The sequence below is a fragment of the Dermochelys coriacea genome, chromosome 2 (assembly GCF_009764565.3).
Source record: "Dermochelys coriacea isolate rDerCor1 chromosome 2, rDerCor1.pri.v4, whole genome shotgun sequence".
Lineage (NCBI taxonomy): Eukaryota > Metazoa > Chordata > Testudines > Dermochelyidae > Dermochelys > Dermochelys coriacea.
In genome coordinates this window covers 239,158,071-239,427,079 of record NC_050069.1, presented here as the reverse complement: position 1 = coordinate 239,427,079, position 269,009 = coordinate 239,158,071, and the positions used below count along the sequence as shown (strand labels likewise).

At 42.2% G+C, this 269,009-nt stretch overlaps 3 protein-coding genes and 3 long non-coding RNA genes across 10 annotated transcripts; 1 reads left to right on the top strand and 5 right to left on the bottom strand.

The window, feature by feature from the left end:
• Positions 1-50,762: 50,762 nt before the first annotated feature.
• BAMBI (BMP and activin membrane bound inhibitor) lies at positions 50,763-56,038 on the bottom strand. 2 transcript variants are annotated; one of them, XM_038393324.2, is made up of 3 exons: positions 55,626-56,038; positions 52,039-52,314; positions 50,763-51,559 (listed from the first exon to the last, which is right to left on the bottom strand). In XM_038393324.2, exons 1-3 carry the CDS (start codon positions 55,699-55,701, stop codon positions 51,141-51,143), a joined length of 771 nt encoding a protein of 256 aa, XP_038249252.1. In that variant the 5' UTR covers positions 55,702-56,038; the 3' UTR covers positions 50,763-51,140. The 2 variants fall into 2 exon arrangements, with proteins under 2 accessions (XP_038249252.1, XP_038249251.1); XM_038393323.2 differs by having other exon boundaries at positions 52,027-52,314; positions 55,626-56,035.
• A 64,381-nt stretch (positions 56,039-120,419) lies between these two features.
• On the bottom strand, positions 120,420-122,876 carry LOC122458541. The gene is made up of 2 exons (XR_006278584.1): positions 122,797-122,876; positions 120,420-121,957 (listed from the first exon to the last, which is right to left on the bottom strand). It is a non-coding gene; the product is annotated as an uncharacterized LOC122458541 (long non-coding RNA).
• A 6,315-nt stretch (positions 122,877-129,191) lies between these two features.
• On the bottom strand, positions 129,192-252,190 carry WAC (WW domain containing adaptor with coiled-coil). Of its 4 annotated transcripts, none has more exons than XM_038392845.2 (14): positions 251,534-252,190; positions 251,367-251,403; positions 249,704-249,899; positions 182,415-182,521; positions 181,314-181,429; positions 181,109-181,221; positions 177,826-178,134; positions 157,639-157,875; positions 153,999-154,121; positions 152,559-152,707; positions 148,104-148,222; positions 142,868-143,054; positions 139,915-140,042; positions 129,192-130,186 (listed from the first exon to the last, which is right to left on the bottom strand). In XM_038392845.2, the coding sequence occupies exons 1-14, from the start codon at positions 251,572-251,574 to the stop codon at positions 130,117-130,119; spliced, it is 1,932 nt and encodes a 643-aa protein (XP_038248773.1). In that variant the 5' UTR covers positions 251,575-252,190; the 3' UTR covers positions 129,192-130,116. The 4 variants fall into 4 exon arrangements, with proteins under 4 accessions (XP_038248773.1, XP_038248774.1, XP_038248771.1 ...); XM_038392846.2 differs by having other exon boundaries at positions 142,868-143,051; positions 251,534-251,971; XM_038392843.2 differs by having other exon boundaries at positions 181,314-181,444; positions 251,534-251,905.
• Positions 143,732-148,002, bottom strand: LOC122459029. Its single transcript, XR_006279448.1, has 2 exons — positions 146,678-148,002; positions 143,732-146,604 (listed from the first exon to the last, which is right to left on the bottom strand). It is a non-coding gene; the product is annotated as an uncharacterized LOC122459029 (long non-coding RNA).
• On the bottom strand, positions 168,476-174,838 carry LOC122459030. Its single transcript, XR_006279449.1, has 2 exons — positions 170,345-174,838; positions 168,476-170,128 (listed from the first exon to the last, which is right to left on the bottom strand). It is a non-coding gene; the product is annotated as an uncharacterized LOC122459030 (long non-coding RNA).
• Positions 252,191-253,779: 1,589 nt separating the features above from the next.
• LOC119852030 (Sjoegren syndrome nuclear autoantigen 1 homolog) lies at positions 253,780-254,344 on the top strand. Its single transcript, XM_043509507.1, has one exon. The coding sequence runs from the start codon at positions 253,849-253,851 to the stop codon at positions 254,194-254,196; it is 348 nt and encodes a 115-aa protein (XP_043365442.1). The 5' UTR covers positions 253,780-253,848; the 3' UTR covers positions 254,197-254,344.
• Positions 254,345-269,009: the final 14,665 nt, after the last annotated feature.

The following is a 269,009-nucleotide window of genomic DNA, read 5'->3' as shown; positions in this document are numbered from 1 at the left end:
TCTTCCTTGATCCCACACTCATGTTTAGAAGCATCCACTACATTAATCATAATTCTTAGAATTACCATTTACTATTCCCAAATTACTATTTCATAATGACTATTTTACCTGAAGCAATTGTATACACATAAAAAATGAAACTGTTCTTTAGCTGATTGCATGTTACAGTGGTTGTAAACATCAGTTACAAACACTTAACTGAAATATATGCTTTTGCTCACACGAAGAAGTCCCAATCCTCCAAAAAGACCCACTCAGGCAGACACTCGCACTTACACGGAGCCATCCTGAAGCCAATTGGACTCCATGTGGGTGAAAGGGTCTGCCCACATGGGTCTCTTTGCAGGATCAGGGACAAGGTCCAAGTAAGCATCTTGCTTTTCGTGGCAGGGGATAGTTGGGTGGGAAAATGTGGCCAAAATTGGCAACATAAGACAATTATCAAGCATGAGAAGGCTGGAAAGAAAACATCTGTCTCAAGGCTTCTGCTTACTTTTAAAGTAGAGGGTTTCCTTTTATCTCCAGGCGGGTGTTGTCCATAGTTCCTAGTAATTAATTAATAGATCTTTCCTGCTTATATCCCCATCAGTGGATTATCCCACTGATGTAGCTAAGGTATGTTTATCAAACTCTGCTGCCATTCCTACTCCGTGCAGATCCTTCCTTTCTTGGAATAACAATTATTAAACTACTTCAGTGCCTTTTGTAGTTAATGATTGCCCTTATTTACCCTGATCCACCTTCTTGCTGAAGTCTGAACCTTAAACAGGGAATTCAGCATTTACACTTTCATTCTCTAGTACAAATAGGGCTGTGAATGCCTTGTTACTGAATTTCTATAAATAGCAATTTAAGTTGCTTTCACATTTCTTGATCATTTATCAAGGTTTTTTTTAAAAAATCTGATATCTAATAGAAAGTTATTTTGACCTTTTTGGATTTCATATAATTGATTTGGGCATCTTTCCTCCTTTATTTATTTTATTTTATTTTATTTATTTTTACCAGTTTAGCAGTTTGCAGGGTGGAGGATTCCAATGGAAATTTTATATCAGCACTAACATCTATCTTATTATTGCTGAAGCAGGGGAATAATATTCATATTGCTATAAATTGTGCAATATTTTTGAATAAGTTATTGAGCTACTATTTATTGCATTATTTTCACAGCTTAAAGTGTTTCACAAGTAGCTTATGAATTTTGTTCCCAAATTATTTCATGATTTTTTCTAATAAAATATTTCATTTTTTTCACTGCAGCTCCAACTCACATAGAAAGAGTCTTATCCTGCCATAAGTGTCACTTGTATAACATTACTGACTCCACTGGGACTGCACAGGTATAACAGAGGGCACTGTATTATCCAATATATCACAATAATATTGTTAAGTATTAAGGAAAAATAGCTATTTTTCAAAACTGTGCCTGAGGCCTTGTCCACACACAGGGCTATTTTATTTATACTGGTATAGTTAAAGTTGTATGACGCCAAGTCACTTCCCCAAGTGATGTGGACTAAGCTAAACCAGTATAAGCCACCTTTATACGAATATAGCTATGTCTACACTAGGGGTTGTGTGTTATTTCATTAAAATGAAAAAACCATAGTTATATTAGTGCAAATTTACAGTTCAAAGTACAGTTAACAATTTGAACAGAACAGAAGATGGTACATTTGCTATTCTTCAATCTTTGAAGAAAATCCTATGTAATCAGATATTTTAAAAGCTGCTAATGGGGAAGATACACTTGGATACATTTTTGAAGATCTGGAGATGACTGGGAGTCTTGCTGTCAGCGGTATTTAAGGACAACATGAATATACTTTTCTCTTCATTTGTTCATTTTGTTAATTGCACCCTTGTCCAGTGCTAACATGGTACTTCACTCTGTAGAAATTTTATGGCAAGAGAAAGAGATGCTCATGCACACCATACCCTGTTTAGAAGAATTTCAGCCAGGTGGCTGCATGATGTTATTATTACTAAAGGAGGGCACAATTCCAGTAACCTTTTCTAGAACATAACTCTCCCCTCCCACTAGCTATAGAAAACTTGTAGCAGTGACTTCCCTGGGACTCTAGGTGGGCAAAAGGGTCTGGTCACCTGGATCAGATTGTTGGCACATCAAACAAATAGGTTACTACTTCACTTTTTCATTTATGCTAAAATAACTCATTTCTGCTAACGTAGAATCATAGAAATGTAGGATTGAAAGGGACTTCAATAGCACCACGGCAGGACTAAGTTTTATATAGACCATCCCTGGCAGGTGTTTGTCTAAACTCTTCTTAAAAACCTCCAATTATGGAGATTCCACAACCCTCTTAAGCAATTTGTTTCATTCTTTAACTACCCTTACAGTTAGGAAGTTTTTTCTAATGTCTAACCTAAACCTCCCTTCCTGCAATTTAAATGCATTACTTCTTGTTCTGTCCTCAGTTGTTAAAGAGAATAATTTTTCTCCCTCCTCCTTGTAACAACCGTTTATGTACTTGAAAACTGTTATGTCCCCTCTCAGTCTTCTCTTCTCCAGACTAAACAAACCCAATTTTTTCAGTCTTCCCTCACAGGTCATGTTTTCTAGTCCTTTAATCATTTTTGTTGCTCTTCTCTAGACTTTCTCCAACTTATCCACATCTTTCCTGAAGTGTGGTTGCCCAGAACTGGACATAGTACTCCTGTTGAGGCCTTATCAATGCTGAAGAGAATGGAAGAATTACTTCTGGTGTCTTGCCTACAACACTCCTGCTAATACGTCCCAGAATGATGTTTGTTTTTTCTGCAACAGTATTACATTGATGACTCATTTTTAGTTTGTGATATACTGTAACCCCCAGATCCTTTTCTGCAATACTCCTTCCTAGGGAGTCATTTCCCATTTTTTATTTGTACAATTGATTTTTCCTTTCTAACTGTAGTACTTCGCATTTGTCCTTATTGAATTTTATCCTATTTACATTTTCTCCAGTTTATCATGATCATTTTGAATTCTAATCCTGTCATCCAAAGTTCTTGCAACCTCTCCAAGCATGGTATGGTCCAAAAATCTTATGGTGTATTCTTTATGTTATTTTCCAAATAATAATAATAGAACTGGACCCAGGACAGATCTCTGCAGGACCCCTGTGGTATGCCCTTCCTTGGTTGTTGACTGTTAACTTGACTGTTAACCACTGATAACTATTCTTTGTGTATGGTTTTCCAAACACTTGTGCACTCATGATATACAGTAGATCCTCAGAGTTATGGACACCAGAGTTACAAACTGACAAGTCAACTACACACTTCATTTGGAACCGGAAGTATGCAATCATGCAGCAGCAGAGACCAAAAAAAAATAAAAGTAATACTGTGTTAAATGTAAACTACTAAAAAAAATAAAGGGAAAGCAGCATTTTTCTTCTTCACAGTAAAGTTTCAAAGCTGTATTAAGTCAATGTTCGGTTGTAAACTTTTGAAAGAACAATCATAACATTTTGTTTAGAATTACAAACATTTCAGAGTTATAAACAACCTCCATTCCCGAGGTGTTCATAATTCTAAGGTTCTACTGTAGTAAGTTTATCTAGGCTATATTCCCCTAGTTTGCTTTTGAGAAGGTCATGTGAGATAGTATCAAAAGCCTTACTGAAATCAAGATATATCACATCTACTGCTATCCCCTATCCACAAGACTTTCATTACCTTGTCACATAAGGCTATTAGGTTGGTTTGACATGATTTGTTCCTGACAAATCAATGTTAACTGTTACTTGTCACCTAATTATTTTGTAGGTCCTTAAAATTCATTATTTGATTATTTAATCCATTATTTCTCTGGGTACCTGTAGTGAGGCGGTGTGGCTCCCCGCCGCCCTGGAGAGGGACAAGGCCATCTGGGTGCCAGAATAGGCAGAGCTAGGGAGCTCTGAGCCCGCCCCTCAGAGGGGCAGGCGGCAACCCGGAAGTATAAAAGCTCTCCCTCAGAGTTCACTGGGCCCAGCTGCCGGAGAGGCCAGACGCCTCCAGCCTGGCCTGCAACTGGGAAGCCCCTGCGGCCCAAGGTGCATGCCAGGACTTGCCCCACTTGCCCTGAGGCCACTACCTGGAGGAGTTGCCGGTCCTGCCCTGTGGCCGCTGTCTGGAGGACATGTTGGGCCTGCCGCTTGCCCACTACCCTGAGGAACCCATGGTGCTGGATGCTCCGGAGGACACAGCCTGGAACCCGGTACCCCAAGATGGGGAATCAGGAAATAGTCTGGGGGCAGCCGACTGTAGTCTGGCTGAGGCACTGCCAGAGCCTATGACAGTGTGTTGCAGCCAGGAGCCCCACTGACACAGCAGCGGGCCTTCTGCCGCTGCTAGGGCTCCGGGCTGGGACGCAGTGGACTGGGAGGGCCTGCATACCCCCTGCCACCCAACTCATGGGTGGCAGTCTTCCCCTCTTCCAGGTCCGTTAGAGCAGTAGTTTCCAAACTGGGGTGCACGCACCCCAGGGGGTGCGCGAGATGATCCCTGGGGGTGTGTAGCAACAGGATCACCGCTGGATGGCACTCCACCATTTTTGTTCTTCGGTGGCAGCTCTGCACATCCCTGGCTGTGTTCCCCTCCGGCGGCCTGCCTGCGGCAGGTCTTCTGGTCTTCTTCCGTCGGCGGTACGTCTGCAGCAGGTGTTCCGGTCTTCACCTTGTGGGTGCGCGAGCCAAAAAGTTTGAAGACCACTGCTTTAGAGGCCTGGGCCTGCTAACATTGAACTGTTTGCTCAACCCCTGGCTGAGGGCCTGAGCTAGCTACTGACTTGGTTGCCCCACCCTGATCCAGGGCTTGGGCCTGCTAACATTGGAGTGTTTCCTCAGCCCTGCCTGAGGGCTGGAGCTACCGACTTGGTTGCCCCACCCTGAACCAGGGCCTGGGCCCACTCAGCCCCTGCCGGAGGCCCTGAGCACCTGACTTATTGTTGCCCCGCCCTGACCTAGGTCCCATGCTTACGGTGCTTGTTTCAGTTGCCACAAAGGACGCCGAGGGAGACTCCCGCGTCCAGACTAATTTCCCCAAACATTATCTGTGTGTTGTGAGCCAGTGTGGTTCCCCGACGCCCCAGAGAGGGTCGAGCCCCAGCTAGCCGTTTTACAGTACCAAAGTTAAGATGATTGGTCTATAATTCCCTGGGAGGTCTTTATTCCCCTTTTTGTGAATAGCTTCTATATTTGCCCTTTTCCAGTCCTCTGGGATCTCTCCCATCCTCCACATACATACATACTTCCTCCATACATGTACAGATGTACCAGCGATATCTGGAAACACTGGACTGAATTCTAGTGTCCTTCCCCAAAATAAATTGAGCAAACGATATCTGGTATAGTCATCAAGCTGAGAAGACATTTAATGACACCTTGATGTGACTAAATTGACCCCATGCCCCATCCTGCTTCCCGCTTGGCGCAGCTCCAGTCCCCCTGTGTGGTGGATCCCAGCACTCCGGGGCTGGCAGCACTACTCTGGGGCTGGAGGCCGCGGCCGCAGTGGGGGTGGGGGGGCCTCTGGACTGTGGCAGGGGGGTGGGGCCTTGGGCAGAAGGGGCAGGGCTGGGTCTAGCCTCCCCCAGCCGGCAGTTCACACACCGCCCCTGCCCGCCCTGCAGACTTAAATTATATCTGGAAGCCCATGACCCCTATGAACCTTTCACACTCAGGGAAGAGCTGGAACACAGGGATGCCCTGGCCATGTCTCCCCAACCTGACACAGCCAATGGGGATCCTGCAGGGAGGCACCTGTCAGGTATGCCTGCTGCACAGCAGGTATTCCCCCAGGGAGCTTTTCTGAGCCTTGACCAGCATGAGGTGGCCTGAGCCCAGAGGTGAATTCCTGCCCCCATTCTGTAGCCAGTGGTTGTTTTGTTGTTGTTAAACACGTGATCTGGGGAAGGGATTAGTGAGGGAAGGCTAGGTCCAAGCTTCATTCTGAAGACACAGTCTCCTGACCATTCCACTCACTGGTATCATTTTTAACATTGCGCTAGCAGAGAGACCCACGTGGTGGGTGTTTGAAGCTCAGTGGGACAGTATAGACCACAGCTTCTTTTCACATGCAAAACTCGCCCTTCTCTTCAGAGAACAGTCAGCTCAAGGAATAGCAACACAAAGCAAAGCTAACCAAAGCTGGCAACCACTCTTCGAATGCAAAGGGGTAGCAGCACAGAGGGAGGAATTAGCCCTTTGAGGAAAGCGTCTATCAACAAAACAAAAATCCTTCTACTGCTTGTAAGGCTCTCCTGCTATCAGTTCAAGTATCACCTACTGTAAGTGAGAAATGCAAACAAGTATTTCTCCTACTGGGCTGAATGCCATCAATTCATTCATTTTCCTAGGGGTTTAAGATTACATCATTTGAGAACTTTGACACTAGGTTATTACAAAGAAATGGAAGTTTGAAATGGGAATCCAGTTTGTGAGTGGGAGTGTTTATGTATTAAGAGGCTAGTTATGCCTATCTTCTTAGAAACTTGCACTTAGGGAAACTGTATTCTGTGGTACAATAGGTTAAAGTACCACTGGACCAAACCCTGAATTCCTTATTCAATTTCCTCTTGGTCCACCTCCGACAAAACTCTTGTTATCTTCAATGAGAGTTTGCATGAGTAACTACTGGGTAAAAACTGACTAAAGACTGACTAAAGGGTTTGGCTCAATAGTAATAATTTGTACCATTAATCTTTCACCTCTAGAGATTTGGCTTCTAATATAAAAGTCACAATGAATCGGATATCAACTGGATTCCTAAAATAACAGTACCATCATCCGTCCACAAGGCTCTGGGCTATTCTGGAGCAGAGCTCTCTCCTGTTGAAGCTGATCCACTTTGTATAAAAAATTAAATATTGATTGGAACAGGAACTTATGTTTCCCACATCCCAGGTGAGCATCTTAAACAGTAGGCCATATAGTCACTCTCACTCTTTCATTGGCCCAATAAATATGAAATGGTTAGTGCACCCTCTTGGGAGGTAGGAGACCTGGGTTCAAATCCCTGCTCCAAATCAGATACTGGGGAGATTTAAACCTGAGTATCCCACATCCTGGGTGAGTGTTCCAACCATGAGGCCAAAACATTAAAAGTGGGGTACTACCATCATCACACTTTTTTGCAAACACCAGAAGCGGGTTTGCAGCTGTGAATTCCAAGTGGAGCTAGGCCTCCCCTGACCCAAATTTAGATGCCTGAAACCCTGAACTCAGCATTTCCTGTTGGCTAATTTAGGCAGCTCCCTGTTCAGATTGTTGGCTTCTGTGGATTACATTTTTAGGCACCTAACTCTCCCCATGGATTGTATAGGGAGCCTGGGCGCCTAACTTGAAGCTATGGATTCCATTGTGTGGTAGGATGCCTAAAGTTAGGCACTGGAAAAAATGATCTCCTTATCCCCTCTGTCGACTTAGCCTTTAGTACTATTTGGGCAGTAAATAAATAAGTAATAAAAATACAGTATAAAACATCAGACTCTGGAGCATCAAGAATGACAAAAGTATACTTATGTAATTTACCATTATGATCCAGTTTAAGACTTAGTAAACACCATAATCCTCTGCAAAAACTAACTTTACGTAGCTGCTCTTTGAAACTTTTGGAAATGCTTTACTAGGGAGAGCAATTACAAACTGAAGGTCACATCACAAAATCCTGGCCCTTTAACTAAACTAATTGACTTAGTGTTTTGACAACACATTTATTTTTTCTCCCTTTTTATTACATTTTCTATTTTAGTACTGTAACGTTGACCTAACTTCTAAAAAACCAAATTCCCTTTTTTCCCCCCTCACCCAATATTTGTTAGTCTTTCTCCACCAGGTTAATTACTGGCTGGAACAGTGGCATGGCCAAGAATGCTTACTGCTTTGGGCACCTACTAATTGGGTTGTTATTAGAAAGAGAAATGGAGAAAATTATTGCTATTATAAGCCAAAGAGTGTAAAGGAAAATAAAAGGATATAAATATAGAACAGTTATGCTAGGGAAATTATGGATCTTAAAGCTCTATTTTTCTAAAAGATCCCTTGGGACTTCTTGCATGTACTGAAAATAAAATAGACCAGAAATGTAATAGATTTTATTTTATTTTTAATACCATTTGGGGAAAAAAATGTCCTAAGCCAAAAATCAAAAAGATTTATAATTTCTGCCCCGATCTTGCAACTGCCCCCACATGGCCGGACCCCATGCACAGCCATTTGCAGGAACAGGGCCTAAGTTTGTGTTGAAAATTAAACTTTATGTACAGACACACACACTTTACAGATGGTGTTTCAAATTTATTATTTCTATACACAGGCTCCTGTGGATGTTTGGATTTAGTTAAGGAACAGCTGTGGGAAAGCCTTCATGCAGTTTACATTATTATTGCTATACCAACATGATGCTGTAGTCTTAGGCCCCAGATCCAATCTTGAAACTTCTTGTATCTAGGCACGCTGCCGTATCTGCATCCGGGGCAGCGAGTTATAAGGGCAAGTGGTGCCTGTGCTCCACCAATATTAGAGCACAGGGGCCCGGCTCCACCAAAGTTCGGGACACAGTGTCTCCCCCAGCCCCGCATGCCTCCCCGGCCATGCCTGATGCCCCTGGTGATTTAAAAGGGCCCAGGGCCCTCACTGCCACCACGGGCAGTGCAGTGGGGCTAAGGCAGCTTCCTGCCCGCCTGTTCCGTTTCCAGAAGCAGCCGGCATGTCCCTGCGACCCCTGGGGGGAGGGGGTGTCTCCGAGGGCTGCCACTGCCCCGAGCGCCGACTCTGCAAACTGTGCCCAATGGGAGCTGCGGTGGCAGTGCCTGCGGGCAGCGGCGTGCAGAGACACCTCTGGCCCCTGGGATAGGAACTGCTACAAGAGGGGGGTCTGGGTCATTTTTGGGAACCACCCTAGGTAAGCGCTGCACCCCAATCCCCTGCCCAAGCCCAGAGCCCACATCCCGCCCCCAAACTCCCTCCCGGAGCCTGTCCCTCTCACCCAAACTCCCTCCCAGACCCCAATCCCATGACCCAGCCCAGAGCCTGCTCACAAACTCCCTCCCAGAGCCCACATCCCATACCCCACCTGCACCCCAATTCCATGACCCAGCCCAGAGCCCACACCTCGCACCCAAACTCTCTCCCAAAGCCTCAGGCAGGTGTGGGGGTGCAGGGCAGGACTTGGACTCACTTTGGGCACCACCAAAAATTATACAAATCTGCCGCCCCTGTCTGCATGGGCTCCCATTGACTACAACAGGCTCAGAGAGTGCAGTAGTCTACAACAATTTGTTGCAAGTGAGGATCAGGGCCTTTGATTGTAAGTTCTTTGGAGCAGGGTCTATCTTTTTGTTACATTTGTGTACAGCACCGAGCACAATAAGGGCCCCAGGCCGCACGCCAGTACAAACAATAACAACATGAAATACTTCATGGGAGGAATGTTCTAGTCTGCTACATGTTTATAGTAGCAATCTTCTTACCATGTGGTAGCTGTGCAAATATAGTGATGGTGAGACAGAAATTGGTGCATTGTGTAAAACTGCCATAAAATTGTGGATAGGTCAACTGGTTCATATAATGAGAACCAAACTAAAACTTTATCCAGCAATGGAAAGGCCCTGAACTCTCAAGTTCAGAAGAGTTCAGTTAGCTGCATCCATACCACTTTGCACACTGATTCCCAGCCACTCCCAAAAGCTAAGTAGAGTTGACTCAGGTGGTGTCTGGAGGGAGGACATGGTGTTGCAGAAAGTGGTGTTGGCAATTCAATAAGTGGCACTCTTCCCTTTGAGTCTGTATTGAACCAGTGTTGCAGTGTAGTGCTCTGAAGCACTCTGCTCCTGGAGACGCTGTCCTGTGACTGAGGCACAGGGTTGGGACTAAGAAGATCTGGGTTCAGTACCTTGGGCAAGCCACTTACAGCCAGATTTTCAGAAGTGGCTGCTGCCTGGAGTTTTGTGCATCCAGCCTCCTGAGTATCCACAGCTCCCATAGTAATAATGTAAAGTACATGGAATCTGTGAGAGCTGTAGGGTATTCAGCACCTCTGAATCTCAGGCCCAAAGGACCCCAGAAACAACTTACCTATTTTTGATTATGTCGGCTTTCATCTTTCTGGGATTCACTATCCCCTCCTGCAAAGCAGTATTATTCTCACAACACTCCAGTGGTAGAGGTTATATTAATTAATGCACACAAGGTGCTGAGCTCCTATGTCAATGGGTAGCATAGAACATGGAGAAATAATAAAAATAAATAAATTGATCAAAGCGGCTGTCTTCAGCCAGCTCAGGCTGGATGCTCTTGTGGAGTACTGTATTCACCAGAGATGAATTTCACATATACAAACACATTATACACCCCATATACAGGAGTTTGTGGCCACTGGATCTGTGTAATCATAGGCACACTGACAATGCCACTGGCTCTCCCCAGGCTTCCCAAACCCTCTCCTCCTCCCCCGGATGACCTATCTGGGAGCCCAACATGGCTGTCTGCAGGGGGTGCCTGCCCATCCATCTGCCCCGACCTGTGTGCAGCAGACCTGAGCAGTTTTGATGTCTTGAGGGCCGTCCAGGGCCCCTTCTATGAGGTGTGAATTTCAGTTCGAGTAAATTATTTCTAGAGGAATTACATAGAGTGAGTGTGAAAATACTGCACTCTGCATGATAGAAACTTCACAGGAACCCCTGGAGTCTTTAAATTAAAGCATTGCACTAAACTGCTTTTTGCTGCATCTCTCTCCCAGCTCTCCCATTCACCACTCTGGAAAAAGAAAATGCAGGACAGCTTTCCACAGGTTTACACAAGGAAGATTCTACTCTAATTAACAGTAATTTTGTACAGATTGCATTCTCTTTCAAGATTCAAAGCCTAGCAGGAGGCTGGGGCTGGGCAGAAAAGGAGATTATTGAAACTTTAATTGCATGAGTCTTTGACCCTTCCTAAATTCTTTACAATTTTCTCACCACTCTAACCCAACTATCTGTATTTTAAAACCATGCCAGGAACATGAACTTTTTATGTACACTTTAATATCTTTGAAAGAATAGCCTCTTCAAAAAATGATAGGAAACACCAGGAGGCTAAAATGAAGAATTCTTCCCAGGTAATTTTTCTTCCTTATACAAGTTAAACCTTTCCCAAAAGGCACGGACAATGCTAGAGACATCATCTTACAGAATAACAGAGTGATGGCCAGAATCTCCTCCCACTCACATTTATCACAGAGCTGGAAAAAAGAAAAGGCATCAAAATTGCTGTTAAGTTTGAGAAAAAAAAATCTTGGCCTATTGTGAAAGGCAAGTGATAATGGCAGCTACCCCAGCCAAATAATAATGCTCCTATATTTTACAGAACATAATAAGGAAAGCTCTTTCTTTGCCATAGAAAGAATTAACATTGGGGTCCCGTGCTATTCGGGCTGGCAGTCAAGCTCAAGTAGTCCCAATGTATCTACATTTTAAAATCAGGGATTGTTCAAACGTATAACTTACCATATATTTTCAATGCCCAAAGAAAGATTCAGGGGTCCAGATCCACAGCTGCTGTAAATCAAAGTAGCTCCATGCACTCCAGTTTACCCTCTCTGAGGATCTAGCTGCCAGTGTTTACAGGAACAATGCAGTTCAGGCAGATTTTAGATAAGAACATAGCAGACAGTAGAAGTCAAACATGGGAAAACACCTGTTTGATCTACTGAAGGAAAGTGTAACGGGGAAGCCTGAAATCCCCCAGCTTGCTATATGAAGTAAAGCGTTATTTTCTTCTGTTCCTTTTTCCTTCCCTCTGCCCCAGTTTCATTTTTCACCAAGAACATGCACTATATTCCAGCATTGTTCATCTTGCACTCCCCTCCCCCTTCCAATTGGCTCTTTTTCCCCTTGTTTGTTTGCTTGTTTGTTTCAAATTCAAACATACCTGCTTTCCTGCACCAGCAGCTGCTTGCACTATGGTGAAAGAAACCAACATGTAAGACAGTTTGTTTGTAATATAAGCCCCTCCCACAATATGCAAAATGAGACTGGAGGAGCAGAGATGAACATTCTATTTTCATACAGCTGTATTAGGGTGACCAGATAGCAAGTGTGAAAAATCAGGACAGGGGATGGGGGATAATTGGCGCCTATATAAGACAAAGCCCCAAATATTGGGACTGTCCCTATTAAATCAGGACATCTGGTCACCCTAAGCTGTATAGACACAGCCATCCGCTTAATAGCAGATAGTTTGGACTAGGGTTTGAAGAAGAGGATATCCGGGATCTAGGGCTGCTCACAACTATTTTCTTCTTGCTTATACTTTGCATTAAACTACAAAAGTGTAGATGTAATCTTGATGTTTCCTGTTTTCCACTTCTCATAACATGGCAGAGTGTGACAGTCAGGCCTTGTCTACACACAGAAGTTGTACTGGTTTAACTTAAATTGGTAAATTTACAGGTGCAAGCTAAACCAACACTAGCCAAGTTTAGATCAACTTAAGAGTGTCCACATAAAAAGTTGTACTATTTTAACTAAATCATTTTGGAATTACACTATTAGCTAAAATGATGCAGTTTTTATGTAGACCAGCCCTTACAGAGAGCAATATTTCTTATATGTTTAAACATTTATTCTTTAAATGTTCTCCTCTAACAGTGTGGGGCTGATGCGTAGATTCAGTCACACTCTCCCACTGAGCTACTGTACCTCTCAGCTCACATTCTTGTTGACCAGTTTGAAATTTTCTCTTACAGCAGAAATTTGTCAGAAGCTAAACCCAAAAATGCAGCAGAATATAAGACATCATCCCCTCTCACATTCAGGTAATGTCCTGGATCAGTAGAGATACAGATTCCTTTCTGATTGCCATGGCACCTGCATCAAGCATATCAATTACTACACCCTTTACTTTTTGTTTGTTGTTTTAGTTCATAAGGGCTGTAAACAACCCTAGCCTCATATCCATGGTAAGAAAAGATTTCTTTGCAGACCATTTACCCTGCAATGATACTATAACACTATCCAGATAAGCTGATATATGTGTAAACACTAACAGAGCTGGATTTGTTAAGACTAATCAATAAAAAGGATCCCAAGGAGTGAAAATGAACACAACTGGGTTTGCCATAGAACTATGTTAGGATCCTGTCTAAATGCTTTTAATGCCTCCAGATTAATTAGTGGTAATTTAATCTGATCCTCACCTCCCTAGTGATCAAGCTTCTGTTAATTATCTCTCTGCAATTCAAAAAAATAAAGAAATAAAATGGAATCCTTTCACATTGTTTTCCAGACATTGGCGGGTAAAATCTAAGTCTCAATTATCATGTGAAAAAAAAACACTTCTGCCATATGCAACTCCAGATCAATCTAGCGCACTCGGGCTAATAAATGCATTTGGTTAAGGACACTGGGGGGAGAAAGCCACATGTGTAAATTTACTATGTCATTCCTGGTATAGCTAGCCTTTTATTAATGAAGTCTATGTGGACCAGCAAATGTTAATTGCAGTAGATTGCTACGGGGTATGTCAAAAAAGTCAGAATTCTACATCAAGGTAATAATGGCATGGCTGGTAGAGCTCACAGTTCTTTTATGTTTTTTAGGTTTTAGATCTATGGCAGTGAAACTTTTAAAGCTCAGATCCCTAAAGGCCAGTGAGATCACTAGGGTGCTAGCTTTAATGGGCACTCTTTTACTGACTTTCTCAACTCCACTTCCAATTCTGCCCACTCTCCCTCCTCCACCTCCCTCCTACCAGCACTGCATTTCATTGGCCTCAGTGCCCAACCAACAGAGCCTTGTTTTGTAAATCTAAATGTAATTCTAAAATGAAACATCAGGTATCTCTTTCAGACCCTGCCATGCTGCAAGTGGAACTATGCTAGTTACATACATATTTAGATACCAGCTGACAACCAAAGCCACACCTGACAATTAAGAGTATTGCACAGTTTGAGAGGAAGCCTGGCCCTGTATTTAGGGCACTAGCCTAGGACTTAGAAGAGGTGGGTTAGGGCCAACCCTACCCATATGCAAAGTACGCAACTGCATAGGGCACCAAATTTCCTGGTGCCCTGCGCAGCTGCATGCTGCTCCAGCCCCTGCCCCGCTTCTTCCCCATGGTCCCCGCCCCTGCTCCGCCCCAGCTCTGCCCCCATAGGACTGCTGCAGGGCCTGGCCTGCACTCACCAGCAGCCAGAAATGCAGCAACCTGGCCCCAGTCGCGCTGCTGGTGAGTGCTGGGGGGTGGTTCCCCTCTGTCTCCCAAGCCAGCCCCACCCCCACAGAGGCCTGCCCCCCCCCCCACACACACACACACACCCACGGCGGGGGGCTGGGTAGGGCCCCAGAATAGCTAGGGACAGCCCTGGCTGGGTTCAATTCCAGCCTCTAACACAGGCTTCTGGTATGATCAACTAATTTACTGCCTCTGTTGTTCAGGTGTCAAATGGGGACAGCAGTGCTAACTCACAGGAGTGTTAGAGGATAACTACATTAAAGACTGTAAGGTGCTCTGTTGAGCCGTGTGAGTACTGAAGACGGATAGTTTCCCTATTTGGTGTGCAGGAAGAATTTTTTAACAGCCATATTGTAGACTACAAGAACTCCCCTGTTCAAGAGGAGGTAACTTGTGTGAGTATGTGTATGTGTGATGTGGCCTTAGCTATCCAGGTTTTTATGTCATTGCCCATCGTGGTAGTATTGGAGCAACTAGAGTGGTTGGTGCACAGAGAGTACAAGAGCTACAATGCTACCACCACTTGAGTGAGATCTCTTTAAGCTCAAGTGGTAGAAAAACCATGATTCCAGTCCTGGCTCCTTAAGGGTGCATATGTGTGACTGTGGATGTGTATACAGCACAGTTATATGACATAGTTTGTAGCCATGTTAGGTGTGAATTCCCAGTGGCCAGTGATGGGAAACTAGATAGGGAGGGCTCCGAGTTACTACAGAGAATTCTTTCCCAGGTGTCTGGCTGGTGAGTTCTGCTGAAATGCTCAGGATCTAACTGATTGCCATATTTGGGCTCAAAGGAATTTTCCCCCAGCTCAGATTGGCTGAGACCCTGGGCGAGGGGGAGGGAGGATTGTGTTCCTCTGCAGTATGGGGCACAGGTCATTTGCAAGCTTAAATGAACGCAAATGGTGGATTCTCTATAACTTGAAGTCTTTAAATCATGATTTGAGGACTTCAGGAACTCAGCCAGTTATGGATCCAGTTATGGATCTATTAGAGGAGCGGGTGTGCGAGATTCTGGGGCCTGCAACGTGCAGGAGGTCAGACTAGATGACCGTGATGGTCTCTTCTGGCCTTAAAACCTATGAGTCTATGGATACAATCTGCGTTCAGCTGTCTGAAATACAGTTACAAGTCCTAGCATTGCTAGGGTCTCAGAGTTCACTCCTGCTCACGCCTAAATAGTCAAAGTTTGCTTCTTTCTCATCTGTTAAAGCTGCTATGAGCCAAGAGAAGAGGCAAAATAGCCTGCTAGCTACAACAGGCATAACAAAACACCACTTCCTTGCTCTGCTGACAGCAAGCAAGCAGGAGAGCTGTGAGCATAGTAAAACCACAGGGGAAGCATTAGATCCTGAGAGAGACAGCAGAGAACAGGGCCAATCAGAGAGGGAGCCAGGAGGGCCATTTGGCCTGGGCCTCAAGTTCAAAGGGGGCCTCAAATTTAGACACTTGTTAATTTTTTGGCATTTGATAAGTTTCACAACTTGTTTTTATGCACATCCCTATCGGACTAAAATGTGACACACTCAGTTTAGAGCTGCAAATTTAAGCAAATAAGAGATATGATTTGGTAAAAGACAATTTTTTGTTAACTGATATAGATTTTGTCATATTAAAGAGTTTAAAATGTTCATAAATATTAATAAAAATATATTGGTTCTGATGGCACAAGATTAGACCATGATGAATGTGTCCTCTCAGATCAGCTGATTAGATAAACAAACCACTACTAGTGGCTGGTGCTGGATCAAGTGCATGTTGAAAGGTAGAAAATTGTTACATTTTAGTGTCTTTATTTTTTTACCTCTAGTTGACTAAGGAACTATTTATGTGTGAGAATTCCTCATTATTATCTTCATATGGTAGCTAAAAGAGGTGACTGGTTGGTTGGTTGAGACCTAGCTTGGTAGCTTGGCCATCATCACAGGCTTTCATAGTCTATAGGCCCAGATTCAAGGTGAAAATTTCTGAGGACAATCTTGTACAGTGAGTTTCGTGAGGACACATGTTTGAAATTTTTGGACATTATCCCTCTGTCTGTATCAGTGCCTGTGTTTACTATATATATATATATATATATATATATATATATATAATGTCATCCCTTTGTCTTCAGCTCAGCCTGTTATATTATACTTTGTGTCTTGAGTTTTGATTCAGTGATAAGAATAATAATCTGTGTGACTGTTTCATTTCATGTTCTTAATTAGTATTCCTTCGTTTTAAGTCTTTTCAGCATTCATGTACCATTCAGCATTTGTGTATGTGTTTACAGTAGAAGATTTCAAGTGTAGATAAGCTACTTATTTACAGCAGAATATTTCAAGTATGGATAGGCTACATATTGACCAGATAGATCATTATGAAGAGAAGACTTTAAAGTGATGCAAGCAGGAGACAGCAAAAACAACTGAGTGAAGTGGCAGCTAAGAGCTCAAAGCCAATAACTTCATTTCTCTAAACACTGGAAAACACACCTTACCCAACAAACAACGCTACAGATAATGAAAACTCCACAATTTCAACAGGTGATATTTCAGTGCCAATACCCAAACATGAGGACATTAGTCAAGAAGGAGATGTGCCAACAGTAACAGATGCAGCAGAAGATCCTGTGTATGATCAAAGAAACTCAACAGCAACAGGAAGATATAGATCTTATGCAGCAAGAGCAATTCATGAGTACTACAGGTTTGACTGTGACTGACATTGGAATTATTGACCAGAGCAACGCTGCCCAAATGCAATCTTTTCTTCAAATTAATTGTTTTGAAATTCCAAGTAACATTCCACGAGATGCTGATAATCCTGCTTTCCCTATTCGTCTGCTGACAAAAACTCTTCCAAATCATGAGTCCTGCACAAGAGATTAGTTATGTTGCAGTATGGAAAAACAATCTCTGTACTGTGCACCCTGCTTCATTTTGAATGAAAGTGCTGCAAATGCATGAGTCCTCTCTGATCAATCAGGATGAGCACCAACAGAGGTTGGAGGAAGTTGAAAGACCAAATACCATCACATGAGAGTTCAACGTCACACAAAGAAAGCTATGTTACATGGAAATCAGCCAGTTGGGCAGCATCAGCTGAAAGTTCAATTGAGAATTTACTCTTGACTGAACTCTTTACAGAAACTAATAACTGGAAAAAACTTCTTGAGCGCATCCTGAATGTCATCCTTTTTCTTTCTGAGTGGGGATTGGCTTTGTTTAGCTCCAGTCAATGTATTGGTGATTGTGCAAATGGAAACTTTCTAGGCATAGTTGAGCTCCTCAGCAAATATGACCCACTTTTATCAGAGCATGTTAAACATGTTCGAGAATCACAAGCGAGTCAAAAGTGCATGCTAATCCATCATCTCTCCACACGCATACAAAATGAGTTTATTGAGGTCATTCATACAAACAACAATTCTTGATGAGATTCGAAATGCCAAGTATTTTTCAATCATTGTTGATGCCACTCCAGATTGTTCTCACAAGGAACAGACTACTATGGTTATTTGATATGTTAAGATTGTAGACAGCTCAAAATTTTCTGTTGAACAAAGGTTTATTTTGTTTGATAATTTCACGAGAAAAACTGGAAAAGAAATTGCTGCTCAAGTACTAGTAATTCTAGAAGGTTTTAAGTTAGATTTTCAAGTCTGCATTGGACAAGCCTATGACAGTGAATCTAATATGGCTGGGAAGTACAAAGGTGTACAAGCAGTTCTGCTTGAGCATAATTCAAACTGTATTTTCTTCAGCTGTGGACACCACACACTAAACCTTGTAAGTGCTGACTGTGCTGAATCATGCAAGGAGGCAATTACTTTGGAACTGTTCAGCAAATGTACAATCTCTTCAGTAGCAGTCCACAAAGGTGGGAAATTCTGAAGCAATATCTTCCTGTTTCACGGCATGGGATGTCCCAAACTAGATGGTCTGCACAGATTGATGGTGTTCAACCAGTTGTGCAGCATTTGAATTCAGTGAGAGAGGCTTTAAATGAGCTTGAATCTCTCAGTCTCACTGCACAGGCTCGAACTGAACTTCAGTCAATTCAGAAACACATGTCCAAATTTGAATGCATTCTGATGTCCTCTTTTTGGATGAAGCTACTTACAATGATCCACCAAATTAATCTGGTAATTGAAGCATGCAATGCTACACTTGATGTTGAGAGGGATAACACTGAAAGTCTTATCAATGACATTCAACAGGTTCGTGAACAATGGGATGCGATCCTGACTGAGTCCAAATTAGTAGCACAGAATATTGGCATTTCATCTGAGTTCTCCACCCAATCGCAACTTACCTACTGAATTCGATGCTGAGCAGCATTATAGGGTCAATGTCTTCCTTGTCATCATTGACTCTATTCAATCCGGTCTTACATGTTGAATCACTGCGACTCATTTGTACCATTTTTGGGTTTCTTTGGCAGTTCAACACACTGAGTAATGAAGATGTACTTTCTGCAGCTGAACAATTTCAACAACAGTACAACAAAGAAATCTCAAAAGATCTCAGTGACGAGGTCATCTTCCTCAAACGAATATATTCCTAAACTTTAAATTGGATTGCAAGCCAACGGAATTGCTTCAAGAAATACTCAAACTTGGACTCTCTGGGGTGTTTCCTAATATCACAATTGCATTGCGTATTTTTGTCAGTTTGCCTGCACCAGTGGCTTCAGGTACCTTCAACGAGTTGAAGCAGGTGAAGAACCATCACCGTTCAACTATGGGACAAGAGTGTTTGAATGGGCTCGTCATGCTTAATATCAATTGTGACATTGCATGAAAGCTCGATTTTCCTCAATAATTAGTGCATTTGCACAGAAAAAGGCTAGAAAGGCATTTGTTAAATAAAAAAATATTCAAATTATGTCTCACTTTTTTTTTTTGGTGCCTTATTTTGTTTTCATGTGTCGTCATTTTTATTTTTATTATGGCTAGGGGCCTCAAAAGCTGGAAGTGGTGCAGGCCTCTCTGGACCTCTGAGAGGGCCTGGCAGAGAATGTAAACTGTATCTTGTAAATCAATGGGACAAGTACAACCAAAGCACCAAATCAAGTCAGATGGGTCTTCAAACATGTTCCATGCCCACTCTCGCCTTGTACCTGGAGGGTGAGAAGAAAGTTAATCAACAGCAGGTTTTTATAGCTGATTATCTGAAGTTAAAATATATTCCTACTCATCTATCCAGGCAGATATAGACACTGACAAATATTATGGTTTGAATTTATTTGTAATTTTAAAATTTGTTGAATGTACATAGAAATTATACTAGGCATGACTATCAGTTCCTGGCAAGCAGCCACTGTGGCTCTCAGGATATTAAAGTGAAGGTAACCCTGTTTAAACAGAGTCCCTGTTGCTGGAGTATCTTTTCTGCCACCAGCAATGGCCCTTCATGTCATAGAGTGCATCTACATGGCACCAATCTCCAGGCTGGGTAGAGGTACATGCACTAGCTTTAATCGAGGTAGCCCACTAGAACTAGCAGTGTAACCGCAGGGCATGGGTGGCAATCCAGACGAGCTGACTGAGTACAATCCTGTTCAGGACCTGAGGTGAATATTTGGGCAGCTAGCCCATGTGCCCATGGCTCTGCTGTCATTTTAACTGCACTAGCTCAATCAAAGCTAGTGCACAAACCTCTGCAGGAAATTACAGCTCCAGCTGCAGTGTAGACCCCTCCTCACTGATCCCACCTCACTGACTTTTAGCCAAGTGGCTATTCCAGGCATCCTCTCCATTAAAGTAGGCAGTTTTCTTGTTCCTCACATAAAATAAATTGACATAGTTCGTCCTGGCTTAACATCGCACACCATGCTAAAGGCCGTACAACTTATTCATCCTAAGGTAAGCCTTTAAATGAAGCTGTAGCTCACGAAAGCTTATGCTCAAATAAATGTGTTAGTCTCTAAGGTGCCACAAGTCCTCCTTGTCTTTTTGCGGATACAGACTAACACGGCTGCTACTCTGAAACCAATACAAATAATAGTCCATGATTTACTTTGCTCTAAGCAGTCCAGGATTGGAGACTCTCCTCATGGATTTTAGTCTGTGTTTGGTAGCTCACTGACTGCTGTTTTAATGCAGAATCTTTTCCAAACCAGCTGCAATAATTACCCCCACTGAGCATGAGGAATCCCAGTTATAAATTCTCTGGCAATCTTGCAAGAATATGTCTCCTAGAGGACTTCAGAGCATTTCTTTCAGAAGTTAACCTTATTAAATCATTCTTAAGCTGCCCCCAAATAAAGAATGAACCTTTTAGAATAAGCCTTGCTTTTAAATGCTCCACTTTCCTGTGAAAGTCAGCAGTTCTTTGCAGCCTGCAAGTCTCTCAAAACTGGTTTGGTTAAACAATTGCTAATGTTCTCTCCTATAGAATTTGAAATGATGCAAGCATTTGTCAGTAAAACTAGAACACAGGAGGAAAATGCTGAGCCATCTCAGGCCTGTAAGTGAATCAAAGAATAACATAGGTAACTACAAGTTTCAGAGTAGCAGCCGTGTTAGTCTGTATTCGCAAAAAGAAAAGGAGTACCTGTGGCACCTTAGAGACTAACGCATTTATTTGAGCATACGCTTTCATGGGCTACAGCTCACTTCATCGGATGTATTTTGTGACCTGGATGCTGGAAAAATTTGTACAGTGGTGGTACTGAGAGCCATTGAACCAAACTGTAAACCTGTATATGATGGAAAGCACTTCAAGCCAGAAACTGTGGCAGCACCCCTAATTCCAGCACCTCTGGTTGTGACTTGATTTATGCAAAGAACTGCATGTATTGCAACAACAGATGCTACAATGAAGACTTTGTCAGCATTGAAGCTGCTATTTTCAGCAGTTTAGAACCCTGCTGCAAACATTCACTTCGGCTAAAATTGGTGCACACCAGCTCTAAGCAGTGCTTAAACTTGTCTGAAAAGGGTGATGAGGGGTCTATCATCACCCCCACATCTGCCTGTTCCCCTCCCTAACATTAATTCTCCCCCGGCCCCCAAATCAATCCTGTTGCCCCAGTTCCCATATCAATTCTGGCCCCATCTGTTCTACTCTCTGCTCCTGGGCTGCATCTCTGATCTTCCTGCAGCTCTTGGGGTTCCTTATTCCCCTTTTCCAGGCCTGGAGGGGGGCTGCAGCAGGGTCCTCTCTTCCATTCCCCCAGACTGTGTATTGCAGCCCTGATTGTCTGCTCTTCCTCAGGAGGCTGGTAAGTGCGGAAAGCAGGCAGTCAGAGGGCGTTTTCCTCCAGGCAGTACTAACAATGTGCACTTCTCAGTGACAAGGCTCATTTTTTAGAAATCTGAATTCTCAGGGCTGAGAACTGGTACTGGTAATGATTCATGGAAACTTGCTACGTTACCAGATTAGATCCAGCCCAGCTCAGCAGTGACAAAAAACTATTGCTCATCCGATGATAGCAGTACAGTGGCCCATGTGAAATGAATTGGTGACCTCGGGGCAGTTCCAAGAGGACAGGTATCTGTGTGACAAAAACCACCATCACAATTCTTACCTTTTGTTGGCAATCTCATCAAAAGGGGGTAAAGGAGCAGCCAAGAGAATGAGCTACCCTCTCACTCCCAGAGACAAGTCGCTCCAGGTCAGCATTGAGACACGTTGGCAGGAGAGAGGAGAAAAACTTGTACTATTGAAGCCTTGTTGTTTCTGTTCTGTGAGTAATAGAGAGTTTCTGTCTCTGAAGCTGTTGATCTAGGAGCTTTCACTAGAGGCAACATTTTCAAAGGTATTTAGATGCCAAAAGATGGAGGTAGGCACCAAGTGGGATTTTCAAAAGCACCTAGGAACCAAACTCTGAAATCTAAAATTAATGGGACTTTGGCATTCAGGCACTTTTGAAAATCTCATTACGCACCCAGCTGCAAGCCTAAATTCCTTTGAAAATCTGGCCCTGCATGCTTAGGTAACACAGTGGTGGAAATGGTGTGAGAATAGAATTTTGCCGCCACAAAATGCTTTTAAAATAAACTAGAAAAGAAATGGACTCTCCCTGGGTGAATTTCTTTGAAACCATTTGGTTACATGCAACTGAGCTGCTTACATTTTCACAAATCAACAAAGAAAGTTAACCAATTTCTGATTACTTTTTCATGCTCCTATAAGTGAAAAATCTTTTGCTTTTACAAATGGAATGATGAACTATGAACCCATTATAAGGGCTGATTGATTGACTTGGGTGAGGAGGGAAAATTCTTTAATTAAGCTATTCTCTTAGGCCCAATCCTACCATGAACTCCACATGGGCAGTTCTCCCCCTCAACTTCAATGGGGCTCTGTACAGGCACTGGGATGCCTCCTTCCTCATATGACATTCTCAAAAAAAAAAAAATCACCGTTTCCCTTATACTTTCTACATCAAATCAAACCTTTCAGTCATGTTCTCCCGCTCAAAGCGATGACACCAATTAGACTAGTGCTTCTTGAAACAAAGTATTGTGGTTTGAGCACTCCCACAACAGCTTCTTTTCATAAGAGTTTTTACTATGGATCCATAATGCTCGAAGCCCACTGCCATTAACAGGCATTTACAGCATATGTGCTAACAGCTCCAAATGAATCATTAACAATAATGAGCAAAATCTGTAAGTCATAGTTTCTTTTCTTTTAATACCCCATTAAAAGCAGGAAATTAAATCACACACCCGCAAAAATGAATTACAATGATGATTAAGGCTTTGTCCTAAAACCCACAAAAGCCAGGGGAGGGGTCACATCTTGATACTCCATCTTTAACTTAGCATGCTTCCACCCAAAACAACTATTACAAGGGAGTTTATAAACATTTACAGGTTTGCAAGTTCTTTGTGCTGCATACTTGGGCATAAAGGTGGATCCAGTGCTGAGCTGGAGGGATGGATTAAATCCTGCTTTGCTGCAAGGAGATGTAAACTGTAACCTGCCTTTGCCAGCAAGCCAAGCTGGGGTTCACCCTTGGGCAAAGACAGCTTTAATCTCCTTCAGGAGCTCCAGAGAATCTAAGCCAGCAGAGGCTGAAGCAGGAATGTGCTGTATCACCACATCCCCAGCTGTCCTGCCTACCTCACATCCCTGGCCGTATTACCATCTTCAGGGGCTCTGCCAGCAACTTACAGGTCATTAAATGGAAGGGAGGATGTGAATCCCTGGCACTGCTGCAGTCCCCCTCCATGTAGAATTTCACCAGTGTCTGAATCAATGTCAGCCTCTAGAGAGTCTAGCATGAGATCTCTGCATGTCTTTGTCCTTTGCTATTTTAATTGCAACTTTAAGCATGTCTGTACCATTTAATTAAAACAGATCATTTCTAAAACAAGCCACCAAATCCTATTCCTATGAAAACAACTTGGGGTGAAATTACTTGCATGGAACAACTTCACTACAGGAAGATGCCCACTGTATCAGCCAGCTTGGCAGTTTTCACATTACTGTGTTTAGAAACAGCGTGGAACTTTCAATCTATTTAATTATTAACAGTTTCACACTATCAAGTTCATGGCAGGCTTGTGAACACCTTGCTGTTGTAGGTAAAACCTTTAGCTTGATTTTAGTTGGGTGAGTTTTAGGGCTTGTCTACACCGGCACTTTACAGCGGGGCAACTTTCTAGCTCAGGGGCATGAAAAAACACCCTCCCTGAACACAGCAAGTTGCAGCTCTATAAAGCACCAGTGTACACAGTGTCCCAGCGCTAGGAAGCTACACCCCTTGTGGAGGTGGATTTTTTTAGAGCGCTGGAGCTCTCCCAGCACTCTGCCACGACTACACAAGCCACGTTAAAGCACTGCCATGGCAGCGTTGCCCGTATAGACTAGCCCTTAGCCTAGCCAAGAGCTAAAGGTGTTAGCCTGCATCAACACTGAGCACAAGGTTGAGTGCAGCTAGCACATGACAGCTATGTCTAACTTTGCTACGAAAAGTGGTTGAGTTTAAGACAAACCCTGTATGGGACTGATCCTGCAGTTCTCACTCAGGATTAATGAGCAATGGGAATTTTTCTTGGGTAAAGACTCCAGATGCTGTATAGAGGGGATCCACCCGTGTAAGACAAATAAGCCCTGTCACTCTTTAAATAACTGCCTGACTGTCGGATTCAGAACATCAAGAGAAATGGCAGCTAAACATCAGTATCTGGAGTGATGCTGAGTTTTTCAGTCTAATCACCCAAGTCCCAGTCCTGCTGAGCCTTGCTCAAATGAGAAAAATCTGCTATGTAAATTCATTCACATGGTAAGAGTTCATAGGTCCTGATCCTGCAAATGACAGTGCACAAGCAGAATGATGCATCCATGGGGAGCACCCTATATCAACAGGATGCCGCAGCAGGTGCACAATAGTCCCTCAAGTATGGGGATCAGGGCCATAGTCTGCTAGCCAATAGCAGGGACATTTGAAAGGCTGGATGATTTAGTGACAACAAAGCGGGACTCATGCTATTCCACTAGCCAATGACATTTAACCCCAACCCTGATTATAACAACATTGTGATACCTTTCACTGAAATAAATAAAAGATTAATAATTAAGTAATCACAGTTTGAGGAAGAAAGGGTACGAGTCCAATGCTTAAAAATGTATTACTGCTTTGTCTGAAATAGAGAAAACAATAGACAAATCAAGCTAGGTAGTTATCTAGGACTTGAGATCTCTTCCATGATAGCTGGGAAAGGTTACTGCAACATGCCAGAAAGATCCCTTTGATGCCAAGGAGCCCAAAGGTCACCTAACCTGGACTGGAAAAAAAAAAAAGATTTTAAAATTAAAAAACACACACAAAGCAAAATGTCTTCTGTGTGACTTGAGCAGTTTCTAAGAGACGTCTTAGAGCCGTGAGGGAGCAGAGCAATCTTTAATAACTAGAATTCTTCAGAGAGCTGCTCTTTGCTCTGGTTGCCTGCTGCCTCCTGGGTAGAGAAAATACTGAGGAAATGAAGACTGTGACCTTGCACTGTTATGGAGGAATCTGCAAGGGCCCAATCCTGCCACCCTGACATATGTGAGTAACTCTTCCTCACACGAGCAGGCCTCTGGAATTAAAAATTACTCACAGAAGGACTGCAGCCCAATGTTTCAATGAGTATGCAGTAGAGAAGTAATACCACAGGATGAGACTCTGTACTGTACTTTATCACTTAAGATACACCAAGCTGGAAGATCTAACAAGGCGGAGTTTTCTTTCCTAAGTGCTAGAGGTATAATTAATGTGCAGCATCTGTTTAGTGCAGCAGGATTTCTTGAAAGCTTGCCTTTCTATCCATTACATTTAATCTAGGCCTGACCTAGCTGTCCTCCGGGTTATTCTGATACAGCAACTAACACCGCACCTTGACTAAGTTTCGTAGTGGAAGTTACTATGAAGAGCAAAGCTGGGGGAATAACAAAGGGTTTTACTGTGGCTGCTGTGAATAAAAGGGATGATTGTGCTGGAAGTTGTGAGGGATGCTTGGGGACAGAGGGGGGCTGTGGCATGCTCCTTTGAAGGGAAGGTCCTAGCTTGTGCCAATGAGACATTGCTATTTCTGGACTGTCTCCTCATAGACTGAGGTTGCCACATCAGTGACAGCTAAAGGAGATTTTCTAAAATATACTCCCAATAAGAATGAGGCTGAAAGCATTAATTCAAAACACAGTCTCCACTCTTTCTACCCACCACTCCTTTCCTGTCAAGCCGGTGCCTGCAAAGAACAAACTTTTGTATTTGGAAAACTGTGTCACACAAAGCAGCCTATGCTCACTTTACCTTGAAACCTCCACAGGGGCCCAGTCCTGCGAGGTGCTGAGCATCATCGACTCTCATTGACATGAATGGGAGCTGAGGGCCCAGGGCATCTCAAACGTTCAGGCCCTTAAAAATCTATCTAAATGACTCGCCCACACCAACCCAGCCCCCCGGTATTCTAAACACAGCCATTTCCATTCATCTGGCTTTTTTTAAACTCATCTTGACTAAGATAATTAAAGGGGCAAAACCATTCTCAAAATGAAAATATCAACAATAAGTGAGCCTTACTACTATTCTAATTTGTGCCCCTAGATCATTCCAGACCCTCTGATTAACACTAAACTGCTGGGTGATTTCATTACATGAATAGCTGATTGCCCAGTAATTACAACCTTCCTTGGCCTGTTGGCTTTTTTTTTTTTTTTAATGTCAGTTTCCCAAATGCCACAGATGTTGGGAGTTTTTTTCCCTCCCACTCAGATGTGGTCTGTACATTTCTAATCAAAAAGTTTACTGGGAAATAAAAAATAAAGTTTTGTGTAATTATATTCCTAATGATGTGTAATTTTGTTCAGAATTAGTGGATGTGCCTGTAATTTCTCCTTTATTCCAGCATAGCTGTCTACAGCTGTCTGGATGGCAGCAGTATGATGCCATTACCTGTATGGCTCTCAGAGGCATATGTGTTCAATTGGGAAACCTCTGATGATCACTGTTTATGTGAGAGGAGTTAATATCATAGCCTCATGATGCCAGCTGGTGGAACTGTAATTAGACAAAGCTATTAATTCATTCCCCAGGCTGCAATAATACATCCACTGGACACTTTCCAGACTGCTATGGGCTCAGGCTCAATACTGCAGGCCTTGCTCAGGTAAAATTCCATCAATGCGCATTGGTGCATGACTTCAATGGAGTGCTGGCAGCAGACATTTTTTCACTATAGTTGCATGCCCAATCTGCTCCTGAGAGCAGCCAAGCTGGACCCATGCTCATGTCATGCATAATCTCCCAGCCCCGATGATTCAGGAGGTGCCCTCAGAGGAGCAGAATCTCTGAAATCTGTACTGGGGAAGGAGCGGCTGGGCCAGAGCCAAACTACTGCAGCTGTTCCTGGCTTCAGCTCCTGGCCACTGCTGCTAGTGTGGTGGGGGTAGGGATGGAGCCTATGAGTTCCTCTTCAGTTTTTACTCAGGAAGAATTCCCATTGAGTCCAACTGAATACAAGTGAGGAACAAGTGAAACTGAGTAAGGAACTCAGGATTTGGCCTCTTGGCTTCAGTGATAGTTGTAGGAGCTCAGCAACCCTCAGGATTTGGCCCATTGCTGATCTCAGTGGATGTTTTCTCTCAACCAGGATGGAGGTGCCCAGCCCTTAGAGATGCTGAACCATCCTTCAAGGAGCTCCTCACTCCTGCCTACTGCAGGTCTCCCAGGGAACTGTGAGGGCAGAGCTTCTTGCAGCAAGCGCTAGCATCCCACAGGATCAGGGCCAGGGTAAGCTCTGAGAAAGAACTTGGTGGTTTTATTTTAATGAACCAAGTAGATGGCACTTTGTTCCCAGCTCTGCCCCCATTCCCTGTCTGAGGCAGAGACTGGTAGAGTAATTATTCCAGTGCAGATCAGAGCAGTAGCCGAGGAGCCAGGAGTCAGTCACTCTTTCTCTACTGAGACCCTCCCTATGGGAACAGAAACATTCAAGGCCTCTGCTTCCACTTATAAGGACCCAGCATTGATTTAGGCATTTATTTCAAAAACATGCACTGGCCTTCATCCCCCTGGCCGCCTCTCATGACACCTCTGTCAAACTGGGGCACCCTCCACCTCCTTGCAAGAGCTTGTCACCTCTCAGGACGTGACTCTCATAAAATGTAACAGAGGCTCCAGCTCGCTGACAAAATCCCCATTCCATGTTATTACTACAATAGAGGCCGATTGAAAACTTGACAAATCAATGGGTCTTATGCTGTGTCCCAAAGCTCACCAATATCTGCATGGAAAGGTTGTTCATAGTGTTATCCAGATGTTACAGTGATAAGCATGGTATAAGAACATAGATAGAACAGAATAGTTGCTAGTAGGAAGGGATTCCCAAAATCTGTGGGCAGTGTAGATCCTTGAATCACGAGGAGGAGGAGGAGTGGAACCCACAGTCAAGCCTCAAAGCCATCCAGGGAAGGAGCCTTTCACCCCTTTACTAACACTGGCTCCCTCCCCCTTTCTGCTCTCCACTGGTGGCAACAGTGTCCCCCAGCATACCCGGTAACATTGCCACTGGCCAGAGGCTGCTGTGGTCTCTCTCCCTCCACCCCTCTTGCTAGGAACTTGTACTGGTGAGGGGGTGGTAGGAGCGATCAGCTAAAAGGGGAAACGCGGATATGCACACCTGTCATGATGAATTGGAGATAAATTTTCATTTTGGGACAACATCTAAGGCACATTAATTTTAAACTTCCAAGATCTGTCAGATTGCGTCTCTTTTAAGCTATTAAATCATAATAGTAATTTATATTTCTCTGGCACTCTGGTGCAAAGAAGACAGCTCCTGTACATTCAGATAAAAACATAACAGTTTGAACAGAGGCTGAAGGCACATTCAGTGCAAGGTAGAACTTCAGATTGAGGCCTAAACTAACATTTCATTTCATTGCTACAGTTCACTTCTATTGTCATCACTTTCATTCTCCTAATTAACTTGCATCTGTTTCATGTTTGAAGTTTACAACACTTGCCAACTTTGGTGGAAGTAGTTTACATCCAACATATGTTGATATTTACTCCATAGTAGCTCTGAATTCTTTGACTTAACATTGTCTCATTAGATTATCCCACTAATGAAAAACTGCTGATACAGAGCTGAATCATTTAATAACACGAGAAACCAGACTCAGTCGGATACTGATAAGTAGATGTCCATAGTAAGGGCTATCATGGCCTGATTTTCAAAGGTGCTGAGCACCTGCAGCTCCCACTGACATCACTGGGTGCCATAGAGGCACAGCATGTCTGAAAAGCAAACCAGAAATGCTCCATCACATGCATCTCAGATAAGTGACTTCAATCAAATCTCTGGGTATCCTCAAGATCTTATCATACTGCAAAGGGTGCTTTGCACTCGGGGTTAATTACCTCTGCACTGAGACTAACCGAACTTCAAAGGGAGCATGAATTGGCACCCAAGGAGAGTCTTCTCAATAGAATATACCTTCATAGAACAGTCTTCTGTTTTGGCATTGGCTTAAATGAAAGTCAGACGCTTCACTGTCCTCAGTGTAAACCAAATTTACACTGGCATAATCCATTGGTTTCATTGGAGCAACTCCTGTTTTTTACCAGTGTAAGTGAGAGGAGAATCAGGCTACATGTCTAAGAAGTTATGTGGAATAACTATCACAGATTGACCTTCTCAGATCTGAAGTGTTTAGGGACAGGGTTGCCAACTTTCCCATTTTTCAAAACTGAAACACTACAGACCTGTGATGGGTTCGGTCACAGAGACCTCCTTGGGACTGTCACCTGATGTGCTGAAACTACCTCTCAGCCCATTTTCCCTGCCAGCTTGGGACTCCAGAACCCTGCCTTGTTGAGCCAGACACACTACTCCGCCGCAACACAGACCCAGGTCTGAACCATGCTTCCAAAGCTGCAGGCTTTAACTGAAAACCACTCAGCGGGTTACCTATCTCTGGCACCCAGACACCCAGCTCCCAGTGGGATCCAGACCCCAAATAAATCTGTTTTACTCTGTATAAAGCTTATACAGGGTAAATTCATAAATTGTCCACCCTCTATAACACTGATAGAAAGATATGCACAGCTGTTTGCTCCCCCGGGTATTAATCATTTACTTTGGGTTAATTAATAAACAAAAGTGATTTATTAAGTACAAAAAGTAGGATTTAAGCGGTTTCAAGTAATAACAGACAGAACAAAGTAAGTTACCAAGCAAAATAAAACAAAAACACGCAAGTCTAAGCCTAATACATTTAAGAAACTAAATACAGGTAAATCTCACCCTCAGAGATGTTCCAATAGCTTCTTTCACAGACTAGAGTCCTTCTTAGTCTGGGCTCAATCCTTTCCCCTGGTACAGTTCTTGTTAGTTCCAGCTCAGGTGGTAGCGAGGGGATTTCTCATGACTGGCAGACCCCTTTGTTCTGTTCCACCACCTTCTATAGCTTTGGCAAAAGGCAGGAATCTTTTGTCTCTCTGGGTCCCAATCCCTCCTTCTAAATGGAAAAGCACCAGGTTTAAGATGGATTCCAGTACCAGGTGACATGATCACATGTGACTATAGGGCATGATCACGTCACTCATTCTCCGTTCTTTCAGGGTTTGCTTGCATATATCCTGGAAGGTTTGTGAATAAACAGAGCCATTCACAACCAATTGTCCCAGTTAATGGGAGTCATCAAGATTCCAAGCCACCACTAATGGCCCACACTTTGCATAGTTACAATAGGACTTCAGCATAATACTTCATATTTCAAGCTTCAGATACAAGTATGATTCATTCATACAAACAGGATGAACACACTCAGCAGATTATAAGCTTTGTAATGATACCTTACAAGAGACCTTTTGCATAAAGCATATTCCAGTTACATTATATTTACTCTCATTAGCATATTTCCATAAAACATATGGAGTGCAACATCACAAGGCCCTCCGCCCCTTGTTGCTCACTACCCCTCCCCCAGTACTCACCTGCAGAGCCAGGCTGGGAGAAGCTGATGTGGAGCCTGCCTGCCTGCCCAGTCAGAGCATGGCGAGGCGAGTGGGACGGGGGTCGTTCCCCAGAGCCTGGGGCCAGAGAGAGCCAGGGCCCCGGGAGGCTGAAAAGGCGGGCCAGGCCATCATGGACAGTGAGCCTGGCCACCGCTCCTCAAATGCCGCACACTGTCAGGATCCCTCCCTTGGGCGGTGCCATACCTACCTCTCCACTGGATCCAGGAGCCAGTTCCTCAGATTAAGCTTCTCTCCATCAGTTGAGCTCCTCCAGCAGCAGCTGCTCCTCCCACCCTCCTGGCAGTTGAGGCCAATTGTGGTTACTGCGGTAACCAGACTTTTGGTCCAGCAATACTGTCTGGGCACTGAACAGGTCCCCTTTCAACCAGACTTACGAGTTGAAAACCAGACACCTGGCAATCCTATTTAGGGAGAGGGCTAGGTACATGTGTACTTTTCACACAAACCCTTAATGGGAAGTTCCCTAAGTTTAATGAACATTTACATTTTCCTATGCCACTATTATTCTCCTCACTGGGAGCTGTAATTAACATCAGTGGTAGTTTTTGTGGTTTGCTTTGTAATCTTTTGTGGTGCCATATTGAAATTGCTGTAAAATTTGTGTTTGAACTCTGTCCTTGCACTGTGTGCATTGTTCTACCTTGTAGCAAGGGTTAAGCTATAGACTGCTATAGACCTTTTTAATATATAAATAGTGGATTGTGCAGAATGGATTTACTAGAATTTATCCCGTATGTTACATATTACATATATTAGATATTTTTCAACCAAACAAAACCCAACCCAAGATTCACCTTAGGTCTCTACTGGTGATCACCAAACACTTTAGTTAGCAGTTCTCATTGCTCCCAGGATTTTTCACTACATGACTGACGTTATGTCTACACTACCGCAGCTACAGCAGCAGAGGTGTGCCGCTATAGCGCAATGGTGCTGTACATAGTTGCTTCCTACATTGATGGAAGGGGTTTTCCAGTTGAGGTAGTTAATCCACCTCTTTGAAAAATGGTTGTGAGGTCAATGGAAGAATTCTTCCATCAGCCTAGCTGCATCTACAGTGCGGGTTAGGCCAACCTAACAGTCACACAAAGGCACAAAATTTTTCATGGCCTTGAATGATCTCGCTAGGCCAACTTAAGATTTAGATGTCAACTTGGCGGGAGAGGCAAATCCTGAATTCCTTACTCAGGTAAACTCCCACTGCAAAACTGAGGGCCAGACTATGTCCAGAGCCTGCTCTGGGGTGCAAGGTAGGTGAGTGAAAGGAACTTCCCCTTTTCTCCCTGCAACATAGTAGCTGAGCTCAAGGGATGTTTTTGCAATTAGTATTTCTGTGTACAAAGATTCTCCTGCCGCCAATTTAAAGACATCACAAGGGTCAGTCCTCCCCTTACTGTGTGTGGAGAACTCTTATTATCATGTACAGTGAGGACTGAATCACCTCCAGAGTACAGAAACTAAGGAAACCTCAAACTCCCACATCCTTAGGGGTCTAAATGAATGTCATCCTATTGATACCAATGGAGTGATGTCAGTTTACACCAAATGAGGATCTAGCTCATCTTCTTTAGGGGCTTGCATGTCTACAAGGCAAAATCTCCTCCTTAACCTCTTCTAGCGAAAGTACCATTTTACATGCATGCTGTTCATCCATTCTTTCTGACAGCAAGATCTACTCAAAAATCATATGAAGTCTGTGCTGCAGTCTGCCCCAGCCAAGTAGACTACTAAATGCAATTATTTTTATACAAATCCACAGGTATCACTGTAGTCAACAGCTGTAAAGAGGCTTTAGCTCTGCCTTACAATTAGCCTTTAAAGGGTCAAATTCATCGCTGGTATAAATTCATTGATGCCAGCGTCCTTTCAGCAGGGATAAAGTTGGCCCAGAGTGACCGTGCTTTGGTAATGCACTGCTTATATTCTACATGTGGCTTATGTTTGGCCTGTCTTTCAATGAAAAGAACATTGGAAACAATCCACCTAGGCTTTTGCTGATCTCACTGGATTCGTGTTTATCCTGTTGGTTTGTTATCGTACTCACTCTTCTGCTTGAGGTTTTCTTCGGGGACCTCGAGAAGTCATCTGGTCCACCCCCCACACTGAGGCAGGATTAAGTACATCTAGAACACCCCTGACAGGTGATTGTCTAACCTGCTCTTAAAAGCTTCTGAGGATGAGAATTCCACAGCCTCCCTTGGTATTTAGTTCCAACACTTAACTCTCCGTTTAGTTGGAAAAAAATTTCTAATATCTATCCTGCTGCAAACTAAGCCAATTACTTCTTGTCCGATCCTTGGTGGACATAAAGGACAATTGATCACTGTTCTCTTTGTAACACCCCTTTACACATTTGAAGACTGTTGTTATGTTTCCAGTCACTACTGTAAACATGCCTAGTTCTTTCAACTTTTCCTGATAGGTCAGGTTTTCTAAATCTCTTAGCATTTTTGTTGCCGCCTCTGGATTCTCTCCAATTTGTCCACATCTTTCTTAAAGTATGGCGCCCAAAACTGGCCTCACCATGCTGAGGAGAGTGGAACAATTACCTTCTGTGTTTTACATATGGTGTTCATGTTAACACACACCCCAGAATGATATTTCCCTTTTTCGCCACAGCATCACACTGCTGATTTATATTCAATTTGTGATCCACTATAACTCCAGAACCTCATCTGCCTAGCCAGTCCCCCATTTTATGTGTAGAACTTTGATGACTGGACTCCTCACCAGTTTGGTAGTTCAATTAAATCTGGTACTTCTCAGGAGGGAAGAATTCACTAGGGTCAATTCTATTTGCTTTTGGCCGAGTGAATAATCAGAATATGAAGCACAGAGAGAGAATTTTGTATTATTTTCCCATTATCCAATTCTCATTTTCTGGTATTCTCAATTTTCCTAGTCTCCCTCCTTTACAGCTTGTCTACATGGGGGACTTGACTGGAATAGCTATTCTACCTGTCTATTTTAGGTACGTTTTTGGCCCCCATCATCACAGCATATGAGTGCCTCACAAACCCCTTGGACATAGGGAAGTGCTACAATCCTCATTTTACAGATGGAGAATTGAGGCACGAAAAGACTAAGGCCCAGACCCTCAAAGGTATTTCAGTGCTTAACTCTCCTTGACATCAGTGGGAGTTAATACCTTTGAGGATTTGGGCCTAAATGACTTGCCCAGTGTCACACAGGAAGCTGGGGCAGAGCAGGGAGAGGAATTCAGGTCTCGCAAGTCCTAGGCTAGCACCCAGGGCTGACAAGAGGCAGAGGAAGGGAGGGCAATTGTATGGGGCCCCAAGCTCAGGGGCGGGGCCCAAAACCTCTATAACATCCATGTAAATAAGGTGAAATGGGAGGGGAGTGGAGTCCCAGCAAACGTGATGTTCTGGGGCCCAACATTTCTCTCAACAGGCCTGCTAGCACCCTATCCCCTGGATCGTCCTGCCTTTCCTATTGTGATATAGCTCCCCATGAGGACATTCTATTGCAGAATAACTCCCATCATTCCAGAATAATTTTTGTGCACTTCCAAAGCAGAGCAATTATTCTGAAATAAAATCACCTTCTTTCTGAAATAGAGTGTCTGGAACTGAACTATCACAGAGCAGCCATCACAGAATAGCTTATTCCACAAAAGCTATTCCAGTCAATTTCTCCATATAGCCAAGCCCTTACTTCCCCTGTGTGCTGGCCCATAACAATTATCTAGAAGTTAAGGAAAGAGCATTAGGCTTTAAGATTTCAGGTTCCATTTCAACAAAAGCTTTGCTATCCAGAGACAGTTAGGGGAGAGGATTAAACTTCCATCTGTTTGCCTTGGGGGGCAGAACAGGGAAATCCGAGAGAGGTTTCAAGAGATACTTGCATGATAATATTTCACATTCATTAGGCAGTAAAGTCTCAGATAAGACAGTATCTACTTGGGAGTCATTCCAGTCACCAACTTAAATAGCTTTTAAAAAGAGCATTTTATACACAACAGACTGGAAAGACTCCTTCAAAGCCATTCCACTAGATTGCACGATTACTAATTAGGTCTTTAGGGCATATGCCATCTATAGCTAAAAAAATCCTTATAAAAACTGGTGGGAAAATGCCCTGCTCTTTCATTGAAAATGAAACGCAAACCACAATATCAGGGTTTCATAAAATGCCAAGAGCAGTTAAATTATATTAAGGAATAATGGCTTTATTTCCTGTGGGCCCAAGGGTTCCTTCTGCTTCTGTGAGCTGTGTGGAGTAAAAACCAGCTGATTTAGAGAGGAATGCTGAAGAGGGAGTGCTGCCTCCCTCTTCTTGCCCCATGGAAGCTGCTACACACGTGTGCCATAGCATTCAGGCTCTCCGGCGGGTGGAACCAGCTACTGTTCATGGTATTGTCCCCCTGTGATCCTACGAGGAATATCCCTATAAGCTAACACTGAACCTATTGGCATTCACTTACTCAGGTTCCCCCAGTATGATGGGAACTAGTTCTTTCCAAGGGGGATTTGAGGACTGGCAGCTGGTATGAATGCCATGCAATCACAGCCCTTCCAGGCTGGGAGAGATGGGCTGTCTGGTACCAGTGTGGAAGCATAAGTCTCAACAAGGATGTCTCACTATCCATTCAAGTTAGAAGCCAACCCCATTATAACCCACAAAGGGGGCAGTTTCGCCCTATTGTTTTATTCTTTGTTATTATTTTTGGTTATTCAATCACATCCATCAACACCACCAAGATGATTTGTTTGTGATGTGCTTGTGCTCCAAGTAACAGTCTAATGGATTCAGTTTTCAAATTATGTGTCATTCTAAGCCCATTCAAAGACATATCTTGAAGGCAAGTCAAACACCCAGCCTATGGGCCAGATACAGCCTTATTTACACAACCAATATGGCAAGTTCAAATTCTACTAGGAACTACTTTTCATAGTGAAAAAGATACATTGTTTAAGGCCCCAAACACCAATTTTTTAAAGATTTTTTTTTAAACAAAGTGAAATTTAAAACAAATGAGCTACACTAACAACAATAGGCAACACCAATGTGTGCAATTCATAGGCTGGAAGTGTGCTGTCTTGCAGATGAGATGTAGCATCCTGACCATGTGTGGCCATTAAAATATCCTATAGAACTTTTCATCCCAAATGAGACATTAACTTTAGAATCTTGGCCACCTTCCATCCCCAGGATTACATCCTGCCTACCTACATTCTCCCTGCAACTTCGGATGGAGAAGTTATTCTTAACTCTTTCTCTTTAAAATAGTCAAGTAGTGTTAGAGGAGCAGAACAGCTGCCACATTTCTCTGGTAGGTGACTGATACTTTCAGAGTAACTGGGAAGCAGTAGGAGTAGAAAGGTTATATTACCTCTGTATTTGTCACTGGTGCAACCATTGCTGGAACACTGTGTCCACTTCTGGTGACCACAACTGAAGAAGGTTGTTAAAAGATTGGAGAGGTTTCAGAGAAGTGTCATGAGAACAATTAAAGGATTGGAAACATATCTTACAGTGAAAGACTTAAGGAGATCAGTCTATTTAGCTTATCAAGAGAAGATTAAGGTGTGATTTATCACAGTGTATAAGTACCTACATAGGGAACAGATATTTGATAATAGAGGTCTTGTCATTCTAGCAAACAATGGTATAACAAAGATCCAGTGACTGAAAGTTGAAGCCAGACAAATTCAGACAAGAAATAAAGTGCAAATTATTAACAATGAGGGTAATTAACCATTGGAAAACTTACCAAGAACTGTAGTGGGGTCTTCCTCACTGGAAATTTTAAAATCAAGATTAGATTTTTTTCTTCTAAAATATATGCTCTTGTTCAAACACAGCTATTAGACTTGAAGCAAGAATTAATTCAGGGAAGTCCTATGGCCTGTGTTATATAGGAGGTCAAACTAGATGATCACAATGGTCCTTTACAACCTATGAATCTCTATACACAGTCAGTTTAGTGCTTTGGGATTAAAGGTGCTATAAAAATGCAACTGATCATTCATACACTCTTGTCAAGGTTCCTTCCCCATTCTGAACTTTAGGTTACAGATGTGGGGACCTGCATGAAAGACCCCCTAAGCTTATTCTTACTAGCTTATGTTAAAAACTTCCCCAAGGTACAAACTTTTCCTTGTCCTTGAACAGTATGCTGCCACCACCAAGCACTTTTTAACAAATAACAGGGAAAGAGCCCACTTGGAGATGTCTTCCCCCAAAAATATCCCCCCAAGCCCAACACCCCCTTTCCTGGGGAAAGCTTGATAATAATCCTCACCAACTGGTACAGGTGAACACAGAGCCAAACCGTTGGATTTTAAGAACAGTGAAAAATCAATCAGGTTCTTAAAAGAAGAATTTTAATTAAAGATAAGGTAAAAGAATCATCTCTGTAAAATTAGTATGGTAAATACCTTACAGGGTAATCAGATTCAAAACATAGAGAATCCCTCTAGGCCAAACCTTAAGTTACAAAAAGACTCAAAAATAAGAATATACATTCCCTCCAACACAGCTTATTTTACAAGCCGTTAAACAAAAGAAAATCTAACGCTTTTTCTAGATAGATTACTTATTAACTTTACAGGAGTTGTAAGGCTTCCATTCCTGATCTGCTCCTGGCAAAAGCATCACACAGACAGAGAAACCCTTTGCTCCCCCCACCCACTCCAGATTTGAAAGTATCTTGTCCCCTCATTGGTCATTTTGGGTCAGGTGCCAGCGAGGTTATCTTAGCTTCTTAACCCTTTACAGGTGAAAGGATTTTGCCTCTGGCCAGGAGGGATTTTATAGCACTGTATACAGAAAGGTGGTTACTCTTCCCTTTATATTTATGACAACTCTCTAGTGGGAACAATACTAAAGGTGTCCCCTTCAGTTTTCTGTTGCATCCAATCTCCATTTTTATGCAAGGTGTCAGGGATATGAGGGAAAACATTTTGCTTTTAGTACTGAGAAACAAATCCTGCCCCTTCCTCCTTGGTCACTGCAGATTTATCTACACAGCCCCTGGCAGCAAGCTTCCCAGCCAGAGCTGACAGACGTGGCCTTGAAGGGCTCATGCTAGCACTCTAAAAATAGCTGTGTGGACAGTGCTTTGAAGTTGGGCATTGGGCATCAGAGCTCAAGCCGCAACTTCAGAGCACTGTCTACACAACTATTTTTAGAGCACTAGTGCAAGCCCAAGTCTATAGTGCTGGGCTAGAAGGCTCGGTGCCACCGGCTGTGTAGACATACCCTGGGAGACCCAGGTGCACCAGAATCAGAGGGAACAGGATTTGGAAAGCCCACTTAGGAAGTCTGCAGGGTCCACAGTTACCCTATATACTATGAAGCCTCACTCTGCAAGGACTTCCATCGCTTTGGTTTGGAATGAAGTGGGGTGGCCTAGCGTAGGAAGTAGTGTGGGACCAGTGGATCCACGGACATACAAATCCAACAACCACTGCACTCTATGTAGTGGGGATACAGTTATTGCATGGGGCTACTGCAGTCTCTGGCCTTCTCTCATGGCCACAGGGTGGGGGAGAACATGCTGAACTCCTCTCCACAAAGCCCAGCCACTTGACTGATTCAGGGATGAAGTTGTGCATGGCCCTGAGTCATTTGGTTCCATTTCCTGCCACTAGCAGCTGATGACTCATTGTATTTATTCCCAGGGATTTTTTTAAATCTTTGTGTTTGGGGGAGAGTGGGCATAGACACACTCAGCAATAATTATTGCTATGTCTCTCCTGTTTCCTCCTTTTGCCAATTACTTACTTTTCCCACATTGCTGCAAGACAGCATTTTCATTTTCATAATTGTGCCTTTGCATTTTTTTATCTTATTGTCCCCTCCAAAATAGCCATTACCTTTTCTTTGCTTTAGCTGAGAAGAAACGAAAGCAGGACTGAGGGGCCCTTGCTGCTGTAGCATGGCCTCTGGGAAATGTTTATTCAACTTCTCTCAAGAGATGGGCTAGTCCAATTTGGGAAACTTTGGCTGCTTCCAAACAAGGACGTGCCCATCCCCCATGACAAGCACAGTATTGCCCTAACTCAGCCTGCTCCCCTCAAAGAGAAGAAACATCTCCTCCAGCCTCAGTCATGGAAGGAACAGTATTAGGGGTGGTGCTTCTGAGAATGAGGTTTGGGAAATTGACACCCTTAGAATCTGACCTACAAGCAAATACATGAAACATTCTGAAGACTACTATACATCTGGCTCCTCTCATCCTTCTTCCTATGGAAAATACACTCACAGCTGTGTTTCTTTTTATACACTCACAGCTGTGTGTGAATCTATTGCTCATGATTAGAGCTGGCCTCATAGTCCTAGAGATAGGAAGTCCTCTCTTTAACTAAAGAGCAGGTTCAGCCTCAGCAGAAGCAGTGCAAACTTCCCCACATTCCTCCACGACTGTGCCTTCACTAGAAATGAGGGTGCAGTTCAGCCTTCAGCCTCATTTGATACTTTGATCTGTCTGCTAAGACTGACAGCTAGGATGTCATTTGCGGTGGTGGTAATTTTTGTGATCTGAACACTTGCCTACTGGAAACTGATCCAAGATACACACCAGATACACACATACATAGCCTACTCTACAAGCTAAGGATAGCTTTGGACCTAGATGTGAAAGGTTCTCTCTTCAATTATCAAATCCACTGAGACTTGCAATCCCCTGGTGTTATTTTTTAAATATATTTTTGGAAAATCGCTACAGTGACAGGTGCCTTAGATATGCAATATAGACATGAGTCGCATGGAAACACACCATTCACTGAAAGGACATTATACATTCAGCATGTAAGCCAAACTCAGCAGAGTCTTCCTACCAAATTTTAGTCTATCCCTGGGTCTGACGAGTAACTGGAGGAATCTATCTATCTTAGGCACTTATATGGCACCCAGTACTGTAATATCTAAGTGCCTCAGTCTTTCCTGTGTTTAACCTCAGAAAACTCCGGTGAGAGAGGAAAGTGCTTTTATCCTCCTTTTACAAACAGGGAACTGAGGTACAGAGAGGCCCAAGATCACACAGGGAGTGTGTGTGTGTAACCTTGCTATCTGAATGGCAATGGAATGTATGTGGTTCTTATAGATAAGATAAACATTTCTGTACAGCTCTGGAATGGTCTCAGGCAATCAGAGCACAGAAATTCTCTACAACACCTGTCCCAGCTGCAGAGTGTTTTTTATGGAAGACATAGTAAGCAAATCCCTACATTGTAACTGAGTGCTGGTGTTAGTAAATGTTCAATATGGAGATCCTTGAACTCTGACTTGCTGTTCAAACCTCACCAATCATATGTTCTCAACAAACATGGCTGGGTTACACAAAAACATAAGAACGGCCATACTGGGTCAAACCAAAGGTCCATCTAGCCCAGTATCCTGTCTTCTGATAGGGACCAATGCCAGGTGCTTCACAGGGAATGAACAGAACAGGCAATCATCAGGTGATCCACCCCATCACCCATTCCCAGCTTCTGGCAAACAGATGTCAAGAACACCATTCCTGCCCACTCTGGCTAATAGCCATTGATTTACATGGACCTATCCTCCATGAATTTAGATAGTTCTTTTTTGAACCCTATTATAGTCTTGGCCTTCATAACATTCTCTAGCAAAGAGTTCCACAGGTTGACTGTGAGTTGTCTAATTCGGTTATGGGGTGACTGGCCTATGATCAGCTGTCACTTCACCTCTCTGTGGCTCTATTTCCCCTCCCACCCTTACCCTGCATTGTCCATTTAGACTGTAAACTCTTTGAAGTGGAGACTGTCTCTTCAAATGCATATGTACAGCTCCTAGCAAAATAGGGCCCAAATTTGAGTTGCGGTGTGTAGACACTATCGTAACAAAAGTAATAATAAATTAATAATAATAGAAGAGATATCAATTGGGTTGTGTTTTTGGACCAAGTGCTGTATTTTTCCTAATGCTCTCACAATAATCCTCCTCTAACTAACTCTTTCCCATCACACCTATATAGTCTGACATCAAAACGGTGTCTTAATCCATTGTGTGGCTACCATACATTTAGATGTGGAAGATGAGTTATTTGAGAATTATTTCACTTATGATGTTGTATGTATTGCTATACTTTATTTTGTACAGCACCCTGACACTTGGGATACTACTATGATCATTTTTATGCATAACTACTTTATAATCAGATGTAGATCAATCAATTATTTAGTTAGTTATTTAATTTCAGTTGCTTTCTTTAAAAAATAAGATTTAATGGGCACTGAGCTCCTTTTTGGGTCTGATCCTGCCATCTCTACTAAGGCAAAACTCCCATTGACTTCCTGTGGCAGAACAGCACTATTGTGTCGTGATGAATAATGCTCCAATTTATTGTCCAGTTACTGCTATTCAGTTGTGTCAGCTTTGAGGAAGTTAAAAAGAAAAAGGAAGAACTTCATTCAGTTATTGTTGAAAATTATATGCTGTCTCCAGGTCCAACCCTGCAACCCTTACTCCTGGGAGCACATCCCTTAAAATCGGTGATTCCTTCAGAAGAGAAACCAATGGAATAATATGTGTAAAGACTGGGACCTATGGCTGGACCCATTTACCTTTCCTGCCCAAATGGACAGGAATCATGCATCTTTGCTTCTGCTCACTGTGTTCCATTTCTCTATTTTGGGCGGAGGGGTTCTGTTAAATGAAACTGGGATAAAGCTTGCTGCAAACCCCAGAGTGTAATTATGAAGGGCTCAAGTTAAGGTATTTGAAGCCTAGATCCACAGTTGCCCAAATATCAGGTGGCTCAGCTATCTCATTTGCTGATGAATAGTTGTCTTGGTATTTCATTACCCATCCAATTCTATTTAAAATTCTCATATTAGTCATGCCAATCAAATATTAATTGGTAGATGAGGAGTCTTCTGTATCTGAACTGATCCATTATCTTGAAGATACATTACAATAGTTCAGTAAGCATGGGCTAATTTCAGTTATGTCATGTTCACTGAGTGTCATTTAAAAATAGAAAATGCTATTGAATATTTAAAACACACATTGAAAAATCACTGGATCATTAGAGTGTGCCTGTGAAGACACTGACTGGGGGACTCACTGATTTCTAATGCAGACCATGTGTGTGGAGGAGGTTTTCTGGGGATGTGCTAGTTCCTAAGAATTTTAGGTCTATACAGGGATTCAGACTGAAGGCTAAGCTGAATTTTTTTCTGGTAACTATTTACATAAAACTCCACCTAAACCTCCCTATGTAAATAGAAAATAGACACCTACATTATACCAGCAAAGACTGGATTACATTGGTTGCTGGAAGTGCATCATTATGTTCCAGTTGTAAACTACTGTATGGTGCCTGCTACAAAATGCCTCCCAAGTACAAGAGTCCCTGAAACTACCGAATATCACTAGCAGCATTTGTGTTTCACTCTTCATTGTCAGGTGCAGTGAGGAAGAGATTGGAAGAGTTCTCCTCCCAGCAACTGAGCCTCACCTGAAGCAGCTAAGAAGACCAGGCCTTCATTGCTCCAGCAGGAGGAAAGGTGCATCGCTTGGTATAAGATGTAGTGTGGTTTGATGGAAAGGAATAGATTATAAACTTAAATTCAGCTTTTGAATAAGTAAATGGCGGCAGGCTTTCCTCAAAGTAAGCTGGTTCCCTGGCAATGTTTCAAGAACGTAGCTATTAATAAAACATAAGCATTAGTATGGAGTTGATAAAGTAAGGGAGATAACAATTCCTAAAACCCTGCAATTCATACATCCTCCAACCAAAAGTTATTACTGCACTTAACTCAGCCTTCCCCAAGACATAGCAACCTAGAAACATGGCATGTCAGTTACAAGAAGAAAGTTTTTTTAAAATTTAAAACACCCTTTCCTCCTATTGCAATAAATACTAATTTAACAAAAATTAACATTGAAAAAAGTGAGAACCTAAGGCTATGTCTACACTACAGCTTATGTCGGCATAACTTATGTCACTTAGGAGGGTGTATAAATAACCCCCATGAGCAACAGAGATACAAGCACCGACACAAGAGCTTCTCCCGCCACCATGCCTTCTGCTGGTCGCAGGGGCTGTAGTAGTTAAGCAAACAGGAGAGCTCTCTCCCGTTGGCTTAGACCAGCGACATTAGAGAGCTTACAGCGATGCAGCTTCATCCGTGCGGTAACTCTCTAGTATAGCCATGCCTTAAATCGCCAAAAGGAAAAAGATGAAGAGAAACAAGACACAGAAAAAAGAATCACAAAATTGATTTCAATTTTCGCACGGGTAGCCTTAATTCTGACATTTCCTAACTTTTGAGCACTTAACTGTGCAATTTTACTAATTTTTAACATAGTTTTCTGTGTGTGATATAATAAAAGGCTGTAGGTAATTAAAGCTTTCTTCAAAGGGGAGCAGTGCAGAGGAGTCCTGCTCAGCCGAGAGATTGCTATAATATTTTCTTCCCTTCAATCATTTCCACTTTAACCTATTCATACTCATTCCTTCAGGACCCTCCTTCTGCAGAAAGCATGCTCATTTTGTCTGCGGGAAAGGCAGGTGGTAATGCACTATATCAGGAATAAAGAAAAGGAGTACTTGTGGCACCTTAGAGACTAACAAATTTATTTGAGCATAAGCTTTCGTGAGCTACAGCTCACTTCATCAGATGCATCCGATGAAGTGAGCTGTAGCTCACGAAAGCTTATGCTCAAATAAATTTGTTAGTCTCTAAGGTGCCACAAGTACTCCTTTTCTTTTTGCGAATACAGACTAACATGGCTGCTACTCTGAAATATATCAGGAAGGTGAATCAGTCACTTTTAAAGCCATAGCCTTGGATTTGGGCTCAGTGACAGGGGAGGCTATACAGAGAGGTCTAGGTGTACTTTTCCTGGACACATTGTTTTAATTTTTGGATGTTAAATAGATTTGGCCCGGGAAAACCTTAAAACTGGTCCTGTGAATATAGTCAACCTTCCTTTTACCTGTGGAAGTTTTCACTCCTAGCTAACATCAGTGGCTGTCGGTTTCACAAAATTAACACACAAACATTGTCTAATGCTCTTGCCCCAATACTGCAAACACTCTAGCATGCTTTTAACTTGATGCACACATAAATAGTCCCTCAGGCCCTGATCCAGTAAAGCCAGTAAGCTGGTGCTTAATATTAAGTGCAAGAATAGTTCCATTAACTTCAATTACAGAACTTTACTCTTGGGACTATGTGTGAGAGTAAAGTTACGCACATGCCTAAACATCTGTGGGGTCAGGGTCGGGGTGGGTTAAGCCACAGAAACAGCATATAACACTCTGCTTGTGAAATCGACTTCAGTTAATAAAAATCCTAGGGACCCTGCTGAAGCTAATTCATTGTTGATAGCCATGAAAAATGAGTTCATAAATCTTCTGCCACTGATGAAAGAGGAGGACTTCACAACCAGCACTAAACAAATTGAGCATTTCAAAGCAACCTTTTCAATACAAGTCCCCATTTGCATACAAACCACCCCACCACCCATTGTTAAACAAGATGGCTGAGCCTACTTCGCTTTATTGTTTATCCCTTGCTGCTGTCACAACCAAGTTCCATGAAGAGATTTACTGCACAAATATTTTCCTTCCAAGTGACAGGAAGAGCATTTACTTCTGCAATCTGCAGGCTGTTAAGATGAAACAATCTGCAAAACTAACACTAAGAAAAGAGACTGACAAACACTATGAACACATTAGTTATCCAAACTGTGATTACACCACTAATGGTGCCTGAGGGAATCCCTACTCTTTGTCAATGATACAAGCTGGATGTGCCTTAATGAAGCAGCTTTTAAAATTCTTTGATTGCTTTAGTTTTAAACATGGAAGCGTAGTTTTGAAAAAGACAGGCATCCATTCCCCATTCTGTTCATTTGAAAACCATAACAGAAAACTGTTTGATCTAATATGTGTGATTCAGGCTATTATTAAAGACCATATCATTTAAAATACTGTTTGGAGTCATTATTTTTGAAATGTAATTGACGGACAAGTGGAAAAAATTATTCAATCTCACTACCTTATATCAGATTCCATGGACTCCTGTTGTCTTTACAGCAGAAAATAGTAACCCAATGAAAGACAAAATTATTTTAACTTTGCTGGGTTTTGTGGTTTTATAAATCCCAACCTTAAATTCATACCTGATTTTATTCAAATAAAAGGCACTATCAAGATTGTTTACTCCTTTCTTACCTGTAGGCAGGAAAGAGTGAGCTATAAACTATTAATTGTTTCTCTTTCCCTTTGAACTTAGTGGAGAGGGCTGCCTAAAAATTGATGGCATGATATGACCCAGTGTAATCTGAGTTGGACATTGTAAACTATGGTGTAAGAATCATACAGGAAAAAGGGGTGAAGGGGTTTTTTGTTTTGTTTTTTAGATGGCAATTTGGAACCAGTGTTGATAAGGGCCTAAATTTGCAAAAGCAACTAGTGATTTTGAGTGCCCAATCTGAAATGCCATTAAGAGGTGTAGATCTTTGAGGATGGGCGTTCAGCATTTTCTGAAAATCATGCCCCTTTATGAATCACAAATTGGTCACCAAAAATAATAGCTTTTGAAAATTCAGCCAAAGTGTAGTTGAAGAACAAATCATCTTCTCAAGGTTGGCTGGACAATGCAACCATTGCAATGCTTCATTAATTTGTAGGCAGTGTGGCTCCCACCCTTGCTTCCTTTACTTGAGGTTTGTTTTACTTTAGGATTTGCCCACAGAGATTATAAAGGCTGCAGACAAAGGTCAGAGGTGAAACAAAGAAAAGTACAATGTTTGTTTATTTTGAGAGAGCCTGAATTCATATTACTGGAGTCATCAGACTGCCCAGAAAGATAACCTTACTATGGTCCCCCATTTTGTCAACTTTGTTTTTTTATGGAAATATAATAAAGCAATTGGTCCAAAATACCAGTTCACTAGCTAAATCCTAAACCCAAGGTGAGAATAGCATCACTTCTACACTGGGAGCAGACACGAACAAAAACCACACACATGGGAATTGGGAAATCATCTTTAAAAATGTAATAATGATAGGCCTGCTTACTTAGACACATTTTGTGCTTCTCTTTCCCAGTCCTTTATTACTAAGGTTTTGTTGTTGGGTTTTTGATTGTTTTTTAACAACAGATCTTTGTTACTCAGGAGATTATCTTTTTTTCCTTCCTTAGGCTAGAGGGTCAAATTTTGCCTTTATTTAAATGTTGTGGAACACTCTGAATCGGACTTTGATCTTCCAATCTTACACATACAACTTGGCAATACATTTAACTTACATGTTCCCTATTATCTTAACAGCTACAGCAATTTCAAAGGACGATGAAGATGCATCTGTTACCAAGTAATCGAAGTACTGCATGCGCCTTCCCCTTGCCTGTGTTTGTGCACATGCAGTATGGGACACCATCTATTTCTGAAAAATTTCTCTGGATTTGTACAGGAGCATATCATGCAATAATAAAAACTTGATTTCCAAAGACCTGGGTCATGACAAAGAAAGAGAGGCCCTCCTGGAATGGCACCGGGGCCCAGAGTCTGACCTCAGTTACACTAGCATTAATCTGGGGTAAATCTATTGACTTTGATGGCTTTACTCCAACGGCACACTGGAGTAAGTAGGAGCAGAATCAGACCCAAGAGACACACCCAGAGCTGGCTGCCCAGCCTCAGCACTTTGCTACTAGAAGTGGCTGGTTCCTTTCAAGCTCTCTGCTCAGCCTGTAATCACCCAATATTGAAACCAGATTTACAGGCTCTTTAGAAGAGAGGTCTGTGATTTCCAAACCAGACACATTTGGTATTTCTGAAAAAGGTCAAACCCCCTCTGGAGTGAAGGGTTTTTAATAGAATCAGTTCAGCAGGAGCAAAGAAGAGACATACAAACCCTACTGCTCTGGAGGCTGAGACTGGCAGAGGCGTGTGAAAAACTACAACCATTATTCTTTTGAGGAACAAATCAGGGAGAGAAGGAAGTACAGGAGAAGCTCATTTACATCTCGGACATTTGATTTCATTTATTCCACTTTGAGGGACGTTGCAGTTAGAATAAAGGGGGGGATGCAGTTAATACGCTCCAGAGCTTAAAGTGGTCTCAGAGAAAAAGGTGGGGTTTATCACTGCACTGCAATGAAAATTTAACCTTCGTAGCAAAATGTTAAAAGCCCAAGCTGCTTAAAAATATCTCCTTATCAGCAACCATCCTAAGTCAGAGGGCTCCATTTTTTGGCCCGGAAACTTTTCCCTACCTGCTTAGATGATAAACCCTTTGCGGACTCTTGTTCTGTGTTTGCATAGGACCTAGCATGACTGGACTCCTAGGTGTTTTGGTAATACAAATAAGGCTGTTGGAAAACTTATTTCATTCATATTTTGGAGGTGTGCAGGTACCTCAATAAGAAGCACAGCAGAAATGCCTATTAGTTATAAACAACACCTGCCTCAGTTAGCAAACACTTAATACAGGCCTATCGTGTTGTCAGGTGATGATGATGGAAGGCTCAATTCTCTTCACCCCATTTTAAGTCTCAGACTCTCTCAACCACCAGCACAGGTCCAGCAGGGTAGCAAAGGTGGGAGCACTAGCATGGACTAGCCCAGCGGCTCTCAACCTTTCCAGACTACTGTATCCCTTTCAAAAGTCTGATTTGCCTTGTGAACCCCTAAGTTTCCCCTCACTTAAAAACTTACAAAATCAGGCATAAAAATCCAAGTGTGAGAGCACACTTACTGAACAATTGCTGACTTTCTCATTACCACCATATCATTACAAAGCAATTGGAATATAAATATTGTACTTACGTTTCAATGTATAGTAGATAGAGCAGTATAAAAGTCATTGTCTATATGAAATTTTAATCTGTACTGACCTTGCTACTGCTTTTTATGTGGCCTGTTGTAAAAGTAGGCAAATATCTAGATGAGTTGATGTAGCCCCTGGAAGACCTCTAAGTATCCCCCAGGGGTACATATGCCCCTGGTTGAGAACCCCTGAACTAAGCCACCCAGAATTGGAAGCATGATGTGGGCACAATTCTGGAAGCCCTCTGTCCTAGGAGGCCTATCATTATTATCCCTGGTGCAGCTTCCCCTGCCTGAGAGAGGTGGCTTTATGATTTTGCTGCATGTTTCACTTGTGACACTTAAAAAAAAATCTCACTCAATGTTCTGAAATCTGTTATTCCAGATCTCACATGTTGGCAGCCTTGCACCTGTTTATCCCAAGCAGTTTACACACATGGAGTACAGGAGACAAGGAAAAAGAAGGAATCAAGTCCTATATATCATCCAACACATGAAGATAGGCACTGCTTGTTCCTGTTTTCTTCAGATCTTTGACTGCAAAGTTTTCAGTGAAAACACCTTGTGAAAATATCAGACCAGGCCCGTCCCTAGTGTAGCACTGCTAATTTGCATAAGAAAGCAGAGCTAATTTGACTTCACAGTATGGGTTTGTCTAACCAGAGCTAAGGTATGTAGCAGAAAAACAAAGGAAAGAGTAAAGAGGCCTGTGTTTCACTGTGAATGGATTTGGAGGTGAGGGAGAGGGGTGGGTGTATGGTGTAGCCTTGACACTTGTGAACTGTGAGTGACCAAACCCAAGTTCAATTACATGAACAGGACAGCATCTTAGAACAGCTTGGGAATGCAGGAGCAGTGCGCTGTCTCAGCTGCTAACCAACCAGAGAACTGCTTGCACACTGTAGTGGGCAGAAGTCAGAAGATAGATCTACAATGCAGCTAGGAGCATGCTTCCCAACTGGGCTAGACAGACAAGCACGAGTTCAGAAAGCAGTGTAGCTGCTCTACTTAGGCGTGAAGTCCAAGCTAACTACGTACTTGGTCCACTAGTCTAAGCTCCCACGTGTGCTACACCCTCCTGCGCTGCTATTTTCAGTGCAATCAGAGCTAGCCTGTGTCTGTCTGCCTGAGCCAGGAAGCATGCTCCTAGCTTGTAGACCTACCCACAGTGAGCCTGCGGTTGCAAACTGCTCCAAGTGACTGCAGGGCAAAGTAAGCACTCCTGTTCCCTCTCAGCTTCAAAAAGCAGCATCTCCACTGCAAGGGGGAACAGTAGAGCATCCCAGCCTCATTTGCCTACAGATGGCAGGTATAAGCTGGTCCTTAGGTATTCAAAGCAGCACCCAATGATTCAGATCACAAGATGCTTAAAATGACTATGAAACTTGCAGAGAAGAAGGGGGTTGGGAGGAAACCCCAGCAAGGTTTAAATACCAGTCCCTGAATGCATCCGATGAAGTGATCTGTAGCTCATGAAAGCTAAATTTGTTAGTCTCCAAGATGCCACAAGTACTTTTCTTTTTGCAAATACAGACTAACACGGCTGCTACGCTGAGTCCCTGAACCTGATTTAATCCCACATCTGTCACTGTGATTAGATTTATGCCAAGTCTGAACAGGCACCACTTCCATGCCTTATTTCAATTCAATAGTGGTTCCCCTATACATAAAAATATACTATTGCTGGGAATGACTGGTGTATTTGCTTGAACAGTGACCAACCCTAGACAACAAGCATTTAATACAAATTTAATTAAAGCACAGAACAGAGGTGCAAGCAATAGGAGATCCAAGATTTTTTTTTTTTTTTTTTTTTTTTTTAAAGTGAGTCAGCTGGAAGGGAAGACAGTCAGATCCTTACCTCAGCTACACCTATACAGTCTATAGTTACACCATTTTTGCCACTGGAGTCCAAAGGGCAAGACACAGGCTGGGTATGACTACACTACAGTTAAAAACCCATGGCTGGCCCATGTGAGCAGACTTCTAGAGGTGGGGCTCTAGAACTGTACCAGGTGAGAGGGGCCCAGCTTGCCTGCCATTAAATGGCCTGCTGTACTGCCATTAAAGAGATCTCTTAAGGACTCTGCTGTAAAGTTAGCATAGGCTGGAGGACTACACACAGGTAAGAACTCTGGGTGTTCTGATTCTACATTCAGCTATGCCACCGACTCACTGTTTTGACCTTGGGCAAGTCATTTCATGTCTACTTCAGTTTCCTAATCTGTACAAAGGGGATAATACTTACCTACTTCAAAGGGGGTTATAAGGATTAGTCAATCTTTAATAGTGATTTGATCACGTAAAGTACTAGGTAAGCAGTACACCGTAGCCAGCTTTTTCAGGTAGTTCAGTTCATAGTGCTCATTACTCAGAGATCCTGTTTATGAGAACACTACGCTGGGTTTTGTTTTCCCCCCAAGATCATGGTACCTGCTTTTCCAAAAAGTCCACTTTAATTACAGCAAACGGAACAATAAATACAACCTCTCAATTGCTCCAGGGTCTCTAACCCTGAATCTATTAAATAAGGCCAACTAATGTTTTTGAAGGAGGAACGATAACCTAGTGCACAAATATAGAATGGGAAGAAAGCAGTCTAGGCAGAAATGCCACAGAAGGAGCTGGGGCTTATAAACTGGAGAATGAAAAAAATGTGTTCAACACACAAGATGAGGCAGATGTTGTATTCAGGATGTTTTAATAGGAGCATCACATTTAAAAAGATTAATGTAGCTTTTCTACTCCACTCTTCTTGCCAATGAACTGAAGTCCTGTATGATATAGGGTAACACTAAATTAATTAAATGGAGCAAGTTGTGAGGAGAAAGTGTTTGTTTTTTAAGTGATTTTATGAAAGTTAAGAACTGTAAGGAAAGTTTGAGGACTGGCCATACTGAGCCAAGTCTCAAAACATTTACTTGCCCCCTGTGTAGTTAGATGAATATATTTATGTAAATTAAAGACAAATAAAGAAGAGGGACAGTGAGTCAAGAACAGAACAGAGTAATCAGCCTTAGCTGCAACAGGGAAAATTAAGGTTGAGGGGGAAAATCCCCCAAAGAAAAAAATTTTTCAAACAGTTAGGCAATGGAATAACCTGACAAGGGAAAATGGACTCACCACTATTTGACAGAGATGTTCCTGAAAGAGGATGTCAGCACTAACAGTCACTTCTGTCACTCTGCAGGAGGATGGACTTTACAGGAGAACACATTTCAAGACTTCCTGCAATTCTATTCTAAATGCTAATGTCATCTCATAATAGCTTTTTAAAAAAATTGTCTTCTACAAAAAAGTCACAAGAAAGTTTCAGACAAAATATATATATATTTAAAGATTCTTTACAATAAGTCAGGAAACATAGGAGCTTTTATACAGTTTATTATTTAGCTCAATTCTCAGCTCCCTACAGCTCAGATATCCCTGGTGACAGTGTGTACAACTTCTAATTTTTGCTTTCATAACTTTAAAGCAAACAATACATTGAGTGTATTTTACTCTGTGCAAATAAGACCACTTTTGGAATCCTTCAGAGGAAATATCCAAGATTGTTTGCAGAGATCCTTTGTGTCTCAAAAGATGATTAATGAAAGTTTGCTTAAGATAAAGTGCTCCTGTCCAGCAGAACCCAAAGGCCTTTGAGAGTTTTCCTAGTAAGTTTAGCTCAGATTTTAAAAAAAATTGGTCATACAAATTCCAGCTTTCCATGCCCGCTGTACATTCCCCAGTGGACTAATGAAAGAATTTTATCATTGCTGAGGTCTGTCTGTCTCATTTTATCACAGCTCATGCAGCAGTTCTCATGACCAGTTACTGGCACCATGCATTCCAAGTCTAACTTTGCCACCTGTCCTTTCTTCGCATGATGTCCATGAAAACTGTAGTGCAAACGGGAGAGCATTTGCTGTCGTTGATCTTGCAGTCTTTTGTTTTCACTCCTGAGCATCCGCAAAGCTAGCATGATAAGCAGCACTAAGATCAGCCCACCAGCTATGGGGACAGCAATTACAGCTGCTCTGAACCACAATTCTTTTGAAGAGGTCAGCTCCTGAACCTTAGTGATGAGATTTCTGCTGTTGTCATGCTGATATCTGCTCCCCTGTCCTGCAAAAAGGGAAACAAAGATGTCAAGTTTATTTCAATCTCAGCTAAATAGTTTCAAATTTAACAATTCCTTAAGCCACACATTAAAAGCTGCTACTGGTAATCATTTAACATCACACTGGAAAGCATCTACAAACAGTACCTCTACAAATTGATCTGAACCATTTCTAAAACAAGTTAAGATAATATATTTTTATTACATTGGCAGTTGATCTAATATGAATGAGTACCACTGTACAATTGCCTCTTAGAAATGTTGAGAAGCAGGCATGACAGGCAGACATCTAATGCTAATGCAGACATAAAAGCTACTCAGCTTTTAGAGACATCTCTGCACCCCGCCACATGCTTCTCCCTCTGGTATCTCTAATTACATTAACAACAAAATCAATAGCAGACATACAAGGTCTTGGCTGTCACAAGACTATAGATCAGAGAAGACATTTAGTTGAAACTGCTCTCTCTACCTGAGGTCTCACCCTTGGGAGGAGAGAGAACATCATGCAGTCCTCTATAATTGCACATATCTTCATGACAGCATTCCAATGTGGGCATGGTGGTGCCAGAGTGGTTTTGTGCCTGTTTAGCTTGGCAGATGTCAGCTGTGTTTGCAATAGAGTCCAAGCAGCCATGAGTAAGTGGGGAATTCATGTTCTGAGGGTCAAGCAGTCTGGAGAAGCAGGCATTAAGCTCAGATTTACACATATAGCCAGTTGCAACACAGTGCGCAGCATCACAGTAGCATCTAATTTCACCTAAAAAAAAAGTCAAGTATTTTATTCTTAGTACAGAAACTCGCTTGCTACCTCACAAATTAACAGTGGGCGATTACAAAATGAACTCAAGGGTACAAACTTTTGGTCACTGTAGATTGTAAACCCTTCAGAGCAGGGCTTGTCTGTTTTTGTTTTTTGTATGGTTCCTACCACCCTGGGACCCTAATCCCAATGGGTGCCTTTGGGCACTAGCACAATACCAATATTTACTACAATATACTTAATTAAAGCAGGAACAACTGAAATGTCACACTTCAAACTTCTCATTAAGACTAGGGTTTTTTGGGTCATACTGCTAGATAAGACATACATAGACACAGCTGCATAATAGCTAGGTATTTTTACTACTTACTAAACACAAGCATTCTACATGTGATCAAATCCATCCTTATTTAAGAGGCACAATGTTCTCTTCCCCCCCCCCCACCCCCAAGCTAGTTTGAAATAGCATTGCTACAGTGTTTTAGAATTTAAATCATTACTGTTGATGGTTGATCATTCTAAGGGTTTTTGATTTTGTCACATTTAATTGGAACTGCAGAACTGTTTGCTATCTCTCAGGGCTATGCCAAGGTTTAAGAGCTTTAGTTAACACCTTATAAAGCTATCAGCTTAGAACCATTAGAATCTAGAAATTGCAAGTCAGGAAGATTTTTACTATATGAAATTGGGCATCTATTCTGAAAAGAGCTTTTCATGCAACAGGGCTTTTTAAAGTCAGTTTTATAAAACAGGAACTGTGCAGTTTACAATTAGTGGTTTGTTTGCCAAAGTCAATTTTTCAACCCCAAATGGAAAATCATAAGAAGGGGTGCACTTCTGCAAAGCTGAAGTCTCCTCCCCCAAAACCTAGTTTTTGCAGGCAATCCAACATGTGGTCAAAAAAGGGGAAACATTTAGACTGAAAATCTTCTACCGGTTGTATAAAAACAATCTCTCAGGAAACCTCAAAAATTTCTGAAGGGAAGCGATAAAAGTTCTTAATGAAATGCTTCATTTTGTGCTCTCCAAACCACGGTCATGATTATATACATCTTGTACTGTCAGGAAAATGTATTCTTTCTAGGCAAGTCATAACTCAACCTATTGCAATATGCCATCAGTTCAGAGAATTGGAGAACAGCAGACTCTGGAGCCATCATTACAAGTGGGGATTTACTTAGACTTTCAATTCTGTTAGTTGGAGTACTTCCTACCACAGAGGCAGTGAGTGAGCCTTTAAAAGTCAGTTGAATTATCAGACTTCTTGCATTAGAAACATACTCTGAAAATAAACCCGTTGCAGAGCTGCCTTTTAAATATCTCCTCCCCACTTCTTATGGCCAGGAGAGGACTCAGTCAAATTAACTTCCAGGCTTCATTCAGCCCATCTAGGTTCAGCTCTCCTGGTAATGCTGCTGCAGAAGCTCTGGGCCCTGAAGTCCCTGCTGCCCTTTAATAACTCTGCTTAATAGAAGCCAAATGACAGAGCGCCTCTCTCCCCAGTCTGCATTAGCTCCCTTGGGCCTTCAGGCGAAGGAACCCAACTTTCCTTAGTTTCATAAAAGTCACCCTTCCAATAAATTGGTGAACAGCTTCTCTGCTTTCTTATTTACAATCACTGAGCTTTCTACTTTTTTCCCCTGCAAAAAGTGTCTATGACAGCTACTATTCAGTTAGGAGCACAATAAAAAATGCAAACAGAAAGAACAAAGTTGACTGTCCTTTCACTGCTCTAAGCTCAGCATGGGGAGGAAAATGAAACAATAAGCATACTTCTATTTTAACTGTTTATATGACCCTGTTTAAAATTTTATGTTTTACTGACCCAAGACAGTCTTATAAACAAAAATCTGACAAGCTAGTCATCAAGTTATTACAACTCCATTTTAATTAAAGCCACATTTTTGGTAGAACAGAATGGACTTTGTATTACTGTATTAAAACTGTATTTCTGTCAATTCATAAAGTTTCTTCCTGTGCTATGCAAAAAGGCCAGAAAGGGTATTTGGTATTTTGAAACAGAACAATGCCTTTCTGTTCTCTCCTCTTTCTTGTTACTGTATATAGCTATTAAAGAAAAATGTCTGCTTTTAGTCAAGATGGCTACAGGAGAGACTGCAGGCTTCTCTTAAAGCTTTTGAAGTCAGCAGCAGCCAGAAGTCTATGATCCCCTAATTATATCATTATCAGGCACATAGTTTCAGTATCTGTGACTTCACATCACTCACTCCCTCCCTGTTCTGCCTGCCTTTGATGGGGCCAGGCAGCTTCCCTCTGCATGCTGCAAGGGCTGTTATTTAGCGTTAATTACACCTTCACTTCCAAAATAAATAAATATGGTAGCACATCATCACTGTGCTAGTTTATCCTTTCACCTCCTCTGTGAAACTTGGCAATTATAGGGAGCCAAAAAGGTGACCTTTCCCCCTTAAAAAAAAAGGGGGCCAACTAAGCAGTCACTGAACTCTATGGAGACAGTGTTAATTTAATGCAAGGGTGTTTAAACTTCATACCTATTTACAGGAATGTAGCATTTGCAACAAGAAGTTAAACATCTCTAATCCACTACTCGTTTTAAAACGATTTAAAAAAAAAAGGAGGGTGGAGGGCCGGAATCAATTCCCTCTGATGTACTTTCCCTGGGGTGTTTTTTTTTTTTAAACAAACACTTGCGGGAGGCGAGACTAGCCGCCCTCCAGTAAAGCCACGCCAGGGCTCCCAAAGGGGCCGTGTCTCTCTAAGACGGCCCGGCTCCACGGCTGGAAGCGTTCAGAAGTTCATTGAAGGCAGACTAACAAAAACATTTTGACAACCGCTTGCCCTTAAGGTCCGACTTACATCAATGAACGGGGGAAAGCCTCTAGCAGCGGGCGGGGGGGGGCCGGACGGGCCGGCCCAAGAGGCGAGCTTGTCCCAGCCTGCGAGGCTCGGCAGGGGAGGAATATCACACGCCAACAAAGGCTTGGCGATGGGCTTCAAAGCCAGCTCGGAGCCCTCTGCACGGAGCTGCCAGCGCAGCCTGGGAGAGGAAAACTCACGTTCAAGGGAGCCGCCAAGGAGGGAGTGCGGGGCTGGGGGAGGCTGCGCCCCCTAGCACTGGGGGGGGGGTCAGAGCTACCCCCGCAGCACCACACGCTGCCCCCCCCCCGCAACTCAACCAGCCCCTTCTAGTCTCACTCCTCCCTGCAGCCCGGGGCTATTGCCACCCCACTAGCCACCCCCGTGACGCCGCGCACAGCTCCAACGACTCCCCGCACCCCCTGTCCCCCAGTCGCTCGCCCCCCCCCGGCTAACCCCGGCGCCCTCACCTCTGGTCAGCAGGATGGCCATGGCGCACAGCTCCAGTTGCAGCCAGATGAAGCCGTGGCTGGAATGGCGATCCATTTACCCGCCCCGCCCCGCCCGGCCCGGCCCGGCCGCTCCAGGTGCCCTCCAGGGCTCGCTTAAGCTCGCAGCGCCGCCCTCGAGTGCCCGGAGCGGCCAGCGTAGGGACTCCAGCTGCCCGCGCCCCGCCAGCGCCGCCCGGCCGATCACACGCCGCGGCCGCCGCTCTCCAGCCACAGCTGCCGCCGCATGTGGGAGCCGGGAGAGCCCGCAGCTCTGCCCGGCCAGGGCGCCCCCGCCGCCGGCGAGCGAGACACGCGCGGCGCCGCGGGCCGAGCTCGCTGGCGCTGGCTCCGGCTCTGGCTCCGGCTCCGACCCAGGCAAGCGCCGAGCGAGCCCCTCCGGCGCTGTAAATAGCGCGGCGCCGGCCCAGCCGGCCCCGCCCCCCGCCCCTCGCCCCTCCCACCCCCGCCCCCAGCGCCGCTCTCGTAGGCTCCGCTCCCCTGCCACTCACAGCAGCCGGGCCGGGCTGCGCCTGGGACTGGCTGGCAGCCTGCGGGCGCCCCGCCCCCCGCCGGCTTGCGAACGGCCCCCGGGGGTGGAACCGCGACTCCTGCCCAGGGCAGCGAGGGGCGGGGCGGAGGCGGAGCGCCCGGGTGTCCCCGCGGGGCCGACCCGCCTCCGCGGAACGCAGCGCGCCCCCCTCGCCCGCGTTCACAGCCGCCGGGCGGCGAGCCTGGGGCGCTCTCCACCCCCCCCCGCACCCCCGCGGGTTTCTAATCCAACACGTCCAAGTCACCCCCGCCCGCCCCGCCTTGGTGCTCAGGGCCCCGATCCGCCAACGCGTAAGACCCAAACTGTCGGGGGGACCCTTGCCCAACCCCAGCCCTGCCTCGCCCGAGGGGGGATGTGCCGTGAGTACCGAGCCGATCACGGGGGATCGTTACGGGAAGGCCAGTACGGGCGGGCCCGGGGAGCCGCAAGCCATCGGCAGAGCCAGGGCTGCGCGTAACAGGCACGGCAAACCAGCCCCCCGGGGCTGGACGGGAGCGTATCGTTTTCATCTGTGCTGTATTTATTTTTTCGTGATCAATACAGCCCCGGCAGACAGACGGTTGGCTGCAAGGAGCCGGGCTGCTTGTTGGGCTAGATGGAGTGGGAGTAGCCGGCAAAAGACACTTAGCGAAAATTAGCAAATCCAAAAGCACCAGGCGCCAGTGAGACGACACAGACAGAGACTGACACTCAATTATCCTCCAAACAATCCCAGGCAAACACACAGGCTCGGCCTGATCAATACCAGCCCCGAAGTGATCTCCTTACTGAGATGCTAATTCATTTATTAGTACATTGTCTGAACTCCGCAAAGCCGCACCCCCCAAAGCAGCTTTGCTATCCGGGATTCCCACCCACTCCTGGAAAACTTTGAAATGTTATAGAATCAAACTCTGTACAGTAGATACATCTACTGGGAGATTTCAGAGTAGCAGCCGTGTTAGTCTGTATTCGCAAAAAGAAAAGGAGTACTTGTGGCACCTTAGAGACTAACACATTTATTAGAGCATAAGCTTTCGTGAGAAGTGAGCTGTAGCTCACGAAAGCTTATGCTCTAATAAATGTGTTAGTCTCTACTGGGAGACTTTAACTGTATGTATGGATTTACACACTTCGTACTGTAACTACTTTATGCACTTACAATACTTCCGGCACAGTGATATAGGCGCCACATTTAATGTTTAGGTGCTATGTGCCAAGGTGGGACTATGGATCATTTGGACAGAACACAGTACACTCGGGAGAAGTCACCCAGCTCATCTGCATGTGTGATTAAGGGGTGTGCAGGAGCTAAGACAGAGGGGGATTGTTCAGGAGCACAGAAAAGAGAACCTTGAACAGAAAAATTGTGAAAATTGACAGGTTTCAGAGTAGCAGCCGTGTTAGTCTGTATTCGCAAAAAGAAAAAGAGGACTTGTGGCACCTTAGAGACTAACAAATGTATTTGAGCATAAGCTTTTGTGAGCTACAGGTTCCACTGAATGCATTGGATGAAGTGAGCTGTAGCTCACGAAAGCTTATGCTCAAATACATTTGTTAGTCTCTAAGGTGCCACAAGTACTCCTTTTCTTTTTGTGAAAATTGAAAAAGTGAATTAATAGACATTGCCCTACATTTCATTCCACTAGTTCCAAAAAGAGGGAGCTCCCAGGACTGTACCATAGGTAATGCAGATGATTATAAGTATTACAGTATATTTATGATTCACTACCGTTAGTTGCATCTCTCTAGGATGTTCCTTTTAGAACTCAAACATTTGTTCATTTTAAATTCCAGTGTTTCCAACAAGTTGGTCTAAAGATGAAGGAGGGGAGTTTTCAGGCGAAATCAAGGACAGATAAGGGGAGGGATGCTTAGCATGTTTCATGTAAAGAGGATACTGGTAGTCAGGTCTGGCAGGGTTGAGCAGGTACAGAGCTGGGACTCATGAAACCTTTCCATTCATGGCTTTGCCACTGACCTGCTGCTTCAGTTGGGCAAGTCACTTCACCTCCCTGTACCTCTGAAGTCAGGTGGGGCTCCTCTACAGTGGCAGAAGGAGAAGGAAAACTTCAGTTTCAAATCAAAACCGCCAAGTCTGGCCAGCAGTGTTTGTAAAAGATTGTGCCAGTCACACTTGCTGTTCAGACACTACCATGGACTACCCTCTTTGCTTTATAAACAGAAAGCCATATTAAATGAATAATTAACGAATCTGTTTGCTTAATGGCAAACAAAATTTAATGCAAAATTAAAACCAAATGGCTTAATCTCCCGTTTCTGTGTTGAATGCCCATGCTAACCAGGCTGCAGAGGAGAATTCAGCTCAGAAATAATTTTAACTCTCCTTTTAACAAATTCCTTTCCTCCTTTGGCACTTTCTCTAGAATGCATAAATTCTGTGACAACCAATGTGGATACCAGAAATGTCATTGCATCAAGCTTTTTAAAAGGCTAGTGAGAAACCTATGTTTGTCCTTCATGTCCCTCACAGCTAAGAAACAAATCTTATTTCTATTAAATCAGAATTTTGCTACTGACAGGTATTATGAAGAAACATTCCCCAGAGACTGGTTATTTCATAATTGTCCACTGAGATTTCTTGCACCTTTCTCTGAAGTGTCTAGTGCTGGCCATTGTCATACAGGATGCTGGTCTAGGTGGACTACTATTCTGATCTGATATGCAGCGTTGCAGTAGCCATACTGATCCCAGGATATTAGAGAGACAAGGAGATGAAGTAACACCTTTTCTTGGACCAGCTTCTGTTGGTGATAGAGACAAGTTCCGAGCTTACAGAGAGCTCAGATCCTGAAGAAGAGCTCTTTGAAAGCTCAAAAGCTTGTCTCTCTCACCAACAGAAGTTGGTCCAATAAAATATGACCTCACCCACCTTGTCTCTCTGATCTGGTATGACAGTTGCCACGTTTCATGTGATTTCAATGGGAGCAGCATCAGGCCCTGGCTAGTGCATTCAACAAATATAGCTGCAATTAACTCGGTTTTCCTTTTAATTTTGCCAGCTACATTTTTACACAGATGCTGGAAAAGGAGGTTATAATAAGAAATTACCTTCAACCATGAGGTCACACCTTTTCCGTAAAGAAATACTATAGCACACATTGAGTTTGGATAGTTTTCCTTCACATGTTGTTCTGAAGGCTGCCTTGCTATTGAAATATATTTACTAACTTTATTTTCTATTGTCATTACATTTTATAACCCCTGATTTCTACAGTATTTGCACACTGACTGATTTGTTCCCCATTTATTGGCTCTAAATATTTGGTTTTACAGCTCATGCAAGTATGCCGGATGATACATGTATAATAAGCTAATGGCAAAATTTATTTCTGACCTCTAAATTTGAAATGATCTGTAAGACCTTAAATATGTTTTAAATTCGGGATATAATACCATGTGCAACAGAGTCAGTTCTCCCCTGAAAGAGAAGAAGGAAATATGAAATATCAGACTGAGCTCACTCAAATTTACTTTAGCAATGGGGACAAACTGAATCTAAAACTAATTATAATGGTTTTATTGAAACTCTCTTGTGATTTACATATGTGTAATGTGTTATACCACAACCTTTACAGTTTTGCAGCACATATTTGAGATGTACCACAAAGTTATTTTCTAATGTTTGTTTCTGTTTAGAAATTAAAACACACCAAGGTCCACGATGCCACATCACCCACTAATGGATTTACAACTGAAACAATGTGCAGCTGGTGCCTTTTATTTGCACACATAGGGAAAATCTCAATTTGCCAAAGTAATTTATAATCTTCTAGCTCAGCATTTCCTCTATGTTCTCAGAGCTGATGACAAGTGTATTTAGCAGGCTTCACTGTCATGTGTGGCACGTATGCTCTGGAGTTGGTTTGTGTTCATTAAGTTGCATTGTTGCACTAAAGTAATATGAGAGACTATTTCTAAATATTACAAATGTTCTGTCATACTGAACATGCATAGACTGTAATATCTTGTCTAGAGGGCAATGTGTTTGAAATCAATGTTAAGAGGCAAAATTTCCTCAACAGCTGTCATGTTTGAGTTGTGATCTAACATTTATTATAAAACATGTCAACTTCTGTTTTCAAGCCATACAGATGTTTGAAGTGCCACAGCTGGGAGGGACTTGCAGGGTGCAAGTACTACTCCCCAATCTTGGCTCCCTGGAAACCTGTGGAGTTCATTCTCCAGGGGATCCCCTCTGGCTTGAGCCGTGGAGAGATGTGGGCAGGTGACAGGAGGCATGGCGTTTGATTTACTCATGACTACCAAGTTTCCTGCTCCACTCTGATTACTAGCACAAGCATTCTGCATAGGAAACTGTGCAGGGTTTGTGTGGGGTCCCATGACGGACCATACGCAAACAAAATAATTCAGCTTTTGCAACACTAGTTTGCTTCTGTTTTAGAGGCAAAAGCAAACAGGGACAGACTTGGCCCATAAAAGGGACAGGAGACAGGCCCAGTGCAAACCAACAATAATGATATGTTCTGCAACAAGAAGGAATGTGGGATAATAACTACAAGGAACCAGCAAGCAATGCACCCAAGGCCTGAGGCAGCATGAGGAGGTGTCTGTAACAATTATGAGAGAGCAGCCTGGAGCCTTAACTTGTAATGACTATGTAGCCCACATATCAAAAGGCTCTCCCACCAACACACACAACTACAAACACAATGAAGCCCTTTGAAATGAATACTGAATAAAAGAATAACATGGTTTCAAAATAAACCTCCAGTGCACCTCAAGGTAAAATATAATAGAAATCTGACCTGATAAGCGTCTCTGCCTGTCAGAGGAATACATTCCATCTGGACCAACTCAGGAGGATATGCAGAGACATTGCAATTGTAAATACAGGATACCAATCAAAGGAACAGGCCTGTTCAGAAAAGCGTCACAAATCTTATGAACTGTGTTTGGGTTTTTTATATTGTTTTATAGGCTAATAACTTCAGCCCCAATTTTCAGCCAGGGGTGTTTAAAAACAGCCATCATATAAAGCAATGATTAGTTCAAAATAAGCCCCTAGAAGTTTTGAATAACTTAAAATTTTGAAATTCTTGACAGACCCAAAGATCCTCCTCGTACACACAGTAGCCCAGCCCAGGCCCTGCTTTCCCTTACCTTTGTCCTCAGATTCAGAAGAAGGCCCAATATCTTCCATCAGGAGCATCTGGACAGCTCAGTCTAAGGTGGGATCTCACTTTCATCTTGGGGGGGCTCCCAAGTGACCATATCCCAAACTCTTGTGTTGTGCAAACAGCCTGCCCTAGCTCTTTAATTTTACCAATCTCATAGCTTTCAAATCTAGTGCCATCTGGTGTTTACATCCCAGAGAGCACTGCCCTGTTATGAAATTCTGTCCCACAATTTGTACATGTATTATTCCAATCCTTTTTGGTAGCTTTGCTTCCTGCGAGACCTGACTATTGGAAGATGACAGAGGTGATAAGGAAAGCTGGAACCACCTAACCAAAGAGAAAAGCAAAGCAAATGAATAAAGTCAAAGAACGGGCATTGTATTTTTTTTACTTGACCGTGTTTCCAGATTACATCTCTGATTCCAGGAGAAACTGCCCTTCCTTCCTTTTCTACATTTGGAACTGAAAGACCTCAAGAAAGTTCAACTTCTTCAATATCCTCCCTTCTGTCTTTCATTATAAAACAGCTGCAGTGCTATTACCTATCTCTGCCGCTCCTTAGCAAGTATTTGCCACTAGAACTATAAACAGCCTTGAAACCTGACTAAATAAAGCTACAATGAAATTTCAGTCTGCATGTGCCCCTTGTTTATTTTGGGTTTAAATTAGCATCTCCTGAAAAGTGCTTCCCAGTTGGAAATTACTCCCTCATCCAGAAGCATTTGACATTACAATACCCTCCTGGTCATTTTTTAAACTTACTGAGTATTGGCAATTTTCCACTGTTAGCCCAAATAATTGGGCTTAACCTTTCGGTCTAACTTTATGAAAGAGAGATTGTATCTATACAGTATTGTGTATTTGTTTGAGATGAAAAATAAAGCATATTCAAAGTGACGAAATAAATTGATAGTTGCAGTTTACTATAAACCTGCTAACATTCATCATCTGTCTTTTCACTATTATTGTAGCACTTCCTCAGAGTAAGTTGCATTCCTGCCTATGCAAATACATTTCCTTATTTATCTGCCTGTGCCACAGCTGCATTTGCCCGTATTGCAACATAAGACATTCCTTTCATCAACAGAGAATGATTACTATTGTATTTGGCTGATTAAAATTAGCAGCAGAAAGCAAACAGTAAACAAACTGTACCCTTTCCTTTCTCTGCCCTGAAATTATTTTTTGGGCTGGAAATCTCATCTGTGCTGGATACTGAAAGTAAAGAAAACCGCTTGAGAAATGCTTAAAGAATCATTGGTGCAGCATTTATTGGATTACTACCTCTGATAACTGCTTTGGGCAATTTTTTGCTGTTGTAACATACTGCACAGAACCAGGAGGCCACTACCTGCAACTTCTGTCACAACAGGAAAAGACAGCCTGGCCCAGCTGCCAAAGCAGAGATGCTCACTTATTCTCCAAAATCCTCCTTTCCCATTGAAGAACCTCTAGTCCATGCCCTTGCCATGTCTCACCTAAACTATTGCAACTTTCTACTTTCTGCCACCTCCAGTCAGTCCATACAACACTGCAACCAAAGTCACTTCCCTTCTTTTCTGTTCTGATCCTGTTACCACCACTCCCCTTCCCATCCCTGCTAACTCCTTACAGGTGCCCACTCCTATATCTCAGCCCTTGTTTCCTAGCACACCACCCTCCCACAAATGCCATCTGTTCTTAACTTCTCCCACCTCACCAAATCCTTTGTCTCCCCCTAATGGCAATTCTTTGCCATCACAATGCTTGGAACACTTCTGTGCACTCTACTCCATGTCTAGGCTAAAAATCTCACTTTCGTCCGCTTACAAATATAAATTAAATTACCATAGACAATTGTAACAATGCACTAAAATTATAGGTTTCAGAGTAGCAGCCGTGTTAGTCTGTATTCGCAAAAAGAAAAGGAGTACTTGTGGCACCTTAGAGACTAACAAATTTATTTGAGCATAAGCTTTCGTGAGCTACAGCTCACTTCATCGGATGCATTATGCTTCTGCTCAAATAAATTTGTTAGTCTCTAAGGTGCCACAAGTACTCCTTTTCTTTTTACTAAAATTATAGTTAAATAAAAGAATCAAAACACCTTCAAACCCTGGAACCAACAAGAAGGCTGCACAAAATAAACAATCCAACTCACATGGCTTGATGTCATGTTTTCCCTTTCTTTTCTCCTGCATATGGTCTAAGGTATGACGCTGCAAAGCCCTACTCATATGATGTCAGTGGGGCTAATGACATGAGCAAGGATACGGTCCTTACATTGTAAGTTCTTCAGATCAGTGTATGTTAATCCTTATGAATTACCCTCATCAGAGACTCTTATTGCTGTTATAGGCAGAATAGTAAGGGCCCCAGTTGTCAATACAGCCTAGCTATGCTCAGGAACTGGCGATAGGTGACTCTCCGCCACCTTTGTGGTTTCCCACTTCTGGGTCTCACCAAGGGTTAGTTAAGCCAAGTAGCCATTCCAGCCTCATCTCTTATGCCAACGAGGTGCAAGGAGTGGCAGTGTAGGGCAGTTCTGACTCCAGGCTAACCCTACGACTCAAGCAGTGCATAGTGGCCAATGATAATTGTGCCCTAGCTAGTTTTTTAAGGGTGACTGAGTTTCATGTGGTGCACACTAGAGAATTTGCGTCTGATCCTGCAAGGTGCTGAGGACACACTTTCCAGCGCTCCCTCTATCCTGCTCCATACTTCACAGGATCAGGCCCTTCATGTCTGCTATATTTGCCATCCAGATGGCATCAATCACCTCTCCTCATTTCCATTCCACTTAAACTGACGTCATGAGTTATCCTAATAGAGGTTGCGGAGACTCTTTAAAGCTTCCAGAAAATGAATAATTTGCCTGATGTGCTCATCGATGTACGTTTTCCATTTCAAACTAAAAACACAACTCGCACCACTCGTGCCTCCTTCCTGTCAACAGCTCTGCTTGTGTCCTCCTGGAGGAATCACTGCTGGGAGTTGGGCCAGGAAGCTGGCTAGAGGGAAGCCTGACTGAGGCTGGCAAAAGAGGCAGCAGCCTGAGAGATTCCCCCAGGGGGAAATGTAAAACACTGGAGAGAGGCAACAATTATTGCAATTGAAGGTAATGAGGCTGAGGCGCCAGCTCCTGGTCTACTTAGCATCACTCAATACTGAGCGAGAGACACACACACAGGAGACTCCTAGCCCAGCCCCAATTCTCCCTACTGCAACCCAGCCCTGCTCACCGTGTTCCCTGCCTTCAGCCTACATCCAACTCTTCCCATTACAGTGCCCGCAGCTGAGCCCCAGATCCTGATTACAGGCTTCCTGGCTGCAGCTCCCCATTCAGCTGCAGCATGGCCACGCACAGGGCAGGGTTCCTGGCCCTGTGTTAATTCATTGGCATTGATTTTGTTTTGGGTTGTGGTCACTAAAGAATTCAAAGTGAAAGGGAATGGGGAGCCAATTTAGACCCCATTCTTTATAGGGCTGCAGAATCCTTTCTAGCTCTTTTTAGGTAATAGTATGTCTCCCGTCACCATAGTATGGGAGCACCTCCCAGTCTGTACTGTATGTATCCTCCCAGGCCCCCCCATGAGGTAGATATTATGATCAGCCCCATTTTACAGATGGAGAACTGAGGCACAGAGTGTCTAGCCCAAGGTCACACAGCAAGCCTGTGGCAGAGCAGAGAATGGAACTCCAGTCTCCAGGCTAATCCCCTGACCAGTGCACCATGCTTCCTCTCTGCACCTTTGGGGTCACAGAACCTATCCCTTCTGCCTGCCTCCCACAACCTTGTTCCCCCACTATTTATCTGGGGCTTGGGGAAGGCTGTCAGTTGATATATGTCAGGAGCAGAGGCCTAGGAAAATGGATTTTGCTGGCCTGGGAATTTATTTTGTGACACCAAATGCATCAGTATCTGCATATTACCTTATCAGTGAAACTGCTGTTCAGGTAATAGCGCTGAGATCACAGCTGATCTTCCTCCAGTCTCAAGAGAAGAGGTATTTGTTTTTCCACTCTCAGTGATTCTTTATGATGCATAGAGAAGCCCTCAAAGTTTTAATTTAACAGGAATTTTTCTGCTTGTTTTTTTACATTAAATATCCGGGGGGAGGGGTGTGGTTCTGCCCTCCCACCAATTTTATGCCAGCTCACCTTCTTTGATATCAGTGCAGTTACTCCTCATTGATTCCAACAGGAGACGTTTCTAGGTCTCGACTTTCCTTTTGTGCAGGACTCTTAGTAGGAGTGTAGAACTAGGGGGAAATGGAATCACCTGAAAGGCTGCTGTCATTTAATTCTCATTTGAGAGGAGAAGGGTAATTAATCAGACTATAACTTTGTTTTGTTAAATCCCACTTAACTCAAACTCCTGACAAACAGCTGGGAAAACAGCTGTCTATGAAAGTTTATCACTGGCCTGGTCTACACATGAAAATTCATAGAATCATAGAATCATAGAATATCAGGGTTGGAAGGGACCTCAGGAGATCATCTAGTCCAACCCCCTGCTCAAAGCAGGACCAATCCCCAATTTTTGCCCCAAATGGCCCCCTCAGGGATTGAACTCACAACCCTGGGTTTAGCAAGCTAATGCTCAAACCACTGAGCTATCCCTCCCCCCAAAACACCCCTGAGAGACATAGTTAAGCCAACCTAAGCCCCAGTGTAGGCACCACTAGGCTGATAGAAGAATTCTAGCTACTGCCTTTTGAGGATGTGGATTTACTATAGCGACAGAAAAACCCTTACGTCACTGGAGCAAGTGTCTACACTACAGCACTATGGTAGCATAGCTGCAGCCCCATAGCAATACTTGTAGCCATAGGGCTGGTCTACACTGAAAACTCGTATTGTCATAGCTACATCTCTCAAGGTGTGAAAAATCTACACCCCGAGAGATGTAGTTACGCTCACCTAACCCCCCACATAGAGAGCACTAGATCAACAGAAGAATTCTTCCATCAACCCAGCTACTGCTTCTGGGATGGTGGATTAAATATAGCAATGGGAGAATATAATGTCTATGCTGAAGTGCTACAGTGATGCATCTGCAGCTGTGGCACTGTATCATTTTAAGTGTGGACATAGCCTTAGCCTTAATCTCTGCTTCAACAGAAAAAGCTACAGCTCAGATATCAGCCTGTTGTGATGACACATTCTTCTTCTAACTCTCCAAAGATTCCTCCAGCAAGTACAGGGAATTTAAGACTTGACATTACTGATATATCTAAAGTAAAGAATAAGAAGATTTTTTAACATTATGAGGTTCTCTTGTCAAAGGATCAATAAAAGACACAAAGAAAAACTCCTTCGTAGTTGACCTTTAAGAATCTGTTAGTGTTTCCATTAGAAGTTCCTAATTTATAGCCACAACAACTAATAAACTTTGCCGCATAAGCTCTTGTGTATTGAAAACAGTATTAAAATTACAAGCTATCATTTTTAATTCTCTGGTGTTTCGTGGTTCTGCTTGCAGGCTGAGGGGCTCTGTAGGGAAGTATGCAAGCTGGGTCTTCAGCAGTCAGTCTGCATAAAGCAAGCCTAGCACAAAGTAACTTGAGTTGAATCTCTCTGCCCTAAGTAGCGGCCTGCTTTGTCTTACTATTTTTTTTTTTTTTTGGTTATTGTATACTAAGGTTCTGGATTCAAAGAAATAAAGTAGTATTACATTGCAAACTTTCAGAAAGAGTATTTTATGTTTTTACCTGGCTTCTCTGTTTGTAGTCCATATGTAGAACATAACAGGTCTGAGTTCAGTTTTAGTTTATTGTTGTAACACTGAATCTGATTTAAATACTGTAGCTATGGCTGGGAGATGGGCCTGTGCTGTCAAATTTAGATCCCTAGATTTTCAGTCCACCAAAAGTTTGGGCATGGTTGGATCCAGGGTTGTGGCTAAGACAATATGTAATTATTTTTCTAGTTTAAAAATGCAAAACATATTAGCTCTTCTGGGGTCTCGTGCGGTTTTGTGCTCCTTTAATTGAGAATTAGTTTTGATTAAAAATATGATTTTTTTTGCCACTTTATTGTTGTCTAAGCGTATTGTGTTAGACAGTGTTAGCACTGAAAAGCAACTTAACAAAAGAGGTATTCATATTGAATTTCCTGGCTTTTTGTGGGTTTAAGTCAAATCTTTAATACTACCGGACTGTATTTGTAAGGGAGACAGATAATGGTCTTAAATGTATTGGCAGATTATTATTAATCTTACAGTAGCACTTTGAGGCCCCAACCAATCTCATTGTGCCAGGAGCTGTGCCAATTTATAGAGGCCCCAAAGCTCTTACAATCAAGAAAGACAAAGGGTCGGGAGAGGAAGGCAGAGATTACAGTGACCTCGTGACCAGATGTGGAATTTAGAAAGCTCAGGCAAAGTGACTGAGCTTCAGCGAAGATGCAGGGGTCAAAATTAACATTTTAAATTTAAAAAAAAAAACTATCTACAGCCTGGTTAGACTATACATGGACTGCATGGGCTGACTATAGATGAGGATTACGCATTGCGGGGAACTCATTGACACTTCCTATACAGAGACAAAGCAAGGTAGCAGTCTGTTAGACAGATCTGTTAAGTCCCTCATTTCGACTGTGACATTTCAGTTTGGGGCTTCTTTTTGTGTTGATCCTTCCTGGGAGCATCAGTCTCCTGCTCTAGATAGCTGCAGCCTATTGGCAGAGATACTGCCAGGGCACAGCTCAAGGAGGGTCTCTATGGTTTGAATCCTTTTGATTGAGAAGGACTTCTAGGCAGGAAAGGCTACTCTCTTGAATCAGCCAGAGGGGGCCACAGCCCAAGGAGGAGCTTCCCAACTCCCCCGCAATCCTAGTGTTGAGAATGTGCTGTCATTAGGAGAGAGAAACAAGGAGCTTGAATCAAAGCTAGGTCTCCTCATGTGTCTGAGGTACCCTGAGCTGCTCTCGGTGTTGCATCACATCATCTAGCAACGCAGCCAATTCTTTCCCCCTCACAATGCCAGCTTTTACATAAAGGAGCTTTCACTCGCTGCAGTTCCCTTTGCAAGGTGTTTGATAAAACTAGGTCTCTGATAAATGTCTGGTTCAAACAGTCGAGCCTGTTTTAAGAAACCAGAAAAATCAGTTTCCTATCAGCAGTGCAACCTTCTAGCTAAAAATTGAACAAAACAGTAGAGGAAGCCTGGGTAATAAGTGGACACTTAAGACAGGCTATAGGATGGAGATGGCATTAGTGCAGGTTTCACAGTAACCAATTCTTGAACTGTGGGAAAAAATGTTAGGGTATTTATTCTCTATGCAAACTGCAGAGCCATTCTCATTTGGTTTCCTTGGGAGTGGGGGGAGTGCTCCTAAAGAAACATTTCAGAGTAGCCATGTTTATTATCTGTGCAGTCTCATGGACAGCAAGATCTGCCTGTGTCATGCCATGTTTGCAGAGTTGTTGTAGCCGTGCTGGTCCCAGGATATTAGAGATACACGGTGTGTGAGGCAATATCTTTTCTTGGACCAACTTCTGTTGGTGAGAGAGACAAGCTTTCGCACTCACACTGAGCTAGTCCTCAGGTGTCACACCATGTGTGTTTCCTGCCCTCTTGTGGTGAGATGAGTGCTCTCATTCAGGCATGATTCTAGCAGAGGGTTGGAAGCTGCTGATTGTAGCAGGAGCTATGCCATGTTAGAGCAGGCTTAGGTATCCAGCAACCTTGTGGATGATATCAAAGCTATAGTGCCTATCTTCAAGTAAAAGTGGTACCACCGGTATGCTGGTATAAAGTGGTGTGGATGCAATTATAGCACCATAAAGGTGCTTTATACTGCTACAGCTATTCCTGTATGGGAGGAAGAATAACTTGTCCTGGTATAAGGCACTTTTATACCAGTATGACTGCATCCAGACTAGTGGTTGTACCAGTACAACTATTTTGGTAAAAATCACACCCCTAACCAAAATAGTTCAGTGGTGCAAATGCTATGTGTAGCCAGATTATCTTTTCCCCTGCAGAGAAATTACAAGAAATACTTCAGTTCCCATGTGCGGACAGAAATTAGCTTTGAAGAATCAGACATCAGCTCATGAGATATCCAAATAAGGTGTTATGTGTCAGAGTTCATAAAGTGCATATATAAAGTTATGCACCACATATCAGTGGTAAAACAAGTTATCAGGTGTTAAGAGACAGGCAATAACAGATAGTAGGAGACTCACATCAGATAGCGTGTTGCATGACCCAAGCATTACACTTTAGCTGTGAGAAATCATAAGCCATACTTCAGGCATGTGTCTAGTTGAGTATGGTATAAAATGTCAAGTAATGACCCTGTAAAATCTGTGGAAATTATATGGATAAAAACTATGCACTTTGGCCATCATTAAAAACAGGGTATAACTCTTGGAGCTCAAGTACCATTTTACTCAAGCAAACTTTTGGTTTTAAAACAGGGAATCGCTAGTGTAAATCAGTCATGCAGCAAGATCAGACAGATTACATTTGTATATGAAGAAATTTCTCAGAACCCTTATGCTCACATTGCCCTCAAATATCCGCATGATAGGGTGTCAACATTCTCATCAGACAGTACTGATCTCAAAAGAAAATTCCCTCTAAGGAATTGCACATTAGTCCAAACCTGGGACTTGCTCTGGAGCAATCAGATGGGGAAAATATGGGAGGATGAAGGGCTAAGTGTTGGCAAAAGTGATGTAAAATGAAATGAAAAACTCAGCAAATTCCTCTCAATTGGAGTTTGAGAAGGAGATAGGTGGAAGCAAGCTCAAGGTATTACAGGGGGAACAAGGTTTGCATACCAGTGAAATTATGCAATACACTGAAACAGGGCTGAATTCAGCCTCGGGTAAGTGGGTGCAGCTCCTTTACTCAGTTACCAAAAAGGAAAAGATTACAGTGAGACAAAGGCCATTAGACTAACAGATCAAGCTGAAAGAAGCTAGTAATGATTATTCTCAGTGCATTTTTTTTACTATCTTATTAAAATCACATATTTTACAGCATTTGCATAACAGTCGTCGTAACAGCAGAATTGGTCTAATGCACAGACCTTTCCCCAAAGGTTTGTAGAACAGATCTGACGGCACTTGCATCCAATTTGGGGACTGAAAATATCAGTTATCCAAGTTTTCCTATATAGAGTGCCAGCTAGTGGTAATGCAAGAAAAACTGCACAGAACTTGATCCATTAAAGGTGACCTCTCTCTGTGCTTTGAATGCCACACCTGTAAAATGGGGATAATATTTACTTTCATGGTAAAGCGCTTTAAGAAATACAGACAAAAATATTATTATTAGTTTACTGACCTGTAAAACTGAGATAACGTTACTTACCTTGGGTGCTGCAAGACTGTTTTCAAAGTGCTTTCACACCCTGGGAGGTCAGGTGCCTTGTCAGGGCAAAGTGTGATTTTATGTCCTAAACCATCCGCCCTAATATAAGTATGGGGTCAAATTTAGCTTAGATAAAGTCAGTGACCCTCTCGTGAAAGCCTATGGGACCAAATTCAGCAGTGATGGGTGCTGTAAGCTGTGGTGTGAGTTGCAATTGAATGTAAAATTATTATACAGGCCCCACACTGGAGATGAAGGGGTTAAGGCAGAACGCTTTATAGTGGCTGCCATGCCACCTCCCCCTGGCTGGGCATGCTTCAACTACTGCAGCAGTATAAAAGGGAGCAGCCCCACTCAGTCAGTGGCTAGCTCCTGAGGAGGAAGGATGCATCTTGCCAGCTCCAGATGGGGAGCAGTGGGAAGCCCAGACTGCAAGAGCCAGAGGTGTCGAGCCCCAGACTGACTCCCAAGGGTCGGCAGACACCCCAGCAAGATTGTAGTTGTCTGGAGCAGCGCAGCCTGCCTAGCCTGGAGACACCGACACTCAGACTACGGCAACAGAAATCACGGTAGGAAATAGCCCGGGGGGGGGGAGGGGGTAGCCATTGTCCCATCAGGAGTCAGCGTGTTTCAACTGGACACCCCTGACCCCCCTGCCGACTCAGTGGTGAATCCACTCACCACTTCAGGGACATGGTAGAGTCGGGCTGGCCTACATCCCCCTATACCCTGCCACCCCACCCTGGGGGTGGCAGTTCCCCCATCTGAGGCTGAGCTGCCTGTGTTGGTCTGCCATCCCCCAGAGATAGGACAGCAGACTGTCTGCTGTTTGCCCCACTGGTCTCCCTAGACTGATGATTGTTCTGCCCAGACCACAGGCCGGGGCACCCACCCTATGTTATACCAACAAAATAAAAACCAGCAGGATCTTATTGAAGGAGAAAAGGCAAAATACCACATTTATTGTGAATACAGAAAGAATCATAGTAAGCAGTTAGTTATAGCTATAACATTCCATTCAATTTCATATTTATTCACACATTCATTCATACACACACACACACACACACACAGGTTCTGCAAGGTTGTTATCATAGTTACCAGCCTTAGAGTTGCTCATGCCAAGCCACTGGCCAGGTGGCCTGGACATGAGGAGGGAGCAGGGCCTTGTCAGATGCTCATCTGATGCTCCTGGAAGTTGGTTTGCAGAATCAGACCCCAAAGTTCTCACTTTCTAGAGTCCATTTTTTATAGGAATTTATTCCTATGCCAGTCTATGGGAATTGCTTCATCATGCTGTTAGCATATTCCTGATGGCTCTGTGCTGCCAGATGTTATCTTGTTCTTTGATTCTCCCATCCTTGAAGCTGTTGGGTGGATTCCAGTCTGCCCTCCGGGGGTCCTCTGGTTATTTCCACTTGACTCCTTCTTCAGCCGATGGACACTGGATCCTCCCTGATCATTCAATTATTATCCACACCAGCCATCCATCCACATACATCCTCTATCTCTCTATTTTAATCACAATTGTTAACAAAGTGAGATGAATACAACAAAAGGGCGGGGAGTCTCTGGGTGCTGTTTCTGTTGTTACAGAGGATTGCTTTGAGTCTCTCTCTGTGTGAGTAGTTGTTGTTACAAAGAATTGTTTTGAGAACAGACTCTGTCTTAGAATGTACTAACACAATTAGCAGCTTGCAAGTTTCACACATAGAGGGAGATAAGCAGTACCAAAACCCAAGAGACCTCTTAATTAGTAATACCCTGGAATTTAAACTATGGGGAATCAAACTCATTTGTGATTTTAATACAGAACTTCTTTAATAAGATCCTGCAGGTTTTTATTTTATTGGTTTAACACCTAGACTTTTTGAGGTGGCAGCCCACCAAAGCCCTATTGACTCTGGTCACTAGGCCACGCAGTCCAGAGGCTAAAGGTAGTCCTAGTGATGCAATCACAGGGCCTGAACACCCTTCCCACTACCCCAAAAGGATGACAGGATATACAGGCCCCGCAACAGAGTGTCAATGATGAGGCACCTCTACTCTATTGTACAGCTGCTTTTCTTACAACAAACCCCCTTCTGCCTGCTCAGCATGTAAGTTACTCATTTTTCAAACCAACAAGTTACAACTTGCACTTCAATTTACTCCTGGATTTACACTACCATTAACCCAAGATGAGTTAACTTTGCTGTTGACCTATTTAACTCTTACCTTGCCTTACTTTCTGTAAGAGGCTGTGCACCCTTAGCATGTTACTTTTCTATTTATTGTATTATATGAATATCATGCATTCATTTAGGTTTTCCTTGCTTCTGCTTTTGGGGGAGGGAGAGGGCTGTTCATCAGAAATGTGTGCCTTGAGACAGCGTCTCCTCCACATCTTGTTTCTTCCTTCAGTTCATTCCTACAGTGAAATAATAATGCTAAATTTGTGACATCTCAATCACTGGGATGCTGCAAACACAGAATTGATTGCAGACTCAAGATGAAAAATTAGCTGGGCTGTAAGGAAGCTTTCATCCAGATACAGAAACTCCTCACTTAAAGTCATCCTGGTTAACGTTGTTTCGTTGTTACGTTGCTGATCAATTAGGGAACATGCTCATTTAAAGTTGTGCAATGCTCCCTTTTAATGTCTTTGGCAGCTGCCTGCTTTGTCCACTGCTTGCAGGAAGAGCAGCCCATTGCAACTAGCTGGTGTGTGGTTGGAATCAGGGTGGACTGGCAGCCCCCATAGCAGCTCTCTGCTTCCCTAAGTTCCCCGTGTAACTGCTGCTCAGCAGGCTATCAATTGCCAGCAGTTCAGCTGTCCCTCCCCCCACTGCCGTGTGCTGCTCCTGCCCTCTGCCTTGGAGCTGCTCCCCGGAGCCTCCTGCTTGCTGGGGTGGGGAGGGAAGAGGTGGGCTAATCTCAGGGTGTCCCCCTTCCCCCGCTTCTGCACCCCACTTACCCCATCTTCCATAGAGCAGGGGGGACACCCGACAGGGCTCAGTTCAGAGGGAGCTTCCTGGCAGCAGCTGCCATCTCAGCTTGCTGATTAACTTTAAAAGGCAGTGTACTTAGAGCGGGGTCAGCATTCTTAAAGGAGCACTGTGCATCTCTCTTTCTCTCACACACAAGGTGTGTGTCTCTGTCTCTGTCTGCCATGCTGTCTCCCCTCCCTCCATTCGTGCTGCCTTGCAGAGTGTGAGGCTACATTAACAACAATGTGTTAACCCTTGAGGGCTCAGCCAATTGCTAGTTCATCATTTAGCGGTAAGGCATTCCCTGGGAAATATCCCACCCTCTGACTTCACCACCTCAACCAAGCTTCACAATCATCATCACTGTGTACCAGTATTAAATTGTTTGTTTAAAACTTATACTCTGTGTGTGTGTGTGTATATATATATATATATATTTATAGATATATATATAGATAGATAGATAGATATATATACCATAGTCTTTTGTCTGGTGAAAAAAATTTCCCTAGAACCTAGCCCCTCCCCCCCATTTACATTAATTCTTATGGGGAAATTGGATTCACTTAACATCGTTTCACTTAAAGTTGCATTTTTCAGGAACATAACTACAACGTTAAGCGAGGAGTTACTGTACAACAATCTTAAAATGCAGAAATCGAGACAAGCAAGGAAAGGAGGGTGGTTTAGAAGTTCTAACAGACATGGCTGTCTTTGGCACAAATTTCCCACACAACGTTGGCCAAATAACCTCTGTGCTTCATTTTCCTGAATCTGGGGTGTAGCACCTAACTGACAAATGTATTGCCAGGCTACATTCATCAGTATTTGTGTAAAGCCTTTTGGGACCTTTGGATGGAAGACGCTATAAAAGTACAAAAAGAAAAGTTACTGAGAAAATAAAAATTTGCACAAATGCATTTTTTTCACCTTTACCCTGTATCTGTCTTTAAATTAGTTGTGATGAATATCAGCAAAACACTGTACTTGGATCTTGTATTCAAGTGCCTCACTGAAATGTACTGTGTTATATAGGCCTTGGTTCAGAAAAGCGTTCCTACTCGGGAGCAGCACATGAACATGCTTAACTTTATGCAGCAGAAACATGTTTAACTTCAAGTCCCTGGCAAAATCATGGAGGAGGTCCTCAAGGAATCCATTCTGAAGCACTTGGAGGAGAAGAAAGTGATCAGGAACAGTCAGCATGGATTCATCAAGGGCAAGTCATGCCTGACTAATCTAATTGCCTTCTATGATGAGATAACTGGTTCTGTGGATGAGGGGAAAGCAGTGGACGTGTTCCTTGACTTTAGCAAAACTTTTGATATGGTCTCCCACAGTATTCTTGCCAGAAAGTTAAAGAAGTATAGACTGGATGAATGGACTATAAGGTGGATAGAAAGCTGGCTAGATTGTCGGGCCCAACAGGTAGTGATCAATGGCTCAATGTCTAGTTGGCAGCCGGCATCAAGGAGAGTGCCCCAGGGATCTGTCCTCAGGCCAGTTTTGTTAAACATCTTTATTAATGATCTGGATAATGATGGGATGAATTGCACCCTCAGCAAGTGCACAGATGACACTAAGCTGCGGGGAGAGGTAGATATGCTGGAGGGTAAGGATAGGGTCCAGAGTGACCTAGAAAAATTGGAGGATTGGGCCAAAAGAAATCTGATGAGGTTCAACAAGGACAAGTGCAGAGTCCAGCACTTAGGAAGGAAGAATTCCATGCACCACTATGGGCTGTGGACTGACTGGCTAAGCAGCAGTTCTGCAGAAAAGGACCTGGGGATTACAGTGGATGAGAAACTGCATATAAGTCAGCAGTGTGCCCTTGTTGCCAAGAAGGCCAATGGCATATTGGGCTGTATTAGTAGGAACATTGCCAGCAGATTGAGAGAAGTGATTATTCCCCTCTATTCGGCACTGGTGAGGCCACACCTGGAGTACTGTGTCCAGTTTTGGTCCCCCCACTACAGAAAGGATGTGGACAAATTGGAAAGAGTCCAGCGGAGGACAACAAAAATGATTAAGGAGCTGGAGCACATGACTTACGAGAAGAGGCTGAGGGAACTGGTGTTAATTAGTCTGCAGAAGAGAAGAGTGAGGGGCGATTTGATAGCATCTTTCAACTACCTGAAGGGGGGTTCCAAAGAGGATGGAGATAGGCTGTTCTCAGTGATGGCAGATGACAGAACAAGAAGCAATGGTCTCAAGTTGTAGTGAAGGAGGTCTAGGTTGGATATTAGGAAACACTATTTCACTAGGAGGGTGGTGAAGCACTGGAATGGGTTACCTAGGGAGGTGGTGGAATCTCTATCCTTAGCGGTTTTTAAGGCCTGGCTTGACAAAGCCCTGACTGGGATGATTTAGTTGGTGTTGGTCCTGCTTTGAGCAGGGGGTTGGACTAGATGACCTCCTGAGGTCTCTTCCAACCCTAATATTCTATAGGGTATGTCTACACTATGAAATTAGGTCGAATTTATAGAAGTCGGTTTTTTAGAAATCGTTTTTATATAGTCAGTTGTGTGTGTCCCCACACAAAATGCTCTAAGTGCATTAGCTAGGCAGAGTTCTTCCACAATACCGAGGCTAGCGTCGACTTCCAGAGTGTTGCACTGTGGGTAGCTATCCCACAGTTCCCGCAGTCTCCGCTGCCCATTGGAATTCTGGGTTGAGATCCCAATGCCTAATGGGGCAAAAACATTGTTGCGAGTGGTTCTGGGTACATGTTGTCAGGCCCTCCCTCCCTCCGTGAAAGCAACAGCAGATAATCGTTTCACGCCTTTTTTCCTGAGTTACCTGTGCAGACGCCATATCACAGCAAGCATGGAGCCCACTCAGCTCACTGTCACCGTACGTCTCTTGGGTGCTGGCAGACGTGGTACTGCATTACTACACAATAGCAACACGTTGCCTTGATGCAGAAGATGGTGCAATAGGCCTGATAACTATTGTTGTCATGTCTGAGGTGCTCCTGGCCGCCTCAGTAAGGTTGGTCAGGAGCGCCTGGACAGACATGGGAGTAGGGACTAAAATAGGAGTGACTCGATCAGGTCATTCTCTTTAGTCCTGCCGGCAGTCCTTTTGTACCATCTTCTGGCAAGCAGGCAGGAGATGAGAATGGCTAGTAGTCCTATTGCACCATCTTCTGCAGAGCAGGCAGGAGATGAGGATGGCTAGCAATCCTATTGCATCATCTTCTGCCGAGCAGCCAGGAGATGAGGATGGTTACAGTCCTACTGCACCGTTTGCTGCCAGCCAAAGATGTAAAAGATAGATGGAGTGGATCAAAATAAGAAACACACCAGATTTGTTTTGTATTCATTTGCTCTCCACTCCCTCACTCTGTGAAATCAACGGCCGACAATCGTTTCGGTGAGGTCTGTCAGGGGTACCTTGAAAATTTTAATGGCGATTCACTCTTGCCTGAAATACTGGGGGAGGGATAGCTCAGTGGGTTGAGCATTGGGTTGAGCACTGGCCTGCTAAACCCAGGGTTTTGAGTTCAATCTTTGAGGGGGCTATTCTGTGTGACAGTTGTTTTTGTTTCTCCTTGATGTAAAGCCACCCCCTTTGTTGAAGTTAATTCCCTGTAAGCCATGTCGTCAGTCGCCCCTCCCTCTGTCAGAGCAACGGCAGAAAATCATTCCGTGCCTTTTTTCTGTGCAGACACCATACCACGGCAAGCATGGAGCCTGCTCAGATCACTTTGGCAATTAGGAGCACATTAAATGCCACGTGCATTATCCAGCAGTATATGCAGCACCGGAACCTGGCAAAGCGAAACCGGGTGAGTAGGCAACATCAGTGTGGTGACGAGAGTGATGAGGACATGGACACAGACTTCTCTCAAAGCACGGGCCCTGGCAATGTGGACATCATGGTGCTACTGGAGCAGGTTAATGCTGTGGAATGCCAATTCTGGACCCGGGAAACAAGCACAGACTGGTGGGACCACATAGTGTTGCAGGTCTGGGACGATTCCCAGTGGCTGCAAAACTTTCGCATGCATAAGGGCACTTTCATGGAACTTTGACTTGCTTTCCCCTGCCCTGAGGCGCAAAAATACCAAGATGAGAGCAGCCCTCACAGTTGAGAAACGAGTGGCAATAGCTCTGTGGAAGCTTGCAACGCCAGACAGCTACCGGTCAGTCGGGAATCAATTTGGAGTGGGTAAATCTACTGTGGGGGCTGCTGTGATGCAAGTAGCCAACACAATCAAAGATCTGCTGATATCAAGGGTAGTGACCCTGGGAAATGTGCAGGTCATAGTGGATGGCTTTGCTGCAATGGGATTCCCTAACTGTGGTGGGGCCATAGACGGAACCCATATCCCTATCTTGGCACTGGAGCACCAAGCCAGCGAGTACTTAAACTGCAAGGGGTACTTTTCAATAGTGCTGCAAGCCTTGGTGGATCACCAGGGACGTTTCACCAACATCAATGTGGGAAGGCTGGGAAAGGTACATGACATTCGCATCTTCAGGAACTCTGGTCTGTTTCAAAAGCTGCAGGAAGGGACTTTATTCCCAGATGAGAAAATAACGGTTGGGGATGTTGCAATGCCTATAGTTATCCTTGGGGACCCAGCCTACCCCTTAATGCCATGGCTCATGAAGCCATACACAGGAGCAGTTCAACTATAGGCTGAGCAAGTGCAGAATGGTGGTAGAATGTGCATTTGGATATTTAAAAGTGAGCTGGCGCAGTTTACTGACTCGGTTAGACCTCAGCGAAACCAATATTCCCACTGTTATTACTGCTTGCTGTGTGCTCCACAATATCTGTGAGAGTAAGGGGGAGACGTTTATGGTGGGGTGGGAGGTTGAGGCTAATCACCTGGCCACTGGTTAGGTGCAGCCAGACACCAGGATGGTTAGAAGAGCACAGGAGGGCGCGATGCACATCAGAGAAGCTTTGAAAACCAGTTTCATGACTGGCCAGGCTACAGTGTGAAAGTTCTGTTTGTCTCTCCTTGATGAAAACTGCCCCCCCGCCCCAGTTCACTCTACTTCCCTGTAAGCTAACCACCCTCCCGATCTTCCTTCGATCACACTTGCAGAGGCAATAAAGTCATAGTTGCTTCACATTCATGCATTCTTTATTAATTCATCACACAAATAGGGCGATAACTGCCCGGGAGGGGAGGTGGAGGAGGGAAGCACCGGGAGGGGTGGTGGAGGAGGGAAGGACAAGGCCACACAGCACTTGAAAAGTTTAAAACTTATTGAATGCCAGCCTTCTGTTGCTTGGGCAATCCTCTGGTGTGGAGCAGCTGGGTGGCCAGAGGCCCCTCCACCACGTTCTTGGGTGTCTGGGTGAAGAGGCTATGGAACTGGAGAGGAGGACGATTGGTTACACAGGGGCTGTAGCGGCGGTCTGTTCTCCTGCTGCCTTTCCAGCAGCTCAACCATACGCTGGAGCATATTAGTTTGATCCTCCAGCAGCCTCAGCATTGTATCCTGCCTCCTCTCATCACACTGCCGCCACCTTTCAGCTTCAGCCCTCTCTTCAGCCTGCCACCTCTCCTCCCGGTCATTTTGTGCTTTCCTGTTCTCTGACATTGTCTGGCTCCACACAGTCGTCTGTGCTCTGTCAGTGTGGGAGGACAGCGTGAGCTCAGAGAACATTTCATCGCGAGTGCGTTTTTTTCTCCTTCTAATCTTTGCTAGCCTCTGGGAAGGAGAAGATCCTGTGATCCTTGAAACACATGCAGCTGGTGGAGGAAAAAAAAGGGACAGTGGTATTTAAAAAGACACATTTTATAGAACAATGGGTACACTCTTTCACGGTAAACCTTGCTGTGAACATTACATACATAGCACATGTGCTTTTGTTACAAGGTTGCATTTTGCCTCCCTCACCACCGTGTAGCTAACCCCTCCCCACTCCTCATGGCTAACAGCAGGGAACATTTCTGTTCAGCCATAGGAAAACAGCCCAGCAGGAACAGCCACCTCTGAATGTCCCCTTAAGAAAAGCACCCTATTTCAACCAGGTGACCGTGAATGATATCACTCTCCTGAGGATAACACAGAGAGATAAAGAACGGATATTGTTTGAACGCCAGCAAACATACATTGCAATGCTTTGTTCTGCAATGATTCCCAACTACATGCTACTGGCCTGGCGTGGTAAAGTGTCCTACCGTGGTGGACGGAATAAGGCTGCCCTCCCCAGAAACCTTTTGCAAAGGTTTTGGGAGTACATCCAGGAGAGTTTTATGGAGATGTCCCTGGAGAATTTCCACTCCTGACACGTTAACAGACTTTTCCAGTAGCTGTATTGGCTGCGAATGCCAGCGCAAATTAATCATTAAACATACTTGCTTTTAAACCATGTATACTATTTAAAAAGGTACACTCACCAGAGGTCCCTTCTCTGCCTGGCGGGTCCGGGAGGCAACCTTGGGTGGGTTCAGGGGGTACTGGCTCCAGGTCCAGGGTGAGAAACAGTACCTGGCTGTTGGGAAACCGGTTTCTCCACTTGCTTGCTGTGAGCTAACTACAACCTCATCATAATCATCTTCCTTGTCCCCAAAACCTGCTTCTGTGTTGCCTCCATCTCCATTGAAGGAGTCAAACAACACGGTTGGGTTAGTGGTGGCTGAACCCCCTAAAATGGCATGCAGCTCATCATAGAAGCGGCATGTTTGGGGCTCTGACCCGGAGCGGCCGTTTGCCTCTCTGGTTTTCTGGTAGGCTTGCCTCAGCTCCTTAAGTTTCACGCGGCATTGCTTCAGGTCCCTGTTATGGCCTCTGTCATTCATGCCCTGGGAGATTTTGACAAATGTTTTGGCATTTCGAAAACTGGAACGTAGTTCTGATAGCTTGGATTCCTCTCCCCATACAGCGATCAGATCCCGTAACTCCCGTTCGGTCCATGCTGGAGCTCTTTTGCGATTCTGGGACTCCATCATGGTCACCTCTGCTGATGAGCTCTGCACTCACCTGCAGCTTGCCACACTGGCCAAACAGGAAATGAAATTCAAAAGTTTGCAGGCCTTTTCCTGTCTACCTGGCCAGTGCATCTGAGTTGAGAGTGCTGTCCAGAGCAGTCACAATGGAGCACTCTGGGATAGCTCCCGGAGGCCAATACAGTCTAATTGCATCCACAGTACCCCAAATTCGACCCGGCAAGGCTGATTTCAGCGCTAATCCCCTTGTCGGGGGGTGGAGTAAGGAAATCAATTTTAAGAGCCCTTTAAGTCAAAAAAAGGGCTTCGTTCTGTGGACGGGTGCAGGGTTAAATCGATTTAACACTGCTAAATTCAACCTCAACTCCTAGTGTAGACCAGGGCTATGATTCAAGCATAGTGGCTAAGCATAGTGGCTAAGTCCCATTGAAGTGAATTGCTCTTTTATTGAATCAGGGTCATCGTATATTCTGTTTCTGTCTCTGTTGCCTTCAGCACGGGAAGGCAATTCAAAGGTAGTTTAAACTACATGGTTGAAACTGTTACTAGCAACATTCAGCTTCATCTGTGTTTGAAAGCTGATCTGTACCTCTTTGATTGTGCTTTGAGGAGTTTGACAGCAAGTCTCAAAATATAGTAGAATGTCATTCTCTTAAATACAGATCTTTCCACTCATTTTGTTCTGCCAATGGAAAGTAACGTAAGAGTTGATTTCAGAAGTAAGATTGAGCAAAGCACTCTGCTCTTAGTGGAGACAGAGTAATGTGACAAATCCCAGCAAAACAACTGGCATTAATTAGCACCCTTGTCAGTCACCCCAGAGACTCACATTAGTTTTTTAAAGAGTGTTTTTTATCTTGAACACGTTCCTTTAAATTATACTCTTATAAGCTGAGTTAAACCTTGCTATGGGCTGAGTTAAAACCCCATTGAAAAAGACGTGTGAACCCACCCTTCATGTAAGATAGTTGTAAGAGCCAGTTATGGGACCACTAAAACAAAGCTAAAACAAAGCATAATGGCTTTGATGTGGACACAGCAGCAAAATGCGGACAGACACATGCATGGAATTAAGTGGCAGGCTTAATTTTTATTAAACAACAACTTTTGTTAAACTTCAACACAGGGGAGGGGCGTCACTTGCCCATCACCCATAATCTCCTATACTAGGCATTTCATTAGTTCCAGTGCAGGGGTTACAGGGCTCCTTACCATATAACCCATAAGACAGGGTGGGCTCTCCTCAGTCTACTCCCCAGGACTCAGCTGTCTCTGAGTCCTAGAACCCTCCCCGCCACGAGGGGTATGAAGGATGCAATAGGATGGAGACCTTGGTCCACTAGATCTGAACTCAGCCTGCAAAAGCCAAAGGTCATCACCGTGTGAACTGCAGGCCCCAGATTTTTAGTGAGGCTTTTATGTGTTGCCAAATCCACATATCAGGAAGACATCAAAGAAACTCTGAAAAGTTGCTAGGTGTAGCTATTTAAGCATTCAAAAGAAATCAAAAATATCACTAAACAAAATTTCCCCAGCATTCAAGAGAGAATACCATAGATACATATGCCTGGGAGAGAGGACACTCCCAGCTGCTGAACAAGAAAGCAACAGCAATGCTGGGTGCTCCTTCTCTGGCTGTACAGTCTTGCAGCGAGTTTATTCTGGCTGTCCTGGCTACATGGGGCAGGGCTATTGTTGGCATTGTCTCGAAATGAGCAGATCCCACCTGTTTCATACCCCACACCCAACCAGCTAACCCCAGGCAGACGAAGGCCGACAGAGAGAATCAACATGAAGTTCAGAGAATTCAGAGCCAGCAGTTGCCACAAAGCCTCTAGTGATCCCACGTGTGGATTGGGCAGGGGAGGGGGGGAGTTGCTGGCTGGGAGCTGAGCTCTAGGATTTAGGGGAGGGGAGACCTTCTGGTGGGATTTGATCAGCACAACAAATATCCTATTCTATTGTCTGAAAGACCAAACTGCTCCTCTTGGGCAACATGGAGCAAGTTCCACAGGAGCCTTTTCTCAAGGCAACGTCTGCTCTGGGGGAGGCAGGTTCACTCTGTCTGGGACAGCTCATCCCTGCAGGGGCTAAGCGAATCTGTCCTGGGCCCCCCCGGGAGCAGAGCCCTGAAGGGAGGGCTGGAGGGGCAGCCAAATGCCAGGTTAAGAAGTAGGAGGGACCCCAGCCCTATCCTGCGTAACCAGGACAGTCAGAAACCCCTTACCAGCCTTCTACCAGCTGAGAGACACCAATAGAGCAAATCAATGATAGCAAAATAAACTCAGCTGCCAAGACTGTCCAGTTGGAGAGGGAGCACCCAGCTTAGCCGCTGCTTTCTGTTCAGCAGCTGGGAGTGTCCTCTTACCCAGGCAAGGTGAGTGGAGAAGCTAGTCATGGGGGCAGGTTCAGCAGAGTCCCAAGGAATCGCTCAGCTAGACAAGCCAGCTTCCCACCCCTGGAGGGGGATTTTGATCAGTTAACATTTCAGTGGCCAAAGGGTCAAAGATCTGTTGACAAATGTTTTTTCCTGCATCACCCTTGGCCAGGAGTGGTGCCTGCCCTGGTCGTGAATGGTTTTTACTGAGCAGAAAATCATAACTATTCACCCCAGGGGTAGTCATATCCTCCCCTCTCCATTAGATCTGGCTTTTCACTCCATCCCCACCACCAAGGAATCAAAGCTGAGCCCCTTACATGCTAAGTATTTATTCTGCCAGCAGGAGCTCTTGTCAAACCAAAGCCTCTCAGCCCAAGAAGCGCTTCCTTTGGCGGACATGCCCATTTGAGATGTAATGACGTTGACTTGGTATGCAACAGAATGTACAGGTTGAGCCTCTCTAGTCTGGCATCCTTGGGACCTGACTGGTGCCAAGCCAGAGAGTTTCCCAAACCATGGGAGATCAATGCAGAGTGCCAGCAGGTCTCCATAGGTGTGGGAAATAGGGTTTTGGGGGTGCTGCAGCACCCCCAGGTTTTGTACCCAGTGTGCCCCGCCACCCAGGGGCCCCACTGTCACCTGGGGTCCTGGTTGCTGGCCCCCACACCCTGGGCTCTGATGCTGGCCCCAGGTTCCAGCCGCTGGACCCAGGTCCTCCCCCTTCCACCCGGAGCTTAAATGCCATGAATCAGCTGTTCGTGGTGCTCCGGAAGTGCTGGGAGGAGGAGTTGGTAAACGCAGGGCTGCCGGCATGCAAGAGGTGCGGGGGGAGGTTATAGTGCTGATGGATGCTCTGCATCCACCAATTTTTCCCCATGGGTGCTCCAGCCCCGGAGCACCCACGAAGTCGGCACCTATTCCGGACCACGGATGTTGCTGGACCAGGGAGTGCCAGATTAGAGAGGTTCAACCTGTAGTAAGAATAGCGTGGTATGGATTTTATTAACACTATTGAGCTGCTTGTGAATGATTTTGTGACTATACAAATTGGCGACTTCTTTCTCTGAATATCGTTGTAATTGGCAGTGAAAGTCGCTAGATTTGTCACTGGTCGCTTTGACTGTAATGACCCCGCGTGACCCCCGCTCCTCTCCATGGTGAGTAGTGGGAGGGGTGGGATCCAATGCAAAAGACCCAGCCCTGGCAGGGCCACCCAGGGACATGGTCCTTCCCAGCCACTGTAGAGGCACAATGGGACCCCCAGCATCTCCACCCCACCCCCATGACCGGGGGAAAGAAGTGTCCCTAGAGCTGGCTCTGGCAGCACAGCCTAGGCACACAGAGCCGGGGTCTTTCCCAACCACCCCAGCAGTGCCTTCGAGTAAGGACAGTGGGGGGCATCCATGGCAACAAACTCAGTTCCAGCAGGGTCACTCCCAGTCACTGCAGGGGCACCATGTGACAGGGGGCAGAGTTGAAGACCTGACAGGGGCTACACTGCTTGCAGCCCCAGCAGCATCCCTTGTGGCTCCTGGCCTCCCCCCTTGAGTGGGGGTGGGGAGTCAGCCTGGAATCTCTCCCTAAGGGGGCTCCTGCTCTAATAGCAGCTACAGCCCCCATGCCAAGGAGGGGAGAGGCAGAGGTACAACCCCCACAGGGGGGCAGAGACACCCCTCCGTCCCTGGAAAAGGGGCCCAGTATCCTTACCAGCCTCCCTCACCTCTTGAGGACTGCTGCTCAAAGCTGGTGAGTAACCCTGTCTCTGCTAGAATGGAGCTGAAAGAGGTGCCACATGGCCCCTGCGCTGGGCTAAATCCTGTGGCCAGCATTTGCCAGCCCCATCAGGATCCCTCTCCACCAACTGGCCAATGGTGCCAGAGATTCCCAGGGGGAGCAGCTACATCTTGTCCCTTAGCATGTATCTCCCTCCTTTGCTACCAGGACTGTCTGTCTCCCTTTCACTGCCAGCCCCATCAAGTTTCCCTACCCATTCATGCGGGTGGCATTTGGCATTTGGACCAGAACCTAGCAACGTTCTGACCAGACAGAGGGTGTGTCGGTGGGTGTGGAAAAAGTTTAGCTGTGGAGGCAGACAAGAGACAGAGGCAAAAAGCAAGAAAGCCAAACAGCAGCCTATGAGCATGATGTAGGACCTTCGGGGGGGGGGAAGCTAGTGAGAGAGCTTTGGAGTCTGATGTTTGCTCAAGATGCTTGAGGCTGTAAGCAAAGAAACTATTATTTTATGTCTGATTCCTCCTGTGTTCGGAGAAGTAGGGTGTTGTACATGCCTTGTAAATAAACAAAACTGCATCACACAAAATACCAGCCTCCATCATCAATTTCTGCTCCCAGCTGGAATATGCCCAGGGCCACCAAATTTGACTAACCCCTGGGATGAAAAAAAGGGGCAACGATACTAAACTCATGACAGAAGGAAAGAAAAATTAGAATAGTCACAGTTCAAGCCCATGCTCCGTTCCTTAACGCACATCTCTGGGCTTTCATTTTCAGAGCACTAGGAGCTCAGACTGCAATGCCAGCCTCAACTTTGGATTGCGTGTCACAACCAACATAATATAGTTTTTATTTGACTGAACATAAGCATTTACTATGCCCTTCCTGAAACCCTGAGATTAAAAAACATGCTATAATGAAACAAAAGCCAATTGAAAACTATTTTTTTCAACTTCCAGTAGCATGAAAGAACCCTTGCACAGTCTTAGTTGCCTGGATGGTCTGCAGTTTTGCCTGTATCCCTTGTGTCTCTGTATGATACTATAAGCAGATTGATGGAATTGGCCCTGTTTTAATTAGGTTCTTTTCTTACAAGAGATGCAGTCAAGTAAAAGGAAAACTTATGTACCAAGGAGAGACTCTGGGGGTAGAACAGGAGAGGGAGAAAAAATGGGTCACAACGTTTATACCTCTGTATATCATAGGAGCCTGATAGATGCTGATGCATGTTTGCTGTAGTTGTTACATGTCAGGTGTCTAGTTAAAGTTTCCCTGCAGTGAAGGAATTGTTCATTCCCTCTCCCCTCCAGTCCTGCTAGGCCATAGCAGAGGCTCACTGTTCTTAGATTTTAATTCCTTACATTTTTATAGAACATACTGTGCTACCAAACACTTCACTGTCAACCTTTATCCCACTGGCCTAGTATGTATTTTAGAAATACACTCTATTACCACCCAGGTATCACTTCTTTTTTTCTGTGATTCCTGCATAGATTGTACCAATCATTAACATTCTACATATTCGTATAAACCCAGCAGGTCATGATCTCTTGCATTTAATAACTTCTAGTCCTCTCTTATCAACTAGTGGCTACAGTTAGAGACAGTCAGGAAATCTGGGTTTTGCTACTATCAGACTAGGATATCTTGGGTAAGTCAACTCTCTGCACTTCAGTCCTCTCATTTGTGAAGGGAGGATAAATAATGCTTATCTATTTTTGGAAAGAATTCTGAGATCCTTGGATGAAATGGCTTGTATACAAATGCAAACCAGCAATTGTAGTGTTTTCCCATACCCTTCACATTTTTGTCAATACACACTAAACAAAGTATACCTTAGTCTCTTAATACTCTTTCGTATTAGTCTTCTGTTGCAGAATGGCTCCACATTTTGTTTTATTTTGTATGTTGCAAGTATATGCTCAATTTGTGTTCAGTGAAAGCTCTATCTTGGGGCTGTATATTGACACCCATCAACAGGCCATCTGAGTGCCTTCCACATAAAATCAATAGCCACAGAGGTGCTGACTTTCTAACGTGCCAGGGGGTGCTCAACTCCTGGCTCTTTCCCCAAGGCCCCACCCTCACCCCGCCCCGCTCTACCCCCCAATTCTGCCCCCTCCCTCGGGCACACCCTGCCCTCGCTCCTCCCCCTCTCCCCCAGCATGCCACAGAACAGCTGATAGCGGCAGGCAGGAGGTGCTGGGAGAGAGGGGGAGGAGCTGATCAGGGGGCTGCTGGTGGGTGCTCAGCACCCACCATTTTTTCCCTGTGGTTGCTCCAGTCTTGGAGCACCCACAGAGTCAGCGCCTATGAATAGCAATAGCAAGGTCCCTAGCAGACTTCATGGATTCCCGAGCATTTCTCTCTTTTCAGTGTCAAAATTCTGCTTGGGTTTTGGGGGGTTCTTTTTACTCTTGTTTTACAAGCTCGTCAGCACCTCTGTGGCTATTGATTTTATGTGGAAGGCACTCAGATGGCCTGTTGATGGGTGTCAATATACAGCCCCAAGATAGAGCTTTCACTGAACACAAATTGAGCATATACTTGCAACATACAAAATAAAACAAAATGTGGAGCCATTCTGCAACAGAAGACTAATACGAAAGAGTATTAAGAGACTAAGGTATACTTTGTTTAGTGTGTATTGACAAAAATGTGAAGGGTATGGGAAAACACTACAATTGCTGGTTTGCATTTGTATACAAGCCATTTCATCCAAGGATCTCAGAATTCTTTCCAAAAATAGATAAGCATTATTTATCCTCCCTTCACAAATGAGAGGACTGAAGTGCAGAGAGTTGACTTACCCAAGATATCCCAGTCTGATAGTAGCAAAACCCAGATTTCCTGACTGTCTCTAACTGTAGCCACTAGTTGATAAGAGAGGACATCCTTGGGGTCCTCCTTGGCTCATTTCAGATGTACCCTCGCCATAGGCACCTGGAATGGGGTACCGCTCATGCCCATCAGGGTAAGGTAGGTATGGGGCACCACCCAATCTAGGGCCACCACCTCGGGCTGGGCTAGCGTCACCTCAATGCCCGTGTCCCAGTATCCATTGACCTTCCTCCCATCGATCTCCTGGGGAACAAGGCACTTGCTCCCTATTGACTAATTGATATTTGCCAACAAAATCTGTTTAACTGGAAAATTCCCAAGCAGCTCTACTTTAAACTAGATAAGGGGTCCCAGTTGCAAAAATATTGTCTTTGATGCAACTGGGACCCCTTATCTAGTTTAAAGTAGAGCTGCTTGGGAATTTTCCAGTTAAACAGATTTTGTTGGCAAATATCAATTAGTCAATAGGGAGCAAGTGCCTTGTTCCCCAGGAGATCGATGGGAGGAAGGTCAATGGATACTGGGACACGGGCATTGAGGTGACGCTAGCCCAGCCCGAGGTGGTGGCCCTAGATTGGGTGGTGCCCCATATGCCCTATACCTACCTTACCCTGATGGGCATGAGCGGTACCCCATTCCAGGTGCCTATGGCAAGGGTACATCTGAAATGACCCAAGGAGGACCCCAAGGATGTGGGGGCGCACCATCATTTGCCCACTGAAGTGTCAATGGGGGGTGACCCACATCCTTGGGGTCCTCTTTGGCTCATTTCAGATGTACCCTCGCCATAGGCACCTGGAATGGGGTACCGCTCATGCCCATCAGGGTAAGGTAGAGCTGCTTGGGAATTTTCCAGTTAAACAGATTTTGTTGGCAAATATCAATTAGTCAATAGGGAGCAAGTGCCTTGTTCCCCAGGAGATACAAGCTGCTCTACTTTAAACTAGATAAGGGGTCCCAGTTGCATCAAAGACAATATTTTTGCAACTGGGAACCCTTATCTAGTTTAAAGTAGAGCTGCTTGGGAATTTTCCAGTTAAACAGATTTTGTTGGCAAATATCAATTAGTCAATAGGGAGCAAGTGCCTTGTTCCCTGGGAGAGGGGAGACCCAAGTTCAAGTCCCTGCTTCTGGGAATCAGGCAGAGTTGCATTCCCCCCATTGACACTTCAGTGGGCAAATGATGGTGCGCCCCCACATCCTTGGGGTCCTCCTTGGCTCATTTCAGATGTACCCTCGCCATAGGCACCTGGAATGGGGTACTTGGGAATTTTCCAGTTAAACAGATTTTGTTGGCAAATATCAATTAGTCAATAGGGAGAAAGTGCCTTGTTCCCCAGGAGATACAAGCAGCTCTACTTTAAACTAGATAAGGGGTCCCGCACCACCCAATCTAGGGCCACCACCTCGGGCTGGGCTAGCGTCACCTCAATGCCCGTGTCCCAGTATCCATTGAGTAGAGCTGCTTGGGAATTTTCCAGTTAAACAGATTTTTCAATAGGGAGCAAGTGCCTTGTTCCCCAGGAGATACAAGCAGCTCTACTTTAAACTAGATAAGGGGTCCCAGTTGCATCAAAGACAATATTTAGGGAGCAAGTGCCTTGTTCCCCAGGAGATCGATGGGAAGAAGGTCAATGGATACTGGGACACGGGCATTGAGGTGACGCTAGCCCAGCCCGAGGTGGTGGCCCTAGATTGGGTGGTGCCCCATATGCCCCATACCTACCTTACCCTGATGGGCATGAGCGTATCCCACAGTCTAGTTGAGATCTCAAACCACTAAGTTATACTCTATTCTGGGATGGGAGTATGTCTCACTTTTCACAAAAGCACTGTCTTGTTCAGGGCTGGCTCCAGGCACCAGCAAACCAAGCAGGTGCCTGGGGCAGCAAATGTAAAGGGGCGGCAGGACGTCAGGGGAAAGAGCCAGGAGTTGCAAAACCCAGATTTCCTGACTGTCTCTAACTGTAGCCACTAGTTGATAAGAGAGGACTAGAAGTTATTAAATGCAAGAGATCATGACCTGCTGGATTTATACGAATATGTAGATCTTTCACTGAACACAAATTGAGCATATACTTGCAACATACAAAATAAAACAAAATGTGGAATTTACAAACGTAAATAGAAGGGGATGTTCATATTGCAAGCATCCGTTATGGTGGAAAGACTTTCTCAAAGAGGAAGATTTTGCAACATTTCCTAAGAACAGTTAGACTCTAGCTCTACCTGAAGTCCTCTAGAAGACTGTTTCATAGCCCCTCAACAGAGAATGCTTTGTCCCCAAATCTCATACACTTCGTGCTGAGCTTTGCAATTGCATTAATCCAGAGGTGCACCAGCTCTTGCAGTGGCTCAAAGATCAAAATATTGTCTTTGATGCAACTGGGACCCCTTATCTAGTTTAAAGTAGAGCTGCTTGGGAATTTTCCAGTTAAACAGATTTTGTTGGCAAATATCAATTAGTCAATAGCAAAACTTTTTGCAGAAGTGTATCCGTTTTCATTAAACTTTTTATGGAAAGGTTTCTCAGATCCAGGATGGAATTTCTGAGTAGAAAGAAAGGCTGACCCTTTAACCTGGTGCTTTGGGTATTCCCTGGGGAGAGGGGAGACCCAAGTTCAAGTCCCTGCTTCTGGGAATCAGGCAGAGTTGAGACTTGAACCTGCATCTCCCACAGTCTAGTTCACAAAAGCACTGTCTTGTTCAGGGCTGGCTCCAGGCACCAGCAAACCAAGCAGGTGCCTGGGGCAGCAAATGTAAAGGGGCGGCAGGACGTCAGGCTCCAGGGAGGCAATCCGCCCTCGGCGGCGGCTGGAATTCGGCGGCCACTCCGTCACAGCGCATTGCGCACTCGGCGGCAATTCGGCGGTGGGGATGCAACTCTTCTTTGGTCGCCGGTGACAATTCAGGGGCTGCACCATCATTCCACCTCCATGTTCGGTGGCAAGGTTTTTTGTTTTGTTTTTTTTTGCCGCTTGGGGCAGCAAAAACGCTGGAGCCAGCCCTGGTCTTGTTGTGCACCAGCACACAAACAAATTTCAAAACCTCAAAATGTTTTGTGAAATGGAACTAGTTTTTTGTCCAGCCCCAGTTTAAAGCCCACACCGCAAACCTTGCCAGTGCTGAACACAAGTTGCTGAAATCCAAGCTCCTATCCGTCTCATTGGAGATGATCTAATAGTTTGCTTTCACAGAAGGCATTCCAGTGATGTGCCAATCCAAACCCCTCCTGTGTATATCAATGGTGCTTCCTATATAAAGCATTCATGCTCAGCACTGGAATGATCACAAAGAGGAATCATTTCTATGATAAGATTGTGACATTGGCCAATCAGGTGCCAGCTCATGCCAAGGTCCCCTGAACACTGACAAATACATGGCTAGAATCAGTCTAGCTTACCTATGTGTTAGTATTGTTAAAATAAGTATTAGAAATATAAGACTGTGTTAGGACTTTAGTGAATGCTTGCGAGTTGCTGCAAGCATACCTTAATCTCACTTATAACATCTGTATCCCATATTGTAAGGTAATATTTGAGCAGTTGTATTGTGAGCCTCTGATGGTGTAAATCACCAGATAGAAGAGAGAGATTAATTAGGATGAAGGGCTGATCTTCCAAAAGGAAAGATTCCAGCGATACCAGATGGACTACTATGGGATCTTGCAACTGGAATTTTCCGATCTGCTGTCAAAAATAGGACAACAGACTTTTGTTGTTCTGCTCTCCTCCCTGTGAAGATGTCAGGCAAGTGGACTCATACAATAAGGAGATTAGATAGACTACAAAAACAGAAAACCCAATAACAAAAAAAACAATAATATTTCAACTATCCCTATATTGACTTGGAACAGGTCACCTCAGGATGGGACGCAGAGATAAAATTTCTAGAAACTATTAATGATTATTTCTTAGATCAGCTAATCCTAAAACCTACAAGTGGAGAGGCAATTCTTGATTTGGTCCTAAGTAGTGCACAGGATCTGGTCCAAGAGGTGAATATAGCTCAATCTCTCAGTAATAACAACCCTAATGTAATTACATTTAACATCTTGAAGGGGGGGAGATACCAAAGAAACCCACCACCATAGCATTTATCTTCCAAAATGGGAACTGCACAAAAATGAGGAAAAACAGAAATTAAAAGGAAGAGTCACAAGAGCGAAATCTGAAAGCTGCTTTGAAACTTTTTAAGTACACCATAATAGAGGCTCAAACTATATGTATTACCCAAATTAAAAAAAAAAACAGCAAGAGGGCCAAAAAATAGCACCAAGGCTAAACAAAGTAAAAAGAGGCAATTAGAGACAAAAAGACAATCTTTTGAAAATTGGAAGTAAAATCCTATAGAGAAAAATAGAAAGGAACATAAACTCTGGCAAATGAAGTGTAAAAATATAATGAGGCAGGCCAAAAAAGAATTTGAAGAGCAGCTAGCAAAAGACACAAAAACTAATAGCAAAAAAAATATTTTTTTAAATACATCAGAAGGCTGAAGCCTGCCAAACCAGCAATGGAGATCACTGAACAACTGAAGTGCTAGGCCATTGCAGAGAAGTTAAATGAATTCTTTGGATCAGTCTTCATTGCAGAGAATGTGAGGGAGAGTTGCACACCTGAGCCATTATTTTTGGGTGACAAATCTGAGGAACTATCCCAGATTGAGGTGTCAGTAGAGGTGGTTTTGGAACAAATTGGTAAATTAAACAGTAATAAGTCACCAGGACCTGATGGTATTCACCCAAGAGTTCTAAAGGAACTCAGATGTGAAATTGTGCAACTACTAACTCTGGTATATAACCTACTGCTTAAATCAGCCCCTGTACCAAATAACTGGGAGATAGCTAATGTAATGCAATTTTTTTAAAAAGACTCCAGAGGCAATTCTGGCAATTACAGGCTGCTAAGTTTAACTTCAGTACAAGGCAAATTGTTTGAAACTATAATAAAGAGCAGACCTATCAGACACACAGATGAACACAATATTATGGGGAAGATCAACATTGCTTTTGTAAAGGGAAATCATGCCTCACCAATTTATTAGAATTCTTTGAGTGGGTCAACAAACATGTAGACAAGGATGATCCAGTGAATATAGTATACTTCAACTTTTAGAAAGCCTTGACAAGGTCCCATTCCAAAGGCTCCTAAACAAAGTAGACAGTTATGGGATAAGAGGAAAGGGTCCTCTCATGGATCAGTAACTATTTAAAAGATAGGAATAAATGCTCATTTTTCATGGTGGAGAGAGGGAAATGGCAGGGTCCCCCCCTGGATCTGTATTGGAACCAGTGCTGTTCAATATATTTATAAATTATCTGGAAAAAGGGTAAAACAGTGAGGCAGCAAAGACTTACACAGGGATCTCACAAAACTGGGTGACAGCAACAAAATGGAAGATGAAATTCAATGTTGATAAGTGCAAAGTAATCCACATTGGGAAAAAAAATCCCAGCTATACATATAAAATGATGGATTCTAATTTAGCTGTTACCACTCAAGAAAGAGATCTTGGACTCATTGTGGATAGTTCTCTGAAAACATCTGCTCTATGTGCAGCAGCAGTCAAAAAAACTAAACTTTAGGAACCACTAGGAAAGATAGCTAATAAGACAGAAAACATCATAATGCCACTATATAAATCCCCACACCTTGAATAGTGTGTGCAGTTCTGATTGCCCCATCACAAAAAAAAAAGATACAGAGAAGGGCCAATTATCAAAAATAATTAGGGGTATGGAACAGCTTCCATATGGGGTGAGATAAAAATGATTGGGACTGCTTAGAAAACTGAAAAGTAAAGGTCTATAAAATCATGACTGGTGTAGAGAAAGTAAATAAGGAAGTGTTATTTACTCCTTCTCATAACACAAGAATTAGGGTCACCAAATGACATTAATAGACAGCATGTTTAAAACAAACAAAAGGAAGTACTTTTTCACACAATGCACAGTCAATTCTTGGAACTCATTGCCAGGGGATGTTGTGAAGGCCAAAAATATAACTGGGTTCAAAATATACCCATCCTCCATGAACTTAACTAATTCTATCAATGGCTATTAAACAAGATGGTCCGGTATGCAATCAATCACATGCCCTGGCTGTCCCTAAACCTTTAACTGCCAGAAGCTGGGACTGATTGACAAGGGATGGATCACTTGAATAATGGCCCTGTTCTATTCATTCCCTCTGAATTATCTGGCAGTGGATACTGTCATAAGACAGAATATTGGGCTAGATGGACAATTGTTCTGAGCCAGTATGGCTGTTCTAATGGATCGAAGAATATGTTAAACTAGGAAGAAGGAGAAGGAAAATGTGTATCAAGCTAATCAAGGCTTGACGAGGAGGAGAAAGAGCAGGGAGAACAGGCCCAGATGGATAGTAGCCTGACCAAGGAGAGAGTATTAAAAAGGAGCCACCAGAAGTAAAACCAGAATGTGAACCTGAATGGTGACTCCATAGTGAAGAAGCTGGCCCAAGAATCTAGTTAAAGAGAACATGATGCTATGTGCCAGGAAAAAGGATGCAATAATAAAGGCAAAGGATATCCTGAAAAACATTGACATATCCAAATACCTTTGAAAAATCCTTTCCTAGCTATCTTTGCCACAGTCTCAATTTGTGGTGCCTGGAAGGAAATGATGGGGTCAGCAGGAGGATTGGGTTGTGTTGGGAGGAAGGTGGGACAAAATTTAGATTCAGAGAAAGGTTGAGGGAGGGAAGGAGAAGACCTCAAAGAACTCAAATAAGCATCCAATGTATAAGGGTTCATCCATTCCTCTGAACCTTCTGAGTCTCACTATGCTTGACCTTCCTTTCATCTAAAAAAACCCAGGATAAAATGTAGAACCTAACTGGAAATCAGATGTTTCTGCTGACTTCTGCTGGGTAATATTTAAACAAGAAAGTGAGTAAAAGATAAAGAGTGTATGGGCTTAGAGGAGTCTTTCCTCCCAACACAATCAGATGTCACTACAAGCTCCATATGCCATTTCCTTCCTCAGTAAGTATGTCTTCATTTGTGAGTGAACAAGTCTACATACTAAACTCTAAAAGCCATTGACAGAGAGGGATGATAAGAAGCCAAAAGGAGCCATGTTAGAGATGATGTTACAAGAGGTGCTGAGGGAGGGGAATCATTTATGTAAATGCGGCATTAACTTACCTACCTTGCATGGGACTTGCAGTGGTCTAGAAATTGTAGATGAAGTGCCCTACTTAGGCAAGACTAATGACTTCTGCTTTAGTGCCTTCTCTTCACACATTTACTTGGGACACTAACTTACAGAACCCTAACATGCAGACTTAAGACCACAGACTAGGTCCTTAGCGGGTGTAAATGGGCATAGCTCCAGTGAAGGCAATGCAGCTATGCCAATTTACACCAGTTGAGGGTCAGGCCTTAAATAAATAACCCAGTAGGCAACTCATGTTTATTTTTTATCTTACATTTATTGCCAAATGATACTACTTTCATCTATCAATGGGCTGGCCTACCTCGTAATTTAGCCCACACCAGAAGGGTGTAAATTTTAGTCTGCACTTGTGTGATGAGCACTAATTGGCCCCTTGTGGACCCTGCTGGCATGCACTAAAAGATCCCTAGGGTGCATTAAAGTAGTGTTTTTTGAAATGGAACTACATTAATACACACTAGGGAACTTTTAGTACTCACTGTGATGGGTGTGCACCTTATGCAGGCCCTGAAGAGGTTAATGTGGGCCTGAGAGGCCATTATGGTTTCTGGCTGCACTTGAAGGAAGAGCCAGGCTTAACCAAACAAAGCCCAGCTGGGCAGGAGTAGGCTGGTTAGTATAAAGCCCAAAAGTTGAGAGCAGAGGGGACTGTGGGGAGAGAGTCTGCAGTCACTCTCTGGGGCCAGAGAAGTGGGAGGAGAAAACCCAAAGGAGAGAATAAGCTTTGGGATCCTAGCCCTGAAAGAAGAGTCAATCCCAGAAGAATTGTGGGGAAAGAGAGCCTGAGAGGGCTGGGTAGAAAGAAACCCAGGGAAACAGCAGCAAAGAGTAGGACTGAGCAGACCTTGGCTGCTTGTTATAGAGTCCCTGTGCTGGAACCCAGTGTAGCTGATGGGGCTGGGTTCCCCTATCAGCCACTGAGAAGTGGCACAGGACTGTTGGAGATGCCATCTAGACAGGAGGACTATATAGTGACCTGGCTGGCCAGAGGGCTGAGCTACAAAGAAGGAGCACCCCAACTCCTGGAGAAAAAGAGGCTGTGTCACAGCATGAGTAACCAACAGAAGAGGGCGGCAGACTGGGCGAGAGCTGATCCCCAGATGTAGCCACAAGAAGATGTCACTTGCAGTGAGCGTACCCTTTCACACACATCAGCAAGGTCCACACGGGCCAGTTAGAGTGCAACATGCTAGTGTGGACTAAAATTTGCACCCCTCTGTTGCAGACTAAGGCACCAGGTAGACAAGCCCTTAGTATATCATCTCATGCATAGTATTCAACAGTAATACACTTTTACAAGGGTAGGAACTTTGCTCATCCCTCATGCCCACCAAGTTCTCAGTCACCTAACAGGTTTCTGTTTGCTTTATTGGACACTGCTGGTAGGGGCAGCTTATCTCTCGTTCTCCAGCACCATTGAACCAATAGTGGGTCTTAAAGCTAGATGCATGTAAAGAATAATTAACAGAGTTTTGTCTGAATGAATAAATAGCATGTGTAGGCATTGATCCTGCAATGAGATACGTGCATGCAGAGCCCCTGTGCTTCATGGCACACTATTACAGTCAGGGAGGTGCCTATACACCCCTTGCAGATCTGGAGCCTTCATCCTCCCCCAATCTATATTCACATTTTAATATAAACATGGTTTAGTTTTGATCATTTAATTTCTATTTTTATACAACTGACCCCTCACAACTGTTTTATGACGATCTGTGCATTTATAAAACCCCATTTTTCTGCTGCAGAAATGGGTCTTTTCTCCTATTATCCCAACTTTGGGATTTTTCACTGGATACAGGAAACAAGTCTCATTCATGGCTTACTGCATTGCAGGAACATGTGGATGGAGAAAATTTTACCCTTGCTTATTGAAACTGACTTGTTTTCTTTTCCAATTAAAATGACATAATTTTTAAAAATGCACACATGAACGATTTGGCTTTTTCAAAAAGCATGTTCCTTTTCCTCCTGCTGACCAGCCAGCTGGGAATGGCACTAAACATTGGGCCTGTGTCAGAGATTGATTTCATTTGTGTTGAAAGAAAGGGGTTCTCAGGAAACTGGAAACATAAGCTTTGCCAAGGTCCCATCTTAATCCTTAAAGCCACACAGCTGCTCTATAATCCCATAGTGCAGATCTCTTAAAAATGTCTTAATATGTGAATGATTTCCTATCAACAACCAGTAGGGATTGGCAGATCATCTCTTAATAGATATCTTTTATTAATATAGCACGTCTTCAAAAAGATCCCTTAAGCTCAGTACAAACATGAGCCAAAATTATCATTAATTCTTAATAAGTTACTTTACTAAGGGCTGGTCTACACTAGAAAGTTAGGTTGACCTAGCTATGTTGCTCATGGTTTGAAAACTTCACATCCCTGAGATACATAGTTAAGCTGACCTCAGCCACAGTGTAGACAGCACCAGGTCAATGGAAGAATTCTTCTGTTGACCTGCCTACTGCCTCTAGGAGAGGTGGAGTTACTACAGCAACAGAAGAACCTTTTCATCACGGTAGTAAGTACCGACATAACCGTGGCACAGCTGGAGCACTGCAGCTGTGCCACTGGAGCGTTTCTAACATACACATGCCCTACCATCGCTGTGCCCACTCACAGTTCTGGTGTGGGTGACAATACTGTGTAGAACTATGCGCCGGAACTGAATCAAGTGAATACAGTACGTGGAAATATGGCCATTGATTTTACACACACACACACACACACACACACACACACACACACACACACTAACATGCCTAGTCCCCTAGTGAATTCCAACTCTCACTGTAAAAATCTTTGTTGGATCTTAACCAAAAGCAGATATACAGCTGACTCAGCCAACACAGGAACTTTACCACAAGTTTCTCATTTCTTCAAGTTCTAATAATTAGAACTGGGGTTTTCAAAAAATTAGGGTGACCAGATGTCCCATTTTGGAGGACTTTTTCTTATATAGACACCTGTTACCCCCATCCCCGTCCCGTTTTTTCACAGTTGCTATCTGGTAACCCTACAGAGAATCCCAATAGAGTTAAGCACCGATTTCCCAAGGAAATTCCATTATGGTTTATTATTTATATCACCATAGAACCTAGGAGGCCTAGCCATGGACCAGAACCCCACTGTGCTAGTCACTATACATAGCCAGAATGGTCCCTTCCCAAAAAGCTTACAATATAAGCAATTCAATGGCGTTTACACACCTAATTCCTTAGGCTCCAAGAAAATTCCAGTTTAAACCATAGTTATCCCAACATATTGTTTCCCTTGGTAATAAGCAGGACATTGTAGGCAAAACATTCACACATTTGGAAGCTTTAGGAGTCCAGCTGATCTTAACTAATCAGAACTGCTTTCTGCCTGGCTCTCTCGAGCAGCTGACACCATGGGTACATCTACACTATGATAAAAGACTGGCAGAATGGCAGCAGCTGGCCTGGGGTCAGCTGACTTGAGCTTGCAAGGCTCGGGCTGTGGGACTATAAAATTGCAGTGTAGACATTTGGGCTCAGGCTGGAGCCAAGGCTCTGAGACCCCATGGGGAGGAGGGTCTGAAAGCCTGTGCTCCAGCCCAAGCCCAAATGTCTACACTGCAACTTTACAGACTCAGGCTCGTGCGGCTCAGCCTGCAAGTCAGCTGATCCAGACTCTGAGACTTGATGCCACGAGTTTATCGCAGTGTAGACATACCACAAGTAACCCAATAGAAAAGTCCCACAATGGCAGAGGGAGTGGGTTCTCTGTAGTGATGTCGACACTGAAGTGCTGCAGAGTTTCCAGTGCAAACAAAGCCTAAGATTTGGAAAGGTAAGGGACAGGATTCCCCCAGAGTAATCCATGAGAAACTGCTTTCCCAGATGAATAGAACAGAGATGATGTTTTGCAAAATATAACCATTTGTATCCATGGATGGGAATTTAAGGGGATTTGGAAAGTCAAACAAACATACAGAAGCCAAGCTTTGGCTCTAGTGATATAAAACAAGCAATCTTTGCCTTTTTACAGCTGTCTCATTGCAAATAATACTAGTTGTGCTGCCAAGCAGAGCTGGTCAATATATTAGTTTTCCCTTAGATATACATGCTAGTGCAACTAGGAAGCTAAACTGATGTTTCATCTTCCCTGGGAACAATAGATGGTGTCTTAACAGAGTATTATCTCTGTATTTAAAATATGTTCTAGTTAAATGTATTGTATGGAGCAAATTCATGCAAATCAGGCCAGGGGTTAGTGCAAAGAGGAAAGGTGATTACAGAGTATTCTGCTTGCTGCTTCAGAGACACTAGCACCCTAATACACACATTCCACCATTGACTGATAAGCACATGCAAGAAGACAGCAAACTCTTTAGAAACACTGGGGTTCTAGTATAAAGTGCTCATGGGAGAATTCTGGACCAAAAAATAAAATTCTGTGCACAATATTTTAAAATTCTGCATATTTTATTTGCCAAAATAACACAATATAATCATGCCAGTTTCAATTGTTTTGGTAATTTATTTCAAAATACCTGTAAGCAACTGTCTGTAACAATACAGACAACAAAAAAGATTCAGGAAATGTTTTTGACAAATAGATTCCTTACTAGTCATATTAATACAGAACTTTGAGTAATAATTCATTTAAACTACAACACAGTAAGGTATTTCCCGAACCCTCAGAAATGCAAAGGCTTGGGGGAGTCAGGGGTAATGGAGGAGCTGAGGGAGAGGGAAGTAATTGCTGGGAAGAAGCCTGGAAGTGAACCTGGAAGGTTGTTGGTTGTGGGTGAGAGAAGTATGGAACAGATTTTTTTGGCGGAGAGGGATTGTTAGGGAGTTGGGGAGCCTCCCCCAGGCAGACCCTGGCTGGAACTCAGCCTCTTCTCTTCCCTCATCCCTCTCCATGGCTGGCTGCTCCCAACCAGGAGCAGCTGCCCTCTGTTCTGGAGCCCAGTGGGAAAAAGGTATAACTGCAGTGCCTCTCCAACAGAATGTATTTTATGCAGAGACAAAAAAAATCTGCAGGGGACATGAATTCTGTGCATATGCAGCGGCACAAAATTCCCCCGGGAGTATATAAAGACATTTGGACGAAAAATACAAGGAACAATTTATGTCAGAAAATGAGAAAAAGTGTTGAAGGCAACAAGCAATAGTACAGCCACTCTGGCAGTGTGTGAGGGGACATCCCTATGTTATATCCCATGTAAAAACTAATGCAAATAGTTCTGAAAAGTGCCAAGTAAGTTCTCTTTTCTTCACAGCTCCTGGGATCACCACACAGCTGCTCTGTTCTATGAAGTCATCAAGACACCTTGTGAACGCAGCATTAGTGGGAGTCAGTCAGTCTGTAGTTTTATTTCTCAGGGTGAAGCTAAAACTTTAATAAGAAAATAACTAAAATATAAGTATGTGGTACCTATGGCACTAGCTATTAATCACCAGCATCTCAACGCACTTCTACTAAAACTTTACATTATTATTTTACTGAACGCCTTTGGCACAAGCACTTTATAGTTATTTTAAAAAGTGCATTCATACCAACTTGCATGGTGAATATTAACAAAAGAAAAAGAAAAAGATTGCAAATGCAACAGTTCTAGAAAGAGCACCACTTCCCTAGGAACAGAAGGTGTTTAGTTAGAGAATCATTTGGAATAAATTAGCTTTTATTTGATAGACATCACTGTGGAGCAAACTGAAAGAAGGATCCACATATTAGCAATACTAGTTTCTCACTTGCAAGGTGCTGAGCAGCCTCGTAACTCATTGGAGTACAGAATCAGACACGTTTTCTATAAGGGATCAGCTTCACTGGAATTTATATAAGGCACCAATTTGCTGATGCATACTAATCTTGACAATCACTACCTAGATATCACAGGCTCTTCTCGTCAGAGACCGTCAATCATTTTACATCAGACAGAGGTTTTGCAATGTGGCCACGCAATATACCAAATTAGGTTGTAGTTGTGACCAAATCAGGGCTTCAGAGATGAAAAGTTAGTGTAATAAGTACCATGCCACAAACCCTCTGACCAATCAGCAACTAATATCTTTGTATTAATTTATCACAGTAGGAAGTCATGGCATTGTGAGGTTAACATGTCAGGATAACCATAACAATTAAACAGCACACTACAGCCCAATGCAAAAGCTGCCGAGTGCTGTGTGCCTATAAAGTGCAACTCACATAATTAGGGCAGTAATAAAATAGCTGTTAACAATTTCTGTAATCTTTCTCTTTAAGCTTGTAACAGCTTTAAGGTTAGCTGAAAGTCAAATTGCATTTCTTTGCAGCAGAGAGGGCCAGGCCCACATTAGTCATTTCCTGTCCTTTTCCCTGATCCTTCTGGATTATTGGAGGGCAGGTGTCACACCTTAAGGTGTTATTCTTCTTATGCTCACTGTTACTATAGCAACAATGCAGGCAACACTTGTGAGCAGAAAAAGCATCAGGTATTATTATAGGAATGTCTAAGGGGATTGGTGGGCCATTTCTCAAATTTGGAATATATCAGCAGTGATCCTAAGCAACTACTACTAGATGGCTACTTGGTTGTCAGTATGAAATGAGTTGATGGTCTCAGATCACTTCTTAGTGACTGGGCAAGTCACTTAAATTAACTGTGCCTCTGTTTTCCCATCGGTAAAATAGAGATAAATGTACCTATTTACTTTTACAAAGTGCTTTGAGACCTTTGGATGAAAAGGGCTATGTAAGCACAAACAAAAATACTGCTTTAAGAATAGCTGATGATTCTGTGGGTTCTCCAGGGCTGGAGCACCCATGGAAAAAATGGTGGGTGCTGAGCATCCATTGGCAGCCCCCTATTGGCTCCTTTCCTTCCCCCCAGCACCTCCCCGAAAACCAGTGGCCCCGCCAATCAGTGCCTCCCACTCCCTCCCAGCACATTCTGCCTGCCATGATCAGCTGTTCCGTGGCATGCAGGACATGCTGGGGGGGCAGAGGAGAAGTGAAGGTGGGCTGCACTCAGGGGAGGGGGCGGAGCGGGCTGGAAGAGGCAGGGGGATGGGGTTTGGGGGGAAGGGTGGAGTGGGGGCAGGGCCTGGTGCAGATCACTCCCCAGCGCATTAGAAAGTTGGCACCTCTGGCTTTAAGGTAGAATGAAGGAAAGAACTGTACTACAGTAAACAAAAAATCTCTTGTTTAGACCACTGTAATTAAAAAGAAGAGTTGCCAGGTTGTGTCTTGCTCTTGCACTGGTACTCACCAGACACAATCTGCATATCTTTCTGAGTGTGAAACACAGGACCACAGACGGAGGTAACACTGTGCTCAGATACATAAGAAAATTAGGGGAGGAGATGGGCCCAGAGAAAAAGGGCAGGTAAAAGAGGGAAAAGGAGGTCGATCAAGAGCAAAAGATTAGTCAGCATCCCACTACCACAAAGCATTCATTCTCTAGTATGGCATCTGGCAAAAGGTGACAAACCTTGTGTATATTTCTCTAAGTCAAAAGCCTCTTTTTTTAAGCCCAAATATTTAAGGGGGGGCAGACTGAAGTTAGAGAAGTTGCATGCAGTTCCACAATAATATATACACAACTGCATTTAAATACAATAGACCCCTAATGTATTAAACCTAATTCAATATGGTTTAACTAAATTCAGTAAAATTAATCTTAATTCTATACAGTTTGTCCAGGATATTATTAGTCTGGAGGAATACAAAGCATTCTCCTTTCCTTTCAGGAATGTCAGATGCATTTATACCAAGAAAAACCCAGAGCAAGCAACAGACATCACTGTGTTACACACACACACACACACACACACACACAGAGCTAGTGCAAAATTTTAAAAAAATCTAAAATCTAGAATCCCCAGAAAGTTCTCACATAGACAGATACAGCAGTTCATGATTGTAACATTTTTATATTTTCATGCAGAAACACAAACAGCCATATAGCACTAAATCCTTTAACTTACTTAAAACAGTCTTTTATAGAGAGAAAAAATTAGGACCCAATCCTGTGATAATTGCTTAATCTTTACTCAGGCAATACTCTCACTGAGTTCATTGGGTTTTTTCCTCCGAGTAAGTGCTACAGAATTACAATAGGCCCATTGTAACAATGAAAAGAATGGTTTCAGAGTAACAGCCGTGTTAGTCTGTATTCGCAAAAAGAAAAGGAGTACTTGTGGCACCTTAGAGACTAACAAATTTAATAGAGCATAAGCTTTCGTGAGCTACAGCTCACTTCATCGGATGCACCAAATGCATATATGTATGTACAAGTGTGTATGGTAAGACCCTCTCTGTTTCATGTTGTCTCTATTTATAAATCTCCCCACTGTATTTTCCACTGAATCCATCCGATGAAATGAGCTGTAGCTCACGAAAGCTTATGCTCTAATAAATTTGTTAGTCTCTAAGGTGCCACAAGTACTCCTTTTCTTTTTAATGAAAAGAATGTTGGGTTTTGCCAATGGGAATGAATGCATCTTCAACTGCTGGAGAGACACAATGGTTCTAATTAACTGTATCAGGAATGAATTTAGGCACATTTGTGCTTTCTCTTCTGCCAAAATCCCATGGAAGTATGATGGATGACACATTCAGGAGCTGAAGGTAATGAGGACTGGAAACAGTGCAATGGCTCAGAAAACAGAAACCCTTCTGCACAGAGTTTAAAACTATATTGAGTCTTAAATGAAAACCTGAGGGACACTTGCTTAAGTGGACCCTTCAGTTTTACTGGGTGTTACCACCACATAAAGAATTAATAGATTTGGCACGAACACAACTCTTTTGCCATTCTTTTGGTGAGTAGGTGCTGGGGTAGTTACGACCTTGTAGTTCAGACACTTTGATCTAATCAGATTCTTCCTCCTGGAGTCAGGTTGAAGATCCAAGGTGTCTGAAACTCTTTAGAGTAGCAGCTGTGTTAGTCTGTATTTGCAAAAAGAAAAGGAGTACTTGTGGCACCTTAGAGACTAACAAATTTATTAGAGCATAAGCTTTCGTGAGCTACAGCTCACTTCACTGGATGGATTCAGTGGAAAATACAGTGGGGAGATTTATATAGAGAGAGAACATGAAACAATGGATCTTACCATACACACTGTAACCAGAGTGATCACTTAAGGTGAGCTATTACCAGCAGGAGAGCGGGGGGGGAGGGGGGAGCTTTTTGTAGTGATAATCAAGGTGGGCCATTTCCAGCAGTTGACAAGAACGTCTGAGGAACAGTGGGGGGTGGGGGGAGAAATAACATGGGGAAATAGTTTTACTTTATGTAATGACCCATCCATTCCCAGTCTCTATTCAAGCCTAAGTTAATTGTATACAGTTTGCAAATTAATTCCAATTCAGCAGTCTCTCATTGGAGTCTGTTTCTGAAGTTTTTTTTGTTGAAGTATTGCCACTTTTAGGTCTGTAATCGAGTGATCAGAGAGATTGAAGTGTTCTCTGACTGGTTTTTGAATGTTATAATTCTTGACATCTGATTTGTGTCCATTTATTTTTTTACGTAGAGACTGTCCAGTTTGGTCAATGTACATGGCAAAGGGGCATTGCTGGCACATGATGGCATATATCACATTGGTAGATGTGCAGGTGAACGAGTCTCTGATAGTGTGGCTGATGTGATTAGGCCCTGTGATGGTGTCCCCTGAATAGATATGTGGACAGAGTTAGCAACGGGCTTTGGTGCAAGGATAGGTTCCTGGGTTAGTGGTTCTGTTGTGTGGTGTGTGGTTGCTGGTGAGTATTTGCTTCAGGTTGGGGGGCTGTCCGTAAGCAAGGACTGGCCTGTCTCCCAAGATCTGTGAGAGTGATGGGTCATCCTTCAGGATAGGTTGTAGATCCTTGATGATACGTTGCAGAGGTTTTAGTTGGGGGCTGAAGGTGATGGCTAGTGGCATTCTGTTATTTTCTTTGTTGGGCCTGTCCTGTAATAGGTGACTTCTGGGTACTCTTCTGGCTCTGTCAATCTGTTTCTTCACTTCAGCAGGTGGGTATTGTAGTTGTAAGAATGCTTGCTAGAGATCTTGTAGGTGTTTGTCTCTGTCTGAGGGGTTGGAGCAAATGCGGTTGTATCATAGAGCTTGGCTGTAGACAATGGATTGTGTGGTGTGGTCTGGATGAAAGCTGGAGGAATGTAGGTAGCAATAGCGGTCAGTAGGTTTCCGGTATAAGGTGGTGTTTATGTGAGCATTAGCACTGTAGTGTCCAGGAAGCAGATCTCTTGTGTGGACTGGTCCAGGCTGATGTTGATGGTGGGATGGAAATTGTTGAAATCCTGGTGGAATTCCTCAAGGGCTTCTTTTCCATGGGTCCAGATGTTGAAGATGTCATCAATGTAGCGCAAGTAGAGTAGGGGCATTAGGGACGAGAGCTGAGGAAGCGTTGTTCTAAGTCAGCCATAAAAATGTTGGCATACTGTGGGGCCATGCGGGTACCCATAGCAGTGTTTCAGACCATCTCAAAAATAAACACGTGAGTTGAGGGTGGGTGGAGGGAGGAGCAGCCTGTTCATGCTTGGCTGTCTTTTGTGGCAGTATGAAGTGTGGTGATGAGCTGAGGGTTTGTTTACTCTAAAAACGCTGCAGCACTTCAGTGAAGACACTTCCTATGCCAATGGGAGGCATAGGTACTCCACCTCCCTGAGAAGTGGTCGCTAGGTGGATGATAGAATTATCCCATCAACCTAGTGCTGTTCACAGCAGGCATTAGGTTGGTTTAACCGTGTCACTTAGGGTGTGGATTTTTCATACCCCTAAGCAACGTAGCTATACAGACCTAATTTCCCAGTGTAGACCAGGCCTCAGTGTCTGAGCAAAAAGAATAAATGGAGGGAAACACCATCACTGGCAGAAGGAGCAAGTGAGGAAGGTAGAAGATAGGCAGGATGAGAAGGTAACAGCAGAAGAGACAACGCAAAAGACAAAAATAGGGAGCAACCAAAAGAAGACAGACATAACATTTTTATTAAAGCTAATGTTAAAAAAATTATATAATACATATGTTGGGAAAAGTGTGTCTGTACATCTGGGTATAGTGCTTAGATTATCCACAAATATAAAGTTAGTTTTTAAAAGTCATATGATACATAGAGTACATAATCAGGAATAACCTAAATTTAGGTGAATAGATTTAACAATACAGTTTAGATATTAGAATCTGAATACTCAGGTACATCACGTATGAAAAGTTGTACAGAGATTTGGTTGTGGAAAGCAAAATGTATCAATGAGTGGAGATTGTCCCTCAGTAATTGAGAATTAGGTTGGTTGTCCATTTAGAAAATACAATCCATGAGGAAAGTATTTGTTACTTTCCTGCCTGCACTTCTCATCCACACTCCGGTTCATCCCTCCTGGTATGGCTGATGTCCTGTGATATGTTCTACATTTCCTTCTAGACTGTGGCTGCAACTTGGCATCTCTGCTTATGTTGTTTTACCTAATCTTTGACCAACTAGTGACATCTAGTGGACTTTGTGATATTATTCACTGGGCTTAGAAAGAATACATTTGGTTTGCTTGACGGGTAACAGCAAGACTGGCAAAATACACACACAAATGTCACTGAACGTAGTAACTTAGGGTAGAGACTGTCTTTGTGTCTGGTACCAAAAATCCCAGCACTTAAAGTATATATCTGAGTCAAATTCTTCTCTATCACTGCAATCCCACCCCACTGATTTAAATAAGGTTGCAGCAGTATAACTAAAAGGAGAGTTTGGCCCTTCAGTCAATAACAGTGATCTTCTACTGTATTGTAGCATTTAGGAATGCTGACACGGGATCAGCCAAGTAAGGCTTGATTTGTTTGCTTGTTTTCCAAATCCAGTTGCTTTTTTGTAGCATTTTTTCATCCCCTGTCCGTTCCAAAAAAGGAACATGGCCACAGTTTTAGCAACTGAGAGTTTGGAGGTCACTAGTTCACAGAACGATTCCCAGGCCTGGTATCTGTCTGCCTATCCAAAGACTACCATGTTTTTTGTAGCAGAGGAGTATCTATTTTTCTACACCAGTAGAACTGACAGGCCATGTCTATACATGGAAACTCAAGAAAATGAAGGTGAATCAACTAATCCGACTTAATTTATGCACATTGACTCTACATCTCCAGCGGATTCCCCATAACTTCCTGAGTGTCCCTGTATAGACATGGCCCATATGAACTGATTTAGGTGGAAATTTTAGTGTGGTTACATGCATAATGCTTGACTCTTTCCAGCTTTATTAGTCACTCATTTCATGAGTGTCAAATTAGCCCAGCAAATTTAAATGACATCCAGTCACATGGCCTGTGTATCAGTCACCACAGGAATGACCTGTGACCTTCCCTTGGCCATCTCTGGTTTCCTCATTTTTTCCATATAGTAGATTAGTTTTTAAAAACCTCCCTTGATCTTCTCTCTCTTGACAGCTGTTGTTGGTGAGCGTCTCCAGGTAACGTAGAAACTCGATATAGTTTCTCATGTCAAGGAGCCGATTCAGGGTAATGGGAGCAGCAGGGATGAAGTATTTGCAGAAGTAGAAAAGATCTCTGGAGAGTTCCAAAGTATCAATACAATTATAAAAGTAAGGGTGAAGGAAATTGAACAGCTCAGGAGGCTCATAACAGGATTTTGAATGTTTCCTTTCTAGGTCACTGGCACAGATCAATAATGTCTGAAACTGATGACTGTTCAATTTGTTTTACACTGGAGATTTTAATCTACGTTCTAGTGTGCAACTGTTCATGTGATAAAAACCACAAACAACTATTGGGATCCGTATCTTTACACCAGCAAGGAAAAGTGAGTTGTAAGTAATTTGGGGGAAAGAAAGTGGTTGGTCTAAAAAGTTAACACTATTCCCAGGAGCCTATATTTCTCCATTAAAAAAATAAGTGAATGTAGTGCTAGTGAATGTGCCAGATTGACAGCATTAAAGAATCAAACCCTGTTTACCCACAGAACGAGGACAGCATAAGTAGTTGCATGCTTTCTCACTAATGAGCCTTCGCCCTGACCTGCAGTGACAGACAACACAGTTAAAACAATCTGAATAGTTTAGAGTTTCAGTCTTCATGCTCATTCTCTACTGAGACTACCAACAAGAGGGCTAATTAGTGCCAATCAGGATAGTAGTTTGTGTGATGTGGACTTTTGTTCAGTAAGGCCAGGTAACATTTTTAAATTACTTTCTTTGCCTTTAAAATAGAAAAAAAATGCAAAATCTGGATTTACGATGACTCCTTTTTCCATTTTTCTGGCCCAATAAAGACCAAGTTGCTACGTGAATCATGGAAATGAATGCCTGTCTCAAATGGACTGCAGGATGGCTTTCCATGAATGACCACAGAATTTCTCTAATGTGGAGAGATGATCACATTTAGCAAAGTAGATTAAAAGACTTTCCTTTTTAATTAAAGAACAGAATCACATGATCAAAACATTAGATAAAAATGTCTTTTGCCACAGTATTATGGATTAAAAGTGGGACAATGTGACTGTTACAGGGAGGCCAGAAAGGAGTCATTAAGGCAGGATGTAATGAGGATCTGAAGAAGAGATTTCAGTGTAGGGATGGAAAGAAAAAGAACAAGTCTTAGGCCTTCTCTGCACTGCAGAGTTTTGTCAGCAAAATTTTTGTCGACCATGAAAAAGCACTAAAAGAAAATTGGTATTGCATGTGCACACTACACTCCCTCTGTCAGCAGAGCACATCTACACTCTGGGCCTTAGCATCAACAGTGAGAGCAATGCACTGTGGGTAGCTATCCCACAGTTCAGCTCACCACCTTCTGCGGCTGGGTCTTGTGGGAAGGCCAAGTGAATCGCATCGCATCATGGATCTGGGCTCAATGTCCCATGATGCATTGCTTTCCGTCCTAGCATTCCATGTGCTTCCATCTTTGGTTCGCGGCATTTTTCATCAGCTCTTATTTGCTGTTTGCCCCACCATCAATGTGTGAAAGGATAGATCCCGCACTGCTCTCCAGTGCTCTGCTAGCTGTCAGTAAGACATCGTGAAAGGCAATACAGTTAATGGCGAAGTTCCTAACTCAACAGGATTTACAGTTGCCTGACATGCTGTCTGACATGGACAGGAGCAACATTAGATTATTTTTGGCATTCATGGAATGGTTGCACATTGGAGACAGTCACTTTTGGGCTCAGAAAACTAGCACTGAGTGGTGGGATCATATCATCATGCAGGTCTGGGATGACAAGCAGTGGCTACAGAATTTTCGGATGAGGAAAGTCACCGTCCTGAAACTGTGTGTGGAGCTTGCCTGAGCCCTGCAAGCCCAAATGAGAGCTGCCCTCTCGGTGGAGAAGCACGAGGCAATCGCAGTGTGGAAGCTGGCAACTCCAGACCGCTATTGGTCGCAAATCAATTTGGAGTCGGGAAGTCGACCACTGTGGGCTGCGTTAACACAAGTGTGTAGGGCCGTTAATCGCATCCTGCTATGAAGAAACGTGGCTCTTGGCAATGTGTGTGAAATAGTGGATGGCTTTGCAGAAACGGGTTTCCCTAACTCCGTAGAGACAATAGATGACACGCATATTCCAATTTTGGCATTGGACCATCATGTGACGGAGTACATCAATAGGAAGAGCTACTTCTTCATAGTGTTGCAGGCACCTGTGAATCACTTTGGGCATTTCACTGACATTAGTACGGAATGGTCCGGGAAGGTGCATGACACATGTATCTTCAGGACCACCAGCCTGTACAGAAAGCTGCAAGTGGGGACATTCTTTCCAGACCAGATGATTACAGTGGCAGATGTGGAAATGTCCATAGTGATCCTGGGAGACCCAGCATACCCCTTAATGCTATGGCTCATGAAGCCTTACACAGGAAACCTAGATAGCAGTAAGGAGCAGTTCAACAATAGGCTGAGTAGGTGCCAGATGACCATGGAATGTACGGTCATCCAGGCAAGCTGGCGATGTCTTTATGGCAGATTAGACCTCAATAAGGATAATAATCCCATGGTTATAGCCACGTGTTGTACATTGCACAATATTTGTGAAGATAAGGGTGAAAAGTTTGCTCTGGGGTGGACTGCTGAGGCAGACTCTGTGCCTGCTGATTTTGAGGGACACAATGGGGGGAATTAGAATCAGGGAGGCTTTGAGGCAACAACTTGAAAATGAAAATCAGTATTGTATATTACTATGCTTGAGATTGCAATGCTCAATGAAATTGAGTTTTGCTAGGAAGTACATGTGATTTTTGTGGCCTAGGATTCAATGTAAGCAAATGATTAAACTGCTTGTGTATGTGCTGCTGTCACTACCTACTACCACAATTTTCAAGAAACAAATAAAGATTACTTATCATTCTGAAACTTTGCTTTTCTTGCACAGAAAAAACCCCCACCACACACACACACAAGTGCTTGGTGGGAGACGAAGTACCAGGGGAGGACTGACTTTCAGAGTTGTGTACAAGTCCAGCTATCATTTTAAAAGGTGTCCATAAGGGTGGAGTGAATGGGAAAGCGAGAAGTCGCAGAAAGTGGAAAGGAATGGAGTTTGGGGAGGGCATGAGAAAGAGTTCTGAATGTGCTGAAGGGGAGGGCAGGCACATATCTGCCCAGACTAGAGTGTTATGCGGGACTTCAGCATCTCAGTTTGCTCCTTCATAACTTTAATCATCCTCTCAGCAGCATCCTTAACAAAGGCCTCATTTTCTTTTCTGTCCTGCCTTTCAATTTCCCTCCACTACATGGGTTCCTTCTTTTCTGCATCTGCGTATTGCAGCATCTCCAGGAACATGTCCTCCTTGCTCCATCTCAGGAGCTTTCTTATCTGGTGAAGGCACTCCACCAGTGTAGAGGACGTGCCTCTGATGGCCACATCTGCAGAAGCACAAGGAACAATACACAGAAGCATGATTGTTAAGTACATGCACAGCATTGAAACAGTACAGTAAAATACACCTCTAGTAACATACCAATCACTTTCTCACTGACTCTTGACAAACACATATGGCGGTGAACACCCCAAGCATGGAGAGTTTACCCTGGGGCAGGGGGGCATTCTACATGCGGAGAAAAACAATATGAAATGGTCATGGTGCAGTGAGTAGGGACAGTATTCTAAATTTTCCTACCCTTTTCAATAGGAGGGGGCACTGAAGCAGATATCTCACTCCTGAAAGCAAGCAAGGGTGCATCTAGTTCATGCTTGCAGCTTCCAAACCAGTCCCTATACTGTTCACCTGTGTGCCGCTTTGGTCCCTGCGCAAGAGATTGCAAAATGGCATGGGAAAGTTTCCTTCAATGAGGAAAGAAACAAAGCATCTCTGCCAAGGAATCTTTGGCAGAGGATTGCCAAGTACCTCCAGGAAACACAGGCAACCGTGTACATTTCTATGCCCTCGACCCACCTCTGCACTTCACAAAGAAAAACCACTTACCAGGGGTATTCTCTCCTGCTTCTTGCTCACCGAAGTGTGACTGCTGAGACTGGCTAGACACCTCCCGAGTGGAGAACAGCTCCTGACTGGATGTCCCACCGGGTGACCCCGCCATGGGCTCCATATAGTCTTCTAACTCCACCTCTTCATCAATGACTTCATGCTCTGGGTTAGGTCCACTTTCCACCATCTCCAGTCCTGCCGAAGTATCCACGGGGCTCCTGGCGGTGGAGGTGGGGTCGCCACCAAGAATAGCATCCAACTCCTTATAGAAATGGCAAGTCTTTAGTGCAGAGCAACAGTTTGTCTCCCTTGCATTCTGGTATGCCTGCCTCAGCTCCTTTATCTTTGCTCTGCACGGCAGTGTGTCCCGATCAAAGCCCTTTCTGAATAAACCACAAGAAGTCTGCCTTTACGTATCGAAATTCCTATGGCTGGAGAGCAGCTGGGACTGCACAGCCTCCTCTCCCCAAATACTGAGCAGTTCCAGCAGCTCTGCGCTGGTCCAAGAGGGAGAGCGTCTGCTCCATGGAGTCCTATGTGTTTCATCTAGGTGGTTTTATTTTGTCACCAAAAGTAGCATTGCAGTGTGTACATCTCCATTGTTTTGCTACCAAAATCTGCCTTTTGCTGACAAAATTCTGCAGTGTAGACAAGGCCTTGGAGATGTTAAGGAGGAAGAAGTGACAGGGTTTGGCTATGGGTGTGGCTTGGATGTGAGAGCTGGATGAAATTTGGCAGATGCGGTGCCCAGAGGGCTAAGAAAAATATTTTGAGCTTTTTTTTTTTTTTTTTTTTTTTTATAAAAAGTTTGATTTTGTTCAGGTGGGTTTGTAACCCCTGAGTTTTAGATTCTGTTGAAAGGGTCAGACTCAGAATTTTTCATGATTTCTATAAGAAACTAGAAGCCTTTTACTCACTCCAGGAAAGCCCAGGTCTGTTTTGGGGAGGAAAAAAAGGAAAATCCCATGGGGGAGGGAGGGACATAGCTTTGAAACTCAGCCCAAATGTACTAAGTTCAAACCTGAGCAGAGTTTCAAGAACATAACAAAACAATCAGACAAGCCTGACTTAAATTCTAGTTTTGTTACAAGAAAGTTTCACAAAGTTCTATGTCAAATTGCTTTTCCAAAGTTGGAAAACATTTTTAGGATAAATTTAATCTGTTAAAAAGGCAAAATTTCTCATTTGTCTCTTTACTCTTCTTGAAATAAATAAATATATTCCAAAATGCCAGTAACTTTAAGACGGTATGAAAATGTGTTACATATGTGTAAGGACTGTCAGGTGCAAATTTTTCCTGTGGAAAAAAAGAATGTACAAGTGAATGAATCTCTCCTGCATATATGGAAAATTGTCTCATGTAAACCCTGGTGTAGAGAGTTCCAGAATATTAACTGTTTGTTCAAAAACAAGTGAGCAACTGTTGGGAAATCTATAATTAAGTTTTCCTTCCTTGAAAAGTGCAACTAACACTGGCCATTTTTTTCTGCATTTAAATGCATATAGTATAAAAGAGAAAACTCTTGCAAATGAGATGGGACTATTTGAAAGAACCCACCTACTTAAGAAAGGCTTAGTAGCAAGTTCCGGGCTGGTGACACCAAACTGTGTGAAACTGTGTGTGTTTGTGCATGTCAGACATTTTTCTGCCACCGGAGAACATCTTCAAGTCTTTGATGCTTCTTGTACTGATGTTTTCTGAGCTAGGATCTGAGCACACTAGATCGGTGTACATACTATTGCTGTTAGTGATCACTAAAATTTCTGAAGGAAAATGAATGTAACTCATTGTTTCCAAAGTATTTTATTTTTGCATCAATGCATAGGATTTGGAACTAGTTTTTAAAACTTAGAAAATATGCTGGTTGTATTAGATAACCAATATAAATTAAACAAAATCCTTTACTAAACAAGAGGAAAAAGTTTTCAGTTAGTTTGTCTATCGTCCTACTCTTTTTATCTTATAAATTTCATTACAGATTAATTTGAAACCTGTACCTGTTATACTTTCATGCTACATATGTGATGGGAATGTCCCTATATTAAATTGCAGAACCATGTAACAAACTGTTTATCATGAATCTTTTACCAGCTCACCTGCCTTCTGTTCACTAGTCCATTAGTATTTGTGCCAATGGTCCAAATTTCTGATTAATTTGAAACAATTGCTATTGTTTTAAAAGTCAATCTGCTAGAGAAATGTTGGGTTTTTTCCCCACCAAATGGGACCAGACTGTATTTACATAGCCTGCTCCATCTAGGTGTTCAGCAGACAGAGCTGTATTGCCAACATCATCAGTTTTGCCTGGTGCTGCGTTACAAATCACTTTAGTATTGAATACAGGCAGGGGTGAAAGTAACTTAAAGGACTTATCAGTATTCCGGAGTCCTGAGGGAGGGGGATCTGGATTTAAAGGCCTGGGGCTAGGGCTGTGGTAGCAGCAGCTGGGAGCCCCAGGCCCTTTAAATCACCCCCTGAGCTCCCAGCTGCAGAGATGTCTGGGAGCCCTGAGGCTCCGGGGAGATTTAAAGGGCCCGGGGCTCTAGCTGCCGCTACTGCAGTGGAGCCCCAGGCCCTTTAAATTGCCAACAGAGCCCCAGAGGTCCAGCAGAAGGGCCCAGGGCTCTGGCTGCCGCTACCCTCCAGGGCCCTTTAAATCATCCCCACAGCTCTGCTGCTGGAGCTGTGGGGTAGTGGTGGCAGGGCTCCGGTGGCTATTTAAAGGGCCCAGGATGGTAGAGGCAGTGGGAGCCCCAGACCCTTTAAATAGCCACCGGAGCCCTGCCGCCACTACCCCAGGACTCCAGCAGGTTCCAGGGGCTATTTCAAGGGCCCAGGGCTCCTGCTGCCTCTACCGCCCTGAACCCTCTAAATCGTCCCCGGAGCTCTGGGGTAGCAGCAGCAGGACCCCATGGCCCTTTAAATTGCCACCCGAGGGGGCAGGGAGAAGCCTGCCAGCCCAGAATGGGGGAGGGGCCGGAGGAGAGAGGATTCCAGCCACAGCCAGCAAGGGAAATGGTGCCCCAAATTTTCCGGTGCCCAACGCAGCCACGTGTGCCTAGGGATGGCCCTGGGCACAGCACAGCAAACAGCAGCAGCAGAGTGAGCACCGGCCAGCGACACAGAGTGGGCGGCGGTAGCAGCAGGAGATGAGGCATTTCTTGATGCTCCCTCCTCCGCCCCAGGGTGGGAGGTGAACTCACATCAACGCACCTTTGAACTCTGTGTCTTTGCTGAGCAAAGATAGCAACAGTGAGTGGGGCGCAGTGAAGGGAGTGGCCTGTTCAAGGAACATTTGTTGGACTTTCTTGCCACAAGGTGAGAGACTGAGGCAAAGGACACTGCCCAACATGCTCTGGGGTAGTTGTTTTGCTCATAGTTGCATGCTTTTGAATTAAGGTTGTGATGTTTTCCCAATGCTGGATCCCTTTCCCTTTTTATTAAAAGTTTTCTTTTCTATGCACAGATGTAGCGCACAGAGAGGGAAAGCCTTGCCTCTTAAGGGCACCCAGGGATGGTGTTTAATTTTCCCAGATTACTGGGTGGGGCTCAAGCCAGTTCTGTGTTGTATTCTTATGAGGGACCCCTGCATAGTGAACCCAGCCCTTTTAGCTGCTGACTGCACCTGGCAGAAGGGTTACATATTAATTAGCATAAATGGTACAAGTAGCTTTGATTACAGCTGCAGAAAGTTGTTTTGTCAATAGATAATTTATTTTGCATATTTCTTTAATATTTATTTTTACAAAAGATAGAAGAATTCAGTATTGTTCTTATCCGTATGTATTAGCTGGAAAATAGTCAGTACAATTCTGCCTGAAAGTCTTGGTACACAGTATATGTCTATGCCTGACTTTAAAGCTGTCAGAACTCCGATTCTGCAGTCAAAATGTGGATGGTCATATGGAAAGATGTTTTATATTCCCACCATGTTACTGTAATTCCTGAGGGGATGAGATTGCTTGCACAGCCTCTACCTACACAAAAGGTTCTGCAGCTCAGAGGAAAGGAGACTAGCTGCAGTTGGACTGGACCAGTGGCCATCTGCAAAGTCAACCAGACTGAGCATGATGGAAATCTTAATGCCAGTCAAACACTAGACAAATAGGAAAGCTATTGAAGCAGTTTAGCTAAGCTGTCCTGATGCAAAAAAACAGGGAGAATGTGCGATTGATTGAACTGGGCCTACCATTACTTTTGTCTTGCAATTTTTTTTTTGGTACTTCTATTTGCTTCTTATTAGAAACTGGATATTTTAAATATATATTTTTATTCTTTGCTGTTATTCTGTAATGGTTAAATGTACATAGAGAATGCAGGAAGGTTTTATTGGCAGCCTATTCCAAAACAGTGAGTTATGAGGATCTTTTCAAATGATTGCTGATAAAACCTTTACCATCCTACCATGTATTTTGCATACATCAGCAAAATTATTGCAGAAATACTTGAGTTCTGAAAAAAATGACTGAACCGTTGTTGTATTTTTTCAGCAATAAAGCCAGGTGCATTAGTATCAAGAATCCACCTGTACAGACCTTGGAGCTAGAGAGGAAATGTATGTATTTTTAAATTACCAAAATGGCACTTATAAATGTTAATGTCTTGGGACCTTCCTGGGCTAATGGTGAGTGTCATTTGTTCTCTTTCCAGTTGTATAGCACTCCTGTTTCTAATTCTCCAAAGATATACCATATTAGAGCTCAATCAATTCACTGTTGCAGAACTTGAATATTGATCATCTTAGGCATAAGGCCAATGTGATTTTTGATTAGAAGTGATGTTTCCACATTTCTATCCAGGTAGGTATGTATAATAATAAAATGCATCACAGACCATGAAATCGGGTCTTTTCTGTGCTTTTGCCCTGTACTATACAGATTTCATGGGGGAGACCAGCGTTTCTCAAACTGGGGGACCTGACCCAAAAGAGGGGCATGGCGAGGGAGAGGTGTTGTGAGGTTATTGTGGGCAGGGGAGGGATCACGATATTGCCACCCTTACTCCTGTGTAGCCTTCAGAGCTGAGTGGCTGGAGAGTGACAGCTGCTAACTGGGCACCCAGCCCTGACGGCAGCACTACCACTAGCAGCAGTGCAGAAGTCAGGGTAGCAATATCATACCATGCCACCCTTATTTCTGCACCACTGCCTTCAGGCAGTTGGAGAGTGGTGTCTGCTGGCCAAGGGCCCAGCTCTGAAGGTAGTGGCACAGAAGTAAGGGTGTCAAGGGTTTCTTCAGGTATGTTGGCAACAAGAAGAAAGCCAAGGAAAGTGTGGGCCCCTTACTGAATGAGGGAGGCAAGCTAGTGACAGAGGATGTGGAAAAAGCTAATGTACTCAATGCTTTTTTTGCCTCTGTTTTCACTAACAAGGTCAGCTCCCAGACTGCTGTGCTGGGCAACACAAAATGGGGAAGAGATGGCCAGCCCTCTGTAGAGATAGAGGTGGTTAGGGACTATTTAGAAAAGCTGGACGTGCACAAGTCCATGGGGCCGGACGAATTGCATCCGAGAGTGCTGAAGGAATTGGCGGCTGTGATTGCAGAGCCCTTGGCCATTATCTTTGAAAACTCGTGGCGAACGGGGGAAGTCCCGGATGACTGGAAAAAGGCTAATGTAGTGCCCATCTTTAAAAAAGGGAAGAAGGAGGATCCTGGGAACTACAGGCCGGTCAGCCTCACCTCAGTCCCTGGAAAAATCATGGAGCAGGTCCTCAAAGAATCAATCCTGAAGCACTTAGAGGAGAGGAAAGTGATCAGGAACAGTCAGCATGGATTCACCAAGGGAAGGTCATGCCTGACTAATCTAATCGCCTTTTATGATGAGATTACTGGTTCTGTGGATGAAGGGAAAGCAGTGGATGTATTGTTTCTTGACTTTAGCAAAGCTTTTGACACGGTCTCCCACAGCATTCTTGTCAGCAAGTTAAGGAAGTATGGGCTGGATGAATGCACTATAAGGTGGGTAGAAAGCTGGCTAGATTGTCGGGCTCAACGGGTAGTGATCAATGGCTCCATGTCTAGTTGGCAGCCGGTGTCAAGTGGAGTGCCCCAGGGGTCGGTCCTGGGGCCCGTTTTGTTCAATATCTTCATAAATGATCTGGAGGATGGTGTGGATTGCACTCTCAGCAAATTTGCGGATGATACTAAACTGGGAGGAGTGGTAGATACGCTGGAGGGGAGGGATAGGATACAGAAGGACCTAGACAAATTGGAGGATTGGGCCAAAAGAAATCTAATGAGGTTCAATAAGGATAAGTGCAGGGTCCTGCACTTAGGATGGAAGAATCCAATGCACCGCTACAGACTAGGGACCGAATGGCTCGACAGCAGTTCTGCGGAAAAGGACCTAGGGGTGACAGTGGACGAGAAGCTGGATATGAGTCAGCAGTGTGCCCTTGTTGCCAAGAAGGCCAATGGCATTTTGGGATGTATAAGTAGGGGCATAGCGAGCAGATTGAGGGACGTGATCGTTCCCCTCTATTCGACACTGGTGAGGCCTCATCTGGAGTACTGTGTCCAGTTTTGGGCCCCACACTACAGGAAGGATGTGGATAAATTGGAAAGAGTACAACGAAGGGCAACAAAAATGATTAGGGGTCTAGAGCACATGACTTATGAGGAGAGGCTGAGGGAGCTGGGATTGTTTAGTCTGCAGAAGAGAAGAATGAGGGGGGATTTGATAGCTGCTTTCAACTACCTGAAAGGGGGTTTCAAAGAGGATGGCTCTAGACTGTTCTCAATGGTAGCAGATGACAGAACGAGGAGTAATGGTCTCAAGTTGCAATGGGGGAGGTTTAGATTGGATATTAGGAAAAACTTTTTCACTAAGAGGGTGGTGAAACACTGGAATGCGTTACCTAGGGAGGTGGTAGAATCTCCTTCCTTAGAGGTTTTTAAGGTCAGGCTTGACAAAGCCCTGGCTGGGATGATTTAACTGGGACTTGGTCCTGCTTTGAGCAGGGGGTTGGACTAGATGACCTTCTGGGGTCCCTTCCAACCCTGATATTCTATGATTCTATGATTCAATACCATACCAGGCAATCCTTACATCTGCCACTCGGCTCTGAAGGCAGCACCACTGCCAGCAGCAGCACAGAAGTAAGGGTGGCAATACTGCAAATCCCCCCCAACAACCCCCTTTTGGGTCAGGAACCCTATAGTTACTACATCAGGAAATTTCAGATTTAAATATCTGAAATCATGAAATTAATGATTTTTAAAATCCTATGACTGTGAAATTGACTAAAATGGACCATGAATTTGTCCCCCCAGCTCATCACTAGATGTCAAGGGAGAGCTCATTCAGACCCTGTTTACAGATGTTTACCTTTCACTTAGCTTGAAAAGTGAATGTAAATTGGTCAGTTTCACTTTCCAGTTCACTGGCGTTAGAACATGTGCAGATTCACAATGCTGGAGGGAAATATTTACCATGTTTTCATGAACATTTTCTGTTAGAAAGTGTGGGAAATCATTCCACTATTCCCCAGTTCCCCAAAAAATAATTTGGGGATCTACAATTATTTGACAGTATCAATAGACTACAAATTTAAGAACAAAATTACTTTCCAAATTCATGAAGGTATTGAGAATTTTCTTTCCCCCTCCCCCACTTTCTTTTCAAATGTAGGTCATCAATCTATAGGCAAAGCATTTCTGTTCACAGAAAAGCATTAGCAACTAGGGAAAAGGCAACCTCTCTAGAGTGGGGCACAGCATGTGTGTTTGTCTCAGAAGCATACGAGAAAGTCTCACAAATGAAAATAACCTGTTGGATTTTCCAGTCCATTTTTCTGCCCACGAAAAACTGTGCCCTACAATACATATCTACTTTTTGTTTCTCACCTACTCCCTAAAGCCCCAAGTGGTGGTGCTTTCACCCTTCCCTTCGAAGACTATCAGAGCCTAAAATTTCAACAGGAAGCATTTTTTTTTTTTTATATGCAGCACACATCAAGTATATGCTTAACTTGATAGTAGCAAACAGCATAGCTGCCACTGGCAGGAAATATTAACAGATGGGTTCTCAAACAAACTGAAGCTGTATGACATATTTCAAGGATTTCTAAAGTTATAGAAACAGTTTCATTAGAAAAATCTATGCTAATTTCCCAGCAATTGCATATACAGCAACACCAAGACTTGCAAGACTGGACTTCTCTCCTATGATCCTTACAGAAAAAGATCCCAGAGATTAATACAAGATCTCCTTTCCACCCACATCTTACTCTTTTTAATCTTATTTTCCAAATACTACTGTACTTTGCTGCTCTTTTCCATTCTATACATCACTACAATGACTACCCTCCACAAGCATGAGAAAAGCTCTCATTATTTTTGGCCAAGGAGATAACATGCTTTTGAATCAGAAAGCGAGAGTTACCACCAGGGAAGTAAACTTGCGGTTTAGCCATAACTAGAGAGAAGAACTCAAGGCAGGCTAAAATTTGTAGTCCTATTTCAAACATGCAAAGCGTATGTGATTTCAAAATCTGGCAAAACAGTTCCTATATCTAATAGTGAGTTGCTGGTGTACACAGCGAAATACATCTTCTGGAACATACAGCAGGAATCTGGTGTACAGGGTACCCAGTAAAGCTTGCTTACATAACTGCAAATGAGACATTTTGTATCCTAAATTTACCAAATATTAACAAGTCCTCATCTCTTAACAGCCAACGCTCTCCCCTTTAAAGGTTCCTCCTGTCACGCCCTTCTGAGTTAGCCATTTCCAAAGTTGTTGTGTCTTTCAGTTGGAGTTCTTGCTCCTTACATTCCCTTCCCCACCTACCTGGGTCATTAATTTTACCTCTTTTGAGCCTCTTATCCCCTCAAATTCCAAACCTGTTGAGGTAATTTATTTGATTTTGAATGAGTTATGTTAAGAAATTACCAACAGGCCTATCAGCAGTCAAGACCCTGCACATGCCTGGCTGAAAATTCACATAACAGTTAATACAGTGATGGGTTAAGTACCTAAAGTAACTTTAGGGTGTGTCATCTACCCCCCACCTAAAAAAAAAAATTGTATCCGTTTCCTGATCATTTAGATTGGGAGTTTAAGAGGAAACAACAACATCTAAGGAAGTCATGGCTGTAAATTAGAGATTTTCAAATGAAAATTTTCAAAATGTATTCACCAATACATATTGACTTCAATTTTCCATTATCAAGTTTTGTTTATAATGGCAATATTGATCTTGGGCCTGCCTCAGTGAATATTGAACCCGAGTCAAAAAATGTTGGCATTCACCTTGATAGTCACACTCTGCCTATTCTATATGTCATTGATGATTAACAAGTTATGAATTCAGGTACTGATTAAAAATAAATTTGAAGTGATCTGAATTAGCTACACAATTTTTAATGTCATTTTTGTACATAACACTTCAAATATAAGAATGTAAGTTAATTAGGAAAACAAGCATATTCAAACCACACACATTGAAGGTTTAAGCCTTTACCTAGAATTGGTCTATTATATATAGTGAATTTTCAACATTAAAAATAATTCCTTCAAATTAGAATTATGCTTAATTAATAAGGATAGAACAGGGAAAGATCAGTTATTTGCCTTTTATTAATTGTGATTCTTCAAAATGATGTCATCTGTGTTGACCCCACTCTGTGTGCATGCGTCAGAGCTTTTGAATGGGAGCATCTTTTAAGTTGTGGCTGCACGCTGCATGTCGTCAGGTTCACCACCTGTGGGCATAATGGGCACAGCAGCCACAACTGTCCCTCAATTCCCTTGCTAATTTAGAACTCCAGATAAGGAAAGAGCAGGGATAGAGGATGAGTCATGGGACCTACACAAATGATAAGATCTTGAAGAACCACCCATACTATAATGTAAGTAAATGCAAGTTACTTACTTGTAACCAGAGTTCTTCGAAATGATTCTGCATATTCACATTTATGGGGATTGCTCTGCCTGGTGCAGCCCAATGGCAGGATCATCTCCAAACAGGGCCCGTTAGTGCACATGTGCACCCCACCCCTTCCTTCCCCTCCCCCTTCAGCATCTCCGAATGTTCTGAAAATGACTATATAAAGGGATACCGCTCCCTCTACCACTTCAGTTCCTTCCACCGCTAACCCAGAGAAACCAAATTAGGACTCTTAAAAAGAGGGAAAGATGGGCAGGATGGGTGAATATTCAGAGTGTTCTTGAAGAATCCTGGTTACAAGTAACCAACCTACATTTCTTCTTTGAGCGGCTCTGCAAACTCTCACTTACAGGTAGTTTGGCAAGCAGTGCTCAAAATTCAGGAGGACAGAACAGAATCCTAATTAAATAATGATTGAAGCACTGCTCTGCCAAACATGGCATCTGCTCTTGAAGCCAAATCCAATGGACAATGTTTAGTAAAGGTCTGGACTGGACTTCCAACTACCACCTTACATATTTCCCCAATAACTACACGTTTAAGGCAAGCAAAAGATGCTGCCCACTGCTCCATTAAAACGGTACCTTAAAAGAGCAGGCACAGGGACTGCTGCTAACTTCTAACATTCAATGGTTAAGGCTGCAATTCTGTCATGGAGGTCGTGGAAGTCAGAGATTCCGTGACTTTCCAAGACCATGACTTTCGTAGCTGCAATGGCCATTTCTTGAATGGAGCAATACATTTTGAACTAACAAGGAACAGGATTGCTCAATATCAGTCAAGGTCCAATTGCCCAGGCTGTCAGATGCAGAGACTGAGGATCTAGATGAAGGATCCTACGCTGCTGCTGAGACAATAGGTCTGGAAACCAAGGGAGATCCTTGCCAACTCCACTCAACAGCAGAAGCAGGTCTGTGTACCACTGCTGTCTTGGGTAAGCTGGGGCAATCAGGATCATCCTTGTTCGGTCCTGATGTGTTCTCTTCACCACGTTCTAAATTAATGGAAAGGTATGAAAATGAAAAGCATACCAAGAGCTCTTTCCCCATTGTGATAGAGAGGCCCGTTTGTGGTTCACTACTTTGTGTCTGCAGCTGGGTCAGGCCAGACGTGTTGACTACACCTAACATATTCTTGTCATAATTTGTATCTAAAAGGTGGCATGTAAAAATTCTTGGGAAAAGTATTAACTCATTGATTATTAATATATATAATATAGCGCATGTACGATATATGTACAGGACATGTATATGCGCTAAAGTTGTATTTTTAAATAAGTTTTTCAAGCGGTGCCTGAGCACCGTCTGCCTTAGCCAAAGGAATGTGGGTTTACCTCAATTTAAATATAAGCAGTAAAGTGGACCATCAAATTAACAAGGGGGAGGTTGCCGGAAACAGAACAATTTTCATTTTAGCAAACACCATTGGGGAGAGAAAAAGCATGGAACTTCCTTCGCCATCAGACTCCATGTCATCTTCCTCACAGAATAAATTTTATTTTGAAGAGTTAACCTTCAAAAAGAATCCATTTAAAAGTTTTACTGGTCTTTAAAGGTGGAGGGCTGAATCTCAAGTGATAAGCAATTTGATTGATTGATTATTGTGTTATTAAAATGTAGAGAGGTCTTTTCTTAAAGCTAATGACACTCTGGTGATTAATATAATTGTGAAATACATGTATTAACACTATAAGAGGAAATATAGATAGTTCGTAATATTGTGCTTTAAAGTCTGTGACCAAGCTGGTTCCTTCCTAGACAGGAGAGAAGGCAGCTATTTACCTGCCTCCGCTGTAAATTAAGCCTGGTGGAATCAAAACAATGGACTACTTACATAAGGGAACTGAAATGCCCACAAGAAGGGAAGAACAGCATGAGATCATCCTGCCTCTTGAAACAAGGTCACTGAACTCTGGAAAATATAAACAAAAAACAGAAGCCATCTTTGGCCTCCATCACTAGACAGACGAGAAGCCAGAGCTCTTGCAAGCTGAGAAAGATGGGTCCTTCAACCAAGAAGGGGTAGAAGTCTCTGGGAACTGAATAGAGGTGAGAAACCTGCTTACTCAAAGACCTTTCATCTAGGAAGAAAAGGGAAGCCAACGTGTTGTACTTCTGTGGAAAGTCCTGACTGAGGAAAAGTCAGCTATGACTGTGAAGAAAAATGACTGGTGAGATAAGTTGCCTCTAAGGTGCGTGGCTGTGCAGCAGCCTATTAAGTGCTGCGCAGGTGCTCAGGGCTGCGGCAGGGAGAGATGTCTCTCCCCGCTGGCCCCAGCCTACACCTGGACTTGCCACATCCAGGGGTGGGGGGGAGGCCTGCTGCAGCCAGGGGAGAAGTGCCCCTACTCCGGCCCCCAGACCTGGAACTGCTGTGGCAGGTGCTCTGGGGAGTCCTCTCCCTGCTTTACCTTGGGCAGCCTGCACCCCAAACTCCTCATCCCCAGCCCATCCCATAGAGCCCACACCCCCAGCTGAAACCTGCATCCCTCTACACCCTAACCCTCTGCTCCAGCCCTGAGCCCCCCCCACACACTCCAAACCGTTAAATGGCTTCATTACCACTTGAATGCCTCTTTAATGGTTTCAATGTTGTGCTAATAGGTCTGGTTTTTTCACTTTTAAGTTACTAGAGCTCCTCTGGAGGAAGATTCACCAGGCTGCAGCAGCCAGTTGTGGTAGAAGCCTGCAGGAAGGGTCAGAACAGGGATAGGTGGGAGGGTGGACAAAGAGCAGGGGTGCCCCAAATTTTCAGATGCTAAGGATGGCCCTTTCAGTAACAATGATTCTTTGAGATGTGCATCTCTGTGGGTGCTCCACTATGAGTGTCTCTGTGCCCCTAATTAAAGATTTTTGGTAGCAGTGTCCGTTGAGCCCACACATGCGCTCTCCTCCCTGATGGTCTGCCTTGAGGCTATCTAGCCTTGCATAGGTGAACCTCCCTCAGTTCCTTCTCTACCACAGACCCCTTATGGAGAACTCCGAAGTTGAGGGGAGGAGGGCAGATTGTGGAGCACCATAGGGGGACACATCTCAAAGAACCATCATTACTGCACAAGGTGAGTAACTTCCTCTTCTTCAAATAGTGTAAGAGAGCAAGTTGTCATGGGCTCAAAGGGAGGTCTAGTCAAAGCCCTGAGAACTAGATTAAGATCCCAGGTGCGGGAGGTCTCACATGAGGGAAGAGATTCCCAATGCCCTTAAGGAATCTACAAGTCAGCAGGTGACCTAACAGCGAGTATCTGTCCACCCAGCGATGGAAAACTGGTTTCACTGTGAGATGTACCTTAAGGGAGCTCAGTGAAAATTTTGACCTTGAGATCTAAAATGTAGTGTAAAATCAAGGGAGGGAAGATGAGGTTGGGTCTATGTGCTTAGAACGACAAAAAACTTGGAATCATTTCCATTTTGTAAGTAAGTATGTCAAGTGCTCAACAGTCAGCTGTGTAGCAGCAGGTCTTTCACCTAGTCAGAGCGTTCTACCTGTAAGCCAGGGGTCTCAAACTTGAATCACCAGGAGAGCCACATGAGGACTCGTACGTTGGCCCGAGGGCCACATCACCCCCCCCACCCCATCCCCTCCCCCAAAGCTGCCATTGGCCGCGCTTCCCAGTTCCCGGCTTCAGGGGAGACAACTACAGGCAAAAACAGCTCACGGAGTTCTCTGCTCCCCCTCCCCATGGGGCCGCAGGGAAGCGGTGTGGGGCCCTCAGCCCAACAGGGTTGGCAAATCCACGGGCCGGATCCAAAGCCCTGAGGGGCCTGATCCGGCCCGGGACCGTAGTTTGCCTACCCCTGGCCTGGAAGTAGGCTGGGGACACGGCACGCTGGGGAGGGAACAGGGGGCGTGGGGAGCTTGGTGGGCCGCAGGGAAGAACAGCATGTTTGAGACCCCTGCTCTAAGCCTTGGAGCCAAGCCTGGAGATGGAGGACTCACAGGTTGAGGTGAAGGATCAGCCCATTGTTTTGAGAGAGCAGGTGAGGAATGGGGGGAGGAGAGGAACCGGAGGACATCTGTGTCAGGTAAGGGAACCAGACTTGTCTTGGCCAAAAGGGGGCAATCAGAATAACTCTCGCTTTGTCTCGTTGAATTTTCAACAGGATAGAAGAGGAAACTGGGGAAAGGCATACAAGAGGTCCCCACCCCATGAAGGCATCTCCCAGTGAATGTTTTCCCAGGCTGGCCCTGGAGCAGTAACAAGGACATTTCTAGTCCTGATAAGTAATAGATATCTGTAGTCGAAGTTCCCCAAAGGGCGAATATAGTGCAAAGCACCTCCAGTACATAGCCTGGTGCAGAGTGTGATTCCAGGCATCAGGATGTAGTTGGTATCGGAGTCTCGGTACCGAGTAATGGGGATTGTGGTTCTTCCCCAATCATCAGTTCTCCAGAGTACCGGAGCTCACGTGATGCAGTAGGCTTACTTGGTACCATGAAGGAGTGTCTGTGGTATGTTGTCAGTAACTATGGTTGAGAAGGTACAGAGCACTCCCTAGATGGGAGTTTTGTTGCACCCGGTACCAAAGGTTTTCTCGGTGCCGCTCTTTTAGAGATGTATGGTAATTGTCTCTCTCCTTGGGGGCAGTACCGCAGGCTCAGAGCCTGAGCCACTGGCTTCTCCAAGCAGTGCAGCCGAGCTCATAGCAGAGGACCCCTTCTGGGTACCATACTTCAGTGCTGCCAGTGCCAAGATGGCAGCACTGGGGACCCCCTCTGGCTGGCCAATGACTCAGAGCCCCCGTCCCCCTCCCAAACCTTTTCATGGGGGGAGGGTCCAGCTGGTTTTTTCTCAACTCTACCCCTCTGAAGTTGAGGGCTCCGGGGATGATCCGGGGTCAGCACCAGAGTCTCCTGGAAACTGAAGTGGCTTCTCCATAAAGGAGTTTTAACTTCAGTTCTCTGTTCCTGTGAGACCGCAGCTTTAGCTTCTAAGGGATATGGGATTCTCCCAAGCTCAAGACACAGTGAGTGTGTCTGGCCATTAGAGGAATCGACTCCTTGCAGAAGAGGCATCTCTTGAAGCCAGGAGAGCTGGGCTTGACCCTGGGGGGTTATCACCCTCTAATAGTGAGAAACGCAGAAGAAATCTATTCTTTCCTCCTCTTCTTTTCCTCTCTCCCTTTTTTTTTTTTGCACTTTAACTGGGGGAAAAAAAACTAACTTACAGGGCAGGAAACAAAACTAGTTTTTTCTTTTTTAATCACAAGGGGGTAAAAAGGAAACACAGAGACCAAAAGAAAAACTACTGCTAATGACACAGATAAGGAAGGGACAACTGCTTGCACCTTTGAGGCCAAAGGCGGTTGAGAAGGAGCTGAGGGGGTGTTTGCCCACGCAGCGCTAGATTGCCTCGAAACAGACCACGATGAAGGGAGAGAGCATGTGCAGTCTCAACAGACATGCTACCAAAAATCTCCAATTAGAGGTGTAGGGGCGCAGATACACCTACAATGGAGCACCCATAGAGACACTACTCAAAAGAAGAAGAAGTGTAGGTTTGCCATAGGGCTTTCACCAGGTTTATAATGGCCTCCTTGAGAGGCAGGGCTACTTTTCACAGGCCTGCCATAGCCAGAATGAAAACCAGGCTATGGGAGGATTCTTCTACTACCTCTGCCTTTAAGCCCAAGTTTAAGGGCACCCTCTTCAGCAGCTCCTAGTAGGCCTTATAATCATCCTGGGGAGGCAACATGCCTCTCCCTGACAAAGCCTCATCTGGGGAGGAGACCTCTTGGAAGCCACCAAGTAGGAACATATCAAATTGGGCCCTGGGATTGGGGTAAATCCCCACAAGTTCCAAAAGGGCCACTGAATTGGCAAAGGCCACTGACCACTAGACCAAACACTCAATGACACGGAGGCCACGGAAGTGTAGGGATAACTCGAGTAGCAGCTGGGATGACTCCTTGGACAAAAGGAATATGACCCAAACTCTGATTCCAATGAACCTCCCTCCGATGACCATGGAGATGAGGTTTCCACTGGTGCCAGAGATCAGTGCCAAGACAGGAAAGCTTTCATGGGGGCCAGCATGATTGGTTTCCCTCTGGATGGTACTGCAGGACCCAGAACCAAACAGCAACTAGGGGCTACATGCTCTCTCCTGTCCACAGATGCCATCAACTCCTGTACTACCAGCATTGTCCCTCCGGTGCCGACCGTTCGTCTAGTACTGGACTCAATGATACCTACGTAAAGGTCAACAGTGCCAATTACAATGCTCAGGTAGAGGAGGGGCTTGATGTAGGTCGCACTCCTCTGTTCCCCGTGCCTGGCCTTCTTCGGTATCTAGGAATGTCCCCTCTCAGCCAACTACTTTCTGTGCTTCTTCCTCTGCACCAGCGATGTGAACAGTGCCGGGATTGCTGCACTTAGGGAAAAGCGTGGCTCATGGGCACTGAGGTGCTTGGTGCTGAGTCCAACCAGCTTAACAGAAGGTCTCAGCGTTGCCTCCATTAGTACGAACTTTAACTTGGCCTCCTCATCTTTCTTTGAACAGGGTTTAGTCACAGCAGACCTGACAGTGATCCCAATGTGAGCCTCACCCATGCACTTTAGACAACTAGAGTGTGGGTCACTCAGAGGCATAGCCTTGTTGCAGGAGGCACAAGGCTTGAAGCAAGGAGACCAAGGCACACCTCAGCACTGGGAATGGACAAAACTCCGCTAACAGAGAAGACCAACTATTCTGACAGACTAAACACTAAACACTAACTATATACAACTATGATGAAAAACAAAAACCACTTCAGGAAAGCTTGCCATAGTAAGGAGAGCAATTTCAATGACCATCATGGATAGTAAGAAGGAACTGAGGGGGCGCAGGGTCACTGGGCCCTTTATACCGCATCTATGAGCGTGTGGCACCAAAGGGCAACTTAGCCACTCCAATGGATATCACTGATCAAAAAATTCCGATGACTGTGCTCGGGGCGCACACACATCTACATTGGAATGGATACATGCAAGCACTTGAAGAACAAGGCGGCCCGAAGTGGGCGAAGAAAAAGAGGGCAGGATGCGCCATCTCAAGCCACAGGCAGTTGAGAAGAAACTGGAATCGTGGTGGGTCTGGCCCTGCCCGTATTTGTTCTTCAAATAGTGTCTGTGTGGGTGCTCAATGTCAGGCTGTGCGTGCTCCCACGTACTCTTGATCAGAGATTTTTGTCAGCAGTGTCCTCAGGTCCAGCTCTGAAGAAAAATGTATGTATTTTAGGCACCGTCTTGACCGCATTCAGTACCACTTTCACAAATAAAATTTCATTAAATATTCCTGATAACTTTTAATGTTATAAATTCTCAAAAGATAGAACCACAAAAAGCAATTTCAAGTCCAAACCAAGTGCAAGAACTACTTTGCAGTCTTACATGATGTTATTTGTATTCTTATTTTGTTTTGGAGTGTTACAGTAATTTTGATTTCTGGGAGCACTGCCAGTGGGACTTAAAATTTACACTGGTTAAAAAAATGGCTTTTTGAGACCGCTTGCAAGACTTAACAGGCTATACAAAGAATTTAGCATCTCTTTGGTACTGAAAGACATGATTCTGCAGAAAATAACCTTTGAGTGCTGGCAGTTTTGAATGTGTGAAGGTGTGTCAACAACATTAGTATTTTAAGAGGAGGACTTTAGTCTACTTCTAGCTTCTTCAAAAGTTTTTTTTAAACTAATACACAAACTTTTGAGATTTACACATTTCTGGCAGCATCACAGTTGCACCTAGTCATGACTTTAGAAGATTTTTGCAAAGAAAAAGCCAAATTTATTTTATAGTAGCAATAGTTTCTTTTTTTTATTTTTAATATACTTTAGGAAACAATATACAAAGCTGAGCTTTTCCACCATTTTCAAAGAGTGGGTTGCTCCAGTTACACAAGTTCAGCATTTTGTGATGGCTAAGAACAGCAGTCAGCACCAGACTCGAACAGTTAGCTACAACACAAACATCCTTCGAAATGAAATGTCGTAATAGCAAGACAGGTAAACCAGGAGTTAACATATGACAACTGTTGGGGAGGTGTCTTAATCATCCTTGTTGAATTTTATATTTAATTAAATATTTTATACACAGTTTCTTGTTTACAAGTATTAAACAAAACCTCCCTTGAAAAATTATTTCAATTAAGTACAAAAATGTTCAACAAGAATAGTTCTGATAAAGAATCCCCAAATAGACCAAATTCTAATATGCGCTGACCAAAGGAAATGAAAACCAGTGTTCCATTGTTTTAACATGTTTATTACAACAGATACAATTCACATCTGACTAGCTTTTTCCTCTTTCCCCTCCCACAACCATGTTAACATGTTCATTGGGCTATTTCCTTATATTTGAGCAAGTAATGTACTTTCAACACACATGCCCAGCAGTACTATAAGACCATTCTTACAGGGTGCAAATGGAAATACATTTCAATAATTTATACAAACAGTGGGTTATGCTCAATCACTGCAATTTTAAGCTACTGTACACAGGAATGAAAAGATTATAGAAAAAGTGCCATAGCAACAGTGCCTTACGAAAGGAGAAAATTAGAAGCATTAAAAAACTGATAAATCAGATTTAGGATTTCTTGGGGAAATGGAACACAGAAAATGAAAAATGTTTCTCTGTAAAACAGAAATGGAGAAGCACTGCTCTTGATTCGGTGCAAGTGTGGAAACAGTTGTTTCATGATATTTTGTACATTACCCAAACTGTTCCAAATTGTTGCAGCCTTACATACAGATCGCCTGGCGCTCGCATTGAATTTTAGGAAATGCAAGATTTCTGAATGATAAATTAACTAAAAAAGAAAGCTAATTTTGCAGACAGGTTTACATGTAAAAGGCTAGGTATTTAGCCACCTCAGCATTGATTAGTTTTGGATGTCTAAGCTCTGATACACATGGCTTCCCATGGCTTCACTCTACAAAACATATTTACAACGTGAAGAATACATCTACAAGAAATCTACATTTCAAGGGTTTTACAAATCATCCTTGTATCTTTCCCCTTGAATTGACTCCCTCCTGTCCCCTTCCCCTTGTCATCTCTTTTGCCCAGCTCAATGGTCCAAAGTCTACTCAAATGCAGCTCAAAAATGTTAAGACTGGGCAATCAGTTTTACAGTTCCTGTACTCAAAACTATGTGCAATTATTCACAACTTTTCACACCATGAAGGAATTCTGATTCTTTAGCTTTTCAAGTTCTTTAATTTGTTGCCTCAAAAATAGTATCCTGCAAGACAAAATAGAATCAGATTAGTATAAGAACTTTCATTATAATTCTTAGATTACTATTCATATTCAATATAAATCACAAACATTTCAGTTAAAACCAGGCCTAAATGATACCTTAGTCAAACTAGACATTCATTTCACATGACTAACTCTGCTAGACTGATAGAGCCTCCTTGGTGAAGTATAGCTACCACAAAATGTAACTGCATAAATCTCAAGTACTTAGATTAAATTTTTGTTTTTTAAAAAAGGATAAAATTACTGGGTCTAAATATGATTAACATACCACTGACACCTAACCTTAAAATATGCAAGTTAAATTAACGTCCAAGGGAACACAAGACAAGACAATATTCAGTACGTGAATGCTACGGAGAAAGGCATTACGCCTGTATATGGCACAGTACTATCATGGGTGCTGGACTACAACTTTACTTTGTCCTTTAATAAAGAATATCCTGGTACAGTGGGGGAGGGGCATAGCAACACACTCATCTAAACATGCCCTCTCTGACAGAATACTGCCAGAAGCACTGGCCAGACTCTTCCTACTCTACTCTTCACCTACAAGCTGGGAGTGGAAGAGCTATTCATGTGCTCTCATTTTTTTTTTAGCACAGCTGTAATGGCCAGACATATTTGGCCAAGTGTATTTTGCTTAATTTTACAGTATATTTATGGCTTTATGCATCATGCAATCTATTCTATCAGTTCTAAACTTATACACTTTCTTACATGGCACGGTAGAACAGAAACATTTTTAAAGGTATTTTGTGTTCTACTGTATGGAAAAATACCAGTTTAAAAACAATGGAATCCTTACGGGCAGCAATACAAGACAGCTCTCATGACAGTTTAATTTTTAGGGCTAACCATTTTGTTGTCATCCCCATTATAGAATGCATTTTCTTCTACTGAACTTACATAAATAGTAACTCAAGTTACATATGCCTTCGGATTAGACACTGCTTTTTCTGAACTAATACATATTTTGTATCTTGGTGCTGAAGTGCAATAGGATTGAATGAATTATGCAGGTACAAAGATCATGATGAAATCTGGTTATACACAAATGTTCCATAATCAGTAGTCATTTTAACAGATACTGAGAAATCATGCTATTTCAGCAGCATTTTGGTAATTTTTTTTTTAAATTTATCCAATTAAGGGCAATTCAGACAACTGCCCTTTGAACCTTAATATCTTATAATGCAGATGAAAAATAACCAGAGATGCAGTTTAAAACATAATGGACGTGCTTGTGAAATGTTTGGTCTGACAGTGCGCCGCTTTACACACTCCCAAAATGGAAAGGTGTCCTGAAGCTCTAAAAGACATACATGAGACAAACTCTTGTTCTGCCTAGCAATGAAGCACAGATTTGTTTTTTAAAAAACAGTAATTTAAATATTTTGTTTTTCTTTGGTATCTGAGGCTAAAGCTCCAAATACCCAGAGATTGTGGAATGCATATACATCAGATGCATCAGTTTTTAAAATCCCAGACTTTCACAAAGCTTCCTTTTCTGGACTTGCCATCGGTGCCATCTCTTCCATTCCTTTGAGATGACAGCAAAGGCAAGCTGGCATTAAAAATAAATAAATAAATGTAAAGTTCCTAGGAACATGTAATGTAAATACAGCAAGGTGTCACTTACAGCTATAAATGTACACTGAATCCTAAGAGTCCAGGGTTTATTCTAAATGTTTCATTTGATTTTAATTTAACTAGAGTAATTTCTTTAAATCTTCTTACTGTTACCTTATGAAGAGGTTAAAGACTCCTCCAGAGATGGGCTAGAAATTATCCCTGTAGGCTTTATTTCAGCCATGAGAAGCCAAATTGTTTGTCCAAACAACCATTTACAAAAAAGATTTAAAGAAATTACTCTACTCCAGTTAACTTAAAATCAAATACAAAATAATTTAGAAAAAACTGTCCATCATGAAAATCTTAAAGTATTTTACAAACTACCCATTCTGTATGCAGGTATCACTTCATGCACCACTGAAATGCAGCCATTTCTGATGTAGAGCACAGCATCTGTTTAACAAATGCACAGCATCACTACAGCTGTTTAGGACAGAAAATGAAAAAATATATTCAAGTGAAACTGCAGAGAGAATTTTAGTAGTCAGAATTCAAATGGAAGTTAAACAGGAAACCAGGACGAACATCTTTGATCATAAAAAGTGTCATCTGGTCTAATATTGACCTCAGTTTTGTATCTTATCCTGATGGTATTTTTAATAGCTCAGTGTCCTCAGCATTGTACAAGGGCAATGAGCCAGTAATTACTCAAAAGATGAGAATGTCACATACTAAATCACTAGTATTTACTGAAGAATCTTGAAATCTTCTTGGAAGTCTCATCCAAATATTGACAAGAACCAACTTCACTTAGCTTGTGAGATCAAACAAGAGCAACTCAACTTGCTGTGCCTCAAGACCTAATCAATACATACAATCATAGAATATCAGAGTTGGAAGGGACCTCAGGAGGTCATCTAGTCCAACCCCCTGTTCAAAGCAGGGCCAATCCCCAACTAAATCATCCCAGCCAGGGCTTTGTCAAGCCTGACCTTATAAACCGCAAAGGAAGGAGATTCTACCACCTCCCTAGGTAACGCATTCCAGTGCTTCACCACCCTCCTTGTGAAAAAGTTTTTCCTAAATATCCAACCTAAACCACCCTCACTGCAACTTGAGACCATTGTTCCTTGTTCTGTCAGCTGCTACCACTGAGAACAGTCTAGATCCATCCTCTTTGGAACCCCCTTTCAGGTAGTTGAAAGCAGCTATCAAATCCCCCCATTCTTTTCTTCCACAGACTAAATAATCCCAGTTTCCTCAGCCTCTCCTCATAAATCATGTGCTCCTGCCCCCTAATCATTTTTGTTGCCCTTCGCTGGACTCTTTCCAATTTTTCCACATCCTTCTTAGTAGTGTGGGGCCCAAAACTGGACACAGTACTCCAGATGGGGCCTCACCAATGCCGAAGAGAGGGGAATGATCACGTCCCTCGATCTGCTGGCAATACTCCTACTTGTACAGCCCAAAATGCTGTTAGCCGCCTTTGCAAGAAGGGCACACTGGTTGACTCGTATCCAGCTTCTTGCCCACTGTAACCCCTAGGTCCTTTTCTGCAGAACTGCTGCCTAGCCATTTGATCCCTAGTCTGCAGCGGTGCATGGGATTCTTCCGACCTAAGTGCAGAACTCTGCACTTGTCCTTGTTGAACCTCATCAGATTTCTTTTTGCCCAATCCTCTAATTTGTCTAGGTCCCTCTGTATCCTATCCCTACCCTCCAGCGTATCTACCATTCCTCCCAGTTTAGTGTCATCTGAAAACTTGCTGAGGGTGCAGTCCACGCCATCCTCCAGATCATTAATGAAGATATTGAACAAAACTGGCCCCAGGACCGACCCTGGGTGCACTCCGCTTGATGCCAGCTGCCATAGACATGGAGTCATTGATCACTACCCGTTGAGCCCAATCTAGCCAGCTTTCTATCCACCTCATAGTCCATTCATCCAGCCCATACTTCTTTAACTTGTTGGCAAGAATACTGTGGGAGATCCTAACTAAAACTTTGCTAAAGTCAAGAAATAACACGTTCTCTGCTTTAAGCGTACAAATCATATCAAGTAGAACTATATAAACTGTACCAAATTTACAGATGCGATAACTAGATATTTTAGTAGAAGCATCTACATTTGTGTAAGCTGATCAGATTTACCTAGTGTGCTAATGCATGTGGAACACAATTTCTTTTCTATCCACGTAATAAAAAGATTTACAGACATTGCATTGCTGATCTGTTTACTGGAGATTGTCAAGAGGCATCTGTATAGGAAATACGTAAAATGTGTATCAGGGAAAAAATGGTTACCTACCTTTTCATAACTACTGTTCTTCGAGATGTGTTGCTCATGTCCATTTCATTCTAGGTGTGTGCGCGCCCATGTGCACGGTTGTCTGAAATTTTTGCCTTAATGGCATCTATAGGGCTGGCTATGGGGCCTAGAGTGCTGCGCTCATGTGTTGGTATATCAAGTCACAGCTGGCCCTACACCCTCTCAGTTCCTTCTTACCGACAACTCTGACAGAGGGGCAGGAGGGCGGGTAATAGAGATGTGTTGCTCATGTCCATTTTAAGAACAGTTACAAAATGGTAGGTAATCATTTTTTCTTCTTTGGGTGGTTCCCCATGTTGATTCCATTCTAGGTGACTCTCAAGAAGTGTCCATAGATTTGGGCTCGGAGTTCAGTCTTGCAGCTCTGCTCTGCCAAAGCCAGCGTGGTCTCAGCTTGCTGGGTAAGCGCATAATGAGACACGAACGTGTGGACAGATGACTAGGTAGCGGCCCTACAGATCTCTTGGATTGGAACCTATGCCAGGAAGGCCACTGACAATGCTTATGCCCTAGTCAAGCGTGCCCTCACGATTGCTGGCGGAGGCACCTTCGCCAGCTCATAGCAGTGGCAAATGCAGGCCGTGATCCAGGACAAAATCCTATGAGCAGACATCAGGCAACCTTTCATTCTATCTGCCACTGCAACAAACAGCTGCGTTGACTTACGGAATGGCTTTGTTCAATCTACGTAGAAGGCCAGTGCCCTCCTGACGTCCAGGATGTGTAACCCGCGCTTCTTATCTGACGTATGAGGCTTTGGAAAGAAGAAAGGTAAGTATATGTTCAGGCCAGTATGATACTGGGAAATGATCATGGGCAGAAATGCTGGGTGTGGTCACAACTGGATCGTATCCTCGTAGACGACCATATAGGGTGGTTCTGAAGTAAGCGCCCTGATCTCAGATACCCTCTGGGCTGACGTTATCACGACCAGGAATTAAACTTTCCAGGAGAGAGCAGGAAGCAAGAGGCTCAAAGGGAGGTCCAATGAGCCTCGACAAAATGAGATTCAGGTCCCAGGGAGAGATGGGATCCCAGGCATATGGGTAGAGATGCTTCAGACCTTTCAAAAACCGTGTTGTCATGTCATGAGAGAAGTTCGACCTACTTGAAATGGAGAATGGAAAGCCAACATAGCAGCCAGGTTGACCTTGACTGATGACGGGGACAAACCTTAGAGTTTGAGGTGCAGCAGATAATCCAGGATCTCCTACTGTGGGGTCTGCTCAGCCTGGACATGCTGTTCTGAGGCCCAGCACATGAACCTTTTCCATTTGGCCAGGTAAGCTGCTCTGGTGGAGGTTTCCTGCTACCTATCAAAACCTGCTGAACACGCCCATTCATCCGCACTTAGCGATACAGTAGCCAAGCTGTCAAGTGCAGCACTGCCAGGTTCGGGTGCAAAAGGCTGCAGTGGTTCTGGGAGAGCAGAGCTGGTTAGAGGGGCAGCTGCAGTGCGTCAGCTACTGAAAGGCTCAGCAACGTGCCAAACCAGTGCTGGCGAGGCCATGTAAGGGCTATTAGGATAATTCTTGCCCTGTCTTACTTGATCTTCACAAGGACCCTGTGAATCAACTGAACTAGCGGGAAGGCATACATCAGCGCCCCCGACTTCGGAAAGAGAAAGGCGTCTGTCCGTCCCCCAGATCAAACAGAACATATGGCATTTTCTGTTCTGCCTGGATGCGAACAGGTCCACATGGGGAGTTCCCCCACTTCTGCAAGATTATGCTGACTGCCTCCAGATGGAGCGACCACTCGTGGCAAGACGAGAAAGGCCTGCTGAAGTGATCTGCCAGGAAGTTCCTGGTGTGCAGCTATCAGATAAATGGCATGCCGCACACAAAAACCCTGGAAGGCGGAGAGCTTCTTGACAAAGAGTCGAAGACCTGGCACCGCCCTGCCTGTTGATGTAATACATCGCGGCAGTATTGTCCGTCAGGATCTGTACCACCTTTCCCTTCAGGTGGGGCAAGAAAGCCCGGCAGGCCAGGCGAATCACTCTGAGCTCCCTGATGATGTGAAGGGCCAGATCGTCACACAAGCAGTGACCCTGGGTGCTCAGCTCAGGTGGGCTCCCTAGCCAAGGTCCAAATCATAGGAGACAAGAGTCAGTGAAGGTGACATGAAGGGAACTCCCTCCAACACTGACCCAGGGTCCAACCACCAATCCAGGGCTGACTTGATGTGATCAGGCACCCTGACCACTCGGTCTAGGTCATGCCTGTTGGGGTTGTAGACCAACGCCAGCCACGCTTGTAGAGGCTGGAGATGGAGCCGAGTGTGGCCGACCATGTACGTATACGCAGCCATGGGGCCCAACAACCACAGGCAGGTGTGAGCCATGGTGAGCAGGTGGCTCTTTACATGGGAGACCAGGTCTGACATGGCTTGAAAATGCAGTTCTGCAAGGAAGGCCCTGGCTCATGTGGAGCTGACAACCGCACCAATGAACTCTATTCGTTGGACCAGCGCTAAGGTAGATTTTTTTCTCGTTTATTAACGAGCCCAGGTAGTGACAAATGGAATGCACCAGATTGAGGCTCCTTTGCACTTGCTCCCGAAACCTGCCCTTCATGAGCCAGTCATCAAGATATGGAAGTTCTGCAACTCTTGATGTCTCAGGTAAGCAACCACTGGAGCCATACATTTTGTGAACGCCCTCAGAGCTGATGAGACACCAAAGGACAGCATCGTGAATTGAAAATGGTATCCTCCCACTGTGACACGGAGGAAACAACTGTGACCTTGGAATATGAAAATAATCATCCAAGTTGAGGGCGGTGTACCAATCTCATGGATCCAGGGAGGGGATGATGTAGGCCAGGGAGACCATGCGAAACTTCAACTTTCTGAGAGGCTTGTTTTGGCGACGCAAGTTCAGAATGGGTCCCCGTTTGCTTTCAGGATTAGAAAATAGCAGAAAGAAAACCTTTTTCCCTTCATGTCCCAAAGGACCTCTTCCACCACCCCCGGGTGCAAGAGGTTCTCGATCTCTTGGACAAGGCGTTGCTCGTCAGAAGGGTCCCTGAAGACGGATGGGAAAGAAGGGAAGGTGAGAAGGAGGGGCGGCCAATAATTTCAGGGTACAGCCCAAGATACTATGTACAGCACCCAGTGGTCCAAGGCAATCTGCGACCAGACAAAACTGTAGGGACGAAGACAGTTGAGGAAAGAACAAGGTGGATCCAAGGATCCAGTGGCCAACGCACTGGACTCATTGGAGTGCATGGGTCATGCCAGTGATGACAATGCTCCCTTCACACCGCTCATCTGATGCCATCTTTGAGCAACAGCTAGCAGTACTGGGCTTAGCGCATGAGACTCGCTTGGAATTCCCCGGAATTGACTGGGGTGTCGCTCTCGAGCACACCGTCAAAACAAGCGCTTCTGGCCCCCAGGATGCTTTGCCAGGCTGGGCTGCACGGGTGAGGAGGAGGAGGAAAGGAGGCAACGACTAAAGCTTGTGCTCTATCAGTTCTCTTTGCAGACCCCTGGCCAAGGATTTGATGAAGGGGGTGGCCAGAACTGCTTCCGTGCAGACTGCGGGATATGCATGCTCAACGAGCGAAGGGTGGACCGAGTGTCCTTTAACCCATTCAGCCTCACATCAGTCTGCTCCAAAAAGAGACTGTTCCCATTGAATGGGAGGACCTGGACAGAGGTCTACATCACCTGGGACTGACCAGCAGTCTGAAGCCAGGAGCTGCGCCTCATGACCACTCCCAACGCGACCACCCTAGTTGCCAAGTCTGTCATATCCCACGCCACCTGGAGAAAGCACCTAGCCACCGCAGTACCCTCCTCTACCAGGGTGCCAAATTCCTGGGCCAAACCCTGAGGGACAGACTCCCTGAAGTTAAGGAGGGAGTCCCATAAGTTAAAATTGTACCTACCCAAGAGGACCAGATGGTTTGCTACCCAGAATTGCAGGCTGGCTGTTGAATAACTTTTTCTCCCCAAACGGTCCAATCTTTTGGCCTCTCTATTTTTGGAAGTTGAACAGGTGTGCCTCTGCTTGTCCTTTTAGTTGGCAACCAGTGAGCCTGGAGATGGATTGGCATAAAGGTACTCTTACCCTTTGGCCAGGATGAAGTACTTCTTTTCAGCCCTTTTGGACGTTGGAAGGCTGGACGACAGCATTTGCCAGAGAACCTTGGCAATTTTCAGGACCCCGTCATGCACTGATAGTGCAACACGTGCCAGGATATAGGCTGAGAAGACACTGAACATGGTGTCCACCTGCTCAGCCATCTCCTCCACCTCTAGGCCCAAGTTCTCGGCCACCTGTCAAAGCAGGGCCTAGAGGTGGTGGTGTTCTTTAAAATTGTCTGGTGGGCTGGCCCTCAAGGATCCCACAACCGCCTCGTCCGGGGATGAGGATGACTGTACTGCTGGGGGAGGCTCTGGGGCATCATCCCCCATGGGGGAGGGGGTTTTTGGGGTGGGCACGATCTCCTCTACCCCAACCTCTGAGCGGTTCTCATGCACCAAGCCCAGTGCCGCCAGCTGTTGCTCTGAAGTGGTGGCAGATGATAACACCCCCTTTGCACCGCTCATCACCGACATGACCCACACACTCCAATAAGACCACTGTGCTGGCCAATGGCTGTGCTGCCAACGCAGCGCCCTATACGTCAACGCGGCCTCAGGTGCCTAACTGCGCCGGTGGGGTCTTGACGAGGGGCTGAACTGCCCTTCCATGCTCAAGGAATCCCCTTCCGGTGACCATGGTGCAGCTGTCGACGCTTGTGTCTGCCTGCTGACCATCGCCGTTGGAGACCAGCGTTTGGAGTGGGAGAATTGGTGCCAGGGCTAGGGGGACCGGAATTGTGACGAGGAGTGCTCCCACAAGGCAGGCAACCAAGAACTGCACTGACAGGATGACTAGCGGGAGGGCAAACGGTGCAGGTACTATGGAGACTGGCGCCTTCCCCTAGGCAATCCGCATTGAGATGCTGGAGACCACAATCGTGATGCTGGTGACTGAGGATGAGCCCCAGAGGATCTGGGCTGCAATGCCAGAGATCTGCAGAACGGAGATGGAGAGTGCCACCTTGTCTTGGGAGATCGGTGGTGCTCTGCTGCCCGAAGGGTCTCAGAAAGCCTTTGCCCAGAAGTTGGATGAAGGGCAACCTCCATGAGGAGAGCCCACAAATGAATATTCCGCTCTGAGTCCTGGGTCAAAAATTTTTACAAATATGATACTTGTCCTTCACATGTGATTCCCCCAAGTACTTGAGGCAGCTGCTGTGCGGTTCACTTACAGGCATAGGCCTGTTACAGTCCGCGCAGGGCTTAAACCCCAGAGACCAGGGCATGCCTTGCCTGAGGCGGCCCTGCTGGGACTCTAACTCCTAACTACTCTTAACAACTACTTAACACTAACTACTATAAAAAACTATCTACAAGGCCCTAAGGTTCGAAATCAGAAGAGACGAAACTGCTAGCCCTTGCTATGCAAGGAAAGGTACTCGGACTAACCAACATGGGCAGTAAGAAGTAACTGAGCGAGCGTAGGGCTGGCAGAGCCTGCTATATGGACGCATGAAAGCAGCACTCAAGGGGGAACCATAGCTGGCCCTATGTATACTGCTAAGGCAAAAATCTTCAACGACCGTGCCTGTGGGCACATGCGCACCTAGAACGGAATCAATATGAGCAAACACTCAAAGAAGGTAGCTTTTATACTTGAAAAAGAAATATGCTAAAACTTAAGTTGTCAGTAAATCAATCTCATGCAAAACAGGACACCAGAATGAGCAATTTAGAAATAATTTGAAGACAAGTGGCCAAACAAATTCTTACCTTTGCTCACGCAATGTTGCTTGAATTTCACAAACTCGAACTAAAGATCTTAAATTTTTTAATTCAGTACAAATTTCTGACATATGAACACTTCCCATATTATGGGCTTCCTCACGTAATCTTGATGCCTGCAGAAGTTAAATAAAAAAAATTAACTGAAAGTTAGCTTCTGGATTTTGGGTCACTCACTAGAAGCAAATAGACATAATCCAAGGAAATTGGACTCTTGATTTAAAAGGAATTATAGGTCTTTGAAACATCAAGGCATATTAAAATTTTAACATGAAAGCTAAATCATAAGAAAACATTAAATTCTATTCTGTAATCTTAATATAAAAACCTAATACGGATCATTTTTGTGCCAGACGAACTTGATCACTGTTGAATTAAATTACAAATGTAATGGACAAAGGGAACATCAGTGAAGTACAAATGGCTCTAGATACACTAGAAATATGGGAAGAAAAGAAGAATGTCCAAACTGAAAAAATTATCTGAAACAAAGATGTGATGCAAGAGAATTATTTTAAAAGTAGCAGCACTCAATGTGCTGTCAGTTGAAACATGGACAAGTGTATATATGGATTTGCATATGCATTATGGTGAGACAGAAAAAGTACAATTGTAGACAACACATGAGAGGTTATATCACAGATGAAGGTGACAAAAACTTTTCAAACTGAAGATACACTACTATAAGTTTCTGGATACCTTGACACCTGAAAAATGTGGACTAACTGAAGGACTCATAGAAAAGACAGGGGAGTTGGAAGGAACATCAACTGTGGAAGGTTAAAATAAAGTATGTATCAGTTGGCCAAACAAGAATGGAGACAATGCCCAGTAAATATTACAAGGACGTAAACACCAGGGAAGGAAAAGTCTGTTTGTTTTTAAACAGTATGGAAATGCACACAGCTTGAGGCACCCCAGCAGCCATAACTCTGTCCTGTGGTGACAACATAAAATAATTTACGATTAAGGCATATTAGTGTTTGTAGCCCCAGATTAGATTAAACTGATTTTTAAAAACTTTTTTACCCCCTTATCTTCTCCTCATGGTGTCACTACAGGGCAGGACACCCAAATAACTTTAACCCTAACTGTGCATTTCCATTTCTTAGTAGGTTTGATTTCTTTTAAGGGTAACTAATTCAGAATTTTTGCTGGATTCACAATGCTTAGTTTTGGGATAATATTTTTTAACCCTTAAGATACTGATACGCTCAACCATAACTCCAATTTAACAACGTGGATAGGCATATTTTTTATATAGATAGACAGACAGATATAGATATATATATCTATAGTGACAAAGCTCTGTCCTTGCCTCCGTGGGTCCCACGTTTCCTGGCGGATTATGCTAGCCTCAGAGGCTCACTGTGACCCTCCTCCTTCTTTCTCTAGAGACAAGGGTCACAGTCTACTGAGCCATTTTCACCATAAGCCAGCGAGGGAGGTGAAGAGAAGTTATCCTTCCTTGCACAGTCTCTGTTGTCTCCCAGTCTCAGTGATTAATCAGGGGGCAAAGGTGGGGGGGAGCCCGGGCCCACCCTCTACTCCAGGCTCCAGCCTAAGGACCCTAACAGTATCAGCTATGGTAGCTGACCTTTTAGAAACATGACATGTGCAATTCTTTGGGCTACTTCCCCCACAGCAGCCCTCACTTCCCTCAAGCTCCGCTTCACCCTTACCTCAGGGCCTCCTTCCTTGTGCCTGATATGGTGTGTACTACTCAATCTCTCCAACAGCGCAACTTCCTCCCACAGCTCCTGACATGCACACCCACCTCCTGATTGGGAGGCTTTTAACTAGTTTCAGCTAGCCCCTGATTGGCTTCAGGTGTCCCAATCAACATAGCCTTCTCCCTGCCTTCTGGAAAGTTCTTAATTAGCCCCAGGTGTCTTAATTGACCTGGAGCAGCTTCCATTTCACTTAACTTGGTACTAGGGATTTGTTTAGCCTGGAGCTAATATATCCATCTCCCACTACTTTTCTATAGCCATCTGGCCTTGCCCCCTCACAATATATATAGATATATATAGATATAGACATATATAGAAGTAATGCAAATAGATTGATAGTAGTCCGAAACAGCACAAGGACTCTATTGTCTCACAGCTATATGTGAACTGTTATGAGAGCACTAAAGTGGTAGAAAGGGAAAAACATGAGGAGAGCAGAAATTCAGATGTAGATTTTTATGTTTGAAAATTGCGTATCCACATATGGCATCCCAATGATCTAAATGTGCAAGATTATGAAAGTTTCTCCTATAGCAAGGGTAGGCAACCTATGGCACATGTGCCAAATGCAGTATATGAGCGGCTTTTCAGTGGCACTCACACTGCCTGGGCCCTGGTCACCAGTCGGGGGGGGGCTCTGCATTTTAATTTAATTTTAAATGAAGCTTCTTAAATGTTTTAAAAACTTTATTTACTTTACATACAACAATAGTCTAGTTATATATTATAGACTTATAGAGAGAGACACCTTCTGAAAATGTTAAAATGTATTACTGGCATGTGAAACCTTAAATTAGAGTGAATAAATGAAGACTCGGCACACCACTTCTGAAAGGTTGCCGACCCCTGTCCTATAGCCTGGTTTTTCCCTATTACAACTGCATTATCAATGCAGCCATGTGCATGAACAGTTCTGAAAATTTTTCAAAGCTCAGATACAAACTTAATAGTTCTACCAAATAAATATGAGTTTTGATGTTACCCCGGGCTTAAAAAAATCACTAGCTTTCATAACAACCACAACTGCACCTGTTCCATAGGATGTTTTTATTTGAACAGCTAAATCATTGCATGATAGTAATTTTGCATTCACAGATATTTCTGGCCAACACAGACATTCCAAGTAATAAAATGTTACGGTGTTAAGACAGACTTAGTACCTTCAAAGGAAAATCTGTATTTTCAACATAATCTGAATGTGTACCCACCTGCTTTTCTGCATGATCTGCAGGCCAGCCTTGAACATGTTTTATTAGATTTTCATTGAAGTGTGCTGCTAGCGTAGGTGTTAATGAACACGTAGGCCGAACAGATGCATTCTGTGGTGTAGTTGCTGAATTTGATGCACTAGTGCTGGAGGTATGATTTGGAGCTGGTGATGGACTTCTCTGACTACTGGAAGAAGGAAACAAAAATTAAAAAGCACAGGCTTTCAAAATATTTATACATCTGTAGCGAATGAGTTAAACCTCTACAAACTTTACAGCATCCAGCCACAAGCAGCATTATAAGATAATCAAAACTGATACTCTAACCACTTAAGTCCTATGGCACTGTTCACAACAGTATGGTCTTTGTGTCCTTGTTATGTTCTGATAATTACATTTTTCTTACATTTCTACTGAACATATTTTCTTCTTGTCCTAAACTATTTCACTGTTAGCTGTTTTAGACATCTGTGTACCACCCTAGATGTGGCTGCATTTCAGAGGTGAATGGAGTGTGTATATGCACACTTTTTACCTATATATGAAAGTTTATAAAGAGCTTCAAAACAATCCAAGATGTAATGTAAGTAGTCATGATCATTCAACAAAATGTGTTTGAGTCCTGATGAACATGTACACCACTGAGTACTCAGTCACCTTTGCTTATTGCTCTGAGACCAAGAATCACCACATGGCTGCCTGGTGACCTATCAAGAGACTCTGAGTGAAGCTAAATCACTCCTTGAGGCCAGAAACTCCAACCAAAAAAAAAAAAAAAAAAAAGAGCACTGGGGGGTGCATACCTAGTTCCACAAACCATAGAACCCAGTTAAGCACTTATGGACAATACATTCTCTTCTTTTATGTAGGGCACCATGAATACTTATGGTACTGTAGAAAAGAGGCTGCATCTATTATCTTGGAAGGACTGCGATATTAGCTTTCAGTGTCCTAGTAGTAGCTAATACTCCTCTATTCCTTTTCCCTCTTAACTTCCATCTTGGCTAGTGAGACTCCTGTTCACTTGGGGAAATCCCCAACAGGACCCTGAACTTGAGGCTTCAGAGCCCCTTACCTTGGATCAGCTCCTTGAATAAAAACATATAAAAACAAAACAGGATCTCTACTTTTTATATAGCCATTGGCTTTCTTAATTATTATATTTATAAAAAATAAGGGTTTTGTCCACCATGGTAAACCAAACTTGTGCACCCCCCCACCCAAATTGCAAAGATCCATTAAAGGGAAAATCCTAATGCAACCTTAACTAGGAAACCAAAATCAATGTCTCCATAATTAGAAGAATCAATTATTCTCAAAGCCTGTTCTTTATTCTTTAGAATCACAGTTTACTGTTAATAGCTCATCTTAACTAATTAGCCTCTCACAGTTTATATGGCAACTTCCAACTTATCTGTATGCGTGTGTGTGTCTATCTATTCTTCTATATGTTCCATTCTATGCATCCGATGAAGTGACCTGTAGCCCACGAAAGCTCATGCTCTAATAAATTTGTTATTCTCTAAGATGCCACAAGTACTCCAGTTCAGTTTACAGAGAGACTTGCATTAGGCCAAATATGCTTGTATAAATGGAAAGCATACTTGACATTCAGAAAGTATGTTTTATGTTCACTTGTTTTTTCACGGAATTCATTACTATTTCCCTGAATATATAAATACCGAGTTTAAATTTAAAATGTTACCAACATTTGAGCTACTATTCTTTACCATATTTTAGTCTTGAAATTATTTAGTAAGGTATTATGAGGGCAGTGGGTTTAAATATTGATTTTCTTTTTTAAATTAATCAAACACACTTGAGGAAGCTCATTTTTGGACTAATCTTTTTTCTTCTGTATTCCTGCCATAAAAAGAAATATTTAGATACAGTATAAGTGAAGTGCTGGAAAATGTTCTGGAAAATGCTTTCTGCGTAGTAAACAGAAATCAAGAATAGACAAAAGCCTGGGTTTTTGCCTCAGTTTTTCGTAATAAGTGCAAGTCATTATTATAGTTTAAACAGGATTATTCCCATATTTTTCTTTTAAGAACAGCCCCGTTCCTGTTCTACTACATCAATGTGAATTATTTCTCATAGCATCATGATCCATAAAAAACAAATAGCATAAACACTTCTAAAACAATTTTTTTAAAAGTTTTAAAAATCAAAATTAGTCAAAGAATAGCCTAAATGTATCACATGATATTTAAAGTATTTTAAGAGAATTTAAAAGTTTTAATTCTAAAAGAAATAAACTGGTTTAGATACAGACTGTTACAGGAAAATATAATTATGAATCATTCTAAACCCTGAAAAATTAACATGTGGTTATAACTGATCAATCAATTGTTCTCAGTTTAGATTATAAAGTTCCTAGATTCCAGTAACTACTTAGGTTTTCACTTTACCTGTCAGGCATCATGGATTCCCCTAAGGCATTACAGAAACAAAAGGATGCTCAATATCTTTATGTCAAAATCACATTACTGCACTTTTAGAATGGTTGGATTTGAGAAAGTTCTCTGGCTTACATTTTGTTTTAATTTATTGGCAACAATGATAGTTAACTCATTGTTTTGCAAGGGCACACAGCAATTTATTAATACTCACAGCTGTATTTGCATAATTGAAAATACCAAAAAAAATGGTATTTTTTGGTATAAGAAGCTTTGTAAATATAAACTGAGCAAACATACATGCATACAATATAGTCATATTAAATTTCAAGTTCCATTAGAAATTCAGTGGGGAAAGAAAGAAAAGTTCCCAATTACTATAGTTCCCAGAATATACTGCCTATGAAGATCCACACTTTGGAGTCATGTGCCCTGGAACATGAGCCACAGAACCATTCAAAGTAGTAAATCTATTCAGGGGTGTACACAGAATCATTGGATGCTGCTCTCTGGGACAGTCTATACACCCATAGCCATCCAGTCAGTTCCTCTCTCTCCGACAGTAAATTCCAAAGAAAAGCCAAAGCCCAGGGCAAAGATCAAAATCACTTGAGCTCTGACCTGCAGCAGAACCTTTGGTAACAGAGAAAGTGATGGGGAAAGGCATACAAGAGTCCTTTCCTCTACAGTGTAAAAGAAACATCACACAGCTGAGGACCCTGTCTGCTTTAGAGAGAAGTCTGATACAGATCTGTGATAAACAAGTCCATGTCTAGATGACCCCCAATTGGCAAGGATCAACTTAGGTCACTGAATTTAAGGGGCTGCTCCTGTTGGCCTGACCCTCTTAAAATTCAGGTTGCTGTCTTCACCCCTGCATGATGTAAACGTAAGAGTCCCAATTCTGAAAGCACCATTTCCACTGACTTTTCTTGTATGACTGAGTGACAAATCCTCATATCTGTTCAAATACATTGCCACACTGAAACGCTGCACAGCCGTGAGACGTCGTCTGATGATAGTGCTGGATAAAGATACTTACAAACTAGTCCAGTTACTGTGAATCCTCCACTGGATGGAATAAAATGCACTTCATTACAGAGACTTCTCCAGACCACAGGACTACTTGCGCTCCTATATTTTTAGCTGAAGCGCTTCCAAAAGAACTAGAAGCTGAAAAAGAGCTGGAGTCCACAGAGACTAAACTCCTAAGGCAGCTGTTCGCAAACGTCAGGCTGACACCCCAAGTGGGTCACACAATCAGCAGATGGGGTCACAGCGATGTGTAGTGGGTGGAGGATGTTATTTTGCTCTTCAAAATGGTGTCCTCCATGTTGTCTGAGGAGGAAATACTACATTAAAATGAGGTCATACCCATAAATAATTTGGGAACTGCTGCCATAACACGTACATTACCCATACGATATACTTCTATTGTTTTGAGATAAAAGACATCCTGAGTGGAGCTGAAAGCCAGTAACCAGCAAAAGGAACAGACTGAAAAGCTTCAGTAAATCAGCTGGTGCTGAAGGACCAGGAACTCCTGACTCGCTTCTCTTTCTCACAAAATTGATCTTGATGGATATAGTCTCCAGAGACGTTTCTCTCTGGTGACAGCTCTGGGAGATAAAGAAGCCAGAGATTTGAAAGTGATAGGAGAGTGGAACAGAATAAGGATACAAGTCCATTCATAACACAAAGACTTCAAAGAGGGCATTTGGTGAGAAAGCAGTCCCAAAGCTCCCACCAGTGCAGACTAAGGATCTGACCGTTTCAGATCCAAGAAGATCCCTATTCTCATTCGGCATTCCAAGGATTTAAGGATGTCACCTACACAAAAATACAATCAGAATCGACTTTCAGATCAGACACCTAATTCAACTTCTAAAATAAATAAATAAATAAATAAATAAATAAATAAATAAATAGATAGTTTTTTGTTGACCTAGGAGAGTGACTGTGCCTTTTCAGAAGCTGGCAGATCCTAGCCTTAAAGAATTCAGCTGCTCTCCTTCCTGGAGCTGGATCTGAAGTCACTGGATCTTAAGACTCTACTCCAGAAGGCTCCCAAGACAAGTTCATGGTTTCAGAAGTCAAACTTTCCATCAGACATGCTCAAAAGCAGAGAATTCCTTACATGGAGATCTCTCATAGATCCTCCGACTCCAAGTCTTCCTCCAAAAGGAAAGTTTGATGCAAGAGGCAAACACCCCATATGCCTTACCATCACAGACTGAATGTGTATATACACACCAAGCAAACATGTCAGACAGCGTCTGGATGTTCTGAAAAACATTATGGGCAAAGAAGAGCATTTTGTGAAGCTTGTTTTGTTCTTAATGCATACCATTAAAGCAACAAAGTCAGTGAACAGAAGCTGTCAACTCACTAAAAAATGAATACCAAAACAAGAAACCACCAACTTCTAAAGCTAATAACCAGTCATGTGCAGAGAACAACATTTGGTTCTGTAACTGCACTGACAGATGAAGAGGAAATGAAGCATGTTTACAGGGTGGGATCCTTTGTACCCTCAATTCCAGAATGATGAACCAGAATCATAAATGTACACTCCTCAATTTTGCTGCTGTGAATGGTTCTGTGGTTCACCTGGCAGGGCACGTAACTCATAAAATGGACATCTGTGGAGCCAAACAGAAAGGGGTAAAAATCAAACAAGTTATGTAGTTGTGATCTTTCCGCAATAGCAGAGCTAATTAATATGTTTACATTAGTCTTAAGCATACCAAAAACCAAGCTCACTAGTGGCACTGAATACAATGTATGTTTTATCCAGAGTAACAGCAACCAAGCAACACAAAAATATTTCAACTTGCCTTGAGCGCTGAAGACTTCGAGGAGAGGCAGGCTCATGGCCTGTCTGCTTGTCAGCTATTACCGGCTGCTGAGGTGCTGACTGTGAAGCTGGTCCTTGCTTTACACCTGGAGTAGTTACCTGCAATGTTCAAAACTTGGGTCAGATTTCCTTTGCATCATAAAATCTCAAACATATGAACTAAAGAAACAAACATGGGAATTACCAGGTACAATCAGATCAATGATCTCTCTAGCTTGGCAGCTTGCCAGTCCAGTACTTTAAATTTCATAGAAAGGTCTATAAGGCACTATAGGCACCAATTTCTTTAGATAAATTTGACATCACTCAAACTTCCAATTTTTAATAACTAAAAGAGTTACACTCAAAGATCAACTATCCATTTCCTCCAAAGCACCAATATTGCTTCTAATATGAACTCTGTCGTACTACACTATACTTCACATTGAAGAGGCATTATTTACTGTGAATGCCACAATTCAATTTTTTTAATGCATGTCAAGCCTTTGCCTCTAATATCATATTTCTATATTTTCAAATAGGGACAACAGCTTTTTGAGAATTCTTACACAAACTAGGTAACAACAAGTATGACATCTCTATTAGAAATGGAAAAATTCAAATTTTCAAAATAAAAAATGCACATCAGTTTGGCCCCCGGATTGTAATTGTTCTAATGACCATCCCCAAACCAGTAACTAGAGTTCTTTGAGATGAGCCTCTGAATAATCACGCTTATGAAATCAAGGTGCCCGATTGCAAGCCACTGGAATCTTCTGGAGAACAGTGTCTGTTAGAGACACATGCCTCTCCCTCCCTCTCCTTTCCACAGGGTTCCTTTCAGTTATTTCCACTAACATGGAAATTCCTAAACTAAGACACTAAAGAAAGGAGACAAGAAGGTAGCGACTGTGAATAGGCAGAGGTTCATCTCGAAGAAAGAGGATACTTACTTTATAGTAACTGGAGGTTTTTTTAGATGTTTTTGTCTGCACTGATCCCACTGTAAGCATGTGAGCACTCCAGTCGCAAAAGCCTGAAATCTTTTAGCCAGCAACGTCTGCTGGTGTTGCACATGTGCCATTGTTCACCTTCGCGCCCTGTACAATGAGCATACAGAGGGTGAAGCAGCCCCAATCGTCACTCAGTTTCTTCACTAATACAAAATATCCAGGTGAGGACTCTGTATCAAGGGGCAAGGCAGGTGGATCAGGGAATCCAAATGGAAAACAGTATCTTGAACTCCAGTTACTGAAGATAAGCAAGCTCTCTTCAAGCATTTGTCCAGGTGAATCCCACTATGGGTGACTGACGAGCAATAACCTCTCAAGGAAATGAACGATAAGAGTTCTAACCTAAATAATGACTGCAGGACAATCCTGCCAAACTGGACTTGTGATCTAGAATCTTCCACAAAGGAGTAGCGATTGGTAAAATGTATAAACAGAACTCCAAGGTGCCCTATAAACCTTGGAAATAGGGACTCCCTCCTGAAATAACACATTTACTGAACCCTAGTACAGAGATTCCTAACTTGAGAGTGAAGAGGTAATTTATTTAATGTATAAGAAATCTTAACGTAGTCTCTAACACATGCCAAGTCAGAGGAAAAGGCTTGCCTTTTAGACTTGTCACCAAAAGCCACAATAGGTCCGGACAATTTACAAAATGGTTCTGTTCTGGTAAGATTAAGGAGACAAAACCTCTAAGAACATCTAGTGTGTGGAATTTAGCTTATGCAAGAAAGCTATGATGTTTAGGAAAAAATACTGGTAAAATATATAAATTGCTTTTTTATGAAAATCTAAAGCCACGTTTGGTAAAGTTTTTGGATGAGGCCTGAGAGTAAATATCTTTATGACGTACAGTTAATGGAAGGCTTGACGAAAGCCTGAATTTTGATCACCCTGTGAGCCTATATGATGGCTACCCAAAATGCTGTTTTAATATAGAGGTAATATAATGAATAGAACAATATGGCTTCTAAGGGAGGGTTCATCATACCTTTTGATACCAGGGGTTGAGAAAAAAATCAAATTACTCAGATGGATGATACGCTAATATAGCGGCCAGATGACTAGCAGTAAGTGTAACCGAGAGTCCTGAGTGTTTCAAAGTCAACAAATAGTCCAAAATAGTTAGAATAGAAGAGCCTAAGCACTGAATGGACCACAACGAGAAATGCTTCCTATTAGCTTGACAGGTCTTTCTAGTAGAGGCCACTCTGCTTTAGATTGAAACCTCTTGCACAGCTGCATAACAATGTCTATCCACAGAAGTTTGCCACCTAGCCTCCATGCTGTTAGATGCAGAGATGCTGGATCCAAGTGCAGCACCTGGCCTTGGTTTTGTAAAATTAATTTCTGGGAGGTTCAGAAGTGGAAGAGATGGACTAAATGATAGATGCATCAGGTTGGAATATCAGAAAGACATGCCCAAGTTGAAGCTACTGAGTCACACAAGCTGCCATATGATACTGTATAATGATGCAGACTTTCGGAGTCTCACTCTGACAAGACGAAAGGTGCGAAAAGAAGTGATTCATCATGGAAAATCTTTCTTGGGGAAGGTATGCTTTTGCTGACCTGGAGTCCCGTTCTGCCCCATAAACTCTATGTATTCAGAATGGGTGAGTACAGACTTGTCTCAATTGATCTTAGGCCTTGTCTGGAAAAGTGCTATAGAACTGAGCGAACAATACCTGTAACCTACTGTGATGAATCTCCACAGATACACTGGGCTCAGGAAAACGCTTCTGAGAAAGACTGAAAGGACCAATCTGTGACTGTTGGAGGGAGCTGATTATCCAAAGTGTGGTTTTCTTGGTCATTGATCCACTCAAGCAATTCTCAGCCCAGAAAAAAAAAGGAGTGATGAGATCCCTAACCTTGTGGTCGTCTGGGAGTATCTTTTTCACAAAGTCTGAGGCTCTTTGTCTGCATCAGGAAGAGTCTCTTTCATCATGTGTAACCTTTTCTCTCCTTCATACAAGCTTGTTTTATTGATCATAGCCCAGAAAGCCCATCAAGATGCTAGCTCAAGGAGCAAGTGTGCTCCCATGAGGAAGTTTCTCTCCCTATTTAAGAAAATTAATGGCTGGTTTTGTCTATCACAGCTCCAGAAATCACTTTAGACACTGCCTCGTTCACTACGATAATGCCAATTCCTCTTTGTGTGTGTGTGTGTGTGTGTGTGTGTGTGTGTGTTCCTATGAGTAAGTGCTACTGCAACAGGCACCACTGAGGGTGGTGGGAGGGTTGTTTGAAGAAGGCCCACTGAAACGAAATGAGCCATTGTGAAACATCAAAGGACAAAGACTTTATTGATTCCCCCCTCCACCCCAAACACATGCATCCATGAAAAGGAGATGGGCGAAAACACTTGTCCCATCAGTTTGAACTCTGGGGGAAGGGAATAAAAATCCCTGACCAGAAGGAACTGTATCACTATCCTGTTAGAAATATTGCCCTCTCCAAATTCCAAAGTATAAGCAACGGATCCCTAAGCTGCTTAGCTTGGGTTACCTTTAGAGAACATAAAACACTTGTATACGCAGCCATTTCTATTACCTTTTGGTACCCAAGACTAACTCATTTATGCGGGTATATTTACCTGCTTTAACCTTGTAAATAACATTTCTTTTTCTTAATTAATAAATCTTAGTTTATTATAGGACTGGCTACAAGCCGTCTCTTTGGTGAGAAACCTAGGATACAACTGACCTCGGATAAGTGACTGGTCCTTTGGGACTGGGACTAAATATTGTAATATTGTGTAAAGGAAAAGTCTATCACAAAGGCAGACTTGCCTGGGTGGCAAGACAGATCAGAGTGCCTAAGGGGACTGTCTGTAATGCCATATGAAGGCTGTTACTGTGCTTGACAAGTTCACATTTGACACATGGTTGGAGAAATCCAAGTATAGAACTCACAACCAGGTTGGGGTTTGTGTCCTGGTTTGTAACAGTTGGCACTCATGCTAATGAGCTACTCCAGACAGCTTGACAGCTCTGAGTATAGTAAAAAATTGAAAGAGGAAAAGAGGGAGGTGCAAAAGAGCAGAAAAATCCTGGATAATGCCTGAAACATTCAAATATTCGTTCTGTTAAAAACCACAGCACTGAAGAACAGTCTTTCCTTTTGTAAGAACAACAAATTTCATATGGAAATCGAGACAACAGAGAACTCCATAATGCCAGTTTTGCAGAGTCTCTTAATGGAAGTACAGTTCTACCATGAAAGGTTTTGGGAACAAGAATAGCTCTTCACGCTCATCATTTTATATTGACAAAGTACTTCTGTGGCTTATATCGATATGCTTACACTTCTATACATGATTACGCAACAGTAATACACAAAACTTTCATAAATGGTTTCTTTATCCCTTCTTCAAATTATAGATTACCACCATTCAGTCCTATGTTCACCACTTGCACATAAATCATTAAGCATCTTACCTTTGGCTGTGATGATACCGGGGGTGTATTCATCAAAGGTTTCAGGGGAACTGTGTTGGTTTGAGGCGTGCTTATTCTTGGAGAAACATATGACCTTGGCGATGAGGCATCCGAAGTTAAAGACATTGGAGACTGATTTGATGGCTGAGCTATAAAAAGAAATCATGACAGTATTTTATAGCACCTTTTCCAACCTAAGCATAAAAGCTGCATAACGAGAAAGGAAACTAAAAATAAAAAGCATAATAAAATAACACTCGTAAAATGCAAAGAAAAAAACAGATCCAATGTAGTGATCAGAAGAGAAGTTACAAAAATGCTCAGCTCCTGAGAACAAGAGCTACTGGGTGCTGAGCATTTTTGAAAAATCTCATCAGTTTATTTTAAGTATCTACACAGAAGCAGAGCTCTTGATAATCTGGTTTCAAGTCAGTGCGCTAAAGACTTTTGAAAGTCTGGGCCTTTAAATGTGGAGGGGGAAATTTGAGTTTCATTCAAAATTCTTAATATAAAGTGCTCAATCCAATTAAACTCAACAATTTTCCAATATACTTCATCTAGAAGAATGAAATATATATGTAGCGGCTACCTAAGGCTCTCGGCATCTCATTTAAAAACAAAACAACCCAAACCAACGCTGTGCCAGTAGGTTTTTCAATTCTATGGTTACTTAAAAAAAAAATCCCACCACACACACTATAAAAACACACCTTCCCCTAATCAACTGCAAGACTCTTTCTATCAAGATCCTCTCAATCTCCAGCTCTACTGTATATAAACTAGCACCTTCCCAAGATGCCTCCAAAAAGAGAGTTTATAATGTGCCTGGTAGGTTAACGTCAGAACTCTGGCAGACCATAGAGGTAGGAGTAAGGAAGTACATTCCAGAGTCAAAGATGTTTCATAATCTCACTTAAAATGAGGTTAAAGGTTACACTGATGGACCCCAGGTTAAGAGCCTTTACTGATCACAAACACAGAAGTATCATGAGAAAAAGGTATTTTTACGTAACCAGCCTCAAGAATCCAATGCTTAATATTCTGTTCTTCCTCCATGCAACAGATTAATCTAAACCTTTTATCAGAAACATGCAGTGCCTGAATGCTGAGTTCCCCAAAAGCAGTTTGGCATTTACCCACACATTATTTATCAAGTTAGAGAATCAGAAAAGTTAAGACAGAAGAGACCTATTAGAGTTCATCTAATCTAGTCCATCAGCCAACTATTCTTTGAGCATAGGCTCTGTCTCACATCTTATGGTTAGGAAAGCCCTCAACTTCCAGTGTATCAGACATCCTACCCTCAAAGGGAGGGTAACAACTTCAGATAAAAATTTAATTACCAGTGTTGACATTCAGTGACAGAGAGTTTTAGTTATACTGACCCATATATAATGTAATCTGACAATTTTACATAAGGGAAAGTGAGACTGTATATACCTTGTGCAGACAGTTGTGCAGCTTGAGAAATCAGGGAAGTAATATTGAAAGCAGATGGTCCAGCAGTGAGAATCTTATGGAGAATAGACTGCAGAGAGGCTTGTGTCACAGCTGCTGTAAGAACTAAAAAACAAACAAGTTTTAGCGGTGTTTTCTACATTTCTTTTCAAACATAAAATATGTTCAAAATTGTAAAGCAAAGCACAAAAAACACTGTCTAATATGGGTGCTTAAAGTTAAACTCTGAAATCCACATTTAGGCATTTGAATAAGTGGACTGATTTTCACTGACAGATATGGATTCTTTACACAAAATGTTAACTGCCTATGAATGATTAATGTTTAACTTAAAAAGTTAAACAATAGAATCCAAAGGCCATTTATTGTGCCTTACTCTAGAGACAATACTGATGAGGGCCTGTTTAAAGTTTTTCAAGTTATTTTTCCTGTTTTTAAACTCTGAGAAGAATCTATCTCCATCATTTGTCAAAATGCAAAAAAATGCCATTGGTCTCTGGAAACCTGCAAATGCTCTACAGCTCACTTCCTGTCTTTGTTCTGCAAAGCCAGGGAAGATTCTGTTCCATTAATAAAAAACCTAGTAGTTCAATTAGCTTTAAAGAACCATTGGAAACTTCAGCACACATGAACAGTGATGTAACAACATATTAGAATGTGAAGGTGAACTGCAGAAGATTGATGGAGAATCAGTTGAATGGGCTAGCATCAGTACCAGAAAAGGGCAAGAGGAAGAGGTTACTCACCTTGTGCAGTAACTGGAGTTCTACAAGATGCGTCTCCTTATAGGTGCTCCACTTTAGGTACGCATGCACCTCATCATGTGCCTTTGACCAGAGATTTTTGGTAGCAGCATCCATTTCGCCCATGCACGCAATTCAGACATCCTTGTGCCCCATACCCAGGATATATAGAGCTGTATGGGCAAACTGCCCTCAGTTCCTCCTCTACTACAAAGTCCCATGAGATGAAACTCTGAAGCAGAAGGGAAGGACGATGAGTGTCATAGGGACACCCTCAAGAACTCCAGTTACTGCACAAGGTTAGTAATCTTTCCTTCGAGTAGCGTCCCTACAGGTGCTCCACTTCTGGTGACGCCTGAGCAGTACCCCGGAAGGAGGAAGGAGCTTCACAGTCGAGTCCAACACTGAAGACAGAACTGCATTATCAACTGCATCATCTGATTTGGCACCGTGAATCAAGGCATACAGTTTGAAGAAAGTATGCAGGGAAGACCTGGTTGCCCCTCTACAAATTCCAGCTACTGGGACACCAGTATCAGTTCAGAAGATACCAGCATATTCAAAGGTAATGAAACTTTCTCCCTGAATACTGTAAAGAGAATGTGTCATTAAATCCTCCATTTCCCCAATTCTTCAGGCATAAGTGATGACTACCAAGAAAGCGGTTTTAGTGGACACAGGTGAAGGGAACATGTAGCCCATGACTCAGAGGGAGGTTTAATGATACAATCAAGGACCAAGTTTAAATATCATGCAGGGATTGGCTCTCTAATCTGTTGAAAAAGGTTAAATCAACCCCTTGATGGATCTTGCCGTCATGAAATGAGAAAACACCTAAGAATCCCTCAACAGAGGAATGAAAGGCTGTTATAGCCACCACATGAATCTGGATGGAACTCCTGGAGAGACCAGACTTTTTCAATTCCCACCAGTAGTCAAGGACAATGGAGAGGAACGGGTGAACCAGTGAAAATAGTCACTGGGTATACCAGTGATGAAATCTCTTCCACTTCTGAAAGTGTTTCATGAAGATATCTTCCTGCTGTTTAACAGTACCTGTTGTACTTCTGCAGAACAAGTAATCTCTATCCCCGAGAATCACTGAGTAACCAAGCTCTGAGACAAAGAATTCCCAGGTTGGGATTGAGAGTCCGTCCGGAATTCTGAGACAGTAGGTATGAACAGAAGACAACACCATACTAGAAGCTAGACAAATCAAGTAAGGCTACCAGACTTCTCTGCTAAATTGAAACTATTAATAAAAAAGCTTTGTCATATTTGATTTTGTTCAACACACCCAAGATCAGCTGTGCTGGAGGATATGCACAGAGAAAGCCATCATCCAACAAATGAGAAAGGCAGCCACATGGACTGAGGACCCAAGTCCTCATCTGGATCAGAATTTTATGCACTTCTTGTTAATGGCAGTGGCAAAGAAGTCCACTTATGAGAACCCCCAGGTCAGAAAAAATCAGTTTGAAAACCCAGGTGTCCAGCTCCCACTCAATCTTGGGAGAAATGACTGCTGAGATCATCAGATGTGGTGCTTTGTACACCTGGGTGTAAGAGGCTGAAATGAGGATGTGACTGGCTATACACCAGTTCCATAACTTCACTGTTTTGGCCCTTCACAACTGACACAGAACACGCAGGCCACACTATCTGTAATGTACCTACTTTGGGACCTGCACTGTCCTGGGATGACAGATTTCTTCATAGGCAGCTTTCTGGTGGGAGACAACTTTTTCTTGAAGCAGCCATCATATATTTGGCCTTAACCCACAAAGATCTCGGTGATCAAGGTACAGAGGTGCACTAAATGTAGTTGAAAACTAGTATACAGGGGGATCCTCTGAGCCAGAGTCCAAAGCTTGTCTCAGAGCTAGCTCAGAGCCTAATTTTGGGGAAATTTAATTTCTCTTTCTGGATTTGCTCATAAAAGTAGTACAGACCTTACACCTGGATGGCATGGGGTGTGTCCCCTAAACACTAGAGGCACCAAGAATGACTGTTGCTAATCAGGATGAACTTCCACCAGGAAAGGTAGCACTTGAAGGCCGGAAACATGGCATAACAAACAATGACAATCCTTAAGGAAGGCCTCTCCATTTAAAAAAAAAAAAAGGTATGTGCGTGGGATGGGGCGGCTGAGAGAAACAGGGTGTTCAATGGAAAAACTCTTAACAGTGGAAAAGGGAGCTATGCAACAAATAGTGACAACTAACTAATTGGACTAAACCTAACTAATTACACTAAGCTACAGTAAAGGTGAATGCCAAGAAAAACTGCAAGCAAGCACACTAAAGGCTCCATCTTATGCCGCTGAGAAGGAACTGAGGGGGGTTATCCGGCGTAGCTCAATATATGCTCAGCATGAGGCACAAAGATGTCTGGAGCAAACAGATAAGCCAAACGAGCACTGCTACCACAAATCTCCAATCAAAGGAACATTGAGCATGTGTGCACCTAAAGAGGCGTGCCCATAGGTACACTATTAGAAGTAGTCTTTAATTTAGCAAGGTCACGCAGCCTACCCTTTCCGTACTGACAGCCAGATACACGTCCCAGATAAAAGAACAAAACCCAGCAAAGCCCCCAATTCCAATGAGACTACTTGTGAACATACATCATCTTGCTAATTAAGTATTTATATATATTATATTTCATATAGTAACTTATATGGCAAGTTTAAAAAGTTAAATTAGAAACCTTAACAGCACAGCTAAGTTTACCCAGGTATTCATTTGTCTATGTTGCACAATTTTATTCCCCTTATTTTAAGTAGGACTCCAGCTATTATGGTTTTATATTCTGTTATACATTGGATTTGCATAAATAAAAGTTATAAAGATTACATTAAATTTTTGTAGAAGTCTTACCTTCATTTATTTTGGATATATCTACACTAGAATTATTAAGCTGCAAGGTGGCTTGAAGAGCAGGCAGCAGCTGTCGAAGGAGATTTGGGTCCTGAAGTAATGGAGGAATTGGTGATTGTGGGACTGGTGAGACAGGGACTGTAGAAGTAGCAGGTGCAGAAGATGGATTCAGTCCAGAAGCAGATGTGGAAGGAGTTGTGCAAGAATGGGAGACAGACTTGTCCACAGATGCAGTCTCTGAACAGAAGACAAATATTAGGTTAGTTTTTCCTTCCCAATAAAGTGCATTATTACAGATCCTCACTAGTACACTACTCACATTAAATATGAAGTATTAGCTTCTCTTTTATTGTCTCACACAACAGATACTAAAACACAAAAGTGTATGTCCGGGAAACTGAAAGACCTTATGACATTTTTTAGGTATAACAGAAAAATATCTTACCATGAATTCCATTATTATAATGGCTTCCAACTTCTTACTGGAAGGAATCATAGTGAAAGTTGCCAGTGATACGACCAAGGCACACTGGGCATACTTTTCACGAAGCAAGATATTTTACCTTTATTGCTATGAAACTTCATTTTCTTGCTAAATTTTAATTCCATCATGCACTTAATCCAGTTTATTGTAGGTCTGCCCTTGACTGCTGGACATTTACTTTTTAGAAAATATAGAACTCCATGGACTTGACAAAAAGATGGGATGACGTGTCCAATTTTGGGTTACAAATCAAGACCTTCACTACAGACCAGAATACAAGCAGTTAAAAAACAAAGATAGAATCTGCCAAATGGGTTACAAACAAGACTTTATATAGTGTGGTATCCTGTCTCTGACAGTGAGCAGTACCAGATGTGTCAGAAAAAGCTGTCAGAATCCTCATAATAAGTAACTATAGAATGATGTGCCAACAGAGAACGTTTCTTCTCTGTTTAGAGTTTGGTTTATGTCCTGAAGCATCATCAGGACTTGCATCCTTTATATTTTTCATTTAATTCAAGTGTTAATGCTTATTATCCATATAGATATCTACTCCTTTTGGAATCCTACTAAACTCTTGAAATCAAATTATATTTTGTATCAATGAATTGCACAGAATATGCAGGTTAAAAAGTACTTTCTTTAACCAATCTTGCTTTCATTTTACATTAATACCCCCCTAATTCTTATATTTTGATAAAAAGTGAAGAAGAGCACTCCCATTTATTATTGCTATACCATGAATTATTTTCTAGACTTCTATAACATTTTTTTTGTTTAGGAAAAGAGCAGTCCATCAAGTAAATCTTAGTTTAGTTTCTTCTTAAATTGAAGTTAGACAGTAAATCAAATCTGACTGGGGAAAACAGCTAAATTTTTGTAAAGAAATTTTTATTTTGCATAGCAAAATTTAATCAACTGATGCTTCTAAATCTTTTAATCCAACTCTAATAAAACTAGTGAATTAAGAGAAAAAGAACTGCATATTCTGGAGTACTGAACTCCTTTAACAGGATCACTGAAACTACATTAAGTAGAGTGCATTTCTGTCTTCATGGGGTTGAGGGGAAAGAGTTCATCTTTACAAGTCACTTAAGAACTCAATGTGCTCTTTTAGCCGCATGGAAGAATTCTACACTACAGTGCAGGAAGAACCAGGTTTGATTTCCTTGGTCTCTAGAACCCATAGAGTCTGGAAATATTTTGAAAGCAGTATGCCTCAAGCCCTGAGTAGCAAGAACTGACTTTAGTTACTCAATTGATTATAAGCAATGTTAACGAGCTTCAGAATAAGGAAGACCCATCTAGCTCATCTCAGAACCGTGGTTGTAATACGACACATGGAGAACAGGGAAATGAATTTTGTCATCCACTGCCCTTTACCATTGCCACCAACGAAAACTATGTTACAGTTCCTAAAATTATGTGATCTATATAGCATGAGAGGTACTTTTCACAATGTCATTGCCCAGAAGAGTTTGCAAAGTATTTTCATATGCAACAAATGGACTTTAAAAGCAGAGCATAGATAGAGGAGGAAAGAATGGTCATAGGATTATTATACAACCACATAATGACAGGTGCACAGTATAGCTAATCATTTATTATCCCTTCCCCATTTAAACAGCAAGTCCTGACTACAGGTTTTGCTCATATAAACACTATGCATAAAATGTCAGTGTTCAAAGTAAACAGTACATTAAAATAATTTGCAGGAGAGGCACATCATGTGCAAAATAAGAACCCAGCTATAGTACATGTACCTTTACAAAAATGTAAAGTTTGACTAAAACCTCACAAATACCACACAAAGAAGCCATCTGAAGTTACTTGTAACAGACAAAGCAAGGAGTGTGTATGGTTATGTACATAAACCACCTACTGTTCTGAGAGCTTTACAAAAAATAGGTAACAATGATAGTTAAAGGGGAAAAACAATAAATTCAACTGCCAGGACCAAATTCAAATAATGTTTAGATTTTTAAGTGTTGTTTTAGTTGTTTGCTCTTAAAACAAACCACAGTTCAACACTATTCAATGCAAACAGATACAAAGATACTGAACTCCAGGAAACCTGTAAAGATATTTTGGTTTATTTGAACTCAATTGGATAAACATGTCAATAGGACTACAATAATTCATACAATCTTATTAGGTTCTTCAGTCAAAAATGGATGTTAGTGAGCCAGTAACTTGACTAACATCTCAGACACTGTTCTAAAAATAGTAGAGATTATAAAAACTTTATATATGTATAAGCTATACTTAAAAGCTAAACAACCCATTTTAAATATCAAATAGATAAAGGAAAATAAGTACTCAAAATTACACTTTCAGAATTAAATATTACTTTAGTTAATGCGTATTATTGCTGTTGCATCATCATATCTGCTCTGAACGCAAGAATGGCCATCACGGGTCAGATGAATGGTTCATCTAGCCCAATATCTTGTCTTGCAACAGGGGCCAAAGCCAGGTGCTTTGGACAGAACAAACAGAAATCCATCGAGCAATCCATCCAATTGTCTACTCCCAGCTTCTGGTAGCCAGAGGGTAGACACACCCAGAGCATTGGGATGCATCCTTGACCATCTTGGCTAATAGCCACTGATGGACCTATCCTCCACGAACTTGTCTAATTCTTTTTTGAACCCAGTTATACTTTTTTCCTTCACAACATCCCGACAACAAGTTCAACGGTGTACACGGTGTGAAGTACTTCCTTTTGTTTTTTTTAAACCTGCTGCCTATTAATATCATTGGGTGACTCCTGGTTCTTGTGTTATTTATTCCTTCACATCCTTATTCGCTTTCTCTCCAACATACATGATTTAATAGACCTCTATTATATCCCCTCCTTAGTCATCTCTTTTCCAAGCTGAACAATCCCAGTTTTTTTAATCTCTCCTCATGCGGAAGGTGTTCCATACTTTTAATCATTTTCTGTTACCTTTCTATGTATCTTTTCTAATTCTAATACATCTTTTTTGAGATGGGGCGACCAGAACTACATGCAGTATTCAAGGTATGGGTACACCTTGGATTTATGTACTGGTATTATGACAGTCTGTCTGTCCTATTCTCTATCCTTTTGCTAATGGTTCCTAACACTGTTAGCTTTTTTTGACTGGGACTGCTCATTGAGCATATGTTTTCAGAGAACTATCTACAACTCCATGATCTCTTCCTTGAGTGGTAATAGCAAGTTTTGATCCCATCATTTTGTATAGATAGTTGGGATCAGGTTTTCCTATATGCATTACTTTGCACTTTCCAAGACTGAATTTCATCTGCCATTTTGTTGTCCAGTTACCCAGTTTTGTGCAATCCCTTTTACTGCTGGTGGAATTCTGCACCATTTGCACATGTGCAGAAAACATGTCCCTCTGCAGATTTATTTTGCTTCCCTGCAGAAAGTGACAGGGAAGCTATAGGGTGATGGGGGGGGGGGGGAGTGCATGCGTGTAGTTTGATGGGTACTGTCCCCCCAGAGGCAAGGTGTTGGGGGGAGCACACAGGGTCACCTGCCACTGCCCCCTCCGTCTCTGCGAGGGCAGAGCTGCCTAGCTGAAAGACAGTGCCGCAGACTTTGTGGCTGGACACCACCTCCTATGTCCGAGTGCCAGTTCAGCTATCCTTCTGTGTGCTGGAAGCCATCCTGTTTTCTGTACAACAGTGAGTGCCCTTGGTGGGGCAGGAGCCCGGCATGCGGCATCCCCTCAGCAGTAGCTGCAGCTCCCCCATTAAGCAAGCCCATCAAACCCCCATCCCGATGAGGCCCACCTTTCCTGCATCTGGACCACCCTGATGAGCCCCCCAAGACACCCCCCCCACTGAACTCCAACTGTACCCAGAACCCCACCCCACTGAGCCCCACTCCCCTGCACCCAGACCCCCTGAGCCTCAGCCACCCTCACCTGGACCCCCCTGCAGAGGCCTATTGCCCCGAACCTGGAACCCTCCAATAAGCCTCTGTGCATCCAGATCTCCCACTGAGCCACATGCACCCAGATTGCCCCACATAGAACTCTCTTAACCCACACCTGGATCCCCACACACTTAAACCCTCTACACTTTGATCCAGCTCGGCTAAGCCTGCTTGCCTACACCTGGTATGCCTGGCGCAGAGGGCCCTGGCATGCTTCAGGGGCAGGCCCAGCCGTTGCGCTGTATGAGAGTTGGCTGCTGCCTGAGGTGGGGAAGGGACCTGCAGGGTTATCTCCCACCTTCATGCAGTCAGTGGCCTATGTTCCCCTCTGCCCATTTGGAACCTCCACATTTAAGACAATTAAACTTTGCAAAATTTTAAAATATGCACAGAAATTTCATTTTTTTGGCACAGAATTCCCTCAGGAGTAATCCTTTGTAACTCTTCACAGTCAGCTTTGGACTTAACTATTTTGAGTAATTTTGTATCGTTTGCAAATTTTCCCACCTCACTGTTTACCCGTTTTACCAGCTGATTTATGAGTATGTTGAACTGTACTGGTCCCAGTAGAGATTCGTGAGGAACCCTGCCATTTACCTCTCTCCACCAAGAAAACTGAACATTTATTCCTACCCTTTGTTTCTTATCCATGAAAAGACCCTTCCTTCTTACCCTATCACTACCTACTTTGCTTAAGAGCCTTTAGTGAGCGGTCTAATCAAAGGCTTTCTGAAAGTCCAAGTACACTATATTCACGGGATCACCCTTGTCCACATGGAGACAATGTAATGGATTGATGAGGCATGATTTCCCTTTACAAAACCATGCTGACTAATCCCCAACCATAGTGTTAATTTGTGTGTCCGATAATTCTGTTCTTTACCATAGTTTCAACCAAGTTGCCCGGTATTGAAGTTAGGCTTACTGACCTTCAACTGCCAGGATTGCCTCAAGAGTGTCTTTTTAATAATTGGTGTCACATTAGCTATCCTCCAGTCATCTGGAACAGAAGCTGACTTAAATATCACTTAGTAATTGCTCAATTTCATATTTCAGTTTCTTCAGAACTGTTGGGTGAACACCATCAGGTCCTGATGACATGTAACTGTTTAATTTATCAATTTGTTCCAAAACCACCTCTACTGACACCTCAATCTGGGACAGTTCCTCAAATCTGTCACCCAGAAAGAATGGCTCAGGCAAGGGAATCTCCCATACATACATCCTCTGCAGAGAAGACTGATGCAAAATATTCACTTAGCTTCTCCCACAATGGCCATATATTTCTTGAGAGCTCTTTTAGCATCTCTGTTTGTCCAGTGGCCTTATTCATTGTTTGGCAGGCTTCCTGCTTCTAGTGTACTTAAAATTTTTGCTGTTAGTTCGTGTGTCTTTTGCTAGTTGCTCTTCAAATTCTTTTTTGGACTGCCTAATTATACTTTTACGCTTGATTTACCAGAGTTTACCTTCCTTTCAACTTTCCTTAGTAGGAAACTATTTAACTTCCAATTTTTAAAGAATGCCTTTTTGCCTCTAACCTCTTTTTACTTTGTTGTTTAGCCACGGTAGCATTTTTTTGGTCCTCCATTTTTTAATCTGGGGTATACATTTAATTTGAACTTCTATTATGGTGTTTTTTAAAAGTTTCCATGCAACTTACGACATTTCACTTTTGCGACTGTACCTTTTAATTTCCATTTAACTAGCTTCCTCATTTTTGCATAGTTCCCCTTTCTGAACTTTTCCAGTGGTAAACATTTGGCACCATTCACTAGTACTAGAGCTGCTGTAGCTCATTTCTGACAGAGTGGATAAAAATTATGGATCATTAATTTATGATGAAAATCATGACTTTAAGCTGATTTAATTAGAAATCCATTTTTATATACACGTTGCTAGTTCTTTATTTTTTTCCTATTTTATAATCTTAAATTGCTATACTAAATGTTTAATACTTTAATCATTTTTAGTAATTTCAGATTTTACATATAGATTGTTTCCTACTCAAAAGAATCATACTTAAAATGCTCATGCATACTTGAAAAGTCCATGACTTCATTAACATCCTTACTCAGGGAACAGAAATTCAAAATATAAGACTGATGAGCACTATAGCTATATTGTCAACTGGCACCATCTTCCAATATTCACAAGGCTGAAAAGCTGTTCTGATATTCACAAAACAAAAAAGTAGGGTTGTCAAGCGATTAAAAAAATTAATTGCGATCAATCACATTGTATTCTATTACTGTTTAACAATTTATTTAAATATTTTGGATGCATTCTACGTTTTTCAAATATATTGATTTCAATTATACACAAAATACAAAGTGTACAGTGCTCAATTTATTACAAATACTTGCACTGTAAAAATGATAAAACAGTATTTTTCAATTCAGCTAATACAAGTACACTGGACCCTCGCTAGAACGTGTGTTTATATAACGTGAATTCGGATATAACGCGGCCATGGATCCCAAATTTAAATACTGTACAGGAAAAAAATGTTTTGAGTATAGACATGATAAATCGACCACTGAATGTTCTCCTGTCAACTCTAGTACTCCACCAGAACGAGGAGCGCAAGCGCAGTCGACAAGAGTACCTCAGCTATTCACGCTTGATCAAGGTGTCGTCATTTTTAAGCAGCACTATCGACGGAACTTGGTACAACAAATGATAGAAAGCAAGTTGTCTGTCACTGATTTTCTGAAGAAGCTGACTATAAAAAATTTCTCTTTTACATTGGTGGCAATTCCTGGAATTTATTATGTGCTGAAACGATAAACAGCTGTTGGATGGTGGGACTGAGAGTGTCATTTGGCCACCCGCTCCTGGAAGAAAATGAAGAAAGCAGATCACAGTCTGACGAGGAATTCGACTGAGGGATTTACAGAGGAGGAAGTTGGAGGAACAGACCTGGAATGGATGCAGGAGCTGTGCCAGCAACTGTCTGGGCTTGGGGTAACTGTTCTTCCACAAAATATCGAGTTCTGGATAAGAGGCGACGAAGCAGAAGAATTTTGTCCCGTTGCTGAAAGTCTAACGGAAGACCAAATTCTTCAGGCAGTACGATCAAACAACATTCCAGAAGCTGAAGAATTGGCCTTCGCCATGGAAGAAGAGGAGGAAGATGAAGTGGACGTCGTTCCATCAACTGTGACCGTAGCCGTCTTGAAGACTGCTTTGAGATGGTTTGAGATGCAAGATGTTGAACCTATAAAAATTATGCAGCTACACAATCTTTTGCAGTTTGCTAAGAGGAAGTGGCACAGCAGCAAGAAGCAAAAGCAATTTTTAAAAGAAAAGGTACCTTATTTGCATTAACGTAGTCCTGTGGGTGCCTTTTTTTTTTTTTTTTTTTTTTTTTTTTTTTTTTTTTTAAAGAGAGCACCAGCAGGGTCTACAAGGGCAGTTGGAATGCAGAACAACATGATTTACAAATCATCCTCCTCTGAGAAGATACAATAGTTTGAATCTGACTGACTAGTGATAATATCTGTTTGACAATAGTAAAGAGGTCTAACTTTAAGTTAGGTAGTCTTCCTAGTGACAAGTTATACATCACAGAATGTACCACCAGAACAGGCCCCTTGTTGAAAATCTCAAAAATAGTCTAAGAACTGAAATGACATGCATACTAACATTTGCCCCAGTGATTCCTTTAAAGGTCAGTGGTGAAACATTAAGCAGGGCATTCTAGAGAAGTTTTGTGTCTATTATTTGTGAAGTGTGAACAGAGGATTTCACTGATCAACATTAGTAGCATGGAGAATGTAAATTCAAACTGCTGTTAATAACTTAGTTATGAGCCAGAAAGACTGTGTTCCCTATGTCACTTTAAGTCCCTCCATTGGCATCCACCACAAACTTCTTGTCCTAACCTTCAAAGATCTCCACAATTCAGCCCTGTGCTACCTACCCACCCTGTTATCTTCTTTTGAGGTTGAGTTGCACCTTTGCTTTGATATTGCCAGCCTCTATTGCCTGCTCATTAATTTCTCCCACAATCACATTTATGCTTTCTCCCATCGCACCCCTTTCACATGGGCAAAAAACTCTAAAAAGCCACAGAATCAACACCTTATCCTCCAAACAAAACACATCTGCTGTACTGCTTACAGAAAGCTGCCATGTAATAATGGCTAGGCAAGTTATCAGCTGTAATTACTATTACTGATTACAGACTGCACACAACACTAGATTGGGCTAGAACATCCTACTAATTTTCGGTATCCTGTATTCCTGGGGGATTTCTGTGCCACTGCACAATAAAAAAATTTGCAGAAATTAATGTTGTGCATGCAGAATCTCCCCCCCCACCCCTGGCACAGAAATGGGCTGCAGAGATGCCGGCCACCACTATTGGCCGCTTGACCTGGCAGAATCCAGCTCACAAATAGAAGACCGGGGGGGATGAGGGGGAGAGGAAGAGTGGAGGGTTCCCAGCAGCTGCAGTTCTTGCACACCCTGAAGGGAAGAGAAAGCTGCATGCAGAAAACTCCACACAAACCTGGGATCCAGAATCAGGCTGTTTCTCCTTCTGGATCCCTAGGTTCTGGGAGGTAGAGCGGGGGGGGGGGGGGAATTGCACTCTGCTGGGGTCTGGAGGATAGAGGCTGTGAGTGTCTGGGCTGGGGGGCAACAGATGGCCTCCGGGGGTAGGGGCCCATGGTTGAGCTCCGCAGGGGAGGCGTGAGAGTGTCTGGCCCCCCACCTGGAATTGGGGTGGGGAGGGGGCAGAGAAACAGGAACTAGGTTGTTGTAGGGGTTTCTTTAACTCTACTCCTAGGGGAATGTGTGTGTGTGTTGTTACAGACGTACTTGCTGACAGGTATTTTGAAATAAATTACCAAAATAATTGTAACTGGTATGATTAGAGTGTTATTTTGACAAATAAAATCTGCAGAATTTTGCAGAATTTTAAAATATCGTGCGCATAATTTAATTTTTTGGTGCAGAATTCCCCCAGGAGTAATACTGTCCTCACATTTCCCCAAACACCTTGTTCATCTCATCTACCTATTACGTCTGGTCTTGGAATAGAATAAGCTCTTTGGGGCAGTGATTTAACAAGTTTTTATAGGGCCTAACACAATGGGGCTCCGACCTGACAAGGTCTCCAAGTGCTATCAAAACATAAAACATTCAACAGCAGCAACAGCTGGAAATACTCCATGCAAGATACCAGCACTACATTTCATAAATAGAGCTGGTCAACTACAACTGTGACACTGATTATTACTGGGATATACCAATTGTGCTCTGATTCTCTGAAGCAGTTTATTTTGTTTTTCTTGTGTACAATTACTGAATCAATGATTCCAAGCACTGAAACTCTTATTTTGACAATAATAAGACAAGACACAAAAAGTAAACCATCAGTAATAGGCAGATGAGCCTGAAAATATTTGAAGAACCCTGCAACACCCTCTCTAGTTGAGAATAAGAACAGCCCTTCAAAGAGAGACAAACTGCAAATATCAACCAGAGAAGTGGCGGTAATGGAACTGTCTGTAGGAATGCAACAGCTAACTGCTCCAGAAGGTAGAGGGTATATCAAATAAGAAAGTTGAGCGTTGGAGAGAAGCCCATCTGCCACTGATCAACTGCTTTAAACTGTCTGTATCAACACCAAAACCAATACGACAATATTCCTCTGACCAACATACTAAGTGGTACAGAAAGCTTGAAAACAAATTGCTGCCTATAGATAGAAGCGCTGAAAGAGAAGTATCCCATACAGACAGACACTGTTAGGATAAAAAAGAAGTATGGCAGCATTCATTCACATAACAATTAGAAATGGGAAAACAGGCAATGCAATCTACATATAAAACAGCAAAAAAGTAGGAAAAGCAACCCCACACTTTCTTTGAATAAATAACCATCACAGAGAGCACAAACAGAAGCTGCAGGTTCTGACTGTAACACTCAAACCAAAGAATAGAGGTCAAATAGTTCTTCAAGAACTCTCCACTACTGCAAGATTTTAAAGAAAGGTTTGGCATGGCAGGAGATGTACAAAGGATCAGTGAATAAAACACAATACTAAGTCTAGCAAAGCAAAGCCATCTCAAACTATTTTCAGATTCTAGAAGAGTAAATAAAAGAATCACTGACTGATTTGGAAGTTTGATGACAAAATTAAATCCAGTATTTTTCATTTATATTATGCCTTTAATCCCAAAGCATTTTACAAACTGCGTGTGTATATATATTTGTAAAGTGCTTTAGGATTAAAGGTGTCATATAAATGTAAAATACTGTATTTAATTTTACAAACAACAATTATCTATTGATATATAAATCACTAATATTAAGCACTCACCTCTGTGACATGAGTAAAGGCAGACAAGTCACCCGACAACATTATACAGGATTGCAGAGGGATCCCCTCCCCCTGGCCTTTTATTTTTTAAAATTTTATTTATTTATTTTTTAAAACATAGTAGGTAATTGTATGCATCTTTGACCTTGTATGTATATTTGGCCAAAAAGTTCCATCAAACTAATGGCCATAGAAAAAAGACAGCAATATTGCATGGGTATTCAGAATGAGCCTCTACACACCATAAAATGCATGGAATTTTGTTTATATACCAGAGAAATATTAATGGTTGAGTTAATTTAGCTATAATTGAATCTTGTGGTTTGTGTGCATGTGTTTCAAGCCTGATGTTTCAATCAATAAGCTATCTCGTCTTTTCCCCTATTCCACAAATAGCTACTTATGAAATTGAATACTTTCTTCAGAGCAATTTTGATCTGTTTTCTGTCTGAAACCCAGGAAGAATAATTTTTGCTCACAATATAGTCTCATAGGAAAAATAAGGTTAGATTAACAACCAAATTAGCTAGAATTATGACAAGTAGTACTGGATTTACTTGCTAGCATTCAGACTAAATTTCGTGAGTGGAATGCCCTTTGATCGGGGAACTGAAAACGATGCTATTCAGAGGTGGAGAGAGCTAATAGAAGTGTGCAAAGAAAGGAACATCCTCAACTTCTTATATCAGGATAGATCTAACACCACATAGAGGTCAAAAACATATCGAACTTAAGTAATGAGATGAACTATTTTTTAAAATCTTAGTTCTAGAGATGGAGCACAGAAATTTAAGATAGAATTGGGAATATAGGCAGAATAATCAGTGAAATGTTTTGCACAGTTTGAGTTTGAAAAAAAGTACAAGCAGGTGTTTAACATTTAGATGCTAAAAACCAAGTGGGTAGGAGTAACCTTGTACAGTTTTTGCTCACAGAGAACACTGTATACACACTAGTGCACCTTGTTTCGTAGAGGTGCTGATTTCCTCTTTAGTATCTTTTCCCTCTGCAAACTTTCATTAACATATACATTTGGTTGCCTCTCTATTTTTCACTAGAAGTTTGCTTTTTTACAGTGAACGTTTGTTTCAGTTTTTACATAAAATTGTTGCAACACCTAAAATTACTAAATAAGAAATTTAGTAAAAAATTCTCTATTTTCAGTTTCTTTATTCTGCACATTTCATAACATTTGTGTGTACAGCCAAACAATTTTCTTGACTGTTGCATCAGTTGCATTTCTTATCTCATGCACTACAAATTGCAACGCTTTATTTAAAAATGCTGGAAAATATCTGTGAAGGTAAAGGAAGGAATGCAAGACTTGAGCCCTTCATTTAAAAAAAAACAAAAAAAACCCACTACACCTTACAAATAAAAGCCATTTAAAAAAAAAAAAATCTTTCAGGGCATACTGTTTAAATGATACATTTTGAAAAAAACTGAAATTAGTTATTTCAATAAATATACATTGACAGCATCTTTTTAATTCCTCCAAAATTACTCTCCTAATTCTGTTTCACAGTGCTACATTCTGAGAATAATTCCTTATTAAGGCCTCGTCTACACAACAAAGTTAGGTTAACGTAAGCTGCCTTGCGTTGACCTAGTTATGCATGTGTCTACCCTTAAATATGTTTCCCATGGATGTAAGTGTCCCATTACAAACACACTAACACCATCTCCTTCGTGTTGAGCCAGGATTGATGTACTGAGGTTGATACGGCACAAGTGAAGACATTGCTACCTTATAAATTTATTAGAGCATAAGCTTTCGTGAGCTACAGCTCACTTCATCGGATGCATTTGGTGGAAATGTTTTTTTCCACCAAATGCATCCGATGAAGTGAGCTGTAGCTCACGAAAGCTTATGCTCAAATAAATTTGTTAGTCTCTAAGGTGCCACAAGTACTCCTTTTTGCGAATACAGACGAACACGGCTGCTACTCTGAAACACTGCTACTTATGTCGTCCCTAACGGTCCTCCAGAAGATGTCTCACACTGTCTGACAATGACTGCTCTGGTGTCAATTGTGAACTACGTTGCCCATGGGTCAGAGAACAGAAAGCCTCCCTCCCCTTTAAAGCCCCACGAATTTTTCAAATGCTTTTTCCCTGACTGTCCAGCTTGGCAAGCGCACCTAGCAGTTCTCCATTCTTATGCACAGCTGCCCAGCTGACTATGCTGGCTACATGCTTCAGATAAGTTGCAGCTTGGAGTAGATAAGAGATACTGGATATGGGGAGAAGAGCCTGTATGAGCACAGCTGTAGAAAGGTGGACTTCTAGAAACAGATTACACAGGGGATGTGGGAGCAAGGATATGACATGGACCAGCAGCAGTGCCTCATGGAAGTGAAGGAACCACATCAGACATATCAGAAGGCCAGGGAGGCCAACAGTCAATCCAATGCCAAGCTGCAGACCTGCCGCTTTTACAAAGAGCTACATGTCGTGCTTGGCAATGACCTCATTACCACTCCACACATCACTGTGGATACCTCTGTGGGGCCCAAGTCACAGGCCCCTGCCATGAACCGAAATGAGGAGGAGAAAGATACAGGACATGCTAATGGGAGGAGGGGTCCAGCTATGCCATGAACCAGGACCTGTTTGAGACTCCATTCCAGTCCAGTCAGTCCCAGTCGTCAAGCCTGGAGGAGCCTGATGCAGAGGAAGGAGCCACATGTGTAAGAGGAGGTTATTTACCTCTCACTGCAGGTTCTTCAAGATATGTGGTCTATCTGTAACCCACTGGGAGTGTGCATACCACACACTCAGAGTTGGAGAAATTCTGAAAGTAGTGTCCACTGATCTGCGCATGGGCCCTCACTCACCTCATGTTTCCAACCAAGGCGATAAAGGACAGGGCAGAAGGACGACATCTCCAGTTCTTTCTCTACCATGAATCTGACAGACTCGACGCAGAGGAGAAGGAGGATGGAAAGTGGAATACAGGTAGGGACCACACATCTCAAAGAACCTCCAGCTACAGGTAAGCAACTTTCTCTTCTTTTTTTGAGTGATTGTCTCTATTGTATTCCACTGAGGATGACTGACAAATAGTGCTTTGGTTGGAGAAGGGTGCGATGAGGAGGATGGAAGGGTTGTGCAGAGAACTGCCGTGCCAAAGGAGGCATCTGATGCTAAGTACTGCTCCAAGGCATAGAGTGTTACTAAGGTGTGCACAGAACTCCATGTGGTTGCTCTACGTATGTCTATGAGGGCTTGTCTACATTACCCAAAGGATTGACGGGCAGCGATCGATCCAGCAGGGGTCGATTTATTGTGTTTAGTCTAGACGCAATAAATCGACCACTAAGCACTCTCCCGTCAACTCCAGTACTCCACTGAGGCGAGAGGTGCAGGTGGAGTTGATGGGGGAGCGTCAGCTGTCGACTGTGAAAACACAGTGAAGTCACAGTGAAAACACCACGGTGAGTAGATCTAAGTACATCAACTTCAGCTATGTTGTTCACATAGCTGAAGTTGCATAACTTAGATCGATTCCACCCCCCACCCCCGGTGTAGACCTGGCCTGAGAGGCACATCCTGAAGGGAGGCTGTGTTGGTAGCCTGAGCCCATATCTCTCTGGTGGGGAGGAAAGCCCGAGAGATGACAGAAATTGATGAAACCAGAAATCCTCCTGGAGATGGCCTGTCTTTAGCCTCTCGGCAACTGCAATAAACAGTCTAGGGGACTTCCTGATGCCAAGGGAATGGAGTTGGTATTCTTCTGCAGAGGTATATGGTTTCGGGAAGAAAACAAGATTACTTCATGAGAAAGTAGGATACCACCTTTGGTAGAAGTTTAAGGTGTAGACATAAGGAGACCTTATCCTTGTGGAATACTGTGAACGACCTATCTGCTATCATAGCTCCAAGTTCACAGACTCTTCTCACCAAAGTGATAGCAACCAGGAAGGTTGACTTTAGTGGAAAGGAGAGACGTTGAAGAAGATGCCAGTGGCTCAAAGGGGGGTTTAATTGAAGCAGAGTACCAAATTCAAGTCGCATTGAGGTATGACCGTTTGGAGGGGAGGGAAGGTTCTGAGGAGGCCCTTCCAAAATCTAGTGGTTAGCGGATGTGTAAAATCAGAGGAACCCCTCACAGGTGGATGGAATGTGCTGACTGCCATCAGGTGGACTGTCAAAGTGCTATGGGCAAGACTCAATGACTTTAGAGATAGAATATAATCCAGGATTAAGGGAATTTCTGCCCACTTCTGGTAGAACCCCTTTATGTTAGCCCAAGACAAAAAAAGTCTCCATTTAGCCTGGTAACATTACCTAGTACAATCCTTCCCACTGTTAGAGAGATGTCTTGTATAGCTGAGGAGCATGTCCATTCTAGAGTAGATGCCCATCCAAATCTATGCCCTGAGTGGCATGTGGAGTGGGGTGCCACTGTACTGGGTCAGAAGATCAGGGAAGTTCAGGATGGGAACTGGTGGACAAGATCACATGTGAAGGAAACTGGGGAATCAAAATTGTCGGCCAGAGGGGAGTGAGTGAGTGAGTGTAGAATGACCACCTCCCTGTCTTTTCAGATTTTGTGGCATACTCAAGGAAGGAGCAGCAGTGGAGGGAAAGCATAGTTGAGCTGGTCTGACCAAGAGTGTAGGAGCGCATCACCCCGGGAATGATAATCAATGGCTTCCCAGGAGCAGTACATGGTGCACTTGCTGTTGGTCTGAGAAGCAAATAGGTCTCTGATTGGGGTTCGCCATTGTTGAAAGATGTTGTGTAGCACTGTATCGTGAAGTTCCCACTCGTCAATCCCGAAGTGTCTGCTGAGTGAGTCCACGGGGACATTCTACATCCCTGGTAGGCTGTGGATAGGGTGATATGATGTTTGATGCATCAGGTCCAGAGGTTCAATATTTCTGTGCATAAAGTGGAGAATCTCACTCTCTCATGTCCCCTCTTGTTTGTTGATATAGAAAACAGTGCTGGTATTGTCTGACATGATCAGTGAGAGCATGTGAGTTGGACAAACGATCTGCAAACCTTTTTATACTGTTCTAAGTTCCATAAGACTGAGACGCATCCTGGATACTCAAAGTGTCCATGTACCTTGTATCATAAGGTCATCCATATGGGCTCCCCAGCCCACTAAGGTGCGTTGGTGATAATTTTGTTTGGGGAGGAGGGAAAAAAGGGAACTCCCACACACAGATGTGGGTCAGTCTACCATAGGAGAGAGAACAATACCCTGGCTTGAACTTTCAGGTTCAGAAAGTGATGGTTCAGTGAGAACATGGACTGGAGCCAAGTCTGAAGGCAGCGAAGGTCACATAGGTGCACAAAGCCGTGCGGACAAGAGACAGGCAAGTCATGCCTGGTACTTGAGGGTTGTTCCTGATGAGATATGATGTTCATCTCCTGAAATTTGTCTGTGGGCAGGTATGCTTGTGCTGTGATAGAAGTTATGGTAGTCCCAATGAAGTCCAATGATTGCATGGGGTTGAGGATTGATATCTCAGCGTTGATGCTGACTCCCAGCGAAGCGAGGACGTTGAGTAACAGGTTGGCATATGGGCTTCTTAGTGCAATTTGGCAGCCAGGAGCCAGTCGTTGAGGTACAGAAAAAACAAAGAGACGATAACACCAGGCTTAAGCTGCTACTATGGAAAATATTTTGGTGAAGACTCTGGTAATGGTAGCTATTCCAAAGCTAAGTACTTGGTATTGGAAATAGTTGGCACCCATCTTAAACCTGAGAAAACGTCGGGGCAGGGTGACTGTTGATGTGAAAACAAGCAAGCATCCTTCATAACAAGAGCCATGAACACGTCTTTCTAGAGATGGAATTATCGCTGCCAATGCAACACTTGAGTTTGTGAATGAAATGACTGAAGTAGCAGAGGTCGAGGATTGGTCTCCAACAGTCCTTTTTGGGAATCAGGAAATTAAGTCGAGTAGAATCCTATTCCTTGATATTCCAGTGGGATGAGTTCGATTGTTCTTCATTGTAATAAGGAGTTCACTCCTTGGATGAGAATATTGTCATGAGACTGGTCCCAAAAGGGGGTGGGGAGGAGGATTTTGGAGAAGTTAGCATTACAAACTTGATCGTATAGCTATGGTGGATGATATTCAGCACCCATTTGTCAGTTATCGCACTCCAAGCATGGGGAAAAAAAGTGCTAAGCAATCCCCAAAGGGAATGGAAGGGTCGCAAGGTGTTAGGTTCAGTCGTTGGTGGCTCTCAAGCTTGCATCAAAAATACCACTTGGTCTGAGGCTGGGTTTGAGACAAGGAATCCTGTGAGGTGAGCCCAGGAAGCAAGATCTTTGTCGTTTATGTGGCAATTCCTAAGGTCTCTGATAAAACTGAAGACCTGTACCTTTGGATGGACAATCGGCAGTAGAATTTATGTTTCAGGGCAGGAGTGTATATTCCCAACAAGCAGAAAGAGTCCTGGAGTCTTTCACTGTATGTAAAGACTCATCTGTCTTTTCATTGAGGACCTTTAATGAATCTCATCTTTTCTATGGTGTTCTGGACCTGCCTAGGAAAACCAGAAGCACGAAGCCAGGACTCCCTAGACATCATGACAGCTGTAGCCATGGCCTTGGAGCAGGTATCAACTGCATCTACTGTTGACTGGAGGGCAGGTCTGGTTAGAAGTTTCCCTTGAAGGCCTGGAAATGGACACAATCTTGTTGTGGCAGGGTACTAGCAAATTCCTCCAACTTAGTGTAATTCAGGAAGTCATATCAAGCTCTCCTGGCTAAAGTAATTGGCCATCCTGAACTATAAAATGAAGGAAGATCACACTTTCCTTTCCAGAAGTTCAAGATGCTTCCCTTCATTTTCTGCAGCAGTAGCTTGAGGGTGTTGCTGTTTAGCCACGCTGCTGCAGAGAACCAATGAGTTTGGATCGGGGTGTGAGAACATGAATTCTGATACTACGTCCTGACCAAAGTATCATTTCTCCAATCCTTTAGGAGTGGTCATACACATGACGGGGTAAGCCATACATTTCTGGCTGGCTCCAGTACGGCGTCATTCAATAGGCGAGCTATTCTCACTGATGCCGTGTGTTGGATATCCAGAAGCTTATACTGTCTTGAATCTCCTCCAATGTGATATACTGTTCCCCAGCAACTCTCCTTAGAAGTTCCTGGAATTATCTGAAGTCATCTGGTGGAAAGGGAGATGACAGTTATATCCTCATCTGGTGAGCCCCAGCAGATCCATCGGGACTCAGTGTAAGATTCTTCCTCTGTTACTGGCTCTGCAAACCTGCTCGATTGATCCGTTGGAGGGAAGCAGGTGGCGACCCTCATGAATTGGGCGGGCTCTGAAGGAGGATGCTGTGCCCAAAGCCTCCACGATGGTCTGTAAGCCAGATCCACAGGAGGTTGGAGGGTTCCCCATGGCATGGGGTAACAGTGACTCTGGGAAGGATGATGGAGTAGTTGTTCCCATGGATGTGCAGGTCTCTGTGATGGTGCACAGGAACAATACAAATATTCCTGGTGAGTATGCACAGCTCAGATGCAAGGAGCCAAGCATGTGCACACAAAAGCAATACACTAGTGATGGTGGCTTTATGCAGCACTAATTTTTGTCCACAAAAGTTTGTAGTGTAGACATTGCCTATGCTGAACTGAAGTACCTCATGGTCACTGATACCAATCACCCCATTCTCACATTCTCACTCAGTTCCTCCTCTCTATGAAAGTCAATTTAATTACTCATGACATTCAAAATTCCAATCTGAACAGTGCCAAGCATAATGGGGTCCTTATCTCTGCCTAGTGCCTCTAGATGTTTCAGGAACAAACAGTTAACTTTTAGCCATTTTAAGAATGACGAATTAATACATTATAAAGACAGTTAACAAAAATTAAAGAATAACACTCATTTCTTCGAGATCAAACTTCTTATACCCACAGATGTACCAGTCAGGATGGATAAAAATCAATGATTCAAAAAAATCTTATTTTAAATAAATTTTTTTTTATAAAATGCTTTTTGAGGAAAAAACCTAATTAAAGATAGTTTTAGTTAAGATACATTATAGCTCAAAGATCTCATCATGGAATAGGGATTATAAATTCTAATTCTATAAGATGAGACAATATATTCATGTCATGTTTAAGAAAAGTTTTGCAAATGAGTTCCAATAGTTCATGGATTAGGGACCCAATCTAATGGGGTTCCACAGGCTTCTGTATAGTTTATTTAGGTTAATCTTTCTATCTACTCAATGCAACTCAGTGCTCAGTCTAGAAGATACCATCAGAGGTGCTTAGTTTTGCAGTTCTCAAACTGTGGATTTGTGTCTCCAGAGGTAACATGCTTGTTAACAGCAAAAATGTTTTTAAATAAGACAGACAGAAAGAAAGAACGAAAGAAAGAACAGAGGTGAGAAATAATAGACCTCAATTCTATAGCCTCTCTGCAAATTTCTGTACACAGAGTCAATCCCTTACCTCTCTTTAACAGTGCAAAGTTTCAAAAAGTTAAATGAATAGAAGATTGTTGGGGCCGAATAGATCTGGACCAGGAAAAGAAGTCTGTAGATAAATGCAAGAAGCAAGGGACATACGCTTGTTTTGTTAAAATATTATATGTTTGCTGTTGAAAAAAAAAATCCAGAACACTTAATGAAATAACCAAACAATCATTCATTTTCTGATATAGCTGTAAAACTAATCTGAAAAGTTTCAAAATAAATCACTGTTTAAAAACGTATAGTGTGTACCTTTTAAAAATGAAACCTACATCTATCTCCGAGTTGTGAAGAATACAAATTAAGGTGTTAACAACCAACAAGAATGCACTTTTATGTAGAAATCCATGATTAAATCAAGTCTTCCTGACTGGTGATTTAAATCAATTTGATTTAAATCAAATCCACCCTGGTACCTGACATATTCCCGTGTATCATTATAGGGAAACTTAAGTAGTTTGTCACTGGAATCCCAACAAGATACATTTGATAGAAAATGCATGGGTCCAAGACAGCTTTGAAACATTAATCTGACAGATAAATTGACAACTGCAGTAACTGCAAAGTTCCAAAATAACATAAAAAGAATTTTAGGCACCCTTTCAGTAGAGATCAATTGAAATACAGTTTGCAGTATATGCATGCAAATGGCAAAACTACTAGTTCAGGTGAGAATTAATTCAGGGATGTTATGCCTGTGTTATAAAGGAGGTCAGACTAGATGATCACAATGGTCTCTTCTGCTTTATCATCTAATTCAAAGTTCAGAATTCAAAGTTCTGTCAGATAAGCGGATTATGACAAACATGGTTTAATGTGAAACTGAATCTGAATCACAAAAATCATGACTAAATTAACTGTTTCAAGCATAGGAAACAGGAAAAACATGTTTAAATTCTAGAAGTCAGACTTTCTAACCAACACCCCAAATTCACCTTGCAACATTGAGCAGTATTAAAAATAGTTTTCTGACATACCTTTTCTATCTGTTTTCTGAGAAGGGATGGACGATGTGGGCATAGGCAGTTTTGATAAAGTAGATGCTCCATTAGCATCAAAAGATTTCTTTGGCTGGTGATCAGATTGTAGAGAAAATGGAGTAGGAGGAACAGTGCTTGGGGTAGCAGTTGGATGAACCACTGGTTTGATGGGATGTTGTACTGGAGTAGAACTACTGTGAGTCTCTGCTCTTGGCAGTCTGTAGTCTCTGTCATTGTGTCTGCTTGTCTGAGACAAAATATTCTGAGGGAGTATACTACTGGCATCACTGGAATGCTTGTCTTCCACTGTTGTAGGGTTCAGAAAGAACGTTGCAATAAGAAAAAAAAAAAGATTAAGTTAGAAACTTCACTAACATTGCAAGGACTATGACTAATTCAATAGCATACTAATGTTTAAATTTGATTAGGCTTTTGTTATTTTTTTTTTAAATCTCAACTGCCAGCACAATAGCTATTAGCAGCTCAGTATTGGCAAACAATCTGATTTTATTCACTGACAACATGCACCTTCTCAAACACTATTAGATCTTTGCCCAATTTAGAATTCCAGTAAAGTAATCTTGTTAAGGACAAACTATTTTGTAGTGAGTTTTCTAATTTCTAAGGTCATTTTTAAAGATTCCATTAACACGCTGACCAAAATGAAATATTTGCATAAGCTATATTTAATCTAAATTATGGAAGACCTCTCTGTGCAAAATTTTCATGTTTTATGAATTTCTCTTATATACGCCATGTTTGTCTCCTGTTCGTTTTTTTTTTTTAATACAACTGAATTTTGAATTCTTGTTTTTAAAGGATAAAAATGGACAAATTCAGCTTCAAGCCATTTTGATTAGCAGCATATAAATCTTAAAACATATATGAACTTCTTAATTTGCACGCTGTCACATAACAGTGACTTTAGTATGTTACATTGGGGCTTGACAAGCATGCAGAGTATGGTTCATCCTTCATGATTGCTAGTTTCTCATCTGTCATGCAACCTTACCACTGGCAATGATGCAAATTGACATGAAATTCACAAAAGCAAATATTTATTGCAATTAGGGCTGTCAATTTTTAAAAATTATCACAATTAATCGCAGTTTCAGTCGTACTGTATTTATTTAAATATTTGTGGATGTTATTCTACATTTTCAAATATATTGATTTCAATTACAACACAGAATACAAAGTTACATTGCTCACTTTATATTATTTTTTATTACAAATATCTGCACTGTAAAGAAGTCAGAAGATAATATTTTTCAAATTTACCTCATAAGTACTGTAGTGCCATCTCAATGTGAAAGTGCAATTTACAAATGCAGAATTACTACATTTTACATAACTACATTCAAAAATTAAACAATGTAAAACTTTAGAGCCTACAAGTGCACTCAGTCCTTGTTCAGCCAGTCGCTAAGACAAACAAGTTTGTTTACATTTACGGGAGATAATGCTGCCCATCTCTTATTTACAACGTCACTAGAAACTGAGACCATGCATTCACATGGCACTGTTGTAGCCAGCACAGCAAGGTATTTACATGCCAGATATGTTAAACATTTGTATGCTCTTTAATGCTTTGACCACCATTCCAGAGGACATGCTTCCATACTAACGAGGTTCTGCTCCATAACGATCCAAAGCACATTCATTTTCATCATCATGAGTGAGAAGCCACCAACAGAAGGTTGATTTTCTTTTATGGTGGTTTGGGTTCTGTAGTTTCCAAATTGGAGCGTTTCTCTTTTAAGACTTTTGGCAGAATGTTCCACACCTTGTCCCTCTCAGATTTCGGAAGGCACTTCAGATTCTTAATCTTGGGTCGAGTATTGTAGCTATCTTTAGAAAACTCACATTGGTACCTTTGAGTTTTGTCAGATCTGTAATGAAAGTGTTCTTAAATTGAACAATGCATTGTTCAATTGAACAGTCTTCATCCAAGATTGCCATATCATGAAATATATGGCAGAATGCAGGTAAAACCATGGACCAGTTTTACCCCCCAAAGAGTTCAGTCACAAATTTAATTAATGCATTATTTTTTTAAAAAGCGTCATCAGCATGGAAGCATGCCTTCTGGAATGGTGGTCCAAGCCTAAAAGGGCATGCGAATCTTCAGCATATCTGGCCCATAAATACCTTGCAACGCCAGTTACAAAAGTGCCACAGGAACACTTTCAGGTGACACTGTAAATAATAAGCAGGCAGCATTATCTCCTGTAAAGGTAAACAGACTTGTTTGTCTTAGCAATTTGCTGAACTAGAAATAGGACCGAGTGGACTTGTAGGCTCTGAAGTTTTACACTGTTTTGTTTCTGAGTGCAGTTATTTAAAAAAAAGAAAAAACTATATTTGTAAGTTGCACTTTCACAGTAAAGAGATTGCACTATAGTACTTGTATGAGGTGAACTGAAAAATACAATTTCTTGTTTCTTTTTTACAATACAAATATTTGTAACAAAAAATAATATAAAGTGAGCACTCTACACCTTATATTCTGTGTTGTAACAGAAATCAATATATTTGAAAATGTAGAAAAAAATCCAAAAATATGTAACAAATTTAAATTGGTATTCTATTAACAATGTGATTAAAACAGTGATGAATCACGATTAATTTTTGAATTGAGTTAATTTGTTCTGAGTTAATCAAGTGAATTAACTGTGACTGACAGCCCTAACTGCAATATGCAATTTCTGCATCTATTCTTCTTGAAATGTGCATTTTCTTTATATAATGCAGCACCAGTTAAGACAGAATATATTTTCCCCAAATATTAGTATGCTGCTCACCTACGATCTCTGAAGAAATAGTGATAATAGTCAGGCCCTTTTAAGCCTCTAGTATCTTACGTATTGAAGAAAAAATGCTGGGAGAAGACTATCACAGCAGCTACAGAAAAAGATTGTGTCTTCAAGCTGAAGGACAAATGCTACACATATAGTAGCCCACAGTGAGTGATAATTACAAAAAAGGAATACTAACATGGAACAAAGATATAAGTGAATATTTTAATTGGATAGGCTCAAAGCTACTCTGAGACAACATAATTGGCGGGCCAGAACATTTGGAGAAGTTGTCTGTAGTTACAATAAATCGTAGGAAAAAAATAAGCTGGGCCACTCATTGCCACAAAAAGCACATGCTAGGGAAGAGGAATATCCTTTTTTAGTTTGGCAAAGACAAGTACTGAGAGGAAGTATGCAACACACACAAACCAAGAGCATTTAATTATACAAAAATAAATAAATAAATAACCCCAACATACTTCCACTGGCAAACCCACTGGCAGCAGTCGCCTGCATCACCTCTCTTCTGTAGTCCCTATCTTTTGGGAAACTGTTAACTGATATTTTGCTTGCTTCTTTTTGTCTCTGCTCTCTGCAAAAAATACAAATGAAGTAAAAACTCAAGTCAAGTACAATGTTTTCTAGATTATATGCTTTTATTTTTTAATCAAAGTATATCTATACCTTTCAAGCCACTCTTTTGGTTTTTCCCATTGTGAAACTTCTGTTCGGCAGTTATAGTAGTATTTTTTGCCAGAAGAGCTGATGTGCTCAGACCAGTCATCCGCAGAATCGTAGGACTTTGAAAATATGAACAACAATGTTGGAGAAATGACTACGTGACAGTTTTTAAATAAGTTATATAGATTCTACTATATTCAAAGTTGCAAGATGTGTAGACTTTTTCCTTCACATCCACTTTGAAACACTACCACTGTACATAAGGGACAATGTAATGTCCCTCCCCAACATCTCCCACAACAATGCTGCTTTCCAGCTGCTTCAAACAATACACAGCTTCTCCTATCTCATCTTACCAACCCTGACTAAATTATAGCATACATTGAGATCTGGCGCTACATTCAATGGATCATTGTAACATCACTACTGTCTACATGAAAGTCTTCAGTATGCTAGTGATTTTGGATCTTATATTTCTGCAACTGAAGAACCTTCTCAAAATGTCCAGATGATGTAAATAAAAAAAAATTTAAATGTTTTTGTTATGTTACATTTTAGAAAATAATATTTGGAGGATTATCTCTGTTTTTCCCCATGCCCCAGAACAATTTTTAACACCAACCAGTGTAATCCCAACAATTTTTGGTAACTGAGTGCTTGAAGCATAGGAAATAGTGTGTGCTAGCCAGTAAGCAATAAAGCTTAAAACCCTATTACTGCTTCCCATAAGGTTCCAAAAAAATAAAGAGCCTGCAGAGTTAGGTCAGTCTACTGCTGTGGAACCAAGATACTAGAGTAAGATCCTTGCCAATGATATATTTAGGGAAAGTACTTTTCTCAATTGCTATATATCTTTTCGATTAAAACCATCAAAGGCAAGACAGGTACATCTGGAAACCCAAATGACATTAGCTATACTGAAAAGATCTAACATATAACCTCTGCCAACTGCAATTTGTTCCCGCCATTTTTAGTATATAACCACCACATAGATTTAATAATTCAATAAAATATGCAGAACTTCATCCTCCATAATTTAATCAAAAATAGTATATATAAAACTGCTTAAGACATATTTGGACATTGATGACCATTAATACTTACTGCATCTGAAGTTTTACTTGGATTATTGCTTGGATTAGAAGAATGTGAATTTGAGCTATGAAGAGCACTGTGGTTATGTGAATTTTCTTGTGGAGAGTAACTGGTCCCTAAAACACACAAATATAGTTCACCATGAATGTTTCTATACAAATTAAACATCTCTGTATTTCAGAGCATGGAAGTACGTCAATGTTTTAATTAAAAGTGCTGTGTATCTTATTTTTATCCTTCCTCACATTCATATACTAAATACAAGGGAATTATTAAGGGAAAGTTTGAAGTTCATGGAATTTTCAATTAATCAGTCTTTGATTTACATATAGCATATATGATGCAGCTATGTGAAAATATCTTCCATGTTCTACCAATAATACAACTATAAAAAAAATTTTTTTTTTTAAATCTATTTGTAAGATTCAATTCATGTATCTCAGTAGCTCAACCCAGGTTTCTCCGAAAGAGACTCAACTATCAGGACACTAGAATTTAGAGTGTTGAAAGCAGAAGAACTGAAGCTCCAACTAAGAGAGGCCACAAAAGCAAGAGTTATCAACGGATTAAATTGGGACTGAATAACATTTTCCCATCCAATTTGATACAACAACAAGGTTATTTTAGATATTTGTCAAATATAAGGAAGAGGAAAACTACAATTTAGTGGAGTGATATGTTTTAACAAAGTCATAAATACAGTGGAGAATCTAAGTCATGCTGCAATACTCACAATACAAGTATACTTTATAGTATTTAATAAGATTATAATGTATTTTACTATAAAACTGGTATTCAATCCTGGAAGACATAATGAAGTTCTACCCTAAAAGGACTATCAGCAGCATTGTGAGATACCATGTTTAAATTTAAAAAAATTTGCTTAGTTTACAAGTTTAAAAAAAATAGGTTTCCTAATTTCCATCCCTACAAACTCAGCCTGAAATCTGAAAATAAAGTAGTATTATTTCCTGACTTTATCTCCTAAGTAAATGATTATGGCTGTACAAGGATAAGAGGGTAGAAAATGGTTCAATTTTTTTGCCCTAATTAATAATTTTCTTATGATATATACAAACCACAACAGACTCCAAATCAGACTTTTTTCTGCAGGACCAATGTGAGCCAAAAAAATAGTAGTAAAAAATCATGACACACATTATTTCTACAATGCCTAAAAGTGTATTTGGATATTAAATGAACACATATATGTAACAGATCTGTTCATTAAAAAGGCTCATTTTACATACAAGTGAGAAGTCAAAGACTTATTAGTTTTAGACACACTAAATTTTAGTTTCTTCACAGAATTGTAAAAGATAGTGAAATTATCTAATCAACTATTTAATTCCATCCCCCTGTCAAAGCAGGAATGTTTCCTGACCTATAGTATTACAGTGACATCAAGTCTCTCCATAATTACGTTCAAAATCACCTTTCCCTCAGAAGAATGGTTTTAACCACCCTCCTCATTTTGCCAAAACTATATATGTCTGAAGTTTTACATATATGGTCTTGTGCCAAGGTAGACTAAATCTGAGGCAAATCAAAGAAGGCTTTTGGAGATAAGAAGCATACTTCGTGAAAAAAATCTTCCTAACTTTGTCTCATTGTTTCTCTAAGAGCACATCTACACTGCAGCTGATGGTGTGATTTGCAGCTGCCACATCCTAACCACTATTTTTAGCGAGCTAGTTAAATTAAGAACAACACAGTTAGGTCTACACAAACTGAAAGTCACACCCACAGCTACAAATACCCTAAGAGCTTGGTCTGGAAGATTCAAACTCAGTTTCCTTCACTTGGTCTTGAGATAGACCAGGGCCTTTGCGCTATTTCCATGTTGGATGGATGGAGTTGATGGATAGAGTTCAGAAATGAATGCAAGACTGACCATGTCTGCATGTGACCCTACAGAATTATCACTGGTTCGAGCCTAGCAAAGCATCTAAGTTCTGTACAGACTGAGGCTGAATTTCAGATTGGCCCTGACTACCATATCATAGGTTCTAAGATGTAGGCTTAGACTTCTGGCCTCCCTCCTTGGGTCCTATTTGAATTGCAAGCCATTCAACTCCAGAAACCCAATATGCAACAATTTCACTGCAGATTTTTCACCTTTAATTCATGACACCATTGTGTTAATTGATTCCTTATCTTCTGTGTTACCACAACAAATACACAAGACTTTTCAAAATGCTGGATATCTGCATCACAAAACATTTAAAACAGGCTGCAGTTACAATATGCTATTGCACTCTTCTTACAATAAAAATCATCTATTTTTAAGGCAGATGGTCAAGGTGGATGATACAGAATTAAAATATTTTGGGTAACATGTCGTAACATACATTTTATGGAGTATAAACCTGATTTCTATGCATCCGATGAATGAGCTGTAGCTCACGAAAGCTTATGCTCTAATAAATTTGTTAGTTTCTAAGGTGCCACAAGTACTCCTGTTCTTTTCATGGATACAGACTAACACGGCTGCTACTCTGAAACCTTTCTAATGTTGGTTTTTTAAATTGCAACATTTTTCATGTTTCTCGCTGCAATTAGAGCCTACCTTCCAATAAAATTTTAATTTGGGAATGCTTTAAAAAAAATTGTTTTTGTCATAAATGTCAGTTAAATTTAAAAAGGTTTTTTTCTTAAATGCCAGTCCTGTAAAGTGAAAGTGAGTTAACTCCTTCTTGCGCAGTGTACCACACCAAAAGGTAGTGAATGCTGGGATCCTTCCAGCAGCATTCTGAATGGGGCAAGACTACATGTGTCAAGGCCAGAGACGAGAATGTATCAGTAGTCAAGATGCAGGATGATGAGGGCTTGAACAAAAATTTTAGCCGTGTGGAAGGCAGGCAGAGAGTAGGGAAACAGAGTCGCATCCTATTTTGTCTGTTCTCTTTTTGAATAAATAAGGAGATTACATGCTGAGCGCAGTGGAGAAAGGAAGGAAAGAAAGTTTAAGAAGGGAGCCAAATGTGATGAAAAGGCAGTTCGGACTGCAGGTACAGGATCCGGTTAGACCGGAGAAGAAAAGATGGAAATGACAGAACGGAAGGAGGGGAGAATAAGTGTCTAGTGGAGAAAGTCAACATAGTCATGGGATTTCTGCTAGAGAACGGGAGAAGAGGAAACAGAGGTTGGGTGAGCCAGGAATAGAAGCTGGTAGAGCAGATTTTGCAATGGAAGAGAGGAACAAAGAAATCAAGAGTGGAAAAGAGTGTAGAATAGAGATGACCAGATCAAAGGAAGAAAGGATGAGAGCAGAAGAGAAGTCATGAACACTGATGGGCTAAGAGTCATGGAAGCACCAAGTGCAAAGTCAGAGAAAGGGTGCAAGTGGGCGATGCTGAAAGAGACCAGGTGGTGGTCACAGAGAGATCACAAATCAAAGGAGAGATGAGGAGGAGAGTAGTGCTTAGTGAAGACCAACTTCAGTGAATGGCCATTTTGGAGTGTTGAACCAGCACCGCAGGTCAAAAGCATTGCAAGGGTGAGGACAGAGGCAGCTACAGGGCTGGATGGGTCACCAACACAATAGTTAAAGTACAAAGGATAAGTGTAGAACAACTAGAGGAAATGAGAGCCAGTTGAAATCAGAGAGGAAGGCAGACAGGGAGGAGCCAGGCAGAGGGTAGATGAGGAGAGAGAATAATTTGATGCAGTACCGTTCAAATAACAAGAGTTGGAAACGGAGTGAGAATGTGTTGGAAGCAGCAGGAATGGCATAAGAGAAGCCAGACACCTCCGTTATGGTCCCCATTAGGGTCTCTACTTCATCGTAGGACTGGATGACAGGCTGACTTCAAGAACTGGCTCCCATCCTGCAAGTGATACTCTGGGGGACAGAAAAGAAAAGAAACTAGAAGTCCTTGGCGTTAATGTCCAGGTTTCCAGGGAAGAAGAGAATTGGGCAAAAAAATACAGGAGAGCACAGGAAAAGACTGACCAGGGAGCTCTGCAAGGGAGAAAAACTAGCCATCCAGGCAGCAAGCGCAAAAGGGATAACCAGGCAACGAGAAGCAAATGTAGGAGACTAGACCAGACTGAGGGAGAAATTAAATGAACAAAAGAGACAAGGTTTAAAAAAAAAAAAAAAAAAAGACATACTTATTGCATTACAGACTATTAAATATATCTTCCTACTACCCTATTTCCCTATAAGCAATTGCAGTAGTTGTCACGGGGTACCCGACTCATCGTGCATTCAGTGAGGAGTAGTCCAAGACACTGAATTTTGAGAAACCTACACTAAAGAAGGCAGATATAACTCACCACACACAGAGAACAGATGATGTTAGAAGGTGACAGTCACTTTTCAGAGAAGACCTGTCTTTACAACTAAACATAAAAATAGACCAAGAAAAAAATAGGTGCCAATTTCTGTCCAGTAAAATGCATCTAGATTTTTATCCTTTTTCTCTATATGAATGGGGTTAGGGCCAGTAATATGAAGTCAGTACGTACCTAGTTATCCATCAAGACTTTCCCACTAACTCCACCGGGGATACAAGCTGCAACTATCTACACACATAACACTGTTTTTTCTACCCTGTTCTGTCATATTTGCAGCCCAGGACATTAACCCTATTCACTTACTGGCCAACATCCATGTTTAACCATCAATTAAACTTCAACAAGAACTCTGTGCACATAATAGAAAGTTTTGGCTTTAAAGTTTGCTCACAGACCAGTATTGCAATAAAAACAGCGTAACACTGAAGAATATTCTGAAGACTGGAATGCCACACTTTAAGCTTCACTTAAAAATCAGCAGGTCCGGTTCTGCTATAGTGAGAAAAATCTGTAAAAGCACAGCAGCTTCATGTTTACTAGGCTAAGAGTGCAATCATGGACATATGCCTACTATTACACGTCAGTACCCAGAACAATCTTCCAAGAAAGAGCTGTTGTTGTTAGTGCTTGGACACAAATAAGTTAGAAAGATGAGATCTACTTGTGAGTATACAGAATTCTTTTGTACAGCATTCTTTGCAAGCATGAATGCTGTAAAGCTTCCCACCACCCTGTACACTAAAAAAATTGATCCCATTTTGTATTTACACTTTAAACGTCTTATTCTTAAGACCTTATGTTTCTTGAAGACTGAAAAATTCTATTTATCTAGTTCCACTATATTTTCTTTATTTTCTCTTCCCCCTTTTTATTTGATACATTCACATAAAAAAGTAGGCGTTCCGTTAGCTCCTCTTACTTATTTTGACTCAATACTGTGATAGTAGCAAAGCTTTTATCACAGCCGTAGCTATCAACACACTAAGACTGAGTGCTCCTTTCTTTGCATTTCTCCACCTATTTGAAGAAAATATTAAAATCACCACTCATGAGTACTAAATCTCAATCTCTCCCACAGAGTTACTGCACACGATATATTGTGATCCACACCTGAAAACTATGTAAAGGTCCTTGCAAATGAACACTTAGCAAACTGAATATTGCAAGCACTCTATATTATGGAGCAGGAGGACCTTGATGAGGGTAGACTAGTTTAAATCAAAAATTTAAATCACCAATTTTAAACATGATTTAAACCTGCTTCTGGCAATTTAGGCCTTAACATAGGTTTTCCATAATTTAAAATAGGTTTCTTTTAAAAAATAAAAGTGTGTTTAGTTTAAATAAAGCCTCTAAGTTAAATAAAACAAGCCAATTCAATTTGAAAAAAAAATCAAATAAAAATTTTAATGATTTTTGTCTACGCTGAAGTATGGTTAAGGTTGAAGGGAGCTTTGTTAAGAAAAGATTTTCAAAGTGCTCTAAAAATCCCCATGCATAATGACCTGAAAATTGCTATGCCCATAGAGAAGCATAGTAGAGTTTGTGGTGCAAAATTCAAGAGAGACTCAACTGAAACCACTATTACTTGAAGCCCAAGAAATGAGAGTTCAATAAAGACACAGTGGAATTCTTTGGATACATTGTTCCACCTGAAGCACCCACCATCCTACACAGATCCCTGGTGGCAATATCCAGCTGTTCCACACCCAAGGACGTATATGGGTGCAGTGACGCCTGGGGTTCGCTAATTTCTACAGGCAATTTAGTCATTTGATCTAAGGGGTCCCAAGATAGTGTTCCCCATAAAATTACCTGCTTTTAAAATTTTCAGATTCTTCTAACTTTTTTGCCCACAATTAAGGAAAAACCGAATGAAGGCTTTTATTGTACATAATTCTACATTTGTAAGTTCAACTTTCATGATAAAAAGACGGTACTACAGTAGTTGTAGTAGGTGAATTGAAAAATACTATTGTTTTTTTATAGTGCAAATATTGGAATAAAAAAATATAAAGTGTACACTGTACGCTTTGCATTCTGTGTCGTAATGAACATAAGAATGTCCATACTGGGCCAGATCAAAGGTCCATCCAACCCAGTATCCTGTTTGCCGACAGTGGCCAATGCCAGGTGCCCCAGAAGGAGTGAACAGAACAGGTAATGATCAAGTGATCTCTCTCCAGCCAGCCATCTCCACCCTCTGACAAACAGAGCCTAGGGACCCCATTCTGTAACCATCCTGGCTAATAGCCATTAATGGACTTAACCTCCATGAATTTATCTAGTTCTCTTTTAAACCTTATTATAGTCCTAGCCTTCACAACCTCCTCAGGCAAGGAGTTCCACAAGTTGACTGTACGCTGCGTGAAGAAGAACTTCCTTCTATTTGTTTTAAACCTGCTACCCATTAATTTCAGTTGGTGGCCCCTAGTTCTTATATTATGGGAACAAGTAAATAACTTTTCCTTATTCGCTTTCTCCACGCCACTCATGATTTTATATATCTCTATCATATCCCCCCTTAGTCTCCTCTTTTCCAAGCTGAAAAGTCATAGCCTCTTTACTCTCTCCTCATATGGGACCCGTTCCAAACCCCTAATCATTTTAGTTGTCCTTCTCTAAACCTTTTCTAATGCCAATATATCTTTTTTGAGATGAGATGACCACATCTGTATGCAGTATTCAAGATGTGGGCATACCATGGATTTATGTAAGGGCAATAAGATATTCTCCATCTTATTCTCTATCCCTTTTTTAATGATTCTTAACATCCTGTTTGCTTTTTTCACTGCCGCTGCACACTAAGTCGACGTCTTCAGAGACCTATCCATGATGACTCCAAGATGGGGTGGGGCTTCTGACTAGGGGCCCTATAAAGGTAGCCAGCCAGTCAGGCAGCGGCACAGACAGCTGCAGCGGCACAGGAGCTAGCAAACAGAGCTCTAAACAGGGGAGTTTGAGTGGGAGTTCTGTTGGAGAAGGTAGTTGCACTTGGTTTTGTATTTTTAGTATTTGTGTGGGGGGGGGAGGGAGGGGCTTTGTGCTGGGAGAGCAGCTGAGCCCTGCTTAGGGGGTGGGGCTTCTGACTAGAGGTCCTATAAAGGTAGCCAGCCAGTCAGGCAGCGGCACAGGAGCTAGCAAACAGAGCTCTAAACAGGGGAGTTTGAATGGGAGTTTGTAAGGGGAGTTTGCATTGTGGTGCTTGTTTGGGGTTTGCTTTTGCTGGGGGAGGTCTTTTTGGTGTGGCTTCTGTTTCCCAGATTAACAGGATTTAGGTGGGAAGGAGATGACAGATACAGAGGAAGCTGTGGGAGTGACTCCTGTAGTGAAAGACACATTGAGGATGACTGGATGTGGAAGCTGTGGTATGTACATGATCCTGGAGGCGGGAACCGGTAAGAGTTTTTTCCGCATGAAATGTCGTCTGATAGAGCTGATGGAGGAAAAGATCTGAGGTTTGGAGATGCAGGTGGAAAGTCTCGTTGAGTTTAGGAAGGGGTTTGAGCAGATGATGGAGCAAAGATATGAGGTATCTGAAGGGAAAAGCTCAGACTCTCGGATGGAAGCAGGGCTGGGGAATTTTGAGGAGAGACTGGATGAGGAAAGTGGTCAGTGGAAACATGTGACTCAAAGAACCAGGCAGAGAAAAAGACGGGCTAGTGAAGGAGAAATAGAGCTTAGGAACAGGTTTGCAGAGTTGGAAAATGAAGAAGGGGCTCAGCAGGTAGTCGCTGAAGGTGGAAGGGTAAGGAAGAAGAGAAGAGAGGCTAGCCCTATAGAAAAAGGGGAAGAGTCAAGGGAGACTACACCAAATATGAGCCCCAGGAGGATACAGGATGGGTTGAAGAGAATTGTAAGGGAAAATAGGAATGGAAAGAACTTGCAGCCAGAGGGAACAGGGGAGAGACTGGAGAATAGCACTGTCACCAGGAAAAGGCAGGTCTATGTGATCGGGGACTCTTTATTGAGAAGAATAGACAGGCCTGTAACTAGAGCTGATCCTGAGAATAGAAGGGTGTGCTGTCTTCCGGGTGCTAAGATACGGGATGTAGACCTGAGGTTGAAAAGGATCCTCAAGGGAGCGGGAAAGAATCCCCTAATTATCCTTCATGTGGGAACAAATGATACAGCCAGATTCTCGCTGGAAAGTATCAAGGGAGACTATGCTAGGCTGGGGAAGACGCTTAAGGAAATTGAGGCTCAGGTGATCTTTAGAGGGATCCTTATTGTTCCTAGAGAAGGGCAACAAAGGTGTGACAAGATTATGACTGTCAACAGATGGCTTAGGCAGTGGTGCTATAAGGAGGGCTTTGGGATGTATGGCCACTGGGAGGCATTCACGGACAGAGGTCAGTTCTCTCGGGATGGACTTCATCTGAGTAGGGAAGGAAATAGACTTCTAGGATCAAGGCTGGCATAACTGATAAAGAGAGCTTTAAACTAGGAATTGGGGGGAGATGGATGGGAGATGTCCGGAAAATCTCCACGCCAGATTTTAGCATTGAGAGGGAAGAAGATGAAGTAAGAAAGGATACAGCCATGGGTAGGAGAATGTATATAAGGAGCGAGGGCGGTGTGGATACTAGTCTAATAGGTTATAATGGCTGTAGAATGACTGTGCCTAATAGGGTACAAAATGTGAGCGAGGCCAAACAGCAAAAATTAAGATGTTTATACACCAATGCGAGGAGTCTAGGTAACAAAATGGAGGAACTAGAGCTACTGGTGCAGGAAGTGAAACCAGATATTATAGGGATAACAGAAACATGGTGGAATAGTAGTCATGACTGGATTACAGGTATTGAAGGGTATGTGCTGTTTAGGAAAGACAGAAACAAAGGTAAAGGGGGTGGAGTAGCATTGTATATCAACGATGAGTTAGAATGTAAAGAAATAAGAAGCGATGCAATGGATAAGACAGAGTCTGTCTGGGCAAAAATTACATTGGGGAAGAAAACTAGTAAAGCCTCTCCTATGATAGTGCTTGGGGTGTGCTATAGACCTCCGGGATCTAATTTGGTTATGGATAGAGCCCTTTTTGATGTCTTTAATAAAGTAAATACTAATGGAAACTGCGTGATCATGGGAGACTTTAACTTCCCAGATATAGACTGGAGGACCAGTGCTAGTAATAATAATAGGGCTCAGATTTTCCTAGATGCGATAGCTGATGGATTCCTTCAACAAGTAGTTGCTGAACCGACTAGAGGGGATGCCATTTTAGATTTAATTTTGGTGAGTAGCGAGGACCTCATAGAAGAAATGGTTCTAGGGGACAATCTTGGCTCAAGTGATCATGAGCTAATTCAGTTCAAACTAAATGGAAGGATTAACAAAAATAAATCTGCAACTAGGGTTTTTGATTTCAAAAGGGCTGACTTTCAAAAATTAAGGCAATTGGTTAGGGAAGTGGATTGGACTGAAGAACTTATGGATCTAAAGGCAGTTGAGGCCTGGGATTACTTTAAATCAAAACTGCAGAAGCTATCGGAAGCCTGTATCCCAAGAAAGGGGAAAAAATTCATAGGAAGGAGTTGTAGACCAAGCTGGATGAGCAAGCATCTTAGAGAGGTGATTATGAAGAAGCAGAAAGCATACAGGGAGTGGAAGATGGGAGGGATCAGCAAGGAAAGCTACCTAATTGAGGTCAGAAGATGTAGGGATAAAGTCAGAGAGGCTAAAAGTCGAGTAGAGTTGGACCTTGCAAAGGGAATTAAAACCAATAGTAAAAGGTTCTATAGCCATATAAATAAGAAGAAAACTAAGAAGGAAGAAGTGGGGCCGCTTAACACTGAGGATGGAGCGGAGGTTAAAGATAATCTAGGCATGGCCCAATACTTTGCCTCAGTCTTTAATAAGGTTAAAGAGGATCTTGGGGATAATGGTATCATGACAAATGGGAAGGAGGATATAGAGGTAGATATTACCATATCAGAGGTAGAAGCGAAACTGAAACAGCTTAATGGGACTAAATCGGGGGGCCCAGATAATCTTCATCCAAGAATATTAAAGGAATTGGCACCTAAAATTGCAAGCCCATTAGCAAGAATTTTTAATGAATCTGTAAACTCAGGAATAGTACCGAATGATTGGAGAATTGCTAATATAGTTCCTATTTTTAAGAAAGGAAAAAAAAGTGATCCGGGTAACTACAGACCAGTTAGACATCTGTAGTATGCAAGGTCCTGGAAAAAATTTTGAAGGAGAAATTAGTTAAGGACATTGAAGTCAATGGTAAATGGGACAAAATACAACATGGTTTTACAAAAGGTAGATCGTGCCAAACCAACCTAATCTCCTTTTTTGAAAAAGTAACAGACTTTTTAGATAAAGGAAATGCAGTGGATCTAATTTACCTAGATTTCAGTAAGGCATTTGATACCGTGCCACATGGGGAATTATTAGTTAAATTGGAGAAGATGGGGATCAATATGAACATCAGAAGGTGGATAAGGAATTGGTTAAAGGGGAGACTGCAACGGGTCCTACTGAAAGGCGAACTGTCAGGTTGGAGGGAGGTTACCAGTGGAGTTCCTCAGGGATCGGTTTTGGGACCAATCTTATTTAATCTTTTTGTTACTGACCTTGGCGCAAAAAATGGGAGTGTGCTAATAAAGTTTGCAGATGATACAAAGCTGGGAGGTATTGCCAATTCGGAGAAGGATCGGGATATTATACAGGAGGATCTGGATGACCTTGTAAACTGGAGTAATAGTAATAGGATGAAATTTAATAGTGAGAAGTGTAAGGTTATGCATTTAGGGATTAATAACAAGAATTTTAGTTATAAGTTGGGGACGCATCAATTAGAAGTAACGGAAGAGGAGAAGGACCTTGGAGTATTGGTTGATCATAGGATGACTATGAGCTGCCAATGTGATATGGCTGTGAAAAAAGCTAATGCGGTTTTGGGATGCATCAGGAGAGGCATTTCCAGTAGGGATAAGGAGGTTTTAGTACCGTTATACAAGGCACTGGTGAGACCTCACCTAGAATACTGTGTGCAGTTCTGGTCTCCCATGTTTAAAAAGGATGAATTCAAACTGGAGCAGGTACAGAGAAGGGCTACTAGGATGATCCGAGGAATGGAAAACTTGTCTTATGAAAGGAGACTTAAGGAGCTTGGCTTGTTTAGCCTAACTAAAAGAAGGTTGAGGGGAGATATGATTGCTCTCTATAAATATATCAGAGGGATAAATATAGGAGAGGGAGAGGAATTATTTCAGCTCAGCACCAATGTGGACACAAGAACAAATGGGTATAAACTGCCCACCAGGAAGTTTAGACTTGAAATCAGACGAAGGTTTTTAACCATCAGAGGAGTGAAGTTTTGGAATAACCTTCCAAGGGAAGCAGTGGGGGCAAAAGATCTATCTGGTTTTAAGATTCTACTCGATAAATTTATGGAGGAGATGGTATGATGGGATAATGGGATTTTGGTAAGTAACTGATCTTTAAATATTCAGGGTAAATAGGCCAAATCCCCTGAGATGGGATATTAGATGGATGGGATCTGAGTTACTATAGAAAATTCTTTCCTGGGTATCTGGCTGGTGAATCTTGCCCATATGCTCAGGGTTTAGCTGATTGCCATATTTGGGGTCGGGAAGGAATTTTCCTCCAGGGCAGATTGGAGAGGCCCTGGAGGTTTTTCGCCTTCCTCTGTAGCATGGGGCATGGTTCACTGGAGGGAGGCTTCTCTGCTCCTTGAAGTTTTGAACCATGATTTGAGGACTTCAATAGCTCAGACATGGGTGAGGTTTTTCATAGGAGTGGTGGGTGACATTCTGTGGCCTGCGCTGTGCAGGAGGTCGGACTACATGATCAGAGTGGTCCCTTCTGACCTTAGTATCTATGAATCTATGAATCTCTTTCCTGATTAGTTGTAGCTAAATTAGCCCCCATCATATTGTATGTATAGTTGGGGTTATTTTTTCCAATGTAAATTACTTTACATTTAAACCACATTAAATAAAAATCAATATATTTGAAAATGTAGAAAACATCCAAAAATATTTAAATAAATGGTATTCTGTTATTGTTTAATCGCGCGATTAATTGCGATTCTTTTTTTTAATCACTTGACAGCCCTAGTATTTTTAGTAAAAGTCATGGACAGGTCAGGGGCTGTAAACAAAAATTCACGGCCTGTGACCTGTTCATGACTTTTACTAAAGATACCCACCGTGACTAAAATTTGGGCAGGGGAGCCTCAGGTGCTCAGAGGGAAGGAGAGGGAAGGTCCAGAGGTGCCACGGATGCTGGGGAAGGTGGCTTGGGTCCCTGCTGGTACTGGGAGGGAGGCTGCAGCATACAGCCCAGGAACCCCACTACTGATATGGGGGGGGCACGGAGAAGAAAGGTTGGCGGGCGGGCAGGGGCTTCCTATTCAGCTCTGCACCCCTGCAGCTCCTAGTCAGTGGAGACAGGGAGGGGCTCTGCTGCTCCCACCACAAGTGCCAGCTGCTGCAGCTCCTGTTGGACAGGCACCACAGCCAATAGGAGCTGCAAGTGCAGGGCCTGTGGACACGGGCCGAATAGAGACACAACCTCCCCCTCCCGCATAGGAGCTGCAGGGAGGCCATGCCACTGGGAGCGAGGAAGCCCCCCACCATGAGGTAAGTGCCCCGGCATCCACACTCCCCACCAAGCTTCCCCTAGCCCTGTGCCCCCTCCCACACACCCAAACTGCTGCTGCTGGCCCAGGAGCTGCCCGGCTCGGGCAGCTCCTGAGCCAGCACCAGCCACTGCAGAAGTCACAGAGATCTCGGAAAGTCACATAATCCATGAAAGAATATTCTTCTACCATAATTAATGCTGACAGTCTATTTCTTAAACAGGATACCTGCCTCATTCAGTTCACAGGACAGAAACTACGTAGAAAATGAGACAGCTGCTCAATATTTTTATCATCATTCTGTTTAGATGACCTGCATAATTTACTGGTTTCAGAGTAGCAGCCGTGTTAGTCTGTATTCGCAAAAAGAAAAGGAGTACTTGTGGAACCTTAGAGACTAAAATTTATTTGAGCATAAGCTTTTGTGAGCTACAGCTCACTTCACTGGATGCATTCAGTGGAAAATACAGTGGGGAGATTTATATCCACAGAGAACATGAAACAATGGGTGTTACCATACACACTGTAACAAGAGTGATCAGGTAAGGTGAGCTATTACCAGCGGGAAAGAGACAATCAGGGTGGGCTATTTCCAGCAGTTGACAAGAACGTGTGAGAAACAGGGGGGAGGATGGGGGGGAAGAGAGGGGGAATAAACATGGAGAAATAGTTTTACTTTGTATAATGATCCGTCCACTCCCAGTCTCTAATCAAGCCTAAGTTAATTGTATCCAGTTTGCAAATTAATTCTAATTCAGCAGTCTCTCGTTGGAGTCTGTTTTTGAATTTTTTTGTCGAAGAATTACCACTTTTAGGTCTGTAATTGAGTGACCAGAGAGACTGAAGTGTTCTCCAACTGGTTTTTGAATGTTATAATTCTTGATGTCTGATTTGTGTCCATTTATTCTTTTATGTAGAGACTGTGCAGTTTGACCAATGTACATGGCAGTGGGGCATTGCTGGCACATGATGGCATGTATCACACTGGTAGATGCGCAGGTGAACGAGCCTCTGATAGTGTGGCTGATGTGATTAGGCCCTATGATGGTGTCCCCTGAACAGATATGTGGACAGAGTTGGCAAGGGCTTTCTTGCAAGGATAGGTTCCTGGGTTAGTGGTTCTGTTGTGTGGTGAGTGGCTGCTGCTGAGTATTTGCTTCCGGTTGGGGGGTTAATCTGTAAGCAAGGACTGCCCTGTCTCCCAAGATCTGTGAGAGTGATGGGTCATCCTTCAGGATACGTTGTTGATCCTTGATGATGCGTTGGAGAGGTTTTAGTTGGGGGCTGAAGGCGATGGCTAGTGGCGTTCTGTTGTTTTCTTTGTTGGGCCTGTCCTGTAGTAGGTGACTTCTGGGTACTCTTCTGGATCTGTTAATCTGTTTCTTCACTTCAGCAGGTGGGTATTGTAGCTGTAAGAATTCTTGATAGAGATCTTGTAGGTGTTTGTCTCTGTCTGAGGAGCTGGAGCAAATGCGGTTCTATTGTAGAGCTTGGCTATAGACAATGGATTGTGTGGTGTGATCTGGATGAAAGCTGGAGGAATGTAGGTAGGATTAGCGGTCAGTAGGTTTCCTGTATAGAGTGGTGTTTGTGTGACCATCACTTATTAGCACCGTAGTGTCCAGGAAGTGGATCTCTTGTGTGGACTGGTCCAGGCTGAGGTTGATGGTGGGATGGAAATTGTTGAAATCATGGTGGAATTCCTCAAGGGCTTCTTTTCCATGGGTCCAGATGATGAAGATGTCATCAATGTAGCGCAAGGAGAGTAGGGGCATCAGAGGACGAGAGCTGAGGAAGCATTGTTATAAGTCAGCCATAAAAATGTTGGCATACTATTTGGCCATGCGGGTACCCATAGCAGTGCCTCTGATTTGAAAGTATACATTGTCCCCATATGTGAAATAGTTATGGGTGAGGACAAAGTCACGAAGTTCAGCCACCAGGTTAGCCGTGACATTATCGGGGATACTTTTCCTGACGGCTTGTAGTCCATCTTTGTGTGGAATGTTGGTGTAAAGGGCTTCTACATCCATAGTGGCTAGGATGGTATTTTTAGGAAGTTCACTGATGGATTGTAGTTTCCTCAGGAAGTCAGTGGTGTCTAGAAGATAGCTGGGAGTGCTGGTAGCGTAGGGCCTGAAGGAGGGAGTCTACAGAGCATCCTGCTGTCAGGATGCCAATGCCTGAGATGATAGGGCGTCCAGGATTTCCAGGTTTATGGATCTTGGGTAGCAGATAGAATACCCCAGGTTGGGGTTCCAGGGGTGTGTCTGTGTGGATTTTTTCTTGTGCTTTTTCAGGGAGTTACTTGACCAAATGGTGTAGTTTCTTTTGGTAACCCTCAGTGGGATCAGTGGCTTGTAGAAAGTGGTGTTGGAGAGCTGCCTAGTAGCCTCTTGTTCATACTCTGACCTATTCATGATGACGACAGCACCTCCTTTGTCAGCCTTTTTGATTATGATGTCAGAGTTGTTTCTGAGGCTGTGGATGGCTTTGTGTTCTGCACGGCTGAGGTTATGGGGCAAGTGATGCTGCTTTTCCACAATTTCAGCACGTGCACATGGCGAAAGCACTCTGTGTAGAAGTCCAGTCTCTTGTTTCGACCTTCAGGAGGAGTCCACCCAGTATCCTTCTTTTTGTAGCTTGATAGGAAGGTCTCTGTGGGTTAGTACGTTGTTCAGAGGCGTGTTGGAAATGTTCTTTGAATTGGAGATGTCAAAAGTATGATTCTAGGTCACCACAGAACTGCATCATGTTCGTGGGGGTGGAGGGGCAGAAGGAGAGGCTCCGAGATAGCCCAGCAGAAGAATCTGTCCTAAGAGTATAGTTGGATAGATTAACAATATTGCTGGGTGGGTTTCAGGGAACCACTGTTGTGGCCCCTTGTGGCATGTAGTAGTTTAGATAATTTAGTGTCCTTCTTTTGTAGAGAAGCAAAGTGTGTGTTGTAAATGGCTTGTCTAGTTTTTGTAAAGTCCAGCCATGAGGAAGTTTGTGTGGACGGTTGTTTTTTTTAAATGAGAGTATCCAGTTTTGAGAGCTCATTCTTAATCTTTCCCTGTTTTCTGTAGAGGATGTTGATCAGGTGGTTCCGCAGTTTCTTTGAGCGTGTGTGGCACAAGCAGTCAGCATAGTGTGTGTGGTATGTAGATTGTAATGGATTTTTTACCTTCAGTCATACCTTCATACCTTGGTATGATGTCCATCTGTTTGCATTTGGAAAGGAAGATTTCATCTGTCTGTATCTGTATGAGTTTTTTTCATGAAGTTGATAGATTTCCACTCCATACGGCTAAATTCAGTGCCTTGCATAATGACAGGTTTCAGAGTAGCAGCCGTGTTAGTCTGTATTCGCAAAAAGAAAAGGAGTACTTGTGGCACCTTAGAGAGACTAGCAAATTTATCTGAGCATAAGCTTTCGTGAGCTACAGCTCACTTCATTGGATGCATTCAGTGGAAAATACAGTGGGGAGATTTATATACATAGAGAACATGAAACAATGGGTGTTACCATACACACTGTAACCAGAGTGATCACGTAAAGTGAGCTATTACCAGGAGAGCGGGCGGGGGGGGGGGAGGGACCTTTTGTAGTGATAATCAAGGTGGGCCATTTCCAGCAGTTGACAAGAACATCTGAGGAACTGTGGCGGGTGGGGGGAGGAGAATAAACATGGGCAAATTGTTTTACTTTGTGCAATGGCCCATCCACTCCCAGTCTCTATTCAAACCGAAGTTAACTGTATCCAGTTTGTAAATTAATTCCAATTCCAGCAGTCCCTCATTGGAGTCTGTTTTTGAAGTTTTTTTGTTGAAGAATTGCCACTTTTAGGTCTGTAATCGAGTGATCAGAGAGACTGAAGTGTTCTCCGACTGGTTTTTGAATGTTATAATTCTTGACATCTGATTTGCGTACATTTATTCTTTACTCTCCAGATCTTTGGATACAGGCCAGTCCTTGCTTACAGACAGCCCCCCAACCGGAAGCAAATACTCACCAACAACCACACACCACACAACAGAACCACTAACCCAGGAACCTATCCTTGCAACAAAGCCCTTGCCAACTCTGGCCACATATCTATTCAGGGGACACCATCATAGGGCCTAATCACGTCAGCCACACTATCAGAGGCTCGTTCACCTGCCAATCACATCTACCAATGTGATATATGCCATCATGTGCCAGCAATGCCCCTCTGCCATGTACATTGGTCAAACTGGACAGTCTCTACGTAAAAGAATAAATGGACACAAATCAGACGTCAAGAATTATAACATTCAAAAACCAGTTGGAGAACACTTCAGTCTCTCTGGTCACTCAATTACAGACCTAAAAGTGGCAGTTCTTCGATAAAAAATCTTCAAAAACAGACTCCAATGAAGGATTGCTGGAATTGGAATTAATTTGCAAACTGGATACAATTAACTTAGGTTTGAATAGAGACTGGGAGTGGATGGGTCATTACACCAAGTAAAACTATTTCCCCATGTTTATTTCCCACCCCCCACCGTTCCTCAGACCTTCTTGTCAACTGCTGGAAATGGCCCACCTTGATTATCACTATAAAAGGTTTTCTCTCCCGCGCGCCCCCCCCACTGATAATAGGTCATCTTAAGTGATCACTCTCCTTACAGTGTGTATAGTAACACCCATTATTTCATGTTCTCTATGTATATAAATCTCCCCACTGTATTTTCCACTGAATGCATCCGATGAAGTGAGCTGTAGCTCACCAAAGCTTATGCTCAAATAAATTTGTTAGTCTCTAAGGTGCCAAAAGTACTCCTTTTCTTTTTGCATAATTTACTGTACACCATGAAAATTCTGCTATTAAAATACTATTATTCATCTGCATTAACTTTTCTAAGGCACTTATCACCAGAGTATGAGTGCCTCACAAACATTAATTTATCTCCACTGTGGAATAAGACTATCCCCATTTTATAGATGGGGAAACTAAGACAAAAATTTATCTGAAGGCTTGTCTATAAAAAGTTTTTGTACTTAATTAAATCTGCATAAAAACAATTTAGCTAAGATGAAGTCCCGTAGTATGGATGCAGTTATAGCAGTATAAAGGTGTTTATACTGGTATAGCTTGTTTCAGAGTGAAGGCACAGACTATGGAGGTGTATTTTAACTAGTAACAGTGTTTCAGGGGGAGCAGGGAGAGCTTGCTGAAGGGACTGGGGTGGGGAAAAGGGGAGTTGAGAGATGGAATAATGAGAGGAGGACAGGGAAACTTCTAAGAACGAAGGGAAACACATAACAGCTGTGTGTGTTCCATACAGTATAGCTACATATACAGAGGAGACATGCTTCAAAAACTTGCAACTTCACATTTAACAAAAGGGAAAATCCAGAAATTATCTTACCAAAAAAAGTTATGGCACCTCTGTCCTCACTCATGGTACTGCTAGGGGAAGGGTAATACTGAACGCCTTTCCCCTCTCTGCATCAGACCTGCAGCACAGTAGGCAGTCTGGTCTTACCTCACTCCTGACAGATGCCTCCAGCTTACAGCTGGAAGACTGAGTCCCAAGAAACCCTCCCACATTTGCCCTTCATTCAAACCTTCCTTGCCAGTTCCACTTCTGACAAAATCAGAGGAAAATTAAGGGTTTACCTACATGGGAAAGTTGTATCTTTCCCTACAGCCATATAAATTTAAACCACGATAATTACAATAGTACAACTTCCCAAGTTGACACTTTTGGGCACAAGTGCTTTTTTCTGGTTTAGCTTAAGTTGCTTTGGAAACAGGATAAGCAAGCCAAAACAGCTATTCTTTTTCCACAAAAGCAGTACACACAATGGGAGTCAGAACAGCATAACTACAGCATTATAATTATATTACTGTAACAGGTGAAATTTTCTTCTGTAGACAAGCCCTCACTAACAAAATGCTTCATTAGTTGTGCATTAATGTTGTTTTAGAAGTGCTCCACACCATTCCTATACACTGATCCCCTAAACCTTAACTTTATCCCCTTACCCAAGATGGCATCACTGCACTAAGGAGGCCCTCAGGGAAATTACAGCATGCCTCCTTAACACATGGAAGATGGTGGGGAAGGTGAAAAAGAACAGTGTTGTGAAAAGCAAAGAGGTAATATTTTTGGAAATAAAGGATGTCTAATGCTGCAGACACAAGCCTCCTGAAATGCCTGCATCAGCTCTAGCAAGCTGCTGCAAATTCTTCCCAGATCAAAACTGCTGCACATAAGAGTATAAATCAGAATAAGAATTTGGAGTTGTGGACTACACAGAAATGGCAAGTTTTTTTAGGGCAGGGTAAGGTTATGTCATATTCCTGAGCCTTAATGTCATCTTCCCTAGGGCAGACCTAAAATTTTGTGGCAAGTGATGAGACACATGACCTTCACTCTGCATTTTCTGGATTTAGTTTATGCCTTCTTTGCCCTTAAGGGACATGAGGAAGGAAATATAGTGTTGCAGTGTGGCAGGAATTTACCTTAACTCTACATTTCCTATTTAACCTTTGCATATTTTTTTTTGAGCGTTCCCTGATTTTTGGAGGTTGTAATGTTCAAGTGCCAAGTTCCATGTTCTAGAAGGGTATAAGGCACAATGATAAGCAACCTGGACTCAGGTTTAGCAAAGATTCATGTTAGCCAGTCACACTTTAGCCCATGAAATAAACAAAAGCTGAACGTTCTTAGCTGCTTTCTAGTTAAGGGAAGTATATTCCATAACCAAACCTCAACTTCTTACCCTTCTTTCATCTTCCAAATAGAAGATGATCAATTTTTATTCTTATTTTTTTTTATATTTATTTATTCTTATTTTAAATTTATTTTCTTTTGCTATACCTCTAATACCATCAAAGAAAAATACGCAACATATCCAAATACAATGTTTTTTCCCCCCTCTACCTGGCTTGAACAGAGACTAGTCTTGTTCCTTCAAAACTCTCCCCCTCTCCAACATCCCAGCCAGCTTAATCTTAAATGAATAAGTGGACCGTCTTTTACTTCCTACATCCTCATACATTGTCACTAGGATATGAAAAGGATAGTTCAAATGCCACAGCAGAAACATTACACAACACACTTACTGTAAATTAAAACGATCTACAAAACTGACATTTTCCATTATGCACTACAAATGTTTAGTAGTGAAGTCCTACTCCCCCCCCCTTTTGAACATGTGTTCAATGAAGTAACTCATTTTATCCATACAACCACACCATAAATGTGCAAGTCTCCACACACTTCAAGATTTTTGGGAAGCCAAAAGAGTGAAAATTCTATGAAAATACCATGAAACAACTTTTAAAAAGATGAAATAATGACACTTCAGTTAAGGTTAACATAGCTGACAACTAAGTGCTTCCATTAGTTACTCCAGGCTCAAACAAAGGAAGTCAACACCTCAAGCTAATTTATATGCTATGAACTAAAGTAATATGACTTGCTAATAGCTTGTATTTTCACCTAATATGGAACTGATTTGTTAATTGATTGAGACAACTGAAGAAAGCTCAGTTTCTATTTAAGCATAATGACTCTAAACTCGCTGACATGGAGTATTTATTAATGAGAAGTTTAATAGTCCATGATCTTTCATGGGGATAATTATCTTGCTGCAATCAAACTAACTAAATTGGCATTTATCTACACCTTTTGTTATTTCTATCCAAGCAGCTGTTTGGATACTATTTCAAAATAAAGTATGAATGAAAGCCAATAAGTTATTTTGGTTCAAATTTGGGAGTAGATGAGCCGCACTGGAAAAAACAGATACAACTGGAAAATGAATACTCCAAATCTCCACAGTATTTTAATATAAGAAATATCTATTAGGGCCATATCTAGACTAGGGGAAAAAAAAACAACTTGTCCTGCAGGCCTGGTCTGCACTCTACAGTTAGGTCGACAAAAGGCAGCTTAGGTCAATCTCATTGTGCATATGTCTACACTTAAATTTGGCTCCCGCTGACATAAATACCCCCTTCTGTCGCCTTAATAATACCACCACTTCCCTGATAGATACATAGTACATAGAGCCACAGTCAATGTACTTAGGTTGACGCACTGTAAATGTAACCGCTGCATTAATTCTGTCAAATCTAACTGTCCTCCAGCAGCTGTCCCACACTGACTACTCTTGTTTACCAGTGACCTCCACTGCCCAGGAGTCATGGAGCTTGGAAGCCTCCTCCCTACCCCCTAAAGCCCTGAAAATTTTTGAAATTCCTTTCCTGATTGCCAAGCTTGGCAAGCACACCTACCAACTCTCCACTGTTGAGTGCAACTGCCCAGCACCAGATGCGCTCCTGCCTGGGACAAACAAGGGACCTGTGAAGAGAAGAGGCTGAACAGGCATTACTCTGAACCAGCCATAGAAACGCTGACATCTACAAGTAGATTTCCCAAAGAATGCAGCAGAAGGAGTACGACAGGGACCAGCAGCAGTGCCGCATGAAAGCCAAGGAGCTTCGGCAGGCATATCAGAAGGCCATGGAAGCCAATGGTCAATGCGGTGCCAAGCTGCAGACCTGCTGCTTTTACAAAGAATTGCTGCCATACTCGGCAGAGATCCCACCACCACTGCCAATAACACCATGGATACCTCTGAGGAATCCAAGTCCCAGGCCCCTGCCATGAACAGTGAGGGGGGGGGTGGTGGAGGAGGAGGACTAGGAAGAGGAGGAGTACTGGGAACAGGTGACAGTGGGATCCACCTATGCATTGAGCCAGGACCTGTTTTTGACTCTACCACAGTCTAGACCAGGGGTGGGCAAACTTTTTGGTCCGATGACCATATCTGGGTATGGAAATTATATGGCAGGCTATGAATGCTCATGAAATTGGGGGTTGGTGCAGGAAGGGGTGAGGGCTCTGGCTGAGGGTATGGACTCTGGGGTGGAGCCAGAAATAAGGAGTTCAGGGTGCAGGAGGGGGCTCCAGCTGGGGGTGTGGTCTCTGGGGTGGGGCTGGGGATGCAGGAGGTTGGTCTGGGTTGGGATGGAGGGGTTTGGAGTTGGGGTGTGGAAGTTGGATCAGGGTTGAGGTGTGGAAGGGGGCCAGGCAGGCTCCAGGTGACGCTTACCTCAAACAGCTCCCAGAAGCAGCAGCATGTCCCCCCCATACGGCTCTTATGTGGCGGTGCAGCCAGGCAGCTCTGCATGCTGCCCTGTCCGCAGGTGCCGCCCCTGCAGTGCCCATTGGCTACAGTTCCTGGCCAATGTGAGCTACAGGGGTAGCACCTGGGGCAGGGGAAGCATGCGGAGCCCCCTGGCTGCCCCTATGTGTAGGAACCAGACGGGGGACATGCCACTGCTTCCGGGAGCTGCGCAGAGCAGGGCTAGCCGCCAACCCCGCTCCACGGCTAGAGCGGCGCAAGCCCCGGAGCCCGCTCCACGGTGGGAGTTCGAGGGCCAGATTAAAATGTCTGGAGGGCCAGATGCAGCCCCTGGGCTGCAGTTTGCCCACCCCTGGTCTAGACTTTAGCATGGGTGAGCCCGATGCAGGAGAAGGAACCTCAGGTGTGTAGTTTAATTTTAAATTACAGGAATGGCATTCCCAAAGTACAGGACACATCTAGCACATGTGAATTAATGACAAGTCCAAAGAAGAGGTATTGGTACAATGAACAGAGGAAGAATTACTGTCTGCTTTTCATTCCTTCTAGAGTTAGGAAAGGGGGGGCCATGCAGAGCGGTTTATGTACGCAGGGCTATCCTGTGAATCCTCCAGAGAAATCTTAATGAAACTTTGATAGAGGTACTTTCCAATCTTCTCCAGAAGTTTTCTAGAGAGGGCTGTCTTATTTCTTCCACCGCAGTAGGGCACTTTCCCATGACACTCTGCCATAGCTTCAGTAGGCACCATTGCAGTACACAGACTAGCAGCTTACAGACACGGGTGGATTAGGGATCTAGCAGCAGCTCTGCTCTCTCTCTGCCTTTGTTACCCTCAGGAGTAGAGATATTAGCTAGAAAACTGTGCTAGTATTCACTGCCACTGCCTTATACTACTAGAATCATGCAACCGTGCAATTTCCTCCTCATTTCCCCAACCCCAAGTGGGCCATACTCACCATTGCTGGTGCTGTGACTGGCGCTGAGCACAAGCAATCCCAACCAGAATGTAGCACTTAAAACATCAGGGGAGCATGGGGAATGATTTTAGCCTCTTAAATTTTGCTTTCCTGAGTGAACACATGGACAATGATACCTCTGTGTGTTTTATCTGCACCAGCTGCCATTGTGGCCTTCAGGATCTCTCCCTCCACACCCACAGAACATCTGAGCCACATAAGGAGGAGAAAGTAGAGGACTCAGGATGACATGTTCAATGAGATCCTGCAAGCCAGTGCTGGGCTGGACAGCGAGCACAGGGCCAGGAGGATGAACACTGCAGACAGCCAGGTGAAGGACAGAGTGGAGAGGAGAAAGTCCCAGCAGGAAAAGGAGAAGGAGATGTACCAGGACATAATGGGGCTTCTCAGGCAGCAAATACAGATGATGCAAGATTCTTCTGGACCTACAGATTCAACAATTACATGCCTCTCCTCTACCCCCCGCACTCGACTGAGAACTCAACATTGGGACCTTTCTATACCTCCCATCACAACATTCCACGTGGCATCAGGGATTGCTGCACTGCCCTTACCACTGCACCCTGCGGGACATTAAAGACAATCACAACTTCGCATACACTGACCTGTGAAAGCCACGGCTGGTGTATGTGTAGCTGAAATGAACATGAATGTTCTTTCCCCTTCATAATAAATTAGAGAACAGATCATAGATTTAAAGATTTTGATGCATTTGCTTTTAAAAATTGCCCAGGTTTTTTTGCACTGATTTTGTTACAGGATAAAAATATTTGGAACATAACTCGTCTTTATCAGGTCATAATATATGCTTGCTGGTGCTCATCAGTTCAGAAAGTGACCAATTACTTGTTACTGCACAGTGTCACACCACTCATAAGATCATTCACAAATAGAATTAAATAGGTGCACTAACAATGTTGTATCCCTACATGTACAACAATTCACTACACGATTCATACCAGGCTGCAAAAGCTCAGGGCCAGGTAGAGCACATTACAACACCACAGGTTACCCTGGCTCACTAATAAAATGGTCTTTCAATGCCTCCCTGAGCAGTATAGCTCCGCAGAGAGCTCTTTTAATAGCCCTTTTATCTGGCTGTTCAAATTCAGCAGACTGAAGCTCCACCTCAGTCCTCCACCTCAGCAGAAACTTTTCCCTCTTTGCTTCACAGATATTATGCAGAACACAGCAGACAGCTATAAACATTGGGATATTTTTCCCACTGAAGTCCAAACTTCTGAGTAAACACCACCAGCATTCCTTCAAACAACCAAAAGGCACATTCAACTGTCATGCTGCACCTGCTGAACCAGCAGTTAAACATTCCTTGGTGTTGTTGAGGGGACCGGTGTACAGCTTCATAAACCAGGGAATATAGGGTAGGTTGGCACAGCGTGGATTTGATTTAAATCATGATTTAAATCACTAGTCAGGAAGACTCTATTAATCATGGATTTCTACATAGAAGTGCATTCTTGTTGGCTGTTATAACCTTAATACATATTCTTCATAACACAGAGATAGATGTAGGTTTCATTTTTATAAGGTAGACACTATACATTTTTACAGGTTTCAGAGTAGCAGCCGTGTTAATCTGTATTCGCAAAAAGAAAAGGAGTACTTGTGGCACCTTAGAGACTAACCAATTTATTTGAGCATAAGCTTTCATGAGCTACAGCTCACTTCATCGGAAGCATTTGATGAAGTGAGCTGTAGCTCACGAAAGTTTATGCTCAAATTAATTGGTTAGTCTCTAACGTGCCACAAGTACTCCTTTTCTTTTTGCGTATACATTTTTAAACAGTGATTTATTTTGAAAAAACTTTTCAGATTAGTTTTACAGCTATATCAGAAAATGAATGATTGTTCGGTTATTTCATTTACCAAAGGTAACTGAAGCAGATATTTATGAAGTCATAGGGAGGTGAAATATCTCCAAGTCAACAGGTTAATCAATATTTGGAGGATTTTCTTGCCATGCTGTATAGGGAGAAGAACATCAGACAAACATTTACACTGTTTTATTTAACTGTTTCTCACCTCTATATATTATTTATTTAAAAACATTTTTGCTTTTAACAAGCATGTTATTTCTGGGGCCACAAATCCACAGTTTGAGAACTGCAAAACTAAGCATCTCTGATGGTATCTTCTAGACTGAGCACTGAGTCCCACTGGGTAGATGGAAAGATTAACCTAAATAAACTATACAGAAGCCTGTGGAACCCCATTAGATTGGGTCCCTAATCAATGAACTATTGGAACTCATTGACAAAACTTTTCTTAAACATGACATGAACATGTTATCTCATACTATAGAATTAGAATTTATAATCCCTATTCCATGATGAGATATCTTTGAGCTATAGTGTATCTTAAATTAAAACTATCTTTAGTTAAGTTTTTTTCCCTCAAAAAGCATTTTATAAAAAATCCAATTTAAATAAAATAGATTTTGTTTTTAAAATCATTGATTTTTATCCACCCTGGGTTGGCACTTCAACATTCCCAATGGTAATCCACCAATCAGGAAAAAAAAATCCCTGCTTGTAGCTTTCCAAACAGTTCTGTGTTCTTAAAGATGCAAACATTATGCACCTTTCCTGACCAGACAATATGATATTGATGAAGTATTGCCCATCATCTACCAGTCTTGCATAACCACAGAGAAGTAGCCCTTTCTGCTGATGTACTGTGCGGCAAGGTGGTCTGTTGCCAAAATAGGGATATGCAGGACATCTACTACTCCACAACAACTTTGGGATCCCCATTGCCACCAACTCATCCATTATGTCCCGCACATTGATGACTGTCACACTCCTGTGTAGCAAGAAGCAATTAATGGCCCGACACATTTGCATGACGTCCCCCACAATGGATTTTATAACTCCAAAATGATTTCCCAGTAGTCATCTGGTATTGCACGTTTCCACAGTGCACTTGCCACTTGATTCTCCACTGTCACAATGCAGCTCTGATTTTGGTGTCCCTAGGCTGCAAAGCTGGGGCAAAGTCGGCACACAGATTCAGGAATGTGGCCTCACACTTCCAAAAGTTCTGAAGCCACCGCTCAACGTCCAAAGCCTGTATTGTGATGCAATCCCACCAGTTAGTGCTTGTTTCCCTGTGCTTTCAACACTCATGAAGATAGTGCAGAGCAGTCCAGACTCCATGCTTCTGTCAGAGATGGCAGACAGCGAGGTGGGCCACATGGATTTGTGGAGTATTGAAAAAAAAAAAAAAAAGCTTGAAAATGATGGGCTATAGATGACATTATGGGATGGAGATAGTTACAAACTGGCAAGTTGACTCCATGCTGCCAGTCAACTTTGCACTACTCATTTCAGCTCCATTATACTGCCAAAACTTCCCAAAACACAGTATGCTGGATAGTGGTGAGTTGCACACTAGGAAAGCTATGCACAGTGCACCACATTCTGCATTGATACAAGCGCTCCTGGTGAGTACACACACAGCCAACGCAAGGAGCCAAGTATGCAAACGCACAATGTGCTAACTACGGCATCTCCATGAGTCGATGCAAGTTTGTAGTGCAGACATGGCATACATTATAAATCTAAAACATGTAAGGTAAATCATTGTAAAAACACACCTTTTTCCTTAGAGCAGACATGTCCTTACTGAACTGATAATGCAACAAAACCCTCATTAAATTAGTAACACACTAGCGTCAATGCTCTGTGCTCTGCCATAAGACAGAAAATCTGAATGATAATGGCATATGGCTAACAAGCTTACTCAAAGATGTTCCTGTGAAACACAGTTTTTACATTGATCAAAAATATGAAATGCTGTTTAAAATGGTAAAGGCCTTCACATCTCCAAAGAAGCAAAACAAAAACAGTAAACAAACCCAATCAACTGAAGTGCTGTCATAGATAAGGGAAATATCATGTTTACCCAGATACGCAAGGAAAGCTAACAGGGATCTTCTCAGTTTTAATACTAAAGCAAAGACTAAAAAACATCAAGAAGTTACTCCTGATAAAAAGCAAAAGATTAACTGCACGATTTAACCTACCTGCTGAGTTTGCATAGTGTTAGTCTAGGAAATTGCATTCTGCTTAATTTTTAATTTATATTTGTTATATTAATTTACATTAATTAAGGTTCTCATTTTGCAGGGTAATTGGAGGTTCCCCCCCAAAAAGAAAAACAACACTGAGAATTTAGAGAAGTCCAAAAGAGTAAGTTACCTGTCTATAGCTCTACATTAAAAAGAAAGACCATAGGAGCCAACTCTCAAAAAGTGAGATCATGCTGTTAAAGGGCTTGTCTTTACTTAAGAGTAACCACTGTTATAGTTTGAGTGTTCCTATTAACAGGAAAGCCTGCAAATGCTCCACTTGAAATAAGCAATAGCAAAACTAAAGAAATTCTTGTAAGTTTACTATGATACTGCTTGGGAGTGCCACAGAGCAGGATCATGTGGTAATAGGGAGAAGGACAAGAAGAAAACCGCATATTCCCATCATCCTTTACCATCTATCTCCACAAGCAAAGGACTGTCTGAGTGCCTACTGTAGCTGCCCATAGCATTCCTAACCAGCAACATACAAATTTAGATTAAACTTAGTTTTACTATTGCTCAGAAAACACTGTGGTAGTGATACTGAAATGGACCAAATTTTTGTAAATTTAGCTCTATTTGGTAAAGCTATAAGCAGCACATTTTAAGAGCTGGGTCAAAGGAGGGAAACTAGGAAGCTCCTTCTATTTCCTTTTTCTGCCAAAAGACCAGAGGAGATTGGCACACCCTTCCTCTACCACAATTATCCAGGAACAACAGGGTGGTGAGAAAGAGAAGCTTTCCATTCCTCTGCCACAACAGGAGTGTGGAAACTCCATTTCAGACAACTACAAGCTAAGACCAACAAGAAATGATGGAGCACTCCAAGAAGAAGGGTGCTGCTGGGGCAGCATCCTCATGGAAAGTCCTGCACCCCTGAACTCCACATTACTTCTAGGTAACAGGTATTGATTTTAAGAAATTTGAACTGTTTTCTCTGATCCAAAAATCTCAAACCATATTTGCCTACTGACCAATCCCACCTATGAAAGTTTTTGCAGATAAAATAATCAACTATTTCTACCTCTACACCTACAATCTGTGTCTAGATTACAGAAAAGGTGGTTTTAACAAAAAACAACCACCATTTAAACATGACTCTGCACCTACTGTAGATAGTTTAGCACCTTTTAAAATGTTAGCTAGTTCAGGGGTCACCCCCGTGACAAGTGAACACATCCAGTTATGTTTTATGCAGTCTTTTGATCTTTAATATCTCAAACTTGATGAAACAAAACCTGTTCACTTTCCTAATACCAGGAAGTAGTACTTCCATTATTCTCTTAGCAGCTTTGAAGGTGATGCCTGAAGCGGTCTTACCTAAGGCTATATGTACACGACACCACTTTTGGTGATGTGTAGGGTATGTAAAACCACACGCCACAGTGAAAAGCTAGCTGTGCCCACACTGTAGTGTGCAGCCACATGTGTCTGTGAAGGGCTCTGATAGGGGGAGGTAGTGGGAAGCTGGCAGAGCCTCTCTTCTGCTAGTCTTTTCCTGAGGAGGGGAAACGCTCCAGCAGTAGGGGATAGTGTAGACAATGGGTATTTCCACACTTTCACAGCTACTGCAACTGTGCCACTATAGTGTAGACATTTCTTACATCAATGCAAGAGCTTTTTCCATGGATGTAGTTAAACTCACCTCTCAGAGATGGCAGCTAGGTCAATGGAACAATTCTTCTGTCAGGCTAGCTGTGTTTACAGCAGTGGTTAGGGTGCCATAACTATGTAGTACGGGGCAGGAAATTTTTCACAACCCTGAGTAATGTAGCTATGATGATTAATTTTTAGGTGTAGGCCAGGCATGAGTCCTTGGTTGTTTCCTGACTAGGCCAGCCCCTAGTTTGAGTCTGACAATCCTTTGAATTCAAGTAGGCAGCAATACAAAAATTAAACAGGGAAACCAAGCCACAAAATATTCATAAGAACAAACACATATCTATCAGTTCATTACAACTTCGTCAAACCCTTACAGCTAACTGGTGATCTAAAGCAGTACTTACATGTCATGAAGCTTTTGTCATAGGAATGCATGACTATACTTTAGGAAAATTCAACTACCATTTAGTACACTCCCAGAAACTAACAGACCAATGAGATTTCCAAATATGTTATCCCAAGAACCACAGAGTAACAAATAAATTAGTTTCCAGTAACAAAAACAGTCAAAATCCATTGAAATCTTTGAAGGGGTCAACAAGCATATAGACAAGGAGGATCCAATGAATACAGTGTACTTAGATTTTCAAAAAGAAAAGGAGTACTTGTGGCACCTTAGAGACTAACAAATGTATTATAGCATAAGCTTTCATGAGCTACAGCTCACTTCATCGGACGCATTTGAGCCTTTGACAAGGTCCCTCACCAAAGGCTCCTAAGCAAAGTAAGCAGTCCTGGAATAAGAGGGACGGTCCTCTCATGGATTGGTAACTGGTTAAAAAGATAGGAAAGGGTAGGAATAAATGGTCAGTTTTCAGACAGGAGAGGGGTAAATAGCGGTGTCCCACCGGGGTCTGTACTGGGACCAGTCCTATTCAACTTATTCATAAATTATCTGGAAAAAGGGGTAAATAGTGAAGTGGCAACATTTGCAGATGATACAAAAACTACTCAAGATAGCTAAGTCCCAGGCAGACTGCAAAGAGCTACAAAAGGATCTCTCAAAACTAGGTGACGAGGCAACAAAATAGCAGATGAAATTCAATGTTGATAAATGCAAAGTAATGCACACTGGAAAACAATCCCAACTATAAATATAAAATGATGGGGTATAAATGAGCTGTTCCCACTCAAGAAAGAGATCTTGGAGTCACTGTGGATAGTTCTCTGAAAAACATCCACTCAATGTGCAGCGGCAGTCAAAAAAGCAAACAATGTTGGGAATCATTAAGAAAAGAATAGTTAATAAGACCAAAAATATCATCTTACCCCTATATAAATCCATGGCACACCCACATCTTGAATACCATGTGCAGATGTGGTTGCCCCATCTAAAAAAAATATACTAGAATTGGAAAAGGTTCAGAAAAGGACATCAAAAACGATTAGGGGTATGGAATGGCTTCCATATGAGCAAAGATTAATAAGACTGGGACTTTTCAGCTTGGAAAAAAGATGACAATGGGGTGATAAAACAGAGGACTATAAAATCATGACTGGTGTGGAGAAAGTAAATAAGTGTTATTTATTCCTTCTCATAACACAAGAACCAGAGGTCACCAAATGAAATTAATAAGCAGCAGGTTTAAAATAAACAAAAGGAAGGATTTCCTCAAACAATGCACAATCAGTCTGTGGAACTCTTTGCCAGAGGATGCTGCGAAGGCCAAGTCTATAACAGGGTTCAAAAAATAACTAGCTAAGTTCATGGAAGATAGGTCCATCAATGGCTATTAGCCAGGATGGGCAGGGATGGTGTCCCTAGCCTCTGTTTGCCAGAAGCTGTGATTGGACGACAGAGAATGGATCACTTCATGATTACCTGTTCTGTTCATTCCCTCTGGGGCACCTGGCATTGGCCACTGTTGAAAGACAGGATACTGGGTAAGATGAACCTTGATCTGACCCAGTATGGCCACTTTTATGTTCTTAAATAAACTGTAAATAGCCAAAAGGCAATAAAAATGTTAAAGATGACTTCGTATTGGGTAGCCTTATTAGTCTAATAAATCCTATAATATACTTTTATGTAGATACCCAAGGTCAACATGGGGTATAGGTCCACTTGGGATCTTTTTCAAGGAGATTCTCCTATAGTCAAAGCATGACGCAACACTGAATCTTCCTCTAGACAATACATAACTGACAGAAAGTTTTCAGGGTCATGGGAAATAAAGGGAGAAGATCAGTAGTTCACTAAATCTGAACTCTTAAAACAAAAAGTGGATTCCATCATTGTCCTGAAAGTAACTAGAGGGACAGGCACATGATAGGCAACTGTATTGGAGGCATGGTGTATAAACAGATTTATAAAAAAATAAATTCAGGTTTTGGGGGGTTTTTTTGTTTTGTTTTTTACAATAAAAGTCTAGTTTTAACCAACTGCCATGGTTTTCCATGAATGCATCCGATGAAGTGAGCTGTAGCTCATGAAAACTTATGCTCAAATAAATTTGTTAGTCTCTAAGGTGCCCCAAGTACTCCTTTTCTTTTTGCCATGGTTAAGCTTCCTAAAATGTACACACATTTAAAAGAACAAAAATCAATTTAATGTTAGCATGGATCATCCTAACTATGTAATATTCATTCAAGTAGACTGAAGAAAAATTGTACAGCTCACATAGATCACTACAAAAACATGACCAATAAAACTGGATAGTGCTTAGATATTACTGTGATGGGTGGTAGAGGAAACCCCAAAAAAGAAGACAATTTTTAAGCCTGTACTTGTGATCTCAAACAATTTTAGGGCAGCACCATGCTTTCTTCAGGTGCAAAGTGTTCCCCTATACAATGTGTGGGTGGTATTTTGAAATTCTAGGCCACCAAATAACTTTGTGTAACATGGGGTACGGATGCTATGTTCCAAATTCTGCAGTGTAAAAGATTTTTTGGCAGTGCTGATTTGAATGATAACTAAATGGATCCATGGGTCAAGACTGCTCAGAGGAAGGAAGCACATAAAGGATAGAATTGTAGAAGCATCTGCAAAGCAGACTGTGGAAGGAGGACTATCTTACTAGGCCATAGCCTGTCCCAAGTAAGTTTAACTCAAGCTTGATAAAGGATTTGCCCCTTCTTGTCTATTTAGTGAAAAAGTACAAACTTTTTGTCTTGGTTTTTTTTACCTCTGGCTGAAAACAAGGCACATAATAGAAACTGAGAAGTCAGAGTCCCAAACATAATACGTTAACTAATGCATGCTGAAGGTATTATATGTTGTGATGAAGATTATAATTTACAGTTTAACTTTTTTCCCCCTTTGTAGACAGTGAAATTTATAAAGATGGAACAGTTATTTTTAATATCGGTTTTGCATAAAATTACCTGGAAGTTTCATGCTACTCTAACCACCAATAAGCTAGTGAACAAGTTTTTTTGTGTGCATGTAGATAGGGGATTTTTCTGTGTGCCTAGCTCTCTAGAAAGATGGATTTGGGAATATTTTGGAGACGTTCCTGTATCTACTGGCAGTGCCAAATAGGATCAGGAATCAAATATAATTAGTGTAACTGATACAGAACCTTATAGCAAGAATTAATGCTATGAAAACGGTACTGCTGATAACAAAGTTGACAAAAAATACTACACTGTCTGGATATTTTATTTCCTCCCATTTCACTTGTATGCATAACACAAAGTTGATCATTAGATGGTGTGGTAGACATAGCTCTCCCTGGGGATAAGGAAATAGTGGTAATACGTTTTTCAAATGACAGTGTCCCAAATATAAAAAGAGAGTAAGAGAAAAGTTCAATTGCACACTGTTGCTTTAGGAACTTTAAGTTTAATTCTAATAAAATATCTTACATATTTGTATTTGATAAATTAATAAATAATAAATCTGTACAGTAACATCTACTTTCCCTTCCAAAAAATAAAGTCTGAAGAAAAAGTAATTTGTTAAGCTAAGTTATTGCTTGAACAAAGCCCGCACATGTTATCAAACAGAAATACTGGCACGATAGGCAGCCTCGGCTGAAGCCCCAAATAAAATTATACACCACCACAAATGCTGTACAAATAGATAAATAGCTGAAGAAATGGACTTCAGATATAAGCTTTCATTTTAAATGAAAGTTACAGAATCATAGAATATCAAGGTTGAAAAGGACCTCAGGAGGTCAACCCCCTGCTCAAAGCAGGACCAATCCTCAATTTTTGCCCCAGATCCCTTAATGGTCCCCTCAAGGATTGAACTCACAACCCTGGGTTTAGCAGGTCAATGCTCAAAGCTGTGAGCTATCCCTCCCCCTAAGGGTTATAGTCTAACCCTTATTGTTCTGAAGATAAACTTTGAAACAAGAAATTAATATAATCAATGCAATGATGAATGGCTGAGTCTGTAGAAAGTCTGAAAACCCTCAAGAACTGTGAACTGCTCCCTTTCATTTCAATGGAAATGTTCACACTCTGAAGCCTAATGACAGCAATTAAGGTGTTAGTTATTTCACTGATGATCATTTTAGCAGAAACCAAAAACATCTATGATTTGTATGACACACGAAGTTAAACTTTGTCAGCATAAAAGAGAATATACTGACAAAAACAACACCTATGACAATATACAGTCTTGCCTACACTTTTTAATGAATAAGTTGTTTTGAGTCTAGTATTAGCCAAAATGAATTTTTTACTTTTAAACAGTTTAAAACATTACTAAAATCATTGCTTTTTTTTTTTAAAAAAAAAACTTTACACTACTGAATTAAATTGCTTATTTTAATAATGGTGTGTGATCTTATTTTAAATTAGTCCCCCCTAATTGGAGTAGTATCGTTAGGAAAAAAATCATAAAAGAACTTGGTTATTTATTTCAAAAATATGCACTATTAAACTACTTTAAATACCCACTAACATATGAAAAACAAAACTATTTTAAACAATGCTGCTTATATCTCAAACTCTGTTAATTTACCCTTCCCCACTCTTTTTAAAAATTTATTGTGGACACTAATACAAGAGGCTGTTCGTATTTAAAGATCTTAAAACGTGGTCCTATGTCTCACCCATCACCATTACACAAATACACATTCATTTCAGTATTTCATAATATGAGGCCATTACTGAAACACAAACTGAATAGGGTTCTCCTCCCCGTCATTACTTACATTAACGAGATTAATACAAGGTGTCATTTTGTTTCTAGACCCTGCCTTTTATTCAGCTGTCATCACTAACAGAATAGGTGTAGATATCACCAGGAATAACTAAGTTGTACCCATTCTCACCTGCTCCTCTTCTTGATCCATTTGCAGTGAGAAGATTAGGTATGGAGTGATGCTTCTGCCACAGGTAACAGATAGAAAGCACCTTCCCACTCCCCGCCCTAGAAAAAGATCAGGTTCAGTGCACCTATAGCATTGAATCCACTTGGACTCATGGATTCCCTTCACATGAGCTACTATATATTTTCTTATACCCCTCATCTTCCCAAGTTGAATTCCTGGAGGGAGACTTAGGGGTAAAAAAATTCACTTCTTGTTGTCCCACAATAGTAGGTATAACAATGCTGCTAGCTGTCCCTTATCAGGTAAAACAGCACAGCAACACACTAAAAATACCTTCAGTCAGATTCTCTCTCAATATAATATCTACTTAATACTGCTCTTAAATGACAATTAAAGAATACCAAGAATGATGTTTCACTAAGGTCACCCTCCACAGAAACAGGAATTTTTTAGGGGGAGGAGTGTAAAAATAGGAGAGATGACCAATGAAACATTACAGTTTCTATTTCGTCATTTGAAGACATCTACAATAACAAACCATTTCCAGAGAAACCAATTGAGACGTCATAAACTGAATAATGTAACTTCAAGCAATGGAACAATAGCATCTGGAAAAGAATTACAGTACTTGGAATTCCTATTATCCAGAGGTAATATTAACTCTTGAATGTAGGTTGATATAATGTTGCTCTGCTCAGAATACCTCATCTAAGATTATGAACTTCTAAATTTCCTCAAACAAGTGGTGCGCACTTCACCAATTCGTTCCTTTGACCAAATGAGAATTTTAATACACCTACAAATAAATATTTTATTAGGACATATGTATACAATGTGGCAAAAAGGTATCTACTACCAATCCCAACCTCATTCTGCATTTTACAGAGGTTCAGCTTTTTATCTGTGATGAAGAGTCTCGCTATATACCAGGTTACACATCAAGACTCATACTCTACACATCCTGCATCTCTGGCTACAATGAAGTGCCATTACGGAGCTGATCCAGTTGGATCAGCACCTAAGTGAACCACTATATGTGGGATCGAGCTTTCCAGCATGTAACCTTTGTGGAAATCTTTTGCACCAGTTTGAACTGTACCGTCTAGAACTGGAGTGGGCAAACTTTTTGGTCCGATGGCCATATCTGGGTATGGAAATTGTATGGCGGGCTATGAATGCTCACAACATTGGGTGTTGGGGTGAGGGCTCTGGCTAGGGGTGTGGGCTCCAGAGTGGGGCCAGAAATGAGTTATGGGTGTAGGAGGGGGCTCTGGGCTGGGGCAAGGGCCCGGGGTGGGGGGTAGGGATCCAGCTCGGGGTGCAGGCTCTGGGGTGGGACTGGGGATATGGGGTTGGGATTGCAGGAGATCTCTTTGGGCTCGGATAGAGGGCGGGAGAGGGATCAGGGCTGGGACAGGGGGTTGGGGCACGGAAGGGGTCAGGGATGTGGCCTCCTGGTGGCACTTACCTCAAGCCGCTCCCAGAAGCAATAGCATGTCCCCCTTCCAGCTCCTATGTGGAGGCATAGCCAGGCACTGCCCCTGCAGCTCCCACTGGCCGCAGTTCAGTTGGCATGCTTGGGGCAGGAGCAGCGTGCGGAGCCCCCCTGGCTGCCCCTACATGTAGGAGCCAGAGCGGGAACATGCCATTGCTTCCAGCAGCTGCGTGGAGCAGGACAAGCCCCCAAACCCCACTCTCTGGCTAGAGTGGGGCAAGCCCCGGACCCTGCTCCCCGGTGGGAGCTCGAGGGCTAGATTAAAATATCTGGAGGGCGGGATGCAGTCCCCGGGCCGTAGTTTGCCCACCCACTTCGGTCTAGAAGCTTTACAGGATGCTAAGCATAGTCTAAAGTGGTAGTCAAAAACTTACTGCCCTGAAGCTAATCTCACCACCAGATACACATGGTTCTCAATGAGGCAGAACAACATTTTTATAATTTGTCTTACCATAGCACCTAGGAGTCCTAGTCAAGGACCAGGTCCGCAACTCTCTAGGTGCTGTAAACAGAGAACAAAAAGACAGTCCCTCCTGCCCAAGCATCTTAGAATTCTGTATTTTCCCATGGAAAAAAAAAAAAAAAAAAGGAGCATACATATACAGCAGCGCTTTAGAGTACTGGATTATTTCAAATCTATAAACTTCCTTCTAAACGAAAAGAAAAAAGAAAGTCAATTGCCCAGAAAAACATGAGGCCTCAAAGGGTGAACTGAAATAATTAAGTTACCACAGGAGTTGATATGAGAGTTTTTCATTTTTAAACAAACAAAATGTACAAGACCAAAACAAAATGCAGCATGTAATTCATCCAGTAATTAGAGAGAAGGAACAGTCACTTGAATCAGTTATGCCCATTGTGCATTGAAGCCCAACTAATCAGGGGTGAGGAAATTTAACATTCCTGTTTTTGATCTGAAATATTCTGAACCCACTCACATACAGAACAGGAAAGTGTTGTTCAATTATAAAACTAATTGCCTTTACAGAACACAAGTTTAAAAACAATCCCGCTAAGAAAAAAAATACTATAACAAAGAAAAGTCTAAATATGATATTTTTCAAATTTTTTCCCAAAACTTTTACGCAATCTGTTATTTGGAATCCAAAACACTTCACAGAAATGGCACTGATTTTACATATCTACCCTTCTGGGGTCTTCTGCCATTGACACATCATCCTTGACTGCCAGATACAAAGCAGAATATGCAAGTTACATAATATTAGCTAGCAATAGTACAGGAGTCTCAGAAATGCTTACTAACATCTACATAAAATGCATGTCACATTTCAACGAATTTCTCATTCATTGTGGTATTCTTCCAAGTATCCATTTCTGACAAGAATAGTGTTAAGTTACACTTCTGCAAGCCATTTGAAGCGACACTACATAAAACGGAACATGCACATTTAATACAATAAGCCCAAGAAGCCTTTTTTTGGAGGGGGGGGGTTAACATTGTATGGCAAAGGAATTCTAGTATTTGAAAGCTTTCTGGAGCTCTCCTTCTGTTAAAATATAAACAGCCTAGCGTTATTCATACAGGTATCAAGTATTTCCATTTGAAATTTTTATTTTTTTAAAAATGAAGAAAAATGTTTTTTTAATGGAACAGAATTCATTAACATACTCGCAAGTTTACATGACTCACAAAATACCCCCTAAAATAACAATTTTAAAACAAATTGAGACTTATAGTATCTCAACTTCAAAAGTGAAATTTAAGGAATATTAAAAAAAAAAAAAAAAAGTACAGAGATCAACTCCCTCTGTCACTGTCCAAATCTTCCCCACATCTTCATTCACTATTTCTTCCTTCTTTTAGATTAAAACAGCAGATGGAGTGCTAGCAACTCTCTGCAATACTGTTTAACACATCCGTGGCATCTACTATAAGAAAAGCTGACTCAAAACATGCAATCAATTTTACTCACAAAAGGCACCACAGGTTAAGTACTTCAATGCAGGAGAGCAATGTTACTAACTCTATGGCTTCTAGCACCAGCAAATATCTGTTGGAAAACACAGAACTGCTGATGACTGCCAGTTGGAGACTCTGCATTTCCTTCTATATTATTTACATTACCTCTTATTTTTATTAAATACATTGAAAAATCATAAATACTCTACAAAGAGAAACAAAAAGTTGGATGTCAACAAAGCAAAGCTATGCATATATTCCTGAGAGTATTACAGACAAAAACATTCAGATCACTGACAAGATGTGACAGTGGTCACAGGAGAGATGCTCTTTCCTCCTTAGTTTATATAGAGAAAAATAGAGAAAAAACCTTTAATCTCTTGTCATAAACTACAAAATAAGAATAGTGGGTGATGGCTTGATGGCCAAAGTTCTGAGTCACATTGTATAGCCTAACAGATGTCCTTATAGCTATATAATCCTAATTACAATGAGGAAAAGAGAGGGGATAAACAGAGGAGAGAAAATTTGTAAATTTCTTCATTAACAGAATTCTATCTTGGTAAACTATGAAGTAAGATTGGATGGGACCTCTTCTCTCTTTTTCCAGCAACATGCTATCATATCTTGATGTTATTACACAGTGCAAGATTTATCTCCATCACACATTTTCTAACAGAACCCCTAATAGTATTACCGGCCAGACAACCCATTCCACCATCATCTTGATCAGATGGGGAGTATGGTCTACGACAGTGGTTCTCAAACTGTGGGTCGGGACCCAAAGTGGGTTGCAAACCCCCTTTGAATGGGATTGCCAGTGCAGGCTTAGATTTCCTGGGGCCCTGGCGGCATGGCTCAGGTTGCAGGCCCCCTGCCTGGGGTTGAAGCCCTTGAGCTTTAGCTTTGCCCCCCCCGCCCAGAGCGATGAGGCTCAGGCTTCAGTCTCCCGTCGTGGGGTCATGAAGTAAATTTTTTTTTTTTTTAAATCACGAGGGGGTTGCAGTGCAATGAAGTTTGACAACCCCTGCTCTAGAATATCCTATCACAGTTGCTGCCCTTGACTACCAGATGAGAGTGCTGAAAGATTAAAACCATATGATCTTGTCCATGTCATTCTGAGACCAGCTTACTACAGCACAATATATTATTCCAGTAGTGATCTTGAGAGAGAAGAAAAATAAGCAGAAAGACAAGTGGGGCTTGGGAGAAGGAAAGTATTATCTTTACTTTTCCTTCCCCCATTCTTCACCCCAATGAGTATATAATGCTTTACCACCAAAATAAAAAGAAGTGTCCAACTCATAAACGCATAAAGGATGAACATGTTATTTATTACATTTTTCATTACTAACATTTGTTTTCCATTAGAAATTTACTTGTCATAAGGCACTCCCTGCCTGAAGTGCCCTCTGTTTGCAGGCTTCAGGGTGACAGATGTACCTGCCTCAGTTTCCCCTCTGAGATTTTCCTGAAACAGTCCAAGCAGTCTTTCTTAGTGCAAATAACCCTTATGGAGTTAATTTATTACAGAAAAAACCCTATGCACATCTCACCACCATAATCTCTTCACCATAATCCAGGGAATACATCAAATACAGCTTCAGCTCTCCAACACAGCCTCCTATAGCCCTCTGGCTTCAGTTCTCTAACTTTGAGACATAGCAGGTATCTCCATCTGCTGCTCTGAGTCTTCAGCCCTCTCTATCCTTGGCTCAGAAAGGACAGCTGGCTAGCCCCTCAACTGGCTTTCAAATAATCCCTCCCCTCTTCCCAGGGAGGGATTGCAGAGAGTTTTCTGCTCTCTGCAACTTTCCCCAGAGACCCCATCCAGTTTCCTCACTGACTCTTTCACCAGAACTCTCTTTCCTGACTCCCTTCAGGGACTTTCCCACTCTCAATTTTCCCCTGATCCTTTATAGGCCCCAGGTCCTGCTATACCTTCTTAATGGGCCAAACTGGCAGCAACTATTCAGGCACCGGGGGACCTGGACCTGCTTCATTTAGAAGAGTCTAACACCCTATGACACTGTTTTCATTTGGTCATGACTTATCAAATATTTAACCTTTTCCACAGGAATTTTCCATACTTTGATCTGTCCAAAATCAATTTTTAAAAAGTTTAAGCAACAACCAACAGCATGTTTGAGCTGACAGGATTGAAATGGTTTTCTACCACTGTAAAACACTCTTGCAATCTTTTTCTCCAGAAGGAAAACTCAAAAGACTGAACTCTGAAACTTGGTATGTACACAATCTATAATAAAAGTAGTACATGGCTTTCCAAAAATATTAACAGTTTAGCTAGTTAACAAAGTTTGGTAACGTCTATGTGCCTGTTGAGGCTCTGAGAAACTTCACTAGTCACAGACACTGCAGAACTTAAAATCCCCTTCTACTCTCTGGCTACTCCTACCCTGCACATTAGAATTTTTTATTATGCAGTTTCTTTAAAAAGTCAGTCAAAAGTGAGACAATATAAATTTTATGACAGTTCGTAGTCCCTTACTCATTACCTTTTAACCAAAAACTGATCAAGGAATGTTACTCAAATTCTCAAAAAAAAATTTGGACAGTCCAAGCATGGAAAAATGTGGAGACCACTAGGTAATGCTAAAGACAGGTATAACTATCTGGAAACAGGAGGTCACAATAGAAACTCTATGTGCTATCTGCATCCTCGTTAATAAAATACTGTAAAACTGTATCCAAAGGAGGAAATGTTTAGATATATAGTATATCCACAGTCAACACGCCCGTTTATTTATAGCTTTTTTTTAAATAAATGTATTTCTATAAAGCAAGTTTTAGTTACTAATGCAACAACCCACAAGCTGAAGATAAATTCTACGTCAAAATTCTTTTGCTTCTGCAGCAGTCCACCATTGAATTCAGTGACAGACTGGAAATTAGGCTTCAGATCTTCCTTAATACAGAAGATTATACCAAATTTAATATGAGTAACAAAACAAGTAAAGTACAACTGTGTTATTTTGATGTGTCAACACTATGCTGCCCTACCCGCAATTTTCAGTGTTTCACGAATGTTAGTGTTAACATAAATGCATGTTATATATCTATTCAATTCCCTCCATGACAAATTCAGATTCTACATGAAACAAGTTTAAGTATTAAAAACTTGTTTAATTTGACTTTTCAAATTACTGCTCTGATAGACAATCAAAGTGACCAGATTACAAAAGATAAGACCATTTGCCAGAAAAACCTTAGGTCACCACCAGCATTCTGATGGGACAGCGGCAATCTGTAGATTAGCTGCAGCCCAGTGCAATTAAGAACTTTATATGCTGTAATTAACATGCAGACTAGCACTTGAAAGCAAATGTGTAGCTAATGCAGAGCATGAGGCACTCATGTTTGTGTTCACAGCAGAAAATTGTACTTAAGATTAGTTGTGCATTATTCAGCCAAACTTTACAGGTGGTTTTCAAGCATAGTTCCCCAACCCATCTTCTACTTGTAAATTTAAAGCTAAATTATTGCATAATGTGACAAAGACATGAATTACAATGGCAAGGTCTGCAAAGTAATTCTCTCAAATTGACTGCTTGTACATGCAGAAGTTCTTATTTTGTATAGTATGAAATCAAAGTTCAGAGCTTTCCCTCTGCAATGACCACTGTCGTACTTTTTGTCCCTTTCATGTTAACATTTTCTCTCTGATATAGTTTACCAATGTAAACAAGGTTATATAGGGCTGCAGGTTCAGGCAGCAGCCCACCAGCATGAGCTTCTTTTATCTACTTTTGTGGCCCTCAGTTTAGTCCTACCATTCCAAAAGAATTCTGGTGAATGGAACAATAGGGCAAGGGGAGATCAGAGCTACAAGACAAGACAAGGGAGTGAAAGCAAGTCATGTAAAAGAACAGAGGAAAAAATATTTTTAAAGTGACAACAACAAAAAAAAAGGACAGAAAAAAGAAAAACCGACAAAAAATCTGAGCAGCTACAGCTATAATGGAAGGATATAATACAAGGAACCTGGAGTCAGTAAAAGGGGCAATGTGTCAATCCATCCCAAAAGGGGCTTGGACAAACACAATTAGGAATAAATGACAAGAATGCCCTGGTACACAGACCAACAGTACACTAATGACTCCACCGTTATTGATTGTTATGTATCTTCGCTACATCTGAAAGCTGTTACGGGATAAAGACCAATAAATTCCAGAAAGGTTAACGTTCAAAAATCATGCATTTCTTCAAAGAGTCTAAAATTTACATTCGTCAGAACAGGATGTTAATTCAGGAGTCTTGACCAAATTCAATTCAAATAATTACATTCTACCTACCTAAAATTTCCCCTATAATTTCATTTGGAAAAATGTATTTTTTACTTCCTGTCCTAGATTTCCTAACTTGTTGAGAAGGGCCACTGAGCACTGCTAACTGAAACTTTTCATCTCAGAGATGCTTGTGTTCCACAGGTGGATGAAGTGATTTTTCTGCATAGTTGCATATCAGTTTAAATATGTAATATGCTTTGGGATGGAAGTACTAAATATAAATGGAAGACCTTTATTAAAAGAAATTTAAGTCTATCATATGTGACAAAGTTCCTCCTCTACCTTGGTGGGTCTTGCTCTTATTGGCAGATTTGCTCGCCTTGGAGCTTCACGGCAGCCCTCAGCTTGGCCGTTTTCATGAACCCACAGTCCAGGTCAACTCCTCCTGTGTTTGACCAGGAGTTAGGAGGTTTGGGGGGAACCCGGGCCTGCCCTCTACTCCGGGTTCCAGCTCAGGGCCCTGTGGAATGCAGCTGTCTAGAGTGCCTCCTGGAACAGCTGAGCGACAGCTACAACTCCCTGGGCTACTTCCCCATGGCCTCCTCCCAACACCTTCTTTATCTTCACCATAGGACCTTCCTCCTGGTGTCTGATAATGCTTGTACTCCTCCGTCCTCCAACAGTCCGCGTTCTCACTCTCAGCTCCTAGCGCCTCTTGCTCCCCGCTCCTCACACGCACACCACAAACTGAAGTGAGCTCCTTTTTAAACCCAGGTGCCCTGATTAGCCTGCTTTAATTGATTCTAGCAGCTTCTTGATTGGCTGCAAGTGTTCTAATCAGCCTGTCTGTCTTAATTATCTCCAGAAGGTTCCTGATTGTTCTGGAACCTTCCCTGTTACCTTACCTTACCTACTTAACCTGGGGCTAATATATCTACCTTCTATTAATCTCCTGTAGCCATCCGGCCCGACCCTATCACACATATTAATCTTAACTTCTATCAAAATATTTGCTTATTTTACGACTGAAGTTAACATAAAAAAGCTAAATCTTACCCAGCCTCCAGTGAGTGCCATTTTGTAGGACAGAAAGCAAAGTGAGCTAAGTTCTATCTTTTCCAACACACAGACACACATGCCTGCCAAGTTCTGATCACAGACCCCATGTTTGCAGCAGGCTGTCTTCCACAATCGATGCCCCTTCCTACCCAAACAGGAAACTTCTCTCCTGAAGAGCCAGAATTCCAACTGACATCACCCCTGAATTCTGCAAAGCCATTGGCTACCTTTCTCTCCACTACAAGTACATATAGCTACATCTCCCTACACCCACAACTGCTCCCCAACTGCAACATGTGTGATGTGGGATTCAAGTTTAAGCATAGTAAGTTTTCAGCCTCAGTGGGGAAGGGACAGCAGCTCTGAAATATAGAGATGTACACTTCGAGAAAGACTGAGGTATGGCCAGAACAGTAAAGGATGGAGGTGGTGGTTAACAGATAGAGCAAAATTGGTGGTCTTGTCTGGTAAGACAGAAGTTGCTTGGAGAGAGGGTCAGAGTTACCCACAGCTATGAGAAGCAGAGCAGTCAATGCAAAGTGAACAGTCAGATTAACAGATTAACTGTTCAACAGTTTCACGGATCACTTTGATGTGTTAAAAATGTCCTCCTCTGATGAGGCTAAATGGAGAAAGACTGCAAATTTAGATGTTATGGTCTGCATAGATACTATTCCTTTTCATGTTACTTTAAACATTCTAAATTTTAAAAAGAAGTAGGAACCTCTTATCTCCATCCGTCATCCCACTTCACAGACAACCTTCTTTCTGCCGTACGTGTCCCAGAGAATAGACAGGAATTGTTTTGGCAACTAATTTAATTCAACAGGGAAAGAGAATAATTTCTAGTAAAGGTATGTTTCCACTGCAGAGTTAACCTGCATGATTGGTACATGGTTGTGAGCATCCGGGTTGACCTAGCCTGGGTGTAAGCAGCCACATTGAAAAGCCATATTTCAATTCCTCCATCCATACTGGTTTTGCACTCACTGAAGTGTGGTGTTGGCACTTGAGGGGCATATCCCATGGCTCTCAGAACTGTTGTAAGCCTAGCCACTCTAGAATTCTCTTAGTGAACTGTGGCAGAACTTTGTCCTGGGCACAAGGGGGAATTGGGGGAAGGCACTGAAGGACTATCAGCACTCAAATGGTTTAGCCTTCTTGCTTACTGCAAAATTATTAGTTCAAGTGTAAGGAGCATGCTGGCTTTAGCCTATACCCCAGGATAGGCTAGCTAGCCCAGTTTAAAAGCATCAAACTTGGGTCAGAGGTTGTGTTTGTGGACAAGGAGCTGGGTTAGGCACAACACCCTATTGTGTGGACCCTAAGAGTCCAATTTAATTAAACTTCACTCCTACCAGGTAAAAATGCAATGGAAATCTGTGCTCTATAATTCAACACACACAAAGCTCTCCTCATGGAAACACACTATAATGAGATGAGAGTAAAAAATGAAAAATGTCTAATAAAGCTGCTCATTTATGAGACTCAGATTCCATATTTCTTGGTGGGATAAGAGAACATAACTGGATGGGTAGAATAAATAAAAACTGATTCAACAGTTTACCTTAACTACAGCATAGCAAGCTACAAAAGTTGAACAGCTGAGGCTTCCACACGTATTTCTTCACTAATATTTGTTTTTGCATGTTTAATACACCTCTCTCTACAAACTTTCCAATTTTTTTAGCTACTCTAATTCTGCCTCCAACACAGCACCCAAACTACTATTACAAAACATGAATAAGAACTTGTCTACATTTAAAACGTGATGCTGCATCGCTGTAGTGCTTCAGTGAAGATGCTGCCTATGCTGATGGGAAGGCTTCTCCCATTGGCGCAGTACTCCACCTCTCCAAGGCAGTAGCCGGTCGAAAGGAGAATTCTCCCGTCAACCGAGAGCTGTCTACACCAGATGTTGAGTCAATTTAACTTCATCACTTAGTTGGGTGTATTTACGTCACTTAGGGGTGTGAAAAATCCACACTCCTAATTTCCTAGTGTAGACAGACCTAACAAAAAAAAAAGCATTTAGAAAGCAGAGCTTAAGTTATAGTAGTGCCGAAGAGTATATGAAATGAATTTGCTTTATAATCTTATATCAAAGATGAGAACCAGTTTTCTAAAAATAATGTGATCAAAACATGCCCCAAGAGCAAGACTTCATACAACATTTTAAGCAGGAATGCATTTTATGGATGAATGCTTGAATAGATAAACAGAGAAGTTCAGACAAACACAAGGGTATCTACTTTAAATAAAAAAAATCAGCAGGCAGTCAATAAAACCAGCTTTTGTTAAATCTGACAAAATTCTGTTTCCTTAACTGGTAGTGCACTAGTACTTCAATTTCCATATTGTAAGGAAAATGGCTTCTTCCATAAACCCAAGTGAATTAGGGAATAAATATAAGAAAATGCTGAAAAATAAGCTTAAAACTGTAGTTAGTGGCCTACATTTTCAAAGTGACTAGCAACTTACAGTATCTAATTTGAGACATCATTAAGGAATCTGCTCTTCAGAGGGTGGGTGCCCACTTTCTGAAAATCAGGTCCCTTAAAGGTGGCCACCCAAAAAATTGACTAGTCCATTTGAAAATTTCAACCAGTATTTTTACCTTACATCTCCCAAACTGATCTATAACTGCAGACATACTAGGAGTAGAGTATAGTTGTTATATAATAGCATGTACGCTACTACCCCACTTATTTACTTAAGTGATACCTCATAATTAGGGCTCAGTGTGTCCGTCACGGAGGTCACGGAAGTCACAGATTCCGTGACTTTCTATGACTTCTGCAGCCTGTGTGGCTGACCCCGGGGGCAGCTGCTCAGGTGGCCCTGGGGACAGCCACACCGGCCACTGCTGTAGTGGCTTCACAGCCAGCCACTTGGGTGGCCCCCAGCAACTGGTGCTGCTGGCCCCAACCTCCTCCCCAGTAGCATCGAGCCCCCGCAGAGGAGTGACCCTCCAGTTGCAATTTCGTCACAGGTATTTATAGTTCAAGTTATGGACAGGTCACAGGCCGTGAATTTTTGTTTGCCTGTGGCCTGTCCATGACTTGAACTATAAATACCCATGACTAAATCGTAGCTTTACTCATAATTAAGGTTAAAAACTGTTTGATGCTGAATTTTAAAAATGCTCTGAAATTCACTTTCATCATAAGACAAGTCTGAAAGCTGGTGTGCCAGCTGGGGGTACACGGTAGAGTTTGCGATGCAAATTTGGGTCTATCTGGTCAAGAGGTTCCCAGGATATAGTCCCAAAAGTAACCCATTGTTACAGTGTGGCAAGCTACGCAGGGAGGAACAGCGGAGTGCTGTCACACAGAGTACCCTATTCCTATATTCCCACCATATTCTCCATGCCAATCAGCACTCCTATTCATGCACTCCAACAGACCTTCACTGTACTCTCTGCAGCACTTCTGATTGGAGGATACTTGCTGCTTGTTGGAAGAGGTCACCTTGGACAGACAAGCTGATGGATGAGTAACTACATGTTCTAAGAGCGTAACATGATGTAGCTGCATAGTGTGGAAAGCAACACCCTAACGACTGGTCTACACTACAGCTGTAAGTCAACCTAAGTTAATTTACATAACTGAAGTAGTGTATGTAACTGAAGTTGACATAACTTAGGTCAACAACTCTGCGCTGTGTTGACAGGAGATGTTCCCCATCGACTTATCTTACTCTTCTTGGGGAGCTGAAGTACAGAAGTTGATGGGAAAGCACTCTACCACCAACTTAGCGGGTCTTCACCAGATCCACTAAATCGACACCACTGCATCAATCGCAGTTCAGCCAATCTAGACACAAGTGTAGACATGCCTTTAGTCTGCATTTCCTAATTTTTTTTAGCATTTGTTTTGGTGTTTAGTAGGATTCTAATGTACATGCAAGGGGGACCTTAGCTCCACACATCCTAGTTTCCAACTGAGCTGGAGGAATTAAACTCATATTTGGAAACAGCAGGGGGAGCACAGCAGATTGTTGAGGGCCTTCAGCCTTAGCTCCATTGTAAGTAACCTTAACGGCACGTGAAATAGTATCCAGATGCTTCACTCAGGATCATGGGCCCTAGTTTACTGAATCGGGGAAATTTAGGTGAAGTGAGCTGTAGCTCACGAAAGCTTATGCTCTAATAAATTTGTTAGTCTCTAATGTGCCACAAGTACTCCTTTTCTTTTTGAAAATACAGACTAACACGGCTGCTACTCTGAAACCGGAAATTTAGGTTGTTATTCAACATTTGTACATGGTGTTGTAAAGAGAGCCTAAAATAAAGTCAGCACTCAGATTACAAGCTAGGGCCCCAATCTTCCAGATATTTACACATTTGTAACTTTACTACCACTGACATCACTGGGACTACCTCTGCTAATAAACTTAAGCACATGCATAAGTGCTTGCAGGATGAAGGCCTAGGATGGTAACATGCAATAAATAAAATCAGAATTTGAGCAGGACATTTTACATCTTTAGTCCTATAAAATGTGCCACAAGCACTTCAAGTGGTCAGGCCCTCCATTTTACAACTCATTAGAAAGATGTCAGCTCCCACCATTGAGTGCACCCCAAAGCTATGCTGGTTATTGGTTCAGTAACAGAAGCAAAACAGTTATATTTTTCTTTGGAATTTTAGTCAAGTACTGACAAGAACCAACTCTGCTTAGCTTATGAGATCAGACAATATCACAGCTTGCAGTGGTACAGCTACAGGCTTATCAAGTTTTGTTCAATAGCCGACAAACAGTCTTAAAATGGAGAAATCAAACTACATTTCACTGAAACATTGGAGTCCAGGGAGGACTGCAATAAAGAAATAATTATTTGCAAATTAATTTGTTAGTGTTTATCAGTAAATATTCAATGAAACCCTGAATCTGGGCCACATATAGCAACAGATTACATTTTGAACTGAAAGGTATTGAGAGCTATGAGAATTGCCTGTCTAAATCTAAAAACACAAAGCCACAAGAGGAATATTTTGCCAGATTTCATGAACTAGATGGGCTTTCCAATCATTTCTATAATTTAAATCCATAACACAATTATATAGCTCTTCACTTTTATGCTAACTTTAAAGTACCCATATATAATAAGGAATGATGAAATCATCTAAGACACTTAAGGAAAATTAATTATTTAGAAAGAACCAAGTCAAATTCAACACTACAGTCAAACCAATTTCTTAATTTGTAAGAAATCCCATGCCAGGAAATGTCAACCTGTTGCATTTAAAGACAAGCCACTGGCTGTTGGTAGTAGTAACACTGGCATCTTCTTTCAAGATTCCAGCATAAGAAGACATTCTTCCTCAGTTCTCAAGTAAAATATCCCTTGCTTGCAATTTATTGATCCAAAAACTCATTTGTATATGTACTGGTTTGTATATTTACTGTAGCTTTACAGTCTTATAAAGAAACGTGAAAACTGAAGAGGGAATTGATCACTAATAAAGTTTCCAAGCTCCATAATATATGAAGTATGCTAAATAATACATCAAGTAGTATTTTCCTTCTCTCCACATTAGACAGAAGTCTGGAATTTCTGTACGAATAGCAGAAAACGCAGTTCACACAAGATGAAATCCATAATGATGTTTAATAATGAAGAAACCATGTTTCATCACCATTGCTTATTCAATTAAATTAGTGATTAAAGATATTGTGAAAATTTTCAGTCTCAAAATGGATGCTGTGGTGGAACATTCACTGGACATTTTAAGTGTCTATTACTTTCTAGACAGAGTAAATGGCCCTCTAAAGACCATGCAAAATAGCTGTTGATCATTAAAACAAATGTTAGTTGGCCATTAAAAAATTGCTTTGTTTGTATTATTCTAATTCAAAAACGCCTGAAAAATATTTTTTTTTTCCAAAGTAAGTGAAGCAGGAGAGGTCAAATTTTAAAAGGAGTGAAAGGATTTTTATGTAAAACCTTTATGAACTATCTACATAATTGCTAGTGTAATGCTATGCTTAACTAGGGAAACCTCATCCACTCGGCTAAACAGACTTGAATTAACATCCATGGGAATTCAAAGGTGATATATGGCTTCTGGAGCAAGTCATGATATATGATTATAAGAAGAATACAGTCACAAGAAACAAAAAAATTGAATAGCACAACAGATTTCAAAGTGAATTCTTACCTTATGTCCAAGTCTTCATGAACACAAAACAGCAAAGTTAACTGTTTTGCTTTAAAAAAAAAAAAAAACAAACAAGAAAAAGTCCTACATTTTGGTTATGTATTTCTTCAAAAGTGAGCACTTTTTCAAATGATTTTTCTTTGTTTGAGAGTGAATAGGTCTGTACAGAATGTAAGAGTAAATGCTCATGTTTGCATCAGCAGGGCAGAATCCCATCAAGTTTTCCTCTTTTTTCTACAGATGTTAATCACTACTATGATTTAGTGACATCAGAGGCATACCTATCTTTCTATAAGGATGAGACCTCGATGCATTAAAAAGCTGATTCTTCGAAAGATGTGAAATTATATGGTATTTAAGGATGTAGGGTTACAAACCAAGCTGGAGAGAAAGGAATGAACTGTAACTATTGCTCCTTAAAAGTCTTCTAGAACAGTGGTTCTCAACCAGGAGTATGTGTATCCCTAGAGGTACTCAAAGGTCTTAAAAGGGAGTACTCAACTCATCTATATCAGTGTTTCTCAAACTGGGGGTTGCAGGATCTAGGTGGGTTCTGGGCAGGATCTGGTGGCTTGCAAGTGCAGGGCCAGCAGTAGGTGGTGGCAAGCAGGGCAATGGCTCAGGGCCCCATGCCACAGGGGGCCACATGAAGTTACATGCTTTAGCCCCGGTGGCAGGGCTTGGACTTCAGACAAAGCTCACAAATGAAAAACAGGCTCAAGTACAATATTTATATTCCAATCCATTTATTTTATAATTAGATGGTAAAAATGAGAAAGTAAGCAATTTTTCCATTACAGTGTGCTGTGACTCTTGTATTTTCATGTCTGATTTTGTAAGCAAGTAGCTTTTAAGTGAGATGAAACTTGCGGTACGCAAGACAAATCAGGTTTCAGAGTAGCAGCCTTTTGTGTCTGTATCCACAAAAAGAAAAAGGAGGACTTGTGGCACCTTAGAGACTAGCAAATTTATTTGAGCATAAGCTTTCGTGAGCTACAGCTCACTTCATCGGATGCATTCAGTGGAAAATACAGTGGGGAGATTTTATATACACAGAGAACATGAAACAATGGGTGTTACCATACACACTGTAACAAGAGTGATCAGGTAAGGTGAGCTATTACCAGCGGGGGGGGAGAGGGGGAGAGATAATCAAGCTGGGCTATTTCCAGCAGTTGACAAGAACGTGTGAGGAACGGGGGGGAATAAACATGGGGAAATAGTTTTACTTTGTGTAATGACACATCCACTCCCAGTCTTTATTCAAGCCTAAATTAATTGTAACCAGTTTACAAATTAATTCCAATTCAGCAGTCTCTCGTTAGAAGGGATACAGTAGTCCTGAAAGGTTGAGAACCACTGTTCTAGATCAGGAGTTATTACAACTGGTCACCAAAAGCATCAATTTTGGCTAGTGACAAATCCAAAGAGCTTGTTTTATGGAAAAAAAAATTAGCAACTCTAGTTATAGAGCTCAGCTGTTGGAGATTAACTGTACTGAAACTAGATTTTGCTAGTATTCAAATCAAAATTTACAATCCACACCCTTGTAAATACTAATTTTAACGAACAAATTTCCCATTACTTTTATGAAAAAAAAATGTCTGTAGTAGTGCCATTGAAGGAGCAGCATCCAGAATATTTTGACCAGACATTATCAAAATACATGAGGTTTTCTTCAAGAAGCTAATTTCAAAAGTATCATTTTAATAAAATTTGGATGAACACTTTCTGACCAGCACTATTTTGACAAGGAAGAATTTCAGTTTAAAGCTATCAAAGCAAATTAAAAACAGATTGTAAGTACTAATTAAAGCAGTTTCATGTAAAGATATCCATCAATATCTTTATTTTCATATAATCATGTTCACACCTTCCTTTATCTCTTTTTGGTATGCTGCTTCTGAGATATGGGCAGATGACATACCAGGGTGATTTTGGTCTTAAAGTGCACTTCTACTCTTAAAACACAGTAATTTTAAAAAGCAAACAGTGTTCCAATACCATTGTGTCAGTAACTCTATAAAAGATTTGCTCCTTTTACAAGTAAAAGATTGGATTGCTGGAAAAAAGCACTCGCCCAGAGATCTCACAACTAAGTTAGATTTTTTCCATGTCATACTTCACAGGTAAGACAATCTGGCAGGTATAAACGTATCTTCAACTACACCCATGGAAGGGAGTGAAGAGAGTCTAGCTGTTAAGTCACCGGACTGTGATTCTGTAGATCTGGGATCAATTCTGTCACATGGCCATGGACTCTGCCACAGACTTCTTGTGTGACCCTGTGGGTAACTCGTTTATCTATTCTGTGCCTTACTTCCTTACCTATAAAATGGGAAGTAAGATATTATTCCTATTTCATAGGTGTGTTGTCCATTGAAGTCCATGAATGATTGTGAGGTGCTCACATATTACTATGATGAGGGCAATACAAGTGTTTGAAAAGACTTCTGTGCAAGCCTACTAATCTCCAACAAAAACACACAGGTGTTACCAGCAGCCAAATTTTACCTATAAACTGAGCAAATTTGATAGTCATATAGAGAGTAACACCTGATCCCATTTCTACAGGATCACTTTTCAAGTAGAATTTCACTTTAAATATTCATTTTCAGTCTCTGAAACAAATTACATCCTAAGAAGGATTTTGAAGTAGTGATTAGCTTAAACTGTGAGGAAAATAAACTGACTTGAAGTTACTCAATCTTCTATCCTACTACTTTGTGTCCTAAAACTGTGGATTTTTGGGAGATGAACTGATCAAATAGAGATTGTAATTCATCTCTAACTACAAAATCTTAGAGTCTTGAAACACTATAGATTCAAAGGACAGAAGGGACCATTGGGTTCATCTAGTCGGACCTCTTGTATAACACAGGCTCTAGGAATTATTTTGAGGAAGTTCTGTGGCATACCTATTAGAAAAACATTCAATCTTGGTCTAAAATTGTCAGTGATGGCTAATCCACCACAACCCTTGATAAATTGTTCCAATCATTAATTACTCTCACAATTAAAGATGTATGCCTTGTTTCCAGTCTGAATTTCTCTAGCTTCAACTTCCAGCCACCGGATCTTGTTATAGTTTTCTCTGCTAGGTTGAAGAGCCCATTATTAAATATTTGTTCCCCATAGATACTTATAAACTAATCAAGTCATCCCTTAACCTCCTCTTTATTAAGATAAACAGACTGAGCTCCTTGAGTCTATAACTACACCTCTACCCAGATATGATGCTGTCCAATATAATGCAAATTCAGATATAATGCAGTAAAGCAGCACTCCGAGGAGCGGGGCTGCTTTATCTCATGATATCCGAATTCATGTTACTGAAGGCGGTTCCTCTGAGCCCCCCCTTTACTTGCCACGGCCTCCCCGCCCCAGCTCACCTCCGCTCCACCTCCTCCCCTGTGCACACTGCCACCGCTCCGCTTCTCTCCCTCCCCCCCCTTCCTTCCAGGCTTTCCACGCCAAACAGCTGATTGGTGCAGCAACCCTGGAAGGGGGGGGGGAGAGAAGCGGAGTGGCGGCAGCGCACTCAGGGGAAGAGGCGGAGGCAGAGAGGAGGGGAGCTGGGGTGGGAAGCGGTTCCTCTCCCTACCCCGATATAACGCGGTCTCACTTGCAAGACGGTAAGATTTTTTTTGATTCCCGAGGACCACGTTATATCAGGGTAGAGGTGTATGAGGTAGGTTTTCTAATCCTTTAATCATTCCAGTTTATCAACATCCACCTTGAATTGTGGGCCCAGAACTGTACACAGTATTCCAGCAGCGGTTGCACCAAATAAGGTAAAATAACCTCTCCACTACTACTTGAGACTCCCCAATTTATGCATACACTATATCCAACATTTTACACAGATACTTGTAAAACTATGCAGAAAAGTATCAAAAAATTTCAAGAGCTATTCCCCTCTAAGAACTCCTTTAATGCCTTATCTAAATGCAGCAGTTGCACCAGTTTAATTTAAATTAGTTTTTAAACAGATTTATAGATAAGCTAGGGTAAAAGGCTTTATGGACACTTATTTCCATTTCAACCAGGATTTAGATTAAATTTAGATTAAACTGATTTGAGTTAAATCTTAAACAAAAAACAAACAAACCTGGTTTAAACCAAAGTAAAACCTGATTAAAACAAAAAGAGCGTCTGCCTTTCTTCATCATTATGGTAAATCAGTGCAGCTTTCTCATGTAGACGAGCCTCAAGAATACCTCCAAGAAGCTCCCAAGGATATCTGCAAGAAACATATTGCTCCTCATCTCCCTTACAGGTACCCCATTTTCCCAAGAAGGATCTGGGCTCAGGGACTGGGGTGGGTGCTACATGTTTCTCATAGATTTACTGCTAAAGCAGAGAACAGGGACCAGAGGGGAGTGCACCTTTAGCATTTTGCTTAGAGGGGGGAAGATGACTGCTGCTAACAGCAAGAATTTTAAATAGGTAATCTAGCAGACCTCAACTGGGAACAGGAAGAGAGCCATACAATGGTTTTACCAAAGAGACTGATGGGAAACTAATGACTTGTTATCAGTTTATACATTTTCAAAGCTATCTAGCAAAGAGAGGTCTAAACCCTTAAATGAAAACTTCGTTTAGGAACAGCAGAACTTGTAATGTTCATCCGATCACACCTCTAAAATACGTTATTTAGTATACAAAGATTATCTCAATTGACAAAACTTACTCTTGAGAATTAGCAGACAAGTTAGATTTTTATATCAAGTTTCTTTTAAAGAAAAAGACAGCAAAACAAATCTGGAACTGCGGGGAAAAAAAATGATCAGATTCTGCAAAACTAAAACTGTTCAATTAACCTCACTTTCCAAACAAAAAGTGTATGCTCTGATCAAACAATCAATCCATGTCAGAATTCTGAATACACAGAGCCCACTGTAGTAGGAGTGTGCCTCAATCTACACGCAAGCAGTTTTTTGTATTAAAAAAATGTTTCTGGGAAGGGATGTTTTCGTGCACAGGGAACACACTGTTCACATAAAACTCACATTTACAATGAAAACCGTATCAAAACCACAACTCTGAAGTCAGTAACTCGAACAGTTTGGAGGAAAAAACCCAAAAGAATTGGATTATACAAGCTCTTCACCCAAAGGGTTTTGAAGATGACCTATTCAACAGGAAAAAAATCCTTGGGTAGGAAGCACTATGGCAAAGGCAAAATTAACAACCTACACCTTGGATGACAGAAGTAATAGTGGATATTTTTAAATTACTTAATTCCTACAGATAACACAACAAATCAAAAGCTGTACAATCATTTTGGTAAGGTGACAAGTGTGCGTCACCCAGTGATTGGGCAACAGAAAAATCTGAACAGCAATAATGCTCAACAGGAACAAAAAAATACACCTAGTGACAGCACCATTCACTGAAGCCAGTTAACTGCCATAAATATATACCTTTCTTTGAAGAAAAATGTCTGTACTATGCCTGTAAATAAGATACATTAGAATTACAGAGCTATCAATCTGTAGTTTAATTCAGAATGACTTTTCAGGTAAGAAGCACTAAAGAACAACAGAGTAGACTTCCAACTTTTAGGATAGCTTTTAAGGTGGTTGCTCTTGAAGACTGAATATAAATAGAGAAAACATGGGCCAACACAGACAGCACAATTATCAGCAGTTATAGATACTAGTAAATCTGTAACTGTGTGGACAGCATCTCTTTGAGCCTCTTCCCCCCCCCCCGCCCCCGCCGAGGTACAGCAAAGAACAGGCAACTCCAAAGTAACCTAGATTTCATGTAAAATGCTATTTAGTTAGACCCAAATTATAGTTCCTATATGCACTCAATCAAAAAACAACCCTTGAAAAGTTTACCAAACATCTGTTAGCCAGAGCTAGATACAGACAAGGCTGGAAGAGAAGTCTAATGTCAGTTACCCGGTGAGAAGCTCAGACCTCTCTACCATTCCTGGTAAAGTTGAAAGTTTCTACTGGAGTACTATCCTAGGATCCTGCTTTAGGGTTCTATTTTTTGTATCAACCTCTGGTTAACAGGTGCCTGATAAATTTGAACCCTTAACCTCTTCAAGCTGCTAGAAAAGAAAAAGATTTCTGTAACCTTCTCAGTCCAGATGTTCCCAGCTACCAAGCAGGGGTAGAGGTCTGTGTGAACAGGACTAAACACTTTTCCTTCACTCTGTCCTCTCCCAAAGCCACTAGACTACAGCAAGGAGGAGAGTTTCTGCAACTTTCTCTCAGTCAACCTGTTTTAGGTGGTCCTCCCTCATTAATAACATTAATGTGAACCTCTGATGCCGTTCACAGCTTTAAAACAATTCTTGACACCCTTCAGTTATGCATAGTTTTCTGAATAGGAGAAGTGAAAATGACCTGTCTTGTGAATTTCACTGTGCAGATGCTTTGAGAAAATCTATGAGCAGCAACAGACAAACTGGAACCAACTTTAGCTTCATCAATGTGAAATCATTCCACATTTGGGAGATAATTGCAATCCTAAGTTTTTCGTTTTCAATGAAGGCTAAAGTTCTGCAAATACTGATTGGATCTCACCCTCCAATACACTCATCAGGAAAAAAGCCTCTCACTTGCCTGGGGTGAATTTCAAGCCAGGTCATTCTGTGAACAAACAATATTTCAACCAGGGTACACATCAGACTAAAATTATTTGTCAGAGAAACAGAAAGTTAATATAATTTTAGTTCTACCATTATTTTGGTAGACAACTATGGACAGGAGAGTTCCAATTTCATTGGGGACTTGATAATATTTAACAAAAGTGGCTAGAGACAATTGCTCTGTTTTCCTATTTTAAAAAAAACATTAAAATGTGTATTACGATGAATACAGGACCATGGGAAAACACACAACACTCTAATGCATCATAAAAACAAATGCTTTTTTTAAAAAAGGTTCTCTCTTTGGTGTTGATGAAAATTTTCATTAACACCAAATAAAGCGTGTAAAGTGACCTAAGCACTAGACTAATGGCACTTTTAGGTTGGTACTATCAGCATATCTACACTAGAAAATGTTAACTCAAGCTATGGGAGGTCGATTTACAACCACAGCAGTAATTACTGTGGCGGTTTATGTCCACACTACCCCTCCTTCTGTCGGTGGAGTGCATCCTCGCCAGGAGTGCTTTCACCAACTTAAGTGAGGCAATGTGGGGGCCGAAAGCCTGGGCATTCAGCATCACAGGCAGCTCCCTCCCAAGAGCTCAGCTGCACCCACCCAGCTCCCCGCTGGGAGTCCAGGTACTGTCCGGAGTCTCCCAGCCTGTGATGAGCAGGAGCCACCCTGACTTCAGGCATGGAACTCCCCTCCCGGAGCCCTGCTGCGGTGGGGAGCAGAGAGCCCAGAGAGGCAACTGGGCTCCGAGAGGCAGGGATCCAGGGGGAGAGAGAGAAGGAGCAGCCATAAGCCTCAATGCAGTACCAGGGTTCCCTGTGGGAAGCAGGAGCCTTCAAAAGCAATCCAGCTGGCAGAGGGGGAGCCCAGGCAGCAGCTGGACTGGGAGCCAAGGGACAGGTGGCCACCGAAGGGGGCAGGTGCAGCTCTCCTAGGAGCCATGAAATTGGCAAGTATGACTGTCAACAGTGCAAGTGTCTACATGGACAATGCATCGCCCTAACTACACCGACATAAGCCCTATGCCTCTCGTGGAGGTGGAGATATTATGTCGGTGTAGTAGGGCACTTACATCAGCGGGAGCAAGGCTGTAGTGTGTACAATGACATAATTAGGTTGACATAAGCTGCCTTACGTCAACCTCCCTGTAGTTTAGACCAAGGGTACTATGAATAAAGAGGCTTCTGCTCTGTGCTGCTTACACTGGAGAAAGGAAACATTTCTCTTCCCACTGTAATTTTATTGTGCAAAGTTAAGGAATCTGTTACAATTCACCAAGCAAAAGACACAGCAAGTTTTAAAGTTAGTATTACAGTACAGGACACCTCAAAGTAGTTAGGTATAGTAAAATTTCACAACCTTTCAATTCATTTAGCCTATGACTACGGTTCCCCTTTCAAAACAGGCAAAAACATGCAAAGAAAGTTCTGTTTCAGAAGCATTTTGTAACCCGTAGGAAAAAAGCAAAATAAATGCAACTTGCTGGCTTTTGCCAACTCAGTTAGATCTTGCTTATTTTCTAAAGCTTTATTTTAATGAAATAAGACAATGTAGTTCAAAGCTTCACCACAAAATGCCTGTAAAACTGTACAGCAACAAAAGGACTTAATGAATATTTCCATGACTATTTTGGTATGCTGACACTATGTACAACATTCTACAGCAAATTCATATATGCAGCAAAAAATAAATATACACTTGTAAAAAGCTTGAGTCAAGATCCCTTTGTTCAAGACCAATATACCTTAGATATTTTTAAACTGTTTTTAAGTTCAGATTTTTAAAAAGCTTTTGACAAATCAGCATTTTCAAACATGAGAACTATTCCAGTACTACTAACATGAAGGGACTGACAACATGCTTAATGACAGGTTTCAGAGTAGCAGCCGTGTTAGTCTGTATTCGCAAAAAGAAAAGGAGTACTTGTGGCACCTTAGAGACTAACAAATTTATTAGAGCATAAGCTTTCGTGAGCTACAGCTCACTTCATCGGATGCATGCTTAATGAAGTTCTCTTAACATATCTGGCCATTAACTAGGTGAGGAACACAGAGGTTCTGCAGAGCAAAAAGGCAGAATAGCAGGTCTGAGTTGGCACACTGAAAGCCCTGGAGACAGTTGTCTCCTCAGTGAGAAATAGCCCTATTCAGCTGGGAACCAGCCATTGTGGGTTTTTGTAGCAAGCATGAACAGATATTTCAGAGCAAAAATTGTCACATTTTCTCTGCTGTTTGATCATTCCTGGACCTCTTCCCATAGACAAGTGGATTTCTTTTTTGTAGATTTCAGGAATTTGAACTACTGTTTTTAAACTACAGAAGGTTTGCAAAATGTGTCATTACACAAGAGCTCAACTAACTGTAACCAAAACTACTACATTATACAACTTCCAAAGTAAATCATCAAAACACTTGTTTTTCCCCAACAACAAATGGGGGCAGGGGAGGAGAGTTTACCTTACAAAAATCAGTTATATGATTTGGAAGCTGAAGTTCTAAGAGCTGAAAACTTTCCTATTTTATAAAAATACTGATTAATATATATACTTCGGTTTTTAGAACAGACTGAAGACATATCACCAGAACAAGAACATACTTGTGTGATATTCTCCCAGTAGAATATCCACTTCATGTGCAACACGAGCAAAAATGCTGAAACCTTAGTGTATCATCTCTCCCAATGACACCATAAAAAAGAAAATGAGAAGATAATCAATCCTACTCAATGTAAAAATAAAATGCAGCTGTCCCTTGAGCATGTGCTCTTTTAAAGAGCTATATTTGGGTACACCAACATTTTTTAAAAATTTATTACTACTACTGCCAAAATGTAAGTTCCAAAGTATCAGAGTGCCGAGTCCTGACATTCAGTACTAGTGCAGCCTTCCCCACCAAAATTCTATTTTAGCAGAAGAAAACACCACGCGCATGTGCGAGCATGCACACACAGCAATCCTCTATACTCTCATATTGGAACTTTTCCCCAGGAGATGCTTGTGAAACTTGTATAAGTCTGACTCTATAAAAAAAATATATATATACACACACACCCACACACCAGTTCATTTCGTTGGATTACTACTTCCATCAAGAGTGAACCTACACCATGTGGAGCCACAAGATGTCTCGCAGGGGTTAACATCATACTTCAGTAAAATCATCTTCTCGTGGCCAAAACTGCGACCAGTAAGGGATAGAAACATACAATATACTCCCTCCTGGCTTTGCATAGTTTTAACCACAGGGATCATACCTGAAGATTTATTCAGCAATTTAAAGTTAAGACAGCTAAATGATGAGAGCAGAGAGAACAGGAGGGGAAATAGGAAATAAAACAATAAAGGAGAGAACCCAAATGTAAACTGGCACCAAACAGCTAACAAGTTTTTCTTCTTGGGGGAAAAAAACTGAGAATACTATGAGGCAGTTTTCAAGTCTGAGGTCAGGGGAGACAGTTTAGTACCAGAGGCATGCAGAAGAGAACACTGGTAGTAGAGAATGTTGCATATTTGCTCCTGCAGCTATAGATCTAACAGTGGGAAACTCCCTGGAAAACACCTGCCTCTCTCCCTGTTTCTTCAGACTAGAGCTGGGCATGGATACTCAAATGTGTATCCACATCCAATCCACAATCTGCAAAAATTATTTGTAGATATCTGGTCTAGGGAGAGCTGCGTGGGCAGCTGTGGGGAGCCCGCACAGAGTCGCAGACCCTCCACCTGCCCTCAGCCGGACGGTGAGCCTGGGGTGCAGAGACATGGCCTCGGGCTGATGTCAAACACACACTTCCTCCCCTCCCCACAAGCAGATGGAGATTCTGCCGCAGCTCCCCACAGCTGTCCATCCGGCTCTTAATGTGGCAGGGCTGCGGCTTTAAGCCACCCCCTCCCTGGCCAGAGCTGGTTGGGGAGAGCTGCACTGGCAGCTGTGGGGAGCCACGGCAGACCCTCCACCTGCCTTGGGTGGGGAACCCAAGTAGCCCACCGCCCAGTGTCCCTGACCTGGGCAGCTAGAAAGACCCAGGCTCCCCACAACTGTCAGTGTGGCTCTCCCAGACCCATCTCTGACCAGGGGATATGGGGGGGGGGGCAGCTGCTTGGAGCCACAGCCCGGCCATGGTAAGAGCCAGGCGGGCAACTGTGCAGAGCCGCGGCAGACTCTTCAACTGCCCTGCGCAGGGAGTCTGAACAGCACCTGCCCAGTGTCACTACCCCCCAGCCCTCCACCCAGGGCAGGTGGAGGGACCCAGGATTCCCGAAGTTGCCACTGTGGATCTCCCCAACTCAGATCTGGTCGGAGAGCCAGAGGGAAGAGGGCTCGGAGCCACAGCTGAGCCATGGTAAGACAGGGGCGGGCAGCTGTGAGGAGCCGTAGTGAATCCTCCCCTTGCCCTGGGCATGGGGCCCAAGCAGCCCCGCACCCAGTGTCCTTGCCCCCCAGGCCTCTCGCCCAGAGCAGGTGGAAGATCCGTGCCCGCAGCTCCTCACAGCTGCCCACTCAGCTCTTACCATCAGAGACATGCACAGAAATGGGCCATGGCTATAAAGCGGATACCCACAGATTTGCAGGGCTCTATTTCAGACTGCTACAAGAATAGCTCACAGGTACAGGGCTGCAGTCCCAGGCAGTAGCCCATGCTTCTCTCCTTTGCAAGCACACAGGCTAGAAACAAACCGAGAAAGTTTGAATTCTGCAGAAATGAAGGAGCCACCAATCACCAGGGATTGCTTTTTAAATACCTCTGGCAAACAAATTTAGCAAGACCTGTTTATAACCAGTATTAAGAGATTACTTCCCTTTTTCAAAGGGTAAAAGAAACTTACACACTCAGCATACTATATCTGACTGCTAGAATTACCTAAATAATGCATTAAAATAAAACTCAGAAATTCAAATTTTACTGAATTTCAAGAAAAATCTACAACCAATTTATTAAAAGTATTAAGTGAGCTGTAGCTCACGAAAGCTTATGCTCTAATAAATTTGTTAGTCTCTAAGGTGCCACAAGTACTGCTTTTCTTTTTGCGAATACAGACTAACACGGCTGCTATTCTGAAACCAACCATTAAAAATACTGACTACTTTGGATAACCTGCATGAATTTCAGAAGTGAACAGTTCTAGACACATTTTCATCTTCATCTAACCATTTGTTACATCATAGCTTAACAACTGCTTTTCAAAGACAGGGAACTTCAAAACCAGTATTTTTTTTTTTTTTTAAATGTAGTTTCAGGACTATCACCTGAGTATGGTTTTACAATCACATTTTTCTAGTTTTAAAAAAGGTCTCTCTCCTGTTATGTGAAAGACCCACAGAGAAGGGAAAACTAAATTGACCATACAAGATATCCATTTAAACTTATTTGGAGATAGTAGAGAGGAAACACAAGCCAAAATAGGGAAAGAACAGGTTAAAATATTTAGAGAAGTTAGATTTAGTCAAGTCGGCAGGCCCTGATGAAATTCACCCTAGGGTACATAAGGAACTAGCTGAAGCAATCTTGGAAACATTAATGATTATTTCTGAGAACTCACAGAGGACAGAAGTGGTCTAGAGGGCTGGAGAAAGGCACAAACAGTACTTATCTTTAAAAAGTGGACCATAGAGGACCAGTCAGCCTAACTTCAATACCTGAAAAGATACTGGTACAAAATATCAATTTGTAAGCACCAGAGGATAAAAGGATAGTAACTAATAGCCAACATGTATTTGCCAAGAACAAATCATGCCAAACTAACTAATTTCTTTTTCTGACAGGGTTACTGGGGAAGTGGATAAGGGGGAAACCTTGATTTTAGTAAAGCTTTTGTCATATATGACATTCTCATAAGCAAACTAGGGAGATGAAGTACTAGCAGGTGGGTGAAAAACTGGCTGAAAGGCCATACTCAGAGTAGTTACCAACGGTTCACTGTCCATCTGGGAGGTAATGTCTAGTGGGGTCCCGCAAGAGCCAGTCCTGGGTCTGCTACTAATAGTTTTCATTAATTACTTGGAAAGTGGTGAGGAGAGTTTATACAATTTGCATATGACACCAAGTTCAGAGGAGCTGCAATAACTTCAGAGAACAGGACTGGAATTCAAAATTACTTTGACAAGTCAGAGAATTGGTCTGAAATCAACATGATAAAATTTAGAAAAGGTATGTACAAAGTGCATAAATACAAAAAGGGGAATAACTGAATAGGCAGTAGTACTGCAGAAAACATGGGAGTGAATAGTGGAATTCAAATTGAATGAGACAAAAATGTGATGCGGCTGCAAAAAAGGCTTATATTCTGGGTTGTATTAACAGTGATATGGTATGTAAGACACAGGAAGCAACTGTGGTCCCACTCTACTCAGTGCTAGTGAGGACCCAGCAGGAGTATGGTGTCCAGTTTCGGGCTCCATAGCTTCAAAAAAAGATAAGGGCAAATTGGAGATGGTCCAGAGAGCAACAAAAGTGATAAAAGGCTTAGAAAATTAGTACGTTTAGTCTTCAGAAAAGACGACTCTGGAGAGAACCTGGTAGCAGTCATCAAATATGTTAAGGGCAGTTATAAAAGAGAACAGTTATCAATTGTTCTCCATGTTGACCGAAGGTAGGACAAAAAGCAATCCGCTTAATTTGCAAAAAGGGAGATTGAGGTTAGACAGAAAAAACTATCCTTATAGTTAGAAAGTTAAGTTCTAGAACAGGCTTTCAAGTGAGTTTGTGGAATCCCCGTCACTGGAGATTTTTAAGAACAGGTTAGACAAACTGTCAGGAATGGTGTAGGTATACTTGGTCCTGCCTCTGCAGGAGGGGCTGGACTAGATGACCTCTCGAGGTCCCTTCCAGACCTATATTTCTATGATTCTATGAAGTGCAGTCGAATACAGAGTAAAAGTGAAAAAAATAAGGACGGGTTTCCCCCCTCCACACACACACAATGTATCATCAGTGTTAATTACAATAAGAATAGGTTAAAAAAAAAAAAGTGTTTTTTCAGGCTGAAGATGTCCCTTAGTAATATCAGAAAATAAATGTTATGATATACAATAGAAAGTTTTCCCACAGGACTAAAAATTCAGGGAACTGAATTTGATTGGTCCAGAACAGATGTTTGTAAAAGTTTACTGGTCTTGGAAGCCTTTTGTATTCAATCTGCCAAATAACCATTTTTGCAACCAACTTCCACATACTCTTAATAACAGATATCTCAAGTATTGCTGGAGTCAGAAATTAAATCTTTATACTATTTGAAGGCTGAGAGAATTTACAGCCTTTAAAGCGTTTCCTAGACTACCCACCCTCTCACTGATAATCGTATAGACTTCTCCTCCCTTCCCATCTGTGACTGGGTAGCATCCTAAAGACACGGCTTCCACTGTCGATGAAAAAAAAAAAATACTTCTCTAACATTTACTGCTTTTAATGTATTGAGTTTATTGAATGCTGTCTATTTTTCCCCCCATTTCCTTATCCCCTTGCACACATGCATTGCTGCTATGGGTTTCTATTGTCTGCCTACACCTTGGTTTTCTTCTCATCTGCATTTACAGCCCAGCACCTACTCTTCTGTCCCAAGATAGTGAATGCCCACTCCACCAGCTGCTCACTTCCTTTCCTCCATAGCAATGGACCCCAAGAAGGTAAGCTGGCTCCTTGTTTCCAGCTGTTTCAATAGATATTTAGTGTCTTTTTGCAATGCATCTCCTGGACTCTTGGTAGACAAGGGAAGCCAGCAGCCTGTGACATATCAACTCTCTGCAAAAGCTCCACAAACCCATCTAGAAACTCTTATTGTAAAATATTCCTTTTTAGCTTTGATGGTTATTGTCGGTCCCCTCTATTCAGTCGTGATTTAATTTGTTTGGCATTTTATATTATTGAATATATCTCATTCTACTGTTTAGATCAATAATTTCTTATATCTAAAATTCTTCCAGTCTAAGTTCACAAGTCACTAAACGTAATCAACATTAACTATTCCCATCCAACTTTAGTGAAGTTTTAGTATCTAGACAACATCAATTGAATCTGTCTGTGAAGGGAAAAAATGTAGTACATGATCTAAAAGGTTTCATGTTGTATATACTAATATTGTTAACATTTTATTATTTGAACAGTCAGTCATCTATTCACCTGTACATTAAGAACATGACAAAAAGCAAACAGATTTTCACAGATCCTCATAAACCTAGGCATAGCAGGATGCCGGAGATCATTTCATATCAACTAATACCTGCATTGAGATAGATGTGGAGTACTCATAGGCAAAACTGACCTAAACTCAAATTCTGCCTCCTTACATTTTCCATCATTGATGACAATACCACCACATTGCCTATCACTCAGGTATGACCTGGAAGAGATTTTTCACAACATCCTGTAGATCAAGGGAGGAGTTTTCAAATCTTGCAACTTCTTTTCTCTATTTTAATTTCAGATCTTTTCTTCCCATTCTCACTTCTAAAGTACTCACTAGGCTTCATTATCTCCCCCTCCAGTATTCTGAAAACACAACTGCTAGGATCATTTTCCTTGCCCGTTAGTCTGGCCTGCCCCGACACAGACATTTTGAATCCTTCTATTGATTTCCCCCCTTTTACACTAGGTCAAATTCAAGTTTCTTACCCTTGCCTTCAAGACTCTTCATGGCTATCTCTTCCCTGCCAACAATGCTAGCTTTAACTGCTCACCTCCCTCAGGCTGGCTGTTCCTAAGCATGGAATCCCCTCCTGGAACTGATAGATAACCTCACAAGACCCACATCTGTTACTCCTACAAGAAACTGCTCAACAAATAATAGATTATGGGCTGTATGCTATAGTTATTTTGTGCATTGCTTGTCACCATAGATTTTAAGCTCTTCAGGACAGGGACTATGTCTCCATGCGTGGAGACCTGAATACAAACACAAGATAATAATTTAGCCAGTTCACTGTGAATATTTGCTTTTATTCTGTCACACTCCAAAAAATATTTTATTTTATTTTTTTTAAACTAATGGATGCACAGTCACATCACTTTCACTACCATTGGTAGTATAGCCAAATTTTTATGTTGCATGTTTAAAGGTGGATATATTTTAGTATAGCCTGCATGTGAGTTTCCTTCGGCGATAAGAGGAGAGAGTACGTCAAAAGCCTGCAATAACCCTCGTAAAGTTTATTCCATTGCCAGAAAGACTGAATACTCAACCTAATATAAAAACATGCTTTAGTCGTATTATATCATATTATACGTTTGGGGTTTTTTTGGTATCACTATAATCACATGAATTAGAAACCAATATAGTTACAGTGGTGCAACCTCCTACCACAGATACAGTTATATTCCAGTACAAAGATGCTTATATCCGTACATCTTATTTCAGGAATAAGCTTTATTGATATGTGTATAACTGTATCCCGACTAGACGGTTGTACCACTTTGTCTATATTGGTCTCTAAACCAATAAAATTATACTGGCACAAAAAAAAACAAAACAAAAAAACCCTGTGTAGAGATAAGCCCTTAATAAAGTTAGGTCAATTTTTGCTTTACCACAAAATACTGGACCAGATTCAGGACTGAATAAATTCAAAACATCAGCACACTGTACCACTTAGTCATCTGTTTTGCTCAAAGAAGAATTGGAAACCAGGAAAGTGAAAAGTGATTTTTAAAACTAACTTTAAAAGCAGAGGAATGAGTGAGTTTAGGGTTCTAGTTTAACATTTAAAACTCCCAAGTTGCGTGGTGCATGTTGTTGGTTTTTTTGTTTTTTTTTTTTTTTAAACAAAACTTAGAAGTTAGTGAGAAAAAATCATGGGAGTATTTCCATACAACTAAATCATTAAGACGTAGTCGTTCCCTTGCAGTAGTTCCAATCAAAACACTCCATCACCACAATAATGAAACTGAATAGAAAATGAATAAATACAAAAGTGAAACCTGTCTATTTTCACTGTCTAAACTAAGAGAAATGCAAAGAACAAACATTCAAAATAATGGAGAGGAAAATGACATTACTAATTTTACTTCAGTTAATAGTCCTAGGTCCTATTCCATTTAGTAAAGATTTTTTTTTGTTCTTTTTTTTTTTAAAAAACATGCTGTCTAACTTGACAATATCTACCCATTTAAATAAAATACAGTATGTTCCCAGTAAGTTTTCTGTAACCCTGGAATTGGAAAGTACTGAGATTAATTATACCAATACAGAAATAAAGTTGTGACATATTGGAACAATCAGCACTATATTTTAGTGCAGTTATAGTACACACTAGCCTGTATTTAAAATCAGGTAGCCCGTTACATTTATTGGGCATTATGGATGCAACAGCAACACCCAGTCAAGAAGTTCCAGTTGTGTTCAAACACCTAATTCCAATTAATAAAAATGATACGAGTATCCCATGCATCTTAATGGTGTCAAAGTAAAATGAATGCAGTTTAAATCTTTGTATAAACTATTTCAGAGCACAGATTTATCTGCGTAAGTAGGTTCTGCCAGTTTGTTCTATGCCCTTTGCTTTACTGGTCAGAATTTAACATTGTTTCACTCAATTATGCTATTTTTATGGACTGTAAGCTAGACATGATTTCTGAATACATAAATAATTCTTAGGTTTTTTTATAACACAAAATCACTTCAATCTATTTCATTTTGTGTCATTCAATAAACACTGTTTATTCTGAAGGGCTCACATTCACTTATGCAAACATTTAGGACTAGTTATTACACATACTAAAAATACACTATATATGTGACCTTTATTAATCATAATACACTGAATTTTTCACTCCATGAAGGAGTGAAGGAAGGGGGGGAAAGGACAGAAGAGATGGGCAAGTAGCCTTCTGTTCCCTTTAGATATTCCAGTATCTATACTACATTATCCCTCAACACCACTGTATACATCCATGAGGCCCTGCATCAACCATTCAGTACAGGTGGACTTGAACTTACTTCTCCTACATTTACACAGAGAGAACGTGTTCAATACTCAGATGCCATCCCCACCCCCTGAAGTGCTCCTATATTGGACCTTGATCCTCCCAACGTTTACACATGTGCTTACCTTTACTGTGGTAAGTCCCATGGAAATCAATGGAACTACTCAGGGTAGTAAAAAGTTAAGAAAAAAGTGTTTGAAGGATCAGTGCCTTAGGGAGCAATTAAGTAGAACCAGAAACTAAATCCAGTCTCTTGAATGGCAGTGTAGAACAGAAGCTTATCAGGCTGGCAAAGAACTTCGTATACCATGTATGGAAGTGTAACATTTAGAAGAACAGCACATTAAAAAAAGAAAAATATTAATCCAAGTTAACCTGTGAGCATTTTCTTATGCCCTAACACATTATGAGTAATTTAAACAACTGAACAACAGAAGACAGACTAATAGTAACTGGAATTCTGATGCTCGAAGTCTTTAGAAGAATAAGTAAAAATATATTTTGTTAATGAAAAAAGTCTAAAATGTAATCTAAGGTATTACCATATATTGCTCTTTCCAAGGCCTTTAGAAGTGAGCTCGAAAATGCAGCAATACAAAAAAAATGAAATTTATTTAATCTCTTGGTGGCTTTATTGAAATCAACTACTTTTTGGAAGCATGAAAGAATTAGTTCAGTTTAAAAGACGCAGGGCAATTACCTCCAGTTGAACTGATCACTATATTTTGGTCTCAGTGCAGTCTTCTCACCATGGTGTAAGGCATATCATTTAATCTGAAGTTGTGGTCATGTCAGTTGTAACTGTTTCACTTGTTACTTCAATAAAATTTAAGTTAGATCACTACTGCTTAAATAAAAGTCAATTAAAAACAACTCACCTCCATCCCTCTCTCTAACTCTGTGAGTATGCACACTTTTTGCTTTACTGTGCCCTGTGCTGTCACCATATTTGTTTTCAGGACTATCAGATCGCCGCAACATTTTATTTGGTGGTGAAGGATCTGTGGAGTCTCGCATCTTGTCATGACGGTGATCACCACCACTGGGGTGACTCTTTGATGAGTATTTAAGAGTCTGCAAGAGATGAGAATATGTTTTTAATTGGATTTCATTTTTATAGCAGTTAATATTACGTCCAACTAATACAAATTCTAAATTTACAAGATATTTAAGACTTCTGCTTTCTAGTGTAAATTTTAGTGATAAAATTATTTCTAAGGTATATCTGAGTGACATATCAGCAATTTAGGAAGACAAGTAGCATAAAGCTTCCCAATTTTAATTATCCATCTACAGTAAGAAATTCTATTCTTATTTAGCTCTTATACCACATTCCCCCACTGTGGTCTCAGAGGTGACTATCTGGTATAATAGGTTATTAAAATTAAACTGCAATTCCTTGAATTCTTAATCATCTTGTGTTATATACACATTCAGCACTACATAGACTGTTGAGTTTCTTCTTTTTAGAAAGAGTGTTCAGTTACTTAGTAAGTAATGTAATAAAAACAGAAGTTATCATTTACAAATTTTGCATGAACCAGAGTATGCACTGCAAGCTTAATTCAAAGTCACTTAAGCTTCCACCACCTGGAATTTCCAAAACAAACTTTATTTGGGCACAAGAACAACTAAGATAGTATTAAAAAGGATGTTGAATGGGGTGGGGGAGAAGTAGCGCAAGGTGGTGTGGAGGGGAGCTTAATTTGTGTTCATTCTGAAATATTTACACATTGGAAGCAGCACTGATCAGCATCTTTCACCTGCTTGCTTTCACAATGCAAACCTCTGGATGGGGAATGTTTACATTTAGATGAACTGTCACTAACAGCTGCTTTCAATTGTCACATTTTGTTTCACGACTAGTCAGCCAAATGCCCAGAAATTCCACAAAACAGCCCCTCAAACGTGTCAGGAGAGCACAATACCCCACTCCCTTACCCATGGGAAGAGGTGTCCTCAAAAAACCACACCTAGCACTCCCCAGAAACCAGGTTTTCAGGTGCACAAGGCTAGGGAGGGAGTATGTTATGCCTCTCAGAAATACAAGTAGTGTCTCAGTGACAAAGATTTGATGCAGGTTTCTGAGTGCAAGCTGCAGCCCCAGTGATCCATCTGGTGGCTATAGCCTGCCTTGCTCAGGTCACAGCTCCCAGCAGGGATTTGGGGAGCAGGAGAGGGGCTTTTGGAGAACACGTTTTACTATCTGGTTTTCACTAAATGCGATACTGACTCATTCTTCCGCCCCCTGCCTTCTCCCGGCACTGAGGGCCGAACCCTACACAGGACCTCGCTAGGCCTCGCCCAGCCGCCTCACCTCTGCCCCGCCGGGCCCCAGAGGGAACCGGGACCCCGCACCCCTCACACATAGCCGCACCCCCCCCCCGCACTTAGGGGCTCGCGAGGGCAGGGGGCGGGGAAGTGGCAGCACCGCGGCCTGTGTCGGCGGCCGAAGCCTGTGCTGGAGTAGCTCTTCCCTCCCCCCCCCCCGCTCTCTCCCCCGCTCCTCCTCCTGGGCCTAGCGGCCAGCGCTGCAGGTACCTGGTAGGGCTGTGAGTCCCCCCTGCGGTCGTGACAGCTGGAAGAGAGAGAGAGAGAGAAAGCGACGTTAGCGAACAACCGTTCCTGGCCGCCGAGGGGGAGGGGTACCACAAACATGGCGGAGGGGCTGGGGGAGCCCCCCGCGGGGTGGGGGAAAAGGGATTTACCCATCACTGAGTCTCTGCTGTTTCCTCGCATACATTACCATCAATGCCCGGCCTGTGTGTGTGAGTGTGAGGGGACCAGGAGGGGACGGCCGCGGCCGGGCCACAGGCGCCGAGGAGGGGGAGGCAGCGCTCCGCCTCACCACCGACCGGGACAGGGAAGGGGGGGGGGAGGGAGGGGGCGGCTCAGGCAGCTCGGCTGGGAGCAGCGCTCACGGGCCCATCTCCTCTCCGCACAGCGAAAGGGGAGACGCCACAGCTCGGCCCCGCACACTCTGAGACACTGAGAAGCACAGACTCCGCTGCCTCCTCCCCCCGCTGCTCCCACCGCCGCCGCCGCCGCTCCTCCAGCTACATCCGGGAAACTCGGGCTACGCCTTGCTCGGTTAACGTCGGGTGTTTTCGGCTGTTTTCGGCCTGCTCCTCCCACTCGGCGCCCTCTGCTCCTGGGCGGCTATGCCTTCGGGAAGCATCGGCTATTTCCGCCGAGTCCAACGCCCTCAATCTTCCCCTTCGGACAACGTCGGCTATTTCCGCCGCCAGCCTCCCGCCGCCCCGTCACGAGCCCGACCAGCCTTCGGCAAACATCGGCTCTCGCCGCAGAAAGCTGCTCCGCATTCGGAAGTTCTCGAGTATTTCCGTGACCCCTCACCCCTCGCCCTGCTGCCGCTCCCGGTTGGAACGCTCGCAGCAAGCAGCTGTTCGGAGAGCGAGGCTGGCTGATTGGCCAGGAGCCCCTCGCCTCTTGGGTGGCATGGCGAGCTCCTGAGAGGCGTGCTCCGCTCTGCTGCAGACAGCCTGGGGTGAGAGCGCTGGTTACCAGTTAGCGCAGCCCGCTTTCCGGCTGGTGGGGGAGGCTCTTCGGCCAGGTTGGGTACAGCAGGGGCAATAGCAAGGGAGAGGGTTCACCCCAAGCCCGACTGTGAAAGGGGGGCGCGGGGGAGAGGGAGGTAGAAAGGGAACCATCTTGTGTACGTCCTGTCTCCTCGGAGGAAACTCGGGAGGGAGAAGGTTAAAGCTGCCCTGTGGGAGGCTTGCTCCTGGCTGCCTGGATGTGTGAGTGTGTCCCATGCGCTGTCCTTCGCGGCGCTTGTTTGTCTCACGGCAGCCCCAGTGGATGTTTAAGACTCGAAGGCTGGGGCTTTGTTCCTGTCTCTGTTAGGAAAGTGCCTGAGTTCTTACCGCCATAGTTGCTGTGGGCGTTAGATGGCAATAATAAGAGCCGCCCTTGTGGGGTTTCCCCTCTCAAATTGCCAGGCTTTTGGTGGCAGCGCTGTTTGTAGCGTGCCACAGCAGCCACTGCTTGAAGCCCCCAAGAACACTCTCTCTGTCTACACTTAGTAGTAAGAAGATGGAGAGCAGCGAGGACTGGGGTACATCCCTCGCACCTGCAATCAGTGCCAGTGCCCATAGCAAGCATGTAATGTTCATGATATGGTTCTTCTATAGAGACAATAGGCACTGTGAGCGTGCTCTCATCCAGACTGCTCCCTGTATCCTCCTGAGGAGAGCGAAGGAAAGCAGCTCTCGAGAGCAGAGGCGGGCAGCTAGCTTGCACATTACAAAACATATTGAATCTGAAAAGCTAAGTCTCCTTCTAACCCCTGTCCACGTGCGTTTGAAAATAGAGCGTTGAATTGAGTCACTCTAGGCAGACGGGGGAAGTACTGTGAGTGGAGGTGGTACTTGTGGTTAAGTACAGTATCAGATGGAGAAAATATCTTTTTTTTTTTTAATCCTTGACTTTGAGTGAATATTCTTAGTGACAATCATACATTTCTGTCCTCCATAGAAAAGACCATATTTGTATATTACAGTGTTATATTTGTGACCAAGCACTGACATTTTGAACCCAAAAGGAGTTGTTGTTTTTCCAAGAAAGTCATGAATGTCTGATGGTAGGAAGCTACAGTGAAAATTGTTTTGTGACAATTTTGCTGTAATGAAGGGTTGGACTTCATTATACGTAAAAATTCAGTAACTATCAGAAGAAACTCACTAAAGCGCTCAGTAAATAAATGGAAATTCTGGAACCTTGAATTTTGGCCCTGATCCCTAGACAGAAAGAGGGTGGGAACTCCACAGAAGTTGTATCCTTGGGTATGTTAAACTTAAGTCTGGGGAGGTTTGGGTTTTGTTTTGTTTTTTTAAAAACAGAATGTTGTTCTACCATGGCTGTACCGTTGGAGGTTGTTCACAAAAGCCCAGCTACAGCCTTTTTTGTTTTGTTTTTCCTTTTTAAATGAAAGTGCTGAAGGGTGTCGCTGAGAGAGGACACTGAAAGTGGTGGCAGAGTCCCCTAAGAGGGTGGAGCCTGAATGATGACTCAGCAGGGAGCTGTTCTGCAGGGTTACAATAATGAGCTGGTGAAATGCGTTGAAGACTTATGCATGCAAAGGGAAGAACTGAACAAGCAGATCCAGCAAGCGGAGGTGGAAAAGAATAAACTCCAGCATGAAATCCGAATCCTGTCTAAGAAACTAGAGAGTGTCTGTGAAAACTTAGCCCAGAAGACAGCCTCACGGAACGAGCTTGATAAAATCCTTGCTGAAACTGAAACTGCTTATATGAAGATTTTGGATAGTTCTAGAATGCTGCTAAATGTCCTGAAGAAGGAAGTTGGGAATTTAAACAAAGCTGTGGAGCTGAAAAGCAACGTGACCTGAAACAGCCAAATGCTCGGACTCTAACACAATTACAATTCCTCTTGTTCAGAAATCACAGAAAGAGTTCTACCTTAACTTTCATATATGTTTTTAGCACATTTAAAATAATGTACAATACAGATAAATAAAGGTGCTGTTTTGCTAAAAATGTCTATATAATTAGCTAAACAAAACATCACATATGAAGAATTACACAGACTTTGCAAATAGATTCGAGGAAAATAGAGGTCAAATTTTGGACTAACCAACTTTGACATGATGCCTCTTTTAATAACTGTAAGAGATCGTCAGTAAGGAAAGGATTCTCTTGATTTACCACTCAAGCCCTGAATGTTTACAACTGAGTTTCAATCTAATTTATTAGTACTCCTTAAATCTGAGAGGAAAGAGTACTTTTGTCTCTTTTAAGTCATTCCTGTAGCAATGGTAAGAATACACGTTTATGACTTCTGTGAGAAATTCTATCCAGTTAATCCAATCCAGTTCTCTCTTACCTAGAGAACATTGCCACGGTGGCCTTGGAAGAAGGAATGGAATAAAACGAATAGGCAGGTGGTAGATTCTGAACATAGACGAAATACTTCTGACTCCTTTTGGCTGAGTCAAGATGATAATGATTAATTGTTTTAGCTGTTACTGGCCAAATAGAAATCTGCTAATGGTTTCCTCTTTGAGGGGCCTGTTCTCTATCTGAAATGTGCCCATAACTCAATCTCAATATTATTTTTTTTATTAAGATGGCATCCAGAGACTGGGCAGTTTTGTGTTGCTTTCAGGCCCACCTAAACCCCATTTACAATAAATGGAACAGGAAGGCTTACATCAAAATGTTAAAAGAAATAAATGAAAAAAAGACGTACTATTTAAATGGTGCTCTCTCTGAAAATTGAATTTCCAAAATTCATGTTGACCATGTCCTTGTAAAGTGCATGGCAACTATAAACTTGCATACTGGAAAAGAATAGATCCCTTCGTTTTTATACTAGATGGCTATGTGTGGTATTCTAACTCTCAACCATAGATTACACAACTTTTATTTACAGGGATTTCTGCAGCCCTTATCGCTGTAGTATCTTTATACAAATTGTTTCACTGACAATTTTTCACATAACTTTGTCAAAGTTGTTTGCCTACTGGGGTCATCTTAGCTGAGGGCAAAAGACAGAACTGCCTGAAGACTTTATTTTGTATTCCCTTATGTAAAACTTCTATTACTCATGTGTTATAGACTCAAAAGACTTGTGAAGAATATAGAAGAATAATATGGTGGGGGAGTTTTATATACACACTAGAAGAAGAAAATAATATTAGAGATGGTTTTCTAGCTGTGAGGCTTTCTTTTGCAAGTGATTAAAAACAACCTAGTTTAGAGGGGGAGGGAAGTGAACATGGCAGAAATCTCAATTCTAATCCTGTTTTATATTCCTAGTATGTACTAAACTTTTTTTTTTTATATTGCCCGCAACCTAACATACTGTAGCACTAGCTTTGCTCTTAGATGTGCATGGCAGTAAAATCTTGCATGGTTCCAAGTATCAGAGGGGTAGCCAGGGGAGACTGCAACAGGTCATACTGAAAGGCGAACTGTCAGGTTGGAGGGAGGTTACCAGTGGAGTTCCTCGGGGATCGGTTTTGGGACCAATCTTATTTAATCTTTTTGTTACTGACCTTGGCACAAAAAGTGGGAGTGTGCTAATAAAGTTTGCAGATGATACAAAGCTGGGAGGTATTGCCAATTCGGAGAAGGATCGGGATATTATACAGGAGGATCTGGATGACCTTGTAAACTGGAGTAATAGTAATAGGATGAAATTTAATAGTGAGAAGTGTAAGGTTATGCATTTAGGGATTAATAACAAGAATTTTAGTTATAAGTTGGGGACGCATCAATTAGAAGTAACGGAAGAGGAGAAGGACCTTGGAGTATTGGTTGATCATAGGATGACTATGAGCTGCCAATGTGATATGGCTGTGAAAAAAGCTAATGCGGTTTTGGGATGCATCAGGAGAGGCATTTCCAGTAGGGATAAGGAGGTTTTAGTACCGTTATACAAGGAACTGGTGAGACCTCACCTAGAATGCTGTGTGCAGTTCTGGTCTCCCATGTTTACAAAGGATGAATTCAAGCTGGAAAAGGTACAGAGAAGGGCTACTAGGATGATCTGAGGAATGGAAAACTTGTCTTATGAAAGGAGACTTAAGGAGCTTGGCTTGTTTAGCCTAACTAAAAGAAGGTTGAGGGGAGATATGATTGCTCTCTATAAATATATCAGAGGGATAAATACCGGAGAGGGAGAGGAATTATTTCAGCTCAGCACCAATGTGGACACAAGAACAAATGGGTATAAACTGGCCACCAGGAAGTTTAGACTTGAAATCAGACAAAGGTTTTTAACCATCAGAGGAGTGAAGTTTTGGAATAGCCTTCCAAGGGAAGCAGTGGGGGCAAAAGATCTATCTGGTTTTAAGATTCTACTTGATAAGTTTATGGAGGAGATGGTATGATGGGATAATGGGATTTTGGTAAGTAATTGATCTTTAAATATTCAGGGTAAATAGGCCAAATCCCCTGAGATGGGATATTAGATGGATGGGATCCGAGTTACCAAGGAAAGAGTTTTCTGTAGTATCTGGCTGGTGAATCTTGCCTATATGCTCAGGGTTTAGCTGATTGCCATATTTGGGGTCGGGAAGGAATTTTCCTCCAGGGCAGATTGGAGAGGCCCTGGAGGTTTTTCGCCTTCCTCTGTAGCATGGGGCATGGTTGACTTGAGGGAGGCTTCTCTGCTCCTTGAAGTCTTTAAACCATGATTTAAGGACTTCAATAGCTCAGACATGGGTGAGGTTTTTCATAGGAGTGGGTGGGTGAGATTCTGTGACCTGCGCTGTGCAGGAGGTCAGACTAGATGATCAGAATGGTCCCTTCTGACCTTAGTATCTATGAATCTAGTCTGTATCCACAAAAACAAGGATGCAGAAGTAGAGTTTTTTACCCACAAAAGCTTATGCCCAAATCTGTTGGTCTTTAAGTTGCCACCAGACTCCTCGTTGTTTTTTCAGTAAAATCTTTGTTTCCTACTGATTCGATACATTTAAAGGACTGCAGTTGTACTCTGACTTGTCAGGCAGCATAATACGAATCATGAATCCCTCAGGTGCAAGAGTAAAGGGTGTGTTGGTGCAAACTGTCTCTGGTTAGATTAGTCTATATTCCATTTTATGAAGCAAAGTTTATATCCTCCTGATTCCCCTGTGTGCAATGCTGCATTTAAAAAAAAAAAAAAAATCTTGTTGGGAAAGAATGACTAAGCTAATCAACAGTTTGTTCATATACTATTTCTGCTAGCCTCACTTGAATAACACAGGAGTGACAAAACAGCCAATATCAGGGATACGGCTATTGTTGTAGTACTATAACACTAATGAGGTAAAAATCCTGCTTCCTTGTTTTTCCTTTAATTTACTTCACAAATGACTGCAAATATTTTTGACTGAGTTTGAGCTTCTGTCTATCCATCTCGATGTTTGGTCTGCTTACCATATCTGATCTTGCTTATTACTTGATCGCCATGTCATGCTTGTTGTTTACATCACAATCTTAGATTTTTCTGAGACTCTAGATCAGCCCAGCAAAGACTTCTGTCCCAGAGTTGCATGTATGTGGTGTTCTTCATATTAGTAGACATTATTTAGTTGGAGTGGGACTTAGAGAATTTTAAGTGAAAAAGAACCTGTATCAAGAAAGTTATGGTTACAGAGAACTCAAATGGTAGTTTCATACCTCTTGTGTTCTCCATGTCATTTGGAGGAGCGGTTGAGGGGCAATTTATCAATAAGATAACTATATCATATGCCATAAGCAGTGTCTCCTATTACTATGTTTAAGCAATTAAAACTTTAGTCTACCTTTACAGCTTATGTACAACTTTGGCTACTGTGGACACAAATGAAGTATTTGTGCTCATACATTGTTTTGTTTTTTTTTAATGTTGTGATCCGCTTACAAAAGCAAGCAAATACCCCTGTTCTCCAATTTCTCAACACAATGGGACTCCAACTTAACTTTAAGTTGTCACATGCTACTTACTGAAACACCACTGAAATTAGTGGAAAGTTCCAATGCACAAATGGAGGGCAGTGTGTAACTTTCTGTCTGCTCTGCTGGAGTGTTTTTGCCTCTTAATAGTGCATATTGGTGCCTTTTGGTGAGATGTCAAAACCTTTTTATGTATAACTTTTCTGTGTGAATTTTCAAGGCTTTTTGAGATATGCTAGAATCCTAACATGCTTGACTCTTCTTAAGTGGCTGCAGTCTGATTACAATAGGAGTGTGGAACATTCAGGAAACAGGCTACGTCCTAACAAATTCAGATGTTAAAACAATTACATTCTACACAGTGGATTCTGCTATTTTAGGTATCCAGTATTCCTTAGATGGGTTTATTCCTGTGTGTGTTTAAAAAGTCAGTGTGTAGTCTTAACTGTTCACTGCATATCATCTATATATTGACAGGCTTTTTAAAGTCCTGCTATCAGAGGCACATTGGGGATGTTAAAACGGGCTGATCAAAGTGGGAGAGAGGAAGTGGGGAATTATAAAGGTGCTGAATGTAGAAAGATGAGGTGGAGATTTTTTTAGGAATTGTTCTTACTTAGAATAGATCCTGAGCTCTTGGAGTTATGAAAAAATGCAGACACAATGGGCAATGTTTTTTCAGAGAAAAAAGCTAAGCCAAGATTTCTCTTCCTCAATATAAAAATGTTACTGAAGAGGAAGAGCCAAAGGATGCTGTTTTAATATTAACTTTTTAAAATAAGGGTGTAACCTATCCTTTAAATCAGCTTCTGTACCAAATGACTGGAGGATAGCAAATGTGATGCCAATTTTTAAAAAGGGCTCCAGAGATGACTCGGTAATTACAGGACAGTAAGCCTGACTTCCAGGCAAATTGCTTGAAACTATAGTAAAGAACAAAATTGTCAGACACATAGATGAACATAATTTGTTGGGGAAGAGTCAACATGATTTTTTTAAAGGGAAATCATGCCTCGGCAATCTACTAGAATTTGAGGGGATCAACAAGCATGTGGACAAGGGGGATCCAGTGGATATAGTGTATTTAGATTTTCAGAATGCCTTTGACCAGATCCCTCACCAAAGGCTCTTAAGCGAAGTAAACAGTCATGGGAAGAGAGAAGGTCCTCTCATGGATTGGTAACTGATTAAAAGATAGGAAACAAAGGGTAGGAATAAATGGTCATTGTTTCAGAATGGAGAGGGGTAAGTCCTCCAGGGGTCTGTATTGTGACCAGTCCTATTCAACATATTCATAAATGATTAGGAAAAAATGGGTGAACAGTGAAGTGGCAACATTTGCACATGATACAAAACTACTCAAGATAGTTAAGTCCCAGGCAGACTGCGAAGAGCTACAAAAGGATCTCACAAAACTGGGTGACTGAGCAACAAAATGGCAGATGATATTCATTGTTGATAAATGCAAGTAATGTACACTGGAAAACATAATCCCAACTATACATATAAAATGATGGGGTCTAAATGAGCTGTTACCACTCAAGAAGGAGATCTTGGAGTCATTGTGGATAGTTCTCTGAAAACATCCACTCAATGTGCAGCAGCAGTCGAAAAAGCAAACAGAATGTTGAGAATCATTTAAAAAAAGGATAAATAATAAGAGAGAAAATATCATGCCTCTATATAAATCCGTGGTATTCCCACCTCTTGAATACTGCATGCAGATGTGGTTGCCCCATCTCAAAAAAGATACATTAGAATGGGAAAATGTTCAGAAAATGGCAACAAAAATTATTAGGGCTATGGAACAGCTCCCATGTGAGGAGAGATTAATAAGACTGGGACTTTTCGGCTTGGAAAAGAGATAACTAAGGGGGGATATGATAGGGGTCTACAAAATCAAGACTGGTGTGGAGAAAGTTATTTACTCATAACACGAACTAGGGGTCGCCAAATGAAATTAATAGGCAGCAGGTTTTTTAAAAAAAAAAAAGTGTTTTTTCACACAACGTACAATCAACCTATGGAACTCTTTGCCAGAGGATGTTGTGAAGGCCAAGGCTATACCAGGGTTCACAAAAGAACGAGATAAGTTCATGGAAGATAGGTCCATCAATGACTATTAGCCAGGATGAGCAGGGATGGTGTCCCTAGCTTCTGTTTGCCAGAAGCTGGGAATGGATAACTTGATGATTACCTGTTCTGTTCATTCCCTCTGAGGCACCTGGCATTGACCACCGTTGGAAGACAGAATACTGGGCTAGATGATCCTTGGTCTGACCTAGTATGGCTATTCCAATGTTATTAATAAATGTTCACTATTCAGATGTCCTTAAGGTCAGAGAGCTCAGCGCGGTCTTGTCAATTTTTATGGCAGATTCTTCCCTCAGATTCACTGTTCATGCTCCCGCTGAGGCTTAAGCCGTTTTCCCTGACTGTAACTAGGGTGAGTCCTGTCATTATGTGCTGTCATTGACATCTGATGAGCAACTTTTCCTTTCTTACACTGGGAATAAGATAAAAGCATGTTACACCCACATTTCAGCAAGCATATCACAGATTTTAATCACCTCTGACCTGTCTTTATTTAAATTGAAAAATCATCCATTTTTCTCCATTGAGTAGTTTTGATGAGAGGTAAATGGGCACAGGGAACACAACCTACTAACACCTTGGCTATTAATATAACGTGTGGGGCTGTCAAAATATTAAAAAATTCTTGATTAATCGCACTGTTAATAATAGAATATCATTTATTTAAATATTTTTGATTTCTACTTTTTCAAATATATTGATTTCAATTACAAAGTGTACAGTGCTCACTTTATATTTATTTTTATTACAAATATTTGCACTGTAAAAAAACAAACAGTATTTTTCAATTCACCTAATAGTGTAGTGCAAGCTCTTTTATCATGAAAGTGTAACTTACAAATGTAGAATTATGTACACAAAAAACTGCATTAAAAAACAATGTAATTCTTTAGAATCTACAAATCCACTCAGTCCTACTTTAGCCAATTGCTCAGATATACAAGTTTGTTCACATTTGCAGGAGATAATGCTGCCCACCTGTTTACAATGTAACCTGAAAGTGAAAACAGGTATTCCCATGGCATTGTAGCCAGCGTTGCAAGATACGTACATGCCAGATGAGCTATATCGTATGTCCCTTCATGCTTCAACCACCATTGTATAGGACATGTCAAGGTTCCTTCCCCACTGTGAACTCTAGGGTACAGATGTGGGGACCTGCATGAAAACCTCCTAAGCTTACTTTTACCAGCTTAGGTTAAAACTTCCCCAAGGTACAAACTATTTTACCTTTTGCCCTTGGACTTTTGCTGCCACCACCAAACGTCTAACACCGGTATTATTATTAATTATTATTATTATTATTATTTATTAGGAAAGAGTTCGTTTGGAAAAGTCTTTTCCCCCCAAAATCCTCCCAAATCTTACCCCCTTTTTTCTGGGGAAGGTTTGATAAAAATCCTCACCCATTTGCATAGGTGACCACAGACCCAAACCCTTGGATCTTAAGAACAATGAAAAAAGCATTCAGTTCCTTAAAAGAAGAATTTTAATAGAAGAAAAAGTAAAAAAAAAAAAAAAAGAATCACCTCTGTAAAATCAGGATGGTAAATACCTTACAGGGTAATTAGATTCAAAACATAAAGAATCCCTCTAGGCAAAACCTTAAGTTACAAAAAAGACACAAAAACAGGAATATCCATTCCATTCAGCACATCTTATTTTCTCGGCCATTTAAACAAACAGTATCTAACGCATATCTAGCTAGATTACTTACTAAGTTCTAAGATTCCATTCCTGTTCTGTCCCCGGCAAAAGCATCACACAGACAGACCCAGACCCTTTGTTTCTCCCCCCTCCAGCTTTGAAAGTATCTTGTCTCCTCATTGGTCATTGTGGTCAGGTGCCAGCGAGGTTATCCTAGCTTCTTAACCCTTTACAGGTGAAAGGGTTTTACCTCTTGCCAGGAGGGACTTTAAAGGTGTTTACCCTTCCCTTTATATTTATGACAACATGCGTCCATGCTGATGACAGGTGTGATGTTATTGACATGAACTGTGACCGTATAGATCATTGTTGCAACCAAGGTCCTAGAGTTTCACCAACTCTTGTACAAAGGAGGTCAAATAAGGCGTCTATGGAAAGGTTGTAATTTTCTGATTATGATTATGCTGTCTATATGTGTGTATCATTTTTGTATTTGAAGTTATGAATATTGGCTATGTACTTGTATTTCAATGTGTTGATACTAAATAGCCTCAGTGAAGCATTTGGTCAGTTTCTTGAGAAAGGACTCATCTGGGTAAGTGCCCAATCAAGAAATAGTTAACTAACAATGGACTTTGAGAGACACCAATCCACATCTGAGCTTTCCTGGGAATGTTCAAACTAACATTTAAACAATGGTGTTGGCCTGCAAAAAGCTGAATCATTCATGGACATGTGACTAGCCCAGGTGGCTACAAACTCCATCTTGTTGCTGTGACTTTGCACAGAAGAACTCTTGCCCACAAGAGATCGGAGAGGCTTCCAGGGCCTTTTATATTCATTTTGTTTTCAGCAGGCTCAAGAAATGGCCTCTCCACCCCAAAGAGATGCCTGAAAGAAACTGGAACAAAGGACAGTAACTAACGGGGTGTGTGTGATTGCTGGACTCAGACTAGGAAGGAGTCCAGTCTGTGAAACCCCCTTATTGGAACATCTCTGGGGGTAAGATTTCATCTGTAATCAGTTTCTTAATGTATTAGGCTTAAACTTGCATATTTTATTTTGCTTCGTAATTTACTTTGTTCTGTCTGTTATTACTTGGAACCACTTAAATCCTACTTTTCATACTTAATAAAATCACTTTTTGCTTATTAATTAACCCAGCATAAATAATTAGTAGCTGGTGGAGCAAACAGCTGTGCATATCTCTATCCATGTTGTAGAGGGCAAACAATTTATGAGTTTACCTTGTATAAACTTTATACAGAGTAAAACGGGTTCATTTGGGGTTTGGATGTCTGGGTGCTAGAGATAGAAGCACTTGCTAAGCCGTTTTCAGTTAAGTCTGCAGCTTTGGGGGCGTGGGTCAGACCCTGGGTCTGTGTTACAGCAGATTAGCATATCTGGCTCAACAAGGCAGGGTTCTGAAGTCCCAAACTGGCAGGGAAGACAGGCTCAAAGAATATCAGCACTTCAGGTGACAGTCCCAAGGGGGTCTCTGTGACCCAACCCATCACAGTGGGTTCTGCTTGATAATGATCCAAAGCAGTGTGGACCAATGCATGTTCATTTTCATTACCTGTGTCAGACTCTACCAGCAGAAGGTTGATTTTCTATTTTGGTGGTTTGGGTTCTGCGGTTTCTGCATCGGATTGTTGCTCTTTTAAGACTTCAGAAAGCATGCTCTACATCTTGTCCCTCTCAGATTTTGGACGGCACTTCAGATTCTTAACCCGTGGGTCAAGTGCTGTAGCTATTTTTAGAAATCTCACAGTGATACCTTCTTTGCGTTTTGTGAAAACTGCTGTGAAAATGTTCTTAAAATGAACAACGTGCTGGGTCATCATCTGAGACTATTATAACATGAAATATATGGCAGAACATAGGAAAAACAGGAGACTTACAATTCTCCCCCAAGGAGTTCAGTCACAAATTTAATTAACACTTTTTTTTTAAATGGGCATTATCAGCATGGGAGCATGTGCTCTGGAATAACGGATGAAGCATGAAGGGGCATACGAATGTTTAGCAAATCTGGCATGTAAATACCTTGCAACTCCAGCTACAGATGTGCCATGCGAACGCCTGTTCTCACTTTCAGGTGACTTAAATAAGAAGCAGGCAGCAGTATCTCCCGTAAATGTAAACAAACTTGTTCAGCCAATTGCTCAGACAAACGAGAAGTAGGACTGAGTGGACTTGTTTTGTTTTTTGAGTGGTTATGTCAAAAAAAAATCTACATTTTGTAAGTTACACTTTCACTATAAAGAAATTGCACTAGAGTACTTGGTGAATTGAAAAATACTATTTCTTTTGTTTTTACAGTGCAAATATTTGTCAAAAATAATATAAATTGAGCGCTGTACACTTTGTATTCTGTGTTGTAATAGAAATCAATATATCTGAAAATGTAGAAAAACAAATATTTAATTTCAAATGGTATTCTTTTCTTTTACAGTGCGTTTAATCGACAGCTAATAATATTATGTAGAGGTTCAGGCTTGCAGAATAGGGAACTCCAGATAATTCTATCCTAGCTATAGGTACCCAGTTTAGTTTGTGTGGTACTACAAGAAGAGCAGCTCTTTGTTTTATATTACAGAAGTGCATTGAGGGACAAGGTCTGAGAAACAAAAGAAACTTTCAGTGTTGAAAAGTTGTCAATCAGAAGATGCTTGGGAAAGCAAACTGTTTGTTTTTTGTTCCATTCCTATACATAAGCTCTTTAGATTGTTACATTGTAGATACAGTCTTATGTACAAGAAATGAGAAACAGTACCCTTAGCATAGTCAAGAATGGTTAGGCATCTTGTCACTTTAGTAATGTATACAAAAATAGTGGTGTAAAATTTATGCATTTTGATTGTGTAGTGTTATACACATCTACTAGCAGTGTTACAGTATTATGAGGTCATTCAAAGAGGGTAAGGTGCATCTGAGAATTTTGCTTAACTTGAGCACTGTCCCTTCAGCAATAGAAAAATGTTATACTTGGCATTTATCTAACATTTCTCATCCACATTTCTGAGTGTTTTATAACAATGGTAAGTCTCTTCATTTTTTTACAGATGTGGAATGAGACACACATTGCTGAAGGTAATAGCCCAAGTCTATGCAGCAAGTCAGTGGGAGTGATGAGAATAGCATTTACGTAACAAAGAACAATTAAGGTTTAGCCTTTTATTTCCCATTTGATTTTGAATAAAATCATGAAGAAGAAAGGACTGGGCATGGTATACTTTTAGTCTAGCATCAGACATAATTATTGTCTTGAGCTTATCCTGCTTGGGTTCTTGTGCTGTATTGCACGCTTCTCCCCATCACTGCTATCAGAGAGCTCTTTTACTAGCAGGTAATGAACCTGAGGATCTCCCTGTTATGAGAAATATCTTCCTGCGGTGACATGAAGCATCTCTTTCTATTTGCGTGGAACATGCAGACTAGTCGTGACCATTTTTATTAAACCAGGTGATGGAGTCGTTTGTATTTTTACTCAGTTGAATCAACAGCAGTTTTCTTTTAAGCAATTGTTTAATTCTGCTGCAGTCTGGATAAGGCTTGTCTGATTTGTCTATACAGGGAGTCCTTGGACTTACTTACCTCAGACGCCACTTACGATGCTTTTCAGTTGACTGCCCGTTTCACCCCTATGATGCTTGTTTCACTCTTAGGAGGAAAGCCAGCAGGGAGAATAGCACACATCACATGCTGAGCCTCACCCAATCACTGATTTCACTGTTAAAAGTTTTCTGATTGGCTGAGGCCCAAGCCGGGAGCCAATCAAAAACAAGTGGCAAGGCTACCCGGCAACAAGCTACCCCGACCGTAGAAGCCTATCAGACAAGCGACTGCAAGGGACCCCCTTTCAGGTCCATTCATTATAACACAACCACAAAGTTACTTACAAGCAATTCTGTAAAAAGCAAGCCCAATTCTGCATAGTATGTTGCCGGCATTCTGAGCAGCTGCCTGCCTTGCTGCATTTCTGCCCAGCCTGACTTAAGATGCCCAGTTGCTGTTCTTTGTGGTTCTAAATTTTTTTTTTTTATGGCAAAAAAGCGTAAATCCGGTGCAGGTGATGTTTCTTCTAAGAAACGCAGAAGAATTACTATGGAAACAAAAATGTACATCATGAAGAGATCTGGAAAAGGGGAGACATCAACCGGAATCAGCAGAGCTTTGGATATCCCCCAACGACTATCGTGACCATCCTGATAGACAAGGTTAGAATTCAGGAACATGTCAAGGGCTCGGCTCCTATGCAGTCAACTGTGATAACTAAGCAGCGTGTTGGACTCATTGCTCAGGTTGAGAAACTGTTAATTGTTTGGTTGGATCAAAATCAACACCGAGCTCCTGTGAGCTTAGGCATAATTCAGGAAAAGGCTAGGAGTCTTTATAAAGAGCTAAAGAAACAACAGGGGGAGAGTTTTACTCATGAGCCCTTTAATGCAAGCAGGGGCTGGTTTATGCGTTTTAAAGCCAGGGCCAATTTACCTGACATCAGAGTCTTGACAACAAAAGTGCTGGCTGAGGCATTTCAACATTTGGAAGCTGCCATGGTCCTGTTTGAGGAACACGACCCCAACATTGAACGCAGTGCATCTGTGAATAGGGGCACATCCAACATGTACAGCTGCTACAGAGAAATTTACAAGGAGAAGAGGAGAACATCTGTCCAAACTTCCTTGGACACTTTCTTTAAGACTCCAGAGAAGACTGCAGAGAAGCCCCCAGCCAAGAGCCCTTCAAAAAGTTCTGGAAAGTCAAAGCATATGTGATTTTTATATGTTTATTTGAATGCTGTTTACCAAATAAATACACTGATGTTGCTACATTAGTCATCTATAATTAATTTAGTACAAAAATCTGGGTTATTGTGGTGAAAATAGTGTACCAAGCCTTGGTTCAGGAACCAATCCCCCCTTTATACCATTTATTTCTATGGAAAAAGGGGTTTCAACTTACAATGCAATTCTGAGGAATGAATTGACGTAAGTCCAAGGACTTCCTGTTCACGTTTTGCTTTGTACAACAAAGTACTTCAATGTAAAACGAAGAAGAGTAAGGAAAAGCAGGTGACTAACCTTGCTTTGCCTTGCCTTTCTTTCTTATGTACTTTTTCCCTAAAGAATTCCCTCCAGTGCTGCCCCCTGTTCAGTTCAATCAGTGGGAGCATTAGTAAAGTTCTAGGCTTTCAATCACTGTATCATCCAGACATGTTCTGAACAGGGTTAGACAACATGGCCGAAGCACCAGTGACTATTGAATACCTCATCTGTACAAGCAATTTCATCCCTGGAGCCTAACTGGTGGTAGACATGGTGTAAAATGAAAAAGATTAAATGAAACCAACACAAGTGCAATCAATTTTTTTTAATTCCTGAAGAGGGTTTTCAAGGGCAGTTGTTTTTTTCTCAATTTTCCGTTCATAGAATATCAGGGTTGGAAGGGACCTCAGGAGATCAGCTAGTCCAACCCCCTGCTCAAAGCAGAACCAATCCCCAAACAAATCATTCCAGCCAGGGCTTTGTCAAGCCTGACCTTAAAAACGTCTAAGGAAGAAGATTCTACCACCTCCCTAGGTAACCCATTCCAGTGTTTCACCACCCTCCTAGTGAAAAAGTTTTTCCTAATATCCAACCTAAACCTCCCCCACTGCAACTTGAGACCATTACTCCTTGTTCTGTCATCTGCTACCACTGAGAACAGTCTAGATCCATCCTCTTTGGAACCCCCTTTCAGGTAGTTGAAAGCAGCTGTCAAATCCCCCCTCATTCTTCTCTTCCGCAGACTAAACAATCCCAGTTCCCTCAGCCTCTCTTCATAAGTCATGTTTTCCAGTCCCCTAATCATTTTTGTTGCCCTTCGCTGGACTCTTTCCAATTTTTCCACATCCTTCTTGTAGTATGGGGCCCAAAACTGGACACAGTACTCCAGATGAGGCCTCACCAATGTCGAATAGAGGGGAACGATCACGTCCCTCAATCTGCTGGCAATGCCCCTACTTATACATCCCAAAATACCATTGGCCTTCTTGGCAATAAGGGCACACTGTTGACTTTATATCCAGCTTCTCGTCCACTGTAACCCCTAGGTCCTTTTCTGCAGAACTGCTGCCTAGCCATTCGGTCCCTAGTCTGTAGCAGTGCATGGGATTCTTCCATCCTAAGTGCAGGATTCTGCACTTGTCCTTGTTGAACCTCATCAGATTTCTTTTGGCCCAATCCTCTAATTTGTCGAGGTCATTGATGGCACTAAGGGATGTTTTTACAGTGAGCAGGTTTAAGAACTGAATAACAGTTGAAGGAGGTGTGTGGATGAGGAGGTGATGAAATCCTGGACTCACTGAAGTCAATATGATTTTTTGCTACTGACTTCAAGGGAGTCAAGATTTCATCCAAAGTCTCAAGAAGGCTGTCAGTATCACTTGTAAAAAGAAAAGGAGTACTTGTGGCACCTTAGAGACTAACAAATTTATTAGAGCATAAGCTTTCGTGAGCTACAGCTCACTTCATCGGATGCATTTGGTGGAAAAAACAGAGGAGAGATTTATATACACACGCACAGAGAACATGAAACAATGGGTTTATCATACACACTGTAAGGAGAGTGATCACTTAAGATAAGCCATCACTAGCAGCAGGGGGGGGGAAAGGAGGAAAACCTTTCATGGTGACAAGCAGGTAGGCTAATTCCAGCAGTTAACAAGAATATCAGAGGAACAGTGGGGGGTGGGGTGAGAGGGAGAAATACCATGGGGAAATAGTTTTACTTTGTGTAATGACTCATCCATTCCCAGTCTCTATTCAAGCCTAAGTTAATTGTATCCAGTTTGCAAATTAATTCCAATTCAGCAGTCTCTCGTTGGAGTCTGTTTTTGAAGGGTTTTTGTTGAAGTATAGCCACTCTTAGGTCTGTGATCGAGTGACCAGAGAGATTGAAGTGTTCTCCAACTGGTTTTTGAATGTTATAATTCTTGACGTCTGATTTGTGTCCATTCATTCTTTTACGTAGAGACTGTCCAGTTTGACCA

What these genes read in the sequence shown, in the direction of transcription:
- BAMBI (XM_038393323.2), bottom strand. Translation starts at nt 55,701, where the DNA reads ATGGATCGCCATTCCAGCCACGGCTTCATCTGGCTGCAACTGGAGCTG. An exon ending in GGCCATCCTGCTGACCAGAG is followed by an intron (nt 52,315 to 55,625) that starts GTGAGGGCGCCG and finishes CTTTTTTTTTAG; the next exon opens with GTGAAATTAGATGCTACTGT. An exon ending in TCCCAAGGGTGAGACCTCAG is followed by an intron (nt 51,560 to 52,026) that starts GTAGAGAGAGCA and finishes CCCTTTTTGCAG; the next exon opens with GACAGGGGAGCAGATATCAG.
- WAC (XM_038392843.2), bottom strand. Translation starts at nt 251,574, where the DNA reads ATGGTAATGTATGCGAGGAAACAGCAGAGACTCAGTGATGG. An exon ending in CAGTGGGTTTGCCAGTGGAA is followed by an intron (nt 178,135 to 181,108) that starts GTATGTTGGGGT and finishes ACCCTACAACAG; the next exon opens with TGGAAGACAAGCATTCCAGT. An exon ending in TCAGAAAACAGATAGAAAAG is followed by an intron (nt 157,876 to 177,825) that starts GTATGTCAGAAA and finishes TCTTCTGTTCAG; the next exon opens with AGACTGCATCTGTGGACAAG.
- LOC119852030 (XM_043509507.1), top strand. Translation starts at nt 253,849, where the DNA reads ATGATGACTCAGCAGGGAGCTGTTCTGCAGGGTTACAATAATGAGCTG.